The 243,729-nt window shown below is 61.8% G+C and overlaps 61 protein-coding genes and 1 pseudogene across 61 annotated transcripts, besides 1 other annotated feature; all 62 read right to left on the bottom strand.

Moving 5' to 3' along the window:
- Nucleotides 1-3,569: 3,569 nt before the first annotated feature.
- LMJF_08_0610 (conserved hypothetical protein) lies at nt 3,570-3,725 on the bottom strand (the record flags this gene model as incomplete). Its single annotated transcript, XM_001681038.1, has 1 exon — nt 3,570-3,725. The coding sequence occupies one exon, from the start codon at nt 3,723-3,725 to the stop codon at nt 3,570-3,572; it is 156 nt and encodes a 51-aa protein (XP_001681090.1).
- Nucleotides 3,726-4,226: 501 nt separating this feature from the next.
- On the bottom strand, nt 4,227-4,658 carry LMJF_08_0600 (hypothetical protein; the record flags this gene model as incomplete). The annotated part of the gene is made up of 1 exon (XM_001681037.1): nt 4,227-4,658. The coding sequence occupies one exon, from the start codon at nt 4,656-4,658 to the stop codon at nt 4,227-4,229; it is 432 nt and encodes a 143-aa protein (XP_001681089.1).
- A 5,112-nt stretch (nt 4,659-9,770) lies between these two features.
- Nucleotides 9,771-11,192, bottom strand: LMJF_08_0590 (hypothetical protein; the record flags this gene model as incomplete). Its single annotated transcript, XM_001681036.1, has 1 exon — nt 9,771-11,192. One exon carries the CDS (start codon nt 11,190-11,192, stop codon nt 9,771-9,773), a length of 1,422 nt encoding a protein of 473 aa, XP_001681088.1.
- Nucleotides 11,193-13,354: 2,162 nt separating this feature from the next.
- On the bottom strand, nt 13,355-13,858 carry LMJF_08_0580 (hypothetical protein; the record flags this gene model as incomplete). Its single annotated transcript, XM_001681035.1, has 1 exon — nt 13,355-13,858. The coding sequence occupies one exon, from the start codon at nt 13,856-13,858 to the stop codon at nt 13,355-13,357; it is 504 nt and encodes a 167-aa protein (XP_001681087.1).
- A 2,842-nt stretch (nt 13,859-16,700) lies between these two features.
- Nucleotides 16,701-17,240, bottom strand: LMJF_08_0570 (conserved hypothetical protein; the record flags this gene model as incomplete). Its single annotated transcript, XM_001681034.1, has 1 exon — nt 16,701-17,240. The coding sequence occupies one exon, from the start codon at nt 17,238-17,240 to the stop codon at nt 16,701-16,703; it is 540 nt and encodes a 179-aa protein (XP_001681086.1).
- Nucleotides 17,241-18,493: 1,253 nt separating this feature from the next.
- LMJF_08_0560 (conserved hypothetical protein) lies at nt 18,494-19,207 on the bottom strand (the record flags this gene model as incomplete). The annotated part of the gene is made up of 1 exon (XM_001681033.1): nt 18,494-19,207. The coding sequence occupies one exon, from the start codon at nt 19,205-19,207 to the stop codon at nt 18,494-18,496; it is 714 nt and encodes a 237-aa protein (XP_001681085.1).
- Nucleotides 19,208-21,223: 2,016 nt separating this feature from the next.
- LMJF_08_0550 (translation initiation factor-like protein) lies at nt 21,224-22,261 on the bottom strand (the record flags this gene model as incomplete). Its single annotated transcript, XM_001681032.1, has 1 exon — nt 21,224-22,261. One exon carries the CDS (start codon nt 22,259-22,261, stop codon nt 21,224-21,226), a length of 1,038 nt encoding a protein of 345 aa, XP_001681084.1.
- Nucleotides 22,262-23,765: 1,504 nt separating this feature from the next.
- On the bottom strand, nt 23,766-24,824 carry LMJF_08_0540 (conserved hypothetical protein; the record flags this gene model as incomplete). The annotated part of the gene is made up of 1 exon (XM_001681031.1): nt 23,766-24,824. The coding sequence occupies one exon, from the start codon at nt 24,822-24,824 to the stop codon at nt 23,766-23,768; it is 1,059 nt and encodes a 352-aa protein (XP_001681083.1).
- Nucleotides 24,825-25,463: 639 nt separating this feature from the next.
- Nucleotides 25,464-30,359, bottom strand: LMJF_08_0530 (putative protein kinase; the record flags this gene model as incomplete). The annotated part of the gene is made up of 1 exon (XM_001681030.1): nt 25,464-30,359. One exon carries the CDS (start codon nt 30,357-30,359, stop codon nt 25,464-25,466), a length of 4,896 nt encoding a protein of 1,631 aa, XP_001681082.1.
- Nucleotides 30,360-32,118: 1,759 nt separating this feature from the next.
- On the bottom strand, nt 32,119-39,102 carry LMJF_08_0520 (conserved hypothetical protein; the record flags this gene model as incomplete). The annotated part of the gene is made up of 1 exon (XM_001681029.1): nt 32,119-39,102. The coding sequence occupies one exon, from the start codon at nt 39,100-39,102 to the stop codon at nt 32,119-32,121; it is 6,984 nt and encodes a 2,327-aa protein (XP_001681081.1).
- A 2,024-nt stretch (nt 39,103-41,126) lies between these two features.
- LMJF_08_0510 (putative ribose-phosphate pyrophosphokinase) lies at nt 41,127-43,637 on the bottom strand (the record flags this gene model as incomplete). Its single annotated transcript, XM_001681028.1, has 1 exon — nt 41,127-43,637. One exon carries the CDS (start codon nt 43,635-43,637, stop codon nt 41,127-41,129), a length of 2,511 nt encoding a protein of 836 aa, XP_001681080.1.
- Nucleotides 43,638-44,348: 711 nt separating this feature from the next.
- LMJF_08_0500 (hypothetical protein) lies at nt 44,349-45,437 on the bottom strand (the record flags this gene model as incomplete). Its single annotated transcript, XM_001681027.1, has 1 exon — nt 44,349-45,437. One exon carries the CDS (start codon nt 45,435-45,437, stop codon nt 44,349-44,351), a length of 1,089 nt encoding a protein of 362 aa, XP_001681079.1.
- Nucleotides 45,438-46,259: 822 nt separating this feature from the next.
- Nucleotides 46,260-47,453, bottom strand: LMJF_08_0490 (conserved hypothetical protein; the record flags this gene model as incomplete). The annotated part of the gene is made up of 1 exon (XM_001681026.1): nt 46,260-47,453. The coding sequence occupies one exon, from the start codon at nt 47,451-47,453 to the stop codon at nt 46,260-46,262; it is 1,194 nt and encodes a 397-aa protein (XP_001681078.1).
- A 1,231-nt stretch (nt 47,454-48,684) lies between these two features.
- On the bottom strand, nt 48,685-49,533 carry LMJF_08_0480 (conserved hypothetical protein; the record flags this gene model as incomplete). The annotated part of the gene is made up of 1 exon (XM_001681025.1): nt 48,685-49,533. One exon carries the CDS (start codon nt 49,531-49,533, stop codon nt 48,685-48,687), a length of 849 nt encoding a protein of 282 aa, XP_001681077.1.
- A 2,677-nt stretch (nt 49,534-52,210) lies between these two features.
- On the bottom strand, nt 52,211-52,564 carry LMJF_08_0470 (putative small ubiquitin protein; the record flags this gene model as incomplete). Its single annotated transcript, XM_001681024.1, has 1 exon — nt 52,211-52,564. One exon carries the CDS (start codon nt 52,562-52,564, stop codon nt 52,211-52,213), a length of 354 nt encoding a protein of 117 aa, XP_001681076.1.
- Nucleotides 52,565-55,396: 2,832 nt separating this feature from the next.
- LMJF_08_0460 (hypothetical protein) lies at nt 55,397-56,287 on the bottom strand (the record flags this gene model as incomplete). Its single annotated transcript, XM_001681023.1, has 1 exon — nt 55,397-56,287. The coding sequence occupies one exon, from the start codon at nt 56,285-56,287 to the stop codon at nt 55,397-55,399; it is 891 nt and encodes a 296-aa protein (XP_001681075.1).
- Nucleotides 56,288-57,370: 1,083 nt separating this feature from the next.
- On the bottom strand, nt 57,371-57,913 carry LMJF_08_0450 (putative signal peptidase type I; the record flags this gene model as incomplete). Its single annotated transcript, XM_001681022.1, has 1 exon — nt 57,371-57,913. The coding sequence occupies one exon, from the start codon at nt 57,911-57,913 to the stop codon at nt 57,371-57,373; it is 543 nt and encodes a 180-aa protein (XP_001681074.1).
- An 875-nt stretch (nt 57,914-58,788) lies between these two features.
- LMJF_08_0440 (conserved hypothetical protein) lies at nt 58,789-66,093 on the bottom strand (the record flags this gene model as incomplete). Its single annotated transcript, XM_001681021.1, has 1 exon — nt 58,789-66,093. The coding sequence occupies one exon, from the start codon at nt 66,091-66,093 to the stop codon at nt 58,789-58,791; it is 7,305 nt and encodes a 2,434-aa protein (XP_001681073.1).
- A 1,401-nt stretch (nt 66,094-67,494) lies between these two features.
- On the bottom strand, nt 67,495-70,272 carry LMJF_08_0430 (conserved hypothetical protein; the record flags this gene model as incomplete). The annotated part of the gene is made up of 1 exon (XM_001681020.1): nt 67,495-70,272. The coding sequence occupies one exon, from the start codon at nt 70,270-70,272 to the stop codon at nt 67,495-67,497; it is 2,778 nt and encodes a 925-aa protein (XP_001681072.1).
- A 1,373-nt stretch (nt 70,273-71,645) lies between these two features.
- On the bottom strand, nt 71,646-77,240 carry LMJF_08_0420 (conserved hypothetical protein; the record flags this gene model as incomplete). The annotated part of the gene is made up of 1 exon (XM_001681019.1): nt 71,646-77,240. One exon carries the CDS (start codon nt 77,238-77,240, stop codon nt 71,646-71,648), a length of 5,595 nt encoding a protein of 1,864 aa, XP_001681071.1.
- Nucleotides 77,241-80,152: 2,912 nt separating this feature from the next.
- On the bottom strand, nt 80,153-84,376 carry LMJF_08_0410 (conserved hypothetical protein; the record flags this gene model as incomplete). Its single annotated transcript, XM_001681018.1, has 1 exon — nt 80,153-84,376. The coding sequence occupies one exon, from the start codon at nt 84,374-84,376 to the stop codon at nt 80,153-80,155; it is 4,224 nt and encodes a 1,407-aa protein (XP_001681070.1).
- A 1,356-nt stretch (nt 84,377-85,732) lies between these two features.
- On the bottom strand, nt 85,733-89,299 carry LMJF_08_0400 (conserved hypothetical protein; the record flags this gene model as incomplete). The annotated part of the gene is made up of 1 exon (XM_001681017.1): nt 85,733-89,299. One exon carries the CDS (start codon nt 89,297-89,299, stop codon nt 85,733-85,735), a length of 3,567 nt encoding a protein of 1,188 aa, XP_001681069.1.
- Nucleotides 89,300-90,335: 1,036 nt separating this feature from the next.
- Nucleotides 90,336-95,840, bottom strand: LMJF_08_0390 (conserved hypothetical protein; the record flags this gene model as incomplete). Its single annotated transcript, XM_001681016.1, has 1 exon — nt 90,336-95,840. The coding sequence occupies one exon, from the start codon at nt 95,838-95,840 to the stop codon at nt 90,336-90,338; it is 5,505 nt and encodes a 1,834-aa protein (XP_001681068.1).
- A 1,755-nt stretch (nt 95,841-97,595) lies between these two features.
- Nucleotides 97,596-103,262, bottom strand: LMJF_08_0380 (conserved hypothetical protein; the record flags this gene model as incomplete). The annotated part of the gene is made up of 1 exon (XM_001681015.1): nt 97,596-103,262. The coding sequence occupies one exon, from the start codon at nt 103,260-103,262 to the stop codon at nt 97,596-97,598; it is 5,667 nt and encodes a 1,888-aa protein (XP_001681067.1).
- A 1,142-nt stretch (nt 103,263-104,404) lies between these two features.
- On the bottom strand, nt 104,405-105,067 carry LMJF_08_0370 (conserved hypothetical protein; the record flags this gene model as incomplete). The annotated part of the gene is made up of 1 exon (XM_001681014.1): nt 104,405-105,067. One exon carries the CDS (start codon nt 105,065-105,067, stop codon nt 104,405-104,407), a length of 663 nt encoding a protein of 220 aa, XP_001681066.1.
- Nucleotides 105,068-106,531: 1,464 nt separating this feature from the next.
- On the bottom strand, nt 106,532-108,688 carry LMJF_08_0360 (conserved hypothetical protein; the record flags this gene model as incomplete). The annotated part of the gene is made up of 1 exon (XM_001681013.2): nt 106,532-108,688. One exon carries the CDS (start codon nt 108,686-108,688, stop codon nt 106,532-106,534), a length of 2,157 nt encoding a protein of 718 aa, XP_001681065.2.
- A 2,269-nt stretch (nt 108,689-110,957) lies between these two features.
- Nucleotides 110,958-115,394, bottom strand: LMJF_08_0350 (conserved hypothetical protein; the record flags this gene model as incomplete). Its single annotated transcript, XM_001681012.1, has 1 exon — nt 110,958-115,394. The coding sequence occupies one exon, from the start codon at nt 115,392-115,394 to the stop codon at nt 110,958-110,960; it is 4,437 nt and encodes a 1,478-aa protein (XP_001681064.1).
- A 1,742-nt stretch (nt 115,395-117,136) lies between these two features.
- LMJF_08_0340 (conserved hypothetical protein) lies at nt 117,137-131,392 on the bottom strand (the record flags this gene model as incomplete). Its single annotated transcript, XM_001681011.1, has 1 exon — nt 117,137-131,392. One exon carries the CDS (start codon nt 131,390-131,392, stop codon nt 117,137-117,139), a length of 14,256 nt encoding a protein of 4,751 aa, XP_001681063.1.
- Nucleotides 131,393-132,773: 1,381 nt separating this feature from the next.
- Nucleotides 132,774-133,061, bottom strand: LMJF_08_0330 (conserved hypothetical protein; the record flags this gene model as incomplete). Its single annotated transcript, XM_001681010.1, has 1 exon — nt 132,774-133,061. One exon carries the CDS (start codon nt 133,059-133,061, stop codon nt 132,774-132,776), a length of 288 nt encoding a protein of 95 aa, XP_001681062.1.
- A 969-nt stretch (nt 133,062-134,030) lies between these two features.
- LMJF_08_0320 (putative mitochondrial associated ribonuclease) lies at nt 134,031-134,708 on the bottom strand (the record flags this gene model as incomplete). The annotated part of the gene is made up of 1 exon (XM_001681009.1): nt 134,031-134,708. The coding sequence occupies one exon, from the start codon at nt 134,706-134,708 to the stop codon at nt 134,031-134,033; it is 678 nt and encodes a 225-aa protein (XP_001681061.1).
- Nucleotides 134,709-135,592: 884 nt separating this feature from the next.
- LMJF_08_0310 (hypothetical protein) lies at nt 135,593-136,528 on the bottom strand (the record flags this gene model as incomplete). Its single annotated transcript, XM_001681008.1, has 1 exon — nt 135,593-136,528. The coding sequence occupies one exon, from the start codon at nt 136,526-136,528 to the stop codon at nt 135,593-135,595; it is 936 nt and encodes a 311-aa protein (XP_001681060.1).
- A 1,166-nt stretch (nt 136,529-137,694) lies between these two features.
- On the bottom strand, nt 137,695-138,453 carry LMJF_08_0300 (conserved hypothetical protein; the record flags this gene model as incomplete). Its single annotated transcript, XM_001681007.1, has 1 exon — nt 137,695-138,453. One exon carries the CDS (start codon nt 138,451-138,453, stop codon nt 137,695-137,697), a length of 759 nt encoding a protein of 252 aa, XP_001681059.1.
- A 2,009-nt stretch (nt 138,454-140,462) lies between these two features.
- On the bottom strand, nt 140,463-141,155 carry FESODA (iron superoxide dismutase; the record flags this gene model as incomplete). Its single annotated transcript, XM_001681006.1, has 1 exon — nt 140,463-141,155. The coding sequence occupies one exon, from the start codon at nt 141,153-141,155 to the stop codon at nt 140,463-140,465; it is 693 nt and encodes a 230-aa protein (XP_001681058.1).
- Nucleotides 141,156-141,908: 753 nt separating this feature from the next.
- On the bottom strand, nt 141,909-143,051 carry LMJF_08_0280 (putative ribosomal protein L2; the record flags this gene model as incomplete). Its single annotated transcript, XM_001681005.1, has 1 exon — nt 141,909-143,051. The coding sequence occupies one exon, from the start codon at nt 143,049-143,051 to the stop codon at nt 141,909-141,911; it is 1,143 nt and encodes a 380-aa protein (XP_001681057.1).
- Nucleotides 143,052-145,540: 2,489 nt separating this feature from the next.
- On the bottom strand, nt 145,541-147,967 carry LMJF_08_0270 (hypothetical protein; the record flags this gene model as incomplete). The annotated part of the gene is made up of 1 exon (XM_001681004.1): nt 145,541-147,967. The coding sequence occupies one exon, from the start codon at nt 147,965-147,967 to the stop codon at nt 145,541-145,543; it is 2,427 nt and encodes an 808-aa protein (XP_001681056.1).
- A 1,365-nt stretch (nt 147,968-149,332) lies between these two features.
- On the bottom strand, nt 149,333-150,649 carry LMJF_08_0260 (conserved hypothetical protein; the record flags this gene model as incomplete). The annotated part of the gene is made up of 1 exon (XM_001681003.1): nt 149,333-150,649. The coding sequence occupies one exon, from the start codon at nt 150,647-150,649 to the stop codon at nt 149,333-149,335; it is 1,317 nt and encodes a 438-aa protein (XP_001681055.1).
- A 1,682-nt stretch (nt 150,650-152,331) lies between these two features.
- LMJF_08_0250 (conserved hypothetical protein) lies at nt 152,332-152,781 on the bottom strand (the record flags this gene model as incomplete). The annotated part of the gene is made up of 1 exon (XM_001681002.1): nt 152,332-152,781. One exon carries the CDS (start codon nt 152,779-152,781, stop codon nt 152,332-152,334), a length of 450 nt encoding a protein of 149 aa, XP_001681054.1.
- Nucleotides 152,782-153,681: 900 nt separating this feature from the next.
- Nucleotides 153,682-154,470, bottom strand: LMJF_08_0240 (conserved hypothetical protein; the record flags this gene model as incomplete). The annotated part of the gene is made up of 1 exon (XM_001681001.1): nt 153,682-154,470. The coding sequence occupies one exon, from the start codon at nt 154,468-154,470 to the stop codon at nt 153,682-153,684; it is 789 nt and encodes a 262-aa protein (XP_001681053.1).
- A 1,360-nt stretch (nt 154,471-155,830) lies between these two features.
- Nucleotides 155,831-157,399, bottom strand: LMJF_08_0230 (conserved hypothetical protein; the record flags this gene model as incomplete). The annotated part of the gene is made up of 1 exon (XM_001681000.1): nt 155,831-157,399. The coding sequence occupies one exon, from the start codon at nt 157,397-157,399 to the stop codon at nt 155,831-155,833; it is 1,569 nt and encodes a 522-aa protein (XP_001681052.1).
- A 1,040-nt stretch (nt 157,400-158,439) lies between these two features.
- Nucleotides 158,440-160,953, bottom strand: LMJF_08_0220 (ubiquitin-activating enzyme-like protein; the record flags this gene model as incomplete). Its single annotated transcript, XM_001680999.1, has 1 exon — nt 158,440-160,953. One exon carries the CDS (start codon nt 160,951-160,953, stop codon nt 158,440-158,442), a length of 2,514 nt encoding a protein of 837 aa, XP_001681051.1.
- Nucleotides 160,954-162,246: 1,293 nt separating this feature from the next.
- Nucleotides 162,247-163,758, bottom strand: LMJF_08_0210 (hypothetical protein; the record flags this gene model as incomplete). The annotated part of the gene is made up of 1 exon (XM_001680998.1): nt 162,247-163,758. One exon carries the CDS (start codon nt 163,756-163,758, stop codon nt 162,247-162,249), a length of 1,512 nt encoding a protein of 503 aa, XP_001681050.1.
- A 1,908-nt stretch (nt 163,759-165,666) lies between these two features.
- Nucleotides 165,667-167,628, bottom strand: ISCL (inositol phosphosphingolipid phospholipase C-Like; the record flags this gene model as incomplete). Its single annotated transcript, XM_001680997.1, has 1 exon — nt 165,667-167,628. The coding sequence occupies one exon, from the start codon at nt 167,626-167,628 to the stop codon at nt 165,667-165,669; it is 1,962 nt and encodes a 653-aa protein (XP_001681049.1).
- Nucleotides 167,629-169,172: 1,544 nt separating this feature from the next.
- Nucleotides 169,173-171,965, bottom strand: LMJF_08_0190 (hypothetical protein; the record flags this gene model as incomplete). Its single annotated transcript, XM_001680996.1, has 1 exon — nt 169,173-171,965. The coding sequence occupies one exon, from the start codon at nt 171,963-171,965 to the stop codon at nt 169,173-169,175; it is 2,793 nt and encodes a 930-aa protein (XP_001681048.1).
- A 1,102-nt stretch (nt 171,966-173,067) lies between these two features.
- Nucleotides 173,068-173,952, bottom strand: LMJF_08_0180 (conserved hypothetical protein; the record flags this gene model as incomplete). The annotated part of the gene is made up of 1 exon (XM_001680995.1): nt 173,068-173,952. One exon carries the CDS (start codon nt 173,950-173,952, stop codon nt 173,068-173,070), a length of 885 nt encoding a protein of 294 aa, XP_001681047.1.
- Nucleotides 173,953-180,136: 6,184 nt separating this feature from the next.
- LMJF_08_0170 (hypothetical protein) lies at nt 180,137-182,071 on the bottom strand (the record flags this gene model as incomplete). The annotated part of the gene is made up of 1 exon (XM_001680994.1): nt 180,137-182,071. One exon carries the CDS (start codon nt 182,069-182,071, stop codon nt 180,137-180,139), a length of 1,935 nt encoding a protein of 644 aa, XP_001681046.1.
- Nucleotides 182,072-188,076: 6,005 nt separating this feature from the next.
- On the bottom strand, nt 188,077-188,778 carry LMJF_08_0160 (conserved hypothetical protein; the record flags this gene model as incomplete). The annotated part of the gene is made up of 1 exon (XM_001680993.1): nt 188,077-188,778. One exon carries the CDS (start codon nt 188,776-188,778, stop codon nt 188,077-188,079), a length of 702 nt encoding a protein of 233 aa, XP_001681045.1.
- A 1,244-nt stretch (nt 188,779-190,022) lies between these two features.
- LMJF_08_0150 (conserved hypothetical protein) lies at nt 190,023-191,345 on the bottom strand (the record flags this gene model as incomplete). Its single annotated transcript, XM_001680992.1, has 1 exon — nt 190,023-191,345. One exon carries the CDS (start codon nt 191,343-191,345, stop codon nt 190,023-190,025), a length of 1,323 nt encoding a protein of 440 aa, XP_001681044.1.
- A 1,307-nt stretch (nt 191,346-192,652) lies between these two features.
- LMJF_08_0140 (putative DNA repair protein) lies at nt 192,653-196,435 on the bottom strand (the record flags this gene model as incomplete). The annotated part of the gene is made up of 1 exon (XM_001680991.1): nt 192,653-196,435. The coding sequence occupies one exon, from the start codon at nt 196,433-196,435 to the stop codon at nt 192,653-192,655; it is 3,783 nt and encodes a 1,260-aa protein (XP_001681043.1).
- A 1,406-nt stretch (nt 196,436-197,841) lies between these two features.
- On the bottom strand, nt 197,842-199,084 carry LMJF_08_0135 (annotated as a pseudogene).
- Nucleotides 197,842-199,084: a sequence feature.
- Nucleotides 199,085-201,885: 2,801 nt separating this feature from the next.
- Nucleotides 201,886-205,326, bottom strand: LMJF_08_0130 (conserved hypothetical protein; the record flags this gene model as incomplete). Its single annotated transcript, XM_001680990.1, has 1 exon — nt 201,886-205,326. One exon carries the CDS (start codon nt 205,324-205,326, stop codon nt 201,886-201,888), a length of 3,441 nt encoding a protein of 1,146 aa, XP_001681042.1.
- Nucleotides 205,327-206,760: 1,434 nt separating this feature from the next.
- Nucleotides 206,761-207,573, bottom strand: LMJF_08_0120 (conserved hypothetical protein; the record flags this gene model as incomplete). The annotated part of the gene is made up of 1 exon (XM_001680989.1): nt 206,761-207,573. One exon carries the CDS (start codon nt 207,571-207,573, stop codon nt 206,761-206,763), a length of 813 nt encoding a protein of 270 aa, XP_001681041.1.
- Nucleotides 207,574-209,446: 1,873 nt separating this feature from the next.
- On the bottom strand, nt 209,447-211,378 carry LMJF_08_0110 (hypothetical protein; the record flags this gene model as incomplete). Its single annotated transcript, XM_001680988.1, has 1 exon — nt 209,447-211,378. The coding sequence occupies one exon, from the start codon at nt 211,376-211,378 to the stop codon at nt 209,447-209,449; it is 1,932 nt and encodes a 643-aa protein (XP_001681040.1).
- A 1,395-nt stretch (nt 211,379-212,773) lies between these two features.
- On the bottom strand, nt 212,774-214,129 carry LMJF_08_0100 (putative dual-specificity protein phosphatase; the record flags this gene model as incomplete). The annotated part of the gene is made up of 1 exon (XM_001680987.1): nt 212,774-214,129. One exon carries the CDS (start codon nt 214,127-214,129, stop codon nt 212,774-212,776), a length of 1,356 nt encoding a protein of 451 aa, XP_001681039.1.
- Nucleotides 214,130-216,052: 1,923 nt separating this feature from the next.
- LMJF_08_0090 (putative adaptor complex protein (AP) 3 delta subunit 1) lies at nt 216,053-219,409 on the bottom strand (the record flags this gene model as incomplete). The annotated part of the gene is made up of 1 exon (XM_001680986.1): nt 216,053-219,409. One exon carries the CDS (start codon nt 219,407-219,409, stop codon nt 216,053-216,055), a length of 3,357 nt encoding a protein of 1,118 aa, XP_001681038.1.
- Nucleotides 219,410-220,679: 1,270 nt separating this feature from the next.
- LMJF_08_0080 (putative ATP-dependent DEAD/H RNA helicase) lies at nt 220,680-222,737 on the bottom strand (the record flags this gene model as incomplete). The annotated part of the gene is made up of 1 exon (XM_001680985.1): nt 220,680-222,737. One exon carries the CDS (start codon nt 222,735-222,737, stop codon nt 220,680-220,682), a length of 2,058 nt encoding a protein of 685 aa, XP_001681037.1.
- A 1,452-nt stretch (nt 222,738-224,189) lies between these two features.
- LMJF_08_0070 (conserved hypothetical protein) lies at nt 224,190-226,079 on the bottom strand (the record flags this gene model as incomplete). Its single annotated transcript, XM_001680984.1, has 1 exon — nt 224,190-226,079. The coding sequence occupies one exon, from the start codon at nt 226,077-226,079 to the stop codon at nt 224,190-224,192; it is 1,890 nt and encodes a 629-aa protein (XP_001681036.1).
- A 608-nt stretch (nt 226,080-226,687) lies between these two features.
- LMJF_08_0060 (putative phosphoglycerate mutase protein) lies at nt 226,688-227,245 on the bottom strand (the record flags this gene model as incomplete). The annotated part of the gene is made up of 1 exon (XM_001680983.1): nt 226,688-227,245. The coding sequence occupies one exon, from the start codon at nt 227,243-227,245 to the stop codon at nt 226,688-226,690; it is 558 nt and encodes a 185-aa protein (XP_001681035.1).
- A 1,543-nt stretch (nt 227,246-228,788) lies between these two features.
- Nucleotides 228,789-229,016, bottom strand: LMJF_08_0050 (hypothetical protein; the record flags this gene model as incomplete). Its single annotated transcript, XM_001680982.1, has 1 exon — nt 228,789-229,016. One exon carries the CDS (start codon nt 229,014-229,016, stop codon nt 228,789-228,791), a length of 228 nt encoding a protein of 75 aa, XP_001681034.1.
- A 1,069-nt stretch (nt 229,017-230,085) lies between these two features.
- Nucleotides 230,086-230,775, bottom strand: LMJF_08_0040 (conserved hypothetical protein; the record flags this gene model as incomplete). The annotated part of the gene is made up of 1 exon (XM_001680981.1): nt 230,086-230,775. The coding sequence occupies one exon, from the start codon at nt 230,773-230,775 to the stop codon at nt 230,086-230,088; it is 690 nt and encodes a 229-aa protein (XP_001681033.1).
- Nucleotides 230,776-232,572: 1,797 nt separating this feature from the next.
- Nucleotides 232,573-233,220, bottom strand: LMJF_08_0030 (putative Qc-SNARE protein; the record flags this gene model as incomplete). The annotated part of the gene is made up of 1 exon (XM_001680980.1): nt 232,573-233,220. The coding sequence occupies one exon, from the start codon at nt 233,218-233,220 to the stop codon at nt 232,573-232,575; it is 648 nt and encodes a 215-aa protein (XP_001681032.1).
- A 1,037-nt stretch (nt 233,221-234,257) lies between these two features.
- LMJF_08_0020 (conserved hypothetical protein) lies at nt 234,258-235,079 on the bottom strand (the record flags this gene model as incomplete). The annotated part of the gene is made up of 1 exon (XM_001680979.1): nt 234,258-235,079. One exon carries the CDS (start codon nt 235,077-235,079, stop codon nt 234,258-234,260), a length of 822 nt encoding a protein of 273 aa, XP_001681031.1.
- A 998-nt stretch (nt 235,080-236,077) lies between these two features.
- On the bottom strand, nt 236,078-239,674 carry LMJF_08_0010 (putative adaptor complex protein (AP) 3 delta subunit 1; the record flags this gene model as incomplete). The annotated part of the gene is made up of 1 exon (XM_001680978.1): nt 236,078-239,674. The coding sequence occupies one exon, from the start codon at nt 239,672-239,674 to the stop codon at nt 236,078-236,080; it is 3,597 nt and encodes a 1,198-aa protein (XP_001681030.1).
- Nucleotides 239,675-243,729: the final 4,055 nt, after the last annotated feature.

Raw genomic sequence — 243,729 nt, 5'->3', positions numbered from 1 at the left:
TGCAGGGATGCGCAACGGGTGGCAGGCTGCACTTTTTTTTTCCTGTTGGCTCAACGACGGAGACGATGGCGATGATGAAGACCAATGCGGTGGACGGGTAGGAAGGGCAGAGGAGAGACAGAGACAGAGACAGAGTGCGTGAGGGCGACGTCAGTGCGAGCGAAGATTGGCAGAGGGGGAGGCACGCAGAGGAAGGGGTGTGGGGTAGAAAATCAACACACACACACACACACACACACACACACGCACACGCGCGCGCGAGGAAAAGTAAAAGTAAATACAATAATGGGGGGGGGAGAGGCGGAGACGGCAGCAGTACAAGAGACACCAAAGCAAACTAAAAAGATGACGTGGGAGCGAAAACGACGGAAACCGGCGAAGGGAGGTGTGCGTGTGGGTGTGTGTGTCGCACGTGTGAAGAGATGCGTGAAGAGCACACACACACACACACACACATACACACACACACAAGAAAAAAAAACGAAAACCGGAGAAGCACACCGCAACCAAACGAAAGGTGCGGTGGGCAGCTTTAAAAGGGAACGAGGGAGGAGGAAGAGAGAGAGGGGGGGGGGTGATCAGAGATAGATATTAGTGTGTGTGTGTGTGTGGGTGTGTGAGCGGGAGGGGGGAGGGGCAAGATGATGATAAAAAAAAAATAAAGAAATAAAAGACGTGAGCGCGCAAGGACGGCAAGAAGAGAATGCAAAGAGCTGATCGCACCGACACACACGCACACCGCCAGAGAGAGAGAGAGAGAGAGAGAGAGACAAACTCACGAAAGAAGAAAAAACGAAAGCCAATAGGAAACAAGGGAGAACGCCAAGGGACGGCAAGACGGAGATACAGACACGCCTACACTCGCTTGCACAACGACGCAGGGATGTCGGGAAAAAAATAGGAAAAAAAGAAAAATAAACACGCACACTCACGCACGCACGCAGTATTGCAACCAAACACCCCCACACGACAGAAGACGAGGACGACGAGAACGAGCGACACGACACGACGCAGCACAAAACAGCCGAATGGCACCAACGAAAATATGAAGAGAGGGTGGAGTGTGCTGGGGAGAAGGAGAGTGTGAGAGGAAAATGAAAACAAGAGAAAGACGCTTCTGTTGCTAAGGTAACACAATCAGCGAGAGAGGGCCTTGAAGGGAGAAGGTGCGGTGTGGCGTGGTGGTGCTGGGATGGGCGAAGTGCGAGAAGAAGGGGCGGCACAGCCACAACTCACGGCGCTTTGGTCCGCCTCCGCCTCCCTTTCGCTTTCGTTTTTTTTTTTATGTGCTCTGTCTTCGTTCCCTTTTGTGGGGAAAAAATGATGCGTCGATCGGTGCACGGCAGCAGCGAGAGATACCTCCTTCTCCTCTCCCCGAAAAAAAACAATCAGACAAGAAATCCCCCCCAAAGAAACCAATCGACGCTGGCCCGTGCAGGAGACACTTGGGACAGAGAGCGAGAACACGTGTGCGTGTGTGTGGAGGGAAGGAGGTGAGCGCGGCGGCGGCGGCGGGACGGAGAGGAGGAAGAAGGAAAAGATTTGTTCAGCTGCGAGAACAAACAAGAACATCAAACAAGCACAGGAGAGCGATGACACACACACACACACACACACACACACACACGGACACACAGAGGGCGCGCGCGCGTGCGAGTGTGCGATCGTGTGTGATGTTCTATGTGTGCTGACCGCCACTATATACGTATGGATACGTGTGTGTGTGTGCGTGTGTGTGAGTATTGTTTCGTTTCGTCGGGTTTCTGTGTTGTTCGTTGGTTCGACTATACTTGGATGTTGTCTTTCTTGCCCTTTCGCCTCGTGTCGGCGTGTGTATGCCTTCCGTTCTCACGGAAGAGGTGAGGAGAGGTGAGGGAAGGGAGGGAAGGTAGCTGCCACGCAACGGCCACAGACGAAGGAAGGATAACGTCACACGTGAGACACGTACTTGTGTGCGCGCGGAACAGCGAAGAACGCGGTGAAAATACAAACAATGAGAAATACATCATGCGTGTGCGTGAAGCAAACACACACACACACACACACACACAGAGAAGAGAGAGGGAGATGAGAGGCGAGGAGTGGGGGTGAGTGGGAGGGGAGCGGGCGGAGATGGACCATGTCGTCGATGAAGCATGTGTGTGTGTGTGAGAGAGAGAGCAAGAGGGAAAGGAGGGAAGAGGGAGTCAGTTAAAGATCGTGTAGAGGCAGCAGCGTCTTTTTTTGGTATTTTCGCGCTCTGCGTGCTATACTCAACAGCGGCGTGCATCATGAAGAGAGGCACACACACACACATACACACACACACGCGAGCGCGCGTCCCGATTCACTATTAGCCTTGTCTTGCTTTTTGCGTTGTTCATCACTCTCCCGTCGGTACCGCGTTGATGCCAAAACTATTGGGCCGCGAGTGGCCCCCCGCCCGGTGACAGCACGAAAGTTAAGAGATATAGATGATGAAAGGGAGAAGGGGGAAGGGGTGTGTCTTCAGCCGCGTCAACGGCGCTCTGCCACCCGTGCATCGAGACCCCGAACCCCTGCCAGCATAGGTGTGCGCGCCGTGCGTGCAGACGATATACACATGGGTTTCGTGCCTTGCCGTGTCAGACACATACACACACATACAATTGTATACACACTAGAATCAAATTACCGTAGGCACATACCATACACGCGGATATAAACATAAGAGAGGTGCACAAACACGGGGAGGGAAACACAAAGGCGTGAGGGTGTCCTCTGATGGGACGCGGCGGCCAAATACGCACCGAGAGGGAGCACACCCACGCGGAGGACGTCTCTTGCTTGTTCCTTTTTCTGGATTCAGCCTGCCCCCCCCTCCTCCCCCCATTTTATCGGCCGTTAGCAACATGAGCTCCTATACCCCCCACCCCCACACCCTCACCCCACCACTGGCCCCCACAGGTGTGGTGCAACGCAGCCGTGAACACACACACACACACACACACACGTGTTACAACACATGTGCACACCCGCTCGCAACACCGAGGCGATGAAGAAAATGAAAAGGGACCGACTGCGGGAGGGAGGGAGGGCGACGATGGGCGTTCTGACGATGATGCGCGTCGCTTTATCTCTCTTGCTCTATTTTCGGGTGCTGCTGGCGCTGCTCACCAGCCCACATCATTTTTTATCGCCGTTGGATATAAGCGTCCGACGGTGTCTCCGTGTGCGTGCGTGCGCGCCACGATCACAGCGATCATCACATAAAACAAAGTTTTAGTGCCCCATGACCATCCGCATCAGCAGGAGTACATCGAATCCAACAGCAAGGCTACATCCCCCCTTCCGCCCACCAATCAGCGTCGCTAGAGAGCCGCCGCAGCGCGCGAGCGATCTCACCCCGCCAAAACAGAAGGATGCGCAAGATCCCCTCCTAGCAGAGAACGTCTGCTGATGACGGGGGGGGGCGGTGTACCTGGATGCGTTTCACTGCGTGCGTGGGCTCGGCCAAGCGGGTGCGTTCTAGCGCATGACTGTGCGCACAGGGACAGCAGAAACCCTCCAAAATCGGCCAGTGGAGAGTGAAGGAGAGGGTGGGGATACGTTCATTTTGTGCGAAGAATGAAGAAGCAGAATTCCAGCAAAAAAAAGCCAAAGCCCACGAACAACAGCAGCAACAGCAACAGCAGCAGCAGCAACAGCAGCAGCAGCAACAGCAACAGCAGCAGCAGCAACAGCAGCAGCAGCAGCAGCAGCAACATACACGGTGATGATAAAATATAACCGAAAAAGGCGAGAACCTGCGTCACAGGAAAGGTGCCCCATCGTCTGAGGGACTCTCTGTACTGCGTGTGTGCGTGTGTATATATATGTGCTCACTAAACACGCACATACACATTACACATACACATACACACACACACGCACACGCACGCACGGAGTACAGGGAAAGAGGGAGACGGACAATCTTGTCTTCGATGCACACGTCCACACATACACCCACGGTTGTGCCACCCACCCACCCCCTACGGGTCCCTTGGTGCGCGGCATCCCCTCTTCACCACCGCCCTACTGCATCTCTCGTTTAGTCTTCGATGGGGTCGCGTTGTTCATCTTGCCCGATTCCATTACCTAACGCCGAAGGCAAGGGCCGCATGGGTGATGTCAAGACGTCGCTACTCCATGTGCGAGAGGGCGCCGTGGTGCCATGACCTTCGTGGCCACCCCCTTTTCTTTTTCCCTCTTAGTGCTTTCCACAAATCTCAGAGAGGAGTGTGCAGCGGGTTGCTGTACGACGACTGCTTGCTTCGGCTGCACTGGTCCGCACCCTGGCTCCTTGCCTTGTCATCAACGCTGCTGCTCTCGATGCGCGTTCGACTCATCTCGATTTCCTTCCTGCGACGGAGCTGCTCTGAGTGCTTGAAGTGGTGCTGCACCGCGGCGTAGAGCACCATGACAACCAGCAGGAAGACAAGGATCATGATGACGAAGCCAACCCACCAGTACTGGGTAAAGAAGGGCACCTTCGCTTCGTAGGTGCGACGAACGTACGGCGTCGGCTTGGGTGTCTCGACGTTCGCCTGGGCGAAGAGCAGCGCGCCGCCAAGAGTCGCCAGGAGCGCCGCGGCAACGAACAGCACGGAGAGGGGCCCCTTTCGCTGCCGCGCTGCCCCGCATCCGTGACCCGCTTCCATGACTCTTATGGACGACAAATACGGACAGACACAGAGGGACGAGACGACACAAGAGGGCGTCGCCGCGGCCGCAAGAGAGAGGCGCTCGACAAGTCTACCGAACACCTCACAGACCAGCTGCACCCTTGATGGAGCACCTTGATGGAGGCGGAAGGAACGGGGAGGCAGGTGGCAGAGAGAGCGAGCGAGCGAGAGAGAGAAACACGCAAAAGAGGCGACGACACATACACAGACACATGCAGAAGAAGATGGGTGATGGTGGGTGGTGTGTCATCTGATGAGCACCGCCTCACGTTATTGCTCGTATATGCTGGAAGATAGGGCGCGGAAGCAAGGAGACGGAGGAGGGCGGAGAGTGTACATCGATAAAGAGGGAGGGAGCAGGAAAGACACGCACACGTGTGCGCAACGGTTCGTATAACAGCATTTTTTTGTTGTTGCTATTTCCTTCAAGGGAGCAGAAGGGTTGCGCCATGCAAGACGACAAGACGAACACGCTCGTGCGCGCTGCTTGTGTTTGCACGGGTAGTGGGCACCATCCCCACCTCACCTGTCCCCTTTCCCTCGTCTCCGCGCTTCGTCATCTCCCGTCGGCCTTTTCTGCAGCTGGACGTGAAGGGGCAAGTTCATAGTGGCGATAGAGCTGAAGCAAGGCGGATCGCACCGGGACCCTGGGGTAGGAGGGGGCGACAAGGGTCGACCCCGCTTCCCCACAACGCAGATGCTTGGTTGTAAAGACAAACTCGTGCACTGAACCGCCTCTGCTGCTGCACCGCGGAGTTGAGTCCCTCATACCTCCTCTTTCCTTCCACTGCGCACATACGCCGCATACCACCAGCTTCAGTGTGCGGAGAGAGAGGGGAGGGGGAGAGGGGGAGGGAGGAGGTGTACGCGAGCAGGCAAAGACCAATATAGAAATAAAAAACACGAACAAAAGTCAGGCACAACTCACACCCACGGAGTTCATGTAACGCATCGGAGAAGGCGAAGAAGGATGTTGAGAGGGTTGAGAACGATGGAGAGGAGGAAATCGAACGTGGAGGGGGTGAAGCAGTGTGTGTGTGAGGGAGGAGGGGGGGGGCGTAAAAAGAAAATAACAGGTAGAAAAAAATGACAATATATATCAAAGAAAGACAGAGAGCGTCACTGCGCATACAAGCCACACACACACACACATATATACATGCACACACATATACATGCACACACACACACACACACACACACACAACTCTCGCCTCTGTTTTTTTCTTCTGTTCGGCCTGGTTTCTTCTCTTTTACCCGAACAGATTCGCCTTGACATTGCTTCCTCTGCATCACGTGTGGACGTGTGTGTGTGTGTGTGTGTGTGTGTGCATGTATATGTGTGTGTGTTTGTAAGGAGGAGGACAAGGGAAGGATGCCGGTGCCTGTCAGAATCGGCACACAGACACACACACACCCACGCATGCGGGGTGGGAAGGGAGAGGGAAGAGGCAGTGAGAGAGAAAGAGAGAGTGGAAGGAAAAACGCAAATCTGACACACACACACACACACACACGCACACACGCACATATATATATATATATAGAATCGAGGGTTTGACACCGAGTGGAAAGAGGAAAAGAGTGACGCACATATGAGCAGACGCGTCACAGCAGCACGTTATGTTGCCATAGCGAGATAGCGAAAAAAAAAATGTGGTTCGGCGCTGCAAGACAGGCACACATAGACACATGATGATGCGCGGTAGAAGAGGACATGCCACGTACACGCGGAACGAACACTAAAAAGGGAGATGAACGCCAAACAAGACAGCAGAAAAACCACCGCACCACTCCTCCCCCTCCCCCACCCGTCGCTTCGACCGCACGTCTAGGCGTCGACGCTGAGCGGATGGCGAAGGGGGCTGGGGTGGACGCAGCCAAGAATGTGCAGGCCCGGCAAAACAACAACAACAACAAACGAAAAAGAAGAAGCCCACACCGCTTCACATTATCTCCCCTCCTAACGAAAACAAAGAGTAGCTCATAACCAAATACCGGTACGCCCTAGACAGATAAACATGCACGCATGCACAGACACGCCGATGGGCACAGAGATGCGCCCCCCCCTTCCCCTTCCCCTTCCCCTTTCCTCGGCAAGGGAAGATGAAGCACCAAGACACCGCGAAAAACAAAAACAAAAACAAAACAAAACAACAAAGGGACGGAGAGAGGCGAGCAGGTGGCTGCAACTGCTTCATGAGGCATATCTGCCACTCCTGCGCTGCCTATGAGGATAATCACTCGCGTGTGCGTGTGCGTGTGCGTTGAGCGTGTAGCGAGTAAGAGTAAGTATAGCGGTCGAAGGGGGATGAGAACGAAACTGGAAGAAAACGGGAGAAGGGCGGGCGGGCGGGAGGGAGGGAGGGGGCGGCTGGGCGGGCTGGGCAAAATATAGTGCTGGAAGTATACGCGGAGTCCAGAGAAGAGGTGTGCGGGGATGGGTAGCTGAGTGAACCCCCGTAAGTTGGCTAAATGAGGAATAAGGCGCAGGCAAAGAAACAGAAGACCCCCCCCCAAAAAAAAAATGAAAAGGTGTACGGCGATTCGGGAGGGGAGCAGGAGGAAGGGCTGGTGTTGGTGAGGGGGGGGGACGAAGGAGGAGGTCACTTGTCGGCATTCCGCGTCACCTGAGAGCGAGCACTTGTATGTGCGCAACCGCGCACACAAAGACAGAAAAAAACGACAGAAAAGATCCAGTGAGACTGAGCGTAAGAGAGGAGGTGGTGATGAGTACGACGACACGGGCCTTCCCTCGCGCCCCCACCGACTTTCCACAGCGTCGTAAGTCAGCACCGCATCCGCATCCGCATTTGCGGCCGTCAAAGTCGATCAAGCACACACACACACATACACACACACTCACGATCCACACGAACAAATGAATACACGGCCACACCGAAGAAAGAGAGGAAGTGCCGTGCATGATATAGAGAAGGGGAGAGGGGAGGGAGAGAGAGAGGGGAGGGAGAGAGAGGAGGGAGAGAGGGGAAGCACCTTTTTTTTTACGATATTTTGTTCGTATATATCGTTCGCTCTCTGTACTGCGCTACGTATACCAACATATGTATTTAGTACACACACACACACACACACACACACACGTATATGTATATATACGTATATAGAGACGTGTGTGTGTGTGTGTGTGTGTGTGCCCGTGTGCTTCCCTCTGCCATTTCGCGCTCTGGTGCGCCTTCCTTTTGCTGTACCGTAAAGAAAGGACCCCGAACAAGCGAACAACAAAACCAAACAACAACAACAAAGAGATGAGCAGGGAAGACGTGCGCATGTGCCCTGCTTGCAAATATATATATATATAGATGTATATATGAACAAGAACAACACAACGAAAAAAAAAAACAACAACGACGACATCGTAGAGCTGGGGGGGGGGCGCGGCGAGGTGTTGAAAAGGAGCAGGGAGACGGACGATGCATAGGCAGGCGTGTGCGCCATCCCCCAGCACCACCCCTCCCTCTTCCTCCACGCCGACGGCGTTACAGAGCGTGTCTGTGTGTGTGTGTCGGAGGGGAGAGCGAAGGGGGAGGGAGGAGGAGGCTGTCCAGCGCCTTCGTTCTCGAGCATCGCAGCCCCCACACCCCTTTAAAAACACATACATACATGTGTGTGTGTGTGTTTATGTTTACCGCTTCGTTGGACACTGACGAGCAACAACAACAAAACCGAAGAAAGAGACGGAGGCGACGTCAGCTCGGCCAGACACACCGACACCAAGTACCCAAGCAGACCAACGATACCGCCTATACCCACCACCCCCTTCCTCTGAGTCCCCCGCAACCAAGACGCCCACAGCATCTCCAATGACACTGACGAAGAAGACGATGGCGACGTCACGACATCACGACGCGGTGGCGGAGTCGCCTACGCGTTTGTGCAGGGATTGGAGTTTGCGTGCTCAGGCACCCCCAGTCAGCATCAAGACATGCGAGAACGATAAATCGAAAACTCTAGAGTATGCACACACGGCGGGCTGGGCTGGAAAGAGCGAAGGGGGGGGGGAACCAACAAAACAACGAAAAAGGGGACCGTCAGTTACCGTCAACCACAAAGGAAGCCTCCATGCATTACTGCACCGAGGCAGCTAGCAGGGGGAGGGGGGGGGGAGAGAGAGAGAGAGAGAGAGGTGCGATACGAGACCCAGCTACGCGGAGAATGGGAGGCGGAGCTTCCTCGAAGCGCGCTCCTCTGCTCATGTGGGCGGATGCGACGACAGGTTCTTCGAAGAGCTCATCATCAACGGAGTGCCCGCCCTCCACTCCAGCGAGTCAGTGCATGCGTGGTTACTGTGCATTGTGGCGGTGCTGCTGCCCATCGAGCACACTACTGCCCCAAAAGGCACAGATCTGCGTGGAAGGCGCTCGCAGCTGCCATCCTCCTCGCGTTCGCCGCCGCTGCGGATATGATGGTCGCGCTCGGCTCTCGTGGAGTTCGACTCAGCTAGGCTGCCGCAACGAAAGGACATCGAACGCGCAAGAGCTGCATCGCACCTCCCCCCCCGCGTTGGCGGTTATGGGTGTGCTTCAGCGCAAGGAGCATATATGCACACCTCTTGTGCCTTTCCTGCAGCGGCGCTGCCGGACTCTTCCGACGCAGGCGAGAGCGTCCTGTGGTGAACGGCGTCGGATTCATATTCCCCTCGCAGCTGGCACCACACACGACGCACACGACGATCGCGTCCTCGATACATACCAGCACTGCCTGCACGGGGCTGAGGGCGTCGTATCCGCGATAACAGACGCGCCATGACGGTGGTGCGTTGCTTAGCGCAGCCGCCACGAGGGGGGGGGACCACGCCGTATGGTCGCTGTTGGATAGAGCCACGCCAGTGACGACAGCGTCCTGCAGGCGCTGCACAGCATGACCTGTTTCGCTCCTTCAGCACCCCAAGGCACAACGAGAGCAACACCCTTCGTCGCTTCGGCTGCCGCATCACCCTCGGCAGGTGCAATGGGGGTGATCGCTTGCACGAACGTTGAAGGGTGACACCATCCATGACAGTGGAGGGAGGGCATGGGAGGCGCTGCACTACCCCGTGTACTCGCACCGCAGCGGCGGGGCTGCTGGTCAAGGGGGACGTGACGATCCAGGGAAAAAAGAAGGAAGCAGCGGCACCAGGCGCGACTTCTGCCGTGATGCGCGGCTCACGCTCCTCTCGGCATCGGCGAGTGCAAGCAGTGCAGAGGATCCGTGGCTGTTGGCGGGGGCTGCGGCAGCGGTGGCGGCGGCGTGCATCGTCCCCGGCGAGCGCGGATCCAGCGGCACTGGTGCCGTTTTCATCGCAACAAACACATCCGCTGCATCGACTTCGGCATCCGTTTCATACTCGAGCCCCATGTCTAGGATCGACGGCCACCCCGGGAGTACGGGGGTAGGACTGGAGTGAACCTGACACAGCCGCACATACGGCACGAGCACGGGAGAAGTTGACGGACACGTCTTCGCCGCGACTGCTGCTGTGGAGGTGTTGGCGGCGGCTCTGTTGCCCGCCGGTGATGCGGATGACGACTCTGAGGAGAGATACGTCGACGACTCAGATGATGGAGCGAACCAGGTTGTTGTGTCGGCGACATGAGCCGCTGCGGTGATGGCGTTTACATTACCGCAGCTTCCGCGGCCGTCAGAGCAGCGCTCCCGACGATGGTGACCACCACGACGGCGACGAGGAGCTTGCAGTGTCGCACATGCATCGCTGGCCGCACACGGGGACCAGGACGCGGCAGGGGACAGGGAGAGAGATCTCATGGCGTGCACCGGGTCGGCTTTCATTTTGCGCGTCAACGACACGTCACTGTTCTCGTCAGCGGCGGCAGCCGGCTCCTGATCCCCCAGCGGAAGCAACTTGGCCGCAGTCGGCATCTTCAGCACCGCTAAGGCCGTGTTGTCTACCCAGTCGGAGAGCCTTTGCTTTGTGTCCGCACCGCTGCTGCCGCCGCTGCTTGTCTCGCCACACCGGTGCGCGCATAACCGCAGCGGCGTCCTGCCCAACACCGAAACTGCCTCTGCTGTGGTGGTTTCGCCGCGTACGCCCTGCGCGCTGTTCTCCCCGTCATCCTCGTCGCTCTCCATGCAGTTCTGCAGCTTCATGAGGCGGTACACTGTCAGATCACTCATCTGCAGGCTTCCCCGAGCGGCTGTGGGAGTGGCCTTCGAGGTCTCCTCCCCCCGCGCTGGCGATGCATCGCTCTGCATGCCCGTCATAGTGTACGCTGCCTCGCTGCGTGCTGCAACGAGGGAGGCCGGCGGAGGGTGTAGTGGCTTTCTCGGCGCGCGGCCACGTCGCACCGCACGCCGATGGTGCACCACGGCGAGCACCATAATGGCGAACCCGGCAAAGTAGAGGGAGAAGACGATGACGTAGGAGAGAATGGCGAGGGATTCGGTGAGCGGCGACGTGGTCGACACAGCCAGCGGCGGCGCACGCTGGCGCTCCACGATCCGTTGACGGTGCGCTCGTGCAGCATGGTCTGCATGGTGCGTACTCACCATCTTGTGGTCGCAGAGGATGCGGGTGACAACACAGTGCGAGTCGGTCTCGCTCTTCTCTATGTATGCCCGCGCGTAAGGGAGGGAGGATGAGGGGGTGGGGGAACGGTATATGAGGCGGACCGCGAGGTAGCACAGAGGAAGGAGCAGGTGCAGCGCTGCAAGTGGGAAGAAACACACACAAAAAGAAAATGGTGTTGGGCCCTCTTTACGCAGCGCGCGTGCACCGGTGTCGAGCACTGTTTCTGGGCGCCTCCGCGATGCTCTGCATACGCGTGCGCGGCTGGATGCGGGAGCCAGAGAAGGAGCGTTGCGATGTGGCAAACTGCTAAACGCGTGTTCTTCGTCCTCCTCTGTCTCGAGTGTGTGTCTGCGTGAGGCGGAGATGGGGGTCGGGGATTTCAGTCCGTGCGCGTGAGTATGAACGCTTGCCGAACTTCTGCGATGTGCCATACCAATAAAGCTGATCCGTATAGAGCACGCGACACAAGAACTCACATGCCGCAGCGTCCGAGGGGAGGGGAGGGAAGGGGGAGGAGGAGGTGTTACAGGAGAGGAGGCGGGACATGAGAGACGATGCCTTCGACACCGTGCGTCTCACGCGTGCCGTGGAATGGTATGCGTGAATGCCAAGCCGAATAGGTCCGCTGCATCTGCTGTGTTCCGGGAAACAGGAAGCGATGCACGCGCAACATGTTCCTACGTGCCCACGGATAAACACCTGCGCTCCACACACGCGATACGTCTCTGCTTGGCCTGTGCATGGCCGCGTACGACGTGTGTGTGTTTGTGCTGTGGAAAGTGTGGAGACATTGCGCCTGTACACGGCGGCCTGATCACGTGATGAGTGACGAAGAAATCTGAGAACTCGTGAACACTTGCGCCTTGTCCTTTTCGGACATTATCCGGCATGACAGACACAGACACGCACACACACGCATGCAGCCCTAAACATGTGCACATTTGAAGAAGACCACAAGCTAGCACACATCTGCACATGCGGAGAGGAGCGATGTGGCATTGTTTCTTGTTACTTATCGACTTCGCGTCTTCCTTTCCGTGTCAACGGGAGAGAGTTGGGGGCACCTCCACCGCACAGTACGTCGACGGCTCGTAGAGGCAGCCCCTTCACCTTCCCTCAAAGCCGTCGTACAGCCCTCGCCACATACCGACCGCTCTCTGACACACCGAGACGACGCGCGCTGCGGGAACGGCGGCGCGATGGCGCTGTAGAAGCACGCAACAGCAACCGCGAAAAACACAAGAAAACGAAAGAAGGATGCACATACATGTGGAAGGACGAGGGGACCGCGAGAACGTGTGGTGTGCCCCCCCCCCCCAAACAACAAAACAAAAAACGGCAGAGGGTGGGTGGGGTGGGGCCACAAACATGAAACAGATCACGACTGTGCGCATGCGCACAGACACGGCGACAGACGTTGCTTTCTCTCCCTTTCACCCCGTCGAGACAGCCGGCGACGACGAAGCTGAAAGAACAACAACACACAACGGAAGACGAGCAACAAGTACACATGGACATCAGAAGAGGAGGAAGAACAGTAACAAAAAAGTAGACAGACGTATAACGAAATTACATACATGTGCACATACATACAGCTCTCTCTCCATGCATATATATATATATATATGTATATATGCATATATGTATATATGTTGTTGTATAAAGAAAGCAACCAAGGCGCTCGCCGACGCAGTCCACCGATAGCTGCACGCGCACATCATCACGTGAAGAGCACAAGCGCAACTACACCAGCACCAGCACCAACACCAGCAGCGCTGTCACAGCCTAAAGAGCAGCTAACAGAACTCTATCCGCTTCGAATATGCTGTATAGCTCTCATGCGCAGGCCCGTTGTGAGAAGGAGGCCCGGGAAGCGGGGGCAAGCACAGCTTCGAGAACGGCTACGCACATGTGTACACTTGCCGGATGCGAGGGTTGTGAATGGAGGGAGGGTGTGAGAGGATGGATAGACAAGCATAAGGACCTAAACACACAAAAAATGCGTGCGCGCACACGCGAGAGCGCAACAGAAAAAAAAACAACAGGAAGAAAGTGTGTATGTGTGTGCGTGTGTCCGTGTGTGTCGCTTGCTTCTCGGTGGGGGCAAACAAGAACAAGTCGGAACAAAAACAAGATGCCCGTGTCAGGTGGCACGTGTTCTCAGCACCACGCCCTGCGGCTGAAGCGGGTTCACGTGCAACACAACATATTCGTCGCTCTCCGACGTCGTCGTGCTGTCGCTGCCGCTGTGCCAGATGTGAGTCTCTTCGCGCTCGTCGCGGGATGCGGAAGGATGAGCATTGAGCACTGTCGTCCTGCGTTCGCTGCTGTTGCTGCTGCTGCGACGACCCCGCTGTGCACGCAAGCCCGTCGTACCGCGGCCCAGATCGAAGAAGCCGTTCGTCACGTACGCGTGCGCCACCACCTTCTTCGCCTTGCGCTGCTCCGAGTACTCGAAGTGGTAGCAAACCCACAGCGCCAGTACCATGTAAGCGGCAAGCACCACCAGCACAATAATGATGATGCCAGTGTACCAGTGGGTATTGAAGAAGGACTTCGCCGGCAGGCGGTGCTTCACGCGCTGATAGACGACGCTGTTGCTCGGGAACTCGACTTCGGTGCCGTCCATCGGCACCGGGGTCGTCATCCATATCGCCGTCTGCGAGGAGCTAGGAAGGGATCGGGTCGCTGCAGCGTCGGAAGAGGCGGTGGTGAGGGCGGTGCTCGGTGTTAGGCAGCACAACACGCACCACAGCGCGAGTGTTGAGAGAACGAGGGGCTTGATCACTGAGCTCGTCCTTGTGCTGCATCGCGTGAACGACGACGACGTCGAGCGTGAGGACAGATGAGGGGCAAGCATCGCATTGGTCGCCGCAATCGGGCAGTCGTGTTAGGGACCGTGGAGAGTATTTCCCCCACCCACCCCGCTCGCTCTTGTTGTTGAACAGGAAGTCGAGTGGGGCGCTAATGGGGGCGATTGGTTGGGAGGGGGAGAGAGGGAGAGAGAGAGAGAGAGAGAGGTCCCGCACAAACAACAACAAGAGAAGCAACGAGAAAAAACGACGGCGTGTCTCCGCGTGTGGCCACGCCGAGGGACGACAGCAGAGCAGAAAAAACAAGCAAACGAAACAACGGCCGTGAGGACCGTTCAGAGGCGGCGTTGGTGGCGGCCAAGAACACGGGGCATGCATACACGATGGAGTTCTGCGAAGAACCACAAGAGTGATGATGATGATGAGGATGAGGATACCGCACACACTCGCAGAGGCGGAGGACGAGGCGACGTGAAGAGGGATACGGAAAAAAAATGAAAAAACCGTTTGCCGACACGCGAGCGGACGAGAGTTTGACGTGAAGTGCAGCCAAGAGGGAATGGGGCTCTACACACACACACACACACAGCGCATAAAAGGATGGCGATGGCGGCGACGGCGGTGGTGCAGCCTATGCGTTTCGTCCGTGCGGATGCATCGCAGATGCGCCGCGTGAGAGGAGTGGGAGGGAAGTGAGAACGCGGAAGAGAGATGGAGAGATGAGGGCGGACAGTGTCTTTTCATTGCCGATGCGTGGAAGCCGTCGACCCCGGCTGGGTGTACAAAGTGGTGATCAGAGGCCGGAGAGGGAGAGAGGGGAGGGCAGAGCAGAAGAACGCTCCCGGCCCACGCGTGTGGGTGCATGTGCGAGCAAGTGGAGTGCACACCCACCCAACCCCACCGACTAACCCTCAGGCTGAGGTACGCATGCGTCGGTGACACGCTTCCTGTGTGTGTATGGGAGGTGCAGCTTCTCCCAGAGCGCACGCCGTTCTTTAGCTGTCTGTTGCTCCCTTCTCTTGCTTCGGCGCTGCTGCTGGTGCTGCTGCTGCTGTGGGCGTCTCGGCATTCGTGTCAACGTAGATGCTCACGAAGCACCCATGCACGCGCCGGGTACTAGGACGCGACTCGCTCCCCCAGCTGCCACTCCCTTGTTCGTCGCGACCCAATGCGATCACCGGCGCCTTGCTGTTTTGTCTTCTCGTGCCGCGTGACGCAGGCGTGTAGGCGCCATACCACTCGATGAGGCGTTCGAAAAAATAAGGGAGGGAGAGGGCGAGGGAGGCGATGGCACGCATCAGCGATCAGCGTTTTCACAACACACCTGCCAACGACCGACTGACGTGTGCGCCTACGCGCGTGTGTGTGGCGGGATGGGAATGAAGGGGGAGAGGAGGGAGGGGGGGGGCTCTTCTCGCGATAGAACGTATCGCCCCCCCCCCCTCCTCTCCCCATCCACCCCCCCCCGCAAGCGGAAAAGTATCGAAGAATCAACCCAAAATACGCACAAAAAGTACGTGGAAAGGCAGCAGAGCAGTTGCGCCGAAACACACAAACTCAGCCAAGGGGGCGCACATCCTGCACACATAGCACCTGCTTTGCATGCACGGCCCAGCAGACAGAGACAGGCAGACGACTAACATCCGCCCCCTCCCCCATCCCACCCTCTCTGCACGCGAACGCGCGCACTCTGCGGCCACCAGCACAGCAAGAGGAGCCCTTACACACACACACAGACACACACACACAGAAAAGTATTCACACGTGTTGTTTCCGTGCCACCGAAAACAACCACACAGCACACACATGCGCACACGCCGACACCCCACCCCACCGTACCCACACCCACAACGGAGGGAAGGAGACCCCGAGCACGGCGACAGGCGAGGCAAACCACTACACGAAGTAGAAACGGCAGCGTCCTCTCTGCATCTACACCGATATAGATAGATAGCTGTACACATAGATGTTCCAGATGCAAGTGGAGAGAGAGAGAGACGAGGAGAAAGAGGGAGTAGGATGATGATGTTGGGCGGAGGACAGGAGACGTAGGCACATGCACGACGGTTATGCACCAGCGGGAGACAAGGTATGGCGGGGACCCCACATGGCCACACACAAAACAGAAGAAAACATAGAGAACCCCAGAGAAGAGGCTTAAGGGGCTGCATACATACACACGACAGCACCGAAAAAAATGAACGAGAAGAGTGTGGAGAGGGTCCGACAGCTGGACGCGTAGGCGCACACGCACAACGCGCACAAGTGGCGGATGTGAAAAAAGGGCTCTGAGGCAGATGACGGCGGTAGCGGTGGCCGCTCGGCCAGTCGCAGCGAGCATGATTCGAGAGTGAGCAGAAGAGGGAGACAGTGAGAAAAGGAGGGCCTACGCGGACACGCGCCACAACGGGGCTGACTCGGCCCTCGCCCCCCTCCCCCCGTGGTTCGCCCACCTCCTTCTTGTTCTGTCAACAGCGGGCGAAGGGCGTCCCACGTTCGCACCCCCCCCCACTCCCAACCTTTCCACACGCAAGCCCCCCACCCCTCCAACACCTGTGCGCCACGCCAAGTGCACGCACATGCTGCGCTCTTCCCTCCGTCCTTCTCTTCAAATATTGCTGTTCGTTTTTTTTTTGGCTTCCGCGTTTGCCGTCGCGCTCACTGTTGCTGCTCCTCTTAGCGCTGCAGAGGGTTCATCTCGATGATGCTGTCGTCAGCCTCCGACAGCGACGGTAGACTCTCGTCTTCGTAGCTGTCATCGCTGTACGAGGAGGATTGTACAGAGCTAAGCGAGAGACCACGCGACCTTGCTGCGTGCGCCCCGGCAAGCGCCGTCGTCGGCAGCGGCGCACCATGGCCGTCCTCGCCGTCGAGGTTGAAGTAGCCCTTCGTGGCATAGGACTCCCCCACCACCTTCTTCGCCTGATGCTGAGCGTGAAGGTCGAAGCGGTAGATGACCCACAGCGCCAGTAAGATGTAGAAGCCGCAGACGGCGCACAGGATGAGGATGATGGGAACGTACCAGTGCTGGAGAAAGAAGTTCGCCGGCGGGATTGTGTGGTTCTGCGGCTGGTACGCCACGGCGCCGGGCGGGTATACTATGGGTGCGCCCCCCGATGGTGGCAGCGTGGTTACCCATACAGCATAGCTGCAGATGCCGGTCACGGCGGAAGCTGAGCCCTGTGCAACGGCCATCATCGCGCTTGGCGTCGTCATGCACAGCACGCACCATGCAGCAGTCAGGCACAGCAGTATGAGGGCGGCATTGCTACGCTGCGGCGCGCACGCACAGACGGAGACGGTGGACGCCATGAGACCGCGGTGAGAATACAGTTGCGAGCAGGAGAGATGCGGGGGCGCCTGCAGAAAAAAAAACGAAAGAGGCTGGCCAAGGCGCCAGGGAGAGAGGCGAAATGAGTAACGGAGGCTCGGCCGGGCAAACACCAAGAGGCGCGCACAGCGCACTAGCGGCGGGTCGATCGCTGCGTAGGGGACGCAGAGGGGGTGCTGCGAAGATACTGGCACGTTCGCGTGCGCGAGTGTAGGCGGAGGCGGGTTGGCGACTTCTCGAAAATACGCCTGGCCAGGAGCGCAGAGAAGCAATGTGTGGGGTGACGCAGCTGGCGATGATGGGTGGTGGCGGATTGTGTTCGGTCGTGTATGTGTTGGAGAGAGGTGCAACGTTAAGGATGATGACGGTGATGCCAAGGATGCAAGACATATACAGCAGAGGCAGAGAAGGTGGACCAGGAAAGAGAGCGAGAGAAGTACGCAGGCGCACATGCATGCGTGGCGGCACCCTTGAAGCTGACGGGCAAGAGGCGAGGCACGGAATACGGACAGAAGGCAGTAAGAGTCCGTGGAGGGAAGGTGAGGCAGTTAACCCTCGTCGTTGTGATGCCGCTCTTCAGCACTCGTTCCCTTTCACCCTACCCCAACCAGCTCTCAGGTGCCTCGCTGTGATTTGAGCGCGCCTGTGACAGATCCACTCACGCCGTACACGGTATTTCTTCCCTTTCCCTCACTGACGCACGGTCTTGCCTGCGTCCTGCCCCGCGCGGCGGTCACCGACGATTCGTAGAAGGGACTCTGGCCGTCGTTACTCAAACACAGACATAGTAATACAACACGCAACCAGAGAGAGAGAGAGGGAGAGACTGTGCCGACGCAGTCCTCGTAATGTGCTCCTGCATGCATCAAACCAACGTATGCTTGCGTGCTCGTGCTTCCGTGGATGAACTCCGAGGAGAACTGTGAACCTTAAGCGTGACGATGAGGAAGGAGCGCGCGGGAGGAGATGGCACAGAGGCTGTATTGAAATGGCACGAGCATTCTTCTTCACCTCCGACCAACGCACACACACACACACACACACACACACACAGACACACGCACAGATACAGACTCAGACATACCGCTCGTAGGCATGCGAGAACCGCACCATCTTTTTTTTTGTTGGTTCTGCGAACTCAAAATCCTAGCCCCAGCAGCCAGTGGTGCAGCACAGCACGGCCATCCAAGTTCACATTGTACACGTACACGGAGTGGCTGCGCACAAATATCTTCTTGGTCGGAAAGATCTTCATCAGCTCCTCCTCGAAGCGGAACATGTCACCCTCGATGTTCTGGATCCGCATATAAAAGGCTGGCATGAGCGTCTTGGCGTTCATGGAGTAGACCTTGCCGGGGAGATGGCCGTTGCTGCTGCGGTGCACGAAGAAGGGGATCACGTCGACCGGGTCCGCGGGGCCGAGCGGCGGCGCATACCCGACTGCCGAGTCGCGGCCTGCCACTGCGTAGTACGCCGGCGCATCCGGCGACGCGGAGGAGAGGCCGCTGGAGGCGTGGTACACGCCAGGTGGCAGCCGCTCTCCGGCAGCAGCAGTGCAGCTTGCATTCGTAGCAGTGGCCGGGACAGCGTGGATATGTGCCTGCAGCGTGCGAAAGTCGTGCAGCGCGTAGCGCAGCGGCAGCTTCAGCAGTTCATCGTAGATGTCGGAGCGGAGCTGCCGAGACCACTTGGAGAGTGTCGGCTTCAGTAAAGGTATGCGCTGGCCGCTGAGCGACATGGCGGCCCCATCGGCCATGTGCCGCAACTCCGGTGTGTGCGCGTAGTGGGTCGCGGCGAGGCTGTTCGCCTGCGGCGTGGGGTTGAAGTGACCTGCCATACGCCGCGGTTGCATGCCCTCCGGAACGACGTTTACGAACTGTCCTGCCGGAGAGCGAAGGTCGAGCCCTAGCGCCGGAGAGGAGCCGGAGCCGCCAAGCCACACCCACCGCACAGTCGACTTGCGGAGCATCTAGAAGAGAAAAGGTGGTGGTGGTGAGGGGTTGAAAGGGCAAGAGACACTGACAACCCTTATACCAGAGAAGGGAGCACAGCTTGGCAAGCTCAGAACCCGTGCATGCTGCAGTTTTTTTTTTTTCGTGTGCGTGTATGGAGACGTGCGCGGGGTGGGAGGGGGGTAGGGGGTGGTTGGAGAAGGGGAGGCACGCGCACGCGCGGAATGGCGAAGTAAAAGAGAATGTCAGCCAGGAGCGAGGGCTTGTGTGAGGGAGCGCGAGGGGATAGCTTTCGTGTGGTTCGGGTGCACCTGGCAGTCGCGTTTGCCTACTCGTGGCTGAGTAACGACGAGGTAGTGCCGTGCTCCGGACGCCCCCCTCCCTCGCCCCCTTCGGCACCTCTCCAGCACGTGCAACCGCTCACAACCGCCAGCAGCTCATCAGAAAGTGAAGTACCAAACAACATACATGCGTGTATAATGGCGGTTCCCTCTCGTCGCGTGCAGGTCTCGTTGAGACGAGGCAGGAGGCGAAAAAAATGAAACGGAAGAGGCACGCAACGCATGCATCTGCGTAGATGTGCGGCGCACAGCAGGCGAGCCTGGCGGGCCCTTCATGATGCGTCTCGCGGCTTCCTTTTTGTTTCGTCGCTTCTCTGCATCTGCCAGCGCTGCTGATACCCATTTCTTGCTTGCCGTTGATGTTCGCCTTCCGTGTTAAAGAGTAACGACTTAAATATCCACCCACACACCCACACAGTCAGACCCACGCACACGCATGCTCACACATGCGCGTCCGCTTTATCAACGCCTCCTTTACCAAACTTCTTGTTGTTTCCCACTCCCCCCTCCCCATTGACGTCGCTGCTCTTCGAATACACCGCGCATATGCTGCTGTCCCGCATACTCGGTCATTCGCGTGCGCCGCCACGCCCAGCGCCGGTGCTGCGGACATCAGCATGGCCGGTCACTGCCGTTCCTTTCCTCGCTTTTTTTTTTCGCATGGGCGACTGCCCGCCAACCTGTTTTTCCTCTGCTTGGTGCGTATGGCCGTGAGCGCACAGCCGTCCACCGAGCAAGGAGAAGACGCGCACACACGCGCGTCGAGGCGCTCGCGTAGGCGGGATATCCAACGTTGCGCGCCACGACGCAGGCACACATACAGGCGCTAAGGAAATCTGATCAGCAGCGAAATCCGAAAAACAAAAAAGGAAGCCATCATCATCATTATCGTCCTTGTCCTTGCCACCAGGACCACCATGCATTCACCCACACAAACGCCCCCAAGACACACACACACACACCACACACACACACCACACACACACACACACGTACGCGCGGCGTCGTTAGAGCACCAAAGAATAGTGTGGGAAGAGCAACGACAACGACGCCAACGAAAAGAAGCACCGCAGCTCAGCAGCGGCAGCCGGCAGCACGCTACGGCTGCCGTCGTAACATGAGAGAGATACACAGACATCTGTTCGTGTGCGCGTGCATGCATCACTGTACAACGGAGGCGGTGATGGACGTGCTTCGTGCTCGATAGGCGCTTGCCGAGGAGCATTAAAAGAAAAAGAAAAGATCACACCTGGCAGGACCAGCTTGAACCACGGAGCGAGGAGGGTGGGGTTCACATCGGTGTGAGCACATCGCACCAAGCTCCCCGCCTCTGGCCCCTCCTCAAGCACCGAAGACGACCGCGGTCGTACCCCTCTCCGCTCTCTCGTCCCTCACCACAGAAACGGGCCGTGTACACGTAAAGGATGTGACAGGCAAAAGACGGTAGAAGAGGCATCCTCCATCGTCGCACGCGTCGTCGTGGGTGCGAGAGAAGGAAGGCGACACGAGAGCTTCCGTGGTCGTGAACCCAGCCGTCTCTTCCTCCCTCCTCTCTGAAAAAGACACGACGACAGATCACAGGATCATGGCGGCACGCTGGCGAGAGCGCTTCTCGATCTGAGCGCTGAACGTGGCCGTGCCGGCGGCCGTGACCGTGCGGGTCGCAGTGCACACGTTGCAGCGCAGCTCCAGACGACGGCCATCCTTGGTGAGCGTGGTGTCAATGCGGTGGCACGAGTTGCACTTCACGTACTCATCGAGGTACTTGATGAGCACACGATCAAAGTCCGTCTGCTTGCGGATCTCAAACTTGAGAATGAGTGCGTTGTTGCTATCGAGGTTGCCGCGGATGGACAGCTCCTTCTCAATGAAGTCCTTCACGTCCTCCATGGGGCGGTGAAAGGCATCGCAGATGCGACCAAAGTTGGCGATAACCGTCTTCTTCTTACCCATTCGCTCCAGGATGGGCACCGGCAGCTGGTTGCGCTCCGTCATGGCGCTGCCTTCATTGTTTCGGTTCAGAGCCTCGAAGAGGCGCGTCAGCATCGTGTTGTAGCGGTAGCCCTCCGCTGCCTCCTCCTCGGCGCTACTGCCGTTCGCCTCCGCCGCGGTGGCCGAGCTCGTCGTCGCCACGTCGAGGAAGCGCTCCACACGCTGGTTCTGCTGCTGCTGCATCGTCGACTCCACCTGCTGCTCTCTCTGCGCCATCAGTTCCTCAATCACCGGGCGGCTTGCGCGATTCATTATGTCCAGCAGTGCGGCATACGTCAGCGCGTCGTAGTCGATCGCCTCCATTTCTTCAGAGAACTCGTTGGGCGGCGCTGCGGCCGCGGCCGAGGACGGGGCATCCTCGTTCGAGCCGCCCTCCGAGTCCGCCGTCTCGGCCGAGACGGCGGACGGCGCTGTCACCTGGGTTGCCGTGGGGTCGGCGTGCAGCGTCATGCTCGGCGCGCTCACCACAGCAGCGGCAGGCGCCTTCGCGCGCACGCGGGCCGGAGGCGCTGCCGCCGTCGTCTCCTGCACCGTCGTGGTCGTCTGCTGCTGCTCATCCTCGCTGCTGCTCTCGTCGCTGTCGGCGTTGCGACGACGCTGGCGGCCGGCTTCGCGCATCATCCGCGTTCTTGCTGTGTGTGTGTGTGTGTGTGTGTGTTTCTCGTAGAAGAGGACGTAAAGGGGGAGGGCGGGAGGGGCTCTCTGCGCCTGTCTGTGTGTCTCTTGGGCTTGCGTGGAACTGTGATAAGAAAACGACCGAGTTTGAGGACTTCACTTTCTTGATGTGGCGCGTAGTGGTTGGCGGCCACGCATGGGTGACCGAGTATGGAGAGAGGGAGGGAACGGAAAAAAGAGGACGGGCCCCATGAGGGCGATGAGAGGGCGGAAGGAGTTCAGTGAGTGCAGCTGTGCGGCGAGACAGGGCGCGGGAGGGGGGGACAGAGGTCTGCTGCCCTACCTGCGCCATGGAATGCGCATGGACAGTCTCGCCCGCAACGCAATGGCCACCCGCATCCCATTGAACCGCATCGATCGTCGTGGCAGCCTGCACTGGCTGGTGTGGCTCACACACTCCTCCTTTTCCTGAGGGGTGCGCCGTAGGCGATGCGCACGTGAGCGATAAGGGCTGAGAAGGGGGTGCAGCAGATGACGATGAGGGGGTGGGGTGGTGAGCGCCTGGTGATGAGAAAGACACGCAGCACACGACGGCCCCATACGAGAGAAAGAGGGAAGGAAGAAAGTCGGCGAGAGCCACGCCATAGGGTAAGTGCTGGAGAGAAGGGTGGGTGGGCGGGGGCGAGAAAAGGAGACACCGACGCAGGCATTCCAGCTCTCTCTCTCTCTCTCTCTCTCTCTCCACAACTGCACGCAAACACAAGTACACACAACACGGACAACGAAAGGGAAAAAGAGATCAGAGTGGAGGACGTCTCCTGGTTTCGTCATTCCTATTCTGGATTCAACCTGCCCCACCCCCCATCCCCCCGATTTTCCGACATCAACAACATGAGCTCGCCACCCCACCACTGGCACTGCCACAGGCCCCCACCAGTGTGGTGCAACGCAGCCGCGGACACACACACGCACACACACACACACAAGAAAGGGGGAGGGGGGAACGAGAAGGGGATCGGGTGCCAGCAGCACTTTTTCAGTGGACGTGAACGCACCACGCGAGCGCACACAAATCGGCGTCGGAGACAACAGAATATAGAAAAGGAGGTGACGTGCACCCCGACACCGACACCGACACACATGCACGGAGACCATGCGCGCGCGAAAAAAGGCACTGGCACGCATCTGCCGACGTACATGAAGGGCGGAAGCTGAAGACGTGCGCATCCATGTGGGTTCATCACCACACCCGCAACAAAAACCAACGGAGCATGGCATCAGCAGCCCGCGGGCGCGCCAAAGGATGGACGCGCCGTGCAGCCCCTCCTCTGTCGAGAGAGCCACTGAGAAAGAGGGAGGTAAGAGGAAGGCAGTCCGGCGGTTGCACAGCCGCTGCCAGCGCAACTTGCTCGTCGTTTTCAACGCGATGTCCATCGAGTACGGCCCTTTACTCACCTGTTTCGTCGATAAAGAGAGAGAGGTGTAGTGTGTGTGTGTGTGTGTGTAGGCGTCAGCTCGCCATCCCGGGCGGCGGCGGCGGCCGCAGGGCCCTGTCCTCGTCGCGAATTTCCACCTTGAAGCCCTCCGAGGTCTTTTGGTCCTTCCAGTGGTGCGACCCCGACGTGGGCCCGAGACCTTGCCGATGCAAATGCTCTCTGCCTGGCTGCACATCAGTGAAGTTCTGGAACTGCATACGGGACTGCTCCGGGTCGTACACCTCCTCCATGTACGTCTTCACGTCCTGGCCCGTGTCCTTGGGTAGCGTCATCGAGTCAAACTCGTACGTGCCCGTCTTTGTGAAGTTGTGATGCTTTTCCAGCACGTAGATGGAGCGCCGGCACTCTTCGATGCACTCGTCAATCAGCAGTTTTTCCGTCGCCATAGCGCGACGGCGAAAACACATGCGGGCGTAGGCGATCATGCTGCGACGCCGGACACTTTTATAGTTCATCAAGCCTTTCAGGACGTTGCGGTAGAGAAGCAGCACGAGCGACTTGTGCTCTGGCGTCGGCGTAAACTCCCAACTCGCGCGCGGTCGGTTAGGGTCATGGGGGTTGCGCGGCATGTTCTGCTCGTCGAAGTGGAGCAGATACTCCTGCGACGCTTGCTTCTGTGCCGCCTCACGCGCGCGGGCGGCGCGATGGATCTCGAGGTCGTACGCGAGGGGGCGCCGGTTCGGCCCGGTCAAGTGCGCTGCACGCTCTATCAAGACATCGTCTATCGGCTGTTTCGGCACGGTGGACCCTGGAGCGGCTCCGCCGCCGGCTTGGAAGGCTTGCCCATTGCCGACGCCACGCCCAACGGTGCCCTTCAGACCAGCCTGCCGATAACTGGCGGTGCTCGTGCCTGTGCCATCCAGCGCCTCGGAGGCCTCGTTTGCCATGGGCTGACCCACATCGCCACCACCGAGGCCCATCGCGCCCTCACTGATGAAGGTCTTCTTGGCGTCTGTGCGCCACGTCGCGGCGGCGCTGCCGCGGCGCCCACGGCTCTGACGCAGCCATGAGAAGAGGAGGAGAGGGTGGGAGGCCTGCAGCGGCGCAAAACACGCGGGGCTGATGCGCAACATGTCAAGACGACCGTTGATGGCGCGGCAGTATCGGCTCACCGGTGCTGTCCACCACACCTTCCCCAGGCACTCCACGCGGGCAGCGAAAGGTGAGGAGTACGCCGCCCCCTTTTTCTTTACTCGTTGCGTCCACGCCTCTCGTGCTCTCCTGTTGTCCTGAACGGGAGCGCGACCACCACGTCATGCATGTGACGCGTGCGTGCCTGCGTGGGGCGGAGGGGGCGCGGAGTGCGGAAGGAGCAGCAGAAACGTCCTTGGGAGTGGTGTGTGTGTGTGTGTGTGTGTGTGTGTGTGTGTTTTAGAAGAGCAGCGAGCAGGTGGGTGTACGGGGTGGATGAGGATTCGAAAAACAGAAAAAAACACAGCATGTCAGACATGGAGAGCCAAGCGGGAGAGTGCGCATCACGGCACACACACACACACACACACAGACACACAGACACAGCTGCGAGTATCGGGTAAGCGCCTCTTCGCATGTTTCGGGCGGGGCGAGGGGAGGGGAGGGGAGGGGATTCTGTCTTCTTTTCTTTGTTTTTCTTTTCTTTGTTGTGATTGCTGTTGTGCTGTGGAACGCTCCTTGGTGAGGTCCTGCGTGGGTGTGTGCACCTCGCGCATGTCGCACGCGCCCACGCACGTACGCTAGAGATCGAGCACGTTGCTGAAGAATGGGCTGCTGAGGTCAAAACAGATGTCGCCGTCTGCGACGCAGAAGCACCGCGCCGCCTGCGCCGCCGTCGGCCGCTTCGCCGGATCGACGACAAGCAGCGACACGACGAAACTCGCAAAGGCCAGGGAGTACTTGTGGGCGATAATGTCTTTCAGCATGCGCGAGGCAAACCCGTCCCGCTTCGCCTCCTGCGACATGATGCGAACGTCCCCGGCAACGAGACGGCACGTGGCGAGTGCATACAGCACACAGCCGAGGCTCCACACGTCACTAGCCGTGCACGTGCCGCCCTTCCAGCTCTCTGGTGCGATGTACGGGCGGGTGCCACCGCCGCGGCTGCCGTGCGGGCGGCCGTGGGTGTCTTGTAGGATTGCAAGACCAAAATCGGTGAGAACAATGGGCACCACCGCGCGCGTGATTCGGATCGGCGGCAGCGGCGCCAACGAGCTGGCGGCGGCATCGATGACTGCCGCCGGGGTTGTGAAGGGCGGCGTCATCGAAGGCACAGAGGACGTGTCCAAGGCATCGTCCTTGCCACCGCAGCGCACGGTGCTGCTGGTGCTCGCCAAAAAGGCGGAGAGAGGCAGGTCGAGGTAGTCGGCGAGCGCACCTTTGATGAGAATGTTCTCGGGCTTCAAGTCACGGTGAACGATGGGCGGGTTCTGCTGATGCATGTGATCGAGCACCGAGGCCAGCTGATACGCGATGGACAGCAGCTGCGCCTCGGTGAGGGGTTTGTCACTTGTGGGATCGACCGCAACAGAGACTGCTCGCCGGGCGTCGAAGTTGCTGGCGCGCTCGTCACCGTCGGTGACGCCGGCGGTATGGCTTCCAGAGGTGTTACCACGACCGCCGACTCCGGCCGAGAGCGCCGGGTGGAGGTCCGTTCGACTCATAGGCATCTTCACCGTCCAGGTGGCATCTGCGGCGGCCGCTAGCAGAGACGAGGCCGCCGCTGCTGACCCCGCTGCCCAGCCATGCGTGAGCGATAATGGGCGAAGAGAAAGCAGTGAGGTCGGCTCCCCTGCCTCTGCCCCGGCGCCACCGCCGTCGCCCTCGGTCGCGTTCTTCGCGGGGGCTTGCGGCTGCTGAGCAGAGCTTCGCTCGGACGCACACGTCCTGTTTTGCGACGTGATAGGCTGCAAGATGCCCATGCCCATCAAACTGCTGCGTGCCAGTGCCTGCGACTCGGACTGCTGCTGGCGGTGGCGCCGCGTCTCCAGTTCATGCTGGGCGCGCAGCGCGTACCGGCAGAGGTCGCCCATAGGGTGGTGCTCCATTACGAGGCACAGATAGCCGGTGTCGTAGGCATCTTGCAGGGGACTGCTGCTGCTGTTCGTACGTGTCGTCTTGCTGCTCTTGCCGTCGTTCGTGTCACTCTCCCCGGCGCCGGCGGCTGTGGGGGTCTTCGCACCGATCCTGGACGACAGGCCCGTCAGCACGGAGACGGCAGCAGCAGACGCTGCGCTCGCCGGGGACGCACCCGCGTTGTACGTGCTCCACAGGTTTGGGTTCCCAGCGTTGGCGTACCGCACTGGAGAGGGTGCCGCGCCAGTTGATCCGACGTTGCCATAGCCGCGCTGCTGCTTCCTGTCGGCATCACCGCCGGCGTAGGAGTTCGATCGGGGGTGCCGCGGCGATGGTGGTTGCACGCCAGTGCGGAGCAGGTGCATTGTCGTGACGGTCGCGGGGTCGGCTGGCATGCTGGGGTCGGCGAGAAGAACACCGAGGTTCGTGTACAGAGGCTTTGTAGAGGATGGGGCGTCATCCTGAGCCGCGGCCGCCGCGGGCGGTCGCCCCTCCTCGTACAGAGCGCGGGGCGCTGCCGTGCGCGGCACGGCGCCAGCGCCGTTCACGCGACCAACCGACCGAAGGAAGTACGCGCCACTGGCCTGCCTCGCCAGACCGGGTAGCGGAAGCAGCGGTGGTGCTTGCGTTGACACCAACCCAGCGTCTTTTGCGGGCCACGACGCGCTCACGCCAGGCTTGCTCTCATCCCAGTCCTCACGCTCTCCCTGCTGACCCGCACGTGCCGTCCGAAGGACGCCAAACACGCTGAGACGGTCACTGTCCGCCGCCGTTGCAGCAGCAGGGCAAGCCGCTGAAGGTGGTTGCGGCAGCTGCTTCTGCAGTGAAGGTGACGGTGGCGGCACGAGAGAGGAGCTTGCCATGCTAGACGTGGCCGGTGACGCTGCATTGGACTGCACCACGTTGCCGTACCGAAGCGGCGCGTACGTGTTGCGCACCACCGTCGCCACCGCCGGGGCAGTACTCGGCAGAGACCGTGAAGCGGTGAGGCGTGCGGCCTGGGGCGCGGGCATCGATGCGTCTGAGTCCTGTGAGCTGCTGACCGCGCCCGTTACCTCGAAGTGCCATCCTTGTCCTGCACCCGCCTTACGGTCGTCGAAGGCACTGACGCCAGTGCCACTTGCGCTCAGCGTCAGTGAAGAGGAGGGGCTGCTAGACTGAGCGGGCAACCCCTTCGTCGCGGCCTGCAACGTTGTCGGAGCCGCGGCATACGCCACAGCGAGGCTGTTGTAGCGCACCCCGCCACCTGGTGCGTACGACGTGCGCGGCGGCGGCACCGGTTGGCGGCCGCGGGCACGCTCTAGGTAGGGGTTCACGCTTTCACCAGTTGGGCGATCCACTGCCAGCCCAATGGCACCAGCTCCCGCAGCTCCTGAGCCTGCCCTCGCGGCGGCGGCGCATGGCGGCGGAGCGGGACTCCCACCGTGGTCGGCCGACTTCCGGTGCACCTGCCCATGTACAAGGGCGCTTGCCTGCGTCGCTGGCACCGGTGTCCACGGTGCGGCGGCATGTGCGGTGACGGTGGTGGGCGACAGCACAAAGTCCTTGTACCGGATCGGGACTTGCACCGCAGGCGCACCGGTCGCAGCGCTCTTGACGTCTGCAGATGAGACGGCAGCACGAGCAGGGGCGTACGAGGTCACAGACGACGGTGTGGGTTGCGGTTGCTGCTGCTGCTGGTGATGCGGAAGAAGGGTGGACGTGGTGACAAGGCTACCGGCTGCGTGACGCAGGCTCTCGGCCGCCGACGGAGACGAGGACGTGAGCGAGGCGGAAGCTGCGGCGAAGGGTGGGGGAGATGCGGTTGCTGGCAGCGACGCGACGTCCGGTCTTTCAGGGATGCGCCGCACCGGAGCGGGCGCAGCGCTGCAGTTCGCCGTCGCTGGTGCCACGACTGCCAGTGCTCCGCTGGCTGCGGCGGTCGGAAAGACGGAGTACAGGTGGTGCGCGGTGGGGCTTCCCCCACCTGTCGCATAGCTCCGGTTCTGCGGCTGCAACACCGAGGCGACACCATTGCCGGTGCCTGTGTAGCTCACGATGTTGTTGCTGCAGATGCTGCAGCTTCTCGGCGCAGCAGCCATTCCCTTGAACGGTGGGTGCATGTACGGCGGCGGCACGAAAACGCGGTGGATCGGCTGGACGGGCTCTTCGTCCGCACCGCTGGAGCTGGTCGCACCGGAGCGCGCATCGCTGCCTTTGCGGCTGCGCTTTACATCGGCGTCGGCACCACCGCGCAGTTCTGTCCACCGCTCCTCTCTGCCTGCATCGATATCAGCATGGCCGTCGTCCGCCCCGTCCGAGCCGCGGTCCTCCGACAACGCCCTGCGCGACGGCACGGCTGGCTTGGCCCTTTCTACTGTTGCGCTCTGCCCGTGTTCCGCTATTCTCCTGCTGTCACTCCCGCTGTGAACACCATCGCCGCTATCGTAGTCCTCAAGGGTGCCAGGCTCCTGACCGGCTTCGCTGCTTCGACTCAGCGTAGCGTCGCTCTCGTCATGTACGACCGCATCTGGCACGTCGGTCGCGTGACAGCACAAGTGGGGCTGGTCGGCGTGCGCCTTGTTACGAGGTGGAGACAATGCACCGGTGGCGGCAGCACGAGCCGCCGACGCCGTGGCGAGCGCTGTAGTCGATGCATGATGAGCAGACTGCAAGGGTACGTGCCCGCACCCCTGCGCACCTCCACCGGCGGCCGCACCCAGCTGCGCCGGTACGCAGCTGCTACTTTGACTCGTGTGCTGCACGCTGTACGGAAGCGGACGTGGGCAGCACCCGGAGGGCGCGCGCATGGACTGCTTGCCTTGTTGCTGTGGCTGCTGGTGCTCGCTGTAGGCACTCTCTTCATTTTCCACGTCGCTGACATGGTCGGCGTTGGCCATGTAAGCAGCACAGGCTACTCTTTCGAAGGAGGGGCGCACGCGCGGACAGCTGCCGCGCCGGCGCCCCTCGCTATACCTGTGACTGTCCACGCAGCTGTCATCTACATGACCATTGTCATCCTCGCCGTGCGCTGCTGCGCGGGACTCGGTCGAGCTGTCCATCGCCGTCTTCGTCATCGCGGCGTCGTCGAGTCCCTTAAACCGCCCCGCGACCGACACGGTGTTCGTGGTCGCCGGCGCGGCAGAGGCCGGCGCCAGCGCCGGCTTGGCGATCGCGGAGGGTGCGAGGGCGGCGGCGGTTGCTGCCGGCGCGCTTGATGGGACGTCAGGAAACGACCGTAAGCCCTGCTGGCCAGACGCCTGCTCTTTACATGCCGAGTTCGTCGTGACTGCGGTAGGAGAGCCGGCGACGGCGGGCGACGGCGATGCACGTTGGAACTGGTAGCTCATAAACATGTCCACAATACGGATCACCTGCGGGTGCCCTTGCAGGCTGTAGATCACCTCGCACTCGCGCAGCGCCGCCAGTCGCTCGCGGTCGCCCTTGCACAGGATGTACTTGAGCGCGTACTGCTTGCCCGTCGTCTTGTGCTGCACCAGATAGACAGAGGAGAAGGCACCCATGCCAATGCGCTGCAGGAGGCGGTAGCGCGAGTTGTGCGTCGTGTTGTACACCACCATGTCCTTCTCGGTGGTCGCGGTAAAGGCTGGCAGTTGAGCGCTGTCGCTGGGTGGGGTGGCTCCGTGATCGGCGGTGGCAGGTGCGGCCGAAGACCCGGGCGCAGCGGCCGGGAGCGACGCGGGTTCTGGGGAGGCGGACGCCGGCGCGAGGGCAGATTTGACACACTTGCGCGCCGCGCCGCTCTGGCTCAGTGAGTCGTTGCTGTGCCGGGTGGGCCGCGGCCCTGCGCGGAAGGCGTCCCTCGTCTTCCCGTCCGCGGCCAACGCGTCGGGGCCGGCACAATGCCCCGTTTGGCGCTGCTGCTGTGGTGAGCCGCGCAATGCTGGCTGACTTTCGGAAGTGGGCACTGCTGAGCTCTCTGTCTGACAGCATCTCGACCGGCGTCGCGGCGCCGCCGTCCCCCCGTAGCTGCTAGCGTCGGCGGTGGGGGGCGTGGAGGAGACACCGACACGAATGTCGAGCGCGTCGAGCACGGGCAAGGTTGTGCGCCGACCAGGCTGCTGGTGCTGGCGACTAGCACTGCGGCGATGACGACCAGCTCCGCCGTCGTGGCCACGTACATGATGCAGTAGGGGCTCCCGCTCATCGGCATATTCCACAAGCTGCGTGCGGCTGCCACCATTGTCGTTGTGCAAGGCTGGTTCGTCGTCGTCGATGCCGACACTAATGTGCGCCGCCGCTTCACCAGCACTCACGCCGTTGCTACGAATGTCCCGACCCCTTGCACCTTCCGCTGCTGCTACAGTCGCCGCGAACTGCTTGAGGAGGCGAACACCAACGATCAGAAGAACGATCGTGACGACCAGCAGCGTGCAGGCGACAACCAGAAGCGCAAGAGAGACGTCTCTACCAGAGTTGGTGAGCGCATGCGCTGCTCCGCGGCGACCATCGCCACCGCCACCATTCGGCCAGGTGTGTGCTGCCGCGCCGCTGTTCGCCAGGCTCGTGGCATGCACTGTGGACATCGTCCCCGCCGCGGCGGCGGCGACACCCAGGGTGCGCACTGAAGGTGCTGAGGATGGGGACGGCGAAGCCGTATACGCATAGGAGTTCAGCAGCGATGGTGCAGCGAAGGCCGGAGCGGAGACGTTCATGGCGGCGGCGGTGCTGTCGGTCCGCCTGCCCCTTCTCACGGCGTTGCGAAGGGGTGTGTGCTGTGCCGCTGGGGAACGGATAAGTGCGATGTGAAACGTGCTAGCGCTAAGGGGGGAGGGAGATGATGTTGATGTTGATGATGCGCGGCAGCGCGCATGCGTGGGCCGCAGCGCCTGCCTGGGGAAGGAAAAAAGGTGAGGGGCGGGGTTGATCGACGGTCGCTGGATTCGGTTGCTTGCGGGCCCGTGAGACGTGCGCATGTGTGGGGAGCGACGGTTGCGATGCGCATCGCCGGAGGGAGAGAGGAGAAAGGGGCGGTGGAGAGTGGACGGTGGACAGGCCGAAGCGGAGGCGAGCGGTGGCGCTGGCGACCCGTGCCGACAGCCACCGCCCAGTCAGACACGCCCACGACGCTCAGAGGAGAAGTTGTGAAAGCATGCTCACACAAACGACGCATCCCTCCCCCTCCCCCCAAAAGAAAGAAACCAAGCTAGAGTCAAGAGAAAGCACGAGTATGGGGCCGGTCACCGGGATTGCTCGCCACACCACACCCCCTCCCCGTCCGCTGAGCACGTCCCCACGAATCCGACGAGATGCAGAGTGGAAACACTTACACCCATCCACACACACACACACACAGGTGGTTTCGTTCTCTTTCTGCGATCATCGCTGACGCAGCGCCATGCAGGCCGTCTGCTCGTGTAGCATGACGGATGACGTGGCATCACTTGCGCCGCCGCTGTGCTGGATGCGCGGAGGTGGGCTTTGCCGAGCGACACTGTACTCGTCATCTGCATCCGCAAGGCCGCCTCCACCGCCGCGCATGATGTTGGATGCAAGGGTGGCAGGGGCGCCTGTGGTCACGAGACGCAACTGGTTCACGATGTCGCCGGCGCTTGGACGCCGTGCCGCTACGGGCGATAGCATGCTCGCCAGGACGGACGCGAAAACATGTGTGTAGCCCGCCTCGCCGATGGCCTGCATGACCTCCTCTTCCAGCGCACACGAGCGGGGCCAGCGGAGGTGGTCATCGGCAGCTTCGTCTAGCTGCTCCACATCCACGCCATCGCAGCTCCACCCGTTGTTGCCACGGTCGCCACTCGGCACTCCTGTTACGGCAAGGTCGTAGAGGTCGCCGAGGAGTGCCGCAAACGCGCGCTGGGCAAGCCGCGACGCACACGTGCACGTGGGCATTGCAGGCGGCAGCGTGCCAGCGACGCCCTCGTGCGCGCGGACAGGAGAGCTGCCGGCTGCAGTCGCATGTGGCGGGTTCAGCGTAGGGGTCGTTGTGGAAGCGGACGCTTGGTGCTGCTGCTGCTCCTCCTGCTGCTGCGCATCCGCAGTGTCGGCGCACATGCCGTAGAGCAGCACGCCAAGGCTCCAGATGTCACTCGCCGTGTCCATCGCCAGCACCCGTTGGATGAGCACCTCATACACGCTCGAGCTGCTGCGGCTTCCCTCTCCACCGACCGAGCCTCCTCCCCCGGCCATCCGCCGACCACTGGTGTTGCTGTTGCCACCGAGTTGGCGATCCACATCATTGTGATGATGGTGCAGCGCCTGTGAAGTCGGCTGCGGAGACGATGTAGACGACAAGCCTGCTGCCGTTGTGGTAGCGCTTGCAAACAGAGGTGCGTTAGAGAAGCTCGACGGCAATCCACGAATATCACCGCCCAAACTCCGATGGCCACCGTCCTCACCGGTGGTGTTCAGCAGCGGCTGCAGAGTCACGTCTGTCACGGAGCCTCCGCCCGGCGTGGTGGTGGAGGCAGCGAGAGGCCCTGGTTGCAAGGAGTCCACGGCTGCCGCGGAGGTGCGCTGCTGAGGAGGAGCCTGGCGGTGATGGCGGCGGCTGCGCGGCACGCGGGTGAGCCCTTCCGCCTTCCACATGGCGGAGGTCAGCGCATTCACCTCCTCGCAGGTGAAGATACCGTCCTCATCGATGTCGAGCTCCGCATCTCGATCGTCCATGTCTTCGTCCGCACACGGGTCGTCGTGCCGCGGTAGTTGTGGCTGCTGCTGCTGCTGAGGAAGCACACCGAGGGCTTGCTTGTCCCCTGTCGCGTTCGCTCCCAGCTCGTCACTAGTAGTCGCACGCAAGGGGTTTGCTGAGCCCAACGCCGGAGACGCGGCGGGCTCGCGCGCGACATCACCACAACGCCGATGCGTGAGACTATCGCCGTCGCCGCGTTGATGGCCGTCGCGGCGAGAGCTCGCCACGTACTGCTCTCGCCGGTTTCGAGTGGAGTGGAGCGACGACGATGACTGCGTCAGCGACGAGCCGAGCACGGCGAGACCGGCAGCAGCACCACTACCATCATAACCGTGGTCAGACTGCGACAGCGTGCAGAGTCGCCCCCACAGCAACTCCGGTGCGACGTGTGTAGGCACATCGATAAAGGTGAACAAGAAGTCAGCTAGCGCCGCAAGGCAGCCGTCGGACGGCAGGACGCTGCGCTTCGTCGTGGTGGGCGGCGGCGGCGACGATGGGGGCGAGTCAAGCCGGCGCAGCCAGCAGAGCCCAGCGGGGGTCTGGCGAAGAGTGGAGCGGGTTGTGAGCCCGAAGCACCCGCGTAGCCGCAGCGGCAGTTGCACCGTCAACCACCACGACATACCGCCGTCCGTGACGCTGATGGGCAAGTAGGTGTGCGCGCTGAGCAGGTGCCGTGCAGGCTCCTGTGTCGACAGCTGTTCGTCTTCGTATGGCTGTAGTTGTCGTTGTCCTTCCTGCGGCGCGTCGTGCGAGAAAGCCGCCGTGGGTGGCGACACTGTCGCGCCAGCACGGAAGAGAGAAGGCGGTGATCCGATGGATAGCGGGGAGCGCAAGACCGGCGAACCAGCTTGCCAGACAGCGGTGGCGGCAGCTACCAAGCTGCTCGCCCGCCAGAAGGATGCGTGCGCAGATAGCGGTCGTGCGGCAGCGGCCATGCCGGCTTCCAGGCGATGGTCCTGCCAGCTACTGTCTTCCTCTCTTGCTTGCTGCGCTCCAGGTACGCGCACTGTGGCAGTGGCCATGTCTAGATCACCGTTCGCGTCCTCGAGTCCACCGCGATCGCTGCTCACGCCCGTCTTCATCCCTGTTAGTGCCGCCGGCGTTCCAGCGACGACCACGCGCCGTCGTGCCACCGAGAAGGAGACCGGCTCCCGCAACAGCACGTTCGTCTGCTTGATGTTGCCGTGCAGGATGGGCGGCGACTGCGCGTGCAGCAGCTGAAGCCCAGTGCATACTTGGAAGAGGATAGAGCAGAGAAGCGACTCGGTCCAGCAGTAGTAGACGGGTGGTACACATGCCGGAGACGCGGAGGTTCTGCTGCGCAGTCCGGTGCGCTTCATGTCCTTCGCACCCGTCACATCTGCGGGAAGCAGCTGCGCTTGCTGGCTACGCAAAATGAAGCCGGCAAGGTCGCCGCTGCGCTCGTACGGCATGACCAGGCAAAGACTCCACGGCCTGACTGTGGAGGGCTGGAGCGGGTTCACGCAGGCAGCCCAGCATACACGCGGAGTTAACTGCTCGGGGAAGCTCTGTCCTGCTGACAGCATCGGTGTGCACCGATGGCGTTGGCGGTGATGAGACGCCTTTGCCGGCTCGACGTTCGTGCCGGGCCAGACGTGCCTGCAATTCCATTCCACCGCAGCTCGTGACACGCTTAGCGGCGTCAAGCGGCCGCTGCGGTTGACGTGCGCGTGCTGGCTGCTGCTGTTGCTGTTTTGCTGCTGAAGAACGCTCACCTCGTACGACACGAACAGGTCCTCCGGCAGCAGCAAGAAGAGCGAGAGGACGACGTTCACCTCGTGAGCGTCGAGCCATGCGCAGCTGTTGTCGTCATCATCGTCGTCGCCGTCGATTATGCGAGCCTTGCTCGCCGGGGAAAACAGCAGCGGCAGCGGCTGACACCCCGCTCGGCTTCCTGTGGTGACGATGACGGCACTGCAGCCTCGTCTGCTCGCTGGTGGTGCCGTTGCATCCTCGGCATCCGTTTTCCGCGCCTGTGCCGCAGCACCTCCGCGACTGCTTCTACCGCCGCTGGCCACGTTGTGGGCGATGTCGCATGCCAGCTGAGTTGGCACATCCAAAGGTCGAAGAGCGGCGGTAGCGGAAACCGTCGCCGACGTGTCTGATGGGCGGTACAGTCGGCGAGGGTGACGCGACGGGGCACTGTTGCGGTGCTGTCTATACACCCCTGCCGCACCCAAAGCCTCCGTAACGGCGTCCGCTCGAAGGTCGCGGAGGCGCTCGCACAGGCGTGTTATGGCGGCTCGCGTGGCGTCGTCAGGGCACTGCGTGTACTTGACCACGACGGCCGTGCGCTGGTCGTGCCGCGCGGCCCACAGGGACGAGGTGGCGGCAACGGAGGGCAGAGTCGTGGCGGGGGTCGGGACGCCTGGACTGAGAGTGGTGGACACTGCTGGGAACGACGGCGGCGGTCGCGTGAAAAGGGACGAGCGCGCGACGGGCCTCGCAGCGCCATCCGACATGCGCACCCTTCGGTTAATGCCGGCACCCGCCCCCCTCACTCGCTGCGGCTGCACCCGTAGCGGCGGCGGCGGCGGCGGTGCCTTGCGGAGCGCAAGGAAGCACAGAGAGTGTGGCCCTTGGCCAATCCGCGACAGCACGCGATAGCGGTGTTGGTGCAGCCGCAGCACGTCCGCCGCTGACGCCAACATACGCGCTTCACTGTCCTCTTCCGCGCTGCCAACCACCTGGAGGAACTCGGCGTAGGTTGAAATCGGGCACAGACCAGCCTCGTCGTCATCCTCGGCATCTGCGGCTTTGTTGGGCTCGTCGCTGCCGCAGAGAGGACGCTTGCGTCGGCCTTGTCCGTTGTGCCTCGCGGCGCCGCTGCAGCCACGGCCACGAATTCTGGGGCTCGCGTGCTGGTCACCTGCGCCATCGCCGCGGCCGAGCAGGCTCATCACCAGAAGCCCGTCCTCCGGCACATGCTGAAGCCGCGCAGCGAGGAGCACTGCCACCAGCAGCGTAACGACAGACAGGCCAACGGCGAGCATGAAAAGTGGGGAGCTGGTGGTGTTGTCGGCAGGGTCGCGTGTCGGAGAAGGACGCGGCGTCGGCGTCGGCGCGGAGGTGGTGTGGCTGTTGTCGAGGATGCGCAGTGGCATCATTGGATTCAAGATGGAGAAGGACTGCCGGATGCGGCACGTAGGCCACAAGGTGGGCCGCACCACGTAGCTGAAGCATACGTACACCGGGGTCGTGCTGCCGCTGGCGCTGAAGAGGATGGTGGCGTTCGGGGAGCCGTCGTATGCGCTGTCGAGTGTGCCGGCGGTGTTGCCGACGCAGTCGCGGCGACTGCTGAGCCGGACAGCGCAGACCACATTGTCATCGTCGTTGTAGGCAAGCCGATTCCACCTACAGTAGCGTGTGTAGTTGAGGTCTGGAAACGCGAGATGGATAATGCCCTCGGAGTTGGTCTGCAGGGTGAGTGCATCGGGCCAAAGCGGCGTGGGCATCGTCACGGCGAGCAGCTCGGGGCGGTCTCTATCGTAGCGCACGTCCGGCAGCTCCCGCTGAGCCCAGCGAAGCGTTGGCTCCCGACGGACGACGACTTCCCTGCCTTTGCCGGTGGCACGGAGAGTTGAGGGGTCACCGTGCCGCTGCGGCACCACATGCTGTCTGCCTGATGGATCGAGAAGATCCTCATCAGCAGCATTGTCGCCTGCCGCGGTGACCACCTCTGACCACACGTTCTCGCCACCGAGTGCGTAGTAAAGAAGGATCGTGTCCGCCATGACGGGCGGGCCTGGCGCAGCAGCCGGGGAGGGGCGGCGGGCGTAGGGCAGCGGGATAAGGGTCGGCTGCATCCATGAGTAGCGGTACTCCGGCAGCGACGCCGATGAAGACGACGATGAGGCGGTGGCCGAAGAAGACGATGACGTCGAGGAGGTCATCGGCGCTGCACTGCTGCTTCCCCTGCTGGCAGACACGGCCGTCGATGCGGCGTGATCGTTCTGGTAGCTGCTGGCCTGGGCATTCCAGCTTGCCGCACTCTCGGCTCCGGCGAACGCACGTGCGGCAGTGTTCGGCTTCGCTGTCCGAAGCAGCGTCACCACCGGCGGCGGTGGCAGGACCAACGGCGCACGAGCGGCGAACGCTTGTGCCAGCCTCGCGCGTATATCCAGCGTCGCGATATGTCCCAGGTTGTGATCGACCAGCACCACCTGGCCACCAAACACCGCCACGTGGCAGCCGTTGGGTGAGAGAAGAATGTCCTCCACGGCTGTGCGCGGTAGGGTAGAGGAGTCCACCGGCGACACGCAGATGCTTCCCCTTGTCTGCAGCGCACCACGTGGCGCGGCGCGTGCGCCGCCACGTACTCTGTCGGGTTCGAAGAACAAGAGATCGAACAAGTAACGTGCCACTGGCTGCAGTGGCGCCGGTGACGGTACGGGCCGTGACGGCGGTGATGATGGCGTGTCAGAGCGGGGGGATGCCGATAACTTTCCTGGCGGCGTCGCCAGCTCCTGGGCTAGATGCAGTGGCTCACCGCTCGCGGCAACGCTGCTGCTTCGACTAACGCGGCACTTCTCTTGCAGTGCCCTAGCTTCGCGAGTTGCGCTGGTCGTGGTGTCGGCCTCGTAGGTCCAGCCGCCTGCAACTGCAGCGAACCCGGTCGATGTCGCTACGGATGGCTGCAACACAGGTGTGGTCAGGAAGGCGACATCGGCGTCGTACTTGCGCGTGACGACATTGAAGGAGTCAACGCTGGCCGTGACGCGCTTCCTGGAGAGCAGGAAGCCGCCAACGATGAGCAATTTGTTTTCCGTTGCGAGAGCGGTGCAGCTGGCGTTGACGCGCACGCGATCGGCGGGCACGTTGAAGTAGGTCAGGTTCACTGCTGGTGGCGGGTCTGGACCACCGGTGCGCGTGCTCGCGTGCGCCGTTCCTTCCGGGTAGAACGCTACCACCGGCGCGTAGGCTGCCTGCATTGCCTGCAGTTCCTCTGCCGTCATGCTCGCCACCTCGGCTGGTGATCGTGTGCTCATGGTGCAGCTACGCGCGACGTAGACACTATCGGTGAGCGTGACGGCTGCGTAGCGGCCAGCGAAGCCTAGCCCGGCAGGCAGCGTCAGCTGCGGCGGCGTTGTGATGTTGCCTTTCTCCACGTTCAAGGAGAGCAAGCGCTCGTGGTACGGCGAGTTGACGGAGGTCGCTGCGCTTGCTTGACGGCGCGATGCGGCAACCCTCGTTCCTGACGCCCCGACGGGTGTGGCACAATTTGCCGTGGCGCAGCCGCCGAGCAGCAAGATGGAGTTGTTCAGCAAGGCGATAGCGGGGTAGAAGACGGGGTAGGGCAAGAGCGACTCGTTGAGCGTGCGCCACGGTGCTGCGGGGACGGCGGGGGGGAGGTCGTTCGGACGAAAAAAAGAGGGGGACGCCGGGGTCTCAGCCTTGATGGAAGGTGGCGCTGTTGCATGGAGTATGTGAGCGTTACAGGCGGAGAGCGGAGCCGTGACGGCGTGGAGTGCGATGACGCATGTCAGCATGAAGCGAAGGACGCGGAAGCCATGACGACGCTGCAGCCCGTGTGGCCCACGCGTGCTGCTGGCGATGCTACGTGGACCTGGAGAGATCGCGCTCCATCGCGCTCCCGCCGTCCCGCGTGTGCTGTGCACCCGCGAGGTGCCCATGGAGAACTGGAAGACACAGTAAGACAACAAAAAGCAAAAAAGAGGAAGGGGCGGGGCAGGCAGGGAGGCACATGTACTCCCTCCTCCTCTTCTCCTTCCTTCCCCCCCCTCTCCCCACACACTATCCCCAACAACAACAACAGGCACGATTCGGCACCGGCTTCTACAAACAAAAACACGCACGACACTTTCAGGGGTGAGCGGATGATCATGAGCGGGCGCAGCGAGGACCAGTGGACGCGCGCCAAGGGTTTGTGACGGAGAAGGGGACAGGGCCGTTCCGCGGAGTCTAAAAAAAAAAGTAACACGAGCCGTGCCGACCGTGGGTGTTCGAGGAAAGCAACGCAGAGGCCGAGCGCGGCGATGTCAAGACACGATCCGCGATCAGGACGAGCACGCACAGCAGCGGCAGGAGCAGCACGGATTCAGGGAGTGCGTATCACCACCCTTTCCGTTCACAAGAAACAAAAAGAGAACACACACACACACACGCACCGCGCGGCGATGCGATCACTCTGCGCGCACACAGAGAGGTGGAAAGCAGGGAGAAGGGCGGACAAAGTCCCGGGCGCAAGTTGGATTAGATGAGCTTGCCTGAGCAGTCGCTGAGCTATTGAGAGGGCGTTTTCCATGCCAGCCGGGAAGAGGGCGTGTGTCGCCCAACGAAGCGACCGCGCAAATGCGAAGCGAAAGCGGGACACGAGAGAAGAGGCAGCAGTGCGCGCGAGACAGAGGGAGAGGCACGTTGGAGGGCTGAGCTGGCGGGGTGTGACTCGGTGGGTGTGAGGGTTGTCGAGCGGACATGTCGTGATGGACAAGTCACCTCACGACGCCATCGTATAGACAGCCGAAGGGAGAGAGAAGAGGGTCGCGGCCCGCTCACTCGAGTGGCGTTCTCGCGTTCGACTATGCATGCCTGTGCGCGGGAACACGCGCAGGGCAGGGGAGGGGCGAAGGAGGGGAATGGCGGTGTTGCTGTTGCTGCTGCTGCTGCTTGGGCAGCTCTACTCCATCTTGAAGGGCGCTTCCACTCATGTGCCCTCCCTCTCCCATTTTCCTGTTTATTTTTATTTTATTTTTTTTTTTTGGGGGGGGGGGTCGTTGTTGGCGGCTGCTTTCCAGCGCGTCGGCGTTGAAGTTGTTACGGGAATGGAATACGACAAGGCGCCCCCCCACCCCCAACACAGAGCGATCACGCAATGAGGGGGAGAGAATGGACGGAGTCGAGGACACAACGGTGGCGCGTGCGGTAGGGTCTCCGTGTCCGTGTCCATGTGTGTGTGTTTCGGGGTAGGCACGGACTGTAGCAGAACGTCCGCGCGCACGTATCGGTGCTTCGGCGCCAGATGCGCGGATCACACACACACACACGCAGAAACACAACAGGAGGGGTGGGGGCGTGTGTGTGTGTGGGGGGGGGGCGGGGAGGAGAAAGAAGTGGTGTGGGTGCGGTGGAATCCAGCGCTCCTCACCACACAAATCAAAATAGCAAGCAACAACACAGGAGGCTCGGACTTCCGCGAAGGCAACTTATAACACATCTTCCTCATCACTCTCCTCATCCTCATCAGAGCAAGGGGAAGACGATCTTTGCGTGGGTGTCGGGGCCGAGGACACACGAAGGGTGCTCAATCAGCGTGATCCGCCTTTCGTTGCGTTATCCGTTGTTCATCACTTAACCGTGCTCTTACACACACATGCAGACATATATGCATATATACACACACACACACACACACACACACACACACATGCCACTGCTTCCACCATCAGTGCAGCACTTTGCCCCACCACCACTACTACCACTACCGGCACACACACATACACACACTCACACACTCACACACACACACACACACACACACACACACACACACGGGCGACAGCGTCGGAGCAGCCCCCCTTCCCTCGCTTTTCTTCGTTATATCGTCTTCATCGTTCGCTTGACCTTGTTTTCTTTTCTCTCCGCATTAAGACGGACCCCGCCACGCTTGTCGCACCGCACACGCACGGACGTGCGTGTGCTAGGACTTGTCGAAAAGTGTCGCGAGCGTGTTCTCCGTGTGAATCTTCTCGATCGCGCGCGCGAGTAATGGCGCGATCGGCACGACGCGCAGCTTGCGCGCCAGCGCCGGGTTCTTCATGAGCTCGTCCTGATTCACGCTATCCGTAACCAAGACCAGCTCAATGGGCGACTCGACGAGTAGATGGATTGCCTTACCGGACATGACCGCGTGCGTCGCGACGAGGATGATGCGCTCTGCGCCGTGCTCTTGAAGGCAGCGCGCCACGTTCGTAATGTTAATAGCCTCGTCGATCACACTCTCAATGATGATGCACAGGCGGTCCTTGACATCGCCGACGAGGACGTATTTCTTGTATTCATTGCTCGCTGTCTCCTTACGCATGATGAGCGCCTGAGGGCCCTCTTCCTGTTGTCGAAGGGCCTTCTCGATACCAAGAGTGCTGCTGCTGCGTAGCATGTCCGGCTCGCCGTGGCGCTGCAGGAGCAGGTTGTGGGTGCCGCCGTGTGCGGTGGCGTAGTGGCTGTGCGTGCTGAAACTCACGGCCTGTGATTCGCTGCCAACGATGGCGACTAGCTCCGACATCACCGCATCCGCCGCGTGCGGCGTAGCAGGGCTATGCGGGTACTGTTTCCCCTGGGCATCAATGGGGGTGTTAACGTTGATGTGGCTTGTCGCCACGCTTGCAGCGGTGCTGCTGCTTGGTGTACCCACCTCCGCGCTCGGCGCCACTGGCCCGTGCTGCTGTTGCTGCAGCTTGCACTCGTGCGCCACCTCCCCAGACGAGGAAAGGCCGATGCAGCGGCGGCTTTCTGCCATCACGCGTGGAATCTCGTAGTTGTGGCGGTTGGCCCGAGTGGTGCACGCCAACGGCTGCGTCTCTACCCGCCGCACCGCTGTGCACACCGACACGAACTGCGTGGCGCTGTCGAGGTTGTTGTAGCGCATGAGCGCATCCGCGTACTCCTTCGCACGACCGAGAAACTCGCCGCTTGGGGCGACGACCGTGATGTTCTCGAAGGTGTTCCCCTCGCTTTCCAATAGATTCGAGATGTAGCGCACAAATTCGTACATGGCAGAGGCGCTCTCTATCGGGATGGAGAACATGCCCTCCACCTGGTCGCTGTGCATGTCCACCGTGATGACGTGGTGGCAGCCGACCAACTCAATCATCTCCGCCACGGCCGAGATGGAGGCGACGTTGCTCGTGTACGCGAGGTACGGAATAACGGCCGTAATGCGCGCCGCCGCCGCGAGCTGCGCCGAGTGGACTAGCAGCGCCAGCTCCATCAGCGCCCCCGCGTTGCTGAGGTTTTCCGACTCGAGAGCGACCATGGACTGCACGACGAAGACGTCATCGCCACGGACAGGGGCCTGCAGGTTCACGCTGACCTCGCCGTTCGCAAAGCGTCCGCAGCTGTTGCCGGGAAAGCGAGGGCACTGCAGCACCTCCGTGATCATCTTCTCGCAGAAGAGGCTGCACGTGCCGGACAGCACTCGCACCGCAAACGTGCCCGGGCGCTCGTGGTGCGGAAAGGCATCCGCGACGAAGAAGGTCTGGCTGTTAGGCAGGATACGCTGCGCGTTGACGCCAGTGCGGTTCTCGTACCGCTTCATGTGGCGGACGGCCTGCTCATACGTGAGTCGGAAGACGGTGCCGTACACCACAATCAGATCGAGCGCCGCGCTGCGGAAGTCGATGGAGGGCTGTGAGATGTTGCTCGCGTAGATGAGCCGGTCAATGTTCACGACACGCTGCAGCAGCTCGAGGCTGTCGCAGGCGCACCGCTCCTGGAACTTCTTCAGAATCTTTCGGAACGCTTTCAGGTTGACGGCGCGGTACTTGACTATGACTTCAAGCTTCAGGTAGAGCGACGGGATGTAGTTGCGCGGGAGCTCGTTGCGGATGTGGTCCTCGTTGAAAGTGCGTAGCTCCGCAACAGCGTTCACAAAGTCGCGCTCGAGTTTGATGAGGTAGCGCTTGACGCGCACGTACGATTCATGCAGCTTCTCGAAGAAACACTCCTGCAGCTGGACGCGGCTCTGGATAAGGGTTGCCAGCTCCTTGTCCGTCTCCTTCAGCGCCTGAAAGCCGGGGGTCTCGAAGAAGAGTGGCGAGAGCGGGTCGGTGAACATCGTGGTGGTGATGTGCTGCTGCCGCCTCACCGGTGTGCCGCAGACGGGCGAGGCGGGAAACTCCTTGTCATCGCGCTGGGTCGTCGGCGTGACGGCGACGGACGTCTCGTACAGGCAGGGCTGCACGGGCACCACCTGCAGCGGTTCCGTAATCGTCAGCGTCGACGTCGGCGATGGCTCAACGACGCCGCGGTGGGCGTACCGGTTATGGTACGTGGACTCCAACGCTTGCCGGATGTGCTCGATCTTTTTTGCAATCGGCTTCAGCTCAAAGTAGGAGACGTAGTTGTCCAACGTGATCTCCGTGTTGTACTCGCTGAGCAGCTGCCGGTGGAAGGCCTGGCCCTGGGAGAGATCCTTGCCGGTCTTCAGCATCAGGTCCGTGTAGGCGTGCGTCGGTGAGGCGATATGGCGGGGTGGGGGAAGGGGGAAGACACGAGATGGCTAGGAGATATGTACACGTGCACTCCAGAGGCTGTCTGAGAGGCGCGTTGGTGCTGGTGAGTACGGGGGAGGGGGGAGGGAGGAAGGAGGAGGGTTATCGATGAGGCTGGTTCGTAGCGATTCGCTTCCGCGCAAGGCAATGACGACGACGCAATGAGGGTGGCGAGAAGGGTGAGGGTGCATGACGGAGTGCGAGTATCTCAGAAAGACCGAGAGCCGTTACGGCCTCGTCTGCCTACGCGCGTGCGTGAAGAGTGTGGCCTGTAAACAGACGCGCATGCACGCGTCTACTTTTTCTCTGCCCGTTTTTTGCTGTTGTTTGGGGGCGCTCCTCCGGCGTACCTGGACGTGAAGAACAGCAGCAGTAGAGGGGCAACGAAGCAGAGGGCGGCTCCTGGCTGCTTGTTGGGTAGACCATGACACCGCCAGCGAGACGGGAAAGGAGTAATCTCTCTCTCTCTCTCTGTGTGTGTGTAGCAGAAGTGAGGAGCAGCACATAGCAGGTTGATTGTGCTGCGGCGGTGAGGGCGAGGCAAGGAACACCGACAAGGCCCGCCGCCTCGCCCCATCGCTCATCAGCACCAACAAAAGGATGCTGCGCCCGCGCACGAACGGATCACGAAGATGTCGGGTGAGAGAGAGTCACAGGAAGTCCAGCACGCAGACGGTGCTGAGACCGCGTTGCGCACCACTCGGCACAGCGGCGATCGCCGCGGCGGTGTACCGGCGTATCGCTCGTTGCTCCGCGTGCGTCATGTAGGGTGAGCATCTAAGGTTGTCCAGCCGACGCCGCTGCGGCCGCGCTGCTGCCTGGTGCCCCTGCGCAGGCACAGCAGTACGTGTGCGACCTCCAGCCATCGCAGAGCCGCTCAGGCGCCGGTGCAGAAAGAAAGATCGCCAATCGTTGCTGAGTGTGCAGAGCATCGGGGAGACATCGGTGGTGGGCGAGCTCATGGCGCCCGCTTTCGCACCCCCGTCAGCGAGAGCAGCGGCCACCGCTGCCTTCTTGTCGCTCCGGTGACCCGCCGGCTTTCCGCCGAACCGCTTGCCACCACCGGTGCTACCCTGGTCGTCGCTGTTGCCGCCCGTGGCCGGCGTGGGCTTCGCGGCGTCGTTGGCTCCATTCACTAGTGGGAGACGGGCCAGCAGGCCTTCCCAGAGCTCTCCGTACGACGTCCATTCGACAGTGTGGGTAGACGGGGAAGCAGCCTCGGTGGTGGCAGCGGCGGCGGTCGGCGGCGACGCATCGTGTGCGCTCCGCCTGGCCGTGTGTGCCGTCTGCACCCTGGCCCCACCTGCAGCCCCTGCACCAGAAGGCACAGGTGGCGGCGCAGCGGTGTCCAAGAGCAGCTGGTTCGGCTGTACACCATCCCTGGCGTCGGCGGGCGCTGGCGAGCGCAGCAGGCGCAACAGCGCCGCGGCAGTGTACGCCTCCTGCGTAGCGAGATGAAGTAGCTGCGCCCGCCACGTCGTCGCCGCACTCGCATCTTGTCGCGGATTCGATGCCCCGATAGAGGGGCTTGCCACGGACCTCAGTGGGCCCTTCCCCTTGCGCAGTCGCGGCGCAGCACAGGCAGTTACGCCGGTTGAAGTCCATGCGCTTACAGAACTACCATCCCCCACGGCGTGATCCGGGGAGGGCGAGTGCTGCTGCTGCTGCTGCTGCTGCTTCGCGGGCCTGCGAGGCTCTTGCACCGCAGCGGCGTGTCGCGCGTGGCGCGACGGCGGCATCGGTCACGAAGAAGGCGTGTGTGGTGTGTGCGTGTTCGTGCGCCAGAGCTGCCGATGAGGAGGAGAAAAGGGAAGGGGAAGGGGCCGACCCTCCAGGGGCAGGGCTAAGGACTTCAGGAGAGGAGGGAGGTTGGGAGCAAGCCAAAGAACACAGAAAAAAAAAATAAAGTGGTGAAGGATCGGCCTGCGCGTGCTCGTGCGGATTCCGCCAAGAACGGCTTCCGTGGCATGCATGGGGCGCGGCGAGCACCTTACGAGATGTTGCCCATCATCTACTCTCTCCGCCTGGTTTCTCGGTGCCACGGTGTCTCTCTCTTCGCGCACAGCAGCACCGCTTGGAGGAGAGGAGGCAAGCTCGGCACTGCACGACAGTGCCACGTGTCTGACGTGCCCCCCCCCGTGCTTTGGCAGAGGTCACCTGTCAAGTTCTGTTTCGTTCTAGCGCATTGCCTGTCTCGCTCATGGCTTCGTCTGCGTGCCAGTGCCGCACCCACCCACCCATGGTTCTGTCTTTACGCCCAGCGCGTTGAACGCCATCGCGTTCTACGCCGTGATGATACCTCCCCTTCCCCCCCCCCCCCGTCTACACGGAATGTGTAACGCCGAGACCACGGAGCCGACTTGCCTTCGTGCGCAGCGACATCATTACATGGCGCGGCCGTCATTTTTGCAAGCGCGCGAGGAAGCCAAGTGAGGACAGAGAGAGAGAGGAAAGAAGGAGAAGAGGGCGGAGCTGCGTAGCAACACGCCGTAGAGACACATCTGACGTTGCCGTCTCTCCCCCCCCCCACATACACGCACCATTTCCCTCGACCTAGAAGCTCACGCCAGAATGACGGAGATGGAGGCGGCACCGCTGCAAAACAGTGCCTCCGACTGCGAGCTACCGTCACGGTCACCACCGCGAGCGTGGACGCCTTTGCTCCCTTTCATGACAACACCCGTTGCCCCCGGGCGGTTCGTTAATCGCGCACCAGGGAGGGCGAGTGGCACATCCGCGAACACGCCGGACCACCCCAGCACATCCATGGTGCGGCGGCTGGGCTCGATCGAGACGACATTGTCGGCCACCACCGTCGCTGTCACGCCAGTGAACTGCTTGAGGGTGGGCGAAGTGGAGCTGCGGCCGGCTGTGGTGCCGGCCGTGTGCTGCCGGCCACTTGTGTAGAGACGTAGCGGGTGCAGCTGGTGCACAGAGACCGTCGGATTTCCATGGACGGTGAGCCAGCTCGCCTCCGCCGCATTACCATCGGCCCTTGTGATGCGGCTAGCCGTATCGCCGGCTGCTTCACCGACGACGCCGGTTTCGGCATTTGGGGTTACCGTTGGGGCGGTGAGACTCCAGGGCCACCACCGACTCCTCTTGCGCGGGGCGGCACTCCCGTGCGGCATCTCCGAGTCTGGAAGGGGCACAACACCGATGGACACGGTGAGGTAGTCCATGGGCAGCCGCGACGGAGACGCTGCTACAGACGATGGTGATACTGGCCGCGGCTCATGCAGGGATGCCGCGCCCGAGTCACGATGGTGACGGAATAATCGAGTTGTCTGCGTGGTAGTCATCCGTGGCGGCAGCTGCGAATCCTGCACGGGTCTCGGCGCATAGAACGGCGCCGCGCTTGCGTAGCTGCCATCCTCAACGCTGCCGTTACATTGTTGCTGTGCCACCGCCGCTGCTGCGGCTTCGGCGCGCGCTGCTTCCGCCAGAAGTAGCTGGGACAGCAAGGCTGGAGAAAAGGTTCGGACGGACTGGCTTGACGCCGACGCCCGTGCAGGGCTGGGCGCGCCTGCTGTCTTGTTCGAGGCGCATACAGGCGGCACGGATACGGGGACGCGCTCCAGCGATACGGCAGCGCCACCGCCGTGTTGTGCCGGTGACACGTGCATCGCACGCTCCGCGTCCCCGGTGTCATCGAATGCGCGAGGGGGAGAGGGCGGCGGCGTTGAGGCGAGATGCGGCGGAGACATCCCCCGTGCGTTCTGCTGCTCTGACACGTTCGAGAAGCGCTGCAGCATGTCCGCCTCGTCCTCGTCTGTTTCGCGGTCGTCGGTGTTGGGCACGCGAGAGGCGCGCGCCGCCGTTCTTGTTGGAATGTCAAGGCGCAGAGGCGCGGCGGCGGTGGTGGCGGCGGACGTGCGTGACCGGTTCCACCTCTTGGTGCCGCTAGAATCGCTACCGGTGCTGCCGTCCTTCCCCGAGGTGTGCGCCCGTCGGTACTTTGCAGCGGCACCCGTCTCACTGCCGCCGGCGCCGGTAGCGGTGACGGGTCTGCCGCGGATGCTGCCCACTCGCGTCCCGCCACCGCGCTGGCGCCGCTGCGCCGACGGTTGTGCCCTTGGAGGCATGTGTGCTGTATGTCGTCCGTGAGGCGATGTGGGCGGCGATGCCCTTCATCTATCTATATCTGCGCGCGTGCGTACCTGTGCGTGTGTGCGCTCATTTCAGTTATGTTTTGTGTTATTGTGGAGGCGCAGAGCAGTCAAGCGTCAGCCAGTGCACCTCGCACGGCATGCGGTGTCACGCCGCGCGCAGCGTTGTGGGCGAGCCACGAGTGATATGGAGAGAGGGGCGGGTGCAGGATGACGATGCGTTGGGTCGGAGTCTGAGGGGAGAGCGAAGAGAGCGTGTTACGGCGCAACCAAAGCGAAGGCGTCGCTCGCCGTCCCGCCTTGTGGTCGTGCATACGTCTGTGTGTGTTTTTTTTTTTTGGGGGGGGGGAGTCACTGGCACCCGACCATGATGCCTTCTCTCCTGCTGCCGCCGCCGCGGAAGCTGAACCGGCGCTCGGGTTCGAATGAGGACAACGGCACCGCTTGCTCGCGCCGTTGTGGCGCAGCAACCCCAGACGGTCATCCCCAGTGACCAGTCTCGTCCCTGTCCGAATTCACCTGGGATGACTAACGGAGGCCTCGCGGGGGGCGCGACGGTGCCGCTCACAAGATGGTGGTGGGTGGGTGGGGTGGGGAGAGTTGCGAGTGCCACGCCGGTGATGATGCAGACGAGAGCAGGATACAGCGATGGCGGTGGCAGCAGTTAGCAGTGGTAAAGGGAGAGAGAGAAGCTGACCACGACCACCCGTGGGCCGCGGACAGCAGAAAGAAAGGGGGGGGGTGAGGGAGGGGCGGACACGCAAAGTGCACCACCGTTGTGCGGTCTGGACGCGCGTAGGGGTGATTCCATGAAGCTGTCCGCTCTCCTCTCCCACACCATTCTTTTTGCTGACGTGGCTGACGCCGGGATGGCCATCTACTGGCCCCCTTGCCCGCCACAGCCGCCGCGACCGCCACTGCCACAACCCCTGCCGCTCGGCATCTGGCCGAAGCGCTGCATCGTCTGCATGAAGGCGCCAAGCTGACGCTGAATAAGGAGCATGTCTTGCATATCCTCCGGCAGCGGCGGGCTGCCATTCATCATTGCCCGCTGCACCCGCTCGAGGGTCTCGCGTTGCCTTGGGTTGAGGGTGCGCATCGCCATGCCCATCATTGACATTACCTGTGGAGACGGTTGCGCGACGGGTAGCACGCTCTCACCGCCGCCGGCCTGTGCGGACGCCGCCTGCGCATGCTCCATCGCACTGGAGCCGTACACGGAATTGCTGTAGAGGTGTCTCAGGGCTGGCACGGTCGCTGGAAGCGCCGTCACCTGCGACTCGATCAGCAAGCAGAGCTCTGTGATGAGCCGCACCGTCTCCTTCTCCTTGTAGACGCGTACCGCGTTCTTGAGCTGCTCCACAATTTCAACGCCGTCCAGCTTCGGTGCATCGCTTGCCTCCTGAAGGTTCATGTCGTCCACCTGCTGCGCCAGTGCCTCGGACGCATCTTGAGAGCTCTTCGCACGACCACCCGCACCGCCAGTGCCTCTGCTCTCTGCTCCCGCGCTGGCGCTGCTGCAGATGCCGCCGGCTTCGGCGTTGTAGTGGTTCGTGAAGTAGTCCGCCTGTACTTCTTCGTAGCGCTTCATGACGGCCTCAGCGTCCGCCGGTGTCGGCTCACGGCTCATCGCAGCACGGACGCGCTCCTGAAACGCGGGTGTCTTGATGGCAGCGATCATGGCCTCGGCGTAGGTGTGAACCTCATTTCTCGTAAGTTGCGCCATGGCAGGTGATGAGGGTGGGTGGGGGCGCGCGCGCCTAGGAAGGCAAGCCTACGTAAGCAACGAACACTAATGAGTTTGCCTAACACGGGACGTGTGTTTGGCCAATGGACGGCGCAGCACCACTGCCGCGCGAGGCGAGTACACACGCACCGACACGCCCGGTGTGTGCGTGTGTGTGTGTGTGTGTGTGTGTGTGTGTGGAAAGCACAGGGAAGACCATGGAAACCCGAGCGAGACGAACGATAGCGGAACGAGAGAGAGAGAAAAGGGCAAGAGAAGGATGCATGTGCTACGCGGCTTGTCGGACCGTGAGGGATGTGATGAGCATCGACACCAGACGCACCACTGGCCCTCTCCACGCAGAGGCAGAGAGCGTCGGCAGGAAGCGACCGCAACACCTGCCTGCACATCGCCTGCATCCGCTGCGACCCCTTGCAAGCACTCTCCCCCTCCCCCATCACCACCACCACCACCACCCCGCACAGGTGACAGAGGCGCGGTGACGCACAAGCGTGCTTCGATGGGGATGCGCACACCATCGCATTATTAATTCTTTCAGCTATGGCCTTTGCTTTTTTTCACTCTTATATCCGTCTTCCCCAACGTGTCTATTCCGCCACCACCAAGCAAGACACAACAAAGTAGATGTACCACACACACACACACACACGCATACAGCTCCGCCTGGCCCTCTGCTGCGCCGCGGCCACATCCGGCTCGTCTGGGACGAACCGTCCCGCTGTCGAATGGGGGCCATGCGTCGTACGCGCTCTTCCTGTCCTGCCTAGCCCCTTCTTCCGATACGTGCTGTGCGACCGGTGCCGGGCAGACTTGGGCGGACGGCACGCCTTTGTTCCAAAGCTGGCTGCGCCCACAGTCCTGATGCATGCTGCATGAGCTCAAGGAGGGTCCTGGCCCCAGCTCCACGTCAGGGCCGTCTGAGACTCTCTGCACACTCTACCGGTGTGCCATGCTTCCGGCATCTGTGCTTCATCAGCCCGCCCGGTTGAACGAGCTTGTCTCTTTGGATTGCTCTGCTCATGTGTCATTTTCTTCGATGCCACCGACGGGGGAGGGCGGGGAGGGGGAGGGTACACGCCTGGGCAGCTTGCCGACATGCGCCGCGACAGGTGGGACGCGGCCATCAGTCGTCTGGGGCAGCAGAGGCATCCCACTGCCCCCTGAATCCGCACACCTCTGCTAGGAGTGGGTGTGCCGAGCGGAAGGAGCCCGTGCCTGCGCACAGAGACCGCATAGCATGCTGTCCTGAGAGGGGCATAGGGGGCAGCCGCACACACCCAACGGGGGTAGTCCATGCAGTGCGCGTGATCAGATCGTTGCGCGCAGGGTCACCGCGTGCAATGCTGTGTGCTTCAAGCTCCGGGCGAACCGTGGACCACACGTGGAATGCTGGGCACAACGCCGAGCCGGACGCTCTCATAGTAGAATGCCTTTCAGCGGAATTGCCGGCATGACTGCTAGTGAGCTGGCGCAAACGTGGGCATCATGGCCGCAAGACTCTCTGGCGCAGCGGCCGTCCCAGACATGTCCGCCGACGCCAAGAGTCCGCAGGCGCACCCGGTGGGCAGGCTGCCGGCTGCTTGACTTCTCCACACCTCTAGTGTGGGTGGTACTGCACCCTGTATGAGACGACACACCGAGGTGGTCCCCGCATAATCAGGGAGGGGGGGGGGTTTCCGTTGCCTTAGGGCCGAAGGAGCAGACAGGAAAGGTGGAGCCACACCAGACCCGTCGCACATGCGCAGGCAGACGTCGCAGGAAGGCGGGATGGACGGAGGAGGAGCGACGAAAATGTGGGAGAGGAGTGTGGGCGCCTTTGTCGTCGTCTCGCCCTTCCTCGTACACCCCTTCGCCAGAGACACACGCTGGCAAGCGTATACACGCCAAGAAGGTGCTGCCGCCACCTGTGCAGTGGCGGGGCCGCAGAGACGTCAACCAAGATAACCTCCAGATAGGGAGAGGGAGGCGGCAACGACGGCATCGACAAAGAAAAAAGAAAACGACGCACCAACACCACAACCAATGAGGAAAGGATGCACCTACATTCGGTTCGGCAATGTCTCTGGTCCCTCTCATCGGCTCTGCACACACACACACACACACACAGAGAGAGAAAGACAGGCAGAGAGGCAGAGATGCACAGAGACACGCATCGTGCGTACGAGTACACGCATCCGGATGCGTAAAACCGATGCTCATCGAATACATCTGCGCCTTGCCGTCTGCTTGACAGCTTCCTTTTCGTATTCTGGTTTGGCCAAACGCCGAGCGTCACCACCGCCCCCTCCCCCCTACCCAGCCGGGGGTGGGGGAGAGGGTGCGAGGCGGGGCAGCGGTGGTGAGCAGGCGAAGGCGAGGGCAACGCTATCCGCGTGTGCGCGCGAGCAAGCGGACATTGAGAGGTACACACGTGCCGTGCCATCTTGTGCATGTTCTCTACACCCTTCCGCGCCGTTCGCCACCTCCCCTTCAGCACCCGCCCCCATGTTTCCTCCCTCTGTCTTCTGTGACCCGCGGCTTACTATCTGTGCTACGTGTGTCTATTTCGGCTGTGCGTGCGCCATGACGGGCGTTGGGAGGGAGGAGAAGTGTGTGTGTGTGTGGGGGGGGGGGGGAAGGGATCGACACAGCTGCGCATAAACGAAGAAGTCGGCCTTCACAGCTGCCTCACCGCAGACCCGCCGGTCTGCTCTACCATGGCATCAATCACGTCGTCGTCCTCCATCCCCAAATCCTCGGGCGTCTTCATCTCATCGATCGGTGCGCCGTCGAACAAGAAGCGAACGCTCCCGCGGGAGATGCCCTGCTTCTTGCAGTACGCGTCGATCAGCTTCTTCAGCTGCGTCCCTCGCTTGATCTTGAAGAACATCTCCGCGCCGTCGGCGTTGACGACCTTCAGCGATATCTGCTGTGCCGACACGGCAGCGGCGGCCTCCGCTTTCACTGGCGCCGGTGCTTCGGTATTGTTGTTCCCTTCCGGGCGCTGGTTGCTGTGCTCCGGATGCTCCATTTTGTTTGTCCTGTGCGATTTCCGCTTGCTGTGCGCCTTGGCCGCGTGTGACGCGACGGCGGGGAGAGGAGGGATGTGTGCGCGTCAGGAATGGCTTGCACACGTGGTTGTGTGCTTGTATGGCGTGTGCGTGTGTGTGTGTGTGTGTGTGTGTGTGTATGTGTGCTGCGACTGTATGCAGGGAAAGGCTGGAGCGTAAGCGATAATACATGCTGGGGCGGCGAGGCCGTGGAGACATCGAGCGATGGAGCGATACAGAAGTAAAGGAAACAAGGATAGGCGAGAGGGTGGGTGAGGCTGTGCGTGGGTCTGGGCGGGTGGGTGGGTGGGGACGTCCCTCTTCGCCCTTGACGCGCCCCCACTCTTGTTGCAACTGCCACAGGCCCCCAACCCCCTCTGCGTGGGGCACAGCAGCCCTCGACGCACACGCGCAAACACACACACACACACGCTGCAGCCATGCATCGATTTCCGTCATCCAAGCAGGGCCCCTGCCTCCAACGTATCCCACCCACCATCAAAATCGACGTGCGCTCTTGCCAGTGGGGAGTACGTGCCTGTTGGGTGCTCGTCGCTGCTGCGCTTCCGCGCGCGCGTGCACCGTCACCAGTGGATCCATTGTTTTGCATGTTTGTGTCCCAGATGCACAGACAAGCACATCACCCTGCGGCATTAAAACACCCACACGAGGGTACACAAATCTCTGGAGCACATCCTGTTCATGTGCAGGCGATGCAGGTTGCTGGGCCGCTGCCTAGGGCGGCGGTGGAGGCGGCTAAAGTGGCGACGGCGTTGCATATGGGTGCTGAGCTTCGTTCTGTGGCGCTGGAGCTGCCTCCTTCACCGCTCGCCGTGTGCAGCTCTATGATGGCGTCGCGTCAGCTTTCGCCTCTGCCACACGTTTGTGCCTGCTTCTGGCAGCGTTGCAGGCTCTTCCGCACACCCGATGGGCATCTCCATCCCGCCAGTCGGAGATTCACCAACCCCTCTCTGCCGCTTCCACTCAATACGGCATACGCGATAACACTGATTCGAGGGCAGGGCGAGGATCAGGAGGGGGAAGAGAGGGAGGGAGGGGGAGGTGGAACACTGTCGTTATTCCTGCAGAGGCACAACGAAACAACGGCGACAACGGGCACGGCAGGACGGATTAGTGAATGGCTGGGTTCGACATACAGAGAGATGCAGCCGTACAGAGGGCGAAGGAGGGGTTTTGGTGAGTGGGTTGCAGGGTAGCCCGGCTGTCACTACTGCCGTGACGGCCCTAACCGCCGTCGCGACACACGAAAACGAGAGAGGAAGCAGGGAAGTGGCTGAGGAAGCTCCGGGCAGCACACCTCCCCCTCACCCCCACCACACATACACAAGCAGATCGACACAGACACACCCTCTGCACGCCAGATACAGAAGGAGGAACAACGAGACCCCTTCTTCGGTGGTGGTGGTGGTGGTGCACTGAAGCGATGGAAAATGAAGCCCGAGGGCGAATGTGTACGAGGAGCACGGTGAGTGAGACGGCGAGCGAGCGAGAGCGGGGCACGAGGTTGGACGACGCGTGATCTGCCGGAAACGCGTTGCGCCGTGGGCAGCCGTTCCTCGATCGCCTAGACCGACCCACCCGAACACACGCACGCAGACCGAGACAAGGCAGAGTCACGTTGCGATGCAGAGTCCGAGGAGGGATGAAGAGGAAGGGGTGGGAGCGCGCGGGCATCTGCGCATACTGAGAGCCTCCTCTCCCGATTTTCTCCACGGCAGTACGTCGCCATGACCACTGCCTCTCTCGCTCGCCTACGCCCTCCCCCTTTTTCGTTTGTGCTCCCCCCAAAGGAGAAAAAACGCGAGCACACACCACACACACACACACACACACACACACACGCACAGCAACGCGCGAACGAAAATGAAGACAACACAGAGTCCGTCAGTGCCACCGTCGTCAAGCACGGGAATGCATGCCGAGAGAGAGAGAAGGAGAGAGAGAGGCACACATGATCACCAGAACCCCCATCCTCTTCTCCCTCTGCCCACCAACAGAGGTGAAGCAACAGACATCTAAACCATAGGAAAACAGCAAGCAAGCAAGCAAGCGCGACATACGCAGGCGCGCGCGCACACAGAGCATCAATGGGAAAACGAAAAGATGTACACACACACACGCACGCGAGCACGCACCACATAAGGGGTGTAAAAAGACAGGGAGAGAGGGAAGGACAAGACAATGCTTCCAGGCGTGTGTGCGGATGCGCGTGGGCATCAAGCGAGACGTCGGCGACACACTATGAGTGGGAGGAGGGGGAGAGGGAGAGAGAGAGATGGGAGCACACATACAAGCCCAGCAGGGAGCGGCAGGGGACAGCAAGACAGGAGCCGAACAGAGGAAGATGCAGCGAAGCACTCATCATGCTTGTGCGTCTGTGTCTGCATGCCGGCCTGTGTGTATGCTAGAGATGGCGACGCATAACGCCGACACCAGACACACTCACACAACGCAAGGGAGGGCACAACATACACATATATACGTGTGTGCACACAGACACCGACACCGACACAGACACAGACACAGACACACACACACACACAGAGGGAGGGGGAGAAGGGAAGGAGCGGATGTACGCGTCAGGGATGCGTCTGTAGCCTACATCGACAACCCCGTCCACGCCCTTCGCTCGCACCCGCTGCTACCATTTCGCTTGCTCTCTCTCTGCCAAAAGACTGCAGTGGGAGCGCCACCTGCAGCCGCTGCTGTTGTGGCTGCTGGCCCCTCTTCTCTCCTCCGCTTCCTTTGCGGTGTTTCGTTCCCTGCGCGTCTCTCATTTTTGTTGGTACGCCCTACTGCGTGTACGGATCGTTCGTCCGATGCCGCCTAGCCTGGGCTTCCACTTCGCTCCTCATGGAGCTCAGCTCGACCTTATGCGCCGGCACCTCTTCCATTAGCACGGGCTCGCTGATGCGGACCTGCGCCGGGCAGCAGCAGAAGCAGCAAGCAGAGAAGGACACAGCGGCGATCGTCAGCGCCATCATCAGCAGGGCGGCACGGCATCCCTGCGTGCACAGTGGATGCGTATACGGCAGCGGCGGAGGGCGGATGTACTCGTCGCACTGGGTGTAGTTCGGCAGGCACGTGACGAGGCCGCAGTTCTGGCGCGAGTTCGCGGCGGCGCACATCATCAGACGGCACGAGCGGAATGTATCGGTGATATCGAACGGCTCACCAGGGTGGCTGCCGTGGGAGATCAGGTCGGTTATAAGATCCACTTCGCCCGAATCGAGGTTCTCGCGGTCTGTGAGGTAGCGCATGTAGAGTGCCCTGTTGATGCACCGCCAGAACTTAGAGAAGCAGTCGACCAACACGTTACAGGTCGTGTAGCCGCTCTCCATCCAGCCAGAGCTGTTGCAGAAGAAGCCGCTCGTCTTGATGGCCGTACTCGTCGCGGCGCCCGTGCAAAGGCACCGCTCCTTTACGCAGTCCGCGTAATCCGGCGTCGTGTCGTAGGGCAGCGAGCCGTACAAGTCAACAATAGGCGGCAGGTACGCGTTGCAGGACGTGACGGTCGGCTGCGGGTTAAGGATGAAGCACTGATCTTTCGTGATGGGGCCATTCGCGTGTGCCAGACGCACACCAGAGGACAAGGACAAGATAGCGTTGTCACCGTTGAGGCACAACGTGGCTGCCACCACGACGGCGGCGACGAGGAGTGGCGATCGCGTCACGGGGCGCATCGTTGCTTCGACACAACAGAATGAGAACAGGGATACGTGGATTTTTTTTTTTGTGTGTGTGGGGGGGGGGAGGGGAGGGGCGAAACAGAAAGAGAGAGAGAGAGCGTGAGAGAAGAACGGAAGGCTGGGCTTCCGGTGAGTCCGGATGCGTGTGGGTGGGTTGTTAACGTGAGGCTGCACACCGTATGGCTAAGTTACTGTCGCCGCCTCTGCCTCGGTGCTGACTCGCGCGCGTCTGCGTGGGTGATGTGCACTGTTCGGAGATGCGAGGAAGAGAAAGAAAGAAGGAGGGATAATGAAGCCAATCAGCAGGAGCTGGCGTGTGTGTGTGCGCGCGCGCGTCTTCGTGAGGCTCATCGCATGAAGGCCTCAAGGAGGCCTCCCCTTCCCTCTTTCCGTTCAACTGTGCGCCACGCAAGCCATGCGTGTGCATGAAGTCTTCGAAAAGAAACAAGGCGCTGACACACACTCACACATGTTGTCCGGTTGAGGTAGCGGTTTTGAGGGGGGGGGAGTGAGGAGGGGGCTGGGAGAGACCCCCTCCTGCCCTTAGCTCCCTCGTCCATGAATATATATATATATATATACATATATGTATGCCCCTCGATCGCTTCTCCTCTGCGCGCGCTGCACACACACACACACACACACACACACAGAGATAGACGCAGCGCACCCCCTCTTCTCCCCCTCAAAGGACGCGTGGAAGAATAAGCGACGCGTGTGGCCATGGGCAGCAGGCAGATGCACAGTCCAGGTTTTCAGACTACACACGGGGAGGGAACGGTGCGGGTGAGAGAAGGGGTGAGGGGAAGGGGCCCAAGATCGACAGGAAGCGGAGTTCGCGCACTCGGGGCGCACGACGCGATGTGGGCCACATACACACACATACAAAGACAATGCACACTGACCTCGAGTGCATGTGCAGCTGCCGTAGTTACCCAACCGCTGCCACTTTTCGACCCTGTTACCAACAGCGGGAGCGTCTACTAGAGTTCGTGGGCGCGTGCGTGCGGCATCAGCAGCCACGGCACATATCCATTCACTCCCAGCAAGAGCAGCGGCGGTCGGTGCCACCGCAGCTTACAGCTCCTGTGTGGAGGTCAGCATAAAGAAGCCCAAGAGAGCCAGCGCAACGTACTTGATAGTTTTTGACTCGTTAAACACGATGGTCAGGTACCCGATGCGTGGCACGTAGGCGAACGTCTTGCCGATAATCATGTCCTGCTCCACCCACTCCCGCCCGTCATGGAAGAGAAAGCGGTCGTCATTCATGTTGTTGTCGCCCTTCGTCAGGTATAGTCTTTTATGATCCTCGGCACGCTCGTGGATGCGGTGGACGCGGTGCACAATAGGAATGTCCTGTCCCGGCAGCGTGTAGACGATGATGTCGCCCACCTCCACCGGGTACTCGGGGCGATGGTGCAGCAGGAGCACATCGCCGCGATGGTAGCCAGGCTCCATACTCCCGCTCAGCACCACGACGATGCTGGCCTCGCAGTTGGTGATCACCGCCGCGCCGCGCCAGCCAACGAGGACGACGCTCAGGAAGAGGCTAATAGTGACGACTTGTTGCACGACATCGCGAATGCGCAGGGACAGCAGCGTGTCAATGTGCTCGCGCATGATGCAAGCGGTGTGAAGGACACGGGGCGTGAGACAGAGAAGAAGGGGGAGGGGGGAGGGAGGGCGAGCAACCTGCCGATGCGGCAAGGCGGAGGCGCGCATGTGCGTAGCAGCGGTCGTGAAGACGGCGCGAAAGACGAAGGCGGAGAAGGGCGAGTGGGATAACACACACACACAGAGGGAGAGATCGACGGTACGCATAAGAGGGCCACCGTCACACGCAGGGTGGCGCCGACTAGGCCACACACGCTCACACAAGCACAACTGCATTGTCTGCACGTGACTTTGCCGATTTCTGTCTGCGTGCTCCGACAGCTTTGTCCCTCTCGAGTTCTTCACGGGACATCTGGAAGAGGGAGACAGAGAGATGTGTGTGTGTGTGTGTGTGCGTGCGAGAGACAGAAGGAGGCGCATTGCAGCGCCCGCACCGACAGAGACGTCTGTCACCAGCCAAAACCGGGACGACCCTCCCTACACACACACACACACACACCGAACAGAGCACGTCTGCCGCTTCATCGAAGACCATTACGGAGAGGGGAGGAGGGGTGTGGGTGTGAGGATTAGAGAGTTCATTCGGTCGGGCACAGGCGCGAAGAGGGGCGAGGTGCCGTGGAGACGGGAGGAAGGGCGGGGATGAGACGACGGAAGACACGGGCAACGGCATCCGTGAACCAGTCATCACCACACCGCCGCCGCTGCCGCCCACCCCACCACCACCGCCTCTCTTCCCCTTGTACCTTCTTTATTTAGCGCACCATACGGAGAAGAGAGGGAGAGAGGTCGGTCAAGAAGGAAACGAACACCGCCGGAAACACTCCCGGCAACGACACGGCTAGCAGACAACGCCGGCCTTGCAGAGAGAGGCGAGCCGGCTACGCCACCCGGAAGATACTTCGGCTGCCGTCCGTCAGCGCTGACCCACGTTTACCTTCGCCAGCGATACCACCGCCGGCACTGCTGCTGTCCATCAACCCCTCCTCCTCCATACGCAGCGCCGCCTGCCTGAGCAGCGACTTGCTTTCCGCATTGCCGACGCACGTGTAAGCGAGGTCAGCAAACGACACGTCCGACCGTACCGTGCTGCCGATGCGCACACCGACGCGATGGGCGATGGGAGGCCGTGCCACGGTGGGCAGGAAGTGCTGGCTGAGCACCCTCAGGAAGTCTGTGAAGAGGAAGTCCATGTCGCTGCTGAAGGCGGTGAAGATGTGGATGTAGTGGTGCGCCACCTCGAAGAGTGCTGACGTGGCGGCGGCGAGGGCGGCTCGCTTGACGTGCGCGGGGGTGGCGGTACCTGTCACCCACGCTTCGGTGCCGGCCTCGAGTCGTCGCTTCTGCGGGCGGCGGCGCTCGTCGCCCTTTGTGGCTGGCGCGCTGCTAGCCGGCGCCTCGGCTTTCCTTTCGCCAACACCCTCGCCCTCGTCGTCGTCGCCGTCAACGCTGTCGACCTCCGCATCGCCCTCGTTCGCAGTTGCCGCGTCCACGTGGGCCGCCATCGCCGCCAGCCCACTTGCCAGCACGCTTAGCACGCGCGGCGAGAACTGCTGCGACTCCATTCCACGCATTACACACGTGAAGAGTGCGCACATCAGCGGCGGCAGCATCGCCGGGCGGGACCACAGCACCTGCTGGCGCGCCGACTGCCCTAGCCAGGTCTTCGTGAACAGCAGGATCATCTGAACCACCTCCCCTTCGCGCAGCAGCGGCGCCGATGACGCAGCAGCGGTGGCCCTCAGTGGCGCTCGGGATTCTTCCAAGAGGGAAAGCAGCAGCAGCCACACATTGTCGAGCAGCTCCTGTGCGGTGCTTCTGCCGTTGCGAGGCTGCCAACCACCGCGGCACGCATCCAGCTGCTGCTGCGCTGGTGGCAGCGACGATGCCCACGCGGCAATCAGCGCAGACGAGTCCGACGCGCCGGATACGGCGGGGTGCGCGGCAACGGCGGCGCAGACGCGGATGCAAAGTGAAGCCAGGGATGGACCAGCAGCGCCGTGCACCCCCGCTGCTGCCAGCGACGCGGCTGCAGAGGATGCGTGCGAGAGCCACACGAGCAGGTGCTGCGCGTGTGGCAGCAGCTGCCCACTTGGCAAACGTGGGCGGACAGAAAACAAGTGCACAATCAGCTCCGCCGCTGCAGGAGCTGCCAACGCGAACGAGCTCGCGGCAGCGCTCGCACGAGGCGACGCTCCTGGAATAGTGCGCGTCAGCAGGTCTTGGACGTGTTCATGCAAGAGCGGCGGTTCCTCCTCAGCAGGTAGAATACGGAGCGTATCTGGCGACGCCCGCAGCGCCGTCACCAGGCGGGTGTAAGCGGTGGCGGTGGTGGCCGCCGTCGCTGCATCGCCTTCTACGCTGGCGTTCAAGTCATAGTAGGCGCCCAGGAACGTCCTCATGCGCGTCTGCGAGTCGTCCTCGACGCCATCGACCATCGCAGGCCTGTCGGTGAGGGCGGCCGAAACGCACTGAAGCTTCCACAAGAGCCACAGTGCACAGACGCCTGCCTCACCTCCAACACTCGACAGCTGCATCCATATTCGGTCACACGGGTGGCGCGAGCGTTCAACCCCACGCGCCGCTCCGTCCGTCGCTGTCACCGGCACCCCAAAGAAGTCCGCCAGCTGATTGCGCAGCTCGTTGCCTGTCACACGCGTGGCTCCGTCGCTGCTGCCACCACCAGGCGCGCGTGGGCTACCGAGCACTGCAGCGAGGAATGCGTTGACATCCCCTGCGAGACGGCTCTGGCGCGCTGTCGGCTCGCTGTCGCCGTTGCTGCGAGCGCGTCTCGAGTCACTGCCGCCGCCACCGATACGACCCCCAACACCCTTGGACATCTGGTGCTTCCGAAAGTGAGCACTGGACCACATACACGCGAAGAGCTGGCGAAATGTGAGACACGCCCTCTGCAGCGCGGTGGCGCACGAGCTGGGCTCACTGTCGGCTGCGTGGCTGAGACGCATCACAGTGCACGCCGTCCATCGCAGTTGTTCACACCACAGATCCTCCACCGCCTCGAGAGCACTTGCCGGTGCAACGATCGCCGTCCGAAGGGGGGAAGAGTCACCAGCAGCGCGGTCTGTGTCACCAGCGCCAGCGTCTGTCATGTCGCGCGTTCGGCGCCGCTTCTCGCCTGCTGCGGCGGCAGATGCGATGTGGACGAACAGGTGCTGCTCTGAGTGCTCCTCGCCATGCGCGCAGAACTGCTCGAGAAACGCCGCCAGCACGCCATCTACTGCCGCGTCGGAGGAGGCGCCGCTGCCTGAAACTCTCGCAGCGCCGCGTGCGTGAAAGCTAGCGGCGAGGGTGTGCAGGAACACGACCGCTGGCGTCTGCACCAGCGCCTCTAGGCTGCCGTCGGTTGCCTTGGCCCGCCACGATGCCTGCGCGGCGGCCACACAGACCTGGTAGAGCAGCGCGAGCGTCATCATGCTAGCACGGATGGCAGCTGTGGCCGTAGCCAAGGGCACCGACATAGCCTCCGCCGCGCTGTCACTGCACAGGTCCGTCACAGTGAAGATGCGCTTCACGAAGGACGCGGCGAAAAGTTCGGTGCAGACGTCGCGCACTTCATCCTCGAACGTCAACTCCTTCAAGGCGGCAACCACCTCGGGTGTCCCTCCTCCGTCGGCCGCGGTTGTGGGGTCGGATGTCGTCAGCATGGTTGGCGTACTCAGGTCACCGAGTGACGCTGCCGGCACCGTCAGTGCTTTTACGTAGGCCACGGACATGCCGCTGCGCGACAGAACCGGGACCGATGTCCCTGCTGCCGATGAAGACCCGACCGCCGACTCCCTCGCTAACGTCAGCAGCACCCGGCGGAGCACCTCTGCGGCGCGTGGCTCACTACGCAGCGTACACAGCAGCAGCGAGATGAGCTGCCGCGTGAGCAGCGCAAACACGTGCGCCGCGGTAGTGTGGTGAGGGGCCTGTGCAGGCGTTTCGATGGCGCTGCCAAGCCGCTCCTTCGCGTGCTTCCGCCACACCCGCGCCACATGCGTCACTGAGCGCACCGTGTGCGCGACAACCGAGGGCCAGTACGGGTTGTGGCCCACCACCGCGTACGCTGCCACGAGCGATGTCGTGAGGGCCATCCACTGCCGCTGTGCCAGCTCGAGCCGCCGACGTGCGGACGGCAACGATGAATTCGCGAGGGACGCATCGCAGAAATCGTCAACGGAAAGCGACACGAATGCGTCGACAAGTGCGCGCAGCACCGTTCCAGGGATGCACTGCAGACACCGCGACAACCACGCCGGCGTCTCTGGCGTCGCTGCGGAAGTTAAGGCGGCGGAGCGCAGCAGGAGCGCCATCATCGAGGAGCGCGCATGCTTCTCCTTGCCGAGCGCCACCAAGCTGACCCACTCCTCGGAAGTCATCTGATTCGCCAACCAGAGCGACACCCCGCCCGACCGACGCTGCGGCGGCGTTGTTTCCTCATCTGCGTCGTGGCCGCCCTGTCCGAGGCAGTCCCACAGGTACGACACCATGTCACGGAGCTCCTCTGCGGGCCCTGCGTGAGTTCCCAGGGCGACGGTCACTGCGCGCGCTAGCGACAGGCGCTGCAGGATGAGCGACGAAGGCAGGAGCTGCACCTGCAGCTGTTCCAGCGCCGACGGCGACGGTGCAAGGACTTCGCTGCCGCCATACCGCGCTGGATGTGGCCGCAGCAACGGCTGCAACTCTGCCAGTGTCAGCGATCCGACGAGGTTGCCCACGTGACTCGTGAGCTGCCACAACGCATCCTCGAGCATGCGGAGATAGTCATGCACCTGCTGGGTGCCGAGGTCCTGTAGGCAAAGGATTGTCACGGCGCGGCACTGGCGGATCGTGTACATGTGCTGGATCATGAGCGCACGTCTGTCGTCCAACGCTTCACCGCAAACGCCCTTCAGCTCCTCCACCGCAGCCATGAACGATGAGCTGAGTAACAGCTCCAGTTGCGTTGTGTGCTCCAGCACCGCACTTGCAGAGACGCACGTCGGTGTGACCCCAGCGAGAAGCGCTTCCATGAGCTCCAGAGCCAGAAGCATGCGCTGCACCCGAGCGTCATCGTGCTTCCGGCAAGACCTTGCCGTGGACGACAGTTCGACTTGCTTCTCATCCTGAGCGCTGCTGCTGCTGCTGCTGCTCTTGTTGTCTTCCTCGAGCTCCGCCGCGACGCCGCTCAGCCGCCGCAGAAGACTTTCTGGGTCCAATGACGTCCCGGCGGCTTCCATAACTGCCTGTCGCACCGGGGGGAGCGAAAAGACCGCACGCAGCGAGCGGATAGTGGACGCCTTATCGCCGCTGCCGTCCACGACCGCAGAGGCGGCGGCCGTGGCGCTCGCGTTAGCAGCAAAGTCGCCCCGCTGGAGCAGGGCATCGACAAGGTGCGGCAGGTCGTTGCCGCGGCCCAGACGAGCCGTAATATCGCGCACAAAGTCCACCAACACAATCGACAGAGACGAGGGCGACGCGGAGGCGCGAAGTGAAGTGGTCGACCCCGCTGATGTGGCTGCCGTGCGCGCAGCAAGGCGGAGGATGGTGGGGAGGTTCATGTCCACCACCTGCGGCGCCACCGTCTCGTACGCCGTCAAGCACCTCGACAGGGCCGCCTCCACGGAGGCGCGTGTCGCGGGATCGTCGTCGATGGTCAGCACCGCGCGTCCCACGGTGGCTGCAACGGCGGCGGCGTTGGCAAAAAACTCTTCTTGGGTGCCGCCGCCGTCACTGCGGGCACCGCCGCCGCTGCCGTCGTCGTCCTCGGTCCCCGTTGCCTCGCCTGTGGATCTGCGAAGTTGGTGCTGTTGCGGTGGAGACCATGACGTCGACGCGATCGCACGCGATGACGCGGGGTCCAGCAGCGGGGCCACTACCTTCGCAAACAGCAAGCCCAGACACTCGTAGCCCATCCCCTTGTTGTAGCGGATGTCTTGCGCGAGGTTGAAGAGCGGCTGCGGCGGTTCCTGATCGTTGGGAAAGTGATTGGCCTGACGTGGTGCTGCTGCTGCTGCTGCTCCTGCCGCCGCCCCTGCTGTCGTCGTCGTGTTCACGAGAGACTTCTCTACAGTGGCGAACATGCGTGCGATGCTGCTCCATGATACGCTGCGCAGTCCGTAGCGGTCGAGCAGCTCTGCTGGGTAGGCCTCCATGAAGCGATGAAGACCCAAAGCGAGCTGCTCGAGCAGGATGAGAGGAAGGTTTGTGTTGCCATCCTCCGACTCGTGCATCTGCTGACCTGCGCCAGCTGCGCCATCGCCGTCAGCGCTGCCACCAGCTCCAGTACCACCCGCCGCTGAGCCGGCGGTGATCGATGGCCGAAGTACGGAGATGAAGGAAAGGTAGGAAGCTGCCGAGTGCTGGGAGAGCGTCGAGAGAAGCGACACGCGACTGGCGAGTGACGTCGCACTGCCGCAGACGCTGCAGCCGGCGTGGTTCGCGTGGCTCGCCGTTGGGAGGGACAAGAGAGATGCCGTTTCGGTACCACCGCTGCCGTTGCCGCGCTGCCGCTGCTGGCGGCCGCCAGCCGAGGACGCAGAATCGGAGCTACTGCTGTGCGCTGAGGCGGCATCACTGGAGTCGCAGGACACCGAGGAAGACCGATTGCCATACTCTTCGTCCAGGTGCATCGCCTTTTTCGTTGCCCTCTCTTTCCGCTGCTGCCGACGCGACGCCCTCTCGAGCCCGCGGCGCACGCGGGACTGCTGCAGCAGCACAAGCCGCCGCTGCTCCTGCGCGAAGGAGGCCCACGATTCACCTTGGCAGAAGCTCTCGAAAAAGAAGGGTGCACTCACGCACCACTGCGCAAGCACGAGAGCCGCGCGCGCGCGCGTGGCCTCGTCGTTGCTGTCGGCAGCAGCGCCGTCCCTCAACAGCGGCTCCACAAGCCCCGGGTCGACCGGCGGCGTAGTGGCGAAGGTGTACAGCGCATACTCGGAGGTCTGGCGAACATTGTGCTGCATCAGTCGCAGCTCGTCCTCGCGGAAGTACACGACGTAGCGAGTCGCACGGTTGCACGCGGTGCTGGACAGCAGCTGGCTCAGCCAGTACTGCACGTCCTCGCAGGCACTGCAGAGCTGCGCCGTGAACCCTTTAGGAAGCGCTGTGACGGCGCCGAGCGCGCCGTGCAGCATGCCGAGGCGCTGGAAGAGGGAGAAGATGGAAAAGAGGCTGGCGGCCGACGCGCTGGCGGATGGGGCGGCCGCTGACTGTTGCTGATTTCCTGAGATTGAGCGCCGCGCACACAGCTGAATGTAGCGATGAAGCACATCCAGCAGCGCCGGCGCAGCGCGCCCGGTCTGCTCCGTGGCAGCGTCACTGCTCCCGCTGACGTGCTTGAGTCGCTGTTGGAGTTGCTTGTGCTTGTTCACGACGGTCTTCAGCAGCGCAGCGCAGGGGCGGGTGTGGTAAAGGTCGTTGATGGGATAGCTTGCCTGCACGCGTCGCAGCATCTGCGCCGTCGCAGCCACCAACACGAGCGCCTGCGCGAGGATCGCCTCCCGCTGTTGTTGCTGCTGCTGTTCAGCGCTGCTGCTACCCGGTTGTGACTCCTGTCCTTCCTGTGTAGCGGCGCCAGAGGAGATGGAGACGCCGCCCAGCAGTAAGAGGGTGAGGTCCGTGCTGCTCGTGAGAAGATGTGCCACCGCCTTCGTGAAGTCGTCCGATGAAGCGTTGCTCCGCAGAGCACGGCCGCTTCCGATCGCTATCGTCACCTCCTTCAGCAGCGTCAAGAGCTCCAGTGCCTGGGCGGAGGCGTCCGTGAAGATAAGAGAAGCAGCTGTGGCGTCGCCCTTGCTGCTGCAGCCGCTGCCGCTACTTTGCCAGGCAGCCTTCTTGGTCTTCCCCCCTGTGCCAGCTGCTGCGGGCTGTGAGCTGCCACTCATGCCAGCCACCGTCGCCGCCGCTGTGGCGGTGCCGACTTCAAACACGTGCTGTGTGGTGAGGGCCACTGCGAAGCTGACAGCGTAGACAAGCGCGTCTGTGTAGCGAGCTGGTGCCTTCGACACATCCGCGACACCGTTGGCGTCGTCGCCGCGGACGGCCTGCAGCGCCTCCTTCCACGTGCTCAGTAGGGTCAAGGCATAGATGTTCGCTCGTCGCGGGTCCTTGAGCGACGTACTCACAAAATCCTCTGTGCTGTGTCGCTTCAGCCCGAGAGAGCCGTACCGCTCCAGTCGTTGTAATGCCGCACACGCGATCATCGTGGCCGCTATCAAGCCCGCGGACCACGTCGCACACGAGGGACGTGAAAGGCTAAGGGAAGTGCGTGCGTGTGTGTGTGTGTGTGTGTGTGAGTGCGTGTCCGGATCGATTAAAGGTGACAGTCAAGGGTGGGGGTGGGATGGCAAGAGGGCCCCTTAGTTAAGAATCGACTGAGGCACACACGCACTGGCTGAGCTATGGCGCATGACACCGGCAGCGCCAACGAGGTGGTGGTGGTGGTGAGGAGGAGGAGGGAGGGAGGGAGGGAGGGGGGGGGGCACCGACGCCAGCGGTAGAACGGAGGGTGACGGACACACACGCACGTAGATGGGGCATACGAAGAGGAGAACGAGGGGGTGGGGGGGGGTGAGCGCGCGTGTGTGTGTGATGCGCGAAGAGGGGGAAGGGGACGCAGCCGCCGGCCACACTCCTGCCGTCGCAGCCGTCCTTGTGCTTCGTCTCTTCCTCAGCTCCTCCCCACTTCCCCACCCCAGGTATGAAACTTCTGCAGCACTCGGGGCAGTGGCTTCGGTGGTGAACAGACAGAGGCACCTTTCTCCATGATCTGCTTCAAGAGATCTTCGCACCCGTGCAGCCACGGAACCCTGCTGTTACTCCCGTGTCAACCTTCTTCATCGCAAGAAGTTATGGTAGGGGGGGGGGAGGGGAGATGAGCCGCGGCGCCGCGATGGACTGGCGCCCCTCTCGCTCTCGCTCTCTTTTCTCGACTTTTACTTTATGAGAGGCATAGACGAGCGCAGACTGCATTCTTGTTAGCTCGACGACACACACAGACACATGCGTACACATACACATATACACACACACACACACACACACACACAGAGAGAGAGAGAAAGGGAGAGGGAGAGGGATGAGCACCGTCGCCTTCTCACCTCGCTCCAACGGAAATCCAGCGACGGCGCCAGACAACCGTCTTGTCATGTAGAGATATCGATGTAGAACAGAGAAGGTGGATTGGGTCGGGGAGGAGGAGGGGGAGTGCATCAGAAACACACACACACACACACACACACACATACATACAGACAAGATGCGCGCAGACCAGCACCCCATCCCACACACACACTCGAGCACGTACATACGTGTGCGCATGTGCGGCAACCATCGTCACGTCGCCCAAGGAAAACGCAGACCGATGCACGAGAAGGATAGAGGTGCAACGAGAGACCAACACACTGGGGGGGGCGGGGGGGGGAGGAAGGGCATCGTGCACATACAAGCACACTTGGGCACGCGGCAGCAGCACTGACCGGCACGCACTCAACCGACCACGGGGGACGCCCGTCCCTATGTTCACGGTATCAGCAGTGAGGCGTGACACCCCGCCACCCCTCGCTCTTTGGCAAGCCACAGGGACACCCACAAACGGTGTGGTACTAATCCTCGTAGATAGGCGTGTCAGCCACCGCGCGCTGACGTGCCTCGGTGGCGGTGTCGTGCGGCAGCACTGCGCCGTTGTTGTCTATGGGCAAGATGCCTGGCTGCAGCACAGCGCCGTCACCGAGGACACCGACCGCGGACGCGCCGAACGCACCCCCTGCTGAGGCCGCTGCCTTGGAGAATAAGGTGCCCTGCTGCATCTGCCTCTCCAAGTAGTGGTCAACGCTCTTCTTGAGCCGCTTCTCCGTCACCTTGGTGAAGCGCACCGCGATGTTGTTCGACTGAACCGCGAGGGACATCCCCTGCCGCTCCGCCTCGGCGCGCATGGCGCGATCCAGGAGCAGCCGGCACATCTCGCGGCACTGCTCGTCGTTCAGCACCGCCGGCTTGCCGTGCTTACCACGGCGGTAGAGGGTCAGCTGCTCCATGATGCTGCGCTTCGCGTTCGAGCGCCAGTCCGCGGGTGCGGTGGCTGCGGCGCCGTTCTGCGTCGCTGCTGTGGTCGCGCCGCGCTTGCCGGCCGAGCAGCCGGCGCGGCGGTGCTCCTTGGCCTTGTCATCCTCGCCGTTTCCGCTGTACGCCGAGGCCACAGACGTCGCCCGCGACGTGTTCACAGACGCCCCCTCCAAGTCCGACGAGAGCCCGCTCACGCTGCCGCGGCTGCTTCGACGCTGGTGCGGACGGCGCGAGCGCGGTTCGTGGTCGAACAGATAGGGGTACGAGCTGGGTGCTGCGCTGTGCGTGGAGTAGGACAGGGACGTGCCATCCTCCGTGTGGATCGAGGCGTCCTCTCCTCCGCGGCCGAGAGATGCAGCGCGACTGCCCGGGGCTATGGTCTCGCCCACCGATTCCAGCAATCCTGGTGCCAGCGTGCTGGCCGCAGCAAAACCGGCGTTGAGCGGCACGGACTCGAGCGTCACCGGGGCCGCCGTGTCACAGCGCAGGCTGTGAAACTGGAAAAACGCTTCGCGCCGGTGCACTGCTTTAGCGGCGTTCAGGCGGCTCTGCTGCTGCTGGTGCTGGATCAGGTGCTGCTGCGCCGATAGCGGCAGCGCTGCGGGTGTGGAAGAGGACGACATGAATGCAGTGCTGGTGCCGGCGAAGCTGCTCGGGTCGAGGAACGAGGCGCCGTCGCGAGCCGCTACCGCCATGCGGTCAAAACATTTCTCGGCGTGGTCTCTCATGCGCTCCCGCATCGTCGAGTACGTTTGCGAGATGTAGGATGTCGGCCGCACCTTCTGCGCCTCTGAGCCGGCATTCACGAGCAGCATCATATCCCGCCCGCGCTTCCACTTCTCCATCGGCTTCGGCACCGCGTAGAAGCCGGTCTTTGTGAGACCACGCATGTTGGACTTCATCTCCTCATGCTGGCGACGCTGCTGGACGTACTTGCGCATCACCTCCGCAGCGTCCTCGCGCGGTGTCGCGGCGACAGCGCGCAGCTGTTCGAGCAGCGTGATGACGGACGTGTCCTGAAAGGTGCGGGTGCGCCGCTGCACCGCACGCCGCGCCCGCGCCGCGGCATCGCGGTCAAACGCGGCGGTGGATGCCGACACCTGCTTGGAGACAAGGCGGCGCAGCACATCAGCCACACTAAGCGGCGCGTCCAGCTTCCCGATTGCCTCCGACAGCGCATCCACCTCGTTGCTCGCCGCCGTCGACGCCTCTCCCCCCTCCTGCCCCTTCTCCTGTTGCTGAAGGCGCTGCTCCAGCACCGACTGAAGGTACACCCGCTCCGCTGCCTTGCGGCGCAGCTCCGCGTCGATCTCACGCACCACTTCGCCCTCTTGCTTTGTGAGCAGTAGCCCCTGGCTGGCCGCCTCCTGCGCGAGCTGCCGGTACTCGTAGTCGATCTCCATCAGGTAAGGGTACGCGTAGGGGCACGACGTTGAGAGGCCAGGAATGTCCGGCGCTGCCCGGGTCACATTCAGCGCTGACAGCGCCTGCCCCATTCGGTTTCCAGCGTGGACACCTCGCTGCTGGCGCCAAGCACCGCGGGCATCGTACCGGCCAGCTCCATCGCCTTCGCTCTCTTTGTCCCCGGCCTCCTCGTCGGAGAAGAGGTCTGCCTCGAGCGCCGCCCACGCGCCGTCGTCGCGCTCCTTCTTTGACTTGCCCTTCTTTCCGCTGCTTGCACCGGCGTTGTCACCTTCACCGGCCGCGCCGCGATCGCGCGCCTGCCTGTACTTGTTTTCAATGGTCGTCGCCACGAGAAGCTCATCATCGCTGTCGCCGTCGTCGCGGTGCTGCACCGTCGGCGCAGACGTGACCTCCTCCCGCTCGCGCTTGACGGCCGCCCTGGCCGCCTTCTTCGCCTCCTTGGCCGCCTTCTTTTCCCGTTTTCGCTGCTGCTTCTCTTCGTGGCGGCTGCGGCTGGCGCTGCTGCGACCGTGTGCATGGCCGCCATCGTCGTCGTCGTCCTCGAGCAGGAGGGTGTCCGAGGGCCCCTCCGCCTCGTCATTGTGCGGCCACTGCTGGGGGTGCTGGGTCCCTGCGGCGCTGCCGTCCTCGATGGCGTGAAAGCCGTCAAGAATCTGCTGCGCCGTCGCCACACCGAGAGCGACCGCCGGGTGCGATGCCTTGGCCGTATCATGGGGGTCGTAGGGGCTGAGGTCCGCATCGGGTACCATTACTGTGCTGTCGAGTCCGAGCAGGTACACGGCTGAGTAGCCCGCCGGCAGCTCCGTCTCGGTAATCTCCTCTGTGGGGATGTGCAGCGCGGGCTGGTAGACGCCGTCATAGTGAGCCCATCGCAGCTTCGATGTGCCCGACATGACCAAGGACGGACGGAGGAGTTGGTATGACGTGTGTGTGTGTGTGGGGGGGGGGGGTGAGTGGGGAGAGTCGGCGACGGAATAACGCGCAACAAGAGCAACACAATGCCAAGCAGCAGCAAACTACAACGAAGCACTGACGCGGTGGGGAGGACAACGTTGCGCGAGAGGACACGAACGGCGCCGTTTGGGCGTGTGTATGTGTGTGTGTGCGCGCGTGCCCCTTGTCGTCGCTGTCTCCGTCGTCGATGCGAGCAACCACTGGCACCACGATTACACTGCTTTCGCAGCCACACACGTGGCACAGAGAGGAGACACGCGGCGTTGCTGAACAATGTGTGTATGTATGCGCGGGCGTGACTGAGCAGCGTTGCCGACAAGGGCAGGGATTGCAAGGTAGAGCGGCACTGGCGTGAAGATGGAGATGGAGGCACAGTTCGGGAAGTATCTAGGTCGCACCAAGTCGGCTGGCAGCTGCGCAAGCCTGCGGCTCTGCGCGTGCGTGTGTAACTGCAACACGTGTGTGGGGTCTCATGGCCGCGGTTATCGTGGTGAGAAGTGAAGGGCAGACGATAGAGGTCATCCTCCTTGCGATGTGTTGCCCCTGCGCACACCGGGATGCCAGCACATCCTTAGATCGTTCCTGGCGGTCCCATCACAACACACAGAGGCCCAAAGAGAGAGAGAGAGAGAGACGGGCAGACACACGGACACCACAGCGTGGTACTCGGTGCTCGTGCTGTTCTGCCGTCAACGTCGGTGGTGGTGTTTTCATGCTGTTGTTGTTGTTTTTCTTTCGTTTCCCGTATTCGGCGTTGCGTGCATTGTGCCTGTTAGGTCCCCCTTCTCACTTAAACGCCGCCCGCCACGCCTCCTTGTAATGACCAACAGTCACATGTGCCAGTCTCATCTTGTGATGGCACGGGGCCATGCCTTTCACACGTTGTTTGCGTGGACGGTGGTGGTGGTGGTGGTGGTGGTGGGAGGTAATCAAAACATCAACAACAGAAAAAAGGGAGGGTGGGATGGCGAGCGGTGGGCACGGTGCCTCGCCCTCTGCCTCTTGTCGCATTCACGACGCACGGGGGAAGGGGGGAGGAAAGGGCGACGCGGTGCTGCTGCGCACCTTCGTTTTTCGGCGAGGCCGGCCGCCCCTACCCCTCCCACGCTCTCAACGGCCGCACACAGACAAAACCAATCAGCCAAACCCATCCTCCCAACCCCCCCCCCCCCACACACACACGCGACTTCGTACGTCACGCGCACGCTCGCTCTCTCCCATGCTCAGATCCCTCTTCGCAAACAGCGCCTGCGCACCAGCGCACGTGGCTGCTGCACAGTAGATGGGTGTCGGCACACAATCCAGCGGAGTCCTACCGATGGCGACGATCACCACCACCACCGCCGCCGCCGCCGTTCCCGCCGCGCCGACGTGGTGATCGGTCACGGCGGCGGCGACGGCCGCGGGATTCGTCGCCGTTCTCGCGTTTGTCATCATCGTTGTGCGAGGCGTCGCTACCGCCGCCCTCATAGCGTCGGCGTTTTCGACCGCTGTTGCTGCTGTGGCCCTCGCGCTCGGAGCGGTGCCGTGATGACGACGTGTGCTGGTGTTGGTGGTCCCCGTCACGCGAGGATGACACTGGCGGCGCTGCTGCGCTATCCCCGGCCACTTCGACCGCCGCGTTCTCCTCCATCGCCTTGTCGACGTCGCTGTATATGATTGGTATCAGCTTCACCACCGCGGCATCGATCGCAGGGTGCCGAGTGCGCTGATCGGCCATCCACGACTCGACGTCCTTCTTCTCCACGCCGGCATCGCGCGCCACGAGGTCGAGGTTCACCTTTCGCTGCTGCGCGAACGCCTGAGGCGATACAAAATAGTGCTTCCGCGTCTTGGGGTGCACAAACAGCGGCGGCTGGCTCGGGCCGCTGTTTGGGCCCTTGAAACCATACTGGCCGCGGGCGGAGTTGAGATAAACCGCCCAGCCGCGACTGACCACCGGGTATGGCGCCCCTACAGCCGGGTACGAGTTAGGAATTGCCTTGGCGAGCAGCTGTTGCAGCTGCTCCTGCGTCGGTGCCGTCGCACCGGCGTCGCGACCGCGTTTCACGCCACTTGTCGAGGCGGCGTCCGCGGCGACGGTGTGGGCGCGACCCGATGGCCGGTACTTGATGCCCAGCAGCTCCATCGTGGCGATGTCGAGAAACACATTGCGGCGGCGCTGATCCGATGCCCATGCCTCCGCGTCCGCGGCAGTGAGCTCCGCCGGTGGTGGCAGCCCGATGGCCGCGGCCTCCTCCGCATGCATGGCGTTGGCGCGGGTGCGCACCTGATCGAGTGTGACACTCGAGGTATTCCCACTTGCTGCCGCCTCCTGCAGCAGGAGGGCTTGCGGGGTGACGGGGTACTCCTTGCCGTCCATGGGATGCTTGTGGGTTGGCGCGGTGGCAGGGGCGGCTGCACCGTCTGTCGACGACGCTGGCGCAGGGGGTGTGAAGCAGTAGTGCCCGTATTCTCGGCTGGGTTGGCTCGTCCACCCCTCCGGCAACGCGGCGAAGGGGACCCCCGAGGGAGGGTACGTGCGCATGGCCGCCGTCCACTCTTGCCGCCATCGAGACGCGATGCTCGTCGGACCGTTGCCGCCGCTGGCACCGGATGCGTTCAATGTCACGTGCGATGACTGCGGCTGCCGTTGCTGCAGCTGATTCCACCGAGCGTTGCGACGTGACGGGGCTCGGTAATAGAAGATGCTAGGAATCGCCGGTGCTTCTGTGCCACGCTTGCGCGGCGGCTGACCAGCGTTGTTCTTCCCTTTGCCGTTGTTGCTGTTGCTACCATTGTACCACTCTGCTAGTGTTGGCACCTGCAGCTGCAGTTTCGCGGATGGCTCGGCGGGGCTGAGGCGGGCAAGCACGGACTCGAAGCGGGTGATGGGGACCTCGACGGCCAAGTACGCGTCACGCAAGGTGGTGTAGACGTCGATCGTCTGCATGGCTTTGAAGGCGGTCTCTAAGAGTTGCTCTGCCTCCTTCTCTCTGACCGAGGGCGCCCTTGTCGCATTGCCACCGCCCTCGGTTGCCGGGCGCTGCTGCTGCTGCTGCCAGCGCGTGTGCTGCAGCTCCAACAGCTTCAGGAATGCACCGCAGAAGGAGGCTGTCTCACGACTCAGCACCGGTGCTGTATGCGACCGGGAGAGCAACACGATGCAGTAGTAGTAGTGATCCCGCGTCAGGCACACATCGGCGCTGGCGAGAGACGTCGACGTCGCTGACGAGGAGAACCGGCCACAGCACAGCATCCGCAGCGCCATCTGCGCGCCGTCACACACGTCCGCGTTCACGTAGAGACGCACCAGGGATCGATAAAGCGCCCCGTCGGGGCCCCAGAGCAGGGGGAGTGCACAACCATACTCCGCCGGGTCATGGACGCCAGTTGCGTGCATCGCTTCGGCAAACGCGTCCACGTAGTTGCATGCATCGCTGCTGGCACGGCAGAACTCGCGCTGCGCCGGGGAGAGCGCGGCGAGAACGATGTCCATCGAGCTCCCGATGGACGACACGAGATGCTTCATGGCGGCCATGGTGTTGCCACTTTCGCCCGCAGCCGCCACGGCTGCGCTCGCCTCGCCGCCATCACGCTTTACCGCTGCTTTGTGGTGGGCGACGCGCAGCAGCCACTGCGTCAACGGACACCAGTGCGCCAGCACGTGTCGGACGAGGACGTTGGCTGCCTGCGTGTCACGCCGCAGCGCTGTCGCAAGCACAACGCGCACGACATTTTCGTCGAAGAGGTACGCCGGGACATACGGCAGAAAACGCCGTGAGAAGGCGCGGGGGTAGTGAAAGGCGAGCAGCATCGCGAGGTCGACGCCCGCGGAGGTGCGCAAGAGGTAAGGGAGCAAAGCTGGCAGCTGCGTCTCGACGGGGGCCGCCTCCGCTTCCGCAGGCTCTTCTGCCTCGCCGTCGTTCGCCGCAGCAGGCGGGGCAGGCACCGTGCCGCCGTCAGCGCCACGCCGCTCCCACGCAGCGCGGATCGCCTCTGGGGACGCCGGCGACTCCGACTCGCCAACAGTCACTGTGGCACCAATCAGCAATGCGCGTGCAACGCGGGCGCGGAAAACGGCGACCTCGGCCGCCTGCTCGACGGTCGTGGTGGTGGTCTTATGGAGCAGGCGACCAACAAGGCTGACGTTGCGCTGCAGAAAACTGAGCAGCTCCTCGATCTCTGTCGTTGGGGCGGGCAGGTCCGCAACAGCCGCCGCGGCTGCGTCCGGGATGTGTTCCAGCACGCAGTTCGCCTCCTCCGAGGTGCTCTGCACGTCCTGACCCTCGAGCACCTCACCGTCCAACAGGAACGGCTGCGCCGAGGCGTCCGACGCGGTGGCCCACGTGGCGGGAAAGGCAGCCTGGATGCGCTCCTCTAAGTCTGCCGCGATCTCTGCTGCCTCGCGCACGTGCGGCGGCATCGGCATCGGCACTGGCTCGCCGTACCTCAGCGGTGCTCCGCTGTTGTTGTCGGCGTGGCTCCATGGGACTGCTGCTTGCGGGGGTGGCGGTGGATAGCTACTAACATCGCCGCCTGCGTAGTACGAGGGTAGCGCCGGGTCGTAGTCCCCAAGCACGCCTCCGACAGCGGTACCAGCTTCGTAGGCGCTGAGCTGCTGCTGCGAGTCGCTGAAGGCTGGCCAGTTGCTGCCGTAGCCCTGCATGCCGCCGACCTCCTCGCCTTCCGGCAGGAAGGCGTTGACGGGACCCTGCTGAGAGCGATGAGGCGGTAGTGGAGAGAAGATCCCGGTCGCCGCGTAGCCAGACCCCGCGTTGTGCGCCAGCCCCTCATCCATCGACCACGAGAGAAGCATATCCTTCTCGTGAGGGACTGACGCTATGGCCTGAGAGGACAACGGCGGTTGCTGCGGCTGCTGTCCGTCCAAGTTGCCATAGCCACCGCCGCTCCCATCGCCCGGCCACAAAGCCGACGACTGTTGCTGCTGTTCCTGCGGCAGCGGATGCTGGATCACGTCCTGCTCATCATCTGCCTCGTCCACGAGCAGCGGATACGCCGACGGAGCGCCGCTGCCGCTGGCGGCGGTGGCGGGCAGCGTGTCGGCGGCTGTGCCGATGGCACTTCGATCTCTGTACGCGTATGGCGGCGCGGCGTACGACGAAGAGGACCGCTGCGCAACGCTCGGGTACGGGTCGGCGCGTGACAAGGGAGCAACACCCTGGTACCCGCCGTAGTACGACTCTGGCGGCGCGCCACGGCCAGCGCCGCTGTAGGGGCCGGAAGACGGGTAGTACTGTGGCGCCGGCGGATACCCGTGCACGCCTTGCTCCGGTGCATACCCAGGCAGAGCACCGTAAGGGTCACCACCGTAGCCGCCGTGACCACCACCCCAGCCGGCCCCCTCCACCGACGGTGGAGGCAGGATGTGTGCGCCACCTTGGGGGCCGGCGTCCGGCGGCGCGACACCCCCCTCACCGACAGCTCTCTCGTCCACAGCCGCTGCCGATGCCGCCGATGTCGTTTCCTTGCCCTTGCGCCCCTTCGCTGCAGCCTCTTTCTTCTTTCCTGCGGACGGTGGCGGCTCCGTGACGGCGTTGTACTGCTTGAGCAGTGCATCCACATCCTCGAGACCGTCTTCGTCGACGAAGATGATGGCCGTTGCGACAGTGTTCGCCGTGGCTGCCGCCGTGGCTGTCGCGGCAGCTCTGCTGCTGCCGGGACCATACCCGAATGGGTCGGACACCGCCGCCGAGGTGGGCTGCAGCGGCTGCTGCTGCTGCTGCTGCTTCTGCACGCGGCTGGCAGGGGTGCTCGAGCCGAAGATGTCGACTTCGTCCGCGGCGTTTGCGGCCCACGCGGGCGGTGGGCCTTCGCCGGTCGCCCCGTCGGCGCCGCCGTTCATGCCATCGTCCGAGTCGTCATCGTCGTCGACGCCGCCAGCGCCGACACCACCGCCGCTGCCATCATACTCGCGCTTCTCCATGCCTTTGCGCTGCAGCTCTGCTCGTATTTTCTCTTCCAGCTGCTGCTTCTGGATGTGATACGGGATGCCCTTCTGCAGGAACTCGTGCGGGCACTGCGCCATGGTCACCAGCACGCCGTAGCGGCGGAACAGGTCAGCCTGGAACTTGTAGGAACAGAAGTAGTTCCACAGGAACGAGTACACCGTCTCGGGCCGCTTCACCGGCGCATAGAAGACGCCGGGCTCGTAGCCCTCGATGACGTTGATGTCGACGGTGTTGTACTGCCGAATCGGCTCCAGCAGGAATGTGACGTCTTCCGCCGAGATGCCCTTGCCGTCGTGCAGGGTGCGACGGTAGTCGACCACCTGAAAGGTCGCGTTCGGCGGAAACTCGAAGACCGGCTTGCCGTAGTACGCGCGGAGGCCCGCAGCCTGCAGTTCTGTCAGAACCCGTCCCGCCAGCCGTATGTCCTTGCCGAGCGTCACCACCATCTGCAACAGCTCTGTCCCTTTCTTCACGAAGCGCAGCTCTGTGATGGCTGTGGAGGCGTTTTGGTAGTTCAGCAGGTCGAACATGTACTGCACCATCTGCGCCGCGTACTCGGACGGCGTTGTGTTCTCCGGCAGCATGCCCTTCAGCGAGATGGCGATACACGAGGTAGGCCTGATCGGCTCGCGATCCTGCACGCGCTCGCGGCGCTGTGGGTAGAGGCGCAGCTCCGCGACGTTCGCCGGCAGGTCGAAGCGGATCTCGCGCCAGTGCCGCGGTGGCACGAAGTGCACGAGCCCGATGAGCTTGCGGTAGTAGGCAAACACCTCTTGCGGATCCGCATCGTCTGGCGGCATGGGGATGTCGTCGTACTGTTTCTGCTGCTGCAGACGGCGGTTGTAGCGCTCCGCCCGCTCGCCATCTATGGGGCCGCGGTAGTCGGCAAACATGGGCGCATCGTCCTCCCCTTCTCCCCGGGCCTCGGTGCCTTGGCCGTACACCTGTGGCTGCATATACGCCTGCTGCTGCTGCTGCTGCTGCACCTGATTGTCGCTTCCCTGACCGGGGTGCGATGTCACGTCGTAGCCGCTCGGATCCTCCTGGCCGTAGTCCCCGTATCCCTCCCCACTACCCGCCACAGGGGCACCAAGCCCGTCCGCGTAGTCGCCAACGCCAGACTCGGCGCTGTGCCCGTACGCGCGCCCTTGCTCCTGCGCATCATGGCCGCCATCTTCAGCCATTGCTTGCGGCCCCGCCGATAACCGTTCATACTCGCGACCGTCGTTCGCCCCATGCGCGCCGGCATCGCCCTCGACTCTTGTGGGAGCGTCCGTCCGCTTATGGAAGTTGTACATGACTCTCGTCACCGGATTACACAACAGGGAAGGCGACAAGCGGGTTAGGAACGGACAAGATGAGGTGAGCGGTGTCGACGTAGTTCGCGCGCGCGTGCGTCACTTCCCACGCCCCCCCCCTCGTATGCAGACGCGCACGTGGCGGGAGCAAGTAAACAGCAGGGCGAAAACAATAATGAAGAAAAGGTGCGCCCACAGGCACGCGCACCCCACCGTCTGATCTGCTGCACGCGTGTGCGAGCGTCTAGTTAGCTACGTATGTGTTTAGAGGTACGATGTACCGTGCCGACGTCGCGGAACTGGTGTGATGTCGGGACCGCGCCGCCTGCTCTGTAATGAAGGTGTGCGTACGAGCTTACGTGTGTGCGGAGGAGAAGCAGGCAGACAGACAGACGCACACACACACACACACATACCGGGGATGCGTGCGTGGGATGGGGGCCGTCCACGATGGCGTGTATGCGTTGTGCGTTTCCAGTAGCAGCCGAAAATAGAGAAAGAAGAGCAAAGAAGCAACAGACACGGAGAGGGGCAGAGTGAAGAAGCACCCGAGTATAGCAGGAAGGACAAAGAGGAAGCGATCGTGGCGCAGGGGCACCGCGCTAGTGCGGCTCGCCCCATCCCTGTCGCAGCGGCGGATTTCTCACTCTCTTACCCTCCACCCCGAGCAGCATCACCCTGTGCTGAGCGAATCGGGGAGCGTGCGCACCCGGCCTTCTGTGTACTCGCGACGGAGAAAGACATGAAAGACGAGCGAGGGTTCTTGTCATCCGTACGTGCATGCGTTGATCTGTACTGCGCGTCGCTTCGAACGGGTGCACACTCGACCCTATAGTGCGCGTACGCACAACCCATACTGACATGGCATGTCGCGTGCGCCGTAGGACCACACCGATCGGCTCGAGCACCTTTTCGTTTCTTGTTGTTTCGCTGTTGCGCTGCTGTCCCCCACACTTTTCGTCCCTCCGCTGCCTTCGCACCTACCTTCCCTTGCCTGCCATTGGTGTTCGCTTCCGCCCTTCGCGTGTATGTATGTATATAGCGAGGGAGAATGGTCAGCTGTGGTGGCTTGATACGACTAACGTCACGTGTGCTCATCGGCCCCCTCCCCGTCCCGGACACTCTTTTCGGCGCGGTGCAGAGGTGAGAGGGGCGGGGTGGGTGCGAGGAGGCTTCGAGAGGCACGGAGAGAGCGAGAATAGGTCGGCGTTGAAGGTGGTGGGTGGGTGGGTGGGCAGAAAAGAACATACAACGGAGACCCAGCGAGCGAACACCCCATTCACCCCATCACCCACATGATCAAGTCTATGGTCAGAGACATCCTCATCGACACACACACACAGTCATACAGTCACACGGGGGCACCACACCAGAAAAAGAAACAGAAAGGTACAAAAAGGCGATAACAGGAAGGATGAACCACTATACCCACACCCCGCATGCACACACACACACACACATATATATATACACATACATGCGTGTGTGTCGATATCCATGTCCATATCCATATATATATATATATGAATATGGATATCGCTCTCTCTCTCTCTATCTATATACACCCTAGTTGCCTGTACAACTACATCCAGAAGGACCTATACACACACGCGCACTCACACAAACACACATAGACACAGAGCAACGCGTGGCAGACGCGGGGCACAACGTACAGGGAGGGTCGAGGCAACGGCGTTATCCGCGGCACAGATGGAAGGGATAGATACAGATACGCCGAACAACGGTCGTAATGGTACGAGTCACAGCCACGGAGATGATGGACACAGATACACACGCACACATGCACATCATGCACGCACGAAGAAAGCAGTGAGATGGGTGCAAACCCGCCCACTCTCCACCCCTCCTCCGGTCTAACGTTCGCCCGCAGCGAACGGCTTCCGGCTCCGTCTGTCCAGAGCCGTAGACACCCCTCCTCCTCCTCCCTTCCAAACTGCCGCAGCCCCAAACACCAAGCATACGTATGAGCGGCTCTTCTCCCGCCTCGTTCCTCTTGTGTGGTGTTGCTTTGGGAGGCGCTTGGAGGTGGCATGGCGACGCTGCCTCGGGATGAAGCATCATCGCTGAACTCCTTGAAAGGATGAGGAGGAAGGGGGGGGGGGCGATGAAGCAATAGGAAGGGGCAGCGAGGGTGTAGAGAGAGATAGGTGTGTGTGTGTGTGTGTATATATATATATGAGAGGGAGAAACGCAGGCATGCCTTCACATTACCTCAGCGGAAAGACACCAGGAAAACGTCTGTAACCACCATAGTGGAGGGTAGTGCACAAGACCCGCTCAACACGCAAGCCAGACCAGACGCATGTGCATCTCTTGTCGCTCACGACGAGAGAGGAGAAAGGATGGTGATGGCGCGCACGTGCGTGTGCGCGTCCCCCTGCCGCTGCTTCCTCGCTTGCTCTTGTCCGTGTCTCTGCCATATGGGCTCCCCCGCCATCTCACCACACGCACACACACACACGCGCGCAGGGCAAGCAAGCGGGTGTCTACAGAGACGCCACTCGATGAGGGAACACAACAACATATTGACTCTCTGCATGCGCGTATATCTATAAGGCTGTCAGCCGCGCTCCACTCCCGAGCGGGGAAAAGTGCGAGCACAGCATCCACGCGAGCGCCTCGGATTTCGAAATGAACGATGAGCCGTCCTCCAGCACCTGCACAGCGCCGCACACGGGGTCGCCTGTGAGAACAGAGACAATCTGTCGGCCCTCGCTCGACAGCGCCGGTAGTGTGCAGCCGACGGAGGAGCAGTCGACCTCCTTCGAGTGCGGCGAGTAGGTGCCAAGGGCGCCCTGCGTGTTGGTGAGGATCGTGCTAAGGCTCGCGCTGCCCGAGGCGGCGGCCAGCTCACGCGCCTTGGCGAAGGCGCTGTTCAGCAGCTTCGGAAACCGATACACCTTCACGGCCATCAACGCCGCCACGATGAAGACGAGGGCCAGGAAGCGCTTGTGCTCTGGCGTCGTAGAGGAGATGACGGCAGACGCGGACAGGCTGACGCTGGCGTTGCCCCCGGCCTTGCTCGGCGTCTCGAACGGCAGCGACACGTACGCGGACACGTTGTACGCCTGGCGCAGGTAAAACGGAGTGGTCGCGCCATCGATCTCCTTCAGTGCGACGGTCAGCAGACTCTCCATAAACCCACTTAAGCTCTGCAGGATGGCGCCATCCGTCATCGGACCGGAGGAGGGGTCTGCCACGAGCACCATGGCGGCGAGCTGGTTCTGCGACGCCAGCCCGTCGTGCGCATGCCGTTGCTGGATCGCCGCAGCGTCGAACGGCAGCTGCAGCTTTCCGCACTCCCCCCGCACCTGCTCGTAAAACGTCTTGAGGCGCTCGCTGACGCCCTGCAAGGTGGACAGGTTGCCAGAGGTGAGCGACGGCGCGGTGCTCTTCCCCGTCAGCTGCCTGCCCTGCGCTGTTTGAAAAAGTGCGAGCACCGTGGCCAGGGCATCGTACGGGTTCGACTGGCGTGTGGCACAGGCGAGCGCTGTGTCCCACCTCTGCTGACGCGCGCTCTGCAGCATTGAGAGCCGAAAGGCGGTGTCAATGCTCGCCTGCTCCCGCAGCGGTACTGTGTGGACGAGGAGGTGGGCAAGCACGACATCGCCGCAGTGCTCCAAGACGTTCACGGCCTCGTCATGGTGGCCGTAGGCGAGCAGGACTGCCGCGAAGAGCTGCGGGTTCGCGTAGCGCTTCAGCACTGCTGCACGGTGTCGCTGCAGCTGCTGCGTCGCAGTTGTCACGCTATTCACGTCCACGGTGGTGTTGTGCGGTGGCTCGTTCGCTTGCTGCTGCTGCTGCTGCTGCTGTGGGTCATCGGCGACCTGCGGACACGTCTGGCACACCACTGTGGCAGCATCGTAGTGGCGCTGCGACAGGCGTGTCAGCACTTGCGCAGCCTTGTGGGCATGCTCACCGATGATGTAGTAGGCCACGGCGCGCGCGTCGCCAGCCGCCTCCATTGCCTCTGCGGCCTTCTGGCAGACACTGCGCCAGTAAGCACGTGAGATGGCTGGACTCGCCGCAATCGCGCGGTCCCACTCCTCCGCCTCCATGAGCACGTTGCAGTGCGCCTCCAGCTGACCCACGCGTAACAGCTCGTCGGCCGCCTCCAGCAGGCGCTGCTTCCTATACGACGGCCCGGCAGCGTTGACGGACTTGCCGTGGGCGCGCTCGTTGGTGTACGTGGCATGAGCACGCGCCGCCTCTACCAGGCTCCGCGCCGGCACAACGAGCCCCGTCGCGGCCGTCTTTCCTTCTGCTACCGCCACCTGGTACGCTGCCGGGTCCACCGCGCAGAGCGCCATCTCCGCCACCTCCGCCGCCCCGTTGGGGGACTCAAAGAAGCTCACCAGCTTCTGCAGCCGCTCCGCCGGCCTACTCGCACACTCGGCGAGTTCCTTGGCAAGCCGCTGCACTGCTGCGCCGGCCACCTGCGACACGGTCACGTTGGACGCGGCCACGCCCATGAGCGAGGACGGGTCGGCCACAATACAGTTCTCCAGGGTGCCGAGGGCGGCGTCGAGGTACACCTGCCGCAGCAGGGCCACGTTCCACGCCACCAGCGTGCTATCACGCGCGGCCGACAAAAACGTGAGCGGACGGTCAACGTGACTCGAGATGGCGACGACGTCCGCGTTGTGGCCGCGCACGGTAGTTATGGCGACGCCGTTGCGGATGTCCCACAGGCGGATCGACGCATCCGCGGAGCCGCTGATGACCAGGTAGGGCGCCAGGCTGCACCATGCCACGCTGCGCACGCGGTCGGCATGGCCCTTCAGTGCACGCGACGACACAGAGATAGTGTGCGCGTCGTTCGACGAGAGGTCCCACACGCGCAGCGTGCCGTCGTAGCTGCCCGAAAGGAGGTAGTTCAGCGCTGTTGGGTTGTAGGCAACGTCGCAGACGGCGTCCGTGTGACCTGCCAGCACGTGCACAGGGTGCTCGCTGCTGCTGGAGAGGTTGTACACGTAAATGCGGTGATCGTGCGAGCCGACGGCTATCATCTTGCTCTTGGCGGGCTCGATGTCGACGCCGTAGAAGGCGCCGCGCGTGGCGGGGTAGCGCCGAACCACCTTCCCGTCCTTCGAAGAGAGCACGGCGACGCCGCTGCGGGAGGTGGCGGCGATGAGGCTGGAGTCACCCGCGGCCCAGCAGACGCGGTAGACAAGCTCCGAGAAGACCGGCGTGCGCCAGGACTCGCGGTTTGTCGATGTGGAGTACATGACCACCTCACCGCTGCCGAGGGCGGCGATGAGGTGCTTGCCATTCGGGGACCAGTCTACAGAGTGCACCATCACGGGCCCCACCGGGATGCTGTACTGCTGGCTGAGCGTGCGCAAGTTCCACACACGGATCATCCCATCGACGCCGCCCGTCGCCGCCTGGTCGCGGTCGTGCTTCGAGAGCTTGCAGCTGAGCGTCGCGTCGGTGTGACCCGTCACGATGTCGCACTCCAGCCGCTGCTGTGCCACGTCGTAGACCTTGACGGATCCGTTTGTCAGCCCCGTCACGACGCGTGTCTGGTCGATGCAGGCCACACTGCGTATGCCGATTCTGCTGCTGCTGCTGCTGCTGTGCTCCGCGTCGGCGTAGTCGCTCGCGTCTGCCGCACCGCGTGCACCTGAGCTCCGCTGCTGTGGCGTCTGCTGCATCACCATGATGCTCACGCTGCCGACGGCCGACTTGCTGGAGACGGACCACTTGCGGAGCACCGGACTGTCGGTGCTGGCGGTGTAGAAGGCGCCTGCCTCACCGGGGATCCAGGCGATGGAGCTGATGTGCTTCTCAGGCAGCTTGCTGGCTTCGAATGTCTGCACGATGGCATTCTTGTTCATATCACAGAGCGCCAGCGCGCCGTCTTGCGAGCCGACAGCGAGGTACTGCGCAGAGGTTGGCTCGAAGGCGAGGGAGGTGACCGGTAGCGGGTTCACGTCGAGGACGGTGTCGCTCTTCTCCTTCGCTGGGAACGGGCACAGCGAGGCCGTCACAAGCAGACCCGTGCTCGCGTTCAGCGTCAGCAGGCACAGCGTACCATCCGAGGTGCCGCACGCGACTGCCTCTGGACGCGCTGTTGCCGCCACAATGCACTCTACCGATTCCACCGCGGCCGCCGCTGCGCTGCTCGTGCCGCTGGGATGGCGGGAGCTCGGCGGACCGGCTACAGCGGGGACACTGTACGCGTTCCCCGGTGACAATGGCGAGCGGGGCTGCTGTGCGTTCCCGCGTTGCTGCGATGGCGGAATAGCGACGCTGCGCGGCTCGGCGTTGTCGAGGTTCGTGTTGAGCGAGATGAGCCGCCCTGTGTTCGTGCCGCAGAGAACATGGTGCCTGCCGGCGAGGCACATTGTGGACGGGTTGCCCTCGCGCTTGAAGGTGTCGGACAGCGCGGTGCTGGTAATCTTTTTTGCTGTGAGCGTCTCGGCATCCTTCAAGCGCCACAGAAGAACCTGCTTGTTCTGCAGCGTCAGGCACGCCATGTAGTCATCGTTGTACGAGAAGGCCGCGATGGCGGCGTTGACGCCATGGCCGAAGAGGGTCGCCAGCGGGTAGTCTGTAATGGCGATCGTTTCGAGCGACTGGTGTTGCTGCTGCGCCTGCGCTTGGGTGCTGCTCGCGCTCGTTGGGATGGTCACGTTCGCGGTGCTCACTCGGTAGAGAGAGATGCTCTGAACGGAGGCAAAGGCGAAGGAGTCTGGCTTGGCGCTGACACACTGCCGGCACTGCGCGCTGCAGCCGGGCGAGACGTAGGCGGTTGGGGAGAGCGCCATCGCCCTTCCAGAAGGCACCACCTACACACGTGGACAGCGAGAGACGGTCGCGGTAGTGGCCGTACCGGTGCCCACCCCGTGCGTGCCTGCTTGTGTCTGTATACGAGCGCTGATAAAGCAGAGGAAGTCGTGTGTGCGTGAGAGAGAGTTTGTGTGTGTGTGCTTGAGAGAGAGACGGATGGGAGCAGCTCGGTGACGGTTACGTGAGCGCAGGTGTGTTCGTACACACGTGCTGGGCGGTGGGGTGTGCGGAGGACGCGAGGCGTGGCGTGTTTGCGAAGGGAAGAGTTCGGGAGGAAGCGTAGGGGGTGGGGTGGGGGCGATGGTGGCAAGGCGCAAAGAAGGGCGCTGGTGCAGCACACGCACGCGCCACGTGCACGATCTCCGGTACCGAATCTACCGACCGCGTATGTTGATGTATGCACGTATTTAGGTCTCTCTCTTGCTCTGTGTGCGTGTGCAAGCCGTGGTTGAGTGCGCAGGAGGCGTCCTCGAGAGCGGCGTTGAGTTCGGTGCTTAGAGTCATAGAGGCAGGCAAGAGAGGGAGGAGGCGATGAAGGCAGCTCCTGCGTGCGCGTGTGCGCTTCACTATGCAGACCGACCCAGACAGAGGGTCAGTCGAATGCAGAAGAGGCGCGCGGGCGGGCAGGGGAGTCGACATCATCGACATGGCTGGAGACACACAGACACACACACACACACAGAGAGAGAGAGAGAGAGAGTCGTTTTGGGAACGCCGTCGTCACATAAACTGTAAGCATCTGAAGGGCAGAGCCCAGAATCAGACGTTGCACCGCTTCTGGGCCCTTTTCTGCGCTGACCGTCGTGTGGCCAACCAGCGCTGAACGCAAGGACAGTGACTTGCCACACCCGCTCGCTGCGTGCTTGCACAGGCCGCGGATTCAGCTTGCGCCGTCAGTGCCCTCCCTCCCCCCTCTCTCTGCCTTCCGACGCATCCTCTCCGAGTCACGTGCGAGCGCGCGTGCGTGCGCGTGCTGGCGCGCCTTTGTTTTTTGCATGCTGATGGACAGACATGAGAGGGGCGAGAGGCAGGACATGATCCCGCGACGACGCCATGATGGTGGTTCAAGAAGACAGCATGCACGCAAGGCGTCGCGAAGGTGGTGGTGGTGGTGGTGAGGAAGGGGGGGGGAGAGAGAGGCGGTGGCAATACGACCAAACCGAGGAGGGTGCCGGAGACGGCTCACCCAAGCACAACTTCTCTCTGTGCGTGTGTGTGTCTGCGGATGGCGACCGCCAGATCGGGACCCCTTGTCATCGCCGTCACCGCCACCTCTCCTTGGATGCTTCCCACGCACCCACATGGCACGAAGGCGCGCACACACAGCTCGCCAACTACTCCCTTCGCATGCCGGCGATGGTGTCCCCCTGCATAGCGATCTCTCCGTCATCCTCACGCACCTGCGCGCTGGCGTCATCGTTGGCTGCCTCCCCGGTGACGACGTACAGCCGTTCCAGCTCCGCCGTCGCCTCCATGCACCACTGCACATTCGCCAGGAGCTTCTTCATGCCGAGGGTCCAAATCGCCTCTGAGACGCTGCCGTGACGGACAGAGAAGCCGTCCACGGTGTCGCCACGCGTTTGAAAGGGAGGCTGAAGCGGGAACCTCTCCCCAACTACTGGAGAGCTGCGGCGTTGCGTCGACTGCGCCTCCTTCGGTGGCTGCGGGCGCGACGACGTGCTCGCAGACTTCCTCAAATCATTGCCGCCTTCCGCTGGCGTCGTACCCAGGCTTCCCAGCGTGTCGAGAGCGGCCGCGCTCATGTGTGGCGCACGGCTGCTCAGTGCAGTCACTGTGCTGGTCAGATGATCGTTGGTGCTGGCCAGGTCTTGCAAGAGTTGGGGCAACGGCACAGGTGCCCGTGGCTGCTTGCAGGCAGCGGCCCCATCTGGGCAGGCTTGCGCGCCTTCGAGGCATCCCGCATCAGCGGCCGCTGCGGGTGCGCTCCCGAAGTCGGAGGCGTCCTCCGTGCTCTTTACCGTGCCGGAAGGCGCAGCTGGCCCCGCCGATGGTGCAGGTCGGCACACCATGCTCTCCCGCACTCGCCAACAGCGAAGACTCTCATGCAGCGCATCCGCCAGCTCCTTCACACACGTGGCCACCGCCACGCAGGCGGCGCCGAACGTCCGCCACGCCAGCAGGCGGTCGGTGAGGTAGAAGTCGACTTCGCGGTCCACCACACGTGCGACCGAGGACCTCGTCGTCGCCCTCGCCGACTTCGCGTCGCCGTGGGCCTGCGTGACAGCGGCACCTCTCCCGGTGAAGTAGCTGAGTATAAAAGGAGAAAAGGCCGCGGACTTCGTCGCAGCGGCAGCACCACCACAACCGTTCGCACCGCTGGCAGAGGCCGGCACGCGCTTCAGCAGCGCTACCGTGCTTCGATCTCCGGCAGGCCGCAGCACAGCCGTGCTAAACGAGAAGCCGTTCACGTGTGCCAAGTAGTTTAGCAGCAGCAGCAGATAACCACACGCTGCGTTCACCTCCAGCGGCGACACGCGCATGATCACCTTCGCTGCCGCGGTCGATGCCGGGGCAGAGGAAGCCGCTGCTGCCGTTGGCGCCGCATCGCCACAAGACAGACTCCCATTCACGCCCCTGCTCCTCTCGCTACTCCTCTTTTTCACAGCGTCGCTGTGGTTGTCGCCGTCGGCGCTCGTGTTGCCGCTGAGCAGGAGCTGGGCGTAGCCCAGCTGGCGTTGCACAAAACCTTCTAGGTGCATGCTCTCCTCGGACGCAGGCACGGCCGCATGGGCGAGCGGCGGCAGCGCCGACATCGCGGATGCTACTGAGGCGCCGCCGCCGCGTACGTTGCCGTCGCCGGAGTCGGTGCGGCCGCTGCTGGATCCAGAGTACGGTGGAACAAGCCCCAGCCGCAGTCCTGCAATGAGCCCGACGGGGCCGGAGACGTCGATCGGAAAGCAGAAGGCATCGATCGGTGTGGAGGATACGTATGCGAATCTTTTCGCGAGGTCCTCCATGGCGTGCTGCCGCTCTGCTGCCTCATCGCCGACGGTAAAGGCGCGCTGCACCTCACGTATGTTGTGCTCCACCGCGAGCTCCTTCCATCCCGGTGGTGTCACCGCTGACGGTGGCGCAGCGACGGTGTCACGGAACTGTTTCCCGCGATTGCTGTGAGGGTGGGTCGTGGACTCCAGGGAGTGCAGCACATCTCGCAGCACCGCGACTTGCCGCTCCAGGCTCGCCTGTTGGGCTCGCAGTCTCTCCAACTCCGCCATCATCTGTTCTGCGTCGTCGCCGTATTCTGCGTGAGAAGCACCACGTAGCTCGAGAGGCGCGTCCGAGGCGCACTGCAACGGCTTCAGCAGCCTGGCATCCCCTCGCGTTGGTGGGAGATACCTTCCGTGAGGCGCCGAGAGCGCCTCTAGCAAACTCAGCAAGCCTTGCTCGTTAGCACCGAACAGGTTCGCGGCGACCGCGTCGAGCGAAATGAGCGGCAGCGTTCTGCTGAGGTTCTCAGCCGTCGCCATCGAGCCGACTGCTTGCCTGTTCTCGACCTCATCAACGCCTCGGCGCGAGCCGGCTGCAGTGGCGAAGGCTCCCCGCAACGGCCCCGCTGCCGGGTCGGTGTAGCACATGGTGAAGAAGCGAAACTTTTCAGCCGGCGTGCTCGAGATGATCGTGGCAAGTGTCTTCATGCCCTCTAGTGAGAGTCGCGTGCACTGCTGCAGCGGGGCAAGACATGTACCGCGCCAGCAGTCGATGCACAGCGGCTGCTCATGCGGTACCGCTGTGCGGGCGAGAAGACGCATCCAGCGGCGGCAGAGCTCATCGAAGGGCACGGGGGCTGCAGGATCGCCTTCCGGTGTTGCTGCGTTCATTCCAGGGTCAAGGCGAGACGTCGGCGCTGGTTCGGGTGGCGAGGGAGAAGAGAAAGGTGTCCGTGAGCTGGACGCTGGAAGGTCGGCGCATGCGTTGTTCACCGTGAGCGGGTGTGTCGCTAGCGTGCACGGGGCGGCAGAGTCGACGGAGCTGGACGTAACGAGCGTTGCACAGGCTTCCTCTTTCGCGAGCGACTGCGGCGGTAGGGTGGCGGTGCTGGGGTCTCGTGGAGGGGGCGTCCCCACAGGTGTGTCCGTGCGCTCGCCGTCGTGCTCGGCAGCGGGTGTGAAGTGAGGTTGGTTGTCCTGGTGTGCTGCACTGGAGCTGTTCGTCTCCTGCATCGAGTGGGCCGGCCGTCGCAGCATCAAACCTGAGCTAAGGGTGTCACGAGCTTCTGTATCCTCTGTCTCATCCGCGTCTCTGCTCGTCGCGCTTCGCACCGGCACACCGAGGGAGGCCAGCTGCGACACGTTCAGCACCGCAGCCTCTGAGGGGACGGCGGGCGGAAAAGACGGAGCGGCGCTGCTGGGGGAATGTAGCGAAGGCGACGACGTCAGCGGGCGGTGGCTCGTCGCGGTCTTCTCCGCACACATGCTCATCGGGGCCGCCGCAGCGCAGCTCTCTTGCGCGTGCAAGAGCAGATCGGCCAGGTGCGATGAGGTCAGCAGCTCCGCGGAGGAGAAGAAGTGCGACGGCAACGCGTCCAAAAGTGCCCCGTCCGTGAAGTGCGCGGCGGTGTCGCGGGCAAGTTCGTCACACTCCTCAAAGACGCCAGCCGAGGCGATGGTGGGCAGTGCGCCAGCGATAGTATCACAGGTGCTCTTGCATCGAGTTGTGAACTCCTCGTTGCCCAGCGCCGGCGCTGGCGGCTCCAGGGGGCGGAAGGTGCGGCCGGCACCGCACGTCGCGTGCGAGCCGCGTACGGCCCTCTCTACTGTGGATGCCTGTGACGACAAGCAGAAGACATGCGGCTGCGCCCCTTCAACGGAAACCGTGGAACCGCTCGACAGCGAGGTGAGCCCGTGCGATGGTGTCAGAATCGGTGCAGCGCTACTTTGCATTGCTGGGCGGACCACCAACGAGCGCCGGCAGTGACAGCACGTGAATCGAAGCGCACTAGCCGGCCAGGTCGCACCGCCGCCGCCTCTTGCCGCGCTGGGCACGATAACACGGGTGTGGGGCGCTACGGGACATGCTGCATGCAGGTTTCGCTGCAGCGCCGCAGAAGGAGGGGCCGAGGCATGCAATCCTTCAGCGCAGACGAGGGGGGTTGCAGCGTTGTTTGGCACATCAGAGGTGCTTCTCCTCATCAGCGGAACGAGGAGCGCGGGGCGTCGCGAACGTGGATGGATGACTGCAACAGCATTGAGCGGGGCCGGGAAGGGGAAGAGAAAGAGGAGGAGGCTTGATCAAGCGACCGCGCCACCCCTTCCTCCTCTCTCCTTGTGGAGCTCAGCTGCAGTGGAGCAGCCGACAAGCAACGAAAAAGAAAAGAAAATGTGAATGACAGGCGGCGCGGTCACGGAGGCGTCGCCCGTCGCGTCAATCAAGGAGGGCTACCGGCGAATAGGTCCGCGCGTGCTTGTGAAGGGTGGTGGCAGTGGAGAGGTGGAAGCGCTGCGGGCCAGCATGGAGCGGCGACGAGGACGAGAAAGAGGGAGGGTGCAGCTGCGAGAATTGCCGTGGCTGGCGGAATGCACGCATCCGCCAGCAGAGCGGGCGCGGAGGTGTGCGTGGGAGTCTTGGAAGGGGGAGACGAACGTGGCGCACTCGACTTGCCCGCAGAACAAATCGGGGGCGGCTTGGTGCCCTCCCTCCCCCCTCGACGTACACCTGTGTCCAAAGTCCGCGTCGCACGTGCAGCAGTGGCGACACACACACACACACACACACACACACACAAGCGCAAGGCGACGCCCTGTTCGCAAGATGGCAGGAGAGCAAGAACACTAAGGCCAAGGAACGGGGTTCGTGAATCCTACCGCAGATCTGGAAGCACGCGGCGACGGACATGGCTGGCACTGCTACCGCGCTGACCGGGCACGGAAGTAGAGCGGACCGCTGACGTGGCGGGTCACACCTGCAGCTGCTGAAGGTTCACCAGTGGAGGTAAACTCCTTCCTCGATAATGCAGGCGCCTCTGTGCGCATGTCGGCCGACGCAGAGGCACTCACGCCGTTCGATGGAGAGTGCGGTGGCGGCGACTGCGGACGGTGGCTCCACCGCATACGCCGCAGACCTCCGTAGCTGCTGACGCGTCGATCCGCGGCGTCCCTCCCCCGGCGTCTCTGCGGATCGCAGCGGTGGCGGCGGCAAGAGAGGTGGCGGCGTTGCGGCGCAAACATCCAACTCTGGTGCTGGCACATCCGCCGGAAATGATGAAGATGGCGATGCAGTCGCGGTAGCGTGGCTCACGACACCGAATCCTTCGTTGTCAAAAGTCTTTTGCCTCGCTTGGGTCGTTTTGGCGGTGGTGCCCAGCCGTCGCTCCTCACAGTTCTCGGCGTTGTGGCTGCGGGGCTTCTCACGCTGGCGAACCACGCTTGGCACGTACAACTCCAGCGCGTTCGCCGAAGTTAGCAGCGGTTGCGGTGCAGGCGGCCGTTCCGCAGGCGTTGTCGTCTTCAGTGTGGCCATGCTCGCCGCTGTCGGCGGAAGGCCCGTTGCGCACGATGGACCGTGCGGCTGCCGCTGCTCGTTCGACAGGGACGCATCGGTATCGCTGGTTGACCGAACCCCCCCTGCAGCACCACCAGCAGCAGGAGCACCACCAGCAGAGCGGGTATCGTCCGGCGATCCGCTCTCGGCGAGATCCTGCGGCGTGGGCAAGTTGCTACGAGGGCGGTAATGCAGCGTCCGCAACGGGGGTGTCTCACCATGCGCGCTACTCCACTTTGGAGCGTCCATGCATGCACCAGTATTGCCTCCATGACGATGCCCGGCGCGAGCGTGGCTGTCGCGCTCAAGGCCGTTTCGGAGCAGCTCGTAGTAGTAGACGTTCTCGGAGTTCCGCTGGTAGTCCACCTCCGCCGCGGAAGCTGCGGCGCGCCAGACCTGAGGATGGCTGCCGTGCGCGCTATCCTGCTCGCACAGTGCCCTCCTCTCCATTACACTGTCCGCGAGTGTATCCAGGTGTGACGGCGGTGCCGCAGGGCGGCGCGCGGCGTCCGACATCGTTGTGTTATCTACTTGTATCGACAGCGCAGACGTGGTCAATGCCGGCTCAGCACCACCTCCATCTGCAAAAGGAGGAAGAGGGCACGCCTCCTCGCCAGCGGGCGGCGCACTTCCCACAGAGGTGTTGGCCAGCTCCATGTTCAACGAGTACACCTCACGCTTGTACTGCTCTCGATCGCTGAGCCACTGAAGTCGCGCCTGTTGCAACGCCGCCAGACGCGCCTCCACCGCGCGGCGCAGCTCGCGCTCCCGCAGGAGTGATGCGCGCACTTCGACCAGCCTTTCTTGCATGGCGGTGCGCTCCGCTCGCTCCGCCTGCTGCAGTTGCAGCTGCGATGTCAGACACCGCACCTCCGCGGAGGCGGCGGCGTGCTCGTTAGTCCGTTGCTTCAGCGCGGACACCAGCGTTTCGTTGTGTTGCATCAGCCGCTGCACCAGCATGTGCGACTCCGCCACTTGACGGGCCTGCGTGGCGGCCCGCTGCAGGTGTGACTGAAGGAGCGCGGCGAGTCGGTCTGGAAGGAGAGGGCGCAGATCTGGCACCGGAAGCATCGGCTGTGGTTTCGCGAGCGACAGACGATTCCGATCTCGGTGGCTCAACAACGTCGCACTCAAGGCTTCGCGCACTTGGGCGAGCTGCAGGAGCTCCACCGTAGCGCGCGCACTCGCTGAGCTGGCTGCCAACACCCCAGCACACAGGTGCTGCGTCGTGGGAGCGTGCATGTCAATCTGCGCAGCGCTGAGGAGCTGCACGAGCTGCTGCTGCTGCTGGTGGTGGTGGTCCGCGCCGATGTGCGTCTCCTCATCCTCGCACGCGCGACTGCTGAAGTCGAAGCGGACCTTGGGCAATCCAGCATGCCCTCCGGCCTCTACCTCTGCCGCTTCAGTGTGCGCGACGGCTGCAAGTTCGAGCGGTGCTGGGAGACGGACAACCGGGAGCACGCAGGAGTCTGGGCGTGCCGTGTAGCGCCGTAGACGGTTATCGTGGGGTGAGGCCGCCGCGCTGTTGAGCGCCGGAGTCGCAGCACCCCACGCAAAGGCGGAGGACAGCGCCAGTAAGAGCGGCTGCAGTGACGCCGGCTCCACCGCTGCTGCCGAGGGCGAGAGGAGAGCACCATCGCTGCGGCGCGTACCGGCGTTACTCCTCAGGCGCTGGCGCGCTGCCAGGAGCTGCGAAAGCCGCACCACCGCTCGCACAACATGGCCGGCTATACGGAAGAGCGCAGCAGAAGTCTCTGAGTGCGGTGCAGCCCCCGCGGGAGAAGCGGATACTCCACTTGCAGCCCCCGTTGACCAGGGAAGCTCCCTCTCACCGGCCCGTGCCGTCGCTTGCTCACTTCTTTCTGGGCAGCAGTTCTCTAGTACGCGCTCGACCATCCTCGCCGACTGTGCATCGGTCCACGCGAGCGTGCGCAGAACTCGATAGTGTTCCTGCAGCTGTTGGTGGTCCGCCAAGAGTCGCACAATGAACGCCACGGATGTTGTGATCAGCGCGTGCAGGTCCGTCTGCGTCCGCTCCGTGACCGACAGTCGTGCTTCTAGATCCTCAATGTGCACACAAAGGTCAGCCTGACGGCGCTCCAGGCGATCGCGCGCCGCCGTGACGTCGTTCAATACATGCTGCAGCGCTTCCTGCGAAGCGTGCTGTGCGTTGTGATCCACATCTGCCTCCACGAGCGCCTGCTCGGCGTGGTTCAGCTGCTCCTCGGTGACGCGTAGACGGCGACGGAGCGCGTCGCGCTCGCCTTCCCACTCTGCCGCCTTCTGGAGCGCTTGCGCGCTGTCGAGCATGTGCCGTCGTTTCGCGTCCTCCAGTTCGTTCTGTGCCTGCTCGAGCTGCTGCGCGCGGCGCTGCTCCACGGCACGAGAGAGGCGCAGCTGTCGTTGACAGCGTGTCGCCGTCTCTCGCTTCTCCGCTGCCAGGGCGGTGCTCTTCGCCGTCACATCCGCGAGTTGCCGTTGCAACGCCTTCCGCGCCCCTACAAGAGTATGCTGGCGATCGCGCCACGCTGTGAGCAACTTCAACAGGCCCCACACCACCACCGCCATATCACGGCGCACTTCACTGTGTGCCGCATCACTTCCATCATCCGTGGATTTCACGACGACCAGCGTGGCCGCCGATGACAGGGGCAGGCTCGCAGTCCGTGTGGAGCGCCGCCGCGAGAGCGATTCGCCTTCACCGTCGGCAACGGTTTCAGGGCGATCCACCACCTTGTCCCCCTCGCAGGCCACCTTGGGCAGCACGAATGCGTCTTGAAGCAGGTCCTTCCAATCCGCGTCTGCGATCGCGTCGCCATCGGAAACCCACACAGGCGCAGCGTCGGCCGTTGTTGGCAGCATGGCAGCGTGGCCTTCGATGTCTTCGACACCGTCGAGCGACGCGGCAGAGGCGGGTGAGCTCCGCGACCGCTGCTTCATCGCGCGAGCGTCCCTCCTCCTCGTGACTCGGCGGCCTGCACTGTCGGCATCCTCACCCAGAGAGCTCAACCGTGTCAACGATGCAGGCAGGGGCTGAGCGTACTCTCGCAGCGCACGCCGCAGAATACCGATGATCTGCTTCAGCTGCACCTTTGCCGCTTGCCACGCCGCATCGTGTACGTCCTGGCGAGCCGCTAGATCGTTGTGGCGTCGCTGCCACGCCGAAAGCTCGCGTTGCGACTCGTGCAACTGGGCCTCGGTGGCCTCAAGGGACGCGATACGCACCTCGTTCTGCGCCTCCGCCACGCGCAACGCCTCCTCGAGCGTTGAAAGACGGCGCTGCTGCTCCTGCTGCGAGCGCAGGGTGGAGGCGAGAGTGTCGAGCGCGACCAGGGTGGCATTGAGCGACGCCTCACTGGAGTCTGCGAAAACTTCGCCAAGGCGGCTGAGATTCGATGTATCAGCAGCAGCAGCAGCAGCAGGAGCATCCTCGAGAGTCCTCCGAACGTCGTGCAAGCCCGCCACATGGAGGACAGCACCAACGGCGGTGCGCACGGCAGCCCACCGCTCCATCTCCCGACGCTGCTGCTCTCTGTGCCGCCCAAAGAAGACGGAGCTCTCCCGACGAAGCGTCGCGTACTCGTCTTGAATCTCCTGCAGCAGTTTCTCCTGCGCTCGCGGATCATGCTCGGTGCCGTGCGCCACGGCATCGCGCCGACCCATCTGGTGACCGGCATTGCCTCTGCCGTCAGCCGCCTCGGCTGTGACCGCCACTGCTGTTTCTTGCCTCGCCACCTCGGACACGCGTTCCGTGTTCATCGCGGCCGCCTCCGCATCCGTCAGTGCCTCCCGCAGCTGCTCGCTCTGCTCCAGCAGCTCGACGACGCGCTCCTCGGCAAGTCGTCGTTGCTTCGACTCTTGCTGAATGCGGGCGTCGGCAATGGACAGCTCAGACAGCATGGTCTGCTCCCGCAGCTGCTGCTGCGCCAGCACGTCACGATGCACGCGCGTGTATGGCGAGGCATCGTCCTCTTGCGGCATCGCTTGGGCGGTGGGAAGCGCCACCGCGTCAGTGCTGGTGGCCGCATCCACGCGAGGAACCGCTGCGGCGCGCTCTGCCTCGGCCTCATAGGCAGGCGTCGGCGTCGCAACCAGCGAAGCAGCTGCGACGGCTTCGTGCTTACGCTCGAGCTCGGCGCGACGCGCCATCAGCTGCATATGCTGCATGGATACCGCGACCCCCGTCACATCACACTCGACTAGTTTTTCCTCGAGACGGTGCCGCTCGTGGCGCCACTCATCTGCCTGCAGGTGGTGCTCGGCGCGCATTCGCTGAATTTCACTTTCGAATGCGCTTCGCACCTCTCGCAGCTCACGCCGGTGCATCGCCTCCTGCTGTGCTGCCGCTGTCTGCGCCCCCTTGATCTGCCGCTGCAGCTCCAGTTTTGTGCGCCGCAGCACCCCGACCGCCTCCTCGAGTCGCAGCACCTGCTGAGACAGCGCCTTGACCGCACGCTCGTGTGCTGTGCGCTCCTCGGCACGCTTCGCGTCCGCTTCCGCGAGCTGTACTTCCAGTGCACGGCTCGCAGCCGCTACTGCGTCAGCCCGCTGGGCCTCTCGCACGGCCTTCTGCCGGTACCGGCGCAGCTCACCCACCTGCTGCTGTGTCTCGTGCAGCAGCGCCTCCGCGTGCGCCGCAAACGCCTGCTGCCACAGCGTACCACCCACCCCTGTGTTCACGGCAACACCTGTAGGCGTGGCAGCAGGTCCCCAGGCAGCAGTGGCCGCAGCAGGTGCGAGTGCTTGGAGTGGAGCGGATTGAGCTCGTTGCACCGCAGCCGCCGGAGGCACTTCGCTCTCCTGCGGTGGCGTGCGCGAGGCGGCTGTCGCCGCGCTTCGTGAGACAAAAATGGAGGACACGAGCCCGATAGAGTCGACGCCTGCGGTGGGGTCCGTGTCAACGCGGATACAGGGCTGCACTTCAGCGCCGTCGCACTCCTCCATGCGATGTGCGTGCAGAGCAGCGATACGGCGATGCGCCGGCGTCTGATCGTGCGGCGACGCCGTCGCGTCTTGATGGTGCGGCGCAGGAGGGGAAGAGGAGGGGGCGGGACAGGAAGGGCTTTGGTGCGGGGCTGCCGTGGCCGCTGGCAGGAGCAATGCATCTGGTGCCCCCGCGCTTGGCTCCAGCGGGGTGCAGCTGCGGTCGGACTGCGGATCGCCAACCTCAAGCGGTCGCCCTTGCCACCGAGAGCCGCTGCTCTCGGCACGACTCATCCACAGCAGCGCTTCAAGAATGGTGGTCGCGTCCCAGCGGCCAACGTCGGCAGTGGTAGCACTGCCCATCCCCGCAGGTGACAAGGATGATGCTGCAGCTGCCGCTAGTGGAGTAGACAACGAAGGATACAGTGCTGCATCCGCTGTGGCCGCATCATCGCCGGACAGCGATGTCGACGTCTCGCGTGCACCATCCTCCGCCGAGGAGGAGAAGGTGGAGGCGTTCATGGTGGCGGCGCTGGGACGGAGAGGCGAGGCGCTCTGCTCGCCGACGCGGCTCCGAAAAAAACGGAAAAGACCGAATCTACGCAGAACAAGCGAGGCCGCAGAGAGAGAGAGAGGGAGGGAGGGGAGAGGGAGAAGGTGGCACCTGATCTAGAGCTCGCGCACACTGCCAGGCACACATACACGCGCACAGGGAGAGGGGGGGGGAAGAAAAGGTGCCGGCGATGGAGGGGGGGGGAGGGGGGCTAAGAGATAGGCGGCGGTAAGGATGCGACTTCACCGCCTCTACGTGTTCCTGTGTGCGGGACGACGTACACATATGTGTGCCCTCGAGTTCTCTTGTCGTGTGCGCGCCGTGTGTGTGTGTGTGTGTGTGTGTGTGTGTTCCCCGAAACTTCGACGCCACAACACACGCAAGAGCAGCGAAAGCCGAGCGAACAAACACTTCAGACTGGCGACATGCACCTAAGCGTACGCAGAGAAGGTCGCGCCATGTTGCGAGGAAGCGGGAGGAGAAGGAGGAGGAGGGGGGGGGGCAGAAAGTGCAGTGCAGGTGCGCACGCACAAGCGAACATGTATACACATACATACCCCAAGATGGGTACCGAAACAGCGATACAGGTGGGCACAGCCGCATGAGCGTCACATGGAAGGAAATGTGCGGTAGCCGCTTAGCCACGGCATGCAGCGGTGGCGGCAGCGCTCCTCCCGCGACACAGGATGGCGTGCGTCGGTGGATGGTGATGGTGGTGTTCGTGGAGGGGGGCGGAGAACACGATGAGGTATGGCGAAATATGTGCAGCTCAGCGGCGCTCAACGCGCAAGCGCCCCCCCCCCCCCCCCCGCACACGCACACACACACGCTTGTCCTGCCGCCCCAACGCATCGACGTTTCTGTGCACCCAATACGAGAGAGGAAGACAGCCGTTGCACCGGTGCCCGGACGAGTCGATGACGCAGTAGAGAAGGGGTGGGCTGTGAGTGGATGTGCGCCCGTATGCGTCCGTGCATGCCTGCTACTTTCTCTCTCTCTCTCTCTCGGTCGAGAGAGGGGAGGCAGGAGGGGGATGGAGGTGCGCTCAGGAAAGGTGGCACCTACATGCCTTCCAGCGGAAGCGCTCAAAGGCAGTGGCGCGATCAAGTACGGTGCACTCCCATGCAAAACAAGCGGGCTTACAGAAGACATGATATACTATACATGATGCGCAGCGAGCCGTCGAGCTCTGCAGAGAGGCAGAACCAGACATACCCGCGCGCCTAGAAGTTGAACTCCTTCGTCCTCTCCGTCACCGCACGGGCTGCTGTCGCGTCGCCCACCTCGCCGCAGATCAGCCGCTCCAGCGCGAGACGACTCTGCGCGCGATAGCGCCGCATCATGGCCTCTGACTCCGTGTAGGTCATCGCGCTGGAAAGCTGCAGGTGCTGAACCACGTAGTGTTGTCGAACCACCTGGTCTCGCTTGCCAATCGTGTCCAGGTCTGCTAGAAGCTGGACGTGTCTACGCAGCGCTTCCTTTTTCAGCGGAGCCAGCCGGCGTGACGGCGGCTTTGGCTCCGCGGGCGGAGCAGGCATGACGGAGAGGCTGTCGCCTGGCCAATTTCTCGTGCCCCTCGTGTCGCTGGTGGCGCCGTTGCTGCTCGCGCCCGCGCCACCAGGGCACGTCAACAACGTCGTTACGATGGCCGTGTTGTGAGCTGTAAGACTCCGGTTCGTTAGCGTGCGGCGGTGCATGTTGGCCAAGGCGGGCGGCGCCAGGGCGCCACTCGGCATCATACTCCAAAAAGTCGATGAGATGGGCGTGGCTGCCGTGGTCAGCGTCGTCACGTCCGGCGAGTCAAGGCAACTGTTGCTGCTCCCCGCGACGCTGAGGTGCACCCGGTGCTGTTGCGCACCCCATCGGATGCGTTCGCCGCCCTTGCCGTGCTCAGACATACAAGACGGGCGCGACGATGCCGGGATTAAGGAGGGGAAGCACACCTCAGAGAAGGAAGACGTGCATCCCTCGTAGGTCTCCCCGGTGCTGCGACGTTGAGGGTGCACGACGGCCGGCGCGTTGGCGGATACCACTGTGGCTGTCGTTGTGGACGCCTCCAGCGCTGCCGCGTCCTCCGGAGTGTTGGGCGGCGTGAGAGGCAGCATTGCAGAGCACATGAACAGAGAGTCCGCCGCGCCACCGACACTACCGGCAGGCTCCTCCAGCTCCGCGGCGCCCGCAGCCGAAGGCGCGGCCCCGTTCGGCGTCGCCGCCGTCTTCGCCGCGTTGACCGCCGATGTGAGACTGGGAAGCGTTAACACGGGCAGCTCTTGGCTGCCCTCCTGCAAGCGCATCTGTCGATTGCGACGGTGGCGCAACTTCTGCCGCTCTGCCATCCTGCGCAGACGCACCTGCTGGGGCGGCACTATCTTGCTGTAGACACGCATCTGGTGCGCCGCTTGCTGGGCTTGCTTGCTGATCGGCGGCAGCGCCGCGACGGCCAAGAGCGCCCGCCATGGCTCGAGCTGTAGGCGACACAGATCCTGCGGCGGTACCACTTCTCCATCCGCGCCGATCGGCACGGAAGACCACAGCACAAGCTGCGCGCTCTGCTGCTGCAGTGTGGCAGGCGACGTTGCGGCCCCTACGCCAGTCACCGCCGCTGCCGTCGCCATCGCCGTCCGCGTCGTCCACCAGAACGGGGCACGCAGGAGCATGGTCAGCCAGTAATCACGGATGGGCGCAGGGCTGACGCAGAGAGGATTCGAAGACAGCAGAGAGCCGGCAGACAACTCGCGCCGGTGGGCTCGTACTTCGGAGGAGGAGCACTCACTGCTCCTCTTCTCCGATGCAGCCGCCCAAACGGCAGCAGCAGCATTGCCACTCACGCTCGCACCAGCGCCGTGAGGCGCACGCGCCGAAGTCGCCTTCCACGTTGCTCTCGCGACGCTGCCCTTGTGGCTGCCACGACTAAGCTCCGCAGCCAGTGTCACCAGGCTCTTGCCCACCGTCACGGCCGCGCTCGTGCGATATTGCGCACGGGCTTCTTCCTCTCGATGACTGTGGCGCGAAGACGCTGTTGCAAGAGCCGGCGTGCGCCGCTGCCGCGGCACCTGCGTGCCGCAGCCACTTTGAATGGAGGCGCCCTGCTTCATCGCGCCTCGACTGCTGCTGCTGCGCGCGTCGACGGCGGCGCACTGTGACAACGGCTCCGCTGCCGTTGTCGGAGATCCGGAAGTCGTTCTCCGAGAAAAGCCGGCGTTGCTGTGCTTCTGATGCCGTGATGCCTTGCTCCCAGTCTGCCGGCGTGCCGCCGAGCGGTGAGAGCCGGCCTCCGTGTCCACCATCTCGATAAGGTTCGGGTATGCGTTGAACGGCAACGGTGCTGGGGCTGCACTACACGCGGAGCTGCCCCGACTGTTGGCGGGGGTCCGACTAGAGCAGCTAACACCACGCGGCCCGAACGGTGAGTTGTAGCTGCCATACCGATCGCCTGTCATGTGGCGCCGTTGGAGGAGCGCCATGCTCCGCTCGAGCTCTGCCACGTGCAACACAGCGGAGCGGCCGTATCGGTCGAGTTGGTAGACTACCCGGGCCTCGCTGTTGGCCTCGACGTCGCCAACGTCGAAGGTGCCGTCCTCCGCGGCCATGACGAGCGAGGCGGACCGCACAGCCTCAGCGATGGCGGTGTGCGACGACTTTCCTTGCACACCTGAAACGACAGCGGCGTGTACAAGGCCCGCCGTCTGCTGCTCGCACGTCGGCAGCAGGCCCAGTGCCGAAATCTCCAGCTCCGTGGCGGCCCTGCGCTTCAGCTGCGCATCCGTGTAGTCGCCCTTGGCGGGCATGGGCCAGTGCCGCACCTGCACATGCGCCAGGTAAACACCGTGACAGCATACGAAAAGCCAGCGCACCACATCCGCGCGGAACTCCTCGTCAAACATGCCAGCGCACACGTCGTTCGCGAAGCAGAACACACAGTTGTAGTAGGTCGCGTGCGCAACAAGCAGCAGCAGGCTCTCGAGGATACCGTCCATTGCGGCAGGCGCAACGGCCGTGCTGGTAATCATGGCGGTGTTGCTCCTCCTCTTCCACGCCCGCAGATCGCCCCCCGACGTCGGCGCGCCGCTTCGGCTTGCGCGGAGGGCACCCCAGCCCTCGCCGCCGGCGATGGATGTTTCACTGGCTACAGCAGACGAACGCCATGTCACCGACGGTCGGAGGCCTTGGGAGACGCCGGCGGCGAAGGACGCCTTTGTGGAAGCCACCGTCGACGCCTCGGCGCTCACCGCCCCCTGCTGCAGCTGCGTTGCCACGGTGCCAAACTGCAGAGCGAGCTGCTTCTGCAGAAGCTCCTCGTACAGGCATAGCTGCACGTACTCGCTGTGGTGTAGCCACAGATCCTGATACATCTTGCAGAGCATGGCCAGGGCATCTTCAGAGGGGAGCATCCGTTGCGCCTCTTGCCGCCGTGGACTGTGCGGCTGCTCCTGCTGCTGCGTGCAATTCGATTCTTGGTAGCCGTCGGCACTGCCGGCATCGACGGCGCCCGTGTTGACCAGTTTCGACCATGTCGGGCTCAGCAGCAGCGGGAAGTAGGCGGCGTGTTCGTGCAGCCGAAGTCGCAGCGGCACCTTTGATGGAGCCGCGGCAACGCTCGCCGCACCGGGGGCATCGCTTGTGTTGTGCGTCGTAGACGCCGGCGCCGACGTTGGGGTCGCGTTTGCCAGCCGACCGCTCGTGCTCGCTTCCCTGCCTGACGTCCTCGTCAGAGTCGCAAGACCGTCAGCCGTCGGCGGCTCCCCTGCGCACCGTGATGCGCTGGCAGCCCTTGCGGCACTCGATGCCGCGGCAGCACTCGTCGCGGTATTCGTCGCGCTCTGCACCTCTACCGAGTAGCGTAGGCAGGTCAGGAGCTCCACCAGGAGCTGCTCCAGCACATCCAACGGCGGCAAGGCCTCGTCCAGGGAGACGTGCGGGAAGGCGTCCGAGAAGGCGATCGAAAGGAGACGGTGGCCATGGACGAGGGACTGTTCCCGGCGTGCCTTGCGGCACCGCAGGAGGACAAACCACATGAACGACACAGTGAACCGACACGCCGTCGAGTCACGCGCGTCGATGAGGCCTCGGACGGCGTAAAGTTTGCTGAGCCTGTGCTGCAGCGCTGGTGTCTCGCGTGGCAGCAGACGGTCCTGCAGCAGCTCTGGCACAGTGAAACCCGACGGGGTCGTGACCTGCGCGTATGGCAGCAGCACGTCGGGCGTCTGCTGCTGCTGCTGCTGCTGCGGTGGTGGTGGTGGTGCGCGAGTTGGCGAAATGGCAGGCGCGTCCTCGACTCCCCTTGTGGGACTGACCGCCTCTCGGTGCTCCAAGAACGACGCTCTGGGTTCATCGGTGCTCCGCGCGGCCCGCGACGCAGCGGCGGCGGCGGCGGCGTCCTCGTGGTCAGGGCGATCCGCAAACGCGTACAGCTCGGACAGCGGGCGGAAAGGGAAGCGGAGGGAGAAGAGGGACGGCGAGGCAGAGACGTCGCGGGCGTAGCGGCTCGCAAAAGCCTGCGCACCAGCATGCTGCTCGGCCGCGAGCTCCGCGCGAACGCCACGCTGCACCGCCGCGACTGCGGTCTTTGGGTCGTCCGCCGCCTTGCTGAGGGTGGCCTCGCCTACGTTGCTCGCGTTGCGAGAGGGCTGCACACCGACTGTGGACCCCACTGCGGTGAGCACGCTCTTCTCGTTGACATCGCAACAGCTACACGGGGCGGCTGTGGTGATCGGAGGCGGGTAAGCCGGTATCAAGTCACGGAAGCCTCCTATGTGCCCACGGCCGCCCTCATCACCTTCAGCCTCGGCGGGCTCACTGGACCGATCTGTTTTGCCTGTGCCCTCGCTGAAGTGGCTCGGCAGCCTTGGCGGCGTTTGTCGTGAAGGGGATGGAAGGGTGATGTTCACCGCGACCTGCTGTTGCTGCGGCTCAACGGTCACGAAGGACTGCGACGGCAACTTCGTCGCCTGCCGGCTAGACTCCGCCTCCACCGGGCACGCTGCACTACGCTCCGCAGCGTGAGAGGGAGGACTGGCGGACGAGGCGGTGCCGGCCGCCTGCAGCGTGACGATGGGCTCCACCAAGGCCGGCAGCTGCTGCTGGTGCACCTGCGCCACGGCGTTAAAGGATTCGAGTAGCCACCGTCCGCTCGCCGAAGGGGGCGGAGGCGGGGCTGCCTTCTCCCTCGTGGCTGCGTCCAGCGGCAAGGTGCGAAGGTGGCTTCTCTTGTCATCGGGGCACATGCGACGATGGCTCGCCGCACTGGGCGCATGCGTCCGTTTGGATGGCGGCTTCGCTGCACCACCCGCCACTACTGTCTCGACGTGACCGTCGGCGTACAAGAGCCGTGTTTTTCCGCCGTGCGAGTGGCGCAGCAGCACGGTTGCGGCTGGCATCCCTGTCCGGACCACTGGCGCTGCTCCCGTGGGTGACAGCGAGGGGCGTAGCGCCGTTGGAACGGAGAGGGTGCCGTGCAGCAACTCAGAGATGTCCACTTCCTTCAATATGTAGTCGTCCCCAGGCGTGCTGGCCTCGTCGCTGCTGCCATGTGCTACCGTGTGCGAGAGCGACGACGGATCGGCCGCGACAGAGGCATCGTAACTCAGTGGCGGAGAACCGCTGCAGCTCATGGGATCGGTTCCATAGCGTAGACGGCCACCAACACTTAAGCCGCTCCCATTTCGCAAGTTGGCGTTGCGCGACAGCGGTGACGACAGAAAGGGCAGCGGTCGTCCCAGAACGCACTGGATCATATTGGAGTGCGACGACGGTAGGGAAGAGGACGGGTATGTCACCGTGAAGGGGTCCTGCGTGCCGACCTCATCCCCATCGTCGTTGGCAGCCTTGCCGAGGGCTGGAAACCCGGTGTGGCTGGCAGCGGGAGAGACGGAGGAGTCTGTAAAGGCCATGCAGATGACTGTGCGAGACCCGCCGTGGCGGGTCGAAGAGGATCAGGATTTGCCGGCAGAGTGAAAGAGGAACACGGGAGAGGCAGAGCGACGGAGACACGCTCAGCGCTCCGGCTGACACACACACACACACGCGCGCACACACACACAGAGAGAGAGAGAGAGAGAGAGAGATAGCCACAGAGAGAGAGAGACGACGCGGACGGAGAGAGGGAGGGACACGAGGTACGACGCGCACACGGGGAGGGGGCGAGGCAGGAGAGTCAGGCACGAGAGTAGGTGCCAAACAGCGATGTGCGCTGCACGCCCCTTCAAGTAGAGGGCTTCGACAGAGAACATGCACATGGTTGCATATCCGGTCGGCATGTCTGTGCACGTGGGCCGGTGGGCATTGAACATGCCTGTCAAAACTCTCTTGCGTAGGCGCGACTCCCTCTCACGCGCGGCGAGGAAGAGAAGGGGTGGTGGTGGTGGTGGTTATGGTGTTTGGGGAGCAGAGGAAGGGTTATATCGGAGAGCCACCCGGTTTTGCTCAGGGCACTTGGTGTGTATGTCGTGCTCGTCTTGATGCGCGCCGTAAGGCAAGAGAGAGAGAGAACAGCGAAGCAAGCGGTCAGGCAGCGCGCAACTACATGATGAGGACAGGTTGCATGACGTGCGTGAGCGAGATCATGAAAATAAGCGGTGGAGGACAAGAAGCCGTGCACGCAAGATACTGGCGCACGCAGGGAGGCCAGACGAAGCGGGGGAAGGGAAGGGAAGAGGGACAACACATACGCGGACACCGGTGAGCGAGAAAAGGAGGGGCGCAACACCGCAACGGGCCACACGCACATGCCAAACCCATGCGCATGCAGCTCGAAAGCGAGCCGACACACACGGACCACCACCAGCAGACGCGGCTAAGAAAGGGGGCAAGCGAGAGGGCGAGATACATGCGACAAGCAAGGGGCCTCCTAACCATACTGCCAGCGGAGGCGAACACATGCACAGCCACCCGTCCACTACGTGTCTGTGTGTGTCTGTGTGGGCCTGCGTCGTCACTGGCGCGCTTCCTGGATCCTGCTTTCGCAGCGGCTCTGCAAGCACGCTGGTGCGTGGCGTCAACGCGCGCACTCACGCCATGAAACAAAACATGAGCGCTAGAAACGGCTTGTCATGTGGCGCCACTCAGACTCGTCGGCGTACTGCATCGGAATCGACCACGTCGTCTTCGCACCGTCGCGCTTCACCAGGGGCTTCCAGTTCCAGAAGCGGTCGTAGCGGCTGAACTTCTCGCGCATCTCGGGCCGCATCCACTGATCGAGGTAGATGTCATCCTCCTCGAGCACCGGCACTGTAGGGTGGTTCAGCACAACGTTCTTGAAGTGCGACCAGCCCGGCTCTGTGCCCATGGCGCGGTAGCAGCCCCAGAGGGTGTACCAGCTGTAAAAGAACATGATGAACCACGCCATCCAGAACGTCGGCTTCGAGGACATGTTCAACCGCATGCCGTACTTGCTGGCCATCTCGTCCATCGTGCTCTCCCACGATTCCTCCGTCATGCGGATGCTCTCCTCACGGGTGTACGGGAACTTGGGATCAAAAATCTCTTTCGGGTACTCGAACCACTCAATGTGCGGGTTGAAGTCCATGGGCAGAATGGGCTCGTTGTTGCTGATCGACGGTGGCGGCGCGGCTCCACCGCTTCGTGGACGGATGTCCTTGAACTCGCTTGCAATGCAGCGAGCACTGCACCGGGGGCTCGTGCTCGCCGTTGTTGCCGCCGTCAAGATGGCTGTGCCACAGCTACGACGCAGCATCATTCGCGAGCTTGGCGGACAACAACACACACACAAACAAAAACCACGAAAACGAACACGTTTGGGCCTCACCGACGGACCACCCGGCAAGGCCGTTGAGGTGGCGCGACGTCCGCTACGGATGGCAAAAGGTGTGCCGTGCGGGCGCTACAAACCCGGAGTGGGGGTGAGGTGGGGTGGGGTGGGGGAGTGAAGACGGCTACAACGAAGGTGGTCCTACTACTAGAGATGGATGCTACGGGTTGTTTCCTGCTGCTAGTGCGCGTAGTGATCGGGCGCGGGAAGAGACGCGGTAAGGCGGATAACACGAGACTAAAGACTAAGAGCAACGGTAGCGACGTACACAGCGGGCAGCCCACCCATCCACACCCACCCACACACAGATAGATTGTGGCTGGGGTAACGCGGCGGGAGAGGCTTGCTGAGCCTTGTGCTGGGCTGGAGAGGGAGGGCAAGAAGAGCAAGAGGTCGGTGCGAGAATGTAAGTGGATGTGGTTCACATTCTGTGACACACTCGGGTGAGGAACGGAGGGGATGGGCCTCGCACAGCCGTGAGATGGCCATCCGCAGCAGAGTAGGGATGGTGATGGCGGCAGCGTTACCACAAGTGAGTGCCGCCCTCCTCCCTCAGCACCCTCCTCGCACCCAGCCCTCACGCATACTGGAGGAATACGCATTAGGCGTGACGCGCGCCACCGTCGCTCTGTAAAACGAGGGAGCGCCGACGCGCGCGCGCTCAACGACGGTGCGCACACAGGTGCGGTCCGTTACGATGCGCAACGCCGTCATGTCTTGCATAGCGATCTTTCTTCCTTGCCCTACCCCTCCCTCCCTCCCTCCGCATGCCCGTTGTGAGATGTATGCGGTGATGTCTGTGCGTGCGTGTGCCCTTCGTTCTAAGCACGCTGGGAGGGCGCACGCACGCACGCACGCACGCTTCCGGCCACGGGAAAGTAGGGAGGGAGGTGGGAGAGGGGCAGAGGTCCGTTGCATAGAGCGCGTGAGCTACGCTTGACTGCGATATCTAAGCGAGAGAGGCACGTAAAGAGAGAGAGGGAGAGGCGTCTGACGCAGCCCCCAACGAAGGGAAACACAGCTGAGTGATAGATCGGACAACGGATGCTCGCATGATGAGGATGGAAGTGCGCGTGTCCTCCTCGCTTGCTCTCGGTGTGTGTGTGTGTGTGTGTGTCTGCGTGCGTGTGTTCATGTGCACGCGTCTATATTGGAGTCCGTTTGAAGGGGGCGGACATGCTCACTTCGTCACGACACAACAGCACCAGCAGCAGGACGACGACCAGGAAGAGGGAAGCGTGGAATCACGCGAGACGGTGACGAGCGAGGAATGCGTGCCTGCATCGGTGTGGCTGTCGACGGCTCCCGAGGACTTGGCAGGCCGCGTGCTCACAGAGGCCACCACGACAGCCCCCGCTATGGTGCCCTCCCCTCTCCTTTCCACCAATACACTCATACAATGTTCTGAAGCGCGGCAAGCAACGCCACGGAATCCTTTCGGAGGCATGCCGCGATCGCACGAGCGCGGACGTCTTCCAGGTCGTCAATGGCAGCGAGATTGCACTGGATCGCGTGCGCCATGATGGACGGACACACATCGCACGTGAGCGTATCGGGGACGGGCGACAGCGGTGATGAGTCACCTCGGTCACCGAGGGTCTTGGCACAAACGGTGTTCACCATACGCTGACGGCACGACGCCTCCAGCGCATCGCACACGTTCGTCGCTGGCGCCAGCAGCGGAGCCACCTTGTGCATGGCACCGGCGTCATCGGACACGTCGCCGCCAGAGGAGCGCTCCGATGTACTCCCGGACGTCGACGTCGGCAGCGTGAGAGGACACTGTTGCTGCTGTGCTCGGTGCAGCGCTAGCTCCTTGTGGAGAGCCGCCTGGGCAGTGCGAAGCGCCGACTGTAACTCTGTTGCCTGTGCAACGTACGGAGTGATGGTTGCCTCAGAGGCGGCGTGTACACTGCTGCTTGAAGTCGTCCAGCTGAGGCCGGTCGCGCTGCAACCGTCTGTGCGTGCACCGCCTGCTGCTGCCACTTCCTTGATGGGGGATAGAAGCGCGTGCACGGGTGACACAGAGTCGACGAGCGGCGTAACACTCGACGTTGCCGGCCTTGCTGTGGTTGCCGCTGCCACTGCATGGACAGGCACCGGTGACGTCGACGGCAGCATCTCCGGCCGCATGCGCTTCATCTCCTGCAACACGGTGTCGCCAGACTCATCTTCTGCGAACGCTCGCGTGCTCTTGCCAGGGAGAAGACCGCCGCGCGCGTCGCCTAGCTCCACCTCAGCCACGTCGCTCATCTCCATCATGACGACGGGTGAGCGTGGCGCCGGCGACGCACCTCGCGACTGGACACAGCTTGCCGTACCCGTCTGTGAATCCTTCGCGGGTGCTGGCGCCACCGCGGCGACGCCTACCTCGTGCTGAAGGTAGGCACAGATGGCGCGTCGAATGGCGCGGGCCGAACGGCGGTGCCGCTCCGCCATCAGCCGCACCCACCGCCATAGCTTCAGCTCCTCCACAAAGGCACTACCGGCCAGCCACGCTGCTGGGGTCATCGACGGCCCGAGCAGCAGTACGACAGAGGCGGTGTGGCCACCACCACTCGTTCGTGTCTCGCTGGCCTCGGCGCGCGACAGCTCCGCCTCCTCGGCGCTGAGCGCACAGATCATCGCGAGAACGTGCTCGGCGTTGCGCTTCTGTGCCACCGCAGACGTGGCACCGCTGTGTCCATCTGGGAGAGGTGGCAAAAGTGAAGCGGGTGTGCTGCCAGGGCTCGGAGCTGAGGCTTCCGCCGTCCCCGACAGCACAACAGCAGCAGGATTGGTGGGTGCCGTGGAGGGAGGCATCGATGGAAACTGCAGAAGCTGAAGGTAGCGCATGCACGTCTCGTGGTGTCGCTCGTGGTGCCTGTGTAGCTCCGCCGCGGAAAGCAACGGCACACTAACACTGCTCGTCGCCGTTGCGGCAGCGGCAGCGTCGGTAGTGTCGCCGCGGCGGTTCGCCGTCGCGTCGCCTCTGGAGGGGCAGCCGTGGAAGATGCCGTAGAGCAAGAGGCCCACCTCATAGCTCGGTATGTTCTGAAAGGTGGCGTACGACGTCTCCAGCACGTCGTTCGCCCACGCTAGTATCGCAGATCGTGTGTACTGCGTTGTCGTCGTCGTCGTGCTCATTGTGGCGGAGGGTGCAGCACGCTGGGGAGGGAGGGAGGGAGTGCTGACGTCGTCGCACAACACGATGCTGCGTGGGCAGTCGAGCTGAAAGGAAAGATGCGGCAGGAACACGAAGAGGATGGCCGCTCTCAGATCAGCGCGCGCCCCCACAATGTGTGCTCGCACGTGTGGGTATCTAGAAAGAGCCACGCAGATGCAATCCCGACAGCAAGGCGGGACGCGCAAGGCACCAGCAGCAGCGGGGGGGGGAAGGCCACGTCGGCTGCAACACAATCCTCTGTGGCACCGTCTGACGACGTGGAAGGGTGGCGCAGTGAAGACGACAGCGAAGAGAAGAGCTGAGGAGGCATGATAGGGAAGCAGGGGTGGGAGGTGGGGGTTGGGGGGGGGAGCATTGGTGTTGTCTGCCGTGCGTATGCGCATCGTCCACGTCGTGAAGACGAGGGAGGAAGGATAGTGGAGCGTCAGAAGAGTTCACGTAACGCTAGTCACCGGTAAATTTATTCGTCAAGGAAGGGCACGCGGCCACGTCAGCTCTCTCTCTCTCTTCATCCACCTCCTGGCGCTGTGATTGGTGGTGCCGCCGATCCTGGTTGCTCCTCCGCCGCGGTTCGCTCCTTGTGGTGTCTCGCTGTGCTGCTGATCGGCTCGTCACGGCTGTTCATGCGCGCGCTGCGCTGACGTGCGGCGATGCACTGAGCAGAGACGGAGGAGCGAGTTACACACAGAGAGAAAGAGAGAGACGTACACACAGACAGACACCAACACACACACACACACACACACACGCAAATACATGCAGACATGTGCGACCAGCTTCGTCTCCGTCAGCGTTTTGAGCCGCCGCGATTCACTTCCCTGCTCTGGAGGGTTCGCGGGCTAGCAGCTCTTAGGCGCCCGCAATAAAACCTGAGGCCCTCATCAACTCCATCAACCGCGGAGATGGCCGGCGGTACCTCCCAAAAGGGAGACGGGGCCGGTGAGCGAGACAGCGTATCCGCAGACCACAGCCGACAAACGACGCCGCCGTCGCCGAGATGTGGTGGCTGCTGTCGTGGATGGCGCCGCTGCAAGGACGGCGACTGGTTGTACCAGCTGAGGTGCCGCCCGACTCGATGCAGCTCTAACACACCCATGTCCAGAGTCTCAAGGAAGGCAGCGCTGTCGTGCGTGACGCGGAGCAGCTCGCGCGAGCCTTTCCACGTTCACCGTATCTCGCGCGGACACCCGCTCGTGTGGCGAATGGAAACGTGCGGCACACAAAATACGGTAACGGGTGGTATGTCCACAAGCTGGTCTGTCCAGCGTCGCCGCAGTCGCGGTGCAGGAAAACCTGGTGCGCTACAACGGTACCCGCACCGACCCTGGCAGCAGTACGTACAGCACCACGCTCGGATTGCCTTGCTCCATGCCCATTGTGACGACAGAGTCCACGAGCACGCGGAGCCCGCTGAGGCGCTACTGCACCCAAAGGAGCCCCCATCCCCCCCCGCCTCTCTCCCTCGATGGTCTTAACCACAGCGCAAGCCCATTATACTTCGGCACACACAGCAGATGCCGAGCCTCGAGGCACAAGCCCCCGCGGCGGAGATCTCAGTAGCGCAGCACCAGGGCGGACATGCCGTCGATGGTTTTGACCGCGCAGCATGTGGCGAGCACCGCAGGGCCCTTCAGCCGCGTGCGAGACCCAAAGCCAGCGTTCAGTATTGCAGGCAGTAGGACGTCAACGTGCCCGCCGTACGTGCGCACCTGAGTCCAGCCCCCTCTCCCAGAACCTCTGGGAGGTGTCGCACCACCGTGAACTCGCGAACAGTATATGGAAGTGGATGCTCAGCATCGACTGCAGGTGCCTGACGCGTACAGTTCCAGCGCTAGCTGCGCGCCGTGGGAGGCGTGTAGCGCCCCATCGACTCGAGAGCAACGACGCTCTTTCTCCAGCACCTCTGCCATCAAAATGGGAGCCGCGTGATGGGGCATCTCGCTGCGGGTGGAGCTCGCAGGGGCTGCGGCTGCAGTCACCATGCGGTGGCGCCTCGCCTTTTCACTCATTGGGCGCTGTCGAGGATCGTCTCTGCCGTCTCCCGCGGGGTGGCGGCGTCGCGTGAGAGCGGCGTCCCATGGGCGGACACGCGACTCTGCGAGAGCGTGTGTGTGGAGCGCGGGTCCAGAAACCGCTGCTGCTTCGCGGTCTGCGCCTCTGTCTGCAGCAGCGGCTGACACTGCACTTGCCGCGACGGCGAAATCTTTCGTATTTTCACGAGTCGCGGTAGTGGTGGTTGGGGGTGAGGGGGGTGGTGGTCAGGTACAGCGCAGAGGGTAGTGTTGTGGACGGCATTGCCTACAGGTCTTCCTGCTGCGGTTGTGGCCGCCACACCAGCAGCCGCAGCCTGCACAGACAACCGCCTCCCGTGCTCCAAACTGAATCCTCCGCGTCGCCCCCCCCCCTTGCTGGCGTGCATCGTCGCAGGAGGAGGCTGTCCACGTGGAGTCGTCGCTCGGATGCTGATCCGGCAGCGTCGTCTCGACCAGACAGCACGGAGGAGTTGCGGTGCCTCGAGCGCTGATGTGGCTCCACCGTGACCTCTACCTGACGCACAGTAGACGTGAAAGGCAGATGCAACTAGCAGGCAAGCCCTGCGAACACGAGGTACGTCACGGCAGCGGTGACGATGGCAGTCGTCCACGCCGCTACCTAGCGCTTCGCGACTTTGTGACGCCCGCCTCGACCGCGGCGCAGAGGCGCCGCACCGATGACCACCATCGCTGTGAAATTGGAGCTCACACGCACCGACGATACATCAACCGCCGTCCCCTGGCCATCAGCGAGAAACTCGCGAAACACTGCTGGCGCGAAGGTGCGCCGCCCGCCGCCGAGCAGCCGCTCGTACTGCCGGGCAGCCGGCAACGCCGACGATGTGTTGAGCGACCCCCGCGAGCCACACGAGAAACAGGCTGCCGTGCCGTGGGCGTCCACATCGGCGTCGGGGCCGCTGATGTTGATACCCGGCTCCTGCGTGCGGTGGTGCACGTCAGCGGTGCAGCTGTGCAGGTCAATCACCCTCAATGCGGCTGCCACAATATCGTCGCTGACGTTGAGAATTGTTGGCACCGACGCTCCGCTATCGGGGCAGAGGCACGGCATCCAGCACACCTTCCCGCCACCCGGTGGCACGGCCCCCTCATCCCCTCCTACTGCATCATCATCCGCACTGGCGGCGCCACTGATGTTGCTCGACGGCGGGTCATCCCCGTCTGTGGGCTGAGTTTTGCACAATTTTCTATACCGGCGCTCCGGTTGCTGAAAGTGGATCACCCACCTCCGAGCGAAGATGCCGACCTCCATCGAGTCGTGCTGTTCGCCGCCGCCGCGTTGCTGCCGGGGTGTGCCAGCATCGGGCCTCAACGATTTCGTGGGACGACGCGGAACCAGCAGCGCTACGCGTGACCGCGCTTGCGGCGTCGCGCGCGCGGCATCCAACTCTAAATACCCGAGCAGCAGTGCATCGGCGTCTAGGCGACATGAGAGAAAGGACGACTCTGCACGACCGCGCCCATAGAGAGGGTGCACGCACATGCCGCTGCAGTGCTCATACGGCTCCGACACGATCCGCCAACGCGAGACGCGCGAGTTGGACCCGTCCGCACGTGTGATAGCCTTCCTCCAGCTGTAAACGATAGATAACGCATGTGCCATACGTGGGACACCGTCGCCGCTCATCGCCGATGGCGCCTTGGTGAGAGGGAAGGGTGGGCTGAGCGTGTCGCGCAAGTTTGGTTCGATGGCGTACACGCGCGCAGGCGTGTTTGCTTCCTTCCTCTCGTTGGCGTGCTCACTGTCCAGATACGCCGCGGCAAGGAACTGCGTTGCGTAGCCGAAGCCGCCGAACGCGTACCCCGAGGGCACCTCCACGTCCGCGAACGGTGCCGCGGCGCCTGCCTCGGCAGCACCAGCGGTGCTCTCTTCCCGCCGCCGCGGCAGATCCTCATGCGTCGATTCGTCGAGCTTCGACGGGGTGGTGGCGGACGGTCTCGTGTGCCGCGACAACGTGCGCTCGCCAGCGAAAGGTGGAAGGTGACCGCCTGTAGTGCTGCGCCGAGTGCGAGTGGCCTGAACCGTGTCTCTGTCTCCTCGCAAGACGATCCGGCTGTTTTCGCCACTGAGGCGCGCTGGCCTCGAGACGAGCGGCTTGTGCCCGCTCTCGCGGTCGTCGCGCCTGCCGTTGTCCGTGATGGGCACCGCCTGCTTCGTGGCCGCGGCAACGGCGCTTAGGTTGCCGAGCTTGTCGCTGCGACGCAGCGGGATACAATGCGCCTCGTTCCGCGGCCCCGAGGCGGTCGGGAAGACGCAGGAGAGCGCGGCCAGGGACTCGGCGTGATCCGCGAACTTCACGGCCGCACACGGCGGCCGATCCGAGTCCTCGATGTGCCAGCAGGTGCAGATTTCATTCGGCAGGGTCGACGGCAGGGTGACATTCTCCATGCAGGCAACCAGGTCAGGGAGACCGTACGTGTGGCGCTCTCCGGGGGAGGTCGACCCGACACCCTCCGAGACGACGTGGGTGGCGACAAAAGTGGTCAGCGCCAGCAGGACCACAAAGACGCTATACGGAGCACATACACATAACAACCGGAAGTGCCAGTTCTGCTGCAGCTCGTGTTGGTGGTAGCTGCGCCTGTCCTCGCGATGGCGTCGGCTCGAGGGGCTCGGCGCCGTGCTGCCGTGCGCCGGAGGCCAGCCTCTCTGCGAGCCCTCCGCGACCGCGGCGACGGTCGTGCTGGGAGTGGCGAGAGCCAGCGATGGAGAGGTTTGGCTAGGGGTAGGTGGGAGCAGCGCCGCGAAGGCTTCGATTTCTCGCGAGCCCGTCTCACCACCATCGCCGGCGTGCGCGTCCGCTGCATGGCTGTCCTCTGCTGCTGCCGGCGGCGTCTTCGCCAGCTTCCACGATCTGCCGCTTAGGCTACGCAGATGCAGCGGAGGAGGGCAAGTGATGCGCCGCACCCACGGCGCCGAGCATGGGCGGCAGCGGCCATTCTTGCCACCGCCACTCGTTGCGTTCTGCCCATTGCTGTCCTCGCCACCATCGCTGACCCGTCCCCAGCCGCTGACGTCACTGCTGCTCTCGGCGCTCCGCGTGCGCCCCTCAGCGACAGAGCTGCTCTGGGTCTGCTTGATGCAATCTTGTGTTCCGGCAGGTGCGCCTTGCGGATCGCTCAAGGGTCTATGAAGGCTACCGCCGCCGCTGCGACCGCTTCTGCCGTCCCCGCCAGCGTGCCAGTGAGAGCTGTGGGGCCGCTGTGCGGGTCTTGCAATGGTGTCCGCTGCGGTGCACAGTTCCCTTTTGCGCGCAGGCGCCGCGCGCCTACCCAGTTGCGGATGGAGCGGTCTGCCACCTGCGCCACTGTCGAAGGCGGCTGCCCCCAGCAAGCAGGCCGAGCCGGACGTGGGCACGAACACAGGCAGATCCGGCGCGCTGATTGAGCTCTCCGTGGTGACGCTGCCACTGCCGCCAAGGAGGTGGTCACTACCAGAAGCGCCGCTCTGCGTCTCTGTCGATAGTGGGCGTGGCAGCACCCCTGGCCACGCCAGCACCTGCTGCGGCGCCGTCAGTGTGGATCGGGCGAAGGTGCTAAGGCCAGTCGAGCCGCCGACTACGCTGCCATAGCTAGACACCGAGTCGGACCCGGCAATGGTGTGCATGAGCGACATGGGCCCCCGCCTTGCGGTCCGCCCTGATGGCGCATGCGCTGCAGTAAGGCTGCGCGCCGCTGGCCCGCCAGCCTTCAAGGCTGCGGTGGCGCAGGTGTGCACGTCGCACTGCCCTTGCAGGCGTGTCAGCTGCTGGCGCGGCGACAGCCTCGACGCCGACCCCGCTGCAGACGGCATAGCTCCCGTCGCCACCACTCTCCTCCCTCGTATCTGGATGAGACCACGGCAGCTGCTGTCTTCGTCACAGCCGTTGCCGCCCACCGCCTCGCACATATTTCCGTCTTCGAAAACGTCGCAGCTAAAGTTCCCGGCGCACGGTGTGTCACGTAAAACGTCACCATCCTCGCCGAGAGAGGACGCCGCTGCGTAGCCGAAGAGATCCTCGAAGTGGTACGGGGCATCCGTGCAGTCGCTCACCGACTGCGCGCTGGCAACACTCGCTGCCCGCCGCGCCAGCCTCAACAGCGACGTCGTCGCCGCTGCCGACGCAGCACGTGACGAGCATCCTCGACTGCTGACGGGCATGTGCTGCTCAAGCACGTGGTGGCTGTACGCAGAAACCCCTTGAAAGCCGCACAAGGGCAGCTCTACTTGCTGGCCGCTGCCGCCGTAGGAGTCGCTGGGAGTGAAGGGCGACAGAGGCGGGAGCGCGTCTGGTCCTGTGTGAGAGGAGCCCGTGACGATCGCCGCCATCAAGGCAGACGGCGCATCACTCGACCGCAGACTGCCTGTGGTGGCGAAGCTACTGCCACGAAGAAGCGCGGCAGTGGCTGCGGGCTCGGCGCCACTGAGTGGCGACTTTGGAGTCGCGAAGCAGAGCATTGCCCCGCCGGAGGACGGAGGGACTGCGGTTATGCCCGCCACTGCCAGGGGCGAGGCGATCGCCGCCGCGTCGTCCTTGGTGAAAAGGGAGATGAACGGCGTGGTGCTGCCGGTGCTGCCGGAGAGCGGCGTGAGGGACCCCAGGGTGGCAGATGCGAATGCCGCCCTCGTACCCTCGCGGGACACGGGCGTGATTTTGTACCTCAAGCGCCGTCGACCAGGCCGGGGTGCGTCGGGGTCCACCATGAGCGCTTCAGCAGCTGACATCAACACCCTGGACGACGGCGAGGCGCGCGCGACGCCCTTGAGCGGGGTCGCTGTGCCCGGCTCACCACGCCTACCGAGTAGTGCCGAGGGTGCATCACGGCAGCCTCCCAGCCACAGCAGCTCGGCGGGGATGTTCAGAAACGGCGCATCCTCGTCCTCCCGCGTGGCCGCCGCGCGGAGCAGCTCGGCTAGCTTGGGGGAGATGCTGTATCCGTCGACGACGCTGAAAAACGGCCAACTGCCGCTCGTGAGCCCCTTCGCGGCGGTGGGGGCTGTGGCGCTGGCCGCCCTCGGGGTGGCGGCAGGCACCGAGAGAGCCGAGGCGGACAACATGTGTAGCGCGTTCCCCGATCGCGCTGGTGACGCGGGAGCGTGGCCGCTCCCGTTCTTTACCGGTTGAGGCGGGGATACAGTGTGCGAGCCGGTCGGCGTCACGTCCGCTAAGAGCGGACCAGCTCGCGACGACACCGCAGAACTGGAAAGGGCACTGGCGAAGCTCACAGCGGGCAGCTGCTGCAATGCTGCGCCTGGGCGGACTTCAGCGGCGCTGCCGTGTGGATGAAAAAGTAGCGCGCCATCATGGTCGGCGAGGAGGACTGCGTTGTGGGACCGACTCCGCCGCGGCAGTGCGGACGTCCGAGGGAAGGTGGTGGCGCCGGACCAGGAAGCCGAGGCCGCGTCCACCTCCCGTGGCATGGTGGCTCACACACACACACACAAAAAAAAAAGAAAAAAAGGGCCAGAGAACGCGCTGGGGCGAAAACAGAAACGTGCGGAGCGCCGCAGCGCTGGCAACAACAACTCCCGCGACACACGCACACACGCAGGCGCGCGCACAACCCTGCACAAGCAGGTATGTATGTATGTATGTATGTATGTATGTGTGTGTGTGTGCACTGAGAGCAGAGGGCCGAAACAGATACACAAGAAGACAGCAGGCAAGAAGCGATTACGGAGACAGTAGTGTGCTTGTGCGCGCGCGCCCATATACCGGAGAGGGAGGGGCAAGTGCACAAGAAAAAGCAGAGCGGAGGCAGGAGACTTGCATGTAAGCAGAAGTGTATCGTTGCTTCGGTCTCCCTCTCTGTGACGAGCTCCGAAGAATGAGCGTATCAGCGAGAGGCGGGCAGGCGGGCGGGCAGGAGCTGCACGTGTGCAGGTGAGCGATCTGCTTATCGGCCTCGGCGATGGTCGTCCCCTCTTCCCGCTCTTGCACTCGCCCCTTTCCGCGAACAACACAGCTACAGCAAGGATGATTAGAAAGGAAAACGACGCTAAAAGAAAACATAAAAAACGTCACGATACAGCGTCACTGTCGCTGTGTGCGCGTGTATGTGTGTCTCTCTGGGTAGGCGAGGGAGGAGGTGAGGTGAGATCGGCTGCGGTGGTGGTGGTGGTGGTGTGTGTGTGTGTGTGTGTGTGTGTGAGGGGGGGGGGTCCAGTGCCGATAAGCAGACAAACTACACGAGAGAAAGAGAGAGCACAATGTGCACGCGCGGAGAGCCACCGTGAGAGCAAGCGCTTGGCATAGAAGGCGGTGGAGGGCGCTGCGCGTGTGTGTGTGTGTGTGTGTATGTGTGTGCGTTATGGCAGTGGTGAGGGGTCAAGGGAGCTAGACGGAGGTGGAGGGGGTTAGATGCTGGCGCAGACACCCAGACACGCAACGTGCGCAGAGGCGCTCAGGCAGAGGACCAGCGGCAGCCCACACAACAGTGAACAGCGTCAAGCCGACGTGAAGGAGACGTCCGACAAGCGCAGCGCGGCGGCTCGGTCTTGCGCACACGCATACCTTCTGTTTCGTATCTTAGGAGCACGCCCCCAGCAGAGAGAGAGAGAACGAGTGGCGCAGAGACGGGCACACACACACGCACACACACGCATACGAACGTGCTCATAAAAGGGGCAGTGGCGGAGGCCATCGGAGAGGGCCGAACGCTCAGGGGAGGCACGACACGCACCGCTGCGCTCCTCGTTGTTTCCCATCGTCCATCCTTTCCTGCCTCACAGGATCGCACGGCCTCGGCACATCCAAGATAAAACGTCGCCATGTCCGGCAACACCTCATGCTACAACCCTCACTTCGTACCGCGATTCCTCAGCGGCGCTGCCGCCTTGCCACGCGACGTCTGCAGGAGGTGATGCAGGCGCTGCAAGAGCGTCTGCTCGTCAGGTGTTAGCGCTCCAAGAAGGCTGTCCGCTTCACCGCTGATGCCCCCTTCACCGTCTACACGCTGCCCTTGCCTCGTTGTGTTCCTTTCCACAGCAGCAGCCGATCCTGTAGCGGGGGCTGCGTCGAAATGCTGCGCCGCAGCCATGGCACAACGGCAGTGCGCCGTGCGGAGCTGAAATAACTCCATGACCGCCCCAACAGCGGGCGCCGGAGCTGCCAGCGCAACGGCGTGGCGCAGCTGCGCGTGCCGCAGTAGCCGCCGACGTTCCTCGTGAGCCTCTGACTCGCCCGGAGCACCGCCCCCGTGCGTCGGGAGCAATTCTGGACAGTGGCGCGATACGACAAGCATGAAGGCAAGATAGTCGGGAGCGCACGTGCCGCGCTGGGCAAGCAGGTCGGCGTATCGGGCGGCGAAGGCGTGAGAGGGCGAGACACAAGGCGTTTTGGCACACGCCGCACGCTCACTGCCCTTAGTGCGACTTTGGGACTTCCCGCATCGCGTGCTGAGAGCAGCCTCTATCTGCGTGAGCAGTTTGAATACGAGACACGCCGAGGTCCAACCAGCCCCCAAGCTGCCGTCTCCGTCATGCGCAGCAGCTGTTGCGGCTGACGCGCTTAGAACCGGGTGCATCGAGAGCTGCTGAGCCACATCGACGAGTGCTGCGAGCCGATTGGCTGTCTTCCGGTTTACTCCAGCGGCACCGTCATCGCGGCCGCGCACAGTCGGCCGCACGGTGCGCTGTGCCGCCTCGGTGGCGGTGGGGGAACGGATCGATATCTCCGCTGCGGCGCGCTCCAGTTCCGCTAAGGGGCGCAGCAGCTCCTTCAGCAGAACCGGCAAGGGGAGCTTGGCGAGGTGCCCCCCGCGCCACAGGAGACGCAGGGTAGTGTAGTAGATACCCTGGAGAGATTGGTCGTGGTGACAGTGACGCCGTTGGCTCTGCGGCTGCGGCTGCTGACCGGTAGGCTGAGAAGCATCGCCGTCACCACTGTCAGCATCGCTGCTGGACACGTCGAGGCATCCGGCCAACTTGGCAGATGAAGGGTCGGCTTGGCACACGGGTACCCACTGCAGTCCTGCAGAGGAGGTGCTGAGTAGCCACACGCTTCCGTGTCCAGACCCAACATCGGCACCCACATCCACCTCGGGCAAGCGTGCGCCTGGCGTCGGAAAGGCAAAAGTCACGCGCCGCAGCGCTTGCAGCGGCGTCAGCACGGCACGCCAATCGTGAAGGACCGCTTGGGCAGACGGCGCTGAGAGTGGCGCATCCTCTGCAAGGCGAAAAAGAAGTGTCGTTGCGAGATGGCGCACCGCTGCGTGCGCATCGACACCGACACGTCCAAGACCAGTTGCGCGAGGCGAGGCAACAGATGCCACCGCTGGTGTTGCCGATGAACATTCCTGTCCCCACCGCGGCAGCGGCTGTGAGCATGGAAGGCTGGGTAGCGGCGTACCCAGAGCGTCGCAGCAGCGCACAAACGCCGAAAGAAGGGCGAGTTGATGTTCGTCTGAGACGGCACGCGAGTGCCGCGAGTGCGGCGATGCGTCTGCTGCTGAGAGCGCCGCCACCACGGCGAGTTCCAGCACCAGTGATGCGACATCGCCGACGCCGTCGCGGCGACTTCGATCATCGTCGTGCCGGGAGCTGTCACTATCACCGTTTTCCGCGTGGTTCCGTAGGCAGCCCTGCGGTCGTCTCCACAGCGGCGCTGAGCACGTGCGCTTCATCTCCGCGTAGAGGGTATACGCGCGAAGACACGCAAGCCTGCGGCGACGTACTGCCAGCGGTACTGGCACCCCTCCGCTAGTCGCTCCGCGGCCTGTCCTGCTACGGTTGTCTGCACCGCCAGCTTCTTCGTCCACACCCTTCAGCATACCACACAGGGCCTCCTCCAAGACGCAGAGCTGCGGTAGGACCAGCCTGGAAGCTGTACATGGGTGCAGCGTTGCCCCTGCTGCTGAGTCGCGGCTGCTCGCGGTTGCTCGAATGGGAGATGCAGCGGTGACATCTTCGCAGGCCAACCACGTCCTCAACCGCGTCGCCGCAAGCAGCAGAGGCCACGTCCAGCTCCCGCTCACCTGCTCAGTAGCCCCACCACCGCTGCCGTCTTCGCCGAGAGCCTGCAGCGACCCGTGGTAGAGTACCTCTATAACGTGAGCGCCGCTGCACACCTCCGCCTTTGCATCGCCCGTTTCTGTGCGCAGATGTATGCTCTCCGCCACGGATGTAAGTGCCGCGCCATCAGTTGCTCGTGCGAACGCATGCTCGGCAATGCTCGGCCCTCGAGCAACAACGCCGACCTTTCGCCCCGACATCCACGCGTCACGCACCTCTGCCGCGTCCTTCTCAGACAGCGCGCTCAGAGCGCTGAGGATCCGCCACAGCAGCACGCTTGCATCTGCCTGCAGCGCCGTGCGAGAGCTGCGCCGGCTCCGCACAGTGTCGAGCACCCCGCCCCTCTCTTTTTCCAAGTTCCGCAGCTGGCTATAGATGACGCCGAGGAGCACGAGACTGCGCACCGACAGCCGCGCCGGCTGCTGATGATGCAGAATGCTGACGAGTACAACCTGGACGAGATACCAGAGCGACGTCGCCGACGACTTTACGATGGTTCCAGCGCCTCGCTTGTTGTCGAGGCGCTCGCGCTGCTGTAGGGCGAGCGTGACGAGGCTCAGCGCCGCCTCCATCGCACACGTCGCCCGCGCCGAGGCCGAGAGGGGCAGCCACGGATGCAGGAGAGCGAACAGGGTCAGCCCCGCCTCCACTACGCGGTGCGAATCGTCGTTGGGCAACGGCGCGGATGCGCCGAGCGCCACGGCCTTCATGAGCGTCTCCAGGTAAGAGGCCTCGGCAGCCGCAGCGAGCGGGAGCAGTGCGTCGTGTTCATTGCCGCTGAGAAACTCGAGTAGTAGCCGCGGGTCTGCGTCGCGCGAGCGCCGTTGAACGGCAGCGACGACAGCAGAGAGAAGCGCATGCAGCTCGCCGCACGAGTCCGCGGGTGTCAGTGTCGGTGTAGTGGAGGTGTGAGCACCCCCGATGTTTTGACGGCGATCGGTTGGCCCGCTCCGCTGCTGCTCGTGTGCCTCACAGAGGGCTCCATATACAGTGGACAGCAGAGCCGCAGCCGCGTTGTCGCTCTCCGCTGTCGCTGTTGCTGCTGTCGTCTGCGGTGCCCGGGGATGGAGGGGGCGGTGCCGGCGACGCGCCGAGGTAGCGACGACACCCGCAAACTCTGTCACCACCTCCGCCGCGGCGTCGTCAGCGCGTGGTTCGCGATCCTCAACAGGAGAACGCTGTCGCGATGAGGATAACTCTTCCGCAGAGGTGGCAGAAACAGTGCTAGGCGGATATGTAACAGAGAGCTGCCGCAACAGGTGTGCAAGAGCAGGGTAGAAACATACCGCGGTTGCCTGCTCGACTGGATGGACAGGTCCCTCATGCATTACTGCCGTCACTTGCCTTCGCACCCTTGTCGAGAGTCTGATGCGTGCCGTGGCAGCCGCATCCCACCCATCCTCTCTCTGAAGACACTGTTGCCCATAATGCGAGCGGTGCTGCAGCGCACAGATCGCCGCCACCGCTGATACTATGCTCTGCTGCGCTAGCTGCAGCTCTCTATGCTGCTCCACGGTCCAGCCTAGCAGGCTTACGTGATCACGAATGTGCTGCAGACCGCGCAGCTGGAAGCAGAGGATGCGCGGTGCATCCTGGCCATCCACGAGGCGGGACCGAAACGCAGACGACACCAGCGAGGGCGTCACCTGCTCGTCAAGGGCGGACAGGGACGCCAGCCGCTGCAGCTGATGCGTGACGCGCGTCAGCGCAGCGACCGACGACGAGGCACGACGCCCGCGACGCTGTGCGACTCGGCACAGCAGACTGTCCCCGCACAGGAGAAGCACATGGAGGTACGAGTGCCAGGCGCTGCCAGCAGCGTCTAGTTCGCCTCCACGGCGAGCGGGCAGCGCCCTCGGACCGCGTACGCAGGAAAGAGGCATGAAGACGGCCCACGGTGACTCAGCGGGTGTCGGGTCGCCCTTGTCTTCCGCGGTCACGGTTGTTACCGCCCCCTCCATGCCATGTGCCCCGGACACCGTGGCAGCGGCAGCAGGGGCAAGAGAAAGCAGGCGCTGGCGCAGTTGACGCAGCACGGAAAGCAGCTGGAGCGTGTCACCGCTCACAGCGCTCTGAGAGCGGAGGCCTGCGTGCTGCCGCCTCGACTGCTGCTGCTCTTGTTGCAGGCGCGCATCCTCGAGCGACACCAGGCCCAAGAGCGACTGCATCACCACCCCTGCGCCAGCCGGGGTGGTCCCGGTAGCCGTGCTGTCGACTTCAGCCTGCGAAAAATCCATTTCGACGGCGCCGACAGCACTGCCGCCCGCTGGGCCGCATCCGGATGCCACGCCGTGGCCGCCACGTGGCACACACACCAGGGCCAGGCATCCACGCCGAACATACGCGTCCGCGGCACGCCACACATCGGTCAGCGATACGGCGGCAGTGCTCTGCGATGCAGATTGCGCACGCCCCCTCGAGGTTCCAGGTTGTCTGCTGCCTTGCGCGGCGGAAGAGGGCGGCAGGCACACCGCCGGTAGCAGCACGCATGTCGCACCCTTCACGTCGTACGGCCTGACAGTGGCTGTCCTGGCGCTATCCGGACAACGTTCTGCACGCGCACCTGATCGCCTTGTCTGCGGCGCCGACACGTGCTCTCGCCTCCACGCACACAGGTACGTGACCGCCGAGACTGGGTGGCGGACCGTGACGGTGACAAGGGTGTTCTCGTCGGAGCTCTTGCGCATGCACGCCCGTAGTTGGTAGGTCTCCGAGGCGGCAGGCGGCCACAACGACCACGCCCGCTCCGGTGACGCGTGCGCGGCCTCTTTTGCCAGCCTCGGCGATACCTCTGCGGTGACGGGGCGAGGGAGCGAGGTTAGCCATGCGCCTGCATCACGCAGCTGCGCACTGGCCTCCCTCTGCAAACGCGAGAGCTCCGCTGCAGCCTTGTCGTCTGCCGCTCCTGACGAATACGAGTTTCGTGGGGACGAGGAGGACGTCAAAGGTTCCTGCGACACCGCCTGCAAGCGCGCCTGAGCGCGACGCAGGTGCTCCTCCAGGGTCACGAGGCCCAGCGTGGGGGATCGCGTGGCGCCTCTGTCCGCGCCGCTGCGACAGAACGCCTCGATGCGAGCGCGGATCGCCTCCGCCTCGCTCGTGGCGCTGCACTGGAACACAGGCTGCGAGGCCATCACCTCGTCCGCCAGCACCGCGACCCAGTGCGCCGCCAGTTCCCGCTTCAAAGAGCCCAACTGGCGCTGCCCGCTCACCAGCCACTGTCGCCCCTTCGCCCGTGGAAGCGGTGGCGTACTAGCGGTGAGCCGATCACACGCGCGAGAGGCTATGAGGAAGAACATCGCGTACACGTCCAGCACCGTCATGCAGCGCCGGTCTCTCGAGCCGGCTTCTCGTAGCGACAGGCTTCGTGTCCGGCTGTGCACCTCAGCGGCAACGACTCCGTCGTCATCGCCAGCACTGTCCCAATTCTGCTCCCGGCAGTCCAGCTCTGCAGCTCGTACAAGAAGCGTTCGCCAGGCGAGCATCACGGTAGCCGCCACGCGCTTCGTGGGCAGCGCCATCAAGTCCGTCATAAACGCGGCGTCGCTGAGAAGGCCAACGCAGGCGGGGTGGGACGGCGCCGTGGCGAGGTCGCACATGCGCAGCACGATGCGCGATGCGGCATCCCACACAGCCGGCGCAGTAGACGTGCGGAGCGCCTTCACCAGGCGCGCACCTTCTTCGCAGGCGAGCTGGATCGCAGACAGCGGCGCCCCTGCACCGGTGCAACGCCCATAGCGGGTGCTGCCGAGTGAAGAGCTCGGCGCGGCGGGGGCGGGAGGCAGCGGCCGTGACGGCCCGACAGCGAAGCGGCCTCCTCGTGCGTGCACTGTTGGCACCGTGTCACTGGCTGTACTCAGCACAGGTGGCGAAGCAGAAGCGCCTCGACCACACGGGGGAGCGGAGCCGCTCCCGTTACGGTCTCGCACGCCTCGCACAGCGTCGACCTGGTGTTGCGCGGTGACCATCAGCGCCTGTGGTGCCTCAGCCATTTTGCGCCGCTTGCTCTCTGGCTGCTGCTGCTGTCGTTGATAGAGCTCGAGCGCCTCAGGGAACGGCATCGTGGGCGTCTCACCGTCGCCAGCGTGCGCCATCTCCTGTGTGGCTGCGCGCTGCACGCGCGTCGCGTACTCGAGGAGCGTTCGCGCCACAGTAGTCGGCCACGGGCCACACGAGAGCAGCGCAACCCGCAGCCGGCGCAGCGTTGTGGCATCCGTGCAGCTCAGCGCGTTGCACTTTAGCCGGGCCGGCGGCAAAGCGTCTGCGGGAAAGGAGGACGCCGGTGAGCACGCGGCGGGCGGGTACGGTGTGCAAGTAATCCAACGACACGCCGTGCGCACCGCATGTGGGGCGACGTAGCCGAGATGCTGCACTAGCTCTAGCAGCATGCACTCCCGCCTCTGCGCTGCCACCGCCGCTGCGACTGACAAGGACACGAAGGCGACGGGAGCGCAAGACGGACCGTCACACATGAGTGATGCATCACGCAGCACGGCAAGAATGAGCGCCGACACAAATCGCTCCCGCAGTGGCTGCGCAGGCAGCAACGCCAGGGCTCCTGCTGAGGATGTGCGCAGAAGTCCACTACCGCCAGCGCGACTGAGGGTGCGGCCTGCTGCCGTCCATGCGCTGGACAAGGCGGGCTCCCCTGCGTCATCGCTCGCTGCCACTTTCGCCTCCGCTACCGAGTCATCTTCTTCGCCGTATAATAGTAGCTTCTTGAGCCACTCGCACGACGGTGCTTGCGAAGTGCCGACAGCACGACCGCTGCCGGCGCCGACCTGCACCGGCGGCCACTGCTCTCGGCGCGCCTCTGCCAGCTGATGATGTCGTACGAGAGGGTGCCTTACCACACCCATGAGTACCAGCGGATGGCGGGAGAGGAGGGCTGCGTACACGGCGAGGCGCTCGCTGTGCAGCGCAGGCGCCTCCGTACAAGCACCACTCGAGCGAAGCACGTCACTGGCCGCGTCAGATTCGCTTTCCTCGCCCAAACGCTGCAGCTGCCGCCAGAGTGTCGTTGGCACGGCACACATTACACCCAATGACCCCTCGGCGGCAGCGTCACGCTCGCACCGCATCGGTCTAGGCACATCAGGGCTCCCCTCATGTGTTGTGTCCTCAACAGCGGCAGAGGGGTGACAGCCATCATCGACGAGAGCTGTAAACAAGCGCCAGAGCAGCGCCGCGTGCGACGGCGAAAGGCATGTCATCACGGCGCGCTGGAAGGAAGCCTCCAAGGCAGTGATCGACACCGCCGTCATGTGGCCGGGTGCGATCACCAACACACCGTCGGGCGGCGTGCTCCGAGTGAGGTACGCTAGCAGCGTGCGCTCCAGCGTTCGCACTGTCGCCGCTGCCGTGCAGTCCACCGATTCGGTGACATCGCGGTGCTCGCCATCGACGAGTTCGTCCAACTCCATAAAATCCGACTGCTGCAGTGCACGCGCGTCTTTCGTCTCCGTGAAGGCAGCGAAGGAGGACGGGTAACGGGCGAGAGCCTGCTGCAGCGCTTCCCCCGCCCTCACCAGCCGCGCGGGCACCGCGGCATCACCAGAGACACTGGCGAGGTGCTGCAAGACCAAGCATACGCGCAGATGTTGCGCACGCGACTCGCCGCGACTCCACAGCCGCGCGCGCGTGACCTCTGGCAGCCGCGAATGGACGCTGCCGCACCAACCAGAGACGTAGAGATCCGCAAACGATGCCACGAGCCGTTGCAGTTGTGTGCGGATGTGCGTCAGCGCACTCCTCGCCACCAGCGACCCGTTCACACAAGGGAAGACACTCCCAACGTCGCAGCTACATGCGTCGCTGGCACCTCGTAGCTCGCTCGCCGGCGCAGCGGCCGCCTCGAGGTCCAGAAGCGTCCACCAAGCCATGCACTCATCCAGCAGTGCCGCAGCGTACTGAAGGGCACCTGACAGACACCAAAGAGTGCGCAGGAGTTCGACACCGGCGGTGCGCGGTGCGGCGTCCGTCGCCTCCATGAGCACCGATGCGTGCTGCACGAGCGATGCTACGTGCCGCAGCATGCCTTCAGCTGCCGCCACCCGCGAGAGCAGGGCCGTGGTGCCACCAGCTTCTGACGCCGCAACGGTGCCGATGGTGTGTGGGCGACGTGGTGGTGCGGCTGCAGCAGTGGCGGTCACACACCGGAGGACGTAGGAGAGGCTGTCCATGGCAAGATGGCTGAGGTGCACGGGCCGCAGAGGCCCTGCGCCACCGCTGACCGGAAGCGAGGGGCTCGCGAGTCGGCTGAGTGCGTCGTAGTACTGCTGAGTGGTTCGCGACAGCAGCTCACGCACCTCTCGTGGGGAGGTCGCGCCTTCGGTCCTCACCACACTTCCGCTGAGGGATGTGGCTGACGGCACTGGCGATGCAGCGGCGATTGGGTCGCCTGCCAGCTGCATGAGAGTCGTTGTAGGGGCACAACTCTCGAAAGCTGTGCTGCTGTGCTGCATCACGGTCGTCATGTACGCGATCGCGGCTGATGTGGTGTCCGGCATCCCGGAAGACGAGAGGCTGCACGGGAGCATCGTCGATGCTGTTTCGTCACGAGGACCGCTCGTGACATCGGGCAGGTCGCCTTCATCGAAGAGGCGCGCACGCACCCGCTGAAGTATCCCACTTCGCAGCTGGACTCGCCACTCATCCACAGAGCTTCCCAGCCTCCACTCGCTCGAGGCTGCCATAGGCACACAGCTTCGGCCGCCTGTGAAAGAGGCCTGCTCATGGGCTTGGTAGTCGCCGTCGCCGTCGCTGCCGCTGCTGCTGCTGCTGACTCGCTCGGGCGCCTCGTGCGCGCGCATCTCCGCCGCCCACACATCTAGCGCCTGCAGGGCAGCCAAGATCACCTGCGCGCACTCGGCAACGGCCAGGTAGGCGCGCTGCTGCTGCGCCGGCGATATCCACAGCACTGTCGACTCCAGTCGGTACAGCTCCCACAAGTAGTCCCAGACGTAGCTCAGTAAGGCGTCGCTGTGCCGTACGAGGCACCAGAAGTCTTGGTTCGCGCGCGCGGCGCGGCACGCGAAGGTGTGACGCGTCACCACCACCGACGAAGTCACGTCTCCCGCGGCCACATCCGCCATGGCAGGGGCGACGTCGGCGGCCGTCACAGCCGCAGCTGCAGTCACGACGAGAGCGTGCATGGGCCGAGGGCGAGCAGCATCGACCATCTCAGCCATCTCTGCACCGTCCAATTGAAACACCGCGGCAAGCAGCCGCGCTACAACGTCGGCCGTGGCGGGGTCGTCGCTGTGAGCGCGGTCGGCCAGCGAGTGTAGCGCCGCGGCATCGAGTCCGTCCACAGCTGTAGCGGCGCCCTCGCGAGCAAGCACCGATTGCGGTCGCAGTCGGCACCACCGCAGCGCATCATGCAGCACTGCCGTCAAGGGAATGGCGGCGCTGTCGGAGTGCAGGACACACCGCAGTGAGGCCGGCAGCGTCGGCGAGAGTCGCTGCACCGCAGCTATGCAGTTCGTGGCGTACGTCATCGCGCGAGACGTGGCAGCCGCAGCTGCACTGACCGCGCAAGCAGGCGTACCCTTGACGTGAGCGTGGTATCCGCTGCCCCCCAGCATCGCATCGTCGACCGGCTTGCTCGTCGAACCGATGCCTGCGGTAGCGGCCTCGGCAACGATGTCGGATGGTGCAGCGGCACTCTCCTCCAAGGCAGCATGCATGTGTAGGAGCATCGTCATCTCCGCATCCTCGGCAGCGGCATTCCTTACCGAAGGATTCTGCAGCAGCACGGCGCCGCCACGTGGCTCCTCGGAGCCCGTTGGCGCTTCAGGTGACGATAGTTCCGACGGCACGTGATGGGCCTCCACGTACGTCAGAAGAGCGGTTAGCGGCACCCGCGTCAACGAGGATGCCGTGACTGGAACACCGTAGGTGGCCGCGTCCTCATCGCACGCGGCCACCACGTGCATGCTCGCCAAGCGCAGAAGTGTGACGCACGTGTCCAGTGATAGCAGCGGCACGACCCGGCCATCGTTCGCCTTGACCGTCGGACTACTCCGCTTCCGTGCATCCTGCGCTGACGCGCGTGACAGACGCGAGGGTGGCGGTGATGTGGCGTGCGCGCTCGCGAACCGCAGGTATGCCCGCACGGCGGTGGCCGGGTCGTTGTTGGCGTCGCAGAGCTGGACTACCTGGTAAAGCTCTTCCATGGATCCGCGCGCCGACGCACCGCGCAGCACATGAAGCCTCTGCCGTGACCCTGACGACGACAACGACGGTGACGGCGACGGCAGTAGCGCCGCCAGCAGCTGAGCGCTCTGCACGGCGTCGCTGTCCCACTCGTCAGCGAAGAGGGTGGCACCCGTGGAAGACGACGACGCACGCTGCGGCGACGCACGGGTCTGCATCGAGCGCGGGCGCGCGCATAAAAACCTCTGGAGAAGAGCGAGCACATTGCACTGCGCCTCCTCGTCACACCCATCCGTGCCGCCGGCACTGGGGAGAAGTGCCAACGCACGACGTGCCACCGCCAGGCTCTCGTACCACGCCTGCTCCACGCGTCGACACGACTGGCGGTGCATACGTGACGCAAGAGACGCGTTTTCTCGCCGGCTGCCGCGCCGCCTCTCCGCTGCTGCTGCCGCCACCCGTCTGCTGTGCCGGTGCAGTGCACGCTGGTATGCCTTCCACGCGCCGGCGATGACAGCCCTGGCCAGCACCGCACTCTCGCACGGTGGCGGTACGTAGAGCAACAAGCGTACGAGAAACGGCAGCGGCGCCCGCTTTGCCGTCTCTGCAAACAGCTCCACCTCCGCCAGCCGCAGGCGTCGGTACTGGCGCTCGTGCGCGTAGAACAACGCGACCGCCTCTTTCACGCAGCGTCGCTTCGAGAAGTCACGCATCGCCTCCACAAGGCTCTCGTGCTGCTGGTCATTGAGGAGGCGTCCCTGGCGGTGCTGCAGGACGTTCAACGCACCGCCCCCAGCCTCCCTCGCTGCAGTCATCGCGTGCGTGAAGATGCTTGTAACCCTATCGCCGGAGCTGAGGTCACCCTCGAAGAGCGCGACGCCCGCGTCGGCAGTTGCCAGTGCGCAAGCACACGATGAATGTGCCGTGTGAGGTGATGGCGCGGCGGTGGCAGAGGACCCCGCGACGGCATTCCAGGCTTCACGCGCCTCCCCGGGGCCCGGGAGGGCGGCAGAGGCAATCGCGAGATGACACACGTGCTCCAGACTCAACATGTTGTAGACCGCAGTGCACGCCACCCTCGCCGCCTCTGCATCCGCCGTGGACGGTGCCGGCGAAAAAGGCAGTTGTGACGAAGACAATGCGCTGGAGGTCGTCGTCCACGTGGCGGCGAGGTGGGCAGCGGTGTTGCACAGCCGCATGATTCGCATCCCTGTCCAGTAGCAGGAATCCCGAAGGCGCGGCAGCGGAGCCGCGGAGTCCGCCTGCAGGCTGGACTGCTCCTCCCACCACAGCGCGAGTTGCGCCGCCGGCGACAGGGACGCAAGCGGGTCGCGCCGCGGCTCCTCACCGCTACCGTGCTCCGTCGATGCGGGCACTGCGCACCGAGATGCCCCCCGAGCAAGCTGCGCGTGTCGTGCAAGCATGATGCTGCCCATCACCCCCGGCCACCAGCTACGCAGCGCTGAATACACGTCGCTGCTCTCTCGCCTACCGTGCTGTGGATGTCCTCGGCTGTCGACCAGGGACGTGACCGCTGCCAGGAAATTGTGTGTGGCCGCGGCCTGGTCACGAAACGAAGTCGAGGCACATGCCAGCAAGACGACAAGACACACACCAGCGCCATGCACCCTCTCCGTTGTGAGGTCGACGTTGTCTTCTTCATCCGATTGTGCACTCGCCGTCGCCGTCAGTGCCGTGCAGAGGCGCGACAGCAGCGCCTGCGACGCCTCTGCGCGGGCAGCATCCGTTGGAGCCGACGCGAGCATGCACTGGAGCGCCAGCACAGCTGATCGAGACGGCGCGACCCCAGCGCCCTCTCGGGTTCCTCCACACACTCCGGCCTTTGCCCCGAGACGCGCTGCTCCCGCACTTCGGCGCGCCCTCGCGCGTTCCTCGTGATGGACTGCCGACAACAACGGTGGTAGTCTCCTCAGCGTCCCCAGCGTCGCCTCTGCCATTCTCGCGATTGCTGGCGGATCCACCTGGGAAAGGATGGAGGATAAGAATTGACTTGACAACGCTTGCCACGACGCGGGCAGCAAGGCGGCGGCTGCACAGGTGGAAGAGGGGCACAGTCGGCTCCACACCTGCTCCAGGGTATCGCGTCGTTGCAGGAGTAGGCCGTGCTCCCCGGAATCCGTGTCACCTACCCCCGAGCATTTCGAGGCAGCGCCGTCACGGGCACCGGCGACGTCCATAGCATCGGCGTGTTCGAGTGCCGGTGCGCTCGCCGTGGGTGACGTGCGGAGCAAGGGACCGACAGCGCAAGCGTGACGCAGCCGCCACGCGGCGCTGAGGGCCATCCCTGGAGCGAGCAGCACCACCTCCTCGACAAGTACCTCCCGATCTAGCGGCGTCGCGGGGCCGCCCATCGTTGAGGGGAAGAGTTGGGGTGCGCTCCCGGGTAGCAGCAGCAGGCGTGAAATCGACGGCGGGCAGCCGTCAAGCACCTGGCAGACGAATCGGCCGGTGGCGGCCGCCAGTGCTGCGGTGCCACCGTCTAGGCGAGCGTCTTTGTAAGAGGAAAGAGAGCGGCGCCACGCTGCCTGCCGTGGTGTCGGTGTGGGTTGCCGCACTGTGTCGCCCGCTCCTTCATCGCCGCAAGTGAAGCGCCGCGACAGCCACAGAGCGCCGCGGACTTCGTCTATGCAGGGCGCCAGCGTATCCGCAGAGGCGCGCTCCAAGAGATGCTCGATCAGCAGCACGGCGGCACACACGTGACGGAGGTGCTGGGCACCGTTCACATCAGCGGCTGCACAGTTGCCACGCCACGAAGCGCTCTGCACAAGCAGGCGAAGAAGCAGCAGGAGAGGCTCCGGCAAGGCTGCGCGTTGATCCCTGTGCACTCGAACCGGGTGCAACGAACAACACGAGGTCTCAGCGAGGCAGCAGAGCTGCCCGCCAAACCAGCTGTTAAGCGAATCCACGTCGCTGGCGTCCGTACGCGTTGGCAGCAAGATAGCCCCTTCATTCTGTTTCGTGCAGAAGGCCAGCACACCCTCCACAAGGCGACGCGTTGCGCGCACCATATGGACACTGTGTGGCGCTACCGCAGTCGCCTCCCACGCGTCCGCCTCGCTGTGCCTTGTGTCTGTGCCAGCGACGCCAGCCACATCTCTCTGACAACCTGCATGCCTCAGCGCGCACAGCTGGGCAGCCGCCACGACGATGATGCACTCGTACACAGCAGAGAATTCGCTAACCCCACTCACCCAATGCGACGCGCGCGTAGAGCAGGCAGCACTGTCACCGAGCGCAGCACAGACCTCATCAGCGAGCACGAGGAGTACAAGCAGCTTCCACTGCAGCTCCGATGAGCCCCATGAATGACGCGTTGCTAGCATGAGTGCAGCACCTGGGCGACAACCGCTTGCCGGCTTTTTGCACAGAGACACGTACGTCTCCACCACGAACGCCGCCATCGAGCGCAGCTCCGCCTCTGCCGCCAGCTCTTCGTCCCCCGCGGACGGGGCTGCGGTTTCCGATCGCCAGCGCAGGGCTCGCTGAAAGTGCGCTCGCAGTGCTGCTTCCGCTGCGAAGGCCCACGTACACCTCGAGCTTCGGCGAGCAGTGCGCATGGGATGCCCCACATGAGCTTGCCGGTACGATTCGGCACACGCGCGCTGCCACGCAGCAGCGAGTCGCCGCGCCACGCGAGGCTGTTGTGGCCATGACGAGGGCCCAAGAGAGGACAGCGACTCGTGACCCCATGATGAGCGCCGCTCATCATCATCCACAAAGCAGGGCAAGAACATCGATGCTGCTGCGCGAGTGCTGCCCGCATGAGTCGCATAGGTCGTCCTGTGTGACCATGTGGGGGTGCGCGAGCCGGTACGGTGAACCCGGAGCGCATGCCCCGCCGATGGCCCACGCATGCCGGCATGCATGCGGCTAAGACCTCCTCCCTGCTGCTGCTGCTCTGCCGTCGCTGCTCTCCGGCGAGCCCTCTCGACAAGCGACGGGTCAACGGCAGTCCCGCACGGCCCGGCCCCTGCGCGCACATGTGTGATGGCTGTTGCGACTGCGTTATGCGAATTTGTGCCGGCTAGATGCGCTCCGGGCGGCGCGGCTGTCGCGGAAAGGGGACGTAGTGCTCGTCGCGCATCACCGCTGTCGATGCTTTTGGGAGTGGCACATATCGCCAGCAAGCGCGGCACGACACACTGCCACCCGCGCGCAGCTGGCTTGACCGGGGAGGCATCGACTGGTGAGGATGGCTGGCTTCCTGCACCTGGAGTGATCGGAAAGGGCTGCGACGGTGTAGCTGCAGCGATGAAAGTGGCGCGCAGCGCCTCGTTGCACAGCAGCAGCACCTCCGTCGCCTGCCGTCTCTGGCGAGCGCATGGCTGCGAGACGCACTGCAAGAGCAGCAACGGCTCGCCCAGCACGAGGCGCGCGGCAGCGGCGGTCCATGACGCGTTGCCCTTGCCGGTGACGGCACGCCGGAGGAGGTCGAGGCAGAGACTCCAGCCTCCGCTTCGAGCAAGTCGCGTGAGTTGATTCGTGAGGTGTCTCACCATTCACCGTGGCGGGCAACCAGATGAGGATGATTATAAAAACGAACAAAGGAACAGCGAGATGTCGCCGTCGTTAGCGTTATTGGTGAGGGCGGGCTCACAGCCGCGCGCACGCCGAGAGAGAGAGAGAGAGAGGCGCACGCGGAGAGCCAGCGAGCGGTTGTGCGCTGCAGCTGTCGAAGGCGTGGAGTGCACGGCAGTGGCTGCCCTCCGCTTCGTTTCCCGTTTGCTTGGGTCTGTTGCCACGATGCTGGATGAGGAAGCGGGTGTGCAGACATGCGCCTGTACGCGTGCTGGCATCCGCAGCAGACGAGGAAGGTGAGATCACGCAGAGGCAGGAAGAGAAGATGGATACTCGTGTACAGCGGCTGCGCATGCGCATCCGTGCAGCCACAGATATGAGGGAGGATGGAAGTTGACGGCGTGCACTTCGGTGGAGTGCGGCGGGAGTTCGCAGGCGTAGCATACACGCACCATTCCCCACCCCCTCACTCACTCTTCCTCCTCGCACACTTGTCGCCAGAGATCGGCGCTACTGCTCCGCGACAGAGGCAGGCGACAACGCCAGTGGCCCTTATTGGCCACGCGCCCTTGCTCAGACAACAGAGAAGGAGCGACGCGGATAGGCATGAAGAGAGACGACGCACTTGTTAGCTTACGACGTCACCAATCACCCAACGCGCACCACACAAAAGCAAACGCACACGTGCACCTGCACCGGCGCACACATCACTCACAAGCGCTGCGCCTTCTACATGCTCGTCAGCGTGCCGGGCGGAAGCCCCTGCATCCGCTCCTTCTCGCGCAGCTCGCGCGTTGCCGACAGCAGTGTGAGCACCTCAAAGTGGCGTGCGACACACTTGCGCGCGCAGGCGTCCATCTTCTGCGCCTTGACATCAGGCAGCGCGCCGCCGGCGAGTTCGGGGCGGGTGAGCTGGCTGTCGTAGCAGATGTCCCAGCACTGCTCCAACACGAGGTTGGCAAAGTCCATCATCGCGTAGTGCTCGAGCGCCTGCCCGAGCATCATCTGCGCCTGCATTATGGGCGGCACAGGGTTGATGGGGTGTCCAGAAGAATGAAGCGTCGGAAAGACGGAGGCAATGGCGACGCAGAGTCCCGCCGCGTGGATGAGGCACTACGGAGACAACGGGTGGAAGCACGGTAGGCTGCCTGCGTCACACCTGCGAGTTCAAGGCTCTCTTCGCATGCAGAGGCGTCCGTGAAAGTCGAAGAGAGAAGAGCGAGGGAGACAAGTCCGGTTGATGCAGGTTCCAGTAGAGGCGGGCACGTAGACGGCAGCATCCGGCCGTGGCAATGCGCAGAAAGGCAGGTGCAGAGAGGCTACCGGCTTGCATCAACGTTGATTTTTTGAGCAATCCACGAGCGAGGTGACGGCACCACGGCACCCTCCCCACTCCCCCGTCTGCGGCAACAAGCAAGCGCGCGTGAGTGCGTGAGGGTAGGGGCGCCAGAAATGCCGTTGTGAGGAGCGGCGATTGTACGATTCTGTCTGTGAAGCAATCGCAAGACCGAAGGCACGCGCGACAGAGCGTCGGCGAAGACGCACGTGCATCGTCAAATAGGGAGCACCGTGAGCTCAACGGCAACAGCAACAAAAAAAATGAGAATAAGGGCTCTCCTTCCCCCTTCGCGCACCGAAGAGGGTGCAGGGGCGGGGTACCAGCACGACGCTAGCAGATGATGCGGAGGGAGGCTCCGTGACGTCAGTCGACAGCTGCCACGCAGGCAATGAAGCCGTTAGCGAGAGAGAGAGAGAGAGATGTGGAGGCATTGGCGGGAAGGGGGCAGTGGGGCAAGGGCGGCGTGAACAGCCATGCCGGGCTTTACACGCCACATCACTGTATCTCACAGAAGCATGCACGCCAGATCGTGTGCACACCCTTCTCTCCTCCCCACTCGCACGCGCACCATGAAGGCCACGTCACGTGCCCCTCCCTCCCTCCTTCGCCTTGGCTATGCGTTGTCTGCCTCCGTCTCCCTCTCGCCCTCACGCCTTCGGCCTCTCACCGTCCGCGGGGAGGCTCGGGAAGCGAGAGGGGTCTGCCCACTTTGGCTTCACTACTTTCATGAGGGCTCCCCTTATCCAGCGATCGCCACGCGACAGCTGCAAAAGAACGGAGATGGTGGTTGTCAGCGTGAGGTTCTCCCATCCCGCCATCTCCTGGATCGCTACGTCGTGATCGAGCTGCTGCTGCGAGGCGCAGCCGTCCACAAGCACCGCCACGCGGATGTTGCGGGACAGCAGCTCATCGGCCGTCTGAAGCACGCACACGTGTGTCTCGTGACCCCACAGCACCGCTTGCTGCACCGGCAAGATGCCACGCGCCGCGTCACCGTCGATGTAGGGCATCATTTCCGGCACTAGCATCGACGGCTGCAGCTTCTCGATCACCGGGGTACCCTCAGGCAACGTGATGTCCTTCGCAACATGCCCCACCCCTTTCGGGTACTGCTCCGTCACCACAAAGGTGGAGTGCTTGGGCGTCAGCGTGTTGTGGATGGTCGCCATCGAGTTTGACACGTCAACGGCCGCCTGGAAGTTGGGGATGCGGTTGCGCAGTTTTTCCTGGATATCGCAGCACATGAAGATGGTGCGGCAGCTGTCAAACTTCTGCAGCAGGTGTGACGGCGAGGAGATGAGGGCGCGCGACGCCATGGCGGCCATCCGAATGACCGCGTTGGCTGGCTGTATAGGCGATCACTTTGGATTGCGAGGCAGACGAGGAATGTCGAGAGAGAGAGAGAGAGAGAGAGATCGGTGCGAGCCAGAGACTGCATCGACGCGCATAGATGTATTGCGCGCATGCGTGTGCGTTGGTGCCACGGCAGATGTGTGCACAGAGAACGTAGACGTGTGTGATGTATCGAGTATAGGAAGAGTGGGAAGGGGAAGGGTAAGGCACGGTGTGGGCATCAGCCGCGCAAGTGCGTGAAGCTAGCCGCAGCAGACGATGACGTGGGTGGCAATGACGATGGGGCGTGCGCATGTCCGTGGGCGTGAATGCGTCTAAAGAGCCGATTGAAGCATGAAGCGGGACGCGGGAAGTCACACGGCACAGAGGCGTTGCACGTTTCGCCGGTATTCGCTGCTTGCTGCGCTACCGACAGGTTGCCTCACCGCCACAAGTCAGAGGTCGAGGCAGAGCGGCGGCCACAGATTTCACGAGCGAGCGTACTTCGATAGCTGCCATGGAAGAGGGCAGGGAGAGAGAGAGGGGTAGGGAGGGGGTGGGGGAGTCAGGGGATGCCGCGTGCTCCGTGCGTGGGGAGCGAGCGAGAGAGCCGCGGCAGCAAGCAAGCAGGTGAGACCTGCTCATAATAAGGCATCAGAGGAGACCGGAAAGCAGCAGCAGCAGCAGCAGCAGCAGCGCGCATGTGTTTGCCATCAACCCCCGCACGACGCGCAGTCATGGCCAGCACATGCGCGCCCCGCCGAAAGTTCGACGACGAGGAGAGGTTCTGCCTCATGTCCCATGCAGAAGGGAGCCCCGTCCCTTCATCATTGTCCACCCACACGCCACCACGACCAGCATCACACTGCCGATGTGCTCAGTGTTCCGTTCTACAGCAAGCCGAATTCGCGGCCAGTATAGCGTCTGCGGCGGTGGCGGTGGCTAACGCAGACGGGACGGCCCTGGCGTCGCTGGCAGCGGTGGCCTTCTCACCATCACCGCTCCCTCCCCGGTCGCGCAGCTCCGGCCGCGGCTGCGTGGTGCACCAGTCGGCGGCAAACTTCTTCATGATTTGGATGATGGGCTTGACAAATCGTGCATCGGATCGCGTCAGTTGCATTACCGCAGACGGCACGGTTGTGACCATCAAGCCATCCCAGCGGGATATCTGCAACACCGCCGTGTCGTGCACCTCCTTCGTTCGCGAGGCGCACCCGTCAACAAGGACGGCGACGCGGACGCCGTGGGTGAGAAGATCGTCAGCGGTCTGCAAGATGCAGCCGCACGTCTCGTAGCCCCAGATAACCACCTGCTGTACAGGCGGAATGCCACGCTCGGCGTCGCCGAGAATGTGCAGCCGCACCTTTGGCACCAACATCGATGTCCTCACGTTCTCAGCGATGATGGCGTCCTCTGGCAGCTGGATGCCGTGGCAGCTGTGGCCGACGCCTTGCGGCTGCACCTCCGTCGCGACAAACACAGACCGCTCCGGTCCGAGCAGCTGATTCACGGCCGCCATCGCGTTCGTCGCGTGCACGACATTGTGGAGGCTCGAGCTGTGCGGGTCCGCGCGCAGGTGCACGCGGCACAGCATGAAGGCCGTCCGACAGGTGTCGAACTTCTGAATCAACCGCGAGTGCGCAGAGAGCGTGGTCATGGGGGGGGGAGGGGGGCCTGTGCGTGCGTTCTGGTGTGTAGAGAACGTGTGTTTGTGTTGGCGTGGCAGCGCAGACGACTCCGAGTAGAAGTCCACGCACCGCCGCGAGAGAAGCGGAGAGCAGGAGTGGAGTCGGTGAGTGATGCATGTGCGCATTGCGGCGGGGTTTGTGTGTGTGTGTGGAGGGGGGGGGGGCTGCCATCCCCCGTCAACACACACACACAGACACACACAAACTGAGAGAAAAAGAAAGGGAGCCGTGAACCCGCACGCCTGCGAGACGGGAAATCCGCTCATCGTGCGCCGGAAAACCGCACACTGCCGCGTACTCCACCGGCAGCTGGAGGCATCGCGCGTTGCGTGAGGTCGAGCCACCAGACTCCCCCCCTTCCCGCAGCGACGAAGAACCAGCAGCCCCCCCCCCGCCCCTGGCCACCAAACGCGCACACGCGCGTACACCGAAATGTCGCTGTCCACCGACTGCCCGCGTCCTCGGAATATGCGAGCACCTCTTCCATGCGTGCGCCGCAGCCATTCGTGGTCGCATTGACCGCCTGTGGTGCATGTTCTTGCGTGTCAAGCAAACTCTGCTCTTTCCCCCTGACACTTCGCCGCCTCCGCAGAGGCCATGCGCAGGGCTCGAGGGCGCCATCACGGTAGCAGTGCTCCCGTGAAGACGGACGGCGGGCGCAGCGAGAGCGAGAAGGTGTGTGTGTGTGTGTGTGTGTGTGCGTGCGTGTGCGTTTGTAAGAGAGCGGCGTGGAGCCGGAGGATGCGGCTGGGCGAAATGGGATGATACTTGATGGCATGAGCAGGTAAGCACACGAGCATGACGGCCTTTACACACAGACACACGAGCACATAAACAAGACAAAGCACCATCGCTTCCGCTTCCTCCCTCGCCTCCCCCCCTACCCGCCTCTCATGAACCACCGCGTGCCGCAGAGCGATGCATGGAGGGAGGGGGGGGGGGGAGGAGGCGAGGCGATGGGGGAGGGGAGGGGTTGCAGCAGGGAGACAGGAGGCGTGCGTCCAACCGAATATGCGCAACACGCGACAGCGCAGGAGGTGGCGTGTGCGAGGTAGATAGAAGTGAGCGAGCTGGAGAGAGAAAGAGGGAGCGCAAGCACACACACACACACACACAAAACAACAGCGACACACGTCTGCGTGTGTGTGTGTGTGTGTGTGTGTGTGTGCAGGAGCCAGTGCACGACACCGTCACGACGTCGGCATGGCGACGACACGGAAACGCTGGCCGCTGCGCCCTCATCCTCGTGGTGCCATCATCTCTACCTTCAATTTAGTCCGTCACCGCAGCGTCACGATTGACGCTCGCGCTCCTGCAGCGGCACCGTTGGGTCCTCGGAGCGCTTGTATGGCCGCTTGAACGCGTGCGCGCCATCTTGAATAAGCTGCATCACTGGCTTCCATACGATGTCGTCGACGCGTACGATCATCGTGTATACGCCGATAGAATTTGTCAACAGCAGCCCCGCCCACTTGGACATTTCCATGATGGCGACGTCGTGATCGAGGCGCCGCTGCGCCGCACAGCCGTCCGTCGCGATCGCTACGCGAAAGCCGCGGCGCAGCAGCTCGTCCGCGGTTTGCATGATGCAGATGTGTGTCTCGTACCCCCAAAGCACTACTTGCTGCACCGGCAGAATGCCGTGCTCCGCGTCACCGTAGAGGTACGGCAGGACTTCGGGCAACAACATCGATGGCTCCATCTTCGGGAACACGGGGGCATTGGGCGGCAGCTGGATCTCGTGGTAGAGTGGCCCCAAACCAGCCGGGTACTGCACCGTGGCTAACACGTTGCAGTACGTCGCGCCCAGCATCTCACAGAAGAGGGTTATGTTGTTTGTGACGCGGATGGTCTCGTTGAAGCCAAGGATCTTGTCTGCCAGCTTTTCCTGAATGTCGCAGCACATGAAGAGGGTGCGGCACTCTGTGAACTTGCGCAGCAGCTGCGTCGTGTGCCTCCTCCGCTGCGGCACCGTAACATCTGCGGTGGGCCTCACGGCCGCCGCCGGCGCCTCGTCACAAAACGTGCTGGAGCCCCCAGTGTCGGCCATCAATGCACGGCTGGCGCTGAGGAGGTGAGACGCTGCTTGCTTATGTGCTTGTGTCGTCGCTTTCGGTGGCTGCCGGGGCTGCGGCTGTGTGCTGACAAGTACACGCGTATTCACGCGCGTGTTTCACCAGCCTCGTCTTCGAGGTTGGAGGCGGGAAGGCAAACACATGCGCAGAAGGCCGAAATAGACAACGAGAGGACGAGGGGGATGGATGGATGGATGGATGAGTGAACGGCAGTTGCAGCGTGTGTGGGACGAAACGTCGAAGGAGCGAGCAGCCGAGGGAATAACAGGGGAAGTGTGTGTGTGGAGGGGGGGGGGTAGCACGAGCCCACCTGGGCTCTCAGAAGCCGCTGCATTCATAACAACGCGCCCTCCCCCCTCCTCCTCAGCCCCCCCCCCCCAACACACACACAGCTACCGGAGCACGGTCCCTGCCTCACACTCGAGCCATACCCGCCTCGCAGGTCGCCCCACAGCCGCTGCCAGTCATGCCAGTCGCCATACCTCGTGCATTCTCCTCGGCGTGACACCCTGGCTCCCCACACCAGCAGTGGGCCTTGTGAGACGCGTTCGAGTCGCACTGGCACACTGTCCATCACATGGGTGACACCGACGCGTGTGCGCAGCCGCAGCTTGCGCCGATGCAGCGCCATCCAGGGGACCTGACCGTCAACACCCGCGGCGAACCATCGCTCAGACGCTTGCTAGGTCGCAGGCGCTTGGCCCTGTTGTCACCACCACCAGAAGCGGCGCGGCCATTTGGCAGAGAGGGGTGTGGCTCTGCTTGGCATTGGTCCACAGCGAATGGGGATGTGCTGGCCCCTGAGGTGCCATGCGCGGAGGGGGGGGGAGCCCCCCTCCTTCCCTTCGTCCTCCATGATCAGCGGGGGGAGTGGCAGCACGAAAGGTACGATGAGACGAGCCGCACGTGAGCATGTGAAGTGCAGTGGAGTGTGATTTGAAGGTGGAGTGGAGTGGGGGAGAAGAGGGAGGGGGAGGGAAGGAAGGAAGGGGCTTTAAAAATAATCCAGCAAGCAACGCGACAACGGGCACACGTAACGTTGGGAAGTGGTAAGATGTAAAAGGTAAGGTGCGGGCGGTCGTTAACGTAGGAGAGAAGGATGCGCAGACTCTCTCTCTCTTGCTCTCTGTGCGTGTATGTGGTGGTGATCAGCAGCAAGATCCTCAAGTGTCGAGTACGCACGCGCCCATTACGTCATGTCTGTATGTCTACAGAATAGGGCAACATGGTTGCAAGTCGTGACTCCTTCCAACCGGCCTACACACCTTCCCTGTGCACGCCACCTACCCACCCACCCGCCCGCCCCGCGCGCACAGAGAGACAGAGAAAAGGGCGGCGAGGCTGCTCCTCCACGTGCGCATCACACGCTGACCGCTGGCTTGGTCAGGAAGGGGTGGGGGTGGGGAGGAGGGGCGAACGGCAAACAAACAGACGACTAGAAGGCGGCAGGGATTGGGGTGACGGCACCGGTCGCAGACGAGGAACGTAGAGGAGCAGCGTTGGCGTCTGTGTCTGTGTGTGTGCGTGTGTGTGTGTGTGTGTGTGTGTGCGTGTGCGTGTGCGTGTGTGTGTGTGTGTGTGTGTGTGTGTGTGTGGTGAAGGCGGCCGGAGGCAGGCAAAAGATGCGCTACCACTGTTTCTGCGCACATGCACACAGCATGAGAGACGGAAGAGAGCGGAAGCGAGGGAGACGCGGGAGAGAGGGCCGCGCTGGCACCAACCAACCGACACTCACGAGGTTGTGGGAGCGGCGACGGTGGCGGGCGGCCATTAGATGAGCTCTCGCCGCATGTCTGCCATTGTCGCCAGTACCAGCGCGTCCAACACCTCATTGCGTGCGCGTGTGTGCCATCTGCCATGGCCTCCGTCATTCATCGTTCCGCGCACACCCCTCGCGTCTACGCGGATACTGGACGCGCGTGCATCTCTCGGTCCTTCCCTTCCTAACCCCAACATATTCGGTAGAGATGCTCGCACGCCTCTCTTACTTCGTGGCCCTCTCATACATATGGCAGACAAATTCCCAGTCGACGATCTGCCAGAGCTCTTTCAGGTAGTCCGCGCGACGGTTCTCGAAGTCCTTGTAGTAGGCATGCTCCCATACATCAGCTGTGAAGATGGGGCGCAAGCCAGAGGTCAGCGGGCAGCCCGCGTTGCTCGTGCTGTCGATGAGCAGCTCCTTCGTCTGGGGATCGACGCAGAGCCACGTCCAGCCAGAGCCAAAGTTGTTCACGCCGGCCTGCTGGAAGGACACCATGAAGTCGTCGACGCTTCCGAACTGCTTCGCGATTGCATTCTCGAGCGTCTTCGGCATCGGCTTGCCACCAGGCGACAAGCACTTCCAGAAGAAGGAATGGTTGAAGTGCTGGGCGGCCTGGTTGAACATGACCTTGCTTTCATTGATGCCGGTGGTCGCCAAGATGATCTCCTCAATCGTCTTCCCCTCATAGCCCTTGCCGAGCGTGTTCAACTTGTCCACGTACGCGCTGTGGTGCTTGCTGTAGTGCAGCTCCAGCTGACGGGGGCTCATGACGGGCTGGATGCCGTCCTTATAGTTGAAGCCAAGCGTCGGCAGCTCGGCCGGGTACCGAAGATGAGGAAGGGTATGGTAGCACAGGCACGAAAACCCGACGGCAGCGGTGGCCGTGGCGGCCTTCATCGGGGCGCGGCCGAACATTCGGAGTGGGGGAGGATTGGGGTGCTTGGGGGATAGGGAGGGGGTGGGGGCGTGGAGTTGTGTGATGCTTTCAGTGCAAAGAACTCGATAAAGTGCGCGTCGCTGGTGGCGGAGGAGTATGGGGCTGGTGATAGCTGCCAGATAGGATGATGGCGCGAGGGGAGGGAAAGGTATGGAACGAGCGAGGGAGAAGCCGGTGAGGCGGTTGACCAGCGAGAGTGTCTACTTGCGGGCTCGCGCGCGGGGTGACCACCGCACGCCCCGAACGAGATCCTGAGAGCGGCCGCAGTAGCAGCACGCAGCTCTGCCGAGGAGAAAGGGGAAGAGGGAGGTGTATCGCTCGGCGTCCGCCGCGCCCTCTCACATTCTCGCCGGGGGGTGGGGGGTGGGGGAGGAGACGAGAATGCCGGCTCGTCGGCAGCTTTCCTCTCCAACAAGTGCGATGCCGTTCTTCTTCGCCTCGCATGCCGGCGCCTGTCCAATTCATCATGCAACAACACATCAACGCAACAGGTGCATGTTACACATGCCACAACACCATCCCGCGCGCACAGACTCGCGTACGCACGCCGACGACGGGTTACTACCCACCCAAGAAGCAAAGAGAGAGAGAGCCACGCATGCATGCCCAGAGGCGAGCAAAGGCACGACGCCCTCGTCGCGTCACGTAAGCTCCGCGTTCCGACTGCGTATCGGCAACGAACACCAACGCACGACAGCAAACGCCGAGACAGATCCGCGCCCTCCCTTACGCTACCGGTACACGGGATCGCGATTCGCCCAGCTGTACGTCTTCGATTTGAGATCGGCCACCGTCTGGTTGCGGTTGTACTGCCGGCCCCGCAGGATGTACCCGGAGAGCCAATACTTTGTCTTGACGCAGTTGCGCGGATGAATGCGCCAGTCCAGCGGCGTGAGCAGATTCGGCGAGCCGCCGTTGCCGCCACCGGCCGGGTGGCTCGACACTCGCTTCGTCTTGGAGTGCACCTTTGGCCGATGCGGCATGTTCTCCTCGACGCTGCGCTTACTGAAGTTGCGCTGCTTGTTGTACATGACGCCGGCACGGCGTCCAAAGACGGCGTGGCACATGTTGTCGAAGAGACGCACCTCCTTCGAGGGCAGCAGGAGCGGGACAAGGTTCGGTTCCGACCCGCGCAGCACCACAGCCGCGGTTCCGCTCGCCCGGCAGATGACGCCGCCGTGCCCCGGGTACATCTCTACGGAGTGGATCTCCTTTCCGTAGGTCACCTCGGTCAGCGATACCGTCTGCCCAATGGTTGGCAAGCACCCCTGAAACGCCTTGTTGTAGATGATGCGCGGCAACTGCTTGTACGTGAGCAGCTCCGCCACGTACGCGCCGTTGGCGTACAGAAAGAACCCGAGAAACGTCTTCTTGCGGGGGATGTGCACGACGCATGCGAGCCACTTGGGGATGCGTTTCTGTGGCTTGTGATTCACCATTATCCGGTAGCCCCACGAGCGCACCTCGTCGCGGCGGTAGTGGCCAAGGAGCACCTTGCTGCCTGGGTTGGTGCCGCTGCGATGGCCAAAATAGTCGCGACTCGAGAACCCCTTCCAGTCATAGTAGAGCGGGGTGTAGGACATCATGTTCGCGCCGACCTGGAAGGGCGACCAAATATCTTTCTGCAGGATGTGCTGTGAGTAGCCGTGATCAGGCGAGCGCACGTACTCGAGCCGCAGCGTCACCGGCGGACCCTCCTTGAAGACACCAAAGTCGTCTGTGTAGCCGTCGTACATTTCTGTGTGCTTCAGCTGCGTGTCCCTGCCCGCTTCCAGCTTCGGCTCAAGGCCGTAGTGCTGGCTGCCTTGCTTGCCGATGGGGTTCACGAGCTTCACGCCACGGCAGGGCATGAGGAGCGGACTGACACTCGCCATGACCGATAGAGAAGTTGACGAAGACGACAACGTGCCGGTGGCGGCCGCCGCGGAGGATGGGCCTATGCCATCAAGCACCGCCGCCGCCGCCGCTGACACGCCACCGATGGCGGAGAGGTGAAGTTGCCGGCGGAGCATGAGACAGACAGACACGACACGACACTACACAACACACGAGCTGCCGTGACGGACAGTGCAGTATGGCGCCGTCTCCGAAGGCGACTTGGAGGCCCGCTGGGGTGGGGGGAGGAGGGGTCCCTCGTGCTCGCAGGGACGCTGGTGGCCACGCAAATCCTAAACCGAAACACAATGAACAACAGACGCACACGCACCGGAAGGAGCGGCGATGGCAGCCGTAGAGTAGAGCCGATCAGCTGGGTTTCAGAACGGAAGCCACCGGCACCCACACCGTTGACAGACGAGAGGCGTGTACTGCGTGTCCCCTGCCCTCGTACAGTGCGTCAGTGCAGCGCACACGTGTAGTTGTGTGGCGGTGTGATTGGCGCAGGAAGACGAAGGGGGCGGACCTGAGTGTGTGTGTGTGTGTGAGGGGGGGGGGCGGCGGCAGGGTGGGTTAGGGCATGAGTGCAGAGAGCAAGCGATGGAGAAGGAGAGACAGCACAACAGCACGAAAGAAGAAGCGAGCGTGCGGGCGCGGATCGAAACAGGGCAGCTAAGCGGGTGTCACTGCGCACAGCTACAGCGTGCACACTCCAGTGCGCATGGCGGTGGTATGCTCACCCGCTCTGCGGGTAGCGAGAGGTGTGGAAGGGGAAAGACAGACGGGTTGGTGCAGCGGTCCACAACACAGCTCCTACACACGTCGTGGAGACCCTGTCAGTGTGTGGCATCGTCGCCTGTGTGAGAAGAGCTGGGGGAGGAGGGGGGGGGGGCAACGCCCCACATGTGCGTTGCGGGTCTACGGTACCCACGTCTCTGCCTCTGTGGATGCGCGCCTGTTCTTCTGCCTCCTTGATTACCGGCTCTGTTTCGCGTTTCAGGTGTTTCGATTCCCCCCCCCCCCTTGAGTAGGCAAGCGACGTAGACAAGGAGGCGGGTGCTTTCGGGCCTCGCAAGGAGAACGGTGGCGATAAGAAGTTGCAGAAGGCTCGTCACAGCGGCTGCCACCATCTGCCCTCGACGCCTCCCGAGCTTCTTCTCACGTACGGCGTGTGTTCATGTTTGCAGCAGCCTCACGTTCGAAGAGGAGTGTAACGACGCGACGCGAGACACACACACACACACAGAGAGAGAGAGAGAGAGCGCTACAGAAGACGCACGCTGAGGGCGGGAGAGCCGGGCGACCAAGGCCGCGTGACGGCCACGGCCCTTGCGCAACGCGAAGGTGCCACGCACACGCAGGCGCCCAACAGAGAGGAGGTCGAGTGAGCCGAAGAAGAAAGTGCGAGGGAAGATCGATAAAGAGGACGGTAATGCTGAAGGAAGAGAAGAGAAACGCAAAAGAAGCCCCGTGATGAAGACGGTGGTGGCGGGGAGGCGGCAACGACGCGGACAGCCGCCGCCGCCGCCACCACGGCAAAGACGTACATGGGAAAGACACATGCACGCACATGCACGGCACCTCACGTTTTCGATACCGGAAAGGACGAACAACGCCGCGGCCAAAAGAAGACAGCTGAAAGAGCATGCAACAAAAAAAAATCCGCGTCATGTGTGGACGGAGTGGTGGGCTGGAGGGATGGATGGAGCGTCGAGGGAAAGAGAGAGAGAAGGGGGGGGGGAGCACCTCCGGCACGAAAGCAATGAGGCCGTGTGCACACGGACATGTTCACAGCGTCACGCCCGCACCCCCATGCACGGGCATGGGCGGTTTGGTGTGCCTTTCTCTCGCCCCCACCTGCCCAGGATCAGCGGCGCTTGATGAAGTCGGCCGCACCCACACCATCTGCCTTACTGTCTTGTCGAGTGCAAGGAGATAGACGCACACGTGCCTATGCTCGGGGTCAGCCCACGAGAAGGCGAGCCAGAGAAGTGGCGAACAGAGGCACGTGCCTATGAGCCTGTGCGTCCACACACACCAGATACGTGCTTCAATGCAAGCGCGTCCTGACATGTGCCTGCTCCACCGACTTCACCACCACCCGCACCACTACCTTCACATCGCCAAGCGAGGGCACCGGTGGCTCAACGGGTACGTGCCCCCAAAACGACAACCGTCGACGGTTAGGAATGCACAGTGGCGCTCCACAGCCGAGCTAGGACAGGCTCGGACATGGCAAACTCGCCGCGTAGACGGCACCCAGACGACGGCCACCACCACATCCTCAAGTGAAACAGTACAGCGCAACAGCGGCAGCGAGAACGAGCCCGCAAACTACATCGACACAGCGAGGGGCCAGTCCTCAGCCACAAAAACACGAAAACGAGAACTAGCGGCACGGCGGTTTTCACACGCACACACCGCCTCGCCCGGTCCATTCCTCCTCCTCCTCCTCCCCCTGCCCCGCGATGCGAACCTCGCGACGGCGCTACGAGATACAAAGATCGATCGGAGTGTGAATGTCCAGGCCGTGCGGCTGCCGCGTGCGAGCGTTCCAGCGACGCTGCTCTTCATTATCCTGTTCGCGCTTCTGGTGTGCGGCCCACAACAACGATGCCGACGCAAGCGGCGATTCACCGTGTGCAGAGTCGGGCGCCGTAGTGAGCGCGCGTCGGGCCGCGCCGCCGAAGGCCCACTCAATCGAGTTGTACGTGTTCGCCACCACTACCTCCAGCGGCGGGTAAAGCGCGGCTTTGGGAGAGAGAGTCGACGTCGCTGCGCCCTGAGCGGTGATCTTATGCAACGGCTGAGGTGGTTGGTGCGCCTGCGCCTGACTGCTGTTGGACTTCCACGAGGCATCCGTCACCACACCGGTCTTGGCCTCGCTCGATGAGTCGAGCGGCTTCAACAGCTGTGGGCGTGTCCTCAGCAACACCGTGCACGTTGTGGTCTTGCCTATCAAGGAGGGGCTTGCCACGGTGCAAGGCCGTGACAGAGGCCGAGGGCTCGGGTGCCCTTGCGTCTGCTGCTGATGAGGGGTGCCGCGGTGCGCATCCTTCCTTTCGATTGTCGCCGCCGTATCGGCTGTTCCGCTCGAGCCTGCCGGGAGGGACGTCGGCATGCCGGCCTCATCCGCCGTTGTCGTGGCACCTCCAGGGTTTGCGTAATAGTAGTACTCGCCCTGCCACCCGGCAGGCACGACAGAGGATCGGCGAAGACGGCGAATGCGCTCCTCGACGTCGGCGTGGCGATCCCGTCGCCAGTCCTCGATCGATTCGATGTGCGCTACGATCTGCGCATCTGCCACAGTGCTGGCAGCGGCAACTTCTCTGTCAATGCGCCGCTGCGTCTCCGCGCCCTCGTCGCGCTGAGCAGCGACAGACGCAGCCGAGGCCACAGCCGTGCCTGCTGTCGAGTTGGACACGCGGTCCGCAGTGGAAGAAGAAAACTCGACGCCAGTGGGCTTTGTACCCGTCGCCATCAGCGGCGCCCCCTCGAGCTGCGAGCTGCCGTTGCGGCCCAAACGCTGTGGGGGAACGCAGAGCTCCAGCTGCACCAGCGCCGTATCGCCACTCATCAGCGCAGGAGCAGCGGTCGTGAGAGGTGCCGCTTCCGTGTCTGGGCTGGCAGGCGGCTTGCGCACCGCCGCGTCGCTCCGGTCCACGGCGTACATTGCCTGCACGTAAGAGGTGATCGTGAGCGGCGCCTCGCCTGCCGTGTTGGCGGCTGTGCTGGAGGTGGTGGCAGCACGCCGCAACACACGTGCGGTCGGCCGGCGCTGAGGCGCGCAAGCGCCTTCTTTGTCGTGCCCGCACACCGCTGCGAGGTCCGCATCGTCACCACTGCCGCCGCTGCCGCACAGCTTGCACGGAGGTGCTAGCCAGTGTATGTAGACGACATGGTAGTAGCTGCGCTCCGGGGCCAAGCAGGGCGACGACCACGCCTGACGCTGCTGCGAAGTACGCCCGCCTGCCTCCGCAGGCACCGCTTCCTTCTTCGATGCCTCAGCGGCACCGATGTCTATGCGTTGGTCCGGCACAATGTCGAGTGCGGCCAGCGCCTCCTGCTCAGCCTGCTGCGACAGCTGTGACGCGGCCGCGGGTGCTCGTGCTGACAGCGGTATCGCCCCACCGGCCGTGATCACCGGTGATGCGAGGCCGCCATCGGCTCTTTGTAGAGTGCCGGAGGAGGTGTTGGACGGCTGCACGCCGTTGTCGCGCACGTCTTCCGCAACTTCGACCCCGTCCACGCCGCGGCCGTACTGAGCGGTGATGGCGGCGTTGCTAAGGTCGTACAGCGGGGCACCGCGGCGCCAGTTGCGCGGCACGCGCGGCTGACCGCCTTCATCACAGTCGTCGTCGCCCCACACAGCACAAGCGCCGCCCGCGGTCTCGCCAGTAAAGGCGGGCCGTAGAGACCGTTGTCCCTGCAAGACCCGCTTGGCGACTACGCGCTGGAAATTCGCCTCCGCCGCGGCGCAGAGCTGCATGACAGCAGCATCGGCCTGCCACAGATGCGAACGCGTGTACCCGCTGCCGTCCTCCTCAGTGCTGCTCTCTGCACGCTTCTCGGAGCGCTTCTCGTTTTTCTCTGCGGCACCCGTCGGAGCGCCGCTCTTGGGCTCGTGGCCGCAGGTGCGCCGCACGCGACTTTGCGGTTGCGATGGCTTCGCCGTTGCTTTCCCAGGACGCGGGCTCGATTGACGCTGCGACTGTCGCTTGGCGAGGCGCTGCTGCTGCTCGGCGTACTCATTCTCCAGCTCTTCCACCTCCTTCATGGCGGACTGCGTGATGGCGAGGATGGACGCGCCAAGGGTGCGAATACGGCTGCAGAGCGCCTCTCGCATGGCAGCTGCCCTCACGCTGTCACGGCTGCCATGATGCCGCTCCTCTGGGGCCTGGGATGGCGCTGACATGAACACGCTGTCGTCACTGAGAGGGAGGAGAGTAGCACGGGTGGGGTGGGGTGGAGGGGGAGCACTTCCGCAAGCTCAGCAAAGGACAGGGATGATGATGTCGGGCGAGGGGGTGGGGGACAGACAGAAACGGTATGCGAGCGCAGAGCGGAGAGGAGAGAGAGGAGGGGGCCTCCCGCACAACAGCGACACACTCGTGAAGCGCCGCTGCAGACGATTGCCTATACTTTTTCGTTGTACCGAAAGTGCTGGGTAAAACTCGCGTACACGTGAGCAGACCGAGAACGTAAGAGAGGGACGGGAAAAGAGGTGTTTGGTGTGCGGATGGCCCGACGCACAGCCACACACGTGTATACGTGCACGACGCGGTCCTCGTCACGAAGCAACAAAGAAAAAGATTGTTTTCACAACAAAGAGAGACGCGTGAGAGAGACGGCCAACAGATGCAGTGACCTTCTCCTCCGCCCTCCGACCCCGGCCCCGGCAAAGGCAAGCAGCTGTGTTGGGCCTTGTAGGTTCGCTGTGTCAGCGTGGATGCTTGTGTGGTGGCGGTTCTCTCTGCTGGCTTGTGCACCGTACACCCGTTTCCTGAAAGGAGAAGCGGATACTTCAGGGCAGCGGATATCACGAAGCTGTGCGGCGTGTGGTGAAGCACACTGTGGGAGGAGAAAGCAAAGACGTCCGCGAAGGAAAAAAGAGATGAGGAGAAATAGATATGCATGGAGGGCGTGGGACACGGGGCGCATTGTGTGTCTGTGCGTACGCACCGCGCAGAGGCGTGGCAGTCGTCGTCCATGTCAGCGTTGCGCACGATGACGAAGGCGGATAGGAAGAGCCAACGAGAAGCAGACGCAACCCCTCGAGCACTGCGTCTCCCGCTGCTGCATCCTTAACGCGCCATCCTTGTCCTGGCACGAGGATTGTTCCGCGTTTCACTGCAGCGTTGGTGCCGCGAGAACTCTCGGCAGCGTTGGTCCGCTGGCATCTGCGCTCTCGTCGCCGCTCTCCGCATCCGCTGACCGTCAGTGACAGTTTTGCCTTTGTTTCCTCGATCTTCAGTTCCCTCAGGTACATCGTCCGCAGTTGAAAACCCGAGGCGTGGGGGCTCGCAGCGCCCCCCCCCCCACTGGGCGGTCCCCCCTTCACCACCGTCACTGCGACGGCCTCGGCAACGCACGACTCCATGGTTCCTCTTCAGCAGTGCCACCGAGCTGGAATGCTTCCGAGGCGCGCTTGGGGAAGCGGCGGCGGCCACAACGCGACAAAATCCGGTGCAGGGGTGCCTTTGCGGGATCGTGAGAGGACACCACGAACATCCCAGACACGCCAGGGCGCGCTTCCCCGTCATCGGTCTCCCCTCGTTTCTCACGCACGCAGCTGTCGGCGAATCCCCTCCACGGCCTCCCTCTTCGTGGCGTGCAGGGCCTCCAGGTCCAGCAGGCGCTGCAGACGCTGGGCCCGGTCCGGATCGGGCATATGGGCTCCTCGAAATGCGCCCGGGGCGGAGATGACGGCGGCCCCGCCCAGCCACACGTCATCTTCCTCCGCGTCGCCGCTCTTGACGACTGGCCCGGTCCGCGATTTCGCCCCGGCAGACGCCGCGCAAGCCGAGTTGTCGCCCTCCAACTCCGCGGGCGTTGGCCGTCGGCGCTTCTGCGACACCTCCCGCGCGTAGGTCAGGGCGCGCTCGCGACGTCGTCGCGCCTGCATGATCTGCCGTCGTGGCGCGGCCGCCACGGCGAAGGCGGCGACTGCTGGCGACGTGCGTGGCGGTGCCGAGAGCGGAGGCAGCACCGCTTTCGGGTTTTTGGCGTTGGTGCTCTCCGCCCCGGTGCAGGACGGGGTGACCTCGCCGCCGTCTACTCCAGCAGCCGACAGCTGTCGCGGTGGTATGGCCGACGATGACGGCTCCAACGTCGTGTGCTGTGGGGGCGTCGCTCGTGGCGGCGGGGCTGCACAAGCTGTGCCTCTCGGTGGCTGCCTGCGATGCTCAGAAAACTCTGCAGAGGCCGAGCGCGACGTGGACGTGGAAGTAGTAGTGATAGTTGTAGCTGTCGTGCTTGCGTCTGACGAGGGCGACCGCGCTGATGATGAGCCTCTCGCACCGGCAGCAGGGTCGGGGGAAGAGACGGGGGAGATATTGATGGTGCCGGGGTCGACCTTGCCCTCGTCAGCGCACGAGCCCACCCCCGCCAGAGCGGCACGCGCTACCTTCACGGCATGCCTGGCGTACGTCTTGGCCCTTTCGCGCTTCTCACGCGCAGCCCGCTGCTCATCCGTGTCGCTGGGCCCCAGGCCGCCCGACTTGCGCGCCGCCACATCTGCCATGAGCGTCTTGTACGAGCTCAGTGAATAAGGCTTGTAAGTGGCCGACTTGTTGCTGCCGGCAGCCACAGTCGCAGTGGCGGACGAGCGGGAGTGCTGGCATCGCTCTGATTGGTGCCTCGTTGCCTGCGGTGACGGAACCGTCATCGGCTCCGCGTGCTGTGCGTGACCTGAAGACGCAGCAGGAGCGGCAGCAGCCGTCAGCGCGGGTCGTTCGCGATTCCCCAGCGGCTCGACGGGGTGATCAGACCGCGGCACTGACAACAGCTCGGCTCTCTCTGAGCTCGTCGAAACAGCTAGCGCAGTCAACGAGGCCGCAGACGCCTTGCTGGGGCTCTGCATGGGCGGCGACCGCATCGGCGTGCCGACAGACGACGCTGTGGGCGGACATGGACGAAGGCCTGCGTCACGTCGAAGCGGCAGCAGCGGATAGCTGCACCTCTCCACCTTGCCGTCCCCCTGCGCAACACAGGAGGCAACAGCGGCGGCGGCAGCAGCAGACGGGGCAAGAACGCACTTCGCCACGACCTTCCCCCCCGCACATACCACTGGAGTGGAAGGAGGCGAGAGATGAGAGCCGCGATGTAGCGCAGCACCTGGGGACGACGTGGGTCTCTGTTCTTGCGGCAGCATCCGCGAGTGAAGGCGGGCCTGCTCAGTTGGGGCCATGATGCGAATCCGCGCCGGTCTCGTTGCGTCATTCTTTACGGCCGCCGTCTTTGTCGGTGCTGGAGACGCCGACAGCGACGGCGCGGTACCCGGTGTTCTATTACATGTCTTCCTCGACCCGGGGAGTGGTGCTAACGCTCTTCGCTTGGGAGGCGCTCCGGGTGCAGTGTCATCTGCACTTGCTGACGCGGCAACCACGCCTAGCTGTGCCTGGGCACCGTCTTTGCCGATCACCTCCGTGCGGTTCGCAAACCGCTGCAGGAATGCCGACGAAGGGCCAGGTGCCGACGCCGCACCACCGCCGCCGTCCGCTGGCATTGATCCTCTTGTCGAAGATGCTGGTAGTGGCGGGGGCGGCCCCCACACACCGAGGTCGACCTGCTTGCCTCGTCGCGGCGGCATTACGGGAGGCCAAGACCTCGGCACTCAGGGAGAGGAGGAGGAAGCAAAACAAAAAATGTGAAGGAAGCGATGCGATGATGCATGGCTGTGAAGCGGTGCCAGCACGTCTCTCTATCTGGCGACCACGGAAGAGACCTCGCACAAGAGAGAGCGGATCTTGTGCGGGGGGAGTTGACGAGCGCCGCGCCGCCAAGGCGCCGACGGAAGACAACACGCACATAGAGACAGAGAGAGAGAGGCAGTGGCGGAATGAGTGAGCGATTGGGACGGGGGAGAGCCTAGCGCGACGGCAACCATCGCCATCGTGATTTGAAGACGCAACAGCATCACATGCCTTCGGCACATCCGTGCAGAGCATGCGTGGGGGGCCATGCCCGGATGCACGTATTGCGAGGACGCGCCACAGGAGCAAGGTAAGGGGGAGGGGGAGGGAGAGTGAGGCACATGTACGGTGGGCAGCAGGCCTGCATAAGGCCCAGGCGCCCGGTTCCCTGTCGTGGTTCCGCAGTAACCGATGTCACGGGATGGCGACATCCGGGGAGGGGGGGGGGGCTGCCCTCATCACTCGCGCCTGCTTTTCACCCTTACCAAGTCGCACACCGCATCAGGTCACGCCTTCCTCTGCTGTCTCCTAGCTACTGTATATATATATATATACGTGCACCGATAGAAATGGAGAGCAACCCGCATGAACAGCCCCCTGATGGAGTGCGCCACCGGCACTCCGCGCGCAAGCCCCCTCGTGTATCCAAACAAGACGACCCCGTGCACGCGTGCCTTAGCTTTCGTAGAGGCGAGCGGTGGTGCGCCGATCGCACGTTACGGCGAGGCGGTGTTGCCCATCGCATGGGCACCATCCAGTACCTACAGGCCACCACCACCATGTTCTCAAGAGACATTAACGGGGACACGGTAACGAATATGGCGACACGCGGCGCATAGCCCGTCGGAGCGGCGCCGTCTTCACCCTACGCGTTCTGGATGAGGCACATCTTCATTGCCGACTCCAGACGCGCGACGCTGCGCGTCTGCTCAACGTTTTGCAGCTCGAGCCGCCGCACCTGCGCATCACGGGAGCGGATATCGCTTCCCCAGCTGCGCTCGCCAGCCTTGAGCATCTCACGACACTCGTGAAAGGCCTTGTCCGACATCTGCTGGCAACTGCGCTGCGTTGCAAGAAGAGTGCTGCGGATGGAGGTGGCGTACCACCAGTATGTGAAGGCGCATAGCACGCCGGTGCCGACGGTGGCGCCGAGGGTTGGGTACCGCTGCAGCGGCTTCACCATCGCCTCCATGAGAAGGCTGTTCATGAGTAGCGACGATCGAAGCGGGGCGGGGGGGGTCGGAGGAGGAAGCCGCCGCTTTACGTGATGGGGATTCGGGCCGCGCTGTGCGGTGTTGACTGCTTGCCGATCCATTGCACCGGAGAGGAGTGCATCGAGTACAGGAGGACACGCACCCATGGGCACATCCGCAGGCAGATGTGGACGTGTGGGAGTTGGGTGGGGTCGAATGTGTGTAGGGCGTGGGCGGGCGGGGAGAGAGATGACAGGCACAGTGGGGCACACATGGAGAGCGCAGGAAGACAGTCAGCGCCACTTGCCACGGTTTCGTGTGCGGCAGGAGCAGTACTGTGTAGTGGACAACTTCGTAAGGTGGTGCGAGGAGAGACTGCCGTTCGTTGTTCAGAGAATGACCGCAGCCGCCCGCACATGTTCAGTATCCCCCGCCGACAGCCGCGCCGCGCCGCGCCCTCCGGCGAAGAGCGAGGGCGCCGCGGTTCTCCGTGAGAGGCGAGGCGAAGGGGGGCGCCAGAAAGACCGAGCGCATAAGAGGCTCGAGAAGGGGTGCCGGGCGAATTAGGGCAAGACCGAAGACGCCATGATCGGTGTAACCACGGGCGCAGACAACAACACAAAGGCATGCAGACACACACGTCGACACCATCATCATCAGTGCCAATGATTCAACCAACAACGACAACGCACGCACACGTACGCGCGCATGCTCGCGGAGACGCCACGGACGGAGAAGGAAGGGAGGGAAGGCAGAGGAGCGGGGCTGCATGACGCGGCTGACGCGCAACCCGAAAAGGCGTTCAGAGAAGATAGCACGGGACCCATGATGCGGAGATAAGTTGCCGTGCCCCACGCATGCACGCAGAAGGGCAGACACATCCACGCAGAACAGATCGATAGCCATGTCCATGATGCTGCCCTGCTCCATTTTCTGGGACGTTCCTTGGTCCACTTCCGAGTCACCAACAGGCACGCATCGACTCGCACAGAACCACCCCGCGTTCTCGAGCAGGCGTTCACTCAGAAGAGCTTGATCTTGCGGGCCTTGCGCTGCTTGACGGGTCCCTTGCGCTTCGCCAAGCTGTCGCCGGCACCGCCTGCCGTGGCCGACGTCGCTAACTCCTCGACGCCGTCCCAGCCATCCTCGGACTTGTCCTGCAGCTCTGGGGGATCGGCCTCGTACTTGCGAAACAGATACTCAATCGTGTACTTCCACCGCTCCTCCGTGTAGCTCTGCTTCTCCAGCAACTTCTTGTAGGCGTGCGGGGTCTTCGGGATCTCCTCATGGATGCTGTGGTTAACCACCGGCAGCCCCAGCAGCTTGTACGCTTCCTCCGTGGCGTAGATGGCATACCGCTGCGGCAGCAGCTCCTCGCGCGCAACATTTCGGTTCACGTACACAGTCTCGTACTGGCGGCCGAACCACGTAAGCCGCTCCTCGTCCCAGAGGTTCACCAAAAAAATTACAGGAATCTCTATGGTCGGGATCTGGTGGGCCTCGCCGATCTCGAGCAGCGGACGGTGCTTGATGTGATCGGGATAGGCGGTGACGGTGTAGCGCAGGTCGTACTCGCCCTCGCGGTGCGGGCTCATTGGGTAGCGAGTCTCATTCTCCTTCATGCGCAGCGCGTAGGTAGACAGCGCCATGCGTTTCCAGTACGGCGTCCGTGCGAGGCGGTCGCTGTACCCCGTCGACACGCCATAGGAGCCGCCGACCTCGCCCCCGGGCGGCGGGGGCATGGTGACCTTGACGTCGTGACGTGGTGGTGGCACCCACGGCGCCACGAAGACCCAGGCAGAGCGTCGCATGAGGGCCAGATGGTGCGAGCAACAAGGGCCAAGAACAAAGGCAGCGGGCGAGGGTGACGCACCTTACGCCGCCGCCGCAGACGCGCGTGCTTGCCGGTGTGTCCGATGCGGGCTGCGCGTCACGGAGGGGATGCGTGCAAGCAGACCACGATCACCTGCTCAAAAAGAGGCGGCGGTCGGGTGTGCGGCGGTCGCGGTGGAGCCACGATCCCGCACACGACACGCGTGTTTCCCTCGTCGTGAATTTCAGCAGTGCGAGCAATGTGGAGAAGGGGTGGGAGGAGAGAGATGGACTGGACATCATGCACCAGTGAGGGCAGGCAGGTCCGGAGCGCGGGGCAGGAGGGAGGGGGGCGGAGATGCCTACAGCCGTGCGTAGGGCGCGCTTCTGTGGACGTGACCGTCGCGGGGCACATACATCGATATTTCCACATCGACTTGCACGTGCACGGTCGACGCTTGAGCGTGACGAGACCAGCGCACAAGATGTTCGCCTTTGTTTCGAGCTAAAATTTTTTGTCGGGCGTTGCCACAATGCAAGCGGAAGCGGCAAGCACGTCTGAACAGTCGCCGAGGGAGACACCGAGGCCGAGGGCCACAAGATAGAAGAAGGGAGGCCACAGGCCCCTCTCTGCCTGTGTGGCCGCTGTGCGCGCACGCACGACCCCGTGAATGCGTGCGTGCGCCGCCGACTGCAAGATGAACACAGAGACGGAGAGCAGTGAGAGGATTGGGAGGGGCGGGGAGGACTTGCGGTTGAACATGAACGGAGAATGACCCAACGTACGTCTCACTGCCGACGTGCGATCTTGTTTCCAGCACAGACTCCTCCTCACCCAACGCCTCCGGCACCTAACCACCACTCGCACACAAACACACACACACACACACACACACACACACACACACACACACACACACACAACAGGCAGACAAGGCACATCGTCTACACGAGCACGCACAAATCCGTGACGCACTCCTCCGCCGTCTCGTCTCGTATACTATCACGAAAAAAGACGAGTGATGTGAACTATGAAGCACCCGAGGGCTACGGCGGCTCACGGCCGAAGGACGCAGACGCATGCGCACCGTTTGCCCAACACACAATGGCCCGAAGGAGAGGCAGACGAGAGCTGGGCAGCAAGATCGAGCGATCCCCCGAGACCCACCCTCTTCTTCCTGCCTCGAGTGACGTCCACCTCTTCACGGCTTGCCTCGAAAAATCGCTTGAGAATATGACGCCGCCGCCTCACGCCGGCCAACGCGCACTCGCCAACGTCTACACAAACACCTGCGTTAAGCCCTTCTCGCCGATCGCACACCACACAGGGTTGTCGCACGCGTTTTCTCCCAGTATTTGTTAGCCGCTCAGCTGCAGCGAGCTCTCCAACACCTCAGACAGCTCCGGGTGTCGCCACAACGTGAACCGCAGCAAGAGCGACGCGTAGCACTCCGCAAACCACGCCTTGGCCATCAGTACCAGGAACTGGATCTTGGGCAGGTTCTCGTAAGAGGTCTTCAGGGAGTAGTGCAGCATGCACATCGGCCGGTTCGCCGCCTCACCGAGCTCACGGTTGATGGCCTTGGTGGCCATGATGCTGCGCAGCACGAGGGCATACTCCTTCGGCAGTGCTGCTACGATGCCGTTCAGATCCGTCATGCGATTCTTCGCGGTTTCCCGCATCTTCTCTAGCGCGTACGGTTTATCGAGCCGGCTGCTGATGCTGTTCGCGAAGTACTCATACGGGTGCTGCAGGAAGCAGGAGGCGAACAGCTCGTAGTCGTCGCAGTCGTAACGGTGCGCGATCTCGGTGATCTTGGGAGTGTCGTGGGTGGTGGAGGCCGTCCAGATATCGCTCATCTCGCGGCGTTGCGCTGCATTGAGCTCCGCACACAGGCCAAAGTCTAGCAAGACTACTTGTGGCTTCCCATCCGGCAGCTTGTGCACGAGGACATTGCCGGCGTGCGGGTCCCCGTGGAAGAAGCCGGTGCGGAAGATCTGGAAGGCAATGACCTCGAAGAACGTCGTCGCCACCTCCTTCACGTTGAGCCCCATCGACGCAATGCCTGCGCGGTCCGATATCTTCACCGCATCTGGAATGAACTGCGACACGAGCACGCGCCTGCTGGCGTAGTTCCAGAAGATGCGTGGGCACACGACGCGCTCGCCCCATCCGCAGGATCGCAGATCCGCCGCGGCGCGGTCACTATTTCGACCCTCGATCCGGAAGTCGAGCTCGGCCGCGACGGTGTCGTTCAGCTTCGCGATAATTTGGCCAAAATCGTAGCCAGGAAATAAGTAGCTGGCTGCGGCAAACATGAGGGAGATGGTGCGCATGTCACCGTTGAACCGCTGCGCAATGTCGATGTACTGCACCTTGATTGCCACCTCTGCGTCCTCGTTGCGCAGACGGCCACGGTGTACCTGCGCCAGCGACGCGGCTGCCAGCGGGGTCGGGTCGATGTACGAAAACACTTCGCTAAGCGGGCGCCCCAAGTCCTTCTCCAGCACGGCTACAACTTCCGCGTAGGGCCGCTTTACCACCGCATCCTGCAGCACCGCCATCACTTGGCAGTACTCGTAGGGCAGGATGTGGCTCATGTTCGCGAAGATCTGGCCCGCCTTCACGTACAGCCCCCCATTTTTCTCTGCCAGATCGACCAGCCGCTCCGCGCACCGCCGGTGCACCTCGTTCCACAGCTCCTGCTCGTCCTCCTGTGTCACGTGGAAGGCGTAGTCACAGTAGATCTGCCCACCCGCGTACACGCACCGCCCGACGCGGCCGATGCCCTCGAACAGGACACGCGACGGCAGCAGCACCGGCGGGATCGTCTCCTTTGGCAGCAGCAGAATGGCTGCCGTGCTGGTTCCCATGAAGCCCGCTGCCGCTGCGCCATAACGCGCTGCACGGCTAAACCGAAAAGTCATGGCAGTACGGTGCTGCTGCGGCTGCGGCGGCTAGTGCCCGACGTCTCCTCTTTTACGCGTGGGTGGGGTGGGCGACGGCCAGATGTGAGAGGGCGAGCAGGGCGAAAGGAAAGGAGTAAGGACGGAGACGTGTGAGATGTGCCCAGAGAGACGCGCAGACGCGACGGCGACGGCGGCTCCACGCAACGTCCCAATGCCACCCCCAGCTCCCAGATGACGCTGGCGTCGGATACAACCTTTCCTGCGCCAGCGTGAGAGGAGGAGAGATGGGAGGAGGAGGAGGAGGAGGAGAGATGAGAGAGTGACATGGAGGCCATGAAGCGAGCCAGGAACGCTGCCCCGGTCGATCCGACAACTGGCCGGTGGGCGTTTATGGTCGTGCCGCGTGCGCGGAGAGGGGGCGCACGCCGGCAGGAATAGAGCACGCCGGTTCTATGCAAGAGCACAGATCCGCGTATATGCCTGTGGTCGTGTGTGCACTCACGAGAGTGCGGGGCCACCCGTCCTTCCCGCTCGCCGGGGGCAGACATGAAGGGCGCCCAATCGGCGCAAGACCTACTCTGAGGACACGGACAGTAGAACTAGCGAGAGACAGAGGGCGAGAAGGGGGCCGTCCATGGCGTCGCTGCGTGTGTGTAAGGTGGGGATAGGGAGGGGGGGGGAGAAGGTACCGAAGGACGACGACGCGAAGAAGGTGATGGGAGGCTTCCTTGCTTGGTTTCGGAGAGAGGCCGTGCAAGATGACGCGCATTGTCTGTGTAGGCGTGAGGCAGCCGCAGCAGCTGGAGAACGCACACATCAACAGTCGTGCGCAAGCTTGTTCACCAGCTTACGATAAGTGGGTGGAGGGCGGCGCCGTGGCGCCGTGGGGCACAGGCGCAGAACGAGGATGAAGCAGTCCGCGCCGCCAGCATTGCGGAGAGAGAGAGAGAGAGAGAGATCGCTGCCTCCTTGCACTCCCGTGCCGCCGCGCGTGCACGCCTGTGATTCATGGCAAGTTGTCACGGCGGTGCACGTGCTCTACACGCACGCACACGCCGCTAGTCCAGCAGCACAATGTCTTCCCCTGCCGCAACGTTCGATGGAGCATTCATTGCAGGCGTCATGTCCAGCACCTCGTCGTCATCTGATACAATGAGCTCCACCGCCACCGGCGTAGTCGTGGTCGCTGCTGAGGAAGCGAGGCCTGTCGTTCCTGGCGGCGCGCCGAGGGCTCCGTTCTCGTCTTCTGCATCAGGCGGCTCTTGTTGCGCTTGCTGCGCCGCGAGACGGGCCAAGGCTCTCTCTTCGGCCGCCTCTGCCTCCTCTAGTCCGGAGATCTGGAAGAACACGGTTGACGGTGACGGCGCCGGTGCCGCGGCCCCCTTGTCGTCATGTGTCAGCACTACACTCCATGGTACGTCCTTGTTGAGCGCGTCAGCGGTGAGAGTGTAGCTCTGACGTTGGTGGGCGACCCAACCGGCCTCGGCAGGTGGAAGCCGCAGCACCTCCGCGAGAATGTGGTCAGCCAGCACTTCGTAGTCTTCATCCTCGTACAACACGGTGGGCCCATAACTGACTGACGGAGCCTCCAACTTCAAGGCACTCTCGAGGACAAGATGGACAAGCTGGCCGAGCGTTGAAGAGCGAAGATCGAGCGTAACGCGCACTTCTGGATGCACGTCCTGGCAGACGCGGCAGTGCAGGCGGTTCGGTGGGTTCGGCGCGGTGCTGTGCACAAGGTAGTGGTCCATCACGGCTACACTTCCCCCCGCCTTGCCGCCGCCTTCTGCGACGCCGGACATACGGAGAAGATATGCGGTGCTGCGCTCAGCGCCTACCAACGCCAGTGCCGCCTGCAGCGGCGCACAGTGGTCAGCAGACGGCGAGGTGCTCTCGTTCGCCGAAGTTGCGCCGTCACCGACGTATTCCATGAAGAGAGCGGGGGTAGTGTGTCGCTGGCCTGGCGACAACGGCACTCGGCGGCGGCGCACCTGTGGCACCTTGCGGGCGTACACAACGCGCCCGCGGGGCGATGTCTGCATGGACGCGGAGGCTGACACGTCTGTCACCTCTGCCTGCGACAGTGGTGCCGGCTGAGCAGCACTCGTGCTCGCTGGCTGGGAGATGCTGCTGCTGCTGCGCAGTAGCGAGATCAACTCGTGCACCACGGCCCCGGCGATCGTCGCGTTGGTCGTGGCGATAGCCGGAATAATGGAGCCGGCAATGCTCCGCACGTCCTCGAGCGACTGCTCCGCGATGTGGAACACGTGCGCGCGCATGTTTGCGGTGGCGCTGACGAAAGAAGTCGCTGCGTCGTCCTCCTTCCGGAAGGCCAACCCGGTTGGACGAGCAAGGCACTGCGTCACCGATCGGACGAACAGTTCCATGCAGTCCTGCACCGACAGCACATGATCCCCCGATAGCGGCGCCGATGATGCGCCGGTGGCATTCGCGGACATGTGCGCCGCCGCAACGCGATCGACATCGCGTCGACTCAGCGGCTCCGGCGGCTCCGTTGGCCAGGACGACTTCAAAGACAGGAGCTCCTCGACTTTGGTCACGAAGAGCAGGCGCAGCAGCTCGACAGCGAGGGCAGCAGCACACGAAGCACGGCTGCCTTCACGGCCACTACGGTCATCACCATCATTGTGGTCAAGCGTAGACGACGTCGCGGGAAGCTGGCGGCGTCGCCAGTCAGACACCATGGTGCGCAGGTAAGACAGCTCACCTCCCTCACTCGGCCTTGTTGCGCCGTGCTGCTGCTTATCCGCTTGCAAAGCCGTAGCAGAGCCGTTGCCGGCCTCGGCCGCGGCACCAGCATCGGAGATGGCGCTCGCGCCCTTGCCATCCATCTCCGACGAGTCGCTGCCAAAGAGAACTTCGTACAGCTCCTTGGCGTAGTGCACGCAGTGCACCATCGTCGTCGGGCGCGCGTGAATGGTGCAGACAGCGAACGTCTTCGTCTCGGGTGGCTTTGGCTGGCAGTCGTAGCACTCGAACACGTTCTTGAGGATGGGCTGCACCTGCCCGTTGTACCCCATCGTGCCGCTCTCGATGAGGGGGATGTTGTTGCGCATGCACATGCGGTTCACATGCTGTCGTGCCGACACGTTGTCCAGCGCGCTCAGCACCACGGCGAACTGCCGGTAAAAGGCGTCGTCGTATCGATCTGCCTTGACGTTGTCGTGGTACGCAACAATGCTCGGCGGCGTACGACGGCCACGGAGAGCACTGACATGCTCGGGTGCCGGGTCATCGGCTGCCGCGAACCAGTCAAGCACGGCGCGGCGGGCCGTGTCTGCCTTTGAGTTCCCGACATCTGCCACTCGGAAGAGAAACTGTCGATTGAGGTTCGTCGCGTCGATCGTGTCGAGGTCGATGAGGTGGACCTGCGTGAAGCCGCTCAGCACGAGAACCTTCAGCACCTCGCAGCCTATGCCGCCTGCCCCAACAACAAAGATAGGTTTCGCCCGCAGCTCCGCCGGCAGTGGGCCCTCCGGGCATGGGGACGCTGTCGACCTGGACGCAGGTGAGTGCTGCACAGAAGACGGCGCAGCCGGAGGTATCGCCATGGCGGCACGGATTTGGATGGACTCGGTGAGCACGACAGATACGCACCCAGCGCAGCTGCCAGCCGTGACCTCAGTCGCGATGCCTCTGTAGGGCACGCAGAGGCCGCGGGGAAGAGAGATTGCAGCCAAGACACGAAGCGTCACGGCGTCCACGGCGGACGCAGCGTCCGGCACGGTTGCCTTGCCGACGCCCGCGTGGGCTCCCTTCGCGGTAGCGGAGGCGGTTGACTCGAGAGCCCCAGGTACGAAGGAGAAGCTGACTGTCGACCAGCCGGCTATGGTGGACGTTGTTGCCTCGCCATCGCTATCAGCCATGGGTGCAGGCGTCGGAGAGAGACGCACCGCTGGCCACACGGTCACCCAGCTGCTGGCGGTTTCATGCACAGCCTTGAGAACAGCCGCCGCCGCAGCAGCAGCGGTGGAGGGAGACAAAGCGCTGCCCGCCGCCGTTTCACATGAAGCCGCTGCCAGGGCAGCGACAGCGTAGCGTCGAAGGGCATCGGTGATACTCTCTTCCGACCACGCGGTAGCGATCACAACATCCGCCGGCACCGACGCGCTGCTCAGCGTCGCCACCGTTTCACTGCGCGCTTTCTTCTGCGCCGGCCCGACCGACAGGACCGCCTCGGCTGCGGCGGCTGCGCTGGCACGAGGGATGACAACGTGCCCGATGCGCACGTCTACGACAGAGCCGATGCAGCCGTCGCTCATCGCACACTACTCGATACTTTGTGGGTGTGTGAGGCGTTCTTGGCGCTCCACAGGAGGAGGAGAAGCACAGTAGTAAAGAAAACGAGAGACGTGATGAGCAAGTGTTGAGAGGTCCGTACAGAGATGAGCGGACACAAGGCACGCAGCGAGAACAGCGAGGGAGGAAGGACGACGGTGGAAGCAGTCCTCCGCGGTGCCATCACGCATACAAGGTTGCCGTGGAAGCGTTTCAGCGGCACAAGCCCCCTCTCCCCACCCCACGGGAGCGGCGTCTCTCTGGGGGCGACACGGGCCGAGGAGGAGCACGTCGTGCTCGCATTCAGCGGGCTCGACAACCCCCTCCCTAACACAACTGCTGCCATCCCTGTGCCCGTGATATCTTCCGCCCTCCATAATCCATGCACGTGAGCTTCATTTTCAAGTGCGGGCAGCAGCAGTAGCAGCAGCACCAGCAGCAGCAGGAATTAACGCAGAGTAGAACGAGGGTGAAAAAAAAAACGAGAGCAGTGAGCGGTGTCTCCTTAAGCACAGGCGTCGCTGCGCGTCTGCCCCAGTCTGCTCCCCGAATGAGATATCCACCCATTAAAGAGCCGCATGTGGGGGCAGTTGCCGCTCATGATGGGCGGCATAGTACTTCATTATGATGGACCAGATCGGCGACCTCATGCCTATCTCGTCGTCGCCTGTGCACGAAGCTGCGTCGCGCTTCACCCCGCAAGCCACAGGACACGAAGGAGGAGATGCTGTGAACAGCGGGAGGAACGCGCTGGAGGGCGTGCTCGAGAGCGATGACACTGTTGTCGATGTCGCCAGCGGCAGATCATGCAGTGCCATGTGCTGCGCGTGTCGGCGGTAGCGGGGCTCTAGATAAAAGTTTGTGAGACGGGCGATCTTGCTGCTGCCGCAGTTCGTGGGTGCGGCTGTATTTTGCTCGCTACTTGGTGGTGCAGCGATGAGCGGACGGTCTTGCAGCACCTCGCCAGCGCTACTCTGCTGGACCGCGAGATGCCTTGGCATCGCCAGCTGCAGACCGCTTCCGGAACCCGCAGAGCGCGCCTCGCACTCGACAAGCACCCCTTGCAGCAAGCTACTGTGGCCATCCTCTGGGCGACCATCGCTGTCGATCTCAGAGGCGGAAGTGGTGGTGGTGGTGGTGGAGCACCGAAACAAATCATCGTCCTCGTCACCGCTGTCACGTCTGCGACAGCATGTTGCCGCCCAAGTCGACGACCTCGGCGCGCTTGTCTCGCTACTATTCGTGGAGACAGGAGAGGACGGTAACAGAAGCGGTGATGAGGGGCGCGCGTCCTCCAGTGCACGTGAGTCCGGCGGGCGACTAAACACTGCTACAGCAACGCATCCCCTTTCTGCGAATGCGGCATCGCATCGTTCCTCGAAATTGTGCGTAGCAGCAGCGCAAGATGCGGGTGTCGGTGTCGCGTCGCACCTAAACTTCTTCTGCGCGGGGAGACAATGACGACTACGAGTACCACGGGCGTAATCTGAGGTGCAATCACCTCTTCGGTGTTCTGCCGTCGCTGTGCGGCCACGGCCGGCCCGTCGACCATCCGCGCTTGTGTGTGGCCGCACCTCTTCTATGTCGCCACTCCCATGCCAGACGTCGGTGTCCAGCTCCGCTGGCTTGAGGCAGATGTGCCTTGGGGGTGGCGCAGCCGTGCCGTCTAGCTCCCTTTCTGGAAGCACAGCACCGCTGCCCTCCTCCTCGTATGGGCGTAGGTGCCGCTTCAACGTGCGCACTGCCCCGCCATCTCCTCGACCTCGTGTGACCGCGCTTGCGAGCTGTGGCGCCGTCGGCGGTGCGGCACACACAACCACCTCCTCCGCTGCGCCCTCGCCACTGTCACAACCGCCTCGTCCTTCTCCAGCGCCAGTGTGTACCTCTATGGCGTGCAGTGGTTCCTCTGATGCGCTTGCAGGCCCTCTGTGGTTCCTGCTCGCCGCAGCACAGCTTGCACGGGGAATGTTCGGGAGGTGGTAGATGGTGCGTGTTGCCATCGGCCGCGGACAGCATCCGCGGCCGCTGCGGAGTGCAAGTCCTGCGCACGCGTGCAGCTGTCGGCGTCGCGGAGGCATCACCGAGTTCGCGAGAGGACGGCTCCGAACCCGAACAGCATCCACACCGCGCGATGGAGAAGGAGGCGTCTGTCTACCATCGAGAATCCAAGAGCAAGAGAAGCGCGCATGTGCGCGACGCCCGGGAGAGCGAGTGAGCGAGCGTCTTGAGTTGTGGCGCGCGCAGAGCAGTACTCACAGGCTGCTTCGATACTGCGAAGGTATGCGTGCCGAGCGCCGGTGCGTGCGGGGTGGGTGGGCGGCGCCGTGTTGCCTCTTGCACGATTCCGCGAGCGAGTCGATGTGTATGGGGGTCTTACGGGAGGCGAGGCGCACATGTGATTGGTGACTCGGCCCAGCACAGTAGGAAGGTGCAGCATGCAGATGAGAGAAGGGTAGGATAGTCACTCGCAGCGACGGCGCACACGGCCATGGGTACGGCGGCGTCGCTCCTTCTGCATGTATGAGCCATGTATGACCGCCGCAACGAACAGGAGAGTGACAGCGCGACGCATGCCGAGGAGTGGAGTGACGGCGGGTGGGAGCATCTGCTGGTCACGCTTCCTCAGCCCGCAGAAGAGGGTGGTGAGGTTTGTGCATGTGACGGCACACGGTTGCCGTCCTCAGCTCTGCACACCGACAGATGTGTGGCTATCACTGGTTCTTGCTTCCAGTTGCATCCCCTCATGCTGCATCACCTTTTCGATTCGCTCGTGCATGTTTCGTTTTTGACGGGAGGGGTGGATGGTGGTAGTGGGTAGTGGGCTCCGTGGCTGCCGAGCGCTTCCCATCGCCGTGCTGTCGCGCCTCTTGTCTCTCGCGTCACTACTTCCTTGCCATTGCCCTTTCCAGGGCCCTCCCCTTCTCTGTGTGCTCTTCAGTGTCTCGTGGCCCACACACGCGCTCGTGCCTCCTTCGCCACTTCACCTCCACTGCAGCAACTATATGGCTGCAATTACCACGGTGCTCCTCTAACAGCGATGACTGCTCCCGCAGCATCCAGGGAAGACACCCTTCTCCGGCCGGAAGCCAAAATGAACGGCACCAGCGGAGTGGGCGACACTGTGTCAACATACACACACACACACACACGCACACACCGGCAGGCAGGCCGACGGGCCCGCGTGGCGAAGAGAGGAGGGGCGAGGTGAAGAAGAGGTCGGTGTCGTGCACGCACGAACGACACACAGAGAGAAAGAGAGAGAGGATCGCGAGGCAAGCAAGCAAGATGCGGACAGGAGCACACCAGCAGCAACGAGTGGCCCGTAAAGACACTTTCCTACATCAGCGTGTCCGCTCTCGGCCCAAGCGCCGACGCTACGGGGGTCTACTCGACCCCGACCATCTCACAAGCCCCCATCGCGTCCTGCGAGGCGGCCGTGGGGAAGAGCCAGCACAGCAATACCGCCTCCTCCCTCCCTCCCCCTCCCCCTCTCCCCCCCCCACACACACACAGAGACAGACAGACAGACAGACAGACAGAGGGAGGGAGGGAGGGAGGGAGGGAGGGCGAAGTATGGAACGGAAAAGCACAAGCACAACAGCGAAGGCAGACGGGGCACGGAAGCGCCCCGCGTCTACGCACGTAGAGGACGCACAGCTGATCAGCGCACACGCGCGGCGCACGACATCGGCCAGTGGCTGCCCATCCACCGCCACGGCAGCAGCGCTGGTCAGCATGGCAGAGACACAAGAGGGCATGCCGGCACGCAAGCACGCGGATACAAGACAGGAAACAATAAAAAGAAAGCGTGAGGTCCATGTGCAGGCAAGGCGGCGGCAGCGATCCACAACGCACACGCGCGACGGGCAGCACTAAAAGGGAGACCAACGAACATGTGCTCACCGCTGCCTCACTGAGGAAGAGACGCTAGCAACGACCAGCCGCCAGTTGTCCGACTTGGCCAGGAAGCGCACGCACAGTGCACACTACAACTTCTTCAGCTGATGCGCTTGTTCCTCGAGAACATTGGCGTTACCGGCGCGCTGAAACACACCAATCGCGAAGGACACGGTGCCCACAACGGCGGCGGTAATGTTGAACGCGGAGGAGACCCACGCGGAGGCATACAATGGACGCACCGTCAGCGCCTCCGCGATGGCACGGAAGTCCGGACGCGCAGCAGCATCACCCTCTGGTGTGGTTGTGGCCCTCTTGGCCGTAGTAGCTGTGGTGGACGCGGGGACGGTCCTCGGCACGGGTTCTGACGGATCGGCCACGTTAGCGGCAGGCTGCTTGGACCCCTCCGGTGTGTCGCAGGCGTTGATGCCGGGCGCTGGGGTTCCGCCCGTGAATTTGCTCACGATGTGCAGCGTCAAGTGCGCCTGGTTATTCACCCAGTCCTTCGCCGTGTTAAATCCATGCTTTATGGACTCGAGCCCCTTGCCCGGCTGCACCACCATTGCCGTATCACGGGTAGCGGCGGCTGCCATGTCGTATATGCGCTCCAGTACCGCCGCTGAGCGAGCCTCCTCCTTCGCGCTCAGTCGCCGAAGGACCCAGATGTTCGTCGCCACCAACAGCAGCGAAAACACCGCCATGTAGCGTGCTGTCTTGGCCTGTGAGCGGAGCTTGCGCACGTAGTCCTCCAAGAAGGCCACTACCGTCTGGACAGCCCGCGCCTCCTCAGGGGTGAGTGCCAACGCGGCCGTGCCGCCCGTCCCAGCGCTAGAGCAAATCATGGCCGTCGTTGAGTCCACCTTTTCCACACGCATACCAAGTAACGCTGCCACTCCAAAGTGGTCCGACATGGGGTAGTAGTGGGCTGCGTCGTCCGCGCTCTGCCCTTCAGTCGATGACGCCGCCTTGCACCTCAGCTTCGCTAGCTGCCCGGTCGCATTGGCGCCGCGTGGCACGCGCTTGCCGCTGAACAGCTGGTGCCACAGAGACCCGTACCACGCCGAGTGCGGTGGGACGTGAACCTCATTTTTGGTAAAGACGACGAGCCCGTTCGGTGCGTCTTGCAAGACGCACGGGTAGCCATCGGCGACGTCCGGGCAGTCGGCAAACTGGAGCAGCGCGAAGGCTGGACGAGAGAAGAACATGTGATCGATCTGCGAGGGGATGTCGGCCTCCAGCTTGAGCAGCTTGAAGTACGACGTCTTCATCGAGTTGAAGGTGTTACGGTCCGAATACGTGAAGAACCGCTGCCCGACCTCGCGCTCCTGCTCCGCCGCCGCTGCATCCCGCAGCGCCCGCGGCGGAGGTAAGACGGAGTGCATGTCGTACCCGTACCGCTTGAGCAGGATCAGCATCATCTGCACCTCGAGCGAGCGCTGAGAGCAGTTGAAGTCGCCGCCGATGATGATGGGGTCGGTCGGACGCGAGGTGCTTACGATGAAATCGGCGAACGAGATCGCCTGCGAGATGCGGAAGGGAAGGTAGCGCTCGCGCCTCCACGAGGACAGCTGACTAACCTTTTCGTATACGGCGACGAGGTGAGTGGTGTAGAGGGTCACCTCCTGTGCCTTGGCGGCGCCGCCATCCGCCATCGTCACCGGCACCATCACCCGGACCATGGCCGCCCCCTTGTTCGCAAAGAAGTCTCCGTGAAGGACCATCTCTGGGTAGCCCTGGAGGGGGAAAGTGTGGAAAAAGGCCTGGCTGATGGGGTAGCGTGAGATGACGGCGCAGCCGGAGCCGTAGAAGGAGCTGCAGAACCGACGAAAGGTGTACGTCCGCTGCACCACCGGCGAGGCGTTCTGGAAGATGAGGTCGAAATCCTCGACGGAGAACTGCTCCTGTAGCAGAATGACATCGTAGTGCTCGATCTTCGTGGCGAAGACCTTCATGCGCGCCTCACGCATCCTCGAATTGAAGATGCCCCAGAGATTGAACGTGAGGACGCGGATGGGCAGCTCACCCGCGGCAAAGGTCGATGCGTGCGACATGTTTTGCAGGTCTCTGTGTGTGTGTGTGTGTGTGTGTGTGTGTGTGTGGCGGTGCACGTGTAAAGATCACAGTTCGGGGGTGGTCGAAGGGGTGGGGAAGCAACGTCGCTCGGTGCTGCGCCGATTGGCAGGACTCACGAGAAGCAGGCACACACGCGCGCTGGTGATGGGAAGCAAAGTAGAAGGAAAAAAATGTGCAGAAACGAGTGCAGCAGCGGACGAGGAAGCAGTCAGGGCCGAGGTATGGGCGATGATCAGACAGGAACGCGCAGGCGCGTGCTTGCGTGTGTGCGTGTGTGTGTGTGTGTGTGTGTGTGGGCGTGTGTGTATGTGGGTGTGTGTGTGTGTGGGGGGGGGGCGTGAGTCGCAGTGAGGGCCGTATATGTGCACCTCAGAGAGGGAAGACAGAAGAGGGAGTGGTGAAAAAGACACGCGGCAAACGGGATGACAAGTGACGGTGAGCGAGTGTTGCGTGTGCGTGCGAACTACCCTGAAGAACGAAAGAAGCAGCGCACGAAACGAAAAACCGAAAGGCTGTGTTCGTTGCTCTGGGAAGGGGCATGAAGAAAGGAAGAGGAAGTTCAAAGACGTGCAGACGTGAGGCTTCGGCCGACAATGACGTGAGCGGTACGCGGCAGGGTGTGGCAGACGTGGATCGCGCACGTGACAGGTGCATCTCTCACTACCGGCACACCTGCCATCTTCAGTGGCCCGGTGGTTGGGCCTCACTCGCACCACCATCACGGTAGGGGCTAGGGAGGTGCGAGCGAGAGCAAGAGGCACGTGTATCGGCTCACCCACACGCCCGCATGCAGCTGCGCAGATACAAGCGCCATGCAAACCTATATACACATGGATAAGAAGAGAAAGAAGTGCTGCTTGTGTGACGCTGCTTCGCAGGTGCCTGTACGCCGGGTGACGGCTTGCTCAACGGCGGCGAGCATCAACACGGTGAGGCTCGGGCACTCAGCGGGCCTGCACCCGCTCGCAGATGCGAGAGCAAGAGAAGGTAAAGGATACACGGAATGAACACACCGATGCCAAGCGAAGCAAAGCCAATGGGGTCGAAATCAGGCGTGAGGCACCCAATACGCGCAAGGCGGGACGGATGAGAGACAGGTAACGGATGCACGAGTGCTCGTGTATCCGTGTCTGTGCCTCCACTTGAGCTAGTGGGGTGGCGGTGTGCGCACACACAACGCCGTGCCCCCTACCACCCCACTAGCTCAAGTGGAGGCACAGAGAGAGTAAGGAATTACTACGCGACACGTCAGCGCGTCCCCTCCCCCTGCTCATCGCTCTCCTTCCTCCTAACGCTGCATGCCTGTGTGCGTGCGAGGTGTTCAGCGGTACATCAAACCCTGCGCCATCACAGCAGAAGAAGTGCAACCAGCGAACATGCACGACATGCGCGTCTCGCCGTGGAGGAGTGGAAGACGGCCATGAGACATTATGCGCGGAGTGGGCGACGAGAGCAGATCGAAAGGTGCGACGTTGTTGTGGCGCCGCATCGGGTGCACATACCCAAAACACACCGTCGCAACCTACTGCTGCCTCTTCGCATGTCCTGCGGCAGCGGCATCGCAACTGCCTTTACAGATGCGAAGCTCCTCCTCGATGGGCACCAGGTGCACCTCCTCCGGTTCCAGTGCCAATCGCGCCACGCGCAGCGTCGCGTGAACAGCGCCGCAGGCGTACATGAAGCAGGAGGCAATGCATTGATAGATGAGCGCACGCAGGACGTTGTCGCCGGTGTGCGCGTACACGTCGCCCATCTTGTCCGTAAAGCGTGCGAGCCGACGCGCCCCCGCTGATGCGGACGACTGCGGGACCGCCTGCGCGGCCAGCAGGAGCCCCAGCGCAGCACAGCTTACTGCGCCGAGCCTCGCGAAGATGTTGCACGTGGTGTCCACCGGGGCCCACGTTCGCAGCAGCACTAGCGATACAGACGTGCGCCAGCACAGGAGGAGGAGAATGCCGTGGCGCAGCAGCATCGGCACTATCGTCCACGTCAGCGCACCAGTGCTGAGCACCGATGCTGTAAAGACCAGGTAGAGACACGGCACATCGGCAGCATGTGCCAGACTCGGCGCAACCGCCGTCGTGCACCACCGCGAGGCAGCAGGAGGTCGCGAGTCGTCGCTGTCCTGCTGCATGGGCGCTGAGGCGTCCTTCTTCAGCTTCCACGCACCACTGACAGTTTTCGCCGCCTGCTGGGGAACGGGGTGGAAGGCGAGCGGCCGCTCACAGCGCAGAACGCGGATCACAACGGAAACCGCCGCCAGCAGCGAGACGGAGGGAAAAACCAGCACGCAGCTGCTAGGCGCGTTGCGCAGAAACAGCACCGCGCCAGAGATGGTGGAAGCGGAGAGCATCCAGCACAACAGCACCACCTGCTTCACCACGTACTCCTCCCGTGATAGGCACGTCACCACCTTGACTCGCTGGCGCTTTGCACCAGCGCTGCCCTGCGCTGTGGAGGCGGTCTCCAGCTTGGGCTGCGGTGCCGGCGGTGCTGGTGGTCGTGCGCCGTCGCAGCGGCCCGCCCGCTTGGCAGCCCAGTACGCCTGATGCTCTGCCCGCTGTGCCGCCCGCTGCGCTGCGTACACTACCGGCGTCTCGAAGGACAGCGGCGGCTTACGGACCCGGTAGAACGCCAGCACGAGAATGCTGCCCGCATTCGCAAGGGTTAGAAGAACAAGTACGATGTAGTTCAGCCACAGCGCACTCTCCGCGTTGATGTAGCTCTGGTTCATCGTAAAGATGCCAGCGAGGGCCTTGGCCATGGAAGTCCACGGAAACCCAAGCCACTCGCTCAGCCGCCACATATTCGGCGTCGGCCGCGCGCAGTTGTAGTACGAATAGGGGCCAGCGAGGCAGCCGGCGTGCATCTCGTGCCCACCCGTGAACGACAAGTTCGCCAGGTCGATCGCAGGCTCAGCCCCTTCGCCATTCGCGGCTGCACTGGACGGCGGTTTTTGCGGGCTCGCGAAGAGGTCCATGAATGTCAAGACGGGCTGCTGATGCAGCCACCACGGTGTCGTGACGGCCAGCACAAGACACACAGCAAACAGCGTGGCACTGCAGAAGCACCTGTTCATCCAGAGCGTGTCCCTGTAGCACGAGTAGCCCATGCGCACGTAGCCGTCCTGGCCCACCGACGGACTGCTCGTCCCTCTCGGCAGCTTCACCTTCACGAGGACGCGGCGGTAGCCGCGCTGCCAGCATGCAGAAAGGCACCAGAGGAAGAGGAGTAGTGTCGCGGAGAGGCACGAAGGTGTGGCAAGCGACATCACGGTGACGGTCACGGAGAGCCCGATTAGAGGGCAGACGCTCGGCTCCTGCTTCAGTGCAAAGAACTCGACACCGTTCCCGACGACGATCGGCGTGGTCATGTCGAAGAAGGCGTCTGTCGTCTGCGCCGCACCGGCGTGGAGCTGCAGCTCATTCTGAAGGACAAAAACAAGTGCCCACACGAGCAGCGAGCCGCACAGGCACCACGGCTGCATCGTGCACACCTCCACCACGAGGAGTGGCAGAATGCCCATGAGAACGGTGAGGAGGGAGCCAAGGAAGGCGGCCACGTCTCTCTCCTCACGTGCCGCCACGCCAGCCAGCTCCTTCTCCCTGCCGATGATCGTCTCATCCGGCGACCTGGACGACGCAGTTGCCGCATGCGCCGGTGGCGCTGCCACAAGTGCAGACGCCGCCACGTTGGCGCAGCCCTCAGCTGGCAGGTGCAGACGAGACGCACGCTCCCGATCGCAAACCGCGTGGCGCAGCAAGCGCGAGAGGGCGCCGGCGAAAAGCCATGCTCCCGGCGCGCCAACGAGGACGACACAACCTACGCTGACCCACGCAAGCGTGCTCCGCAGCTCAATGGCGTCGCTGTGCGTCAGGCGCGGCTGCTCACGCGGCGTGAGGAGTTTGATGGCGAGTTCGGGCCGCACCCACTGCAGCCACACCCCACACGCGTACAGGTACAGCACATGGAAAGGGTACAAGATCTGCCCTTCGGCGACGACATCCTTTGGCAGGCGCATGGGCACTGGCACGCCGCTGTAGGCTTCCGAGCTGTGCAGATACCAGCTGCTGTACGGCTGCGACATGGCACGGCGCATCCAGAAGAGCGACATCAGCTCCTCGGGTAAGGCGTCGTCAAGCGTGCGATCCTGCATCAGCGTCCCGCTGCGCATCGTTGGCTTCCCAAGCACGCTCTGCACCCACGCGACGAGGTCGTGCCGCAGCAGGGTGGTAGCGAGACCCTTCGTCAGGATCAGTAGGGCGACCCAACAGAGAAGTAGCGTCACGGCCTCAAACGAGAGGAAGCCGCGCATCGTCGCTCACGACGACGCGTCCGGGGAAGAGCGCGGAAGTGAGACGTACGCGATGTTCGCGGGAAACGAAGGTCCGATGCTGGTGGCAGTGATGAAGCAGAGGAAAGGAGCCCAGGGACGACCCGTGATGCGACCGGGCAAGTCGAAGCTGGCAACAGAGGGCGGAGCGCAGACCAGAGCGGCAGGATACGAGAACACGCCCCACCTACTGCGGTCGACTGAAGAAGAGGACGGCGGCCGCGCGGATCGGAGCGAGAGGGGAGGGAAGGGTGAGGGGGCGAAGACAGATACATCGGCCACACCGCCGGCTGCGCTTGTGGTGACCACACACCGACGCACTCGAAGATGAAAACAACCGTGTCACGTGCGATCGAGGGGGTTCGCGAGGGAGAGAGAGAGAGAGAGTCGAATGGATAAGCGATCATCCGGCTAGTGAGGCAACGGTAGAGCACGCATCCGCTACGCAGAGTCGCACAGGTACGGAGGCGGCTGATGGGGAAGAGAGCAGGAAGGCGCTCTGGCGCCACGTAAAGTCCGAGAAGGACGCCTCTCGGTCGCGCCAAGGCAGTCCCGCACTGCTCCTCCTCTTTATCAGACACCAACGAGGAGGTGCAGTGGAGAGTGTGCGTGCCATCTCCCGTGGCGTTGTACGCGCGACACCACCGCTACAACTGCCGTCGCCTTCTTTGCTTTTCCTCGCCCCTTCTTGTCTCGTACATCACCGATGGCACGAGCCGCTGTTGGTTTTGTGCTCCTCTGTGTTCTTCTCCGCCTTCGACCCATGTGCTGCAGTGCCGCGACCCGCCGCCGCCGCAGCAGCAGCAGCCCGGCGTTTCTCCGGCGGGAGGGATGGAGAGACGTCGGAGCCCACAACGTCATACCCGTCCACGACCGCCGACTTGAGCGACTTTCTGTAGCGATAGCACGAGCAAGAGGAGAAGAGAAAAGAAGCACGCCGTTCACGTACTGAGCAGGCACCCGCTTGCACAGGCAGAGACACAGCCGAAGAGAAACCGACCGAAGAGTCCTCCCTCCACACGGACGCCAAGGGGTCCCTGAAACATACATGCACAGAGCCAGCAACCTGCTGCGCCGCTGTCGCTTACACATTCGCGGTTTGGTCGCCAGACTTTGGCATCCACGGCGCGGTGCGGTTGACCGGGTAGGACATGCGCATGTGCATCTCCGGGCGGCGCATGTGCACACGCGGCTGCAGGAACCGCCGCGCCTCCAGGGGGACCTCCATCGGCAGCTTGATGGACATCTGCTGCTGCTGCGCCTCCATCATCGCAACCGCCTCCTTCAGCCAGTTCACATCGAGCTCCTTCGTGTGCTCGACGTGGTCGCGGATCGCCTGGAGGTGCGCCTTGCCCACCTGGATCTGATCATGCACCATGTGCTGCACTTCGCTTGACTGGGCCGGGCTGACATCTGCGATCTTCTGCGCTGGATTGCCCGCCCACAGCTCCCCCGCGTACACCCGAGCGTCCTTCGGCACCGCCGAGCCGGCCGCAACAATCGCGCCGTTCTCGACGACGGCGCCGAGCGCGATGGAGGCTCCAGGGCCGACGTACACGTTGTCGTGCACCTCGCAGCAGTCGAGGGTGGCACCGGCACCAATGTACGTGCCTTGCCCAACGCGGATCTGCCCCATCAGCGTCGCGCGGTCCATGACGACCGTGTGATCGCCGAGGATGGTGGCACTTTTCGTGTGGTAGTTGCGCAACACCGAGTGGTAGAAGATTGCCGTGTCGTGACCGAGCACCACGTTGCCCACAACGAACGCGTTCGGCGCAATGAAGCAGGCGTCCTGTGTCCAGGGCAGCATGCCGCGGTAGGCGCGGACGTTCTGGTGCCGCATCATCGGGTACGGGTGGCGCTTCGTCTGCATGTAATGCGAGATCATGGAGAGGCGGCTGCCGACGTCCTTCAGCATGAACCCGAAATACGGGAAGAACCCCGGCACGGTCGTCGCGTTTCTCGGCATGGTTGCGGAATCTGCCACGTGTGCAGCAAGGTGACAGCGCCAGAGAGACGCAGAGAGATGCGCCCCCACGCACTCGAACGCGGAGGGAAGGAGGGTGCGAGGGAAGAGGGAGAGGGGAGGGGGGCGCCGTGGAGTTCAGTCGCTGCACCGAACACTCGCAACGAGAGGTGCGACAGCGCTGTTTTGCACGACCTCAAGTGTACACGTCGACCAGAATGAAAAAAATGGCACGACTACCTAAGTGCCTGCCTACCTACCAAAGGCGTGCAGCTGACGGATAACGAGCTGCACGAGAGAAGGGATGAGGGAAGAGAGAAAGAGAGAGCAACGGTGGGCGACGACTACTATCGGGTCGCCCGGCTCATTCTACTATGGCGCCGACGCGCGAATCCTGCGCTCTCGGGTTGTGTAGCGGTGCGTGATGTGGACGTGTAATTTGCAGAGGGGGGGGGAGGGGCACTGGCACACACACACACACACACAGCACGCACGCACAATCCGTCGTCGCTTCTGGTGAGGTCTAGCACACGATGGGGGGACACACGGGCAGGAGAGCCAGTCAAGCTGCCGTGGTAGCTACAAAATGCGTCTGCGGTGAGGCGACTGAGGCAGAGAAGGCTGAGACGACGACGAGAAAAGGAAGAGGGAGGCGACGAGTAACGCACGTGTGGGGGAGTGCGCAAAGCCGACGAAACGGGGAGCAAGAAACGCCGCCGCGCAACGTGAGACGACAGGGGGCAGAAGCGAGAGCGGGAACGCAGCGTGGGCGCGTGAGAGACACAACGAGAGAGACACACCAGAAGCAGCAGAGAACGAAGTGAGCACAGCATGGCATCTAGCGTCAGACATAGAGAGAGGAGCGTGCAGGACAACCTGGTCGAACATTGGGGGGGGAGAGAATGGGCACACAACATGCAGAGGAGTCAGCGCAGATGAGAGAGGTGCCGGCATCTATGAGACAGACGGCTATCCATGTTGACTCGCACACTCTCTCGCTGTCTCGCGCTTCGTTGCACCCTCGATTGCCCCTCTTTGGGTGGAGTGCGCATGCCGCATCGCCGTCGTGCCGGTGCGCTAAATTCGTTGCTCATGCGTGCGCATCAGGTGAACGATGACCAGCCGAGTTGACGTCTACAAACCTGTGTGTCTACTTCCGTTCACTCAAGCGACGGTGCTGCGAAGCGCGTGGTACCAGTGCCCTTGGCAGTCACTCATGGAATGGCATCGATTGCGCCGACATGAAAACGGAAGGAGTGCGGTGTTACTCCACATGCGTCGCAGTGCTGGTGGTGATGGAAAATGACAGCTGTGTCTGTGTATACGGCTGATGCTTACACACATACACACAGACACACGTGTGGCGGTATGTGGAGAGTGCCGAGTGAGCGGGCAGACCCTCGTTGAGGAGGGAAGCAAGGTGGTGAGTGGGGTGGGGCAGAGCAGCACGATCGCACACGCACGCACGCACAGAAACACACATACGCCGGGATCAGCACTTGCACCTCACTCTCTCTCTCTCTGTCATCACCTAAAGTTGCGGTTGATGATGCATGCGTCGGCAGGCGCGCATGGCGGGCGTACAAGAACGCTTTGATGTGTTGTTGTGCTTGTCTGTCGGTCACCATCTATCGCTTGTGTTCTTGCTGAGCAAGCCGCAGCAGGGGAGCACGGAGACAGAGCTTGAAGGCGGAGGTGGCGCTCGTCGTGGAGCGTATCGTGCGGACGAAGAGGAGGGAGAAGAATTCTGCGGTCGTGCGTGCGTGAGAGAGGGGCGGGAGGGGATGTCCATCGACACAGCCCTTGAAGGGGCGAAAAGAAGCTGCACTAGCACACGGGCGCACTGCCGGAGGCGGAGGGAGAAGAGGGAGATCACAGAAGGGCAGCGAGGCTCACGAACAAACAACAATAAAAATAAAAATGCGCACAATATGAAATCAACAGGATCACAGAGCGAAAACCAGAAAGGAAAGCATGGGGGAGAAGGGGGGAGGCGATAGGTAGTGCTGATGGTGGTGGTGGTGGTGGGGGGAGATGGGTGTCTGTGTATGTGTCTGCAGCGAGGGGAGCAACTTAATGCCAGAGAGAGAGAGAGAGACGGTAAAGATGCGCGGAGGTAGAGCGTGCGCACACAAACACATTGAAGACCATCCAACACACTCCTTTTAGAGCCGCGCTGATGCCGTGATCAGCTAATCAAGGGATATTAGGAGTCGGGAATTAGGAAGAGCGCACGATAAAAACGAAACGAGACCAGCGACGCCACACTGCATGGATGAGCGCGCACACACGCGCGGACACTGACACGCGTTCAAGGTCTCCCACGCAAACACGAAACACAAACAGAAAGAGAGCACGGGCAATCGGCATGGAACACTTCAGTGCCGTGTGCGCACGTGTGCGCACGTGTGCCTGTCCTTGGGTGTGCGTGCGGCACACGGACGCTGAGAGGGGCGGACCATATCTGTCTTCTCCAACGTGTCCATTCCGCCACCACAAGGCAAGTCACAGCAAAACAGACGCAGTGCACACACACACGCACACCACACACACACACACACACGCGCACACCTACAACGCACCTGGCCCTCTGATGCACCATAGTTACATCCGGCTCTTCTATGACGAACCATCCTGCCGTCGAGCCGGGCCATGCGTCTAGCGGCCTCCCCTCTGCCTCTCCTTTCTCGCTCCCTCGTCGGATGCGTGCTGCGCGGTCGGTTCCACACGGACCTGGGGTGCGCTTTATGCCGTGGAACCAGGTGGGACGCCTCCGGAGTGCCTGCTTGAGCATGGAGGCGGTGGCGTCTCTGTCGCGCGGATAGCCGTGGGCGGGTCCAGGTGCATGCCTGGATGAGCTCACAGAGGGTTTTGACCAGCCTCACGTCAGGGCCTCCTGAGACCCTGCACATTCTGCCTGTGCGTCTCTCTTCTTCCTCTCACTCGCTTCAGGCCGCGGTATCCCACAATGTGGTGTGGCGACTCTCCACATGAGGGTCTGGAGGGCTCCGCGGTAGAACTCGGGTGCTCTCGTCGTGCTTCCGACATCTGCGCCTCATCAGTGCAGACCTGGTCGGATGCAAGAGATGCTTGCCTTTCCTGACTTGTTGGCACGATTCGTGGTGAGCTGGTACGAAGCTGAGCAAGGCCGCAAGCCCCCTCTGGCACAGCGCCTGCCCCAGGCATGTCCGCGAACCCCAAGACCCTGCAGTTGCACCCGGAGGGCAGGCTATGCCGGCTGTTCGGCTTTCCCCTCCGAGTGTGTGTGTGTGTGGGGGGGGGGCACTGGACCCTGTATGAGACGACGCACGGAGGTGGCCCCTGCATCGTCAGAAGGTGAGGAGACCACCGGACGAACATCAGGGAAGAGGAGGAAAAGAAGAAGCGGCCGCTTCGGAAACATCAGCGACACCGGCAGAGGCAGACAGGGGCAGACACGCACACACCTAGCGAGGGAAGTGGGGCGCGTGAGCGGTAGAGCAAGACGGGCAAAGAGAGGGGTTCGGGTGGTGGTGGTGGTGAGGGGGGGGAGCGGTAGGGAGACACGGCCACGAAAAACGTTATATATATGTATCAGATATATATCATATATATATATATATTTATTATATATATATATATATATGATACTCGCAACAACCACCATAGAGAGAAGTAGAAAACGAATAAAAAAAAGCAACTCAAGACACTCGCGCAGCTGTGGAGGGGGGAAGGTGGGAGGGAGGGAGAGATGAGGCGACGCCAGCAAGACGACGCCTGCGAAAACATACATATTCAGAGAGAGAGAGAGGGACATGCGTGCGCACGTACTACACCGTTCCATCATGCACAGCACACACGCGAGTGTAGCGCGCTCTCACTTCACCTGCGCCGCAGTTAGAGGCAAGAGTAAGAGCGAGGATAGCCGCACGACGAAGCAAGGCACGAGAAACTCTCGCAGATAATAAAAATAAGAAAGGACAAGAGATCGACTGTGGGCTCTATGCGCGTGTGTTGTTCAGAGGACAGCGAGGAATGAGGAGGGACAATGAGGAGAGAGGTTGATAGACCGCAGCTGTGATGTGTAGCCCTGGAGAGGAAGAGAGAAAGAAAGAGAAACGAGGCGGCCGCAAACGACAGAGGCGAAGAAAACAAGCTTCTTCACGTCGTGCTCCTGCGCCGGATCTATCTCCCCGCATGCCCCCCTCCCCTCCTTACTGAATAGCTACCTCACTCGTTCGCCTCCATCGATGCGAAGACCGACGAAGGCGAACAAAATAGAGAGAGAAGAGCACCGCGCTCCGTTGCCACACACCCACACAAGCCCTACCCCTTCGCCCGTCCATCGCCATCCGGTGTTGTACGTCCCGCCTCGGCCTTTGTGTGGCTACTCGGCCGCCGCCACCTCGTGCCGACCCCGAGCACCCACGCCGAGACATGCCCATGCACGGGAGCACATAAACACGCAGGCCATCCACGCGTATCCCCTCCTCCCTCCGCCCCATGCCCCCTCCATTCACTCTCGCACAGAAGCGCCCTCATTGTTTGCAGTCGAAGAGATGAAGGCGCAGAATTGGGGGAGGGGGGAGGCGGCGGATGGAGAAGAGGAGATAAAGAGTGAGCGAGGCGCGAGGGACGTTGAGGAGGCCCACTTCGCTTGAGTGACACACGCGCACATGCAGTACCTCGTGATGCTATCCGGAGGATAGGGGGAGCACGTGATTATGTGTGATGTACATCGCCGAGGAGAGGAAGAGCCCTAAGGGAGGGACGAGGCGCAGGGAAGTCGAGGGGAGTGGGCACGCCCTCCTCCGGGCACAGTTAGAGCAGCATGACACACGCACAGGCGGAAAAAAAATGAAGGGGGTCGTAGTAGGGAAGGGAAGACAATGAAACAGACACGAAAACGGAGAAGGAGAGCGAGAAAGCTGGAGTCGACTCTCACAGCAGGTGTGTGTGTGTGTGTGTGTGTGTGTGTGTGTGTGTGTGTGTGTGTAGGGTCGGAGGTGCGGGGTGCGCGGCGCAGACAAGCGTAAGCAACAACAAAACGCTCGAGAGAGGGAGAGGGTGCCGCCGAATCACGAGAGAGAGAGAGATTGTGTCTGACCCACCCACCCACCCACACACACACACACACACACACACAAGCACAGACACAGAAATACATCCAGACAGACGAAGGGAAACAAGAAGCGCATAGCAAGCGATCGGTACAGCGATGGAGCCCAACATCAACAAGTGGAGAAGAGGGAGAACGAACGAGAAGCTCTCGGGCACATGTGAGCCACGCACTCGTGGAGATCTTTTCCACGACTTACGCACTGATGTAGCGAGGGAGGAGGAGGGAGAAGAACTCTAGCGTAGCACGTGCAGACACACAGGTCAGCCAACAAGATGTTAGAGCATATGAAGGGCACTGATAGACCAGAGAAGAAACACGGTGAGAAGGCGGTGTGTGTGGAGGGGGGGGGGAGGGGGGAATGGCACGAGAAAACAGGAGGGGAGGAGGAGGAGGGGAGGGGTCAACGCAGGCTGGAGGTGAGAACACGTGCATGCACACACAGATGCGCACGTGTGTGTACCAGGAGAACAAACACAAAGAAGGTGGCGTGAAGAAGCGTGATGATCATGCGGAGCTGCATCGAAAAAGGGGACGAAGGCAAACAAGGCAGAGAGGTAAGGGGGAGAGAGGGCGGCAGTAGACCACGACACGGGGCAATCGACGGCGACGGTGGCAACATCATCTGCTGCCGTGCGCAAAACACGACGTGTGCGGCGCAGCCGATGTGCGAATGGGAGAGGGGGAAAGGCGTGTTCTGCTCACCTCATCTCTGCAATGTACTTCTAGAGGAGGGAGAGCGAGGAAGATGAAAAATGAAATCCGAACGCGGACGCACTCGCGGTGGACAACAGAGAAGGAGTGCGGCGGTGAGGCAGCGGTGGCAGGGACGAGGACGGAAGCCATGACAACGAAAGCGGGAAGGGGGGAGGGAGGGTCAGAACGTCGCCAACAATCCACCCCTCTTACTCATTCACTCACAGCTGGTGCGGCTGCACCCCCTCTCCCCTCCCGCCGAACACCACCATCAACCATCACATTCTCGTGAAGGTGACCAGGAGGCAGAGGTGTGAAGGTAAAGAACCGTGATGGTCGTTCTTTGTCTTTTGATCCTGCGTCACTCGTCCCCCAGCATTCTCTCGGCTCGCATCAGCGAAGGACTACATTACGGCGGCCGAGGCGACGCAGCACACCCCTCGCCGCCTCGACCCACGACGGTCCAGGCACCATGAGCTCCACGAGCTTCGGACAGGCCTCGATCCACCCGAAGTCCTTCGCCAGCGACGTGCAGTTGTGCATCAGCACGCACTGGAGACAAGGGAGCTTTTCGAGCACGGATACTCTCGTCAGCACACCGCAGTTTGACACGTCCAGGTATGTCAGCGAAACGCACTCAACGAGCGGGGCGATGGTGCGAACACTTTGGCACCCATTGATGTCGAGTAAGCGCAGCTGATGCAGCGCGTTGAGTCCGGTCAAGGACATCAGCTGCGAGCACTGCGTTGCACGCACCTCGACAACACGGGGCGACCTCGACAGCCACACAAAGTTCTGCATGTGGTAGTTGCCGGTGATCACCACCCTCTCCAAGGCGGGCAGCGCGGGAAGGTCCGAAAAACCGCTCAAGTTCATGCACGTGAAGAGCGTCAACTCACGCAGTGTGGCAGAGGAGTGCGCCACAAAGGACCGCAGTGCGTGCAGGCTCGGCATGGAGAGATTGAGCTCCTCAAGCCCGCTCAGACCCATCCCGAGAGAAGAGGCGGACGCAAACGTGGTGGCCAACGCCGGCGACAGGTGGTGAATGCACAGGTAGCACAGCGAGCCCCTCAGCCGCGGCAGCCACGAGAGGTCTCGCAAAAGCCCGCAGTTCTTCACGGTTACCGACCGCAGCTCCGGGAAGCCACATAAACAGTCGAACCCGACAAAACTCGCGCACCCGTCGAGCAAGACGCTTGTGAGCTTTCGGGCAGAACGGAGCGAGTCCACTCGGTTGTAGGCGCAGTTGCGCAGTGTGATGTGTCTCAGGCGCGTGCACGTCTCCACCCAGCGGGGCAACGAACGCCGGGCCGAGCCCGTCACGTGGAGCTCCTCAAGCACCGGTGCAGCCGCGGCGGCAGAGGAGAGGCGCAGGCGCCTCGTCCGCCGGCTTCGCGCGCCGGTGGCAGTGGTCGAGGTGGTCGATGTCGACTGCGCTGCCACCGTCCGCGCCGTGGGTGACAACTGTGCAACCCCGTGCACCGCCGCATGGAGCTGGGTTGCGTGTTGCGCCGTGGCAGGCGCATCTATGGCAAGCGTCAGAGATGGGCTGGTGTTGCTCTCTTCTTCCTCGTACTCCTCATCTTCCATGTTTACAGGCGCTCGAGTGTCGGCGGGGTCGCGGACGGTGGTTGCTCGACGGAACAAGTAGAGAACATGTAGGGATGCGTGAAACTTGTTCAGCAGCTTCACGGGAGATACGGAGCACGTTGCTACACGAACCGCACGCAGAGGGGACTGCAAACTGGCTAGAAAGTTGTTCACCTCTGACTGGGGCCAACGCAGGCACGATCGGACGTCAACCTCGACGACCAGACGGCGCACTGACGGGGAGAGCTGCACATGACGCAGTTCTCCAAGGCGAAACAGCTGCAGCCCAAAGAAATGCCGAGGCATGCGCATACTCCCGATGGCTGCTGATGCAGAGAGCGGCGAGTCCTCACTGGTGTAGAGCGTTAGCCGCTCCACTGCGACGTCCACGATTTTCAAACAACAAAACAGCACCGCCGTCCCTCCACCCGCTTGCTGCACGGCTGTGCTGAGGCAGCGGTCGACCCACCACATGCCCACCTCCAGCGCAGCCTGTGCGCCATCCTTGCGACCGGCAGCACAACACGTTACCATCATCACCTCCCGTACGCCGACTGCGGGTGCGAGGCAGACACCTCGCTCACGCGCGTAACGAGCAGGAACACGCTCTACCATGAAGCTGAGAGTGCTTTTTGAGCCCACGCAGCAGCGTCGCTCCGTGGCGCATCGCGCGCCTGGACCAGCCGCAAGCATAGCGCGGGGCAGCTGTGGCGAGAAGCTCACCAGAAGCTCGAGCATGGCTGGAGTGAGCATGGATGGCGGAAAAAACGTGTCGCCCGTTCAAGACAAAGGAGGCGAGAAAAGAGCCGAGGGACGAAGAAGATGAGAGAACCGAGAGACAGCGACAGCGACAGCCGGCACAGCGGCGGCAGCAGTAACACAAAAGGGGGGGGGGGAAAACGAACAACCAATAATAATAATAACAACACAAACAATGGACGAAATCAAAGACACGCACACGTGCGCCCACCCCGGAGGCGGAGTGCCGGCGCGCGCGCGTTGGTGTGGAAAGCGGCCTGTTGCTGTGCAGCAGTCGAGCTGTTGGGTAAAGGTTTTACCGGGGCAGCCACGCGCACACGAGAGAGCCGGCGAGAGAAAAACAAAAGCAACAAGAGAGGGAGGGAGGGAGGGAGGGAGGGAGGGAGGGAGGGAGGGGAGCGGTGACACGCACGAAGAAGAGCTGACAGACCGAGTGCCGGACAAGAGAGAGGAAAGAGCGCACAATCAAGCGACGAAATGAATGCTGAACTAACAAAGAAGGCGAAGCAGCGCGAAATCGACCACGACAAGAGGGCCCGCCGTGTCACGGTAAACAGAGAAGACAGAGAGAAGAGGAGGGGAGGCGAGGGAGGGTCGAGAGAGAAGACACTGCAGGAGCCCGCGTGAACACGTCAAGACGCAATTTGCCGCCGCCGCCGCCGTCAAAGCACACATAAACAACTGTAGAACCAAAACAGAAGGCGAGGGCCTCCTCCGCGAAATAGGCAGGTACACGAGACACACCAACACGCTTGCACGACGCAACGACAGGGCGCCGGCGTGAGAGGGAGAGGGGACGAGGTGTGTGGGAAGCAAGGAAGCAGCAAGCATAGAACAACAAGACGACACGGAAATGCAGATGCGACACGAACTGAAAACGAAAAGAAACAAGCGGTAACACACACACACACACACACACACGCACACACACAGAAAGAGACACACGCACACACACACACAAAGGGAGAAACAAAGCTAGAGGTGGGGAAGAGAAGTTGACAACACCGAAAAGAGTGTGCGGTTTCAGAAAACGGTGGGAAAGAAAACGAAGAGCGAGCACACACGACAGAAGAAAAAAAGCAAAGAAAAAGATGAAAAGGGGATCGGTCACGCGGATGCGAACAGATAAGCGAGATGGCCAGATGGCGACGAAAAGATGAAGCGCTCAACTTCGTTTTCTTTTGTGGGAAGGAGGGAGGGAGGGAGAGAGAGGGAGGGGAGCGACGAGAAACTCACGCGCACACACATACTCTTGCACGACTTCGTTGATGGTACCTAGGCGTCTCGGACAGACAGACAGACGGACAGACACACACACACACACAAGCGTGCAAGCGAGATGTGGACGGAAAAAAAAGACCGGCTGTGCTTCAAGTCCAGGGCCTGCGTCCACGTGTGTGTGTGTGCGGGGGGGGGAGGGGGGTGCTCGTCGATGCAATCTGACAGCGTCACGACGCACCGGTTCGACGTGCAGTGAAGAGGGAAGACGCACCGCAAAGGAAAACGAGTGGAAAGGGCTGAAAACACAAAAGAGCGAGCGAAAGGAAAGCGACAAGAACTCGTCGAGAGACCAGGCACGAATCATATATACACACACACACACATACACATGTATATATATATATATATATGTATATATATATATGTGTATATGTGTGTGTGGGCGTGTGTGAGCGGAGATGACAAGGACAAGAGCGAGGGCGACACGGAGAGCGCGCAGGCAATCGACGGTGCGGCGCAACAGCAAGCAAAACAAGAACACTTTTTCAAAGGAGAAAAAACAAAGATGAAGAGAAAACAAAAAAAAACGAAACACAACGAAACAAGTCCGGTGACGCCGTAAGCAGGGCGTGTGTGTGTGGAGGGGGGGGGGGCTTGAGGTGTGTACTGAAGCAACGAAGAGCCGACAAAAAAAAAATGAAAGAAGAAAAAGAGCGGCGCAGGTCTCTCACAGGAAGCACAAGCACACAACGTCTCTCTCTCTCTCTCTCTCCAGACGCAGAGGCGAGCAAGCGGCGAGCAGAAAAGTAAATGGTGATGCGAGTCGGACAGAGGTGGCGATGATTTCGTCGATGGGCGCCGGTGACAGAGAGACAGCGGGGGCAGAGAGAGAGAGAGGGAGAGAGCAACAGACACACAACACAAAACACGAAGACACACGCACAAGTAACACGAGGGAGACGGTGCACTAACGAAAAAGGAAAGCGGAAAGAGAAGGAAGGAAGTCGGCGTGGCGGGGAGGTGAGCGGGCTCACAATCCAGCGAAGACACGCTTATGGCACAACCGCCTGCACGACAGATACAGAGAGAGAGAGGGGGTGGCGGGGCGCCGCTGGCAAACAAAAAAGAAGAAGCGGGAGGAGGAGGGGGAGAGGAGAGGGTGGGCTAAGCACCACAAGACGAAAGACAAAACAAATATATGCGAGAGTTAGGGAGGAGGGAGAAGTGCACTTTCAAAGAAAGACGCTCAGCGCGGACACACAAGCGCACACGTACACACGAATAAACGGAGAGAGGCGCCGGGGGTGGCGCTGCAAAACTTCGTCGACACAGCTCGAGAGTTTTGTGCCCCTGTTCGTTCCTTTCTTATTTTTTTTTTCTTCGCCGTTGTTTGTCAGGTGTCTTTCGTGGTGTGTGGCTACGTGCGTTTGCTCGCCACTTTCGGTGACCGAGCTGCGATGATGGCGAGCTGATGCCGCTGGTGTTGCGTTGGACGGAGGACAACGGCACACAGCCACGGCAGAAAAGTGTCCTTGAAAGCACCCGTGTACTCTCTGACGGGCCCGACGTGCTGAGCGGTTGGCGGGGGGTGGAGGTGGAGGGGTGGGGTGGTGGTGGAGGGGCTCGAGCGCTGCCGCACCAACACACACAAACTCGGGGAACGTGAAGAAGAACAGCAACAGCGCCAACACCAGCAACGGAAAAGAAGACCGCGGCTGCAAAGAAACGTATACACACACATACACATGTACAGACACTCAGACACGGAAAAAAAAACAAGGAGGAGGAGGAGGTCGCGTGTAACCGATGCAAGAGCGGTGAGAGCAGCGTTAAGTGAAGTGAAAACACTCAGTGGGGAGGGGAGTGAAGGGGAGAAGACGAGACAGACGGCCACCAAAAGCACGCAGCAGCTGAAAAGACACACACACACACACACAAACACACACGCACACACACACGCGACGGAAAAGAGTAGGTGGGAGAAAGAAGAGGAGGTGAGGTAGGCGATCAAGACGCGCGCAGGTACACGCAAACCTGCTGCCGTAGCCTACGAGCAACGAGTGTAGAGGCGAAACGTCACACCAGAGATGAAAGACAGCGACGCTCGCCTCGGCAGTCCAATGCAATGCGGAGCGCACGCAACGAAAGTGAGCGAGCGAGCGAGAACCAGCGAGAAGATGCACGAGAAGATCCCCGCAGTAAACAGACAAGCGAGCCGGACAACGACCCACGTACGGAAAAAAAACAAAAGGGAAACGTCTCGCAGAGGAGCGAAAGAACACGCAACACACGAACGTCTAATCGTTTCTGTAAACGAAGGCACGCACAAAAGAAGAAGCCGACAAGTCATCCCACGCGATACAAGGGGGACAGGGAAGAGGGAAGGAGAGAGGGGAGAGAGCGCTGTGTGGTGGAGGGAACACAAGACACACACACACACACACACACGCACACGCACAGAGACCGTGACACAAGACGACACAACAGCAAACACAGAGAGAGAGAGATTGAGGCACAGACAGTCAAGTGGCTGGGAGAGGCCTATGTTCGGTGTCGTCGACGTCTTTTGTTGTCGCCGTTGTTGCTTGTTCGAGTCCTCCTTCTCTGCGTCGTTAGTATCTAATTGATGTGTGAGTGTGTATGTGTCTCGCGCTGTCCTCCTGCTAGCTCCTTGGCACAGACCAATGCACGCGCGCGTCGATGACGAAGATAAGTGTTTTGTGCAGGCTTTGCGTGCCCACGTCACAGTGCTTGCTGAGAAGGGCCGACGAGCTCGAGAAAAGGAGGTGAAGAGAAGGAAAAGAACAATAACAACAAAAAAATTGACAGAGAGCCAGATTTTGGGTGACCGGTGATGCTCCTGTGCCCACGGACGCTCTTGCACCTCTGCCTGTGTGCCACTTCGTCTCTGCTTCGCTGCTCAAGTTCGAGTGCCTTTGGCAGAGGAGGGAAGGGTGCTCCTGTGTTGTGTATCGAAGACCGCGACAACACACGCGAAGCCCAGAGCGATGAGAGACAGAGGATGGCGGCAGTATGCGAAGAAGCGTGTCGGTGAGTGAGGGAAAGACGGAAGGATCGCGTAGGGAGGGAGGGAGGGAGGGAGGGGGGGGCAAACAGGTGAGACCAATGATTATGGCTGCTGCGCCGAAGACAATGGGGATCGAAGGAGGAGCTGTGTATATCAAAATACAGAACCAATGGAAGCTAGAGAAGCGTAAGAAAGTACGGCTACCCCGGCATGTCCCAAATGGGATTGGGAGCAGCTCAGGAGAGAGGGCCGGGAAAATAAGATGAAAAGGGGCACAAAGCTTAAAATAGAGCAGCAACGGCAAATGACAGAGAAGGACGGCGAAGATGTTGCACCGTCGAAGTGAATACCACAGCGAGAGAGTGGGAGAGGGAGAGGGAGAGGGAGAGGGAGAGAGAACAGAGGCAGTCAATCCATCGAGACCAAAACAGGGAAGGAAAAAGAAAACTCAACTGGAGATTGGTTCACAAGCGTAAAACTACCAACACCAAACACACACAACAAAAGAGGAATCAATCTCTCCCTTCCCCCCTCTATCTACAACTATCGAGACGTACAGATATACCTGTATATATATATATATCAACATATATATATAGAGAGAGAGAGATGTACAGATAGAGATAGATGGCGATGTAGAGAAAGGAAGACAGCGCGCACCACCAACAAAGACACCAACCGAACAGAGAAGAACAGGAAACAAGGCCAGGCCGAGGAGAAAGAGAGAGAGATGCTACACGCACACAGCGGCCACACACGCGTGCGCGTTTCGAGCCCTGGAAGAGAGAAGGGAAGAGGTGCTGGCAAACGGAAGACGGAAGACACACACACACACACACGCGCGCACACGCACACACACACACACACAGACGCGCACGACACGCACGCGAGCGCCCCTACACGGCAAAGTGCACAGACCAGCCCTCCAACACGTGGTCTGACGCCCTTATCCCTTCGTTTCAATGTGTTTTCGTACGCGTGTTGGTGGCGTCGGGTGTGTTCGCTTGTGTGCGCACCGCAGCGTGTCAGTCCCCTGCCAATATACGCCTGCGACGCAGAGGGGGTGGGGGTGAACGATGGCGGGCAACGGGGGTGCCGGCACGGATCGCGCCTGTGTACGTGCGCCTGTGTCGGTGCGAGGGGCGGGAGAGGTGGATATTGCAGAAGAGGACGAAGGGCGCTATCGGATGCTCTTTGTGTTTTCCGCTGAAGGCTCTGGGCACCAGAACGGCGCCGTTGAAGGGAAGGGGGAGGGGGAGGGGGGAGATCGCGTGTGGACCGTGACGTGGCGTGGCGTGGTGACGATGAAGAGAGGGGTGTCGAGGAGAGAGTGAAGATGGAAGGGGTTACACACAGAGAAAGAGGCAGAGACATGGAAGGAGAAGCCGATTATGACGGGGAGATGTGCGGTGATACCGGCGGGACGGATCTCACTCTCTCTCGCCGCGAGCGGATGCAGAGAGAGAGAGAGGGAGCAGAAGTGAATGAGATGTGCAGATGGCGGAGGCAGTACATGCGTCGAAAGTTTTCAGCGCGACGTGCGCATCGAAAGAGCCGTGAGCACACAGGCACAGAGTGTACATGGACACTCACCTACAAAACAAAACGACGAGCCGGTACAAACATGAAGACAGAGGCGCCTCGCATACGCAGCGCACCACTGCCAAAGAGCTCATCCACGCGGCATCTCCCCCCCCCACACACACACAAACACACACACGACTCGATCCCCAAATCAAGATGGTGTTGCAGAGGGTGCCTTCGGCACGGCGGCCTTCTTCGACACCCCCAGCAGCCGCCCCATCACCTGAAATGGGCCGCGCAAAATCGGTGCCGTCGCAATGCACAGGCGCAGCTGGAGCGGCATCGATGGGTACATACAGGCATTCACCACAAGATAATTCAGCACTAGTCGCGGCGACAGCTGCAGTCCGTACACCGTTGGGCCAACGTTCAGAAATCGGTCCACCGGCACGCCGACAGCGCCAAGCCAGCTGCCCGTGTCGCCGATCCCTAAGCGGTGCGAGTGGAGGAGGTACGTCAGGAAAAGGTTGATGCTCTCCCCCAGTATGTAGTGGTAGACGGTGACTAAGACGCCCAGCTGCACCACGAGACGATTAAAGCGGCCCGGTAGCGGTTTTGCACGTCCGGAAGAGGCCGCCGACTGCGCCGTAGCGGATGTGGCAGAGGCGCCAGCCGACGGGGACGATAGCTTCGTTGCCCGCTGTGCGGGACCTCTCGCAGCACGGCTGGCTCCGCGTATACCGCTGGGTGATGCGTGAGAGGTGGCGGTGCCGCTCGCCGTTGGTCTTGACGACGCTCGTCCTAGGCGCTCGGCCTGTCGAGTCGACACACCCCTCCGCTCCACCCACGCAGTCACGGACAGAGGCTTCGGTGCACGACCCGCAAAACAGTTTCGACACCGGTGCCGGATCATTGGCGGACCCACACCCTCTCTCTTCCTCTGTGGCACCGCAGTCTGCGCACCTCCAAGCGACTGGTTCGTCGAAAGTGTGTGTGTGTGTGTGTGCTTGGGGGAGGGTGGGCGTTTTCTACGCAGCGGTATCTGCGCAACAGGCACGGTAAAATACACACACTCCCACACAGGCTCCACGAGAGATATCTGCGGTGTGCCTTCGGCGAGCCGGGTGGCGGAGGAGCGGTAGCGGATATAGAGGGACCACTGTGGATAGGTGGGACGGGGAGAAGGGTCGGCTGAGTGAGGGAGGAGGGGCCAACACCGTAACGGTGTTCGTCTACGTCGGCGATTCGCGAGCAACACATGCAAGCCACCAGAACCACCAAAACTTGTAGAGAGAACAGGAGTCAAGAAAGGGAGCGAAGGGTGGAAGAGGTAACGATGCTCAGCAGAGTGTGACCGAGTGACAGACACAGAGAGAGAGAGAGCTGCGCGACGGTCGAGGTACGGGGCAACGTGGAACGGCAAGGAAGCACAAGGAGACTCCGTCAGCACCAGCGACGCGTGAGAGGTATTCCCACCTCATGTCGGATGCAACGCGCGGATAGCGACGGGCCCCTTCCACTGTGTATTTTTTTTCTGGGAGGGGGGCGGGGAGGAGGGAGAGGAGAAAAGGGCCTCGTCGTGCACACCCACGCCCCCTCCCAATCGTTACCATTGCGCTATGCTAGTTGCGATTCCACGTAGCTGGAAACATGCCCCTGCACGTGGCACGTGCCGACAGGAACGGCCCACCCACCCACCTACCCCACCCCTCACACACGCACACACACGGACACATACACACTCGTGCAAACACACGCACGACGCATCAACGCAGAGCACAAGGACAGAGGAGACTACCGTAACACACGCCACACGTACATGTCAAGAAACAGCAAAATCAGCCGAGGCGTGGCGCAGACACAGCGAGAAACGACGCGACGAATACGAGCCACGGCGTCCCTCATACACACACGCACACACGCGAGATAGCGGGTACTCCTGTGACTCAGAAGAGCCAGGAGGAATTCGAAAATACAACAAAAACGTTGGGAGCAAGGAATGCAGGAGCAGGAGGCGGTAGAATGATGGCAAGGAGGGAGGGAGCAACGTGGGACAGGCCTCAAATCGACGGCCTCTCTCTTTTCTCAAAGTCCACCCGCCGCCCTGTACCGCCTCATCCTCCACGCCTCCACACAATCTTAGCACCTACACCTGCTTCAATCCTCGTCGCGATCTGTGGCGTCGGAGCATGCGTCATCCGGCGTCGTCACTGTGTCTTCGGCAAAGCTGTCCTCCGTAGAAAAGTTGCCATCGGGAATGTTACTGGCTGACTTCTTCCATCGCTCCTCCAGCTCCCCCAGGCTTGGCCCCTCCTCTGGCTCTCCGTAGAGCACCCCGCGAATGCCATTCAAAGCAGGACGCAGAACCGCCAGCCGCGGCAGCGTATCAGGAAAGTACACGATCCGCTCCGCCTTGTTCTCCACGGACGAGGAGAGGAAGAACATCGGCTGGTACCGGAAGAACGCGTCGTGGATGACAAGTGAGCGCAGCATGAGAAGATCGACGAAGTGCCGGTACCGCAGTGTGTTGAATATTCCGTACGCGGAGAACTGCAGGCCAACGCCGCGCATGACGAGCACCTCCTCCACGTACACCCGACTCAACGCGCAACTGAGCCGCTTTATCAAAAGGAAAATGGAGAAGAGCAGCAGGACGAGCGTGACGCTCGTGTCCAGGGCCGGGATGCCTGTAGCCTGAGTATAGGACGTGAAGAGCACCCCTTTGGTGCCAGGGACCGAAATCACGGTCGCTGTAGTCAACAATGAGGTCGCCGGGGACCCCCGCGTGACTCCCTGCGCCAAGTCTTCAGCAGACGCGGGCGACAAGCCAGACGGTGCCACAACCTCCTCCACCACCGAGCGTCCAGAGGTGAGCGCGGTCAGCGCCACCTTCAACCACGACAGAGACGACCACGACATGGCGCTCTGCCCATCTGTTCGGCCGAGCTTGATCATGCTTAGTCGCGACACCACGACCAGGAAGCACGCCACGACGACGGTGAGCAGCACCATATCCGTAGCGCCGAACAACCGCAGGAACACAACGCGCCACGGCGCCCGGTCGTGACCGAGTGCCGTTTCATCACGGGCGGCGTAGCTAGCGCGGCCTTTGGGGCTTGCAGTCCCCGTGAAGGCGGTCGGGCTCATCGCGTAGCTTGAGGAGACCCCGTGCGACGAGGTCAGCGGCGGCGGCAACGGTGTCGCCGGCGTCGTGGAGCCAGCGTGCCAGCCTTTCGATGGCTCCTCGGCTACAACGCCCCCCTCTTGCCGGCACACGCGGTACGCACGCATCGCCTTGCTGTAGTCCACTTGCTCCAACCTCACCACCGCACTGGTGTTCGTGACGTGATCGGCCACGAGAACGGTGGTCCTGGGAGCGATGGTGAGGGTCACGCCGCTGCTGCCGGCACGGTACACGTTGAGGCTTGGAGAGAGCACCTCCGTCGCACCGACCGTGCCGGTGGCCCCCGGCGGCAGCATCGGCGCTGTGGCGACGCTGAGCACTGGTGTACGCGGAGCACCGCTTCTGGGCTGCCCCACCGCTGCTGTTGATGGTGTCGGTGCCTCGGACGAAGCAGAGGGTGTCGTCGCAGGGGCAGAGGTAGACCCCGACGCAGCTGACGGGGACGGCCATCTCTTGGCAGCCACCATCGTTGTCGTTCGCTCCGGGTAGAAGAGCGGGCCCGGAACTACCTTTGAGCGCCGCGGCTGCATCTCGTCCGGGTGATCGAGAGCGACGCTTTCGTGGGCACCTTCGTCTTGCTGCACGCTGTGCCGCCGGTCCAAGGTCTGTGCTACAGTAGATTCAGCAGCTGAGCACTCGACGCTGCTGGCTGCACGAGCTTCTCTCACTCTCTAAGCGCTGCGTTGCCCTCCGTGATAGCGGACAGCAACGCCGTTGCTGAGAGAGAGAGACGGACTTAGGGGGTTCGTGAGAGTCGGAGGGAGGGGGGCGCAGAGGTGCGAGGCATGAGGGGCAGGAGGGGAGAGACAGAGAGCCTGCTGTTTTCCTGTATCGCGTTGTTGTTGAACAAGTCCTCCCCAGACACACACACATACACACACAAGGCACAGACACGGCACACACGTTGCACTCTCCACGTGCTACAGGGAAGCGTACGCGCTTGTGTACACGTCTCTACGTGTACGAACGCTCCCTTCCCCAGAGACAGAGTAGAAGGGGAGAAGATGTGGGGGGACGGGGAGAGGGGGGGGGGCAGGAAAGGGGTGCAGTCCGTTGACGACTGTGGCGACAGACTGAGGTCCTCTGGGCTACACACATCCGAGAGAGAGGGAGGGGGAGACGGAGAGAAAGATTGAGAAGTGCGGTATGATGACATGATGACGTTGCCGTTGCGTTCGGGACTAGAACCGCCAGCTAACCTGTGGCATCAAGGTTGCGCATCGTCGCGCCTGCCACAGCGGATATTGCGCGTGCGCTCCAGGGGAGGGAGGGTGGGTGGGGTGGGGTGGAGGGATACAGAGAGGTAGTTCGGCAAACTACCGCAGCAGCGCCGCCGCCTCGCCCGCGGTCCTCCTGTCATGGCCCACACATCATTTTACTTTTATTTTTCTGCTGCTTTGCGCGCTTGTGAGGTGCTACTCGAGAGCGCAGTGGTTTGCGTGCCTGTGTACGCTGGTGGCCACCGCAACACGAAATCATGTGGGCGAGATGCTGGACACTGTGCACCGCGAGCATCCGTTCCATCCCTCTCGCCACCGCCCACCCCAAGCCACCCCATCCTCCCTTGGGAAAGGAGGCGAGGAAGAGAGCATCAGCCCACATCCTAATGGAAGGGGGAATGGAGAAAGTTGTACAGCCGCGCTGCGTCCTCCTCACCCATGACCGCCACCAGCGAGGCCTGCGAGATCGTCGCAAGTCCGATCAGCGAGCCGCAGAGCTGCATCACACGGGGCGCATTCTGGTGGGTGATGCCCGGGAACTTGGACAGAACGCGTGCCGCGTAATGCGCCGTCTCCCGCTCCGCCGCGGTGACCGCCGCGCCGCCGACGTCCGCCGCGCTACCGGGGTCAATGGAGGTGCCTGTGAGCAGCGGATCGGCCGGGTCCACGTTGGCGACCGCGACGGACTTCTTCAAGAGCACCAGCATACCCGCCGCGTGCGCAGGACTGCGTGCCCACACAAGACGGACGCGCGGGTAGGCCGCCATGAGTGCCGCCGTCTTGGCGTAGACGCCGCTCTGCATCAGCCGGAACGGAATGCCTCGGTGGAACTCTATGAGACACAACGGGTGCGCATACTTGCGGGCGAGCGCCGCCAGCTGACGCTGAATGCGGCCGGACATGACAGACTGGAAGTAATCCTGCGCGCTCTTACGCTCGACCGCGTACTCAGGGGAGAGGACGTAGTCGGCCGTCGTCAGTGTCAGCGGAATGAGCTCCATTCCGCGACGGTAAAGGTGGTACGGCAACGAGGAGCGGAACTCACGCTCATCAAACACAATGCGCGGCAGCGCCGGGGGCGGAAGGGCAGGCGCGTACAGTAAGGTGCCAGCCAATCGCCCCACCGCCGTACCCTTGCGCGAGCCAGGACGACTCCGCCCCACCTGCGTGCCACTCTCCAACGCCTCCTCTGTCTGCCGCAACGATGTCTGGTCAACGAGCAGCGTCCCGGTCAGTGTAGCTTTCGTGTGCGCGAGGCTCTGGAAGGCCTGCTGCTCCGCCTCCACCGCCTTCTTGAAGTCCAGCTCCGCTAGGCTGGTCGTGACGAGCTGCACCTTGATAGTGGCAAGCCGCACCGCCGGCAGCTCGTCCTGTGCCATCTCAAGCTGACGGAGAAGCACCAGCTCCTGGCGCGCCAACACAACGCGCTCAACGCGCAGGCAGGCCCTGACGCTATCAGTCCCCTGGGCGCCGTTGGTGGGCGCACCAGACATCAGCGGCGCTGCCGTCGACGGGGCATCAAGCTGCAGAGCAGCGTGTGAACCATCCAGCAGCATCGTCATCTCTGTTGCCGACATCGCGGATGCGTCGAACACCAACACGCGTGGCATCCGCTCGAAAGGAGCGGTGGCGGTGGCGCTGCCGTTTCCGTTGGCGTCACGGCAATCGGGGCAGAGCGTCACAACCCCCTCCCTGACCCTCTCCAGCATGAGCAGCGGCGTGGCAAGAGGAGCCGGTGGTGCAGGTCGAGGCTCACTGTCGCACCTCACGTCTGCCCTCTCGCCGTTTGTGGCGATGAGCGGTGGCAGCTGTGAGAGGAGGGCGTCGTGAAAGGCGCCTGCGCCGGTGTTCATCATCACCCCCTGGCTGCCACCGACTCCATCGGCGTACAATGGACTTGCATCGCGCCGTGTGGCGGCCGTGGCGCGGTCGCCCCGACTCGACACATGGCGCCTCAGGGAGGCAGCGGCACTTGAATCCCTGCGGCTATCAGTGCCGCTGTCCTCGTCCGTCGCCACGTCTCCCTCTGCGTCGCTGGAGGCGTCATCGACGTCCTCTGCGCTGGTGAAGAGCTCTGTAGCCAGCTTCGACGCCGCAGCCTCTGCCGAATGGGCCTCGACGAGCTCGGTCAACTCCACGCCGTACTTGAACTGGTACACCCGCATGAACCGCCGAAGCTGCAGTTGCTGGTAAGCCTCCAGCGAGTTTGTGAGGCGCTCCGTGTAGCGTGCGACGGCGTTGGTGCCGAGAGTAAGAAGTAGGAGGGTAGGTCGATCCGCTGACGCATCCGTCGCGGCGTTGCTTTTGCGTGCGGCACGACGCAACACTGTGCGACACCAGCTCACCACCAGCCGCACCACCACCTCCACATCTGTTTCGTACTCCTCCGCATTGGGTATGAGCTGAGGCACCATTGTCCCGCCCGCCGAGGTCGCCACCTGACCGGGCGGCGCGGCAGCGGCAGAGATCGAGACAACATCCTGTAGCCCCTCGCGCTCCTCCTCGCTGTCGCTGCTGCTGTCCACCACCACGACCCCATCCTCAGCAGAGCTCGCAGGGCGCGTCGCGGCACCTTCCGTTGGAGCAGAGAGCGCGACGGAGGCAGCGCTGCGCTTGTACACCACGGTCCCGATGCGGTGGGTTGCGACCGTGACAACGTCGTGGAAGTGAGAAGAGAGAGTCCACAGCGCGGCAGGTGGCGTTGTGCCGGTGCCGTAGACGCTGCGCCGCGGCAGTCGACGCTCCAGCACGGACTCCAACTCGAGAAGAAATGTGTACGCCGTTCCACGCGCAGCACGGCGCAATCGCCGCACGTCGATCAGACTTTCCGTGAGGAGGCGGTATGGCCAGTGAGATTCGTGGCAGCGCACCACCGCGCGGAGATCGCCGTCGAGGTCGGAGACGTTCACCGAGAGAGCCGCCGTCTCGCTGATGCCGCTAAAGAGAATGCCCTTGGCGTCGCGCTGCGTCGCTGCACGCCAGCCGTGGCGGATGTACGACGGAGCACCGGTGCCTCTGGCCGTGTTGCTGCGCGGGTAGCCGCTGTAGTCGAAATGGCCGTTTACGGTACTTGCCGTGAGCCTGGAGCGCGGTAGGAAGCGGAGCGCGCCGGTATCCTCGTCAGCTTCTGCCGCAGCGGCAGCACACCGAGCCGGAAAGGGCCATGTGTGTGGGTGTGAACCCCCCGCAGCCGAGGCCCCAGCGGCGCGGTCGCCACCGCTGGCGCTGTTCTGCATGTGAAGCTGCTGCTCCAATCGCTGCAGCTCATGCAGCGTCTCCAACACAATCTTCGCGAGGAGGTCGTCCAGGGCCAAGACGCTCGCCGATACGGGAGCCACAACACGGTCCACAGTCAGTGAACGCCGCGGAGTGTGACTGAGCTCCTCAAAGTGCCGCACAAGCTCCAGGCGAAATCGCGGGAACAGCTGAACGTCGCCAACGTGCATCTGCTGCACAAACCGCTCCGCCCCCAAGTGATGCCGTTGTACAAGACTCTGCATGAGCGCCGGCGCATCCGAGACGAGGACAATAGGCGGGGGTCTCTGCCCGCCAGCCGCACCGCTGCCACTACGCAGCAGCAGCTCAGCGCAGAAGGCCGTCTGCGGCGCCAGCGCATCTTCTTGTCGACCACTGCCCAGTAGTGAATGCGGCAACGCCAGCACAGCCATTCCAACCAGCTCCACCGCCAGCCGCCGGTGCAGTAGATCGGCGCACAGAGAGCGACTGGTAAGAACCACCACCGTCCCACGCTGAAACACCGCGCAGCGCTCCTTGGCGCCCGTGCCCTCTTCAACAGCAACCACCGGAATAGGAGGAGCCGGTCGGGACGCCGCTGCAGCAGATGCATCGGCTTGACGCGGTAATGTCTCCCCCGCGTGCCGCAGCGCCAGGTGATGCTCAATGGCGCTGGCGAAGCGTGTCATCACCCCGGGAAGAAGGCGGCCGGGGACGACCACGCAGTAAACACGTCGGTGTGGCTTGTTCCGAGCCATGCGCTGGTGCAGCAGCTGCGCGATGACACTCTCAACGTCGAAACCGATGCTGAGGATGCACAGCTGTACGCTGGGGTTGTCCGGCATCTCGCGTGCGGAGACAGCTCCAATGAATTCCGAGCATGTCCGAAAAGTGTCCGCTACTGCGGAGGTGACGTTCTCCTCCACGCTCATGACTCATAGAGAGCTCGCGAAGAAAGGGACGTGTGTAGAGGTTCGAGCAATGCGATGGGCATCTCACCCTCCAGGCGCGAGGCGAGCAAGAGGTAAGGCCGAGAGGGGCGGCGAGAGACGCGCGTTGTTCATCGCCCACGTGCCACGCACCCCGCACCCCGCAGGCACACAAAAAGCAGGAAAATGAGAGAGGAGGTGGTGGAGGTGGAGGGAGTGCATCCAACTGTAGGGGGCGCTGTCGCAGAAGCAGCGAGGGAGGGGGCAGTGGTGCGTGCCGTCAGCGATCCTACGTCGTTCTCTCCTCGTCAACGCACCTATTCCACCTCGAGCACGCCATCAAGCGTATACACGCCTACACGTCCACTGGTCACCCCACCTCTACTACCCCATGGCCATGTCCAGGAACCGGGCCAACCAACACCGTCTCGCGTCGTTCAGCCCCCTGCACTTCTACTGCCACACAGCGCAGGCTGGGCACAGGATTGCGCTCAACATCACCGCAGCGCAGCTAAACAAGCAGAAGAGCCGTAGGTGGTTGCTTAGACTTGTTTGAATCGCAGACATGATTCGTAGTGAGCTGGCACAAACGCGATCGGCATGGCTACGAGCCTGTCCGGCAGAGCGTCCGCCCAGCCCAGCACTGTCCTCCGGCACACGGAGGGTGGGTACTGGGCGCTGTATGATATGAGGCTGAGGTGGTTCCGCATCAGCAAGCGGTAGGGGAGGAGGAGAGGGGGGAATAAGATGCGCACTCACGGAAGAATACCAGTACGAACAAATAATGGTAATTCTCGTATGGTACATCATATGCGCTGTGGGTGTCGCAGCCGCCGCACAGGCGCTCCCACAGGAGCAGGAGACTGCGCACAAGTGGTGGTCTCACGGCGACTAGAGCAGATTCTCAGCGCGCAAGAGCACGTATTCGAAATCTTGAAAAGACAGCTGATGCCTCTCCTCCTGGACCGGAAGCTTTGACAGCAGCCTCCACCCCGCGCGGCGCTTGCAGAGGCACATGTCGCGCTGGATCTCACCCAGTTGCCGGAAGGAGAGCTGCTGACCAAAGCCTTCCCAGGAAAGGATAAAGTGCCGCCATGTCTTTCCAGCTAATGTGCCCCATCCCGGTCGCATCAAGTTGGCGGAAGAGGGTGAAGCGATGCGGCTGCGCAAATACGGCACCGGCCAGCACTGGCGCTACCGAGAGCACATGGAGGGCTTCCACCTCCATCAAGGGCACCGGTGCCGCGGCGACGGCAACCTGTTATCGGCCGCTGCCGAGGGCGGCCATGACAACGGCCCGCTGTGGCCGCTGCGCGACTTCTACGATGACTTGGCCCCGTACTGTGCACGGCTCCGTGCCGCGCTCGCGCGCACGCTGGTGCCGCAGTCGTTGTCGGCCCTGCGCATCACCCCTCGCCCTCAGCGTTGAGCACGTGCACGTCACTGTGAAGAACACCCTTGTCGATGGCGCCGTCGGCGTCGTAGTGAACGGCGTAGGTGACATCGAAGCTGACTGCCAGCACAGTGCCCATGTGGAGTACCGCTGCGCACCCCAGGCGGAGAGCGATAACGCGCGTGCCTACACGAAGGGGTGGAACGGGTTCATGCAGTGCGAGGGTAGGAGGGCGCTGCAGCTCCGCCAGTGTACATAACACCTCCCGCAACTCCTCAGTAGCGGCAACCATAATCGGCGATGCCACGTCATCGGCATCTACGTCTCCACTAAGCGGCACTAACTCGGCAGCCAGCAGCGATGAGGACGTCGGTGTTTCCTCCAGGGGAGGTCGAGGGGCAGCGTAAGGGTCCTTCGCCGCTGGCGCGATGGCTGTCAGGAGCTCTGGCAAAGAAGGCGCGGCACCCAACGGCACTGCGCGCGAGCCGCGCCAACGTGTGCGTGAGCGCGGTCTCCTCACTCCAAGCCGCGGTGACGCCAAGCCCCCAGACACTACCAATGCACTCGCGGGCTGCACCACGGAGGTAGAGCAGGGATTGCTCGGGTGGTGCCCGCCCCACCCCTGCCGCGCAGCGGCCCGACAGAAGAACCTTTTCGTTGCTTGCTGCGCACGGTCGCTGCGGCTTTCGTGTCGGATGCGGCGGAGACACGACGGGTCAATGGTGCCAGTGGCGGGACAGTCGTGGGGGTGGAGCAAGTGTGGCGAGCACCGTACCCGCTCAAGCTGCAGTGGCTGCGGCTGCTGTGGTGGCTAGGGCACGAGACGGCACTGGTCGTCCTTCGTCACCCCCGACACCAGGCCCAGGCTTGTATGACGTTCCACCACACCAAACACCTCCGAGAGGTGATGCAGCCCGATTGGTGCAATGCTCAAATAATGGAGCACGCGCTGCGTGGCCCTGGGGTTCACGGGGGTGCATACGTAGAAGAAGCAAGGGTCGACGGCAGGAGGCTCTCGCTCCGCCTGCTACCCCGCGTTCCGCGGCAGTGTGCGAGCTGAGGTACTACGAGCAATAGCCTTTAGTTAGGCGTGTACCCGCCACGTTCGCCAAGAGAATCGCCTCGGCACCCCCGCACTCGTACGCTTCCACTGCAGCAGCGTCGGCAACTACGTTGCCTTGGAGGGAGCTGCTCGAGGCTCGCCTATGGACCACGACATCGACGACTACGCCTGCATACGAAACAGCGCTGGCCAACATACCGCTCGCCCTAGTGAGTCATCCGTCGTGCACTGGCCCCTCTAACCGGGAGTGGATGGGCGTCGGATACAACCTTTCCTGCGCCAGCGTGAGAGGAGGAGAGATGGGAGGAGGAGGAGAGATGAGAGAGTGACATGGAGGCCATGAAGCGAGCCAGGAACGCTGCCCCGGTCGATCCGACAACTGGCCGGTGGGCGTTTATGGTCGTGCCGCGTGCGCGGAGAGGGGGCGCACGCCGGCAGGAATAGAGCACGCCGGTTCTATGCAAGAGCACAGATCCGCGTATATGCCTGTGGTCGTGTGTGCACTCACGAGAGTGCGGGGCCACCCGTCCTTCCCGCTCGCCGGGGGCAGACATGAAGGGCGCCCAATCGGCGCAAGACCTACTCTGAGGACACGGACAGTAGAACTAGCGAGAGACAGAGGGCGAGAAGGGGGCCGTCCATGGCGTCGCTGCGTGTGTGTAGGGTGGGGGTGGGGCACTGCTCAAAGTACACGGCTACTAGAAACAACACTGGCAGGAAGCATGAACATCTCGCTTGCACCGGACGAGAAGAAGACGGCACTGCCGTGCACCCCCTCCCCCCCCCACACACACACCGCGATCTCGTCGCACCGCTATGTGCCGAGGGAGGAGGAGGAGGAGGAGAACGTGGAGCGATGGATGAGAACGGACACACACGCACACGCACACACACGGTATGAGAGGAGGTCGAGTGGGTACCGAGATCGGCATGGGAAGAGGGCAAGTGAGCGAGCGGAGCGGGGAGTAGCCAGCATGCGCTGCCCGAGACCCGACATTCACCAGAACAGCTGCACATGTCTATACGTATACGTGCGTGTGTGCCAGCGCATGGGTGGCGGAGAGGAAGGGTGGCCATGGAAACGGTCGACTGCATGCAAACGACGAAAATGTGAGAGGGCCGCGCAGAAGGGGAGGGGTGGCACATCACGGCTGCACAGGCGCGGGGCGGCCCACAGAGGGGAGGGGGAAGAGCTACGAATAAACAGAGGAGGAGAGATGGGCAGGTGGCGGACAGTACGTAAGGAGTAGCCGTCATGCGATCAGAGCATGTTCCAACACTGCAGTACATGAGCTCGAAGAAACAACGGACACGCACACACAGATATGCAGTCAGTGCCTCCCTCTCCATCCCCCCACCACCACACACCCTAATGCCCCAACGTACTGTGCAGCTCCGTGCGACACGGCACGCGAAATAAAGAGAGATGTAAAGAAGATGACGAGGAGCAGGGCGGAACGTTGGTGCCGAATCACCTTGTGCTTATCAGCTCTTGTGCGGCTGGGGTAGAACGAGCACGGCTGCAACTGCCTAGTCATGCTCAGAGATGTACGTAAAACGGATGTCGGGAGCAGGAAAGACGCATGTGCAGCTCATTATCCATTCGTCTTCGATAGGTGGTGGTGGCGGGAGGGGGAGGGTGAAAGACTCTGCCCTCTCCTCAGAGAGATGCTACGCCCACACTTGGCTTCGTGCAGGACACTGGATGCAGAGCGCAAGCAGGAATCGTACAGTGAAACAAGACAGAAGGCGCACATCAGTCAAAGCAAGAAAGACTCAAGCAAACACGCAAGCCACAACACCTTCCAGGGAGCGACACGCGCAGCCACTGAAATACGCTTGACAGAGCGACGCGCATGCATGACCACGTTCGCTCTCGTTGGAGGTCAGGGTGTACTGGGCAGCGTCTCGGCTTGTGTACACGCACACGCAACTTCACAGAAAAGCATGCGCGTGCGCGTGTAGTCTCTATAAGCGGTAGCGTTTCCCAACTCCGCTCCTGCCCTCCCCCTCTGCCGTTTCCATTGCTCTCTCGTCTCCGCGGCTTCACAGCATCCAACAACGGCACAATGATGGGGGAAAAGGATGAGGGTTCCGTTCACGAGCGGGGCTGCGCCAAGGCCAGCGAAAAAAAAGAGAGAGAGAGCGAGATGAGAGACGATGAGTCTCTCATCGCCATCTCTGCCGCCCACATGTGCAATGTCCTCGGTGAGCGGACGAGCGGCGAGAGGGAGGAGGGCAGGGAACAGGTGCCACCGCCATAAACGAAAAACGAAAGCGACACAGATACATAGGGCAGGCCGAGGACGCGGCGGAGGTGCCGAGGGGAGAGGACAGAAACGAAGAAAGACAGGTGACGGAAACAGGGCAACTCCATCTAGAAAATCGCCCGCCGCGCTGTCGTCAGACGCCCCCCCCCCACACACACACACACCGGGCCTCTTGGTGCGCCGCACCACTAGCCTTCTTCCGCATGGAAGGCTTATCTAAAACGCAAGGGCATTCAACGAAGCCACAAAAAAAGGTAACGGGGGAAGACTTCGAACACAAAACAAGTGGGTGGTGCCATCCAGCACCGACCGATGCATGCGCACCACGGCACGAGTGCACATGCGCATCGATACAAGACGACTTTCACACCGGTGGCGTCTACGGAGAAACATACAACATGAAGCTCTCGAGAAGGAGAGAAAGAGAAAGAGAGAGCCACACACACGACAGGGGACCGCTGCTCGTCTTGGAGAGACGACGCACCGCTGAAAGCTACCGTACTACAATACTTATACAAGTCGAAGAGAGAGACACCAGAATAGGACAAAGACACACACGCACGCACATCGTCACTTTCTCGCACACATACGCGAGCATGAGAGAGAACATGGAGCTATAGGCATGGACTCTGCGAGGCAGCGAGGGTCCCGCGAGAGAGTCCGTAAGAGAGAGAGGAGGCACCAAGGGAGGAAACCGCACGCGCACAGACACCTGCCACTGCGACGCTCAGAAATTGAGCCGACTGTTCTGTCTCGTGAAGGGGCTCGCTTCCGCTGCTCTCCCAGTCCTGCGGTGTGCAGTGGCAGCGGCAGAGGCAGTGGCAGCCGCCGCACGGCGGTTTAGCGTTGCCACGTGCGAGGGAACTTTTTCCTTCCCCGTGGTGGCTCCGACGAGCGGGCGACATCGCTGCCCGCTAGCCCGCCCCATCCCAGCCTCGACAACACCCGCTTTCTCCGCCGCTCCATGTGCGCTGCCCGTGTAGCTGCTATAGCCAGCCGTGCCGCCGCTGGCGTTCGAGTCGTGGCTGCTGGCGACCGATGACAGCACCGGCCGCGATACACTGTACGATCCGCCGCCCTTCACTGCGGCTGGCGTCCCAGCCGTCGAGACACTCGCGATGATGTACCGACGGGGGGTGCGTGGCGTTGCAGGGACGGCATTGGCAGCACCAGTAGCCAATGGAGTGCGGTGCAGCCCGCTTCCCACAGCCTTGCGTCGCGTCGCGCCGACTAGCGCTGGCGCTGGGTCGACTGTCCGCCGCACTACCCCAGGAGAGCGATTTGCAGGCTCACGCGGCACGTTGCTCTGCTGACGCTCAAAGTTACGCGTCCCCGTGGCGGTCCGAGAGAGCGCCGTCGACGTCGGGAAGCGTCGGCGGCCCATCGTCGGCGTCGCCGTGCGCGCGGCAGTAGGGACGCGCCGCACTGGAGAGGTGTCCACAACACGGTGACAGATCCTCGGCGCGCCACGTCCACTGCCGCACACGGCTGCGGATGACGGTAGTGGAGTCGGCACTGGACGACAACGAGGCCCTTCATGAATGTGGCCGCGCGAGCGTTGGAATAGGTTCGTGCCGGTGGCGGTACGCGTGAAAGCGCCAGGGGCGTGGCGAGGCGGCGCGCCGGCTCGGGCCGCTGCGGCGGAGCCTGTGCGGACAAAGACGACGTTGGTCGTCGCGGAGCGCGTGAAACGCCCTACGTGTGGTCTGCGGCCAAACGGCGCCGAGCCGTCCCTTCGAAGGCACACATGCGAGGCGGTGCGCTTCAGCGGTGACAAGGACGCAAGAGTTCGCTTGAGAGGAGAGGAGTACCAGGACGAAGCGCCGGTGGCAGCAGGTGTCCCGTAGCCGAAGTGCGTGCGCTCCACCGCGGCAGTCCATTGCGGTGCGGCACGCGCTGCCGCACCATAGCTTGCGCCAGTGACCGACGGTTTGGCCGAATCGGTGCGCTGCAGGCGTCCGCGGCCAGCAACGCCTCCGGTGAGATGAGCACGTTCGGCGGGTGTGCTGGCTAGGGCGTGCGATGTGCAGCTGTTCGTCCGCGCAAAGGAGGCGCCGTAGCCGTGCAAGGAAGCGGTGCGCGTCAGATGCGCGAAGGAGGAGTTCGTTCGAGACAGCGCCCCGTTGCGTGAGGGCATCCGCTGCAGCTCGTTGTTGCGCGAGGCGGTGCGCTGCAGCGGCGCTACGGTGCGAGAGTGCTGCCGCACCAGCCGCTGGCGACCATCGCTGCCGAGAGCACGGCCTGCAGTACGCGTGGCCAGCGGCGCATTCTGGCGCCGCCGCTGCCCGTTCACCGGGCCCGCTGGCTTCCCGTGAGGGCCGAACTGAGTCGGCAAGCCGTACATATATGGAGAGTCGTGCAGCTGTCCGCTGCGCCGTACGTTTCCTGCCGTGCTGGTCTTGGCACTGCTGTTACCGTAGAGATGGGGGGCGTGGATCTCTTGCACGCTTCCTCTCGTGGTACGGCGACGACTGGAGCTGCGGTGGTGAAGCGTGACGCGCGCGCTCGACATGTCCAGCACTCGAGTAGGGGTGAACTCGCTCAGCCCACTCGTGCGGCGGCCGCCACGAAAGCACGATGAGCCGGCGCCGCCAGTCGACGGAGAAGTTTGCGGCTGCACGCCACGCGGCGTGTGCACTCCTTCGTTGGCTTTGCCGCCGGTGGTCGCGAGGCGGTCGTCGCAGCGCCCGCCGCCCAGCTCGATCACACCACCGCTATCCTCGTCGCTGTTCTCTGTTTCGGGCGATACCGTCACCAACACGTTCGAGTCGCGTGGCAGGTGTGTGTCACCGGCACCCATGCCGACGTGTTCGTCCAAGAACTGGCCGAAGGTAGGAAAGCGCGGTGCTGGACTAGCGCTGCGGCCTGAGCCGCTAGAGTTGGGACTCACGCTGTGGCCCAGGCGGCAGCGCTCCTGCGCCTGAGGCGTCATCTTCCTCCACGACGCCTCAGGCGCAGGAGCGGCGGTGGCCGGCAGAACGGCACCCTCGCCCTCCGTCGGGGTTGTGGCGCAGTTGGTGCTCGCCAGCTGCGGCTGCAGCGCTTCGCGCTGAAATGCGGCATGGCCGCTCGGACGCGTGTGCAGCGACGGCGCCTCCGACTCCACTACAACTGCCCGCAAAGTCGAGCCGACTGACGACACATGGGGTGTTCCAGCGCTGTAGATATCAGCTACAGCGGTGCAGCGGTCTTCTAACAGAGAGAAGCGCGCACCGCCATTAGGGAGCAACGACAAGGGATCCTCACTGTTCTCCGCCTCTGTGCCCGCGTCGCCTGGTATCCGCCACTTCGACTCGGGCGAGTACTCCACGACACCGACGGCCTCCTCGATGCGGCGCAGCACTTCAGAGCCGCGGACGCCGCGCTCGACCGCAGGAGAGTTTTCCTTTGCCGCGTCTTCTGCACCAGCCCCGGCGTCGGCATCGAAGGCGAGTGCCGCGTCCGAGTTCGACCGACGTACAGAGTGCAGCAGTGATGCGCGCTTGGGGTGCGTGCACGGTGACGATCGGCGTACGTTGCTGAAGCTCGGGGGCACATGACTGAGGCGGGCACTGCTGCGTTCGCCGGACAGGCGCGAGCTCGTCCACGTTTGAGAGGTTGGGCGGGCGGGCGGCGTCTGAGAAGCCGGTCGCGAACTGGATGGCGCACCGCTGTCAGCGCGACCGTCACTCGCACGTCCCACGAGCGTGATCGAAGGGCGCGGCGTCGGCGACTGGTACTGTTGCAACGTAAATCGGAACATCAACCGCATCAGCCGCTGCCCGCGTGGGTCGCAGTATTCCACAATCCTTGTCACCAGCATGGGCCCCGCTCTCGTCCTCTCCAGGAGCCACATCATCGACTTGCAGCTGCTGCAGACGCAGCACACCCACGGCGGGTTGCCCGCCGCCGGCTCTCGACACTGTGTACATGTAGGATATTGGCAGCGGTGGCACTGGTACGTCGCCTCCGTTTCGTCGTCAGATTCCAGCGCAGAGAAGCGCTTTAAGCACCGCTGACACTGATGCTGCGCGACTTCACTCCTCTTCGGACGAGCTGCGGTGTCACGGAGTTGGGCGGAGTGGCGGGGAAGTGCCGACGACACCGTCACCCGGTCGGACTCTCTCGCCTCCTCCTCACCGTGGAAGAGCACCGAGAAGCCCTTTTTATTCTTGAACATGGACAGCATTGCTAGAAGGGGATGCAATGCCTGCTTCCTATGTCGAGGGGAGAGAGGGACAGACGGAGCGCCGCAGAACAAGCCGCTGATCCTTGAGCACACGCACGCTTGTGTGCGTCGGTGCGCATGTGGCAGAGCGCTCACGAGTAAAACGTGCAACACGCCACGCAGCAGAAAACGAAGTGAAGCGTAGAAGACGTAAACGGCGCCGGAGGTGAGGCAGGAGACGTGCGGGGAGAGCACTTCCCCCCCTCTCTAACAAGACAACGCGCCGCACGCGACGAGCCAAGGGAGAGACGTCGGTAGCGGCGATCTAACGGCCACGACGAAACGAAACGGAGCTGCGCCGTCAAGCACACGAGAGCCCAACGGAGAAAGCGCTGAGGGGGCCGGCAAGGGCACAGGAGGGATCTAGAAGATGGATGGTGGGTGGAAAGCAGAGCCGTTCGTAGCCGACGCGACCGGCCACCACAACTCTCTCAGCTTCGCTCGCTGGCGACTGCCTTTGGAGAACAAAACCGTAACAGAGGCGTCGTGGGGGGCGGGCGGGGAGGGGGGGACAGCAGAAGCAGGAGAGAGCCGGTAAAGGTGGGTAGTGGGATGCACACCTACACACACGCACAAGCACACACGATACAACACAGGTGACCTACCCTGTGTTTCTTGTCTGCAGTGCTGGTGTCTCGAGCAATACGTCGTGCCCCGCACGCGTCTAAAGATGGCACTCCGTTCTCCGAGGGGACACTACTTGCGTCCACACGCAGGAGACACAGGATGGAGGTGAAGTGAGTGCAGCACGATACAGATGGCGGAGGAGGTGCGGAGGATGTCAGAGAAGAGCGAAGGTCCAGGCAGCGCGGAAGGGGCGGCAGAAGTCATTCGTGCTGAGCCCCATGTATTGGGAAAAGAAACGTCACCACTTCGCCGGACATTCTGCTACACACGCCGCATGTGCGGTTGGTGAATCTGTTGCCATGGCACAGAACCCTCACTACAGTGACTCACCAAAGTCAGCGCGGCCGCCTCCAACGAGGTCGCCGTATCCTCCCGGGGGGGGGGGGGGGCTCATAAGGCGGCGCAGAACGAGGGGATGCGTAGCGGGGCGTTTCTTGTCGAGGCGTACTTCTTTTTTGTCTGTCAGGGGAGGTTAGCGAGAGAAAGAAAGAGGGGCTCTGAGGAGCCGCCAATGCCTCTTGCACCCACCGCCGTGCGGCAATGCCGCGTGCCCACTGCGAACACCACAGCGCCAGCGCCCTACAAACACAGAGAGCTTACGCCAAGAGAGCCGGTACCACTGCCACAGACAACAGAAAAAACCCCAACAGAGCTGCACCCCGCTGCCGGCGTCGCATGTCACGTGAGTGGCCGCCACGACACCGGACGAATCCACCGGGGAACCACCCATGAGGAGGTGGCGGTGGTGTGGAGACCAGCGGAGAGGGACTAGAACCATGTGCCCCACATCAGGGATCGGCGGCCAAAAGCGTTGCCAGGGCGGACGCCGAGACGCTCTGCCAGCCCCATCAGATAATTCTGCGGCGGGCGATACGGCTCTGCCGGGGTAAGCCTCGCCTTCTCCGCCGTACGTCGCGGCACCTGTAGCACCGGTGTCCACGACTCCGCCTTGCCAGGCGAGGCTGCGTTGAAGGCGTCCAAACTGGCGAGGGACGGGCGGTGCCGGTAGAACTTCTCAAACGGCTGCGTCAGCTCGTTCGCCGGCCGATTGGGGCGGAAGAAGTAGAAGAGCGAAAAATGGCCCTCCTGCGATGCGGTGGTGACGCCATCAAGGGTGGAGCCGGCCGATGTGTTCGTGAGTACACCATCAAAGTGCATGGCGAGGCAGAGGAGTCGCAAGTCAGCTGAGGCGCACATGTCCACCCGCCGAATCGGCGCCAGGTTATGGTGGATGCGACCGTAGTACTGCAACGAGGTCGGATCAGCGATCCGGTACGCCGTGAAGCTCGACGGGTTCTCGTGAGCCGCCTGGCCACCTAGAAGGTACACGACACCGGGCATCACACGCAGCCGCTCCGCCTCCGGCACGATGAGGTGCGACGCCAACGTCAAGTGCGGCACATCTGTCACCGCGGCGAGCGTCAGAAGTTGCTCGTAATTTGGGGCGAGGTGCATGTGCAGCTTCGTGCTGTCATGACTCACCACCTCCCACGGGAGCTTGTTGTACGACACGAGCGAGGGATACTTGAGGTTGGCGCGGAAGCTGCGCGCCAAGGCGCAACTGGTTCCACGGAACATCATGGGTGTGCCTATGCGAGAAACGAAGCGCACTGAAGACCGGTCTAGTAGACGTACTAGCACAAACACACACACGTGCACGTGCGCGCTCTGCAATGCCTCCCTGCTGCACCGTACGGGGTGCGACGCCGGACTGTGGTGGTTCAGGAAAGTCCCAAAAGAGTGAGACGCGAGAAGAGAGGAGGTCAGTGTCGGGAAGAGCACCGTTGTGTGTGTGTGTGTGTGTGTATCCGAGGAGGGAGGGGGAGGGAGGGGGGCAATGCACACGCTGACGTGCCGACGCAACGGAAGCAGCAGCAGGCGGACCAGCGAGAAAGAACGGGCTGCAATGTCGGGCAGAGGGAGGGCGCCACTTTGGACACCGAAGCGCATCACCTCCCTCGGCGGGTTATCCTCCACGCGCATCGCTGAGAATTATGTACTGTAGAACGAGTCGCACGCGGGGTTGTCCTCTGTTTTGTTAGTTTCGTGGAGGGAGTGAGGTAGAGCCCAAGATTCTCGGCCATGGCTGCCGAGGGGCGCTAGCGCCTGCTGACTGAGGCTTACACCATCGCTGTCACCGACAGCACCCTCGTCTGCTCCTCAGCGGATCTCGCATGCGTCTTCTGTTTTGGGGCACCATCGGCAAACACAACCAGTGGAAAGCCTAAACCACTAGGAAAGGAAGAGGGAGAGGGGGTAGAGTGAGCGGAGAAAGAGGCGCTCGCGGGTCTCCACAACTGGCCAGCCAAGCGCATGAGCAGACACCGCGGCACCGCGAAACGCGAAACCGGAGGAGAAGGGGGGGGGAGTATGAGCAACAGCGAGGGACCGTGATTAGGGTGAGGTGAGGAACGAAAAGTAGATTTGGATACTTCCGCGGGTCCGCTCTCTGCCCAAGCGCCAACGCTAGGGGGTCTACTCGACCCCCACCATCTCACCAGCCCCATCGCGTCCTGCGAGGCAGCCGTGGGGAAGAGCCAGTACAGCAATGCCGCCGCCCCCTCCCCCCTCCTCCTCAGCCCCCCCCCTCCCCACACACACAGCTACCGGAGCACGGTCCCTGCCTCACACTCGAGCCATACCCGCCTCGCAGGTCGCCCCACAGCCGCTGCCAGTCATGCCAGTCGCCATACCTCGTGCATTCTCCTCGGCGTGACACCCTGGCTCCCCACACCAGCAGTGGGCCTTGTGAGACGCGTTCGAGTCGCACTGGCACACTGTCCATCACATGGGTGACACCGACGCGTGTGCGCAGCCGCAGCTTGCGCCGATGCAGCGCCATCCAGGGGACCTGACCGTCAACACCCGCGGCGAACCATCGCTCAGACGCTTGCTAGGTCGCAGGCGCTTGGCCCTGTTGTCACCACCACCAGAAGCGGCGCGGCCATTTGGCAGAGAGGGGTGTGGCTCTGCTTGGCATTGGTCCACAGCGAATGGGGATGTGCTGGCCCCTGAGGTGCCATGCGCGTAGGGGGGGGGGTGAGCCCCTGTCATCAAGGGGCGCGAAGAAAAAGAACAGAGAACGAAGCGGAAAGAAGCGTCAATGGTCACAAGAGTCTGTCGGTGAGTGCAGGTGCGTGGACAGCCTCGTGTTCATGTGCACCATCTCATCCTCGCCCTAACCGACAGCTACCTGGAGTGACGAGCCAGTCAAAGGAAGGCATCTACGCGCGATTGTGTTTCGAAGGGAGGGGGGGGGGGGCTGAGAATGAGGAAAAAGGTCCTGCAGGAGAAGAGGGGGGCGGGGCGTGTTCCGTCTGCGTGTGTGAGACGTTGCACACATGACCTCTTCCACCCACCCCCACCTCCTCGATCCGCCCCCAACTATGCGCTAATCTAAAGGGGTGCGAAACAACTGCAATGACAGCAGACGAAGGGCTGGTCAATGCTGACTTCACCGTGGGGGTGAGAGAGCGCCCGAGTCCCCACCAGCATCATCGTCACATGAGTACTTCACTGCTGACGGTGGCGAGGACGATGAGGACGACGGCGGGTCGCAGACACCGGAGAGGATGTCCTCGATGAGTTGCGTGGAAGGGCTTTGAAGCCGCGGACTGAGAGCGCCCCGGCCGCCGGATCGTCTCGATGCCGCCGCAGCAGCGCGCTCTCGCTCACGCCGGCGGCGCGTCAGCAGGTCAATGACGGCTCGGTGTCGCACCAGCGCGTCTCGCAGCTGCAGAATAGTCTTCCGAAGCGTGTCGCTCTCATCCTTCACGTCATCCAGCTCGGCGCGCACATCGCGCAAGTGTAGTGTCTGACGGTCTAGCTGGTTGCGCAACAACTCCTCCTGCGATACCGATTTGGCTACTGCCTCTGCCTGCCTCAGCTTGGCCTCCATCCTATGCAGTTCTGCAGTAAGCCTGCTGTTATCTGCGGCAAGTTGATCGAAGTACTTGCCTAGCTCCATGTTCGCGGTTCTTTCGCGCTCCACTTCATCACCCAGCCGTGTGGCTTGCCCTTGCACCTCCTCAACACGCAGCTTCAGCGTCTTGTTCTCCTGCGAGACTTGGTCGAGGAGAGTAAGGGTGTCCATCATGTCCTGCCGATACGCCTCCGAGACAGCACTCGACGGTGGCGGTGCCGCTGAAACAGTAGCGCTTGGCTCTGTGACAGTGATTTCCCGCTCCAGCGTGGCCCCCGCTGCGGCATCGTTCAGGAGATCGGCCATCGCATCCTCCTCCGTCGCTGTCATCTCTGCCAGAAGGTTTGCGATGCGCGTGCACATGTGTCGTTTCTCGGTAGCGGCCCACTTATCCACATCGCCGGTCTCCGTGTTGAGGGAGCGCAGCAGTCGCAGCAGCCCCTCCGTCGCGCGGATCGCTGAGGGCGGTGCGGTAGCGGCTGATTTTCCAGCGACGGTGCCGGCACACGCCCCCCGCCGGCCAGGTGCACGGGCGTCCTCAAAAGCTTGGATGCGCTGCAGCGCGCTCTGTCGACGTTCCACAAGGTAGATAATCCACTTTAGTAGCTGCGCCGCCCACAAGGGACTCGTCGGGGCGTGCACCAACTGTGCCGCTCTCGGAGCAAGAAGAGGGGACAGCGAAGGATTCTGCGATCGATCGCCCCGGTGCGTCTCAACCGCATGTCGACGTTGCTTCTCAGGGGTGTCCGCCAGCGAGCTCGTCGCCCTCACAGATGGCAGCGGCGCGATGGGAGCCGCGTAATCACCCCTGACCCCGTGTGCTTGTGTAGCTCCGGCTTCGCTGTGCTGTCGAGACACCGCGCTGTGCTGCCCCCGAAGGCCCTCCTCCTCTTCGTTCAACAGGCCGGCAAGATCGTCCATCTCCTGCATCAGCTGCGCGTACGTTGCTGAATGCGCATGCGCAGCTGCAGCCACCCCCACACCCACCCTTTCCGATACCACAGATAGCGATGGCGGTGACCACTCCGCGGAAGATAAGGTCGATACGGGCTCGTGAGCTACCGGGATGGTCACCGGTTGCCTTTCCTGCTGAACGGCAGGCTCCAGGGCGCCGCTGGCATCAGCGTCCGCGACGGGTGAAGGCAGCGTTTGCGAAGGGGCAGCCGCGTTGCTCGGCGGCGGTGCCACCCGCCGCGGGTGAGAGGAAGCGTTCAGCAGTGCCAGAAGGGACTGACACTCCTGCTGAAAAGCCAACAAGTTCGGCGCGGCCTGCGAGACAGAAACCACATCAGACTGCACTTCCACCTCCGTTCCGTCCACCACCAGCGCATGAGCGCGGGAGTGAGAAGGGCGTTGATGCGGCAAGGGCACAGTGGACAGATCTCGGATGCTAGCAATGTCGTTGTAGTAAGGCTGAGCGGCGGGCACGGATGGAGACAAACCGCCGCGTAGCCCTGACCCCATCTTCACTGCACCAGGTGGGGCGTAGAGCGGGGCGTTGGTACGAGTGAGGTGAGGGGTAGCAGAGAGCAACTCACCAGACTGCACTCGAGAGGCCGTCCCCACGTCTGGAGCAGGACACCCGGCCCAGCTGTTGGCCGCTGCAGACGGCGTGTCCATCCGCCGAAGCGCAGGCGAGGGTGTTGCTTGCTGATGGGCCACATCCGTTCTCACAGCAGCACGAAGTAGCGAGAGATCCGCATCTACCCGCGATTCATTCTCCTTTACAGGCGCCACGGAGAGGGGAGTGTAGGTGGGGTAGCTCAGCACTGAATACGGAGTGGAGTACTGCGGCGATGCCATCTCGAGTGAAGAGGCAGTCGGCGGCGTGTTGTACTGCTTGCGTCTGGCGCCGCGTGTGAGATCGTCTGATTAAATGACAAGCTTCTTCGCCCGTGCTGAACACAAGAGGAACAAGGCTAGCACTCGGGACCAAGCGTGAAGCAGAGCATGAATCCATCCATAGCACTACACGGGTGGCCCAGCCGCTTGCCCACATGCGAAAGATGAGCAATGCACACAGAAACAGGGGGGAGGGCAGCGGCCTCAGAGCGCGACAGTAGATGGAAAAGGGAATCGACGAAAGACAACAGGATGCACACTGGAAAGGACAAAATAAGAACATGACAAGCGCAGCGAATTCCCGAGTCGCGGACACACCGGGCCGTAGTGCATGGAGCAGCGGCAAAAGTCGCACGCGCGCGGTAAAGTGCGCTGCGAGCAGGGCTTTGGGGCGTCAACACGGGGGGGGGCGAGGCCTTTGTCTCACATCTTTCTCACTGCGCCTCTACAGACAACCTTTCCCATCCCACTCGCTTGCATTTCGCGCTCCGCCAGTGCAGTTATCGCTCTGCTGCGACACTCGACCAAAAGTGAAGGGACGTGAGCGCGGTGGCCTCTTCGGTAGCCGCTAAGTGACTGCTCCAATGCCTTTCCAGTTGCTGCTAGTGTTGTTGTGTACTGACAAGCAAAGAGCCGACCATTACCAAGCATGAAATACGCACACAAGCACACACACGCAGCAGCGCCCGATACACGCCTGTTTACACCCGGACACACTCGCCGACACCGCGCAGAAGAAAGCAACACACGAAGGCACGTCCGCATTCCGTTCTCGAAGAGCAGTCCAGAGTAGCAGCCTGGGGTGGAGAGGGATACGTATACATTCACATGTGCGCGTTTGTGCTGTATGTTTGTGTGTGTGTGTGTGTGTGCGTGCGTGGGTCATGTTGAGCGCTGTGCAGAACACAGACGGTAGGAGGCAAAGAGGAGAACGGGAAAACATAAAAAAAAAACAAGAAAGGAACGCTTAAAAAATACGAAACGCCCCGGCGTGACGTGACGCGTAGGGAGGGGAGTTCACGCAGGCAGCGTCACCTCTGCCTCCTTGCTAGCAGGCGCTACCACACCCTGTGTTCGCACTGCACCATCGGCATCAGCCGCTGCTGACTCACCGCCCGTTGGAGTCGTGAGGTGGTCGCTGAATCCCGCCATGTCTTGCACGAAACTGTTCGACATACTCTGGTGCTCCGTCATGATCTTCTTCAGCTTTGGCCCAGTCGCGTACTTAATCTGCTTGCCGGCTGCCGGGGGTAGCTGGAGCAGCAGCTGCTGGAACTGCCCTGACTTGATGCCGTGTAGTACGTCCTCGCGGCAGGTGAAGAAGACAAAGCAGAGCATCGCCTTCTCCGTGCTGCGACCGCGAAGCAGGCTCACGGCGGCACCGGCGTCCTTGTACACGTGTGTGTCGCCGTCTTTGGCTGCACGCTGCTCGTCAACACCGTCATTTTGCTTCCCCGGCGCCACCCCAAGATCGAACGCCACCAAAGGGTCCGCGGGGCCACTGTCACCGGTCGACGGCACCGCCGGCCACGACGCGGGGAATCGCGCGTCGCCTTCCACTGCCACTCGACTGCCATCACCACAGGTGCCAACCGTGCCACTGTTGCCCGCGCTACCAGCCCCGCCGCCGGCCACAACGTAGGTGACGACATGTCGCACCATGCCGATGTGTTTCTCGAATAGCTCCCGTACGTGCGCCTGCGACGTTTCCGCGTTCAGGTTGCGCATGAACCAGCACAGTTCGCTGTACCGCCTCGTGCGCTCCTCGAAGGAGAGACTCTCCTGCAGCTTCCGCAACTCCTCCATGAAGCCAATGTTCGGCTCCGCGCAGGGTCGACGCGCACCAACATACTTCATCGCCTCTGCCACGGACCAGCCGTTCGTGTAGATGAGGTATGCTAAGACGATCGTTGCGGAGCGGCTGCGGCCTTTTTGGCAGTGTACCAGCACCGCCGGCCGCGTAGAGCTCTCACCTCTTGCGTAGCGATAGTAGCGCCCGCGAATGCTGGTGATGAGGTCGCGCGTGGGCTGAAAAAGTGCCGCAATATCGGCTGTGGCGGAGTCGTCTACCTTGAAGGTGAAGATCTGCACCTTTTTATCCACCGACCAGTACTCCTCTTGAGAGACGTTGATGATGTAGCGGATTTGATGTCTCGCCAAGAAGGCGGCATCCTGCGCGTCCTTCACGCTTCCCAGATACAAAAACTCCAGGATCTGCGTTGCCGGCACGTCCTCACAGCGCGAGCCGCGCTGGTGCACATGGCCAGACCGCAGAGGCGAGCGAGACCCGCGCGATGGACACGGTGACGGGTCCAACGCGCGCAAGTCTACCACCTGCGAGCAGGCTGTCGCTGGGGTAGCACCGCCACCCATGCTGCTCGCCAGCATGAAGAGCGCATTTTGCGGCCTCCCTTTCTTCTTCTTTCTCGTACGATGGATCGAGCCTGCAGCGGCTTCTTCCGCACTACAACAGGCCCCCCCTGCGGGCGATGGAGCGAGGGAGGTGGAAAGGCTGCGCTGCACGTTCGCATTGCCGTCACTACTACCGGTGTGGTCAGGGAAGTCACCGAAGCTAAGCCCGCCATGGAACGAGTTTGGCGGCAGCTCGGGCATCGACCGCGGCGAGCTTGTCTCGCGCACACTCACACCGGCAGCACTACCGCCGCCACCAGAGCGCTGCATGCAAGTCACGCGTATTCTACAAAAGCCAGCAGAGCGAAGAACGCAACAAAAAGAAGGTGAAGGCAAATCACTTGTCCGGTGTATTTTTCACGCACGTATGTGCGGCAACGGCAGAAAAACGCAGGGGGAGGGGAGGGGAGGGGTTGACGGGAGCGAGGACAACGCCACGCGAAGAAGCAGAGTAGATATTGAAATCGAAAAGAGAGAGCGGAATGGGTGCGGCCGATCCGCACACAGACACACAGACCGGAAGCCACGAAACGCGATTAGGCGCGACGGAGAGAGAGAGGAGAAACGAAAGGGGGCGTTGGCGAATAAAGCGTCTGTGGCTGCCGCACGAGTTCGCCACAGCCAACGCCTGAGCGGCGTGGCGGCCAAGAGTGATATGGGTGAATAACACCCTCCGCGAACGTTCTCAAGGAGCAGGAAAAGCAAAAGCGGAAGACGAGAAGTAAAAGAAGGACGAGGTGCGTCTCCCTCCCACGCTGATCACAGCGGACCTTCGACTCTACAACTAGCCAAGGAGGGGGCGCCTTGTTCGCGGAGCCCCTCCTGTGATGACGGGGTTTGGGCCGTATAGAAGGCGTTCGAGTTTGGATGCGCTGCTACACAACCGGAAACACCAACGAACAACTGATAAGGCAGAGCAGGAGGGAGGGGAAGAGAGAGGTGCGGATGATGACGAGCAAAAGCAAATGCTTGAAGGAAATGGCGTACACACCTGTGAACGGCGGCCGGACGGTCGCCACCCTCGGTGACGCGGAAGCAGAGGAAGGCGGAGGGTATGATACACTAGCCATTGAGGCATAGATGCCTCGCAGCGTGTAGGGAGGAGGGGGCGGAGAGATGCCAGGTGCGACACAGACCACGGGGTAGAGAAGTAAACTGCAAAGCCGGAGAAAAGGCGGAAAGAAAGGAGGGCGAAGAGCAAACACAGGAATTACGCGTAGGATGATGTGAGCACGTGTGGAAACATGCACCGAGACAGCGAGTCCCGCACATGGTTACGGGCAAGGCAACGCCGGGTGCGCCGACACCACATCCGTACACATGCTTCTGCTGATACATACGAAGGAGGTGGTGGTGGGGAACGGGGAGGGAACGGATCTCAGACTGCAGTGGTTCGGGTCATCACACGCCATACTGCCGCCACCACCACCACCATTGGGAACGCCGCTATTCGCCTCAGGACAAGCGCCAGATCCACGGTGCAAATGCGCACCGCTCGACGCCGCCGGCCGTCGCACTTTCATTTCTTTCGTTGCAGCGAAGCGAGTGGGGAAGGGGGGAGGAGGAGTGGTAGCTGGATAGCCCCGCGTGTGTACGTGCGTGGGGCGACGGGGTGGGGAGACTCGAGGACTGCTAAACATCCTCACGTGTGCAAGAGAGTCAGATATGCAAACCACGGGCACGGAGTCGAAAAGCGAGTGCCACGCACGTACGGTTGCGCACATACGCACACAGACAGACAGAGGGGTCATTCTTCATCGTCACACGGGTCGACGGTCAGACCAGCCGCACCGTCCAGCACGCACAGAGCAACACCAGAAACGTCATGGACCGCTTTCCTTTCAAGCCCTTCCCCCGCTGCTCTGGCCCTGACCCCAGCGATTGTTAGTGTACACCCACCAGCTCCGCCAGCTTCACAATGAGGGCCTCGCTCAGTACAGGATAGTGACATCGCACCGTCACCAGAATCCCTTTGGAACCGTCCACTTCCTGCTCCTGCAGGAGCACCGCCACATGCGTGTGTGCCAGCTCCGACTTGCGGCCGTGCAGGAGGCCGTACATGGAGAGCGCATCCTTGAACACATCAATCGGGGACAGGCGCAGCTGTGGCATGGCAGCCATAACTCCAGTCATAATCGCTGTCTTGTTGCATGGCACAAAGGCCGTGGCGATCGGGGCTGCCGCGAGGGCCTTGCCGACAACATCCTCGAGGTACTCGTGAGACGTGAGCACGGAGCCCGGCATCACCGGCTTCGAGAAGTAGACGTACTCTAGCGGTAGTGTCAGTGCTACCTGGTGATGCTTGCGCTCTGCAGTCCAGCTGAGGTTCAGCGACAGCGGCGCGTCCGCAAGAGACGAGGGCAGGTGACTCAGCCGCACAACAATCGGCACCCGCACCGTCGCCGACCCCTTCAGCCTCTCGACCACTGTCACGGAAGCGCCGCCACTCGCGTCCTCGGCCACATCCGACTTCACCGCCTCGAGGCGCAGCGTAACGTCCCCCATGGCAAATGCGGCCGTCGGCATGGCCGTCAGGCGCACGTCGCGAACAACGCTGCTGCTCGTGGCGTTCACACACTCCACCGTGCCGCTGAGGTGGAAGCCGTCCCTGCGCACCTTGCAACCTGTCACCGTCACGTACAACCCCAGTGGACGCTCCTTGTACAGGGCGACTGGGACCGCCTCAACGGCGTGAGACGCCACCATCGCATCCGCGTATAACTCGTTGCCGCCCTTGCCCTTGTGCTGCTGCTGCTGAAGGAGCTGGGCGTAGGACAGTGTCTCCGGCAGGCGTTCATCGGCGCGCAGGGCGCGAGTAACGTCGATACCGCGCAGCTTGCGCGTCGCCTCGTCCTCCTCGGGTGAGTTTGATCGGCGCCACTGCGCCGCCTTCTTTTCCTCGTAGTCTGACGGCTTAGACAGTTGGCGGTTGATGCTGAAGACCTTCTGCGGACAACGGGACCGCGTGTGTTGGCGGTGTCGAGATTCTGCGCCAGCAGGGGAGCCGAGGCCGCCATCGCAGCAGATTGGCTGCGCAGAGCGCAGCGGCCGCGACGGGGCGCCAAAGTCCTCGGATGCGACCACGCTCGCATCTGCCGAGTCACGCAGGTAGTAAGGGGCCATCTCCTCCCGCCGCGCCAGCTCTGAGCGGCGCTGCTGTTCGATACGGTATTCCAAGTTGAAATCAGCATTCAAATCATCATCCCCACTACCGCCGAGACCACCGTAGCCACCCAGCGCACCACCGTCGCTGCCGTCGTCCTCGTCACTGCCGCTCAACGCCATGAGCATCGCGACGTTCTCGCAGAAGGGGGCATCCAGATCCACGTCTTCTGGCAACTCGATCGCATCCTGCGCCCCGGCAGCCACGGGGGGGAGGACTGCCTCGTACAGCTTTGGCCCTACCTCGGGATGCTCCATCACCTGATAATGGACCAGATGCGCGCGCTCCAGCACACTTGGAAACGCGCTATGACAGAAGCGTCGTAGGCCACGATGAGCTCGCGCAGCGGCCTCCTCGGCTTCCGGCAACAACACTCTGCGTGTGAGCTCCGCCAGCGACGGGACAATCCGCTGCTCTCCCTCTTCGGCTGCGCGGCACTCCTCTTCGCCGTTGCACAGCTGAACATGACGAGCACACGGCTGATACACGTACGCGGCAATCTTTCCCACCGCCGCCACACAAGCCAGCTGCACCTCCGCGGGCAGCAGTGTGATGGGCTCGGCGAGAAGAGCCCGGCACGCCTCCGCAATGTCGGGAAGCCAATGCGGATACTCGCCGCAGATGAAGGCGGCGGCGCAGAGGATGCGCCACTGCGTGGAGTGCTGCCGGTCGCCGCCGAGCAAGCGCACATTTGTCAGCAGCGGGACTATCTCCTCCACACCGGCCCGCCGCACACCGTTCACGCGCGACAAAATACAGACCAGCTCCTGCTCCATGAAGCCGCCGTGGGTGTACACCGTCAGCTCCACCACGCACAGGTCGAGCAACACACTAAGGTACCACTCAAAGTCCTGGATCCACTCGTAATCGTCCGTCTGCGCCGTTTCGATGATCGTTCGAATGACGGCGTTCGACCACTCCTCGTCAGGTGGCGTGCGCACGCAGCGGTCAAGCATTTCGTTGATATGCGAGATCACCGTCTTGCGCGTGGTCAGGTCTCGCAAAAGGTACAAAGCCTTGAGTCGGATGGTGCTGTCTGGGTCGTCCAAGCACCTCAGCACCACCTCCCTCTGATCCGCGAGCAGCTTTCGGCTTTCAGAGGAGGCGACCAGCAGGGAGAGTGCCTCCAGCCCGAGGAACTTCAAGTTCGGATCGGCGTCCTCGACAAAACCACGAATCTTCTCCGCAGCCAACTTTTTCAGCGACGACACTTGGCTCATTCCATTCGCAACGGCCAGGAGGCACTCGTACTGCACTGACTTGGCGCCGGTGGTGTTGATCAGGTTTGTGATGGGCTCCACAAGCTTCTTCCCCAGTCTCGGCTCGAGCGGCGCGAAGTAGCCGAACACCTTCACAATCTTGATCAGTGTCCAGTTGCTGTGCACGGAGGACAGAAGGGAGTAGAAAGGGACGGCCAAGCCTAGAAAATTGGCTGGGTTGCGCCGCGCCAACTCGCACAGCACGCACACGACGGCGCCGCGTACGGCGGGGTCGGTGTCCATCTTTTCGTTGTTGTCTTCGAGCTTCTCCTTCAGTCGGACGTATGTCACGCGCAGCGACTCGGGGTAACTTAGAAAGACGCGGTAGAGGCTGAGCGTCGCCTTCTTGCGCACATACGCACGAGGGTGACCCAGCAGGTTGACAACGTCCGCCACGACGTCGTGCGCCATGTCAGGGGTGCAGATTGATGCGATGCAGTACAAGGCGAGGCCAACCTCAAATTGGTTGCTACTGCTCAAATCGCGCTTCAGCGACGCCGTCATGAGAGGAATGACGTCCGTGTCCTCGGTAAAGGTGAGGCAGGCAGCCAGGTAAGCAATGCGCTTGTGCAGAAAAATGGAACTCGCCATCATCTCCACGACGCGGAAGTCAGCGTACTGCGAGCTATACCCAAGCATGTGAAAATAAGTCGCCTTCTGAATCGCCACCATTTTCACGAACGGATCGGCGACGTTCACCTCATTCTTCGTGTCCGCGATGTACCTGTCTACCGCCTCCTCCTCTGTTCCTCCTGGGGCGCTGCGGAGGTTGCGCACCACCGCCGCGAGAGAACACTGCGTGAAAGCGGCGAGCGACATGCGGAGGGGTGCAACCAGACAACGACGCGAAGAACACGAAAACCGGAAAAAATATAACGAGAGTCAGCGTGGGCGAGTATGAGCAGGGCACGGAGATGACACCACTCACAATACCGGAGTCAATATCCCCCCCCCCGTCCACTCCTTATGTGGCTCTCACCAGCGCTGGTCTCGCAGCTAATCAGAGTCCTCGCAGCCACACACACACACATACATACACAAAAAGCAGAGAGAGAAAACAGTGGCCAAGCAACGGCAAACAACGCCCACAATCGACACGCTTGTGGTGAGCACCCTATGCGCTCAAAAGCCGCTTGCTCTCCTCACGTCTCTGTTGTTGTCGTTTGCTTGCCTGTAGCCGAGCCACTTTTTCGTGACCGTACACCGATGGGATCAATGAGGAAGATCATTTGACGCTCACACAGGAAAAGGGAAAAAGGATGGCATCAGGAAGGAAGTGGGTGCACCATGTAGTCCCGATAGTGACGACAGCGAAGACGTCGGCGTCTTGATTGTGCGCCGGTGGACGCTGTCACACCAGCTAAGGGATGTAAAGAGACCACAACCCCACAAAAAGAGCGAGATCATGCGCAGCCAGTCTGGGCCATCGCATCGTTGCAGTGTGTTCCACCGGTGCGCTGGCACCCACGGCCCGGCGGCCGCGGAGAATCCAGACGTCAAGGGCTCATAGGCTTTCTTTAAGGGGGTGAGCCCTAGACCTCCGTTCATGAAATCCCAGAGCGGCCCCCCCCCTCAGCCTCACTCATCAAACCGAAAGGTGACGAGAAGGGCAGCAACCGCTCTCCGATCAAAGCCTCTCATCGCCCGACACCTCCCTCTTTGTTGTTGCAGCCGCAGATGTCGCCTCTCACACTTTCTTTTTTGTTGCAGGGGGGGGGAGGCTTGCCCTTATCGCCGGCGCGTTCACAAAGAGTTGAACATGAACGCGCGCTTCAGTGTGAGGGGCACGAGGCACCCTAGAGCAGCTTCTGCCGAGCGGATGCGCAAGCCGAACCCCTCATGTATGTCTGTGCACCCCCTTCCTCCTCGGGCGTTGCCTTCCCGCTGAGCGAGGAGACCTAGACACACAAGCACACGCACACATACGCACACATCAAGAGAGCAACCGTATCCGACCCTACACATAGCACCATCAGAGCCCCAACAGCTCGACGAGACATGGCAGAGCGACCATTGCACATATTACACGCTAACAGCACACAGGCACTGATGCCCAACCAAAGAAAGAGGGGGAGGGCTACCTCAGCAACTAGATCGTGGCACCAGTCACAGATCCCGTCTTCTTCTGTTTGCTCAGCAGCTCTGCCTTCACCTCGTCGAGTTTGCTGCGAGCTGCCCGCACCGCCTCCATCGACCGTCCCACTATCAGCAAATACAGCGGCTTTTCCCCCTCCTTCATCCGCCGCGAGTGCTTGTAGCGTGGGTCGAAGTACACACCCTTTCGGATCAACGATGTCTCCGTCTCCTCCGCGATGGAGCGCATAAAAGTGCCGCTCTGCAACTTGCCACGCACGGCATCGGGCAAGTCATTGATGGGGTACTCACTCTGAAAGCGCACCATCGTCGCCTCGTCCGCCGCCATCGTGGTCGCCGTGGTTGTTTTCTGCGCAAATGCCAGCGCCTTGGAAATGCGGTCCTCCTGCGCAGAGGACAACGTCAGCGCGCCGCTGTGCGCACCGCGGTGCAGCGTCAGCGCCATCGCGTTCGCCGCTGCCTCCTTCGCCGACGCGGCGCGGGCTCTCGATTGCACCGGCACCGCAGTGATGTTCGCATTTTCGTCGCTCGAGGCATCCGAGTCGGACTCTGAGGAAGAGCTGAGAAACTGCTCTAACCCGGCCGCGCGGGCAGCCTCGCGCATCTTCTCCTTCTTGTCACGATCCGTGAAGCGCTGCGCCTTCGCGTCGCGGTAGCCGCGAAAGAAGCCGCTGTTGTACCGGGCATCACCAGACTTGCGCAGCGCACGCACCTTCTCCGCAACCTCGTACAACTCCTCTGGCACTCGCTGCTCTGCGCGCTCCAGCCCTTCCACCAGCTCTGGAGCGATGTCGTCATCCTTACCACGAGTGAAAAAGCTCACGGCACGCCCGCTGCGCCCGGCACGGCCGGTGCGGCCGATACGATGCACATACGCCTCGTAGTGGTTGGGCAAGCGATAGTTGATCACGAGGCCCAGATACGGAATATCCAAGCCGCGCTCTGCAACTGCGGTGGCGACGAGAATAAACTGCTTGCCTGGAACAAAGTGCTCCAGCGCGAACTCGCGGTCGATGGGGTCCATGCCGCTGTAGAGTGTTGCCACGCGGTTGGCGTAGCCCAGCGTGGTAAGCCGCCCCAGCAACTCGTCTACCTCCTCCTTCCGTTGAGTAAAGACCAGGATTAGGTTCTGACCGTCACCGCCCTCATCGCCCAGCAGCGCCACTAGCTTTACAAGACGTGGGCTCATGTCTGCCTTGATGTTGTTCGCGTCGTACACCTCCTCGTCGAAAAAGAAGAACTGCTGCTCGACATTTGAGGCAGGCGTCGGTTTTCCGCCGACGGAAATGACGACGGGGTTCCGTAGGTGCTGCGCTACTACCCCGCGCAGCTCCTTCGGCATCGTAGCGCTGATCATCCCTGTTACGCGGTCAGGGCGTATGTTTTTTAGAAACGCTTCCACGTGCTCCATGAAGCCGCTGTCGAAGAGGCGGTCCGCCTCGTCAACGATGACGAAGGAAACGCGGGACAGGCTCAACGTCTTCCCGCCGTTCACTGTGAGAAGGTCTAGCAGACGACCGGGCGTTGCCACCATCAACTCACACCCCACCTTGGCATGACGAATATTGTCGGATAGTGACGTGCTGCCGTACGAGGCGACGCAGCGCAGCCTAGCAGCCTCCCCCAGCTCGTCGAGAAGCGTGAATACCTGCATAGCGAGCTCCTGCGTGGGAACAAGTACCAGCCCTATAGGACCCTCGCCCTTCTCACACCGCGGCTGGTCCGCGCAGTGCCGGATGAGCGGCAGCGCGTAGCAGAGCGTTTTGCCGGACCCCGTCTTTGCTGTGAGGAGTAAATCCCGTCCGCTCATCAGCGCAGGCACGCCAAGTGACTGCACCGCAAAAGGGCACTTGTACTCGTGCTCCTCCAGCACCTCCAGCACGCGATCCGGCAGTCCGGTGCCATGCCAGGAGCGAATCGGCCGCGGTACATCTTGCCCGCGAACTTTTGCCCCATCCAGCTCCCGCAACAGCTCTCGCATCTCCTGTGCTGTGAGGTTCGTCATGTCCGGCGGCACCACGTAGAAGTCTGTGCGAATGGGGGCGTAGTTCATCTGGCTGTGGTCCACGTACGTCAGCTGACGCAGCTTCTTTTCATCCCCCGCTGGCGGCGGCGGTATCTTTCGCGAGACTATACCGGCAAGAACATCAGCGGATTCATCCTCCGCATTCACCACCGTCAAAGCCGTCGACTGCGCCACTGGCTTCAGCAGCTCCCTTTTCAGGCGATTCAGCGCCGCCTCGGCAGCACTAGCAGGCGTGAGTCTGAAGCTGCTCCCCACCCCTCGCAAAAACGCGGCGGGGTCATTTCGCGCCGTGGCAGAAGTCGAATCTCCCGCTTGTGCTTTCGCACCTGCCGTCACTTTGGCGTACAACAGAAGACGTTTTGATGCATCATCGTCTTCTGAGTCATCGGAGTCAGAGGCGGTAGTCGCGGTAGCGCTGCTGAGAAAAGAGGAATCCTCGTCGAGAGGACCGCTCAGCCTCTCGTACGAGGCACCACCTTTAGCTGCACCGTCCGTGACGGCCTCCGTCTCCCCGTTCGCCGACGTGGATGGCCCTAGACCGCCACCATCATCGCGCGCCCGCTTAGGCATCGCCGTGTGTGTGAGTGTGTGTGGGGGGGGGGGACAGCAAGGGAGCTCTTGCCAGGGAACACACGGGCTAAAAAGAAAGCAAAACAAAAGATGGAGAAGCGTCCTCGCAGTCTTCTATGCCGGCAGATCGACAGCGCTCTACGGCCCTCTGGAAGTCCCTCAGCGAGTGTCAGATGCGCCACCACTGCACCACACACGCTCCACAGTTGAACGCGAAGAAATCGCAGGGCGAGAAAGATGTAAGCAGAGCACCACGAGTGTGGTTCGTCGACGTGAAGCCCAACCACAGCAGAAGAAGTGGTACAAGAGTGCGACAGAGATACAGGGAGAAGCGAAGGAAGTAGACGATAAGCAGAAGCAAGCGACCGGAAGGGTGGTTGTGGTGTATTCCGCTCTTGTTCACCCTCCTTCTAAGACCGGCTGCAGTGGCGGCGAGGAGGCGTCACCTCTATATGCACGCCGCATCCCTCCGCTAGCGATTGGGCCGTGCTGAGGTGTGTGTGAAAAAGAGCAATTCAGCGCGCGCAATCTCTTGGGAGCACCGACCACTGACCTAACACCCCGCCGAGCACACGGTGTGGGCTTCGCACCGCCGCCACCACCACCCCAAGACCCGCCTCTTTTTCTTCTGCACATCTTTTCCTCCGCTGAACGCGGCAAGAGGGGGAAAGAGGTGCATGCGAGACAGAGACTGCCGGCCTGCGATGTCACCTGAATTGAAATGCAACAAGGTTAAAAACGCGGCGCTGGCACCTGTCTTGCAGGCCCCACACATCACCAAAACAAAAAGCCTCCACGGGCCACTATGTGGAAAACGTCAACGGCGGCGGCCTGAGGTCCCACAACAAGTGCGCCGCACCTCGCACAGGTTGCCTCTCCGACGAGACTTCCCTCCCCTTGTGCACAGCCTCAATCGATCTCGCCCAGTTGCTTCCGTGCAGCAACGTGCACACGGTGCTCGAGAGAGAACAGCTTGTGATTGCCGCTCATGGGCAGCGGGAAAGGTAGCGCCTTTGGCTCCACACAAATAAAAGAGTACGGAGACTCCTCTTGCCGCTCCTCCGGCTTGAATGCAGTCTCGCACGCCTCTCGATCCAGGCAGTCCGTTAGATAGACGTACCCAAGCAGTACCTTGGTAGGATAGTGCTTCGGGAACACCTGGCCTGGCGACATGAACTTTGAGTACTGTACCTCCACCTCCTTGACGTTTATCGGCTGCGACGCGGCCGCGTGAATCCACAGACGGCCGCGATACGTGGTCCCCCACACGCGACCTTCGTGTCGCTTTATACCGGCCACGAGCAGGCTCGCCCATGGCTGGTGCATGGATAAACAAATGCCATCATCCGTGTTGCGCATAATCGATGTCACGGCGAAGCGAGAGGGCGACGCCACAGCAGACGGATCCACGAGCGGCGGGCTGGTGGAGCTGCCGGCGGCTTCGGTGCCGTGCTCGATCGCCGCGTCTTGATCTTCCTCAAGCAGCGCCTGAGGCACAACAATAAGCTTCGACTTTGTCTTCTCCGCCTCCGCCGTCTCCTCAGCAAACACCTCCACATCGTCTTCAAAATAGCTCTGCTGCACTCGTCGAGAGACCTCCTCGAAGCGGCGCTGCGTTGGTCGCGATGTCATAGGCATCGAGAGCCCCTCTTGAGCTGGCGAGTTTAAGTCCGCAGCGTTGCCGCCGCGCCCGCCTCCGCTCTTGTCCTTTTTGCCACTAGCCGCCGACTCGACTCGCGTGCCGTCGGGGCTGTACCAGATTTTCTGGAGCAGCGACGGAAGCGGCTCTGCGCCGGTGGGCACGACTCTTTGGTCCGCATCGTGCGGCTCCTCGTCCTCCACACCATCCTCCGTGACGACCCCATCTCCATCCGCTCCCCCAGAATTCTCCTTGCGCGCCCCCAGCGCCAGGTTCTGCGACACAAACTCTGTATGCACCTGATAGGCGCCGCACTGGCGGTGCATGAGCTCGATGTTGCGCTGCCGCTCCGTTTCCGCGGCGGACTTCTCGGCCGCTCGGCGCTCCTCTGGCGACATCCACGCACTCTGCGGCGAGAACAGCGTGGCCGACTGGTCGTCGATAACGGTAGTTCGCTTTGCGCGATTCTGCGCGTACTCCAGTAAGCGGTCGCGCCGCTCCACCGCTGATGTATAGTCCTCCTGATTGAGCTGCTGGGCCGCCTCGCTCAGCTTGCCTTCCTGGACCGAGATCTCGTACGCGATGCATCGGGACGGCTCCAGTCCACAGGCGTAGCACACGTCGTCCGCCTCCTGCTCGCAGATGACCCGACCGCAGTTAGCACAGCTTCCACGCATGTTATGGACCGTGGCAAAGCACCCGCACTCAAAGCGGCCCGGCTTCAGTGCCTCGGCGGATGTGCTTGTCTTGCGGTTTTGATCGACATGGACGCCGCGCTTGCCTCGCTTCGCACCTCCGGTGCCGCGCTTCGTTATGTTGAGGGTACCACCTTCGCCTCCCCCGGCCGATGCGGTCGAGCTGGATGGCGCGTTCAAGACACTCTCAGCCTCAAAGGCTGGGCCCGACTGCTCTCGCCGCCTAGTCACCTCTGCAGCAAAGGCGTCTGACAGCATCAGCGTTTTGGCCCACTCCGACACCTCTGCGCGCGTCTTTACGCGCACTAGCTCGGCTGCCATCCCAGTTAGCTCCTCCTCCGAGAAGCCGAGACAGTTATTGCTGCGGACCTCATCGCATATAAACTGTAGCAGCGCGGCGGTCGTGTAGGCGTTCTCGCCACTTGCGTCCTTCTGGTGCGGCCTTGCCCAGCGTTTTGGCGGCATGTCTTGTAGGGTTTCAAGCGAAGCCCAAAAGGAGAACAGGAGACAAACCTACTGGGTGTACTTCCGATGCGAAGCAGACGAGACCGAAAACTATGTGCCTCGCACCTCTGTGGCGGCTGTGTGCGGCACAACGACGGCCGTGACGGCCTGTGTTTCCGAGTGAGGTTTTAGCGGCACTGTGCAACTCTTTGGCGGAGAGCGGAGGAAAGGAGGCACGAAGAGAAGCTGGAAACAATGGCGATAGTACTGCGAGGTCCACAACTCAATCACCATTACCACAGACTGAAGTTCGACACAGCGATTGAGTGTCAAAGGACGGAACAGGCAAGCACCACGAAGCCATTCGGAGAAAAAAAACTCACACAGAAGGAGATGCTTACAACTCCTCCTGCAAGGGCCAGAAGCCATTCAATGGCGCGAGCAGCGCACAAGCAGAGCGAGATACCGACCGCTGCCAGAGTTTATTTTGAAGTATCTTTTCCTTTCTGCGAGTGTGTATGTGTGGGGGAGAAGAGGGAGGGGGGCAGAGCAACTACGCCCCCCTCCTACCTGCACTAACACACCTACGTATGTGCCACATCTGAACATCAACGCAGTCCACAATAACGCTATAGCTCAATCACCTCTGTGTTGGCAAAATAGGGGAGTCGAAGTCCATCCTGCCACCCCACCTTGGCATTTGCGGCTTGCAGCATCTTCCCAATGTCACCGTGACACACGAGCAAGACGTGTTCGCCAGCGTGCGCCGCGTCCATATCCGCGAGCACGCCCTGCGCCCGTTCGTAGCACTTGTCGAAGGTCTCACAGCTCTCAACTTCGAGAAAATATAAAACCTTGTCTCCCTGCAGCACCCTATCACCAGCGTACTTGGGTATGTCAGCGTACGGCTTTCCCGACAAGACGCCAAAGTCGCGTTCGATTAGGTCGGCACGCACCTGCACCTGTACGTTCACGGCGGCACAGATCGCCGACGCCGTCTCGAGAGCGCGCTGCAACGGAGAGGAGTAGATGGCGGCGTAGTTGACACCGCTCTCCTTGATCTTGTCGGCAACAGCTGCAGCCTGACGACGGCCCAGCTCAGAAAGCGGCTGGTCGCGGTGCCCATTTAAAATGCCGCGCACGTTGTCCATATCCTGGCCGTGGCGGCAGACGTGGATGTGGGCCATGATGACCGAATAATCTCTGCCTTGCTACCTCTGCACGTGCGATAGGTACATTCGAAAGAGCGTCCCTCTTTTTAGAAAATAGGCGGTTGTGCAGAGGCGGTAGGCGACAGTGAGTACCGAGGACAGGCACCGAGACAGAGGGAGAGAGGGGTGATAACAGCCATGAAGGGTGGGGAGTAACCAATGATAGTGGGCGCGTGGGCAAAAGCTCTGTCGAGAAGCCCCGCCCGGCAAACCAAACACGAAGCCTGAGAACGACTGCTGAGCACAACACACACGCACACACCTCTGCGTGCTAATAGTAGGGTGGCGCAGAGGAGCAGACGCCGCTCGTCATCCGAAAGCAGCGCGTATCTACATAATGAGCCTTGTTTCTATTTGTCGCAGAGGCACCGAAAAAAACAGCACCTCCGTGTATGAGCGAGAGAGCGCGTAAGCCAGCAAACAGGCTGGCAGGCACTTGCTCGCGTGCGTATTCAGACATCTAGGGCAGTTCTATACGAAGGCACCTATGAGTGGTGAGCGTGCATTCGGCGAAAGCTGCTCATCAGTCCAGAGTCTGTTGTCACAGCCACAGTCACGTCACATGCGCACCCACACATTCCCCATTGAGATCATCGTGGGTCGAGGAACAAGATTCTAGAGCACCGGATCTACTACGTCGGCATACATAGTCTACTGGCGGTGTGAGGAAAAAAATGTGATCCACACTTTCGGTAACGGCGAGTGAGTGAAAGAGGGGGAGAGACACAAGCAAAGGAAAAAGAGAGAAAGGGCATGAACAAAATAACGACACTGATTGTGTCGTCGGTAGGCTAATGGCCAAGACGCCATAGGTGGTGGTGCGGGAGTCATCATCTGTGAACATCGTAATGCAAGGAGGACGATGCCACAGCGTCACAGCACACAACTGTTCGACTCTCCTTTTCGCACACGTGGCAGAGACAGAGAGAGCAAAAAAAAAGAAACAATAGTGGATGTCTCTTTGTCTCCCTCTTTGAGAAGATGAGGCTCCAGGTGGGAGTGCGGCATCCGAAGCGCCTCCCACTCACCACCCATCACTGCCTTCCGACTGACCGGGACTGCTGACTTCCCGCTTGTGATGGCTGCTTTGAGAATGAAAAGACCACCTACTGGCCGCTGAGCAACATGGAATGAGGGGAATCGAAAAGAAAAGCGAGACAAAGAAATCGAGGAACACACGCACGCCCTCACACACAGTGTGCGCCGCGCAACAGCAAAGAAAAGGACAATACGTACACCGAAAAAAAAATGAAATCACTACGGGAATTTCATATGTGGCCTACCGTGAGACATGTGTGCACGCACGAGTACCGCAGCCTCACGTCAACGCCGCAGGTCAGACTTACGTGCAGGCAACGAGCTCCGTGCATATCGAAAAATGGTGGGTTTTGTAACCACTCCTCTTCCACATTCCCCGCTATGACTAAAAGTGTCGCTGCAGTCGAGTCACACAGTGCCGTGGCTGCTGCTAGCGCACACAACCAGACACTATCCTACTCGACGCGTGCGCCAAGCCACATCAAACGTCGTCTTCGATCTCCGAGGAGTCCTCCGACTCGACAGGAGCCGGTTGCATCTTGGCACGCTCACTAGGATAGTACGTCGCCATGCGTGCCGCCCACTGGACCACGTTCACATTGTCGCCAAAGATCTCGCTAAAGAGCTTCGCGTCGTCGGTGCTGGGCGTGTAGCCGGACACGTACGGCTGCTTCGTCAGGCGGTCGTTCAGCTCCTTGATGGACGTCATGACGGAGACACGAATGTTCGAGCGCCAAGCAGCAATGAACTAAAGCAATACTGATTTTGTTGAAAGAGGGTAAGAACCTAAAAGCGGAAACAGAGACTCCCACACCACTGGCGACCTAGTGAACCGCAAAGCGCAGGGCGAGGAAGGCCAATGAGGTGATGCAGAGCACAGTGTCCCCATCGCCGCACAGACGGCGACGGGAGTGCAAAGACACACACACAGACACGCCCCGCACAACCGTAGGCCAATGATGCAGGAGAAATGACGGAGGTGGAAAAGGGGCCAGGCGATAGAGAAGGAGATACTCCCGCACACATCAGAGCAACAATGCCCACGAGGAATGTGACGGGGAGGGTAACACAAATGCAGACGGATGGTGGTTTGCGGCAGTCATCGTCATTCCTATCAGTTCCTACCAGCTCGTATATAGCCGTATGAAGAGGCCCGCGTTACCGCCCCGCGCACCCGCATGATTGCGGGACCGGCAGCATTCATAGCCGAGGTCTACCAGCGTTCGTGTTGAGGCCCACGACACTTGCCCGAACCTGCCATGACACAAAGAACGACTGTACGAGCACTAGGACATCCACAGATTCACTCGCTTTTGTGTGTCCGTGCTGCATCACGAAAAAAGAACCATGCAGCACAGTCGAAATCCTGAAGAGGAGAATAAAGAAGTGATAGCTTGCGGGGAGAAGGTGACGCGGGCAACTCGCATCTGCTTCACTCGCCAAACAAAGGTCAAAACAGAGAGAGAGAGTAGATACATGGCTTGGGTGACTAGCTCTGGCCCCCTCCCCTCTCATGCTCTGTTTGTATCACCGTTTCCAGGTGCAGAGTGACGCACACAAGCGCACACACAAAAAGATAACAACAGCAGGAGAGCACTGCAGCGGCGTGAATAAACAGCATATACAGCACTAGTTGCGCCACGGCCACATCACACCCTGAACGCGAGGGAGAAAAAATGTCTGCTATGCAGGAGAAGAAGTTGATTCGATGCTCGCAGTGCAGACGCCTCCACCGAAAATACGGCCGCCATTCTCTCGTACAAAGACGCGTTGGTACATCAGGCGGAGTTCGACGTTTCCTGCCAGTACGCCCAATTGAACAACACGTGAAGGCTACTGCGCTGCTCACGGCCACACAACTCGTCGTTCACCTCCCTCGCGAGCAGCTCCGTGTCGGAAATAGACCTCTCACGGCACGGGCTTAGCACGCTACTCAGGGCAGCGGTGTACACTTTGTGGCCCATCGTAGGATCAATACAAAACGGGACGAGCGGTGCGACGTGCGTCGCCAGGTAAAAGACAGCCGTGGGCCTGTCTTCTAGGCTCTGCGCCTGAATGCAAAGAAGGCGAATGCGAGCAAGCGACGACGGCTCCATGAGCGCCGCCGCCGCCTCGTACCTCTTCTGCAGACAAAGCCGCTGCGCCGCCTTGCGTTTGTCCATCCCAGCGCTCATTTCATCGCGAGCGGGAGCAGAATTCGCACTAGCGCGATCTGCGGCCAGCGTGGAACCAAGAACCCCCGCATACGCTGACGGCTTGGGTGCATCTGGATCGCGATTGTGGGGAGCCGTCGATAAGACCCTGTAGCACTGGTGCTCCTCGTCAAAGGCGGCGAGAGTGTCTGTCAGACCTCTCCGCGCGAGATACGAGCGTACCATTTGCGCCAGAACCTCCTCCTCGTCTTCCCCCCTGTCTTCAATGACAGCCTCCTCGACTAGCGTCCATATCGAGTTGTCTGTCAAGTCCATTTTCTCCTTATGGACGTAAAAACGGCTCTAGGGTGTGACGTCGCCAGCTGAGTATGAAGAGGGACGCGAACGAAATCACTTCTTCTGTCCCTCATCTTCCGAACGCCTTTCCGTCAGCACTGCTGAAAGAGTGCCAGCGAGCTGCACTCCTTGACACAGGACCTTGCCTCCCCAACGTGATGCGCGGGAGTAGGCTGAAGATGTGGTAGTATGCGTGGGGCTTTATGCACAAAGAATAGACTTGACTTCAACCGAAAGCGTCGATGAATGCGAGAGACTGACAAAGTAGAAAGAGGACAGGAACGCACCAATGATCATGAAAGAGGGTACGTACTTTTCGATATCAAAACCGCTTTTGTCGATGCAGTCCGTAAGGCACCCTCTAACAGAAAAGCTGACGCGTGGGCAGGCACGCGACATTACTGCTGGCATCGAGCCGTCGCCTACCCTCCCCCTTCCAAATTTGCCCATTGCCTAGGTACTCGCAGACGACCCCGTCACACCAGAGGAAAAACGGAAACACTGCCGATGAATTCAGCGCTGCCCTTGGTTCCGCCAAAAGGTGCAGCCCCATGCAGACCGCGGCATCTCCAGGTTCGCTTAGTCGAGCAGGTCATTTGAATCACTAGCTTCCGATGCACGGACTAAACAGATATACACCTCATGATGGGGCACCACTGGCACGTTCGTTCGCTACAACACCACTCGTGAAAAAGAACCTCGGCTGGCACAACCAGCGCTCAAACGCACAGAGATACTACCGGATCACCTCTCTCCCCATACGGGAAGAAAAACAGTACAGAGCCATCACACACAAGATGAAAAACTCACGGTTAGACAACGATGAAGACTGGAATGAAGCACGTGAACTGTGCGATATAAGAACAGCTCTTTTCTTTTGAAAGCGAACCAACCTCAGCTACGCATCCGTTTCCTGAGTGAACGCCATAGTAAGCAAAGTACCTCGAGACATCCTTCTTAGCCTCGCCGTCACCACTCTCTTCACTCCCACACAGCCAAAAGCGTGCCCGCACAGCACCGATTGAGCTGCTTGGCGGAACAGTATACAGAGACTACCCGCGCAAACAAAAGCAAAGCAAAGCAAAGCAACCGAAAAGATAAAAAGAAAGAAGGAGAACGAAAACAAAACAAAAAAAGCAACACCAGAGGCAGGAGAGAAAACAAAAAAGAGCTGCGTTTATCAGGTGCAAGTGCAACCGAGAGAAGCGAGGAAACGACGTTGCCGAAGGATTAAAAAAAAAACATTCGACAACACGAGAAGCACAGAAAGAGCGGAAAGGCACTGAAGAGGAAAACGCGCGCACACACACACACAGAAACCGTTGAAAAATCACACATTCGACAGTTCTTATTTCCTTTCACCAAGACAAGCACGCCGCGAAAGCGCTGAGTTGACAATAGCACTGCAATATGTCGTCTTTATATGTGCCTGTTCCCCTTTTCTTGCCCCCCCCCCTCCCCCCTCGGTGTCGGTCCTTTTTTCGTCTCTCTTTCTCGTCTTCCTTGCTGCCTCTGAATCGATTCAGCCTCCCATAATACACACAAGCCCCCAAGCCCCACCCCTCGTGTGATATCAAGGCAAGCACAAAGCACAATGAACGAGTTGGCTCGAACCGCACTCCACAGCCGAGGTTCCTTGCAGCGCGACTCGAACGCATATTCCATTTCACAAGGGCGCTCAGAAAGCTGCAATGGCGCGACCGCATTTCACACTCCCCGTGCGACGCAATGCAGGTGCAGCTCTCGCTTTTTGCAGGGGGATGCAGCTGCTCACAATCAACGGCAGCGTGAGAAGTTCGGCTTGCATGCAATCATAAGAATGATGATGAGAACAACGACCACGGCGCCGACAATCATGAGGGTGAGCTTCAGGTTCTTCATGCAGAGGTTTCGCTTCAGCTCCGTGGAGCGCTGCTGGAACTGCTGCGCCTGATCCGCAAGAGTGGAGGACTTCTCATGCAGTGTGTCGATACGGTCACCACGCGCTAGCACCTTGTCCATGTTGTCTATCATGACATCCACTACCTGATTAATGTCATCATTCAGCGCGGTGATCTTGTCGTTCTGAGGGTTGTTGTAGAACTCCATCTTCTGCTGCAGCAGCTTCTTGCCATTGCGCAACTCAGCGCCCTGCGGACCGACGCTGCCTCGAACCAGTGGCTCGACGGCCTCCAGAAACGCGAAGACGGTGCGCATGCGCATGTCACTTGTTGTCACGCACGCCACAATGCGCCCCTCGCCATTGCTGATATAATTGTAGTTGACACCGCCATCCTTGTCCTCGATCGTCTTGTGTCGATACTCCTTGGGTGGCACGGTAGCAATGACCTTCTGCATCGTCTCGGCCAGCTTCGGCTGCTCGCCGGCCGGGTGCTCGGCCAGAAGCTTGGTCTCGTCATTAACGCAGCTGTACTTGATCGGCATCTTGCTTCCACTCCAGCGCACAACGGTCGCAACACGGAAAGACAGCCGGTAGGGCAATAGAGTGTTATATGCAAGTTGATGCCGTGCGGTGCCAGTCACATGTACGTCCAAGAAAAAAGACAAAAAAGCAACAACAAAAAAACGACAACGATGTCCGATAAAACAAAAAAGGGGGTGGGTGACAGCTACGTACTCGACTAAGCGAAGGTATCGGAAGCTGCGAGACAGCTATGGTGATAGGAAACGTCAGTAGCAGAGGAAACAGTCAATGGTCAGGACATGGTGTACAACGCAATAGGCATGGGAAGCGATGGCAACAGAAGGAGGAGACAATGGTAGCATTCTAGTTGGAAGCTTCAAAAAAAAAGAGGCAGAGAGTGCTACATGAGATTTTGCGTGCATATGTAGTATTGCGGAAACGTGGATCGTCCGTACACAGGGATTGCATTCGTAGCAGTTCCGTTGTTGCAACGCATTTCATTTGCATCGCGACGTGAATGGTAGCGGCGAGAGCGCGCCAACGATAACGGCAGTAGGAAGCAGAAGCGTTTTAGAGCGCATTCGCAACGGAAGAGAGGAGGCCACAAGGACGCACCCGCCAACGCACACAGGTGAAAAGAAGGAAAGAGTGAAAAGAATATGAAACCCATTTAGGACATCTCCCACCACGTCTCCTCCACCTGTGCGCGCAGACAGTTTGCGTAGAAGCGGTACCCACGACCTGCCACCTCTCGTCGGAGCACGCCAAGAGAAATGGTTTGCACAGCACCTCCAAAAAACTCCGCTGATTGCACGGCTATCCGTAAGAGCATCTCGGTCGTGTTCCATGGGGCAGATGGGCACCAGACATACTTTGTTAGCCAATCTAAAACCACAGAGCCGCACTCTATTTCTATGTTGTGCCTTCGCTACGTCTGTGAGGGCGCTACAGGAAGGGCGAAGTCGGGCACATCAAGCCAGTGCTCGATAACTACAGCAGAGCGACAAAAAACAGGCACTGTACCTCTCGAAAGCCTGCTGTCATGTCTTTGCGACTCTTAGCAGAAGCAGTTATAGCAGATGGTAGTGCCGTTTTCACCAGCGGTAGAACAGCCACGGCAGACGTAGCTCCCACAATTGGCACAGTGCTCCCCGCACCGCTTGCACAGACGACACAGGCACCTGGAGCAATGAATCCCTGACACAATCCCGCACATGATGCACGCGTCCTCGACAACCTTGCTCTTTTCAATGTACTGGAGCCAGTGGCCTTTGATAGACTGCGGAGAGGTGATGTCTCCCAATGGAAACGGCCCGAAGAATTTTGAGGGGAGCGGCAGTCCCACCAGCGATACGGACCACGTCTTTGACTGGCTGTCAATGCATATGTGCGGATAGGATCGGTGGCAGTCGATAGAAACGTCGAAAGGTGAGTGTTGACAGAAGATTTCGCGAAGCAGCTGAGCAACACCGTCTGCCGCCTCGTGCATAATGTGGCAAGGACAGCGGAATGGTCCGTGTACGGAGCACGGGAGTGGCCGTTTTTCGCGCAGGATCCGCTCCGTGACCGACGTGCTATCGTCGAAATGCAGTGTGACGGTCCCAGAGGCAACGCACGCCACGACAGGGTTGTAAAAAAAGGCCAGTCCGGGGAAGTCGGCCGAGTTAAAGCGGCCGTGCGCATCCAAGACGTGTCCCCGAAGTGAAACGAAAGTGGTGGTGTTCTCCCATGCAACCTGCACTCGCACATGCGGGGGCAGGTGCCGACGATAGGCGTCTATCGCGTAATCTTCCTCGCGGCATCTCTTTCGCGGTGCGTTCAGGAGAGGGCCTTGTAGTGAACCTTCTTCGCGATCGACATCACAGAAAAACTTGCTCATTTCAACGATACACGTGTGACCCCTGACGCAGCAATACGCTAAAGAGTCCGGGGGCAGAGATCCTAAAGATGTGTGCCTTGCGTCACCCAGCTACGCACAATCGTCGCCGCTCTGTGAAAGCCGACGCTAAGAGCAGCGGTGGAGTAGACGACTCACAGCGTGTTCAGAGCAGGAGCAGAGAAGCGAAAAGAAGTTCTCAGAAGCTGCTCGCATGGCACCCCGAAACGTCCGCAGCGCGAGAGAAGCACCGAACCGCTGTCCCTTCTAACGACCACCGCATCATGAATGTCACGAACACCTTCGTCGCATTCCACATGACCTCTCCCAACGCAAAGAAAAAAAAAGCAGAGTGGCGCTAGTGGCTCGCACACACGTGGCTTGCAATCACGCCTGTTTCTTGTTTTGTTTCTTCAGTTCAGGTCATATCAAAAGAAGCGCGCAGCATGCCAAGTATCCTCGAGGTGGAACAGAAATACCCTGCAGCCGGCACCACCGCTAATAGAAAAAGGGGAAAAAAGTAACCAAGTCGCCTTCCGGTACCCCGCGCACCTGGCGCCCGAGGGGCACGAGGAGAGAGATACCAGAAAACAGCTGAAAACCAATACGACAAAAAAAGAGCCAACGAAAAAGACAGTGGTCTATGGGGTCTGAGTTGATATCTTCTATAGACACGCGCATCCGCACGTATACTGACAGACGTGCTGATGCGCGAAGAAGGCTTCTGATCCTCTACGAGCCTATGGCCCGTGTGCTAGGTACGGCCACACTTCAGAGGCGGCGAAACCCGGGCAAGTCACGGGAAGAGAGCAGCAAAAGCAAAACATGAAACCAAAACGAGGTGGTTTCTGAATAGTTGTCCGAAAACCACAAGTGTGAACGCACACATGCCGTAATCAAAACAGTGCCATCCTTGCAGCCGCGGATGCGCATGTCCTTTTCGGTTTTCTTTCGGTTCCAGGTTGCATAAAACCGTCATCCTTCACCACGGAAGGAAGCACCTACTCGGCTTCGCGGGCTCGTTTCCGGTCCTCAAGTGCCGCCTGCTTCAGCAGCCTCACACCCTCCTCCCTCGCAATAGTCTGGATGCGGCTCATCTTGTTGTGGAAGAAAATGCCGAGCACCTTGTCCGCGACGTCCAGGAGCTCCGTCTTGAAGGTCGCCACGAGGAACTGGCACTCGCTGGACTGACGCGCCATCATGTTCGCTACAGATGTGCGGTACTCCGCATCGAGAGCGGCATCGATTTCGTCAAACAGGTAGAACGGCGCAGGGTCGCAGCGCTGGATCGCAAAGATGAGCGCCAAAGCGACGAGAGACTTCTGCCCGCCACTAAGCTGCTCCAGGTGGCTGACAGGGTTTCCAAGACCAAACGACACCTTGATACGTGCACCAGTGTACGGGTCCTCCTTCTTGTTCGGCACCGCAGACGCGACAAGCTGCAGCTCCGCCGAGCAGCTCTCCACGCCTACGAGCTGCTTAAACACCTCCTCAAATTGGTACTGAACCTGCTTGTACGTGCGCTCGATGGCCTCCTCCTTCTTTGCGTCCAAGTGCTCCATCAGTTCATGAATGCTGTCCAGTTCTTTGGATAGTGTCCCCTGCTGCGACGTGAGGGCTTTCATAGTCTCCTGGAGGGCCGCGTGCTGGTCGAGAGCCTTGCGGTTCACGTGCGACAAGCCCTTGAGCTTTTCATTGGCTGCCTTCAAGTGGTACATCAGCTTCCCGAGAGACGCCGACTCGAACTTGGCAACCCCCTGAGGCAGCACTCCCAGCTGCCGGATCTTCTGCAGCGCATCATCGCGGCGCTGCACCAGCACACTCCGCTGCATCTGCGTCCTCTCCGCGACCTCCTTGCGCTCCTGCAAGCTCCGCGCCACCGCCAGCCGCTTCGATGTCAGCGCATCAAGCTGCGACTGCAGCTTCTCGCGCTCGCGGCCGTCTTGCTCCAAGTCATGGTCGATACTCTGCAGCCGCTGCGAAAGCAACTCGAACTCGGCCTTCACAGCAGCCTCTTCTCCACCCGCGATGCTGCCGGCATGCCTCGACCAGCCCAGCTCGCGGATGCGGTCAGCGACAACCGCCTTACGCCGCTCCACGTGCCGCGCAGTGTCTTCCAGAAGCTGAACCTCGGTAGCCAATTGCAGTGCACTCGCCTGCATCTCGGACGACGCCACTCGAGCGGCAGCCACTTCCTCTGTCAGTTGCTCTAGCCTCTTCTCGTCCTCCGGCGTCCATGCGCTCTTGAAGTCGTCGGAGAGCTCCCTCTTCAGCTCTCCCACTCTCTCCGTCGCCGCCGCGATGGAACTCTCTACCGCCTTCTTGGCTGCCGCCAAGTTCGACTTCAGAGTGGCCAGGCAAGATCGACGATCCTCCATCAGGCGCGCCTCACGCAGCCGGACATCCGCTTCCCGCTCCGTCGACATATTCTGATTGCGAAGCGCCTCAAGCTCGTTGAGCACCTCCGTGATGCTCTGCTCCACCGTGGCCACTTCTTGGCACAGGACGTCCAGCTTTGCGCGTGCTGTCTGACGTTCGGCGGCCAGCTCCTTTTCGCGCTCGCGAAGAGGAAGCTTCATGTGGCGCTTGTCAATGAAACCACCCGTGATTCCGCCCCTGCGACCCAGCTGATCGCCGTCCACCGTGATGACGTCCCACTGCATCTTGCCCACCATCGTGGCTGCCGTTTCCAGCGAGGCAACGACAGCCGTCCTCCCAAACACCTCAGTCACCACACCCTTGAAGTGCGCGTCGTACTTGATCTTAGACAGCAACGGCAAGCACTCCGGTGTCGTTGCAATGTCCACAGCCTTCCCGCTGCATGTGTCCAACGGGAAAAACGAGACACGACCAGGTTTCCGCCGCTTGTTCATCTCAGCGAGCAGAGTCGTGCTCACCTCGAACGAGTCCACGACAACATTGAAGAGTGCGTTTCCCGCCGTGATTTCCACAGCCGTTTTGTAACCGTCCGCCACCTCGATAAGGTCGATCAGCGGACCATGCACGGCAGCCGATAGCGCCGGATTTCTCAAGTCGTGAAGGACCTCTGAAAGAGCCTGCAACCCCTGTCGTATATCTTGGCGCACAGCCCGCTCCCACTGCTGCTTCGCGTTGCGCGATGCTTCGTCGAGCCGCTGAACCACACTTTCTTGCCCGTGCAACGACTGCCATAACTGTCGCCGCTGATGGTTCAGCTGGTCTCGCCTGCAGAGTGCAGCCTTGATACGCTCCTCGTGGTCCCGCAACCTCTGGTCCACATCGGCAGTTGACACATTTGGTGCTGAAATCTGCTTCGACAAAGCAACCGCCTCCTTCTCCACGCGTTCCATTTCAAGGTGAACCGAGTGCAGCTCCTCCTTTGATTTTCGGATCGAGTCTTCGTTTTTCTGCATTTCGCCGCTCAGCCACCTGTCGCGCTCCGCTTTGTTCCGGAAGAGTTTTGTCCGGTTACGCCGCTCTTGCAGGCGCTCGAGAACCTTGCGCTGCGTCTCCACCTCGGCAGCCTTTTTCTTCGCCGCCTCATCGCTCGAGTGGAAGAGTGATTTCTTCTTTTCAATGTCGACGGCGACCGCCTGGATGGTGGCGCTAAGCTCTCGATCCTCCTTCCAGAGTGCCTCAAGCTCCCGGTTCGTGCGGGCAAACCTCCCAGCAGCCTCACTGGCGTCCAGCTCCACCACCGCCTGCTTACTCGTCAGAGCAGCCATATCCTTCGCCACAGCCGTCCTTTCCATCTCCAGACGGGCAATCTCCGTAGAAATGTCCATGATTTTCTGCGAGAAATCCAATATTTTCTGCTCCGAAGCCTCGTCGACATCTTGCGATTTGTTCAAAAGCGAGGATTGCTTGTTCCCCTCCTCCTCCACCTTCAGCAACGCCCCATTGGCCGCCTCCAGCTCAGCATTGAAAATGCAGTATTCGATGCACTTTTTGTCCCGATCCGCCTCCTCGTACTGCTTTAGCTCCGCCGTCTCGGCCTCCAGTTCCTTCAGTAGCCTCTGCAGCTCCCGGATCGACTCTGTGATCTGGCCTTGCTTTCCCTTCGTTTCCGCAAGAATGTGCTCGCTCTCCGCACGTCGCGCATCGTACACTTTTGTCCCCGCAACATCCTTGATGAGCTGGTAACGCTCTTCCTCGCTCATGTTCACCAAACTCACGATCTTCCCCTGCTCCACAACATAGTAAGGGTTGCTGGAGGAGAAGCCAGCACTCTCCAGAAGCTGATGGACATCAGACGCCGAGAACTTCCGATCATTCACGCGAAACTCATCCTGCTTTAGGCCGACCGTGCGGCGAATCCGTACCTCCGGCTCCTCAGCACGGCCCGGTATCACAAGCCTGCCATCCGAGTTATCGAACACGATTTCCACAAAGACAGACAGCGCCGGCCTCCCACTGCCCACGTGAAAAAGTTCTTTCCGCTCCGCTGTGCGCAAGTTGGCGAACTTCTCGTTCAGCACAAACTGAATAGCGGCAAAAAAGTTGGACTTTCCAGAACCGTTCTTGCCTACAATCACGTTTGTCCTGGGGGAGAGTCCATCTGGAAACGATTGTTCGCGATACGAGCGAAAACCAGATATGATGATGTTCTTGATGAACATGGCGTCTCTCTGCTCTTTGTTTTTGGTTTGTAATCTTACCTATCTGAGATTCAGCTCTCCTCCCACAAGGGTATTCTATGATCTTCACTCCTTCGTGAAGCAATGCTCTATAAAGTCTCTCAGAAAGGACAAAGACAGCAAAAGACAGGGGTTGAATAGAAGGTAAGAGATAAGCACCGAAAAACCTGGATAGAGGCACCAAAGCAAAACTTACGTCGGAATGGGCATTCTTAGCAGCTCTACCACGAATCGCTCCGAAAAAAACACTCTCATCCAACCGCTACCGTTCGCTAATTGTGCTGCAGGAGAACCAAACACTTCAAAAACGCCCGAGTACATGAGCTATCCGTTCGTTTCCGGCATTAGCTGCGTCACACAGTAAAACGAAAGCTGGTGCGATACTCTAGGGGGTTCAAAGAGGCACGTACACCATATTCTGTAGGTTGCGTACTCAAACAAAAACATGATTGCCACACATTTCCTTTCCATGAATCGACGCTAGTCCACCACACTAGCGTCTCTTCACTTTTCAAGATACAAACAGCGCCCTGCAACTCCTTTTCTGCATCATGCAAAAAATGTTTGAGCAGAAGAAATCCGCTAACCCACTGTGAAACAGCTCGCTTTGACAACGACAACAAGCAGTGCAGATCCCCTCGCTCTACCTCTCCACAGCGATAAAACGGCAAAGTGCTCCGCCGACAGTACAAGAAAAGCGCGTTCCTTTTTCCACTTTTATTTTTTCTGCATTCGAAAAAATGCTTCGAGTCATAGCTTCTTTCGCACAGAGCACCTGCTCACATGAAAAAGCAATATATGTACGCAATCTAATCAACAACTTGTCTATATCATTGATACATCATACACGACCGACGACGGTTATCACACGCCCTCTACACACAGGTGTACATCCTTTACTAGATCGTTACACAGCACACACGCTTATCTTCCTATAAAACGCCTCGACAAAAAGTTTATCAGGCCACATACATAAATTCATCGGTCTGCTGCACACTTCAGTGGAGTAGAGACACTTCACATGACGACGACAGCTTGATGCATCTACTCAGCGAGCTCAGCACAAACCTTGGTTCACAGACAACGCCGGGCAGACGCTCTGCAACACTATATTACTACATGAACAGTCCCGGCCGACAAAAAAAAATGTGTGCTTGTTGGTTCCACTACAAACGATACACACAACCGCCAGCATTAGAAGTGGCGCCAGCCGCTACCTTTCCCGCTAGCGGCCCTTTTTCCACACAGCAACACACAGTAGAAGCAGTCGGTGAGGAAGGCCTGTCCGGGCCCGCGCCACAACTGCCAGCGACCTGCCAGCCCGACCGCGCTCATCGAAAAACTTGCATTCCGGATCGCGGTTGCTGCAGCTCCGTATTGCAAAAAAAAAAGCCATCATGCGACAAGTCTCGAAAAAACACGACATCACCGCCAGCCCTCACCACAAAAAATCAATCGTCAAAACAGCAAACGTTAAAAATACCAATTTTGCATCCTTCCACCCGCTACGAGCAACGCCATGCCCCACCAGTGAACAAAGGCTTCCAAAGGCCACAGAACATTTCGCTCCGCTTCCAAGGCCGAGCCTAACAATCGTCCACCTATCGGTTAGTACGCACATGTCCTCCACGACGAGGGTGCGCACCACCTGCAACCCCGCCAGAAAAGTCGACCTATCATCCGCAAAAAAAAAAGCATCACAGACACCGCTCACAAGAATTAAGTGCGCAAGTCCTCACGCGACTTTCGCTAGCTCTAACGCGCACATCCCAATCATGTTTGCCCTTAAAGGCACGAATCGAAATGTCAGCTCAGCGTAAAGCAAGCGGATGAACCCTACTCAGCTTCTCATTTCACCTACACCCAACAGGTGGTACAGCACATATCGCGAGAAAAAAAACGCGCAGGTTTTGTTTAGAGAGCACACTGGCACTAGGGTACGGTAACAGCTTGGCAAGCCTATCTTCACGCTAAAGTTTTCTAACGAAAAATATAACAGAGCGAACAAAAAACCAGCATGACTACCGAGAACACGGGGCACTGAAAAGAGTGATGGCATGAGAAAAGGGTGGGTTGTGGTGGTGGTGGTGGTGGTGGTGTGTGAGTGTGGGGGGGGTGCTTTTCCCTCGACTAATATCGTGGGGTTCATTAATCCCGCCTCGCAAGATATTCCAACACTATTAGCTCCTTGAGCGCAACAAGTGTATCACTTTTCAGGATATATATGCCGCGATGCAAAAAGAAAGGCGCTACACTGTTAACGACACGCGAGTCGGTAGTCTTGTCTCCAACAGCGGTGCAAGCAGGTGAATGACAGCCATGATCAAGCTTCATATGTGCTCGTTGAGCAGACAGCATGCCAAAGGTGCTCGATACCGCGAAATGGAGACCATCACCACGCCTGTGGACATTACAGGAATGCAAGCTTCTGTCTTCCCCCTTTCAGGTTCCGAATCGCCGATTGCAGCATCTCAGACGCAGCTTGTGAGGCCATTTTGGCCTGCATATATGCAACCCGACGCTGCAGCACGACAACGCTGAGGAGACCATCCAAAGCCCTCCAATAAACCCATCATACCGCAAGGAGTTGCTCCGCAGTGAAATCGCTGATGAGGTATCAAAACAGCAGAAGGTGGTATTTTCCAACAGGCAACGCTATACACCACCAACCAGGGCAGGGGGCTCCTCGGAGTAGTTACGCGTGCCAAAGGCCTACAAAAACACAAAAAATGCTTATTCATAAGATGACTCCCTCCCAGAACCAGCCGACTGCCACTTTACACACCACCTAAAAACGACTGCATCACCCAGCGCTCGCCGCAACACCCCCCCCCCTCATCAAACAAACACGGATCTCAGCAAAAATCGTTGCAGTAACACCGCGGAGAACAACATTCTGACGAAACCACTGCTTTCCACCGACACGCTTCCCCGGTGCACCTTCTCGAGGAAACAAGTAACAGTGGGGGTTGCTATTAAGGTTAAGCTTTCCTTGTCTGTGCTTGTGCGTCTTCCCTCTGGCAAGGCTAGTGGCTAGTGTAAGCATCCGCTGCGCCGATCGGCTGGTTGCTCTCTCTGTTGTCGATGGGTTGGTGGCCTCTTGGCTCCCTAGTATTGTCGGCTCTCTGCGCTGCGACGTGCACCGTGAAGGCAGGGTGCTGTCGGCTGCTGGGGCAAAAAAGTCTATGTGCACGTACCCCCGTCAAGAGTACAGCTGTGCGGCATAGGGTGTGCGGGTGTTGATGTGTGCTAATTAGGATACTTTAGCAGGTACCATGAAGTGTGCGTGTGCCTGTGCGGGTTAGGGTTAGGGTTAGGGTTAGGGTTAGGGTTAGGGTTAGGGTTAGGGTTAGGGTTAGGGTTTATATCTCCACTGATTCCTTGCACAGCGACACCCTCTCCACCTGGACGGGTGCGTGACGGTGTACTACTGTACTGGTGTACGGGTGTGCTACTGTACTGGTTAGGGTTAGGGTTAGGGTTAGGGTTAGGGTTAGGGTTAGGGTTAGGGTTTATATCTCCACTGATTCCTTGCACAGCGACACCCTCTCCACCTGGACGGGTGCGTGACGGTGTACTACTGTACTGGTGTACGGGTGTGCTACTGTACTGGTTAGGGTTAGGGTTAGGGTTAGGGTTAGGGTTAGGGTTAGGGTTAGGGTTAGGGTTAGGGTTAGGGTTAGGGTTAGGGTTAGGGTTAGGGTCAGGGTTAGGGTTAGGGTTAGGGTTAGGGTTAGGGTTAGGGTTAGGGTTAGGGTTAGGGTTAGGGTTAGGGTTAGGGTTAGGGTTAGGGTTAGGGTTAGGGTTAGGGTTAGGGTTAGGGTTAGGGTTAGGGTTAGGGTTAGGGTTAGGGTTAGGGTTAGGGTTAGGGTTAGGGTTAGGGTTAGGGTTAGGGTTAGGGTTAGGGTCAGGGTTAGGGTTAGGGTTAGGGTTAGGGTTAGGGTTAGGGTTAGGGTTAGGGTTAGGGTTAGGGTTAGGGTTAGGGTTAGGGTTAGGGTTAGGGTTAGGGTTAGGGTTAGGGTATAGGGTTAGGGTTA

Source organism: Leishmania major, chromosome 8, assembly GCF_000002725.2.
Source record: "Leishmania major strain Friedlin complete genome, chromosome 8".
Classification (NCBI taxonomy): domain Eukaryota; phylum Euglenozoa; class Kinetoplastea; order Trypanosomatida; family Trypanosomatidae; genus Leishmania; species Leishmania major.
This window is presented reverse-complemented; position numbering and strand designations above follow the sequence as displayed.